The following is a 272,896-nucleotide window of genomic DNA, read 5'->3' on the forward strand; positions in this document are numbered from 1 at the left end:
TAATTTAAGCTTTTTTTTGCAACATGGTGTACATTAAATAAGATTTTTGCCATACTTTGTAAAGACCTATAGATGCAGTTAATTATAACAATGTAGATTTGAATAGTTTCAGAATACATTCAGGAATATAAAAAAATTACATTTAATGCCATTGTATGAGATATAATTTCCATCATCATTTCTATGCTCACAACCCTAATATTCACTGTATAATTAATGTTCAATGTATATTTGTGAATATTAACCCTATAGAGCCTACTGTATCATATTTGATATATGAATTTTCTACAATATCGACATGATCAAGACTTTGCTGAAGAACCTGCAATATACTATAATATTGTAATATACCTACAGTATACTGCATATACCCACAATCTACTACATGCTGTCTGATTGATAGTTAATACTTTTTACTTTTTTAATATGTAAAGGCCACCTAAAATCCATCTAAAATGTAAGATTTTTATAAATTGTAAGTAGAACTCCTATATTGTTTTAATATTTCAACATTTAGGTTAAATTGATTATCCACACTTGTTTACAATTTTGTTTTTACTGTGTTAATTTTGTAAAGTTTATATTCACACTGGATCTTATGTGATAATATCCTTTTTGAAACAGAAATGGATTCTGTAAATATGATATTTATGGCATATTGAATGAAGTAAAACGATAATTGTGGTATCAGTGTAATCTTTGTTTATGGAATTACAGTTTATTGCATTTGATGTTATGTAAGAAAATCGAATAATGCACCTAACAAACTTTGATTTAGAGTAGTATTTATTCAGTCAGCTCATGTAAAAACATGCACACATTCAATGACTGAGACTTGTCTGTGTTCTTTGGTCCGGATCCTTCAACCTTCCTGTTCAACCTGAATCATGTCAATCATATTCCACCGATAAAAGGCTAAATCTTTGGAAAAAAAATTAATCTTTCGTTACATACCCAGTACAAGTAAAAAATTATGGCACTGGTGCTGTCCTTAAAAACATACCTGATATCTTTGCTCAAAATCAACTTATATATATCGAATTCATAATATGGCCTTGTTTGAACAGAAAAATAATCTAAAAGGCATTTTGGGACATATCTTGTAAACATTAAATAGAGTTTTTAGCGTCTACTGTAAAATAAAATAAGGCACTTAGGTACTGATTCCACTGATGGTGAACTTTTTGGGTTTTGCGTTTCTCAGGTACAGCATCCACTGCACTGCAACAGTCACATTAAAACAGTCACTTCTACCTCAACCCATCCCATTCTTCACATCTACCCGACATCAGTGTAATGTAGCATCAGTTCAGTTCCTGACTCTCTCCTCAAGCGCCCTCAGCTCTCCTTCCACTTGTGCAGGAAGATCAGCTCCAACCTGCTGGGTGAAGTAGGTCCGAAGCTCCTGTGTTTCCTTCTGCCAGAAGGGTTTGGGCAGGTCAAAGAGGGCACCCATATCGATGTTCCCACCCAGGCCTTCTGTGTTTATGGCACCGTTTTGTGGAATCCATCCCACAATGCTTTTGGTGGCAGCTTCCGCTTCACTGGTACGGCCACATCGTTTGAAGATCCACTCGAGGACGCGGGCGTTCTCTCCAAACCCTGGCCACAGGAAAGAGCCGGTCTTCTGATCTTTCCGGAACCAGTTGACATGGAAGATCTTTGGGAGTTGGGTGGGATCCTTGCGTGTCTCCATACTCAACCAGTGGGCCAGGTAGTCGCCGAAGTTGTAGCCGAAGAAAGGACGCATGGCAAAGGGGTCATGCATGATTACTTTACCTAAAGAAAATGAGCCATATATATTATAATTTTTTTAAATCAGTAAAAGCTTTTAGCTCAGTTTATCACTAAGTGCTTAAATGTAGCATACACTTTTGTGTATTGTTTCTCATCTGGAGAAATAAAAGTTTGTACCTTTATGTTCAGCAGCAGCTGTGGATTCTGATCTCATGGCTGCACCCACAAACACACCATGACGCCAACTAAATGACTCGTACACCAAAGGCACACCTTGGAAAACAGACAGGTACATTTTGAGATATAATGTATAAAATATGTACAGTATATATATAGTACTGTTGGAGTTTGAGATGTGTAAGGTTTTTTATGTTCAACAAGGCTACATTTGTTTGATTAAAAATGCAGTAATAGCCACAATATTTTGAAATATTATTACTATTAAAAAATAACTGGTTTCTGTTTTTAATTTATTAAAAACGGAAAATTAATTCCTGTAATGGCAAAGCACAGCATTGTATTTGTAAATATATAAATGTCTTAACTCTAACCTTTGATCAATTTAATGCATCCTTACTGTTTACTGTAAGAATGATAACTATATGATAACTAGTAATAAATAATTATGAATAACTTCCACACCAACATATAATAAAACTCTGCAGTTTGATTTGTGCTACTTTAAATGCTTGAGCTCTTTAAAGCAGGATGGATTCTGATTGTCTGTCAATGTTATCATTCATCAGCTTTAAATGCTATTCTTTTAAATTCAGAAAGGTTTTAAAACTATATATTTTTTTATTATTGTAATAATTATTGCCCTTGCTGTGAGCCAGTGTTATTTTAATATCAAGATACTATTCTAGTTTTTAGTAATATTTTGAATAAGTTTTTATTTTTATATTTTCCATTTTGTCTTGTTTTTGGTCATTTTTACTTAATGTGTATTTTATTTCAGGTAAATAAATAAATGATTTTAGTTCGTTGTGAACAGGCCTTAAAAGTATTGAGTTCTTAAATAATGTGTAAATTTTATATAGACAATTTTGATTAAGTGATACCACCCACCTTCTGGTCTTCTGCCACCAAATACAATGGCATCAATGGGGACGCCCTCATCACTTTCCCAAAGTGGGTCTATGATGGGGCACTGGCCAGCCGGGGCACAAAACCTGGAGTTCGGGTGAGCACACAGTGTAGAATCACCTGAGAAACACAACACCATGCCACAGATGGTGTACATATACAGTAGATCATTTTATTTAGTATATGAATAAATTATATTTATATTTGTTATGTATATATTTTTAAAAAGTTTTTTCTATTTATAAATGTTTCTAAGAATTTTGTTTATATTTTGTAAAAAATGAGTTTGCTAAACAGTGATCTTACCATACTTCCAGGATTTCCTATGCCAGTCTGTGAGTTGGATTCCAGGAGCAGGTGGTTCCAGACCCTCCCACCAAACACCCCCATCGCTGGTCTCTCCCACGTTAGTGAACACCGTGTTCCTGGAGATGGTTGCCATGGCGTGAGGGTTTGTCTTCATGGACGTCCCGGGGGCAACTCCAAAGAAACCATTCTCTGGATTAATAGCTCTGAGTTTACCTGGTGAAGAGAATCTAAATTAACCACTTCGTCTGGTAAAAACATCTATTTCTAACCATAAACAACAGTATTCCAATCAACACTATACGGCAAAACTGTTTCTCAGCAACTAGGTGTTTTGTTTACTGAAAGCCATGTGCTTATTTCAGTTTTAATTAGTTCTCTTCTGCTCCCAAATATAAATGCTAAAATAAAAGATATGGTGTCATCTCCTGGCTGCCCATAAACCCTCATACATGCTGTGTCGTCAGATGCATGTGTGGTCTAGAACAAGTCATATTTCTCACCCTGACTGTCAAATTTCATCCAGGCGATGTCATCGCCCACACACTCAACCTTCCAGCCTGGCAGTGATGGTTTCATCATGGCAAGGTTAGTTTTCCCACAAGCGCTTGGGAATGCTGCTGCAATGTAACGTTTTACACCCTGAGGATTTGTGATTCCGAGAATCTGGTGGAGAAAGAAACAGGGATGTCTATCAACATTGTGTTTGCAAATGATGACTCTAAAAGAGTAGTACAAAAGTATGATGCATAGTCACTTAATCAATGTGGCTAACATATAATATATATAAGGCTGTAAACATTCTGTCTAATGTCCCATACCAGCATGTGCTCAGCCAGCCAGCCTTCGTCTTTGGCAATGCGTGAGGCGATACGAAGAGCAAAGCACTTCTTTCCAAGGAGCGAGTTTCCACCGTAACCGCTGCCGAAGGACAGGATCTGTCTGGTGTCAGGAAGATGTGAGATCAACACCTTGTCCGGGTTACAAGGCCAGCTGTTTACTAAAGGAGCTGTGCGAGAAGAACGGAGAAAGATAAGATAGTGACGAAAAAATAAAAAAATATATAGTACAGTTAAAAGTTTTTTTTTTTTAATAAACTTTTATTCAGCAAGGATACAATACATTGATCAGAAGTGACATATTTCAATTAAATGCTGTTCTTTTAAACATTCAATTCATCAAAACATCAAATGTATCATGGTTTCCACAAAAAATATTAAGCAGCACTGTTTTCATCAATGATAATAACAAGAAATGGTTCTTGAGTAGCAAATCAGCATATATTGGACTGATTTCTGAAGGATCATGTGACACTGAAGACTGGAGTAATTATTCTGATTATTCAGCTTTGCCATCAGTTTCAACACATTAAATTAAAAAAAATATATTTTAAATTGTAGTAATATTTCACAATGGAGCTATGTTTATTGTATTTTTAAACAAATAAATACAGCCTCAGTGAGCATGAGACTTCTTTTGAAAACAAATAATCTTACTGACCCCAAAACTTTTGAAAGGTAGTGTATTAAGCCAAATAATACTTTACACAATAAACAATATATGGCAAATAAAGTGACACATTTAAGAGTTTCATTTGATCGATTGATCGCATTTACATTTAATCTGATATTATTATGAATTAAGGTACCTTTGAGTGGTATAGGTCGGCCCACAGAGTGCTGGCAGCGCACAAACTCCGCCCCCTCGGCTAGTTTCTCCAGCACAGGTGTCCCCATGCGTGTCATGATGCCCATGCTGGCCACCACATATGGAGAATCTGTCACCTGAACGCCAAACTTAGCGAGAGAAGAGTTCACAGGGCCCATACTGAAGGGGATCACATACATAGTGCGTCCTACAGAGGGACAGAAAGACACAAAAACACAAGAGATGTTTTGGGCATCCCAAACTATCCTACATGAGTGTGTGGACTGATGGACAATTTGATGGGTATTTGTATTTTAAAAGAAAATTTCTGATTAAATACAAAAGAAGTTCTACTAAAAGGATTCTGTGCATTTAAGAAAATGGAAGTTTTAATTTTCAGAGCAAACATGACATTTTAATATACTTCAGTTTATATAATATTAAAATTCAATGTTTTCTTTAATTCTAAATAATATATAAAATAATATTGAAATCTATTTATATAACATAAATAATTTTTATAATATTATGTTTTATCATTATTTTAATATTTAAAAAAGGCAATTTAGATTTTTATTTAAGACACATTTTCCATAGCTTTTATATTTTAACTAATTGACAGGTTTCAGCTATTGTTCAGTGGTTTGAAACACACCTGCCATGCAGCCAGGAAAGCGTTCCTCTCTGGCTTTCTGAAAGACCTCCTCACTCATCCAGCTGCCTAGCTGGGACTTGGCACTTCCGGTGGGAATGGGAATAGTGTCTCTTTGCTCCTTAGTGACAATCACAGTTTTACTCTCCACGCGAGCCACATCTTTAGGGTCAGTACGTGCTATCCAGCTGCACACAGAAAAAAGTAGATATCTAAATCAGGACTAAGGTGATTTAAATAATTTGTATTATCATCAAGATGGGTTAAAAAAACGAATTATAAGACTAGAAAAGAAGGTAAATACCAGTTTTCATATTTGGTGAGTTTCTTCACCATGCCATCTTTCTCTAGGTTGGCCAGGATGTCTGCTGCCTCCTCTGGAGTGCCAGTGACCACGTGCACTTTAGCAGGTTTACATTCGGTCACAGCACCCGACACAAACTCAGCCACTGATGGGGGCAGAGAGGAGATGGAGGCGAGTGACCGCACGCCAACTGAAGCTGTACTGATGGCACTTCGCCTGCGTGGACACACAAGCAAACATTGGTATAACAAGAACAAGGTCTGTTAACTGCATGCAACTCTTAGTTATGTATGTAAACATTTTATATGTGCACAGACCTCAAAAACTGAATTTCATATTATTAATCGTTAGTGTGTTGATATACAGTTCAACAACACTGACTTTTACTTTACAACTATGACTTTTCACTGTGTTATCAGTGACATTCTGTGTGGGAATTATTCAGTGATTTCTGCAAGTTACATCAATAAACCAGTAGGCTACGACAAGTCATTTTCTTTATAAGTCATTTGAATCATTAACAAGATCGGTTCAAAACACTGAACTAAACGAATGACTTTTTCACCCTTACTATTAGTTCAAAAACACCCATTCACACAGGAACAAAACACGAGACGAGCAATGGTTTATTCTGCCATAACTTTGTTTAAAAACGATCCATTAATAGAGTAAAAACAGGCTGAACATACTGTATCTGAAATATAAGTTACTGAATATTAACTGCTTGTTTATTGAACTAGACTTCTATTATAAACAATAATTGTCAAACATTTATAAAAAAAGTGTGTCCTCACAACGCCATAATCTGAATTGGTATCCACCTTTGTATTACAACAAGAAAGTAAGCTACTTCCGGTGAATGTGCCAGTCTTCTGATTTGTTAGCTTGATAACAACAATAACACAGTCCATTAAAACGGTGAACAGCAAAAGTATTTACGTTACAAACCAGTGTGCTTCTGATTACCGTACTAATATGATAACAAATAACAGTTTGCACTATCAAGCATAATACTGTATGGACTGTTTTTGTCAGCTGAAATAACTGGAAGCTGATGACACCGGAAGTCTGTTAGCGCTCTTATGGCTGAAAATAAAGTGGATAATATAAAGCCAACTCAGTTTAAGGTCTAACCTGAAGACTGTAGATAATGTGTTAAGTAGATGGATCTGTGTGATCCATGACATGTATGTCAGTATGAATATTGCATCATAACTAATAAATGTACTTGAACACTGATCTGTGACCGTAACTGAAAGATAAGTGATTGAGAAGCTGCAAGTCTGCAAGACTTTAAAATGAAATGCACAACATGTATACCAATACAGTAAAACAACAACAAAACCATTTTCAATCAGAAACGTAGTTAGCAACTATGGTTTTGGAAAATGCAACCCCAGAGCTTGAGAGTTGAAGAGGCGAGGAGAAGAATGGCAGATAATTGCCAAATGATAATGAGAAAAGTTTGCCGCATCAAACAAAAAACACTTGAGACTGTAAAGGTGTTTCAGCTAAATATTTAGTATTTTATATATCTATATATATATATATATATATATATATATTTTTTTTTTTTTTTTTTTTACATTTATTTATTTAGCAGACACTTTTATCCAAAACAAATGAGGACAGTGGAAGCAATCAAAAAAAAGAACAATAAAATATAAGTGCTATAACAAGTCTCAGTTAGGTTAACACAGTACATGTAGCATGGGCTTTTAAATAATATAAAGAATAAAAACAAAACAGATAGAATAAAAAAAGAATAAAGCAAGCTAGTGTTAGAGGTCTTTATACACACACACACACAATTGCATAATAAATGAAAAGAAAATAGAACAAAAAGATTAGAAAGGTAGTTAGATTTTTTTAAAGAATATAATTAGAATAGTGAGTGTTAAAGTTAGAGGGTCAAATAAAGATGGAATAGATGGGTTTTAAGCCGATTCTTGAAGATGGCTAAGGACTCAAGTGTCCGGATTGAGCTGGGGAGGTCATTCCACCAGGAGGGAACATTTAATTTAAAAGTCCGTAAAAGTGACTTTGTGCTTCTTTGGGATGGCACAATCAAGCGACGTTCACTTGCAGAACGCAAGCTTCTAGAGGGCACATAAGTCTGAAGTAACATATTTAGGTAAATGGGTGCAGAGCCAGTGGTAGTTTTGTAGGCAAACATCAATGCCTTGAATTTTATACAAGCAGCTATTGGAAGCCAGTGTAAATTGATAAACAGAGGTGTGATGTGTATTTTTTTGGCTCATTAAAAATTAATCTTGCTGCCGCGTTCTGGATTAATTGTTAAGGTTTGATAGAAATGGCTGGAAGACCTGCCAAGAGAGCATTGCAATAGTCAAGCCTGGACAGAACAAGAGCTTGAACAAGGAGTTGTGCAGCATGTTCTGAAAGAAAGGGCCTGATCGTCTTGATGTTGAATAAACAAATCTGCAGGATCGGACAGTTTTAGCAATGTGGTCTGAGAAAGTCAGCTGATCATCAATCATAACTTCAAGGCTTCTAGCTGTTTTTGAAGGAGTTATGGTTGATGTGCCTAACTTGATGGTGAAATTGTGATGAAACGATGGGTTTGCTGGAATCACAAGCAGTTCTGTCTTGTCAAGGTTGAGTTGAAGGTGATGATCCATCATCCAGCAAGAAATGTCTGTTAGACAAGCTGAGATGCAAATAGCTACAGTCGGATCATCAGGATGGAATGAGAGGTAGAGTTGAGTGTCATCAGCATAGCAGTGGTATGAAAAGCCATGTTTCTGAATGACAGAACCTAATGATGCCATGTAGACAAAGAGAAGTGGTCCAAGAACTGAGCCCTGAGGCACCCCAGTAGTTGGATGTTGTGAATATATATATATATATATATATATATATTATATATATATATATATATATATATATATATGAAGAGTTCGGTTGCAAAACGCGATAAACGCCATTTTTATACATTTGGATTTTATTATTGGAAATCACTGTTCAGATGTAACTTAATTTATGTGTGAATTGCTACCATTAATAAGATTTAAAAATGTACATTTTAAGCCTGCTACAAAATGTATTTTTTCACAAAACGCGATATCCGCCAGCCCAGTTTCTTTACAAAGTGCGATATAACGGTTAGGCTATAGAACGTTCAGGATGCTGCGTGAGCTCAGGATGTCACGCGAGGAGAGAGTCACCGCCGGTGAAGTGCTCCGAGTTTGCTCAGTGATTTAACGATAATATCAAAACAAAAAACATATATTTTTAAAAAGAAGATTCAATAGGCTAACTAAAAAACATTTACCATTTAATTGGCTATTATTATTATTACAGTGAAATAATTAATTAAATATGCAACAGAGTACAACAGAGACAAGAACTGTGACACCGCGGCTCCGCCCGCTCTGATCATACAGGTTTGGTTTTTAGCAGCGGTGTGGAAGGAGCCTCCACTTTTTCTGTAACAAGCTACAAGTCGTTTATCTAACTAACCTAATCTTACTTATCTAAATTGTAACTAATCACAAATAGTCCGAAGCTGTTTAAGGATGGTTGAAATGATAAACATTCGGTGCTTTTTTTTTTTAATGCCCACTGTTCCTATGTGAAGCACAAGCACAAAGACACAGACACAGACAAACACACACACACACACAAACAAAACATTGATTCACTAGCTTTTCTTAATGGTATTACAGTAGTAGAATATAGCCTAAGGTGGATATATAGCGTTTTGCAAAAAAAAAAATGTTATGTAATGTTGTGTATGTTCTGGCCAAAACTAACTCAGAATCTTATTATTATTAATCAATCTTTGTATATACTATTCCATATATTTATGATGTATTGTTTTTTTTAACCAATTTAAGATATTTGACAATGTTAAGATAAATATGTTGCATTTTGGCATGGTTTTTGACTTATTTATGAACTATTTATGGACATAAAATTAAATAAAAAATATCCTGGATTTGAAGAATATTCTGTCCCTGGCCTTCACTGAGCTCAAGTAATAGTTTAATGTACAAAAAATTGTGAATGAACTTGACTGTTGATGTCTTAAATAATAATGTCAAATAACCAACATTTCTCAAAATGGATATATCTAGTTTTGCAACGAAACTCTTCATATATATATCATTTACAACAAGTAGTTTGTTGAGCTTTTAATTTACTATATTAAGCCAAGGTCAATGCTTTGACCCCCGTGGAATGCACAAACTGATAGACTGCAAACCATCTCAATAAACTGGATAAAATTCATAATAGAGGAAAACATTAAAAAAATTAACGAATGATGAAGAGAAATAGAGAAATATAAAGCAAGGAAAAACCACAAGTTCATTGAACAAACAAAACAGCAAAAACTTTTTGTTCTTGTTATTCAATCATCTGCTTTCTAAACTAACATATTGGTCAAAAATCATCTGAGACCATCTTGTCATTCTTTAACAGTGCTGGTGAACTGAGCGCTGTCAGCATGTTCCCTGTGAAGTGAACCCAAAACCTTTTGCGCTGCTAACACAATGCTCTACCACTTAGCCACAGGAACACTTGCCCACACTCTCTCCCCCATAATTCCACTCTATAGTCTCTGAGTCTATCACCATTTTGACCCCATGTTCCCTGACATTCATCAATACCCACTGAGCTTTGAACCATCAATTATCGTAGGATGTTAGCCACACCCCCACATGAATGGACCAATCAGAAGTCCTCCTTGGCATTCACTCCCCTCCCCTCAGTGTCTTGTTAAACAGGGTATGGCCTCTTCAAGCACACTATGTATGAACACATAGCACACATAACAATTTGAGAAATGTGTGAAATAATAGAACACATAATATAAATGCATTAGAGCTATACCTCAAGGCCAAGGGTGTTTCAGGGCAAAAAACAAAAACAAAACCTGTTAAACAAGTGAGTAGACTTTTCACATAAAACACACACACATATACATCTGATTAACAATCAGTTCCTGGTATCGTGCATTTGTAGGGTAAAGTTTAGCTAGTAGAGACTTTCACACTGTGCATATTTACTTGAAGTCCTGTCCTGATGTAATCACCCATTCTGTTGAGAAATAGACAGAGCAGATATAGATGCAATAAAATGGGTTTTATGAATATCTTTGTTCAACATCATTACATGGCGACATTTGATATGGAATCATATTATTGATTCCACATTCTGGTTTCACATATGACTCAGAAATGCTTGTTGTGACTTTGCTTTGTGTGGTCAAAGGGGATGGTTATTTGTTCATAACCTGTTTTTTCATACTCTGTATACACAGTAAGTCTCTCAACATTTCTCTGTGTGAGTTACGTTGCTGCATTCCTGTACGTGTTAACTCAATAGCACTAGTTTTAGTCTAATAGTGACATGTAATATGTGGCATATGTCATTATTTGGCAAATACCAGACTCTGGAGTATTATAATTTACTCTGTATTACTGTATAACTCTATCAAACATTATTGCATTATTGCAGACTATTGTAGTTTAGTACCCCCACTAAAACAAGGGAGGTGAACCTGTAATTGTACAAAGTGTTGACAAATGTTTTTTTATAGAACAGGTCTGTTTAAATATCTAATCTAACAAGAAACTATACAAGGATGTTTACCTATAAGGTGGTAGTGATACTGTGTATTCAATTCTCTGTTTTGCTCTGTTTTAGCGACCAGAAAATACAATTTATGATCTGAATATTAGGGTAATATCTATCTATCTATCTATCTATCTATCTATCTATCTATCTATCTATCTATCTATCGTTTGTGTGTTTTGCAGATTTTTCACCAAATTATCTAATGAATATAAGGGGATAATATATCTATATATATATATATATATATTATAACTATAACTATATATAAATTAGAAATAAAATTTGTTTATTAGTTTAAATATGTATAAAAGACACTCACCTCCTTATAACTCCAAGCAACAGGCAGGACATCTTTGAAGTGGAGAAAACAACTGAAATTATGACTTTAGAGAAAAACTAAAACTAACACCAAAATAAAGCAATCCGAGAGGGTGGCTTGCTCCTCTTCAGTCCTGTGCACCTCTCATGTCACAATGGTGGGGGTGATAGTCCACCTCTTGAGGTAGACTAGAGTCAAGTCGGACCCTTGCACTGTAACACGTGTATCTTATCATCAGCTGATCCCACCCTCAGCTTAGATCCTGCACTAATAATGACGCTCTTCTCCCTAAGAACCAGTCTAAAATGTCTAAATAATAGATAAAACTTTGCACTGGCAAACTACCTAGACGATTAACTTATTTATAACTTATTATAAGTTTAATATGTCCCTATTATATGCGTGCGCTTCCAATAAAACACGACAAAGTGGGAACACTAACGTTAGCTGTTGCATGTCAATCATAAAGCTCTTGATTGACGCTGCTGTGAATCGCGAGGATTCAGATCAATTCGCTGTCTACTGGATGACGCAAGCGCACGCGCGCTGGTTCCTGAAGGCTATCCGATTCCTCAAAGGAGTCGCAGCGCTCCGACCCGCTTTCCTGCTCATTAATGGTTGCAAAACACAGCTGAGCAAAGTCGTGTAGAAGTGAATCTTATTTTTAAAGCTTTTTTTTGCGAGCAATGAGGTCACGTGAGCGTCTGCTTCGTGTCAAGTCAGCAAAGCAGATGTTGGTAAAGTTGAGTCTGGACACTGTAGGCGGAGTTACTGGCTCTCTGTGACGTCACTCCTTTCATCATCACAGCTGCTAAGAGTGTTGCAGCTTTCTCCTGAGATAATGTAGATATGGGGGAAATATGCCTTTGTTTTTGGTTCAGAAATTCAACAGTAGGCTACCTAAAGCAATATTCAATTTTGAAAAATAAGACGACTGTCAAAAATAAATAAACAAATAAAAAATAAGATGTTTTAATTTCATTTAATTATTATTATTATTTTTTTTTTTTTATCCCTATGACTGTACAATCTTACAAATCGAAAGAGACACATTTATTTGGTCGTGGGGATGAATAAAATGGTAATTACCTAACATAATAAAGATATAATAGTCAAATGTGTTTTAATTTTGCAATCTATTTTTATTCTATCTTTATTTTTATTAAAATGAAACGATATAAACTTTTTGTTATTTGAATGTCACATTAAAAGTTACAAAAAGTGAATCAAGCATAAATGATTTAAATTTCCAATATTTAATTTTGATATTGTATTAGCCTACACAACAAAGGTTTGCATAGGTTTAAGTTTTTTTTTGTTTGTTTTTTTAAGTCTTTAATGCTCATTAAGGCTGCATTTATTTGAAGAAAAAAGTTTTCACAAAATTCTGAAACATTATTCAAATTTAAAAATGTAACTTTACATTTTAAAATGTAATTTATTTCATGTGATTGCAAAGCTGACTTTCCATATCAAACACAATCCTTCAGAAATCATTCTAAGCTGATCTGGTGCTCCAGAAACATTTTTCCAAATACCAATTAGATGATTTCTGAAAATTCAGTGTTGCCATCACAGGAATAAATTACAAACTTATGGACAGACTTCTTTCAAAAAGAATAAAAACATATTAAGTGTAAAATGTTAATTTATTAATTCTTAAAAAGTAAAACAATTCTTTGACCTGATAAATGTGTATTTAGAATAAATAAATGATCATTAATTATTCGTCTTTGTGAGACAATTTCAAAGATAATTAAAATTTAAATTCCACCACAGTATCTAAACACTTTTTGGACCCACTGTAATGTTGATTTGTCAGTGCTCACACAAACCATGGTAAACAGCAAAGTCTCCAATGACTGTGACCACTGAGTGAGAACGTGAGAGAGGACAGGAACACATGAACAGGCTAAAGATCAGTGTTTGTGTGTGAGAGAGGTAGATTAGAAGAGAGTGGATAAAGATAAGATGAAAAGACATTGTGGTTAGACTTTAATCTGTGTGACAGATCCACAAAAGCCCAGTGCCCCACTATAGACTCATGCAATATTGTGATATGCAACCACTGATCTATAATGGCGCGTTTCCACCGAGTGGTACGGTACGGTACGGGTCGGGTCGGTACCCTTTTATTTGCGTTTCCACTGCCAAAAGTTGAGAATGGTACCAAAAAGCCGAACCGTACCGCACCACTTTTTGGGTACCCTTCCGTTGGGTTACCTAGCACAGTGGAACGGTACTAAAGGGTGGAGCTAGACTCACTGCAGAACGTTGATTGGTTGACAGAGAATCGTCATTTGCGCGTGCCGCAAGGGGAAAGACACAACACACGAGGCGCCATTTTTAAATTACAACAACGTCGCAACAATGTCGCCGCGCATGACGTCAAGCTACTTTCCGTCATACACCACGCCTATCAAGTGACGTTATCACTACTTTCTGGAATACACCACGCCTATCAAGTAAGGGTACTGTTGGCGGTGGAAACGCTAGCCAAATCATGGTTAACAGACCCGACCCGTACCGACCCGTACCGTACCGTACCGTACCACTCGGTGGAAACGCGCCATAATATAGAACATTTCTTGTAAAAGATAATCTTATATCCAGTCTTAAATAGTCTATGGGGGTTCAAATCTTATGTGCATTGAGGGTGGTGAATTATTGTCACGCAGACTACACTGTAAAATGTTTTTTTTAAAGTTTTAAGTAAAACAAACATTATTGGAGTTTTACCAGAAATAAATAATTATATTTAGTCAGTTTCAAAATTCCACATGTAGCCTAATTCAATGTGTTACTAGGATTCTTTGTTAATATTTATGAGAGAATTTCTGAGAGAAAATTGTATGGTAATGAATTAAATGGCAGTGCTTGTGAAAGCAAGGATTGTTCTTACGTTCATTCACTAACACACACACACACAGACACACACACACACACACACAAACACACACACACTTTGTTTGATGAGAAAAGAGAAGTTTGCCCTTTGGATTGTGAAAAACAAAAACAGGCATTGCATGGGTCATTTTAACCAATAGTTACTATGCCCTATGAACTTGAAAAGAGTTTTAACCCAAAGACAGCATGCACTAATTGAATATATGTTCTTTAAAGAAATGGTTTACCGCTAAAATGAAAAAGTTGATGAAAATGAACCCACCCATAGGCAATCCGAGATGTAAATGAGTTTGTTTCTTCATCAGAACTGATTTGGAGAAACGTAACTTTACATGACTTGCTTACCAAAAGATCCTCTGTAGTGAATGGGTGCCAAACATCTAATAAAAACTTCACATTAAGCCACAAGTTTGTATGAATGTTTCCGAAACAGTTCTAAACAAATGTGTTAGTGGGTTTTTATTATGAGTGGAGTAGAGGACATGATTTTTTATTCACTGGAAGACATGTTGGTATGGATTATGGACCATTATTCTGACCAGGAGCAATGGTTTAAAGTTAAAATGCCTTAATGATGAATTTATTTCATACAAACATGCAGCTTTTCACTTAGCAATGTTAACTGATGGACTGGAGTCCTCTAGATAACTGTGATGTTTTCATCAGCTGTTTGGACTGAGGATGAGTACATTTTCAGCAAATTTCAAATTTTGTGACGGTTCTTTTAATTACGTTTTACAAGATCAATGAGATGTGTTCAGTCCTTTGATATGCAAACAACCCATGTAAACAGTAGTATTCTGCTTCAGCAGTGGATATTCATGATGGAATGAGTGGAAAGTCAAGGACTAAACAGCGTTTCGATGATTAGATCTAGTGGTCTGCACATATTTGGAGGGTATGCTTTTAGGAATAATTTAGGTAGTCTCTTGCATAACAAAGTTTTTCTTTGTCAGTTATAAATGTAATGGTGTTCATTTCTTTTAGGCCTTTGAATGACTGATCAGAACTTGATACATGTGGAAAGCCTTTGCTTTGGCAGCATATGAAAGTGTTCATATGAGAACATTTTGAGAGCAAGCTCAGTATTTATGGGATGGATTAATAATTGGTTTCCAATATGGTAAAATAATTTTTGACACTGTAAATTAAAACAAATTTTCCAAATTATGTCTAAACTTTCATTTTCAAAGTATATTACAAAATTGAATTCAGGGACAAGAAAATAAGCAACATTAAGTAACACGCACTTGCATGTAGTTTGATGTTGGGTGTGTCGTCCAAATGAATAAAAGAAATGTGTAATATATTGACAACATACCATCAAAACTGTGAGAAAATATCACAATTATTATTGCTTAAATGTATCTTTAAAAATATTATTTCAATAATATTTATATATTTTAATTCTAAAATATAGAAAAAAAATGTTATCAAGTCAAATGAATAACTGAAATAATGTATATCCCAAATACATCAATTTGTTTCATTACATTTTATTTCACATTACATTTTTTTTTTCATTTATTTTTAATAACATTTGTATATTTTCATTAAAAATATTTACGTTTTCCCTCATTCATTTGAAATACATATAAGCGAATATTTTGGACATTTTCTATACTTTAAAATACAAAAATAATAATATATATAATACATATAGATAGAAGAAGGCATCTATAATTCATTCCTCATTTACTCTATTGCTCAATCCTGTTTTTGTTTTGTTTTTTACTAAAAATGACATTAAACAAAATGCCAAATGAATTAAAGAAAATATGTTCTAACAACTGGCACCATATTTTATCTAATTTGTTTGTTCCTAGTTAAATAATTAAGTAAATAAATGAATATCACCAGTAGGACTTTTATTCTAGTTGTCAAAACAGCCCGTTTCCGTGAGTTTTAATTGTTGTCGCCCTCTTGCGGTCACATCGAGAAAGATCTATTTGACGCTTGATTCACTTTCATTTTCATTCTTTGTGCTGACTAACTGCGACTCTTCCTCGTTTCGTTGATAACAACTGGATCCCGTCTTCTCTTTTCATCCAAAATCCCACGCTGTCTAGTGGGATGAGACATTAAACGCGTGTTTCTCTGCAAACAGCTTTAATAAAATTTAGCGAGACAAATCGAAACGATAATCCTGCAACGATGACTTCCTTAGACATGAGCCCTGAGTCTAAGAAACAGGTTGGACGCCTATTATAGGCCCGAAACATGATTTAAACTTAGTTATGACTGTTTCTTTTTCAGAAATCCTGCATTTTGAGTCTAACCTGCTTATAAATACAGGCGTATACATTGAACGTGCTTTTAAGTGGCAAGTTTGACAAATGCTTCCTATGTATTTTGCAGGTGGATGGATTCTCCAAAAAAATCACCAAGGAGGTAATTACACAGTCACGCTCTTACATGACTTTTAAAAATGCACCACAGTAATTACAGTTTATGCCAAAAATACCACAGTTAGGCTATTACAGCTACTACAATAAAACTGTGCATCATACACCATTATAATTCTAAAAATAAAACAACATGACAGAACCATTCATACTGCACTTTAAAGGAGAACCAATAATAAGTTATTATTTCACACTAGTAACAATAGCTGTAGTGAAAGATGTGTTAAACTGTCAAATGTGTGTTTTAAACAGGCCGAACAGCTGATCTCAAACTTCTTCCCTGAGAAGATAGCAGAGCTGGACAACATCTTACAGGTATAAAGTCCTTCATCATTTGAAAACAGCAGGTGCATTCATTAAAGGGATAGTTCACCAAAAAATGAAAATTCTGTCATTAAATACTCACCCTCATGTCGTTCCCAACCCATAAGATCTTCTTTCTCCTTCAGAACACAAATTATGATATTTTTGATGAAATCCCAGAGTTTTCTGACACCCCATAGACAGCAGGGGTCCTACCACGGTCAAGGCACAGAAACAAAGTAAGGACATTTGGTGTGCAAACAAAAAAAAAACCTTTACTGAACAAATCTTCTTCCCCAAGTTACCACAGAGATTGTCAGAGAGGATAGTGGTGATATACAGGACATAATCCCTACTGGAGTGTTTATATAAATGCTGTACTAGGGCCATTGGCTGTTGTTAAAGGGAAGAGAAAAATGGCAAGGTATGAAGCAACTTCAGCGGTTTATGTTTTAAAACGAGAGTGTACTCTGGACAATGCATTAAAAAAAATGTTAGTGCATTTAGTGTCCTGGGCGTATTTCCACTGTTTTGGCAGTGTTGCCTTCTAGTGGCTTTGGTTGGGTTGTGGCTAGAAGGGATACAGCTCCGACCATACACGAACAATGAAATAAATTTTCTACCTATTAGATGGTGTTTTATTAATGTCTACACCTACCCCAACTTTAAACCTACCTCTTACAAAAATGAAAAACTAGTAATTATTGGTGTACAGTGTTACAAAAATTACGCTATATTGATGTGTGCATGCCCTGTAGCCTCAGCTTTATCCCTTCTAGCCTTAACCCTTTGGTTAACATTTACCGCCATTATCAAGAGACACGACGCATGCATTATGCAGTTGAGGTAGAAAATGCATGCGCTGCACCTTGTTTACAAGGAAAACAAGGGAAAGAACGTGCATGCGTTGTTGCTTGCGATAATAAAGGTAGATGGTAACCCAGGAAAGTTATTATCATAACTTTATAAAATGATGATGTCTACACTCATGTCACATGCACTATTTTGTCCATGTTCTTGGTATGTTTCTGTGCCTTGACCGTGGTAGGACCATTCCTGTCTATGGAGGGTCAGAAAGCTCTCTGATTTCATCAGAAATATCTTAATTTGTGTTTTAAAGATGAGTTTGTAAAGACATGAGGGTGAGTCATTAATAACAGAATTTTCATTTTTGGGTGAACTGTCCCTCTAACATCCACGCTCATTGAGTACAGATTGTTCTGCGGCTAAGAAATGCTGTATATCTGTTTATTATGGTTTTATTTTATTTAGGATTCCTGCAGTCTGAAGGATCTGTCTGTTATCAGGGCTCCTCTGGACATCCCAATCCCTGACCCGGCCAAAGAGGAGCTCAAAAGGAAGAAGAAAGAGGAGGTAATCATATCACATCATTTTTCACTTTCATTTCTTTTTTAAGTTAATAGATCCACTTTATTGTGGTTTGGTTTAAGTATTCGATTAGACTTTAAAGCAAGTAATGACATTTTATTCACACAGAAAGAGGCCAAAGGGGGAAAGAAGGGTGGAGATAAAGAAGACGAGGACGAAGGTAAATGTTTAGAAGGAATTTGAAAATGAAACTGAAAATGTTACACTTTTGGTTATCTCTTCCCTAGACCTGAATTTCCCAAATGCAAAATGACTAGGTGTAACTCACAGTATGAACACAGGGGGCACTGAGTCACTGTTAAAGTATTGTGTATCTCCATCCAATTGGTGATGGGTTACAAAGTGGTGCTTTGAAGAGCACAGATTTAAAATAATGATGCTGATTGTGATCTGAAAGGTCCTCCCTGTGGTCCCATCGCCTGCAATGAGACAGTAGAGAAACTCATCAAACAGATCAAGCCTGAGATTCAGACTCAGAAGGAGTGTCTTAACACGGTGAGCAAGTGCTATCGTATGCTAATTATGCAGATCTGAGGTTAAATTACTTTTTTTTTTTTACTTAACTGGTTATAGTTATAATAGTTTAGTTTCTAGGTTTAATATTTTATACTGTATGTTGGCACCAATACAACAACATTTTATGTACATTGTGTAATATTTGTGTTGCACACATGTCCAGGTGTCAATGTGGATACAGCTACAGATTCCCAAAATTGAAGATGGGAACAACTTTGGAGTTGCTGTTCAGGTCAGTTAATGGATCTGGTGTCATGCGCACTTGTGACAGAATGAAATAACTGTTGTTAAATGAATAATTCTTAAGTTTACGTTTAGATTAGAATTTATGCATTACATATGTTGTTTAAAAAAAGTGAGTCCCAACTAGGTATACTGAAAAAAAATAAATAAATAAAGTTAATAGATTAACTTAAATGATTAATAGTTTATCCCAATTACTTTATATCAAAATGATGTGCAATGTGTGCAAGTTTTATAAATTTTTGTGAATGACAGTTGTAGCAAATATGCACATGCATCTTTTTTACTATTATTAATATTAATTATAATGTTAAATAACATTACCATTCAAAAGATTGAGGTCATTCACTTTGTTTCAAACAAGGACTAGGGTGGCCATATGCGCCTTTCATACGTGACACGTCCCGGCCAGGATTTTAATATTGCCTAAAACATCCAGAGCAGTTTGACCAATAACATGCAGGTATTGTACATAATCGCCCAATTGTGTGGCTGCGTGTGAGAAGGTGAGATCTAGAGGGAACGATCAAAGCGATGTAAATATGCGCACGTGTTTTTCGTTTGATTGACTTGAAGCGTCGCTGCGCACAAATCCAAAAAATAAAAAAAATGAAGTGCTCCACAATGCTTCAAGTCAAACGAATGAACAAACACATGAAAGCGATTTGAAAGCATAAGGAGCCGTCTGCTCTGCTCTTTATAGCTCTCATGAATGTTACACAACGATCGACCTGCACAGAGCAAATAGCCAAAATCTGGATATTTTCGGCATTATTAAAATCCTGGCTGGGACGTGTCCCGTATGAACGGCGCATATGGCCACCCTAACAAGGACACACTACACTGATCAAAAGTGGCAGTACAAACATATATCGTAACAAAACTTCAAAAGAATCTCACTGAGCCCTAATTTTTGAACGGTGCTGTATATTTAATAATAGTACGTTTATAGTAAATAAAAGCACAAATGTTCCAACAGGAGAAAGTTTTTGAACTGTTTACCAACACCCGCACCAAGATCGAAGGATTCCAGACACAGATTTCCAAGTAAGAGTCCCGACTGCATTACAAACACTTACCTCTTGATGTCTTCATTATAAACACATTCATATTAATTTATTTTATTTGATATTTTATTAATCGTTAGACATGAACATGCAGTTGTGACATGTTTCTGACTCCTCAGGTACTACAGCGAGAGAGGAGATGCTGTAGCCAAGGCTTCCAAACAGCCACATGTGGTCAGTTTATTGGCTGTTCAATTGATCATTTCACATGTTATCAACACCTTTGAGCTTCTGATCACTTGATTGTTTTGTTGCTTGTCAACAGGGAGATTTCAGGCAGCTTGTCCATGAACTCGATCAGAACCAGTACTGCGAGTTACGCATCATAGTCCTGGAGATTCGCAACACTTACGTAAGTTCAGTCTCAGCTTACTCTAAACAGGACATCTCAGTGCTGTAATTCTGATTTCAGTGGATGGTGGTGAGATGTGTCTGAAAAGATGGCTGATTTCATCTCTAGGCCGTGCTGTATGACGTCATCACCAAGAACTTTGACAAGATTAAGAAGCCCAGAGGAGACTTGTCTTCAAAGGCACTTATCTACTGAGTACAGCAGCTGATCTGCACTGAAAAGACCTACAAACACACATTTGCTGAAAAGTAAAAACATGTCGTATTTAGTTTCAGAAGTGCTGTCACAGTGCATTGACTCCAGCTTCAGTTACATCAACAGAGCCTAGTGTAGTACAGCTTTTACTCAATAAAACGTATATCCAAATGTGGTATCACTCATGTTTTTATTCCAAATGTCAAAACATTCGTTTTATTATCTTTAAAAATGATTACAGTCGGGGAAAACAGGAAAATAACTACTTAATTCTTTATGTATGCTGCTAGTTCAAATGATCAGTAAGATTTTTGATCAGAAATTAATACTGTTATTCAATAAGGGTGCAAAAAATGTATCAAAAGTTTGTTACAAAAGATTTCTGTTCTTTGTTCTTTTGAACTTTCTATTTATCAAATAATCCTGGAAAAAAATGTAGCATGGTTTCCACAAAATTATGAGGAAAAAAACATCAATTGATTAAATGTACAAAATAATATATAATTTATCTTCCTTTTTAACAAAAGTTTGTGGAGTTTTATAAATTGGTGGCAGAATATACAGCCTCTGTTTTACACCCATGTACATGCATTTTGCTTTAGTAATGTTAAATTAAATTACCATTCAAAAGTTGGGGTTCAGTAAGATTTTTTTCCTTTTTTTTTAAGAAATTAATACTTTTTTCATTGATCAACAGAGACAGGAAAGACATTTATAATGTTACAAAAAGTTGTAGTAATGGAGTAAAGACCATCACACGAGAAAATTACATTTATAAATATATTAAAATAGGAAATGGCTATTTTTAAATTCTAATAATATTTCACAATATTACTATTTTACAGTATTTTTGATCAAATAAATATGGCCTTCGTGAGCATAAGAGACTCAAAAACGAAGAATCCTGTCGAACCCAAACTTATACGGTGTACGTATGTATATATATATATATTATGTATATATATATATATATGCTCAATTGGTAGAGCATTGCATTATCAAGCGCAATGTTGGGCGTTTGATTCCCCGGGAACACATGATTGGTAAAAATTGATAGCCTGAATAAGTAAGTCGCTTTGGATAAAAGCGTCTGCTAAATGCATAAATTAATTTTAAAAAATTAAGTTGAAATAAGTTCAATTTGTTGGCACTGAACTATACTGTAACCATTTTCACAAGTATTAGTTTGTAATTTTCTTTATATATAGATAGCTTGACTTTATATATCACTAGCCTAGGTTTTGCCCATTTGTCAGTAAGAAATTTTTACTTATTTAAAACACAATCAAATTTAATATGCTCCCAAATTGTTTTATATATTTTAATATATACACGCCAGAATAAGCATGATGTTTGAATTTTTACTTATTGTTGTATATTGAATGACAATGTTAAATTAATACTTACTCTTTATTATTATTTTGTATTGTTTATCATTATTGTTAGGACCCCCTCGAAAATGAGATGGCACATCTCAAGGGGCTATCCTTGAAATAAAGAATAAAAAAAAGAATGTAACATTATTTAAACCAAATTTTGACATTTTAATCTCCAAAAACTTATTTGAAACCTTAAAAGTAGACACTTTACTTACATTTGATGTGCTTTCTATGGACATTAAATCACTTTTGTAAATGTCTTTTGATGCAGACATCTTAAAGGGACACTCCACCCCAAAATGAAAATTTTGTCATTAATCACTTACCCCCATGTCAGCACAAGGATGTACTGTTTCTAGGTGTATTTATGCTTTGATTTGAAAGAAAACAGCGCATCCTTGTGGCACGGCTGACACAGTTTGAAGACTGTTGACAATGGAACTGTTGAATAAAGTGGTTATTTTTGTTTTCTTCACTTATAAACAGTATTCTCGTAGCTTCATAACATTATGGTTGAACTACTGATGGCAGATGGACTATTCTGACTGTCTCTCTCTCTCTCTCTCTCTCTCTATATATATATATTAGAAGATCAGCTTCACACTCAGAAACTGTGATGAGGTAATTCTATTAATTCTAAAGTTAACTAGAATAAGATCTTGCCTGTACAGGTAGTGGTTCTTGTTGCCAAATATGCTGTACTTGGAAACTCAGAGCAGGTCCAAACATCACCAGCACAGAGAGATGGAAGTGGAAATGCTGTCTAAAGTGAGTAGTAGTCAGTAGTCCAGCTGTGAGATCAGTAAACTGCTCCAGAGCCCAGGGCAGACATTTGTTGACAGACTTATGGATCTTATAAAGTATCTCCTTTAGGCCCCAAAGATCCATCTTGGTTTGCTGGGGGCAGAACTTCCACTGCATGTCCATCAGATCGACTAACAGCCAAAACTGAGAAAAGGACAGAATTGAGATTGTTCTACCATCTGTCAGCAGGGTTATTAGCTTCCCTTTTGTTTTCACAGTTGAGTTCAACCTGCTGGTTTATATCACACATATTATGTATCCCCTCTCTCCCTCTCTCTCCCTCTCCCTCTCTCTCTCTCTCTCTCTCTCTCTCACACACACACACACACACACACACACACACACACACACACACACACACACACACACACACACACACACAGTCCTGACAACATTTAGCTCTCTAATAGCTCCAAACATTCCCATCTTATCAGTTTGCTCTGTGTGTGTGTAATATAAAGCAGTACAGCAACATTCCCTTTGTGGTTTTAACCATATTTAAAATCTTTATCTGTAATATGGATTAAAATAAACTTTGGCTTTGAAAAAAACGTAACACCAGACAAACATAAATAAATAACACAACACACACAAAACAACAAATATAAAACATACAATCTGATCTAGTGCATGTATTGTTTCTTCTGAACCTTTTTGTTATTGTAACATCGACTCATTTTACTCCATTTGCTATAAATAATATTAACAGATAATTGGTAACTATATGGACTATGATTATTGTAATAAATGTGCTCATTCAAAATGTTTCCCCACTATTTATTGTTATTTACAGTACTGTTCAAAAGTTTGGCATTAATATTTCTTTTATTGTTTTCTGAGAAATGCTTACAAAGTCTGCATTTCTTTGATTAAACAATACAGTAAAAAAGTAATATTATGATATAATATAAACTAAATCGGCTATTTTCTATTTCAATATATTTTACAAGTAATTTATTTCTGTGATAGTGAAGCTGAATACATGATTTCCTTAAAAAAAAGTTCTTACTGAGCCCAAAATTTTTAATAGTAATGTATATGTTGACCACATATTTTTGTTTTTTCACAGGTTAGATTGTTTCTCCTCTTTAGCTTTACCTATCTCTAAAATATAGCAAATATACAGTACACTCTTGTCCAGACTATATAAGACACGGTCACTGTCAATGTCTTAAACAGTTTGAAAAATAAGTTTGAATGCATGTAGCACATACAAATTGGCTTACAACGCAAAATAACTATTTCTTTGCAGCTGGCTGAAATATATAAGATTTAGAGTCCAAACAAAGTTGTGCACGTGAGTTTAATTATTCGTGTAAAACCATTTTGTGAGTGTTCCAATTAATCTGAAATGCACTTAAATCATACACAAATCAATCCTTTGTTTCAACAGAAACATATCTGCACACATGCTCACATACATACGCATAAAGAATCTCCCTACCGTGCCCCGTAAACCCACTACGGTCTCCACACACGCACATTTAACACGCATTCAGGTTTGACAGAAAATATCATTTTACATTGAACTACAAAATCAAATCCTGAACATTAATAGCAATAAAATATCTTACAATATTTAGAATTATTCCCAGAATTCTTTGCACTTTTAGAGACATGTCCATTATGTGTAAAATATTTCTTATATTTCATTATCCAGGTATTGCTTTTTTTTGGGTAATGCAGTTACCATACAGTCATTTTTCAAGCTAAGCAGTTGTGCTGTGCCCGTCTGAAATCATTGGTGAAACTCACTCACTTAAGCTTAAACCTGCGCTTAAATCTGCGCTGAAAGAAAGGCGTAAAAAAGAAATCACAGCACGCCCCGTGTCCATTAACTAAATGTCAATGACCCTTTTAGCTTAAACATATGCGTATCATCTTTTTGTGCCTATAATGTGAAATAAAAAACCTGAAGACCCTGCCTAACGCTACATCAATTAGATTTTACAAAATGTGTTCTTTTCTGATTTTTTCTGTTTGTCTTTATTCCTCCTTCGTCCTATTCCTACTACGATGTCACCATCTACCTCTGACATCGTCAATAGCATTTGGTTTTCGTCTCCAGCATATCCACGTTCATCCTCTCTCTGTCGCTGTCCATAAGGGGGTTCTGCGTGTGTTCCCACCGACGTATGGCACCATCCCACTGAGCGAACAGTGAAAAGAGAAGGAAGAAAGACAGACAATGACATAGGCGGAATTAACAACCAGTCTGTGTATTATAAATAACAATGTTTAATACTTTAAATACTTGTGTAGTAAAGTAGTAAAACAACACAAACGGGGCAAAAAAAATGTGTTTTAAGTTTAGAAACATTGTGAGTCTTCCCCTCCCTTGCCTCACAGTGCTTTGGTCCAAATGCCTGCTTTCAAATTTTTCATCACCTACACGCACGAGTCCAGTGAGAGAGAACAAAGCCAATAGTTGTGGAACTCCAAGTCTGTCAAGGCTATTTTATTCACTCAAACATTGGATGAAGTGATTATATTCTCTTTAATACAGATGATGCCAATGTATTTTTCGATGAGTCTATGGTACCTGGATGCACTGTTGGGTGGACAAAGGCCATTGGCAGTGGTGTTATGCTGTGGGCGATGTTTTCTTGGAACACTTTAAGCCCTATTATCTCAAAAGCACAATCCTTGACAGCTGTCAGGTATTTGAACCTCATTGAGGACCAACTGCACCCATTCATGGCAACTGTGTTCCTTGCCAGTGATGGGCATTATGAACAGAATAATTGCCATGCCACACTGCCAGAATCATCAAAGAGTGGTATAAAAAACAAAATGGTTGATTTCCTTTAAAGTCTTGGCCTCCAAATTCACTTTGGATGGCAACAACCAAAAAGCTCTTAATGGAGATGACTAAACTCAAATTTATAAGTTTGCCAGTGTTTTCAGATTATCAGTAAGCAGAGGAAAGAAAATGTGTCCTTCAAAGAGATAAACTCTTATTGGTAACTCATGACATCTGGCTACCACAAGCATGAAAACTGCTGGAGGCCTATATTTTTTCTCCTCTTTTTTGTTTAAGAAAATATAGAGAGATTTTATATATATATATATATATATATATATATATATATATATATATCAATAGCAATGCGCCTGTGGATACATTAACTGTTAACATTAACTGATGTTGCTTCTTCTTGTCAACAAATAAGTTTTGTCAGTTTTCATTAACAAAATAAACTCTAGTAGTAAACAATGGTTTTACTTACAGAACTGCTGACCATGTTGTTGTGATACGGGTGCCAGCTGACGTCCCTCACACATGCGTCATGATTGGACAATTTGGACACAATGCTTCCCGTCAACACATCGTAGACTACAAAAAAAGATGGGAGGAGGTGAAATAATGCAGATTTGGATACAAATTAAAAGCCACTTTCAAAGACAATTTCACACTTGCAATTATTATCTACTTACTGACGATTTTGCCTGTTGAACAGCCTGTGTAAATTAACTTCTGTCCAGTGCTGAATTCAGGGGAAAAGCGGCAGCGAATGAGCGTGTGCAGAACCCCGTGTCCTCTGTAGGTCATCACAGAGGTGTCACCAGTCAGCTTATGCTTCTTTAGTGCTGCAGGCCAACAAAATAATAAGTCAGAACAGGCACTTTGTGTTCAATTGTAAAATTAAGGTTGACCACAAACCAACAGGGCAAGCAGGTCTACTACAGTTGCTCAAGCATGCTAACGCACCTCTCTGGGGAACCTGCTGCCAGCGGTAGTCCCAGTTCTGTTGTGTGACAGCGTGCCGTGAGGCTGTTAGCCCCTCTTTAGATGAAAACTTCCTCACGTCCCACAACTTAATGGTCTGATCTTTGGAGTTGCTGATCAAGTACCGAGCGTCGCCCTATAGGACAACAAACATACATGCATTTTAACCTGAGAATTTTATGATAACAGTCCTGCTCTTTAACTGTTATGGACCTTTGTCTTGTTCACTGTGACATTGAATACATGGCCAAAAAGTATGTGGACATCCATGGTTTGCTTTTATGCACCTGGACGCAGCTGGAATAGTCAACCCCATTAATAAGAAGGAAGTATCCACATATTTCTGGCATGTAGTTTCAACGAATGCTTCATATAAGTAGTTACACAAAAGGTTACTCTGCTATCTTGAGTGCATATTTTTATGGAGGATTATCACAAATTATTGGTCTACTGACCGTTCTATTCATCAAAGAACCCTGAAAAATGTTTCACAGTTTCCAGCATTGTTAAGAAGAAATGTTTCTTTAGCACCAAATCAGAATGATTTTTGAAGGATCATGTGACGATGAAGACTGGAGTAATGACCGCTAATTTTGATCAAATAAGTGCAGCCTTGGTTAACATCAAGGATTTATACTTACTCCAAACTTTTGAACTGTAGTGTATATTGTACCATGCTCACAATCATCTGGCTTATAATAATTTTATTACCTAAAAGGTTTGTGCAGTGTATTGTAAAACTGTATTGTAAACACACTGTCTTGACAATGATACCATCAAATATGACAGTATGGATTTGTGCTATTATACCTTGCTGTGTATGAAGGTGATTCCGTCTCTGTGTCCGGCCAGTTGACCCACAGGCTGTGGTCTGTCTTCTCTGAGGGTACGTCTGTCCCATACCTTGCACAGAGCATCATCACTGCCTGAGAACAGCAGCTGTGATGAACTGTCTGCAAACGCTACAGCATTCACATCATCGTCATGAGCGTCGATCTGAAAGATGGGGAGATAAAAAAAGAAAAACACTTGAGTCATGCTACAGAGGGTAATGTCTGGATATTGTTCTTACTAAATGTAGCTTGCACATCAATGATCACTTTAAATTTATAACAATAGACATTTGATGCAATGAGACCAGGAAGCTGTAAAGATCACAGGATGGCTGAGAAAAATGACAGATTGACAGTAGAGTTAACTGATATTGATCCAATAAAAAGCTTTCGCCATTAACTAAAACATTTCTACCAACATTTTTTTTAAATAAATGTATTGTATTTAGAAGTGCAGCAGATCTAGAAGTGAAGCTAAATGTTTTTGGGTTACTGATGATGGGGTATTTGTGACTTTTTCTTATCCACTGGCCTCTGAATAATTTTTTTTTATTATCATATTAATAAAAGTATGCCCTTCTATAACTTTACTAATGTGTGGATCATACCTTTAGTGTTCTCTTGTTTTGTTCACGATCAAACACATACAGACAGCCATCGTTTGCACTATTTGATAGAGACAAAAAGCATCTATCTCATTAAGAATAAAGAAACACTTTAGATTTCTATGAATGGTAGGCAGTTATTCTGCTATTAAATAATTTAATTATTAATTATTAATAAAATAAAATTGAATAACACTCCAATAGTGGAAATCGTGGAAAAAACAAATTAAGTTTCAACATTTAAAAAAATTTTTTTAAATAAATTTAGTTAGCACAGGGTTGTTTTACGGGGTTAGCTTTCTTAGACCATGGTATATTACTAACCCGCCTAAAATTTCTTTTCCATCTGTGGATGCTGCTAGAGAGAAAACACAGAACCTCCTTTCATCAGGACTGAAAGAAAAAAAAAAACACCTGTCAGCATCAGCGACAATGACATTAACAACAAAAGTAATTTCTATGGATATTACATTAAATATACCTCAGAGGCTAAACTGAAACATATATCATCAAATATAAATCTTTAAACATATAAACTCATTTTCATTAACACAGTCCTTGCAACAGAGAAAGACCAAACCTCTAAAAGCATAATATTACAGTTTTTCATCACAGGATGGTCCCTAAATGTAATGCAATGCAGAGAAGATGTCATTATGGTCATATGAATGTTATGCGAAAGGCATAAAGACACACTGGCAAAGTCAGCTATTGGCATTATTAGCATATCTGGTGTTATGGAACTTTAATTACAATATATATATACTATACATTTTAATATAGGAGGGTTATTTTTCTTACATATTATGAACATGATCAAATATCTATTATTTATATATGATGTCTTTGCTACTACAGTAATGAGTAGAGCCCAACCAATATGTTTTTTTGGGGCCGATACCGATACCAATATTAGGGAGAAAAAAAAAAAGGCAGATACTGATATATCGGCCGATATTCTCTGTGTATGTTATGGTACAGTACCAGACAAATGTTTTGACACTTTCCCATTCGTGTGTCCAAACATTTGACTGGTACTATATACAGAATACAGCATATACATATAACCTGAAAGTGAAAAGTGAAAGTGAAAGTGAAGTGACATTCAGCCAAGTATGGTGACCCATACTCAGAATTTGTGCTCTGCATTTAACCCATCCAAAGTGCACACACACAGAGCAGTGAACACACACACACACTGTGAACACACACCCGGAGCAGTGGGCAGCCATTTATGCTGCGGCGCCCGGGGAGCAGTTGGGGGTTCGATGCCTTGCTCAAGGGCACCTAAGTTGTGGTATTGAATATATATACATAAACACATTTTTTGCAATGATCACTCAAATGTGGTGATCAAACACTTATTGATCATGCCATGAAATAATGACGTAACCGAGATATGTAATGGAGCCAGGGCATTTACAATTTAACAATAAATTATACAAAATGAGTCTGATATCAGTACACTTAACATTATTGTTAAAGTTTATTCACCTTTAATTCAATTCAATTCCATTTAACATTATTCCATAGAAGTTTATTTCACTTCGGAACATCCATTCAAGGATTTGCGCTACTGTCTTCATACACAGACAAAACTTAATAGAGAATTGTGACATAATCTGTAAAAATATAATATAAATTCACGTCTCGCGCACTTTAATGCCCTTTGAATGTAACGTGTACATTACCTTTGAAGTGGAATCATAGAATCATCCACTTCGCAGGGCACTTATGGTCGAATAAGACAACCCTTGAGATATGGCCATTAAAAGTTTCAATGGTTTTCAATATAGACTTAAGCTTAAAAGCGTTTCATCCAGGGTGCCAGTAGCAAACAATGGAGCACACTCTGCTGGAAAAACTAAGTAATTAGAACATTTCAACCATTTTATCTGCATTATATGTTCTGTAAAAAAATAATAATAATAATAATCATATCGGCGACATATTTGCCCATACCGATATATCAGCCACAGGCTCATATCGGCAAACGATATATCAGTCAGGCACTGGTAATGAGTGTCGAAAGAAAAAAAAAAAAGATTTGAACTCCCAAAATAAACAAAAACAACCATAATTGGTCATTACTTTGAAAATTTAACTTTGCAAGTGTGTTGAGTTTTGGTTAGCTCACAATCATGTGATGGCTGTAGTGATGAATGGTTATGCAAATCTAATCTAATGTCTGTCATCTACATGAAAAGGAAGCATACAGCGGATTACCTGAGATTTAATGCTAAAATGTACTATGAGGAAACACTAACTTGAGGTCCAGAGCGGTGTGTGTTTCATTGTCCCCATCTACACTGCACACATGGACTAAAGAGAGGGAGTACAGGCAGATATGCATTACTGGAATAAATGACAGTAGTGCCAATAAAGGAGTTAACATGACTTGGCCCTGTCTTACTGTAGTCAGACCAACTGGAGTACAGCACACAACGTGCATCAGGGGTGAAACACACATCCAGAATGCTCCAGCCCACATCTCTGGCCTTCACCGTCTTCTTAAGAGTAAAACGGCCCCTACTAGTGTCATATAACCTGATATTCTGATCTATAAAAAAAGACAGAAAATGGAGAGTGTAAGATACCTTTTGTGCTACGCAATTCAAATGTTTGGTTCAAAGATTTTTGTGTTTGTTTTAGTAATAAGTCTCTTATGCTCACTTATGTTTTTCACTTACGCTTATGTTTTTATTTGATAAAAATACAGTAAAAAAAAAAAAAAGTAATACTGTGAAATATCATTACTATTTAAAATGACCATTTTCTATTTGAATATTTTTTAAATGTAATTTGTTTTTGTGATGGCAAAGCTGATTGTATAGCAGCCATTACTCCAGTCTTCAGTGTCACATGTTCCTTAAAATCATTCTAATATGCTGATTTGGTGTTCAGCATTTCTTCTTATTATTAATAAAAAAACAGCTTTGTTGCTCAATAATTTTGTAAAAACCATGAACATTTTTTCAGGGTTATTTGTTGAGTATAATGTTTAAAAGAACAGAATCTATTTGAAATCAATTTTCGTAACATTATAAATGCTTTTAGTGTCACTTCATCAGACAATGCATTCTTGGATTTCTTACAAGAAAAAAAAAAAACTTGCTGACCCCAAACTTTTGAACGGTAGTTATATGTACTTAAATTAAAGCCAAAAAAAAGACTGAAACAATTACTTTGGTAGAACTTTGCTATGCATTTGAACATGTCTGAGAACATGACTGACATTTGGAAACTACTAAAAATAGAAAAATACTAATGACAAAGTCTTGAATTACAGTTTCACCTTGGCATGCAGACAGGAACATGTTTCCCTCATCACTGTAGACTCCACAAAAGACTTTTTGCTGGTAAGTGTCCTTGTATACCACATGATTAGGCAGGAAACTATGAGGATATGTAAATTAATTATTATATACACACATGCAAAGAATGATCAGTTTTAGAAAATATCTCTATTTCAAATGTACTGACACGTGTGAGTATCTAGTATTTAAATGTTTCAAATATACATTATTATTGTTGTAGCACTGCATTAGTTTTGCACTTACTGTGAACGGATTCGACTGCACTCTCCATGAGAGAAACTTGACCCAAGACACCGTCCCTGTTCCCGCTTCAGAAAGAAATACACAGTTAGATTATAGAAAGCTACACATTTCTGAACTCTGCTCTATTTGGCTGTATAAATATTTCCTGATTTCTTAATTACAAATCTGAAGAGCTGCAAAAATTTCGTTTTTTTTTTTTTTTTACCAATATTGCAATTGCAATTTAATATGCAATTATTTTTTAAAGCTCTTTATGTTCTGTATTATTCAACAAAGACAAGCTATAAATCACAGTACTGTATGACCAATACAATATTAGATAGATTAAACATAAATGTTCTTTTCCGTAGGCAAGGGCTACATGTTATGATGAAATTAGGTGATGCGTGAATTGATATGAATTAAATGTTTAACAACTACAATCACAGTAGTATTGTTCGATACACATTCGTACCGAAACGAAAGACCCGTAGCAAAAACATTTATAAGAATACGTGTACCGTTACACACCTAATATCCATAGATCCGCCTTACCTCTGCCAGCATTTGTGTGAAACTGTGTCTGCCGTTTAAGCCTGAGGAAGCAGTGGCAAGAAGGATCTGTGTGCGGATCTCACTGTGGTCAACTTCCTGTGTGTCTGGTTGGGCATCCACTGAGCGAGAATAAATAAGGGACAGTAAATGACCACAGAAGTGTTTAATTCAATGGTATTTATGGCACCATTGCTCAATTTTATAGAAGGAAAATTATGCCATACAGTCCATAATTCCTACCTGGAGGGTCATATCGATGTCCTAGCCGCCCATCCCAGGCCCCATCGCTGTCCTCATCTGAGTCTGAATATGACTGCACGAGCTGTAGGCCTGTCTCTCCACTTCCATGGACCAGGCGGACCTGGCCCCTATAGTAGAGAAAATACTCAGCTATATATCTCAACGAGACCAGATGAAACTTCTAAATTGTCTAAGCTAACAGAGTGTGTTAAAAATGTAAACGATTGGATGACCAATCATTTTCTCCAATTAAATTCGGATGAGACAGAGATATGAATTATTGGACCAAAAAACACCACACAGAATCTTGTAGATTACAATCTGCAACTAGACGGATGTACTGTTACTTCCTCTACAGTCAGAAATCTGGGTGTTATATTGGACAGCAATTTGTCTTTTGAAAATCATATTTCCCAAGTTACAAAAACTGCATTCTTCCATCTTAGAAACATTGCCAAGCTACGAAACATGTTATCTGTTTCTGATGCAGAAAAGCTAGTTCATGCATTCATGACCTCTAGACCTCTACTATTGTAAAGCACTTCTAGGTGGTTGTCCTGCATCTTCAATAAACAAGCTACAGGTAGTCCAAAATGCAGCAGCTAGAGTCCTTACCAGGTCAAGAAAATATGATCATATTACCCCAATTTTACAGTCTCTGCACTGGCTACCTATTAAGTTCCGTATCAGTTACAAATTATCATTACTTACGTATAAGGCCCTAAATGGTTTAGCTCCTGCGTACCTAACTAGCCTTCTACCACGCTATAATGCATCACGCTCCCTAAGATCACAAAACGCTGGACTTTTGGTAGTTCCTAGGAAAGCAAAGTCCACTAAAGGAGGTAGAGCTTTCTCACATTTGGCTCCCAAACTCTGGAATAGCCTTCCTGATAATGTTCGGGGTTCAGACACACTCTCTCTGTTTAAATCTAGATTAAAAACGCATCTCTTTCGCCAAGCATTCGAATAATGTATCTTAAATTGTGAGTGTAGTTGCATCTGATCAAATGTGCATTCTTATTCTTTAGCTTGGGTTAAACTAATTAATTTTACTTTGTTAGATCAGCAGCTATGATAATGATGTCTCTATTTGTTTCTATGTTTTGCCGTAACTAGGATTTACACAAGCTCCAGTCTGGATCCAGAACACCTGAGAAGAGATGATGCTGACCCTCAGAGGACCCCAGATGATGCTAACCCTGAATCAACAAACAGAACTAACCAATATTGCTACAAGTGTGACTGCATCATATAATAATTTTTAATTATTAATATTATTAATAATGTTCATCATCTGGCTGACTACGTCTTGTATTAATTTTTCTACAAATCCTGTCAGACGTGCACAAACTGACAGTCACCACTTATAAGCTATTACTAAATATTGTAGAAACATAATTTTCTGTAAAGTTGCTTTGTAACGATTTGTATTGTAAAAAGCGCTATACAAATAAACTTGAATTGAATTGAATTGAAAAAAAGGAAGAGCAATTTGCAGTACCCGTAATTCAAAAGAGGAAGTGGCAGAGTTCCAGAACTAGCTGCCCAGGCAAAGGTATGTGATGTAGGTTATGTATATAATTACCTCCGCAGTAGGTACGCCAGAACTTGTGCTAAGTCAACGTTCTCTTCTGATCCTGACTGCCTCTCGGCTTGTGTGTGACCCGTCTGATCGGAATTCTGGTTAGGTTCTGGTTCAGACTGGTCTGGATTGTTGCCAGATTCCCGACCGGACATCCCAGAACTGGACTGAGAGCCCATAGACTGATTGTCTGCCAAATAGTTCATTTAAAAATAAGCAATACAAGCAATCACATTTATATCATGATAAAAATACAAAAAATATTATAAATATGCTACAATTTATTTAAAGACATTGAACACCATCTTTAAGTAATTATGTCGTAACTATGACATACCCCCAAATAATATGTGAAATTCCTGCGTTGGCAAAGCTGAATATTCAGCAGCAATTACTCCAGTTTTCAGTGCCACATGATCTTTTAGAAATATGCTGATTTTGTTATCAATTATTAATATTATTATCAATATTGAAAAAAAATTGTGCTATGACCTTCTTAAAGACATTTGACACCAGTTTAAGTAATACTGTACATAATAGGACATACACACAATTAATAAGAAATATACTTGCCTTACTATAAATTTGAGATGAACATGGAACAATGCATAAATATGTATTTATATATGTACAAAATGAACACTGATGTAGTTTATTAATTGTGTGATATGTCGGTGCTTTTAACATCCCAATATTTGCTTGTCTTGAGAAATTTTGACATTAAACGTGTTTTAAATGAATGTTGACTTGTGCTAAAATAACAGGCTAGAACTGAAAAGAGCAAGTGGTTTCATATTTACAAACTAAGAGTTTAAAAAAGCTAAATACATAAGAGCCTACTTGTAACGTTAAATATACATCCAAAGCAGCCCTTTGTTTATAATTTAGCGCTCAAGCTAGCAAACAGTAAGCGACCTACAATAGACCTACCAGTTAAATGGTAACAGCGCTTTGACAGCTCTTCTGCTCCGTTGGTGTCTTCCTGCAGACCTCGGTAAATAACCACCAAAAAGTCAAATCAAAACCGAACCTTGTAAAGGTGTGAGTTCAGTAAGCTAAACGCTTTTGCTTCCCTGAGTAGGTTGGTTTTAAGACTCTCTAGGTTCGTGACGCGCCATGTTGTTTACGGTCTCGCGACTCGCCTTCCTCAGGTCACGTGACACGCTCTCCCACAGAACAAACACGAATAACAGAAACAGCACGTTCACAACGTAAAGTGTTTGACAGTTATGCCGTCTGTATTGAAAATATTTTCCAGCCACAAACCATTAACAGTACACTCCTAATAACAGAAACTGCAGATTTTTTCATTGTCATGAGCTCCCAATATATATATATATATATATATATATATATATATTGGTTAGAGAAATTAAATACACTCACTGATCTATATATTGTCTATTATAGATCAGTAGATATGTGTTACTGTGTGTTTAGTTTTCCTAAGTGTAAAATGATAAAAATAGTCCGATGTCATTTATAAAATATATGGGTTTATAAGCAAACATAAACAAATTCCAAAAGAAATAAAAAAATAAAAATTGTAAATAATTCATAGAAAACAACAGAACAGCAAGAGGTCTTAACTCACACAGTGTTAAAATGTGTCAATAATTACAAAATTACAGACGCTAAAAAAACAGCAAGACCCTGAAACGGCTGATGTCAGACTTTTACATCACTACTAAAACTAATTGAGAAATGAGACTCTGGATGACCTCTTATGAGGTCACAGCTGTGACATCATTGGAAGTTTGGCCTGTTCGGAGCCTGTAAAAGAAACAAAGCTATGTCAGTTCATCTAGCTGAGACTTAAAGAGTAACTAAACCCTAAACCAACTTTTTTTAGTTAATGATCTATAAGAATGGGGCTTTATTAGTGCTGTTCATTGATTCAAGTAACTTTTTTGACATTTGAGTATAAAGTGTTTTAATTCTACAATATATGGTGTAAAAACGCCTAAGTGCTGCCCTCTTCAGGTTGAACGGTGGCTACTGCAGTTGATTTTTCCTGGATGTTGCGGTGGCAAGTGACGTAAGCGGTGGCAGGTGACGTAAGCGGTTTCCAGCTCACCACGCCCCTTGGTACGAGCTACCACGCCCTTGGCAGTATAAAACCATCAAAATCACTGTAGTGAGTCAGGAGCTGGAATTGCGAGTATTGATAATGACCAGGATAGTCTATTATAGCATCTATTTAGCATAGCAATTATATAGTTATTTAGATCTTCAAGTTAGCATAGATTTATCTGTATTTAGTACAGTGGTCAGGATGGTACGGAAGTGTGTTGCTAGTTGCGACAGCACTGCTGGACTGCAGTTTACCAGCAGACTTTAAAATTAAGCGCCAGTGGTTGCATGCATTTGGCCTGGAAGACCGCAAGTTCCCGCCTAGAGCTCGAGTGTGCAAACTGCATTTTACACGGGATTGCTTCTCCAATGCAATGGAGGTGGAAATGGGCTTCTCCACACAGCTCGCGCTGAAAAGCGACGCGGTGCGGGAGTTAAGACCGCAGTTTGAGCCAGCGGCTCGATTTGATATGAACAGACACCTCGACATCCTCCACTTCAGGTGAAAGTGGGGGAGAAAAGTCCTCTACTTCAAATGATCGCTCTGTTGCAAAGCTACTTGCGTCACTACAGTCACTCTCCATTTTAGCGTCTCTGACAGCAGCTGTCTATCAATCCGTCACTGCGGCTCTCAGGTTCACGCCGCACTCGCTCAGCCCCGCCCTAGGTTCATCCCCTCTATCTCCGCTGTGATCTGCCCACTTTTCAGCATTTTTCAAATATTGTCAGTGGGTGGAGTCAGGCTCTGAGCAGGGGTTTAGTTACACTTTAAGTCCCTTCTCAGATACAGTTGTGACTTGGGAGTTCTACACAGCAGTTGTGTTTTTTGTACAATTCAAATGGCAATTGGTCTTCAGGGGACGATAACGAAGAGTCATTGCTTGTCAGTGATTTGCACCCAGATGCGACCAAACAATTGTTGCATAAAGAATTCCACCCATTCAAACCAATCTGTTCTGTGTGAGTGTGCAGAAACACAATAACCAATCGGTCTCATGGGTGTGGTTTTGTGATTTTTGAACACTGGCAGCATGCACAGGGGCGCTGGACTGGGGGTAAAACCAGTACTGATTACCAGGGCCCCAAAGGAAGAGAGGGCCGTTGAAAAGTCTGGAATATATATTTTCAAGGGGAGGGGGGCCCATTAGGACTGCCTATGCATAGGGCCCGGGATCTTGTGCAGCGCCCCTGAGCATGCAGAAAATACCCTAGAGGCAAACCAATGTGCATCACATGTGTCCAACACGTGAATATTAAGCTCCTAGCAAGGCCCAATAACTGGTCTGATATCTATCTATATATATATGTGTGTGTGTGTGTGTGTGATGCCGTTTCAAACTTTGGGGAGGTTCTGCAAAATAAACAGCAAACCAAAGGAGAGCAGCTCTGATGCACCATCGGAACCCTCCAAGCAGTCGTGGGGAAGAAGGCTTGCAAACACTGCAATAAGTTTTTTCACAACTGCTTTGAACAGGCGATTCACAACTCTTCACCTATTCTCACTTACATTTACATTACATTTACATTTATTCATTTAGCAGATGCTTTTATCCAAAGCGACTTACAGATGAGGACGGTGGATGCAATCAAAAACAACAAAAAGAGCAATGATATATAAGTGCTATGACAAGTCTCAGTTAGGTAAGGTTAACACAGTACACCTAGCATGGGTTTTTAAATAATATAATATAAAAAAAACAGATAGAATAAAAAAAGAATAGAGCAAGCTAGTGTTAGAGGTCTTTACACATACACACACACACACACACACACACACACACACATACAATTGCATAATTAATGAAAAGAAAATAGAATATAAAAAGATTAGAAAGGTAGTTAGATTTTTTTTAAAGAATATAATTAGAATAGTGAGTGTTAAAGTTAGAGGGTCAAATAAAGATGGAAGAGATGGGTTTTAAGCTGATTCTTGAAGATGGCTAAGGACTCAGCTGTCCGGATAGAGTTGGGGAGGTCATTCCACCAGGAGGGAACATTTAATTTAAAAGTCCGTAAAAGTGACTTTGTGCTTGTTTGGGATGGCACAATCAAGTGACGTTCACTTGCAGAACGCAAGCTTCTAGAGGGCACGTAAGTCTGAAGTAACAAATTTAGGTAAATGGGTGCAGAGCCAGTGGTAGTTTTGTTGGTATACATCAATGCATTGAATTTTATACGAGCAGCTATTGGAAGCCAGTGCAAATTGATAAACAGAGGTGTGACATGTATTCTTTTTGGCTCATTAAAAATTAATCTTGCTGCCGTGTTCTGAATTAATTGTAAAAGTTTGATAGAATTGGCTGGAAGACCTGCCAAGAGGGCATTGCAATAGTCAAGCCTGGACAGAACAAGAGCTTGAACAAGGAGTTGTGCAGCATGTTCCGAAAGAAAGAGCTTGATCTTCTTGATGTTGAATAAAGCAAATCTGCAGGATCGGACATTTTTTGCAATGTGGTCTGAGAAAGTCAGCTGATCATCAATCATAACTCCAAGGCTTCTAGCTGTTTTTGAAGGAGTTATGGTTGATGTGCCTAACTTGATGGTGAAATTGTGATGAAACGATGGGTTTGCTGGAATCACAAGCAGTTCTGTCTTGTCAAGGTTGAGTTGAAGGTGATGATCCATCATCCAGCAAGAAATGTCTGTTAGACAAGCTGAGATGCGAATAGCTACCGTCGGATCATCAGGATGGAATGAGAGGTAGAGTTGAGTGTCATCAGCATAGCAGTGGTATGAAAAGCCTTGTTTCTGAATGACAGAACCTAATGATGCCATGTAGACAGAGAAGAGAAGTGGTCCAAGAACTGAGCCCTGAGGCACCCCAGTAGTTAGATGTTGTGACTTGGACACCTATCTGATAGGTAAGACTCAAACCATTGAAGTGTGGTTCCTGAGATGCCTTTTGCCAGTAGGGGTTGATAGGAGGATCTGGTGGTTAACCGTGTCAAAAGCAGCGGACAGATCAAGCAGGATAAGTACTGAAGATCTACAGTCCTACAGTCCTACAGACTACAGTCTTAGAGCTTCAACAACTGAGAGCAAGGCAGTCTCAGTTGAATGTCCACTTCTGAAGCCAGATTGGTTGCTGTCAAGGAGGTTGTTGTGTGTGAGAAATGGTTGAACACAGCTCGTTCAAGTGTTTTTGCAATGAAAGGAAGAAGGGTAACTGGTCTGTAGTTCTCTAAAAGAGATGGATTGAGGTTGGGTTTTTTAAGTAGTGAAGTTATACGTGCCTGTCTAAATGATGAGGGAAAAACACCAGTGTGGAGGGATGTGTTGATGATGTGAGTGAGTGCAGGTACAACTGCAGGAGAAATGGCTTGAAGGATATGAGATGGAATAGGATCAAGCGGGCAAGTTGTATGGTGATTAGAAAGGATGAGTTTCGAGACTTCTGCCTCAGAGAGTGAAGAGAGGGATGTAAATGAGTGTAAGTTTGCTGGTGATATGAACTTGACTGATTGTGGTGTGGAAAATTGTGCACTAATGTGTTTAATTTTATTAATGAAAAACGTTGCAAAGTCGTCAGCTATTAGAGATGAAGCAGGAGGGGGAGGAGGATAAAGAAGTTAGGAAAATGTTTTAAAAAGCATGCGAGAGTTAGACGAATTGTTAATTTTGTTATGGTAGTATGTCATTTTAGCAGTGGAGACATTAGCAGAGATGGAAGATAGGAGTGACTGATACACATTAAGGTCAGTAGTATTTCTGGATTTGCGCCACACCCTTTCAGCAGCTCTAAGCTTAGAACGGTGTTCGCGTAGAACATCAGATAACCAAGGGGCAGAAGGGGTGTTACGGGCTGGCCTGGAAGATAAGGGGCAAACAGTGTCTAAACAAGATGTAAGAGTGGAGCAGAAAGTATCAGTAACACTTAATAGTATTTCATAACCAACAAAGTGTAAAGATGTTGGAAATGAGAGCTTCACTGTGCAGTGTTGTCAAATAAAGATGTAAGTTTGAAAGAGTGCTCAGAATTATGCAACCATAAGGTTTTTTTCATAATAATATTATTTATAGAATTCATATAGATGTTAGTTTCTCATTCTCGTACAGGTGCAATTTGCACCATCTGCTGGACAGTTTTGTTATACTAGATGCACATATAAGCTAATTAACAACGATCCATAATGTAAAAATATCTGTATTTATTTTAATAGTGCTGTGCTGCCTAAAAGTTTAGGAATATTTAATACTTTGTGTTTTTGAGTTAGTTTTCCTTTACCGAGCTCCTCACGGTAGATACATAAATACATACATAATTAAATCACTAAGAAGTATGTGTGTGGGCCTTTTGAGCGTATTCTTGGTGTGAAATGTAAAAAATGAAATCATTCATTTAGATGTTAGTGTTGGTTGAATTTTACGGCGAGGACTTTTAATTATAGGCCACATTTTGAACCGGAAGTACTCAGTTGTATCCAGCGTCTGTGTTTTCAAGAAACTTGGTTACTTTAATTTGTTCCTTTAATTCGTGGTAAGTGTGACCGTTGTACCGTTATTAGCCGCAATATAGCTGTGATTTATGAGATTTATAGATCTGCTTAGGGTAGAAAATGTAAAATAATGTGATTTATCGCTTCCAAACTTGTGTAGGAAATCTGCCATTTAAGTTACTGTTGTGATGGGAACAATCTGTTTTCATGAGACGGTTTAAGTAAAATAGGAGAACAAATATGTAAATACCAAGTACAGCAAAAGATAATAAACACAAAAATAGCTTTTCTGATAACCTTTTTGTTTGTTAACCGTTTACGTTACCTCTCGAGTCAGTCTGTCAGTATTATCTCACAGTTTTGTGTTTTATTTCTATGAGTTTTTTCCTATTTGTCTCTGCTTCTCATATAATTCATATTTTTCCTATGTAATACACTATCATAAACCTGTTTTGTTGTGTTGTTTACAGGAGAAATACCCCGCCTGTGAAACAATGGGTTTGTAACTTTACTTGACTTTTATTTATTTGCAAATATGAAATTGTAACATCTCGACCAGCTTTTGTGTTTTTTTGCATATGCCTTTAATGCACCTCATAAGTTCGTTATTCATTTTTATTCCTGATAAATTTACTCACAGGCATGTGTCTGTTTAGCTTCCATTGCATGCTTCTTCTTGCCTTAAGTGTCCAAATGACATTTTCTTGCAGATGTTGAAGAGCGGACTTATGGTGGTTGTGAAGGCCCAGATGCTATGCATGTGAAGCTGATCTCTTCAGATGGCCATGAGTTTATTGTGAAGAGAGAGCATGCTTTGACCTCTGGCACCATCAAGGCTATGCTGAGTGGACCTGGTGAGTGTGAAACATGCCCAAAGTCTAGCTGTTATGAAACGGCATTTGTTTATTGTGGAATTCTTCCATCAATCATTTGTTTTCCAAAGCATTTTAGCAATATATCTGAACTGAAGGAGGAAGCGCTAACTAACAGTTGCCTGTTTTTCTTCTAGGTCAGTTTGCTGAAAATGAAACCAACGAGGTGAACTTCCGGGAGATCCCGTCTCATGTTCTCTCCAAAGTCTGCATGTATTTTACTTATAAAGTGCGCTTCACCAACAGCTCGACAGAGATCCCAGAATTCCCCATTGCTCCTGAGATTGCCCTGGAATTGCTTATGGCTGCAAACTTTCTAGACTGTTAAATAGGAAGGGTGAATGTGTTATATTGTGACTGACTTACTTGCCATTTATTTGCCATCATATATTTCTCATGATTTATGAGTGTGTACTTATGAATGTTTTGTATTTTTGGTTCCACTGAGGTTTTTTTTTTTTTTGGTATGTTATTTCAAATGGCTAGATGATTTGTGTTATGTGTGCAGTGTTTTAAATGTCTTACAATCATTTTGTATTTGAAAGTCTTTTGCTGTTCTCCTAGTGTCATTCGCACTAGAAAATAAAATGGATAAACCAAATATATCATTGTCACATCTCTATGACTTTGTTTTTGACTGGTTTAATAATTAATACAGCATGAAGAATAAACAATGGCTTGCATTTCTTTCAAGACACAAGTGAACACAAAGTGAAGGGAAGCTCTATGTATTTTCAAAACAGTGATAAAAGAGATCTTAGGGTAGTGTGTGCTAAATTACAGTAAATTATGATATGATTGTACCATAAAAAGGACAGTGATAAAAAGATGTGATCAAAAAAAAAAAAAAGTATGTTGAAAGCTGTCCAAACCCACTTACTTTCTTCTGTTACAGAATTAATTTAAAAGATTAGACACAATTATTGTAACTATTTCTAATGATAATACGTAATTATTAATTAATAATTTAAAATTATCCCTGACCCAAAAATAAACAATAATATTTTTTTATAATACACTTATTTAAAAAGTATAGATATTTATTGATTATTATAACTATTATTAATAATAGTTATTAATTAATAATTAAGAAGGAAGATTGTTCACTCAAAAATAATTACAAATCTGTATCTTTAAAGTTGTTATAAACCCATGTGACCTTCATCTGTAATAGAGTAATAAAGTAATATATATTTATTAAACAAAATAGATACAATTATAACTATTATTATTAATAATTAATAATTTAAACACCAAAATAATAATAATAAAAAACATTCTGAACTTGTGCCTTTTTTTGAAAGAGTAATGAATTAATAGAAAACACTGCGAACATCGTGTGTATCTGAATGACAAAAATGCACATACTGAGCGCTCATTCCCAGAGACGCGTAGAACAATTTTAGTCTCTTTTAACTTTAATATTCATATACACAAGTCCATATCGATATTTGATTCATTTTACAGCCCTAATATAGATGTATTCATTCAAAAATAGCCAAATTCCGTGACGTTCTGCTTTATATAGCAAGTTCTATTTTTGACTGGATTCCGCGATTCAATCGTTTCGCAAACACAGACGGGGTGAATTTATGAATGAAAGTGTTAAAGTTCTGACACAAAACTTAAGTTGTTACGTGTCCACACGCTTTTTTAAGTGGGTAAACGGGTTTATGTTCGACACTAGGCTAACGTTACATAGTTTTGCTTAAGGTAGAGTGATAAGGCTAATTATATATACATGCCACTTTCTTAAACAACCTTACACAGTTTTGACAGCGTTAATAATGAACACAATGTTTACGTAGCCTGCCTGTGATGAATGCCGACTGCACACATACACATGCTTAGTCTTGGGATTTCCACAACTCCCCTTGATCATCCTCACAGTCGCTTGTAGCCATTTTGTCATCCTTTCCGATTCTGTATGTTTATTAGGAAGGATGTAGAACTTCATTTCATAATTTGTTAGTTTATTTGAGGTACAGAAAACGACACAACAACTCTTCGGCATGATTGTCCCGTGTATTTCAATTGCCGCCAAAGCAATGTTTTCCCCCACGGGCTAAATTCCTTTGAAAGTCGTTCCAACAAAATGATAAAATAATACTTACATTTATTAAAAATAACAGATATTAATTACTTAATATAACTTTGATAAATTGTTATATTTGTACTATTATTAATTAATTAGGGAAAAAGTGTTAAGGTAGGCTAGTGTGTGGGGTTTTGGGTCTATCAGTCTGTTATCAGAACACAGAAGCGCTCGTGTGTCACGTGCTAGTGACGTCAGTCACCCTGCGTGTGCGCCTCTGATGCAGGGGGATCCATCATGGCGTCGATGCAGGTAAGATCACAGCTGACATCTAGCTCTGTTTAATCTGTCAATCACTCATCGATCAAGTGTCGAGTGTGTCGTCTCTGATCGTGTAAATAGTGTTTGTTTGGATACGCCTAATTAAGGGATCTAATATTGTTGCGTTATTTCTGAAATCATAACTTGTCCTGCTCGCTGCTCCTGAGCTGTCAGGGTGAGAATTATCATCGGTGTTTGAAAGCAACAGCTGGCGAGCAAAACTCCCGATTCACCGCAAACACCGGGCAACGCGATGAGTACAATCGATGGCTTATTTCTGGAAATATCACAAGTTTGAGCCTGAGTGGCTTGAAATCCTACTAACATTGTGTTTACTTATTTTTCTCCAGCTTTGCAAGGTTATTTGGACATTTGATAGGACTTTTGGAGTTATAGTTTAAATTTAACTGAATTAATATACGAGTCACTGTTTTGTGCTGAATACGTATATTAGTAATGACAAAATACATGCAATGTTTGTTGCGCCACAACTCATATTGGTATAAATATTCAAATGAATGTATGATTCAGATGATGTATTTGGATTCAAATATGTAAGTCATAACATTATTTTGAATACTGTTCTGAATTTAAATGTACGGATGTATATCATACGACTTAATGTGAATAATGTAAAATGTGTAGACTTGTTTTATTCTGTTATATTCGTTATATTAAGAGGTTTTAAACTTTTTTTTAATGCTAAGTACCCCCATATCCTTTTATCATCTGCATATTACTATATTAAGATTAAACTATCTGTGTGTTTATTACTTTATCTGTCTGTGTGTGTGTGTGTGTGTGTGTATATATATATATATATATATATATATATATATATATATATATATATATATATGTATTTATGTATTTATATATCTTTTAAAAAGTTATTTTCTTTCTTTCTTTAATACCTTTTCTATCTCTCTACAGAAAAGGTTACAGAAGGAACTGCTAGCCTTGCAGAATGATCCGCCCCCTGGAATGAAGCTAAATGAGAAGAGTGTACTGAACACCATTACAGAGTAAGACCGTCACTTCCCGACTCTTCATTTAATCCCATACCCGTGTGTGTGTGATCACGATGTACTTATTAACATGCTAGCTTTCTCAGGTCCTCCTGTGTCAGGGACTGTCACGGAAATGATTTAAAAGTGCAATGACTCATTCTTTTTTTTTTTTTTTTTTTTATAACATATTGTTGTCTGTTATTTATACTTCATTATCATCATGTCAGGCATGGAGAACTCCCGCCCATTGTGGGCATTGTGTTTTGAAATGTTATCCGTTTTAAAGCAAACCTTTCCCAATTGGTGTCATTTGTAAGGCTGCTCTGCCCGACGATGTATAGTATGTCTGCTCAGACTAATCAAAAATTAAAGTTGTCAGGTGAGCTTGAGAGGGTAGTATAGCTGTAACGAACCTTACGGACCTCTTTTTGGCCCGTGCATGTGGTCATATCCGTGTCTGGAAATATCTAGCACTCTTTTATGGGGAAAAACTGTCACATCATATTGTTCCAGAAAGGATTGCTGAGCTGAATCGTGCGCTCCGTGGCGTGTGGAGTTGTCTTCACATACTGTATGTGTTTATATCTTTCTGTGCGGCAGTAATGAGAATAAATCACTGACATAATTACTCAGTTTTAAAGAGCTAAATTTTGACAGCCATGGGTAATAAACATAGCATTTCTTTTATAAAACTCTGGTCAGTAGGTTTCCATTTTTATATGGTAGCAGCTTTTTGCCTTTGTTTTGGTACATATTTTTGTTAAAGAACTGTCAGGCATGTGTTACGGGTTTAACATCTTGACAGACGTGTTTGTCCTGAACTAATCAGTCTTTGTGCTCCTTGCTGTCCATCAAGGTTTTTTTTTTTTTTTATACAGTAGGCTCTCTGATGCAGATTTGTCAAATATGCTATATGGTTGAGGTTTAACCGAAATATAAACTCTTACTCTAGAAAATCTCTTAGGTTCTTCTCTCATGTGAAGTAATACACTACAGGTCACAAGTTTGGAATATTTAAGACATTTATAGATATTTTTTAACTCTCTTATGTTCACCATGTTGAACACCTGGGGGGTATTCCAGAAAGCAGGGTTAACTTACTGTGAACTAAAACCTGAACTCTCGGTTGATTAACCCCAAACCTTGCTTACTCGAGGTATGTGGTTCCAAAAACTCGTCTGGGAGTAAGTTAATTCAACTCAGAGTATGTTCCTGGTTAAGACTCAAGACATTCTCAACAGAGCGACGAATCGACGAGTCACTATAGAAACGGGCGCTAAGAAAACACGCGCCATGCTGTTTCTTTCTTCTTCTTTTGTTAATTAGTTGTTTACATGCTTAGAGCATATCTCCACCTAATTGATGGCGGTGCAATCATTTTTATTTTTTTCCATTTAATCTTTAATACTTGAGAATGTGAATTATATTGTTTGTTTTATGCTAATTATACATTAAGTCATATCAGATATGTATTTTGATTTAGAATTTAGACATTATAGAAAAATGCCACTCCATGCAGTGAGATATAACATATAATAAATAAAATATATAAATATATATAAGTTAAACCTTACCTTGTCATAGTGTTTTATAATTTATACATACCTCTTAATACATAATTTACAGATAACTCTTATATATGCCAATAAAAGAAATAATCATATTAGAATAATATATTACCTTATTTATTACTTATATTAGCGCTTCCTCATTAACATATATATATATATATATAATAGGCTATATTTCATATTCTAATATTATATAATGTTGTGCGGTATCTGTCACGCCCACTGAAGGCTCGCTGAAGTGAACTAATCGTGGATCATAACCTGCTCTGGAGCAGGTTATGTTCAGAGAGTGAGTTGCTATGACAACTAACATAACCTGAAAGTTACCTCCGTTTTTGGAACCGAAAGTTGAGGTTATCCATTTACTTACTCTTAAACATACCCGGGTATGTCACATAACCTGCTTTCTGGAATACCCCCCTGCTTTCTTTCTTTTATTTATTTATTTATTTACTGAAGATGCAATAAATCAGTAATATTGTGAAAATATTATTTCTGTTTAAAAAAGAACTGCTTTAATGTAATATTTTCATTTATTTCTGTTTTGACAGCTGAATTTTCAGCAGCTATTATTCCAATCTTCAGTGTCAGAGAAATGTTTCTAATATGCTGTTTAGGTGGATATTATTATTATTATTATTATTATTATTCTTTTATTTATTTTTTCTTCAGGATTGTTTACGGAATGGAACATTTTTAAAGCAGGATTGATTTGAAATAGAAATCTAATAGAAAATGTAAAGATTTTATGAATTTTTTTTTTCAAAACTTACTTGCCCCGAACGGTAATATATCATAGTTTCCACAAAAATATTAAGCTGCACAACTGTTTTGCACAATTGAGTAATCCACTTGCACACTGAAATATTTTCTATGCACTTTACTGTCCATTGCAAAAGTGTAAATGATGTTCATATGTTCATAGTTCTACCTATAGTGTACATACACTTTTATATAATCCATCTGTGTACAGTCGTGGCCAAAAGTTTTGAGAATTACATAAATATTGGAAATTGGAAAAGTTGCTGCTTAAGTGTTTATAATAGCAATTTGCATATACTCCAGAATGTTATGAAGAGTGATCAGATGAATTGCATAGTCCTTCTTTGCCATGAAAATTAACTTAATCCCAAAAAAACCTTTCCACTGCATTTCATTGCTGTCATTAAAGGACCTGCTTAGATCATTTCAGTAATCGTCTTGTTAACTCAGGTGAGAATGTTGACGAGCACAAGGCTGGAGATCATTATGTCAGACTGATTGGGTTAGAATGGCAGACTTGACATGTTAAAAGGAGGGTGATGCTTGAAATCATTGTTCTTCCATTGTTAACCATGGTGACCTGCAAAGAAACACGTGCAGCCATCATTGCATTGCATAAAAATGGCTTCACACTCAAGGATATTGTGTCTACTAAGATTGCACCTAAATCAACAATTTATAGGATCATCAAGAACTTCAAGGAAAGAGGTTCAATTCTTGTAAAGAAGGCTTCAGGACGTCCAAGAAAGTCCAGCAAGCGCCAGGATCGTCTCCTAAAGAGGATTCAGCTGCGGGATCGGAGTGCCACCAGTGCAGAGCTTGCTCAGGAATGGCAGCAGGCAGGTGTGAACGCATCTGCACGCACAGTGAGGCCAAGACTTTTGGAAGATGGCCTGGTGTCAAGAAGGGCAGCAAAGAAGCCACTTCTCTCCAAAAAAAACATCAGGGACAGATTGATCTTCTGCAGAAAGTATAGTGAATGGACTGCTGAGGACTGGGGCAAGGTCATATTTTTCGATGAAGCCCCTTTTCGATTGTTTGGGGCATCTGGAAAAAGGCTTGTCCGGAGAAGAAAAGGTGAGCACTACCATCAGTCCTGTGTCATGCCAACAGTAAAGCATCCTGACACCATTCATGTGTGGGGTTGCTTCTCATCCAAGGGAGTGGGCTCACTCACAATTCTGCCCAAAAACACAGCCATGAATAAAGAATGGTACCAAAACACCCTCCAACAGCAACTTCTTCCAACAATCCAACAACAGTTTGGTGAAGAACAATGCATTTTCCAGCACGATGGAGCACCGTGCCATAAGGCAAAAGTGATAACTAAGTGGCTCGGGGACCAGAATGTTGAAATTTTGGGTCCATGGCCTGGAAACTCCCCAGATCTTAATCCCATTGAGAACTTGTGGTCAATCCTCAAGAGGCGGGTGGACAAACAAAAACCCACTAATTCTGACAAACTCCAAGAAGTGATTATGAAAGAATGGGTTGCTATCAGTGAGGATTTGGCCCAGACGTTGATTGAGAGCATGCCCAGTCGAATTGCAGAGGTCCTGAAAAAGAAGGGCCAACACTGCAAATACTGACTCTTTGCATAAATGTCATGTAATTGTCGATAAAAGCCTTTGAAACGTATGAAGTGCTTGTAATTATATTTCAGTACATCACAGAAACAACTGAAACAAAGATCTAAAAGCAGTTTCGCAGCAAACTTTTTGAAAACTAATATTTATGTAATTCTCAAAACTTTTGGCCACGACTGTAGTATGGTCATAGTACACCTATCTGTATATCATGCTGATGGTATTTAAAATCTGTAAATTATGTCCATAATACTTATCTGTAAAGTTTTTGTACATATTGACCTTGTATATTCTGTACTTACTGCTTATTGCACTTCTGGTTAGATGCTAACTGCATTTCATTGCCTTGTACCTTACATGTGCAGTGACAATAAAGTTGAATCGATTGTAATCTAAACTAAAACTGTTTTCAGCTTTTATAATAAGAAGAAATGAGCAGCAAATCAGAATGATTTCTGAAGGATCATATGATGCTGTTTTAGCCTTGTTAAAACAAGATTAAATTACCTTTCAAAATATATTTAAATAGAACACAGTTCTTTTGAATTATAATAATATTTCCAAAGTATAACAATATATATAATTTTTTTACTGTATTTTTGATCAAATAAATTCAGCCTTAGTGAGCAGAATACTAGACTTATAACTTAAAACAAATCTTAACAAAATTAACATTAACGTGTGATAGATTAATTAAATATGGTTATGCTCTTAATATTTTTAGTTTGTTTATCTAATCTGACTTTACTGTAGAGATGAGGAATTAATTGATGTACAGCATTTTAAATTGTTCATCTACAAGCAAATGCAGTTTTGTTTTCGGCCACCTTGTCGACATCATAATAAATTACCTTTTATATATAATAGGTTGGTATTTCTGTTCCCAAAAACTGAAGCTTATTAATCTAACCAAATTTGTATCACCCTCTATGTCTCTAGTTCTGGATATTTAATGGCTGTTGTCTGTCTTTTATTGCTTATCTTGCTACTTTCTGTCTCTCTCCTCATTTTTCAGCCTTTTATGGCTGAAGTGAAACTCTCTGCTGGCTGGCAGAAGAGTAGTACTGTTTTTCTCAGTGATTTACTTTGTTGCCAATATGTATGCAACTTTTGCATAGTTTAAAAGATCATTTAGTCAATCAAAATGCTTCATTATAATTTCTTTTTAATTTTACAGATGGATTGTGGATATGGAAGGAGCCTCTGGTACTCTTTATGAGGGGGAGAAATTTCAGCTTCTTTTTAAATTTAGTAGTCGTTATCCCTTTGACTCACCTCAGGTAGGTCAAAATATTATTTATTAACTATTTCATAACCAATAAAACTATGTATTTATATTGTTTTTAGAATGTTTATTTATTAGCAGTATTGATAAGAATGAGTGTTTTTTTTTAAATTTATTTATTTGTGTTTTATTTATTTTTTTGAGTGAGTGAGTGAGAGAGATTTTTTTTTTTTTTTAAAAGCCAAATTTCTTATTTTAGTATTAATTTTACATTATTATAGTGCTTAATATTTTGAATTAGCATTTATTTTTATATTTTGAGTTTCTGCTTAATTTGTTTAATTTTGAATGTGCTTTTGACACTTGCATTAGTTTTTGTCCTTGAAATATTATAATATTAAATATTATTTTTCTGTTAGTAATTAAGTAAACTTTGTTCAGTAAAGTTAGTAAACTTCAACTTTTAAAACTTTTAAACTCCAAGCATTTGAAAATTTTAGCTTGGTTTGTTTTTCATCAGTATTATATTTTATTCTATTGCAGCTTTATATATATTTTTGATTTTCGATAACAACACTGAGATGGTTTTCCATAGATCATTTTATTATATCTCCGTACGTAGGCAGATAAACAAGTGTGATTGCTCACAGTAACATTGCTGCTCATTTGCATAAAATTCAACTTGAATTGAAACGTGAATGGCTGGACAATTTTTAATGTTAATTTGTAGCGGCCAGATGAACTTTTAAGGGTCATCTAAAATAATAGGATCAATGCGCACAAGGGCATTTTGAGCTCGTAGACTGCAGATTTAAAGGCCACATTTGAGAGGATCAGTTCTGATCTTATTTTACATATCAGTCCCTCTATGTAAGTTTATGTATTTTAGTCTAAGGAGCTTTAAATGTGATAAAACCGGAAAGCACTTAATGGTGACTGATAAATAACCTTTTTAGTTGCTGAAGTGGCCCTAGCAGAGTTTGTGAGCATTAAGGGCATTCAGTCGGAGGTGAAACACTGGCTATTTTTTCCCCTCTGGCCATGTGCTTTTCCTCATGTAAGTCCGGATCTGGCGCCGGCTTCTCATTCAGCCAGCTGTCTCTGTGTCTACCTCATAATCTAGCAGCCTCATGCCAATTGTGAGGACTAAGCACTGGCTTATGAATAACAGGGATAGTTCACCCCAGAATTAAAGTTCTGTCATCATTTATTCACCCTCATGTTGTTCCAAATCCACATGACTTTCTTTGTTCTGTGAAAAACAAAAGGAGACGTTTTGAAGAATGCCCGCACTGCTCTTTTCCACATGAAAGTGGATGGGGACTGGAGATGTCAAGCTCTAAAAAAGACAAAGAGCACCATAAAAGCTCCTAAAAGAGAGTGTCTGTGTGTTTGTTCACTACTCACTGCTGTGTGTGTGCACTTGGATGGGTTAAATGCAGAGGGACGCCACACATCACGTCACTCATGCAATAAATAGAAAGTCCCTTGGATTTTTATGATAGCTTTATAAGGAACAGGCCAACATTTCTGTTATAATTCATAGCATGACTATTATTGACAATATTGTATGGAAGCTCATTTCTTCTTTGGGAAAAAAATAAAGTAATTGTGACTTTCATTACACATTTCTGATTATTAATTGAGAAAATCTTTGAAGAATTGAGAATTTTTTTAAAAATGTGCAATTCAGAGAATTTACCTCTTTTATTCCTTGGCAGAATCGAGCTTCTGCAGGTTTAAATCTTGCAATTCTGAGAAAAAAAAAACAGATGAGATGGCTGAAAACATGTTTATGTTGTGCTTTGACAGGTAATGTTCACAGGAGACAATATACCTGTCCATCCCCACATTTATAGTAATGGCCATATCTGCCTGTCCATCTTAACGGAGGACTGGTCACCAGCTCTTTCTGTGCAGTCCGTTTGTCTTAGCATTATTAGCATGCTGTCTAGCTGCAAAGAGAAGGTAAGTGTCTGTTTTGTAACTTGGGTAATTCATCTCTTTGGATTTTAAAGTTACACTCCAGATGAAAATGTAAAGATAGCACATTTAGGTTCTAATATGGGACATATTAGACATATGTTTGTTCATTAGTTACAATAGTAAAACATCAACCACATCATACAGCCATATTTGGTGCCTCTCTAAATCAATGGCTTACTAACTATTGTCTTGCTTAACACTGACATTTTGTAACTATATATATATATATATATATATATATATATATATATACACACACACAATCTTAAGTACCTTTATAGTTTACATTAGCTTCCAAAAATATTTCATATTACTAAAAGATTTCTAACCCTTGATAATGAACATTGAAGACTGGAGTAATGGCCGCTGAAAATTCATCTTTGCCATCACAGGAATAAATTGGATTTTAAAATATATTAAAATAGAAAACAGTTACTTTATAATTCTGAGAATATATCACAATAAGTTTGTGGTAAATGCTGCTTTGGTAGGCATAAGAGACTTGTGCCAACAAACAAATAAATAAACAAACAAACAAAAAAACTTCCATAATAGATGCTCACTGGCCACTTTATTAGGTGCACTTGTTCTTTGCACGTTAATGCAAATATGTTACAGCCAGGCACATGACAACAATAACAGTGCATTTAGGCATTTAAACATGGTCAAGACATCTCTAGGGTTTACAGAGAATGGTCTGAAAAAGAGAAAATATCAAGTGAGCAGCAGATCTATGGGTGAAAATGCCTTGTAGATGCCAGAGGTCAGAGGAGAATGAGCAGACTGGTTCAAACTGGTTTGCACAGCACATCAAACATTGAAGCCGATGATGCAGTACCAGAAGAAGATAGAAGAATGGGAAAAAAGTTGCCTTGTCTGATGAGGCTCGATTTCTGCTTCAACATTTAGATGGGGCGGTCAGAATTTGGCATAAACAACATGAAAGCATGGATCCATCAGGACTTATACCCACGGTTCAGGCTGGTGGAGATGTAATGGTGTTGTTGGTAATTTCTTGTCACACTTTGGACCTCTTAGTACCAAATGAGCATTGTTTAAATCCCACAGCCTACATGAGCATTGTTGCCGACCGTGTCTGTCCCTTTACAATAATGTGCCGTCACAAAGCTCAAATCATCTCATACTGGTTTTTGACCATGACAATGAGTTCACTTTACTCAAATGGCCTCCACAGTCACCAGATCTCAATCCAATAGAGCAACTTTGGGATATGGTGAAATGGGACATTTGCATTAGCCGACAAATCAGCAGCAACTATGTGATGCAGTCATGTCAATATGAACCAAAATCTGTAAGGAATGTTTCCAACACTTGAAGAGTTGGAAAAGATTTAAGGCACATCTCCGAACCAGTATTAGAAATATGTAACTAATAAATTGGCCAGTGGATGTAAAAATAGGTCTATTTTTATTAAAGTTTATGTATTTATTTCTTTATATATTTTACAGAGGCGGCCTCCTGATAACTCCTTTTATGTACGGACATGTAATAAAAATCCAAAGAAGACAAAATGGTGGTATCATGGTAAGAACTAATATTTGAATTTGCAATAATTAAAACATTTGTTGTGGAAATGCATTTAAAAATTTTTTTTTAAAATCTGCCTTTTTTCACAGATGATACCTGTTAATATGAACTTTTTAGAAGTCCTACTGACATTATAAAAGCACTTTTTGAAATCATATGGTCTCTTAACTTTAAACTTGGACTCAAACACAAGCATGGACTCAGACCACAAATGAGAGATGATGTCAACTGTGTTACCGGTGGCCAGTTGGATGCATGTTTGGGAAAAATAAAAACAGATGAAGAATTTAAATCAATTTGAAGAGGATGGAAACAGACCTGTCTAAGGGTTGCTGTGGAAAAATGTAGATGAATCCAGGAAGAATCCAGGATTTTAATTTAAAAAAAAATTTGTAATGAGATTATTTCTGTCTTGGACCACACATATTCCGGTTCATTTTTGTCATCGGTACGTTTTAAGGTCCAAGTGTCTTGTGCAATAACAAGGATAGGTGCAAAGCAGGGCAAATAATGAAAAATCCAAAACGAATCTGGAAATGATTGTAGTGTCCTTCGCTTCTTCTCTTTCCTTATATTCCTACTGAAGTGATATGCACTGTGAAATGATGCAAGAAAAGATCAGTTCATTCTGATGAAGATATGGCGCACTGCTTCAGCGAGTTTCTGATGTTCCACTGTAAAATAGTTTAATTTAAGAAAGGTACTATTTTCATCTCAAGTTCTGCTATCACTCGAAATGGTGGTTTCATTGTTATTTATGCTTGTAAGGACTATAATTTGTTTGAGCATCAAAACCAACCTTGACCATCCATGAACTCATATTGTCCTCTACAAATTAATACGGGATGGAACCAGTGTTGTATGTAGGTTTGCCATTAAAGCAGATCTGTAGGTAACCCAGTTTATTGAATGTTGGCAAGAACGTTCTGTCTTGTATTTTTATTTGTATAAAAATGTTCTGTTTTATGAGGCATAAGCGTGAATCTATTTTTAAAAAAAAATCAATTAAAAAAAATTTGCTTCCTTTTTTTAAAATTTTATTTTGGTTCAAGCAATGAAAAAAGTGAAGAATGGCAGTATGTTCGAGAGTGTATATCTTATTTGATTCTTGGGTACGTTTTATTCTCTGTAACCTATATATTGTCAAGATGCTGATTATCCTGGTCATACTTGCCTGGCTCAGGTGATTTTTTTTCAAGGAAGGGGAAAAAAATCACAAATATTCCTAAATATTTTCCATTTGATTATAAAGGACTGTAACATAGTTTAGGAAAAATGAAAGCAAAAAATTGATGCATATGACTTATAAAAGTGAAATTAACCTGGCCGCATGGTCTACATGTAGATTGACAAATGATGTTATAGCAGAGCACATATTTGATAATGTTTGGATCCAGCACTTTTTCCAAATTTAAATGATTTTATTTCTCCAAAAATGAGTGTTTCTATGGTCACAGATTATCCAGTAGTTTGGCTTTTGTGTTATCTTGGTAGGCTGGGGTAACATTTTCTGTCCCCAACAATTGTATATGTTTGACTTATGGTATCTGGTCAGTAATGTGAGATCTCACACTGTTTATTAACTTCATACACTCCAAAGATGTATTTTTAGCCATCCATTCAGAAATACTTGAATATTCCAAACCTGGTTGGCTTGTCTTCTGTTCCATTGTCTGTGGTACAGTGTGCTTAGACTTCCAAGTGAATGTGCTGGTGGAGGAAAAACAAAAAGAAATGGAGATGGCCATGACTCTTCCCTCTGCACACAATATCAGGATAGTTTATTTAATGTTACACATGTAATTGTCCTGACTACTGAGAAAATGTGTGGAAATGACAACGTGGCTAAATTTGAATGTGTGATTGGTGGATGAGAAATGTATTGACACGTGTCATCATTTGAAAGGAAGTCAATAAGTGTACACACTTCTGGTTAAGTAGACTTGGGTATCTAAAAAGTTGTATTCTTTTTCGTTAATGAAGGGTTCTATTTAAATTGGTTTGCGACTTGTAGGAGGTATTGTTTTGATAACTTTTTTTCTCTTTTTTTATGAAAAAATTATGTAAGTTGTGCCTGTTAATTTAAATAATAAAAATACAGGTTTTGAGTGAGTCCTCTCATTTACACATTGCATAACTACAGTTATCCATTTTATTAAATGCAATAAGGACAGGTTAAGAATAATCATATTTGTATTTATTTACAAAGTAATATTTTAGAATGCTTAATATGCTGTACTATTATTTTCATTGATGGTGATGATGATGATGATGATATATATAGACAGAATATTAAGCAATTTAAAATATCACTTAAAAAATAACTAGAATAATAATTATTACTTAATGTATTGTGTCTGTATGTTTGTATATTTGTATATATATGAATATTGGCTTCATCACTCTGTCTCCTCTCCACCAGTAAGCTGGTGTGTGGTGGGCGTTCTGGCGCACTATGGCTGCCGTCCCATCAACCAGTGTGGTGGTGGATGAGGAGATACCCCCAGACTATGTAAAGCGCTTTGAGTGCCTAGAAAAGCGCTATATAAATGTAATGAATTATTATTATTATTATGTATACAGTACAGACCAAAAGTTTGGCAACATTACTATTTTTAATGTTTTTGAAAGAAGTTTCTTCTGCTCATCAAGCCTGCATTTATTTGATCAAAAATACAGAAAACGATGTAATATTGTGATATATTACTACAATTTAAAATAATTGTTTTTACATTTATTATACTTTAAATTATAATTTATTCCTGTGATGCAAAGCTGAATTTTTAGGATCATTATCACATGATCCTTTAGAAATTATTCTAATATGATGATTCATTATCAAAGTTGGAAACAGTTCTGCTGCTTAATATTTTTCAGAACATGTGATACTTTTTTAGGATACTTTGATGAATAAAAAGTAAAAAAAAAAAAAAAAAAAAAAAAGAAGCTATATGTTTTTAAAATATAAATATTTTGTAATAACAATATACACTACTGGTCAGTAATTTGGGGTCAGTAATTTTTTCCTTCTTTTTTTAAAATAAAATCAATACTTTTATTCAGCAAGGATGTGTTCAATTGATAAAAAGTGATAGTAAAGAAAATATATTATAAGAATATATATTATTATAATTTTTTTTTTATTTTGAATAAATGCAGTTCTTTTTAACCTTTTATTCATCAAATATATTAGACAGCAGAACTGTTTCCAACACTCATAATAAATCAGAATATTAGAATGATTTCTAAATGATCATGTGATAGACTGGATGTTACATGTGACACTGAAGGCTGGAGTAATGATGCTGAAAATTCAGCTTTGCATCACAGGAATAAATTATTTTTTTTAAAGTATATTCAAATAGAAAACTATTATTTTAAGTTGTAATAATATTTCACAATATTACTGTTTTTTCTGTATTTTTGATCAAATAAATGCAGGCTTGATGAACAGAAGAAACTTCTTTCAAAAACATTAAAAAAAGTAATGTTTCCAAACTTTTGGTCTGTACTGTATATATATATATATATATATATATATATATATATATATATATATATATACACACACACACACACACACACACACACACACACACACACACACACACACACACAAATACACTACATTAATTATATTTATAGTTATTTATAAAGTAATATTTAGAATCCTTAAGATACTGTATTATTGTTAATAAAAAGACATTATAAATTGTATGCATTTAATATTCATTGTAGGTAATATACATTTATAAACTGTGCATGTGTGTATATATAGGCTATATATTAAAGGCTAGTAATATCCCGTACTATTAATAAGGAAAATGTATATATTGTCATGATCCTGGCTTTTTTCTTTCTTCCTCCCTTTTCACTCAGATTCATTCCCTCTTCCCCTCCTATTTCGCACTCACCTTTTCTCTGCTCTGTTAATCTCCCTCAGCTGCTCCTCATTGCGCTACTCTTTGCGCTTGGCTTCCCGCACCTGTTCCCCCTTCTCCTTTGATTAGCACTCCTACTTCTTTCCCTCTCCTCCCTACCTGCCTTGCCAGATTATTCCTCTATGCTCGCTAACGTTGCATGTCTAATCCCCTGTCGTGTCTTAGTCTTAGTCCTGTCTGGTTGGTGATTGCTGCATCGCTGGTTGTCTGTCCTGGATTTACCATTGTTTTGCCTGTGTCCAGTGCGCTTACCTCTCGAGGCTGTCTGTGCCCGTGTCCCTTCGGCGTGGTCAAGAGAGGAGTGAGAGCCTAGAAGTATTGCCGCTGCTCGTCAACAGATCTGTCAGTCTCTCTCTACAGTGCTGCTGCGGAGCTGTCCACTGTACTGATACCGCCTGGGCGGTCGGTGGTTTTTTGCTTATCCAGTTTTTTCCCTTTGGGAGTTTTTTTTTAGTTTCTACTAGAACTGTCAAGCTCCTGTGTTTTTTTATTAAAGACTGTATCTGCTCTGTGAATTGCTCTCTCTGGTCCTCTTTCCTCACAACAGAATAATCTGGCCAGCTATGGACCCAGCAAGAGAGAATCCGATACAGACAGCCGTAGAGATCCAGGGGGCTATGCAAGCACCAGGAGGAATTATCGGCCACGAGACAGGCCGTGGAGACCCTGGCCGCACAGGTGACGGATCTCGCCAAGCAGTTCCACCAGTGTTGTCTCAATCCACCAGCCTTGTCCGGATCTATTCACTCCACGGAGCCTCGAATCAGTAACCCGCCATGCTATTCCGGTGAGCCCACCCAGTACCATTCCTTTTTAACCCAATGCGAGGTTGTGTTTTCCCTCCAGCCGTCAACCTATTCAGGAGACTGGGCAAGGATCGCCTATATTATCTCTCTTCTCTCCGGACGAGCTCGCCAGTGGGGGACGGCAGTCTGGGAGGCCAAGGCCGTGTGCACCGAGTGCTTTTCCCTCTTCAAGGAGGAGATGATCCGTGTCTTTGATCAGTCTGTTTACGGGGAGGAGGCCTCCCGCCTCTTGTCTTTTCTTTTCTATCGAGTTCCGCACATTGGCAAATTGGCATTGGCTGGAATGAGCTGGCTCTGCTCACTCGCTTTCTGGAGGGGCTCAACGGCGAAGTAAGGGATGAGATATTGTCCAGGGAGGTCCCTACTCGTCTGGATTCACTGATTGACTTTGCATTACGCATCGAGAAGCGTTTTGACCTCGGCTGCTGCGCTCGAGGTCTGGAGTCTGCTCTACTGGCTTCACCACCCGCCGATCCCCTTCCACTCTCCTCCTCAGAACCCGAGGCCATGCAGCTGGGCGGCATCCGCATATCCACGACGGAGCGAGAGCGGAGACGCACCCTCTCCCATCTTTGCTCTAGACGGAAGCTCTCTCCCGGGGGTTAGCCGTGAGACTCCACCCTTAACTCTCACAACCTCCGGTAACCACAATGAGATCATTTCCTTTTTAATTTTTCATTCCCCATATTTCCCGATGGGTTTAGGGCATCCCTGGCTAATACAGCACAATCCTCAGATAAACTGGATTAAGGGTACCATTCTGTCTTGGAACGTTTCTTGTCATGTTGACTGTTTAACCTCTGCTATCCCTCCTGTATCCTCTGTCTCTGTTTTTCAGGAGGAGCCAGGTGATTTGTCTGGGGTGCCGGAGGAGTATCACGATCTGCGAATGGTGTTCAGCCGATCTCGGGCCGCTTCTCTCCCTCCTCACCGTCCCTATGACTGTAGCATCGACCTTCTCCTGGGCACTACGCCACCTCGTGGTAGACTGTATTCCCTGTCGAGTCTCAAACGCGAAGCGCTTGAGAGATATCTGTCTGAGTCCCTGGACGCAGGTACCATAGTTCCTTCAAACTCTCCCGCAGGTGCTGGGTTCTTCTTCGTGAAGAAGAAGGATGGCTCTTTGCATCCCTGCATAGACTATCGGGGCCTTAATGACATAACTATTAAGAACCGTTATCCTAATGGAAGACCGCATTTAACACTCCCCTTGGGCACTTTGTGTATCGCGTTCTTCCGTTTGGTCTTGTAAATGCCCCCGCCGTCTTTCAGGCGTTGGTCAATGATGTCCTTAGAGACATGCTCAATATTTTTATTTTCGTTTACCTCGATGATATTCCTATTTTCTCTCCCTCCCTCCAGGTGCACGTCCAGCATGTTCGCCATGTTCTTCAAAGGCTTCACGAGAATAGACTGTTCGTCAAGGCTGAGAAATGCTCCTTCCACGCGCGTTCGGTCACTTTTTTTGGGTTCTGTCATTTCAGGGGTGGGCATTAGCATGGACTCCGCTAAGGTTAAGGTGGTTATTAATTGGCCAGTCCCTGACTCTCGTGTCGCCTTGCAGCATTTCTTGGGGTTCGCTAAATTTTACCGATGCTTTATTTGTAACTTCAGTCAGGTCGCAACGCCTCTAACCGCCCTTACTTCTGTCTAGTCCAGTTTTGAGTGGACCGAGTCCGCCCAGAGGGCTTTCGATCGTCTTAAGACCCTTTTCACATCCGCTCCCATCCTTATGACCCCCGACCCCTCCAGACAGTTCATTGTCGAGGTTGACGCTTCCGAGGTAGGCGTTGGGGCTATACTCTCCCAGCGGTCTGCCTCCGATGGTCAGATCCATCCCTGCGCTTATTTCTCACATCTGTTATCTCCCTCTGAGCGTAATTACGACGTGGGCAATCGTGAACTACTCGCCATTCGCCTGGCGCTGGGTGAATGGCGTCAGTGGTTGGAAGGTCCCTGTGTTCCTTTCATAGTGTGGACGGATCACAGGAATCTCGAATATATTCGTTCTGCCAGGAGGATGAGTGCCCTTCAGGCTCGTTGGGCATTGTTTTTTTTTACCCGTTTCGACTTTTCAATTTCCTACCGACCCGGCTCAAAGAGCGTCAAGCCTGATGCTTTGTCCCGCCTCTTTGATTCCTCATAGGGCTCCCAGTCACACGTTACCGTTATCTCATTATTTCGCGTGATTGGTGCGGCTATCTGGGGAATCGGGAGGCTAGTCAAACGAGCTCTCTCTCATTCCGTCACTCCGTGTCGATGTCCCACTGATCTTCTTTTCGTCCCCGTATCCGTCCGTCCGGCAGTACTCCAGTGGGCTCACTCGTCTAAATTAGCTGCCCATCCCGGCATTAGGGGCACCCTGGCATCCATAGGCCAATGGTTCTGGTGGCCCTCCCGCAAACGGGATACTCGTCGTTTTGTAGCCGCCTGCACGGTGTGCACACAGACCAAGTCTGGGAACTCCCCTCCGGCCGGTCTCCTCAGACCCCTTCCCATTCCCTGATGCCCTTGGTCCCATATCGCTCTAGATTTCATTTCGGGTCTTGCCCCGTCGGCCGGTAACACCGTTATCCTCACTGTCATCGACCGTTTCTCTAAGGCGGCCCATTTTATTCCGGTATCCAAACTCCCCGCTGCCAAAGAGACCGCCCAGATTGTCGTTGAAAATGTTTTTAAGTTACATGGTCTTCCCCTTGATGTTGTCTCTGATAGAGGTCCCCAATTTGCGTCGCAGTTTTGGAAGGAATTCTGCAGTTTAATCGGAGCGTCCGCTAGTCTTTCGTCCTATTTCCACCCTCAGGCCGAATGGTCAGGCCGAACGAGCCAATCAAACCATCGATGGTCTGAACAACTTCCCTGGGCTGAATATGCGCATAATTCACTCCCGTCCTCTGCCACCAGGCTATCTCCTTTTCAAGCGAGTCTTGGATATCAACCACCTTTGTTCTCGTCCAAGGACCCAGAGTCCAACGTTCCGTCAGTTCAGGCGTTTGTACAGCACTGTAATCGTACCTGGAGGAGAGTCAGATCCGCTCTTTGCCGTTCTAGAGACCGGACCCTATGGGTCGTTAATCGCCGCCGAGTCAAGAGCGCTAGATATATTTGCGGTCAGAGGGTTTGGCTCTCTACTCTCAACCTGCCCCTCCAGTCGGTCTCGCGCAAGTTGGCTCCCCGTTTCATTGGTCCGTTTCGAATTTCTAAGATTATCAGTCCTGTCGCGGTCCGCCTCCAACTCCCTCCTAATCTCCGTCGCGTCCATCCTCTCTTTCATGTCTCTTCCATTAAGCCGGTTATCTGCGCCCCACCCCGTTCCCCCCCGTGCAGATCAAGGGATCCCCGGTCTATAGGGTACTTAGGTTATTAGACGTCCACCGCCGGGGTCGGGGTCAGCAGTACTTAGTGGATTGGGAGGGTTATGGCCCTGAGGAGAGAAGTTGGATCCCCTCCCGGGACGTTCTGGATCGTTCGATTATTGATGATTTCCTCCGCTCCCGCCAGGCTTTCTTTTCGGGAGCGCCAGGAGGCACTCGTTGAGGGGGGGGGGGGGGGGGGGGACTGTCATGATCCTGGCTTTTTTTTTTCTTCCTCCCTTTTCACTCAGATTCATTCCCTCTTCCCCTCCTATTTCGCACTCACCTTTCCTCTGCTCTGTTAATCTCCCTCAGCTGCTCCTCATTGCGCTACTCTTTGCGCTTGGCTTCCCGCACCTGTTTCCCCTTCTCCTTTGATTAGCACTCCTATTTCTTTCCCTCTCTTCCCTACCTGCCTTGCCAGATTATTCCTCTATGCTCGCTATCGTTGCATGTCTTATCCCCTGTCGTGTCTTAGTCTTAGTCCTGTCTGGTTGGGGATTGCTGCATCGCTGGTTGTCTGTCTTGGATTTACCATTGTGTCTGCCTGTGTCCAGTGCGCTTACCTCTCGAGGCTGTCTGTGCACGTGTCCCTTCGGCGTGGCCAAGAGAGGAGTGAGAGCCTAGAATTATTGCCGCTGCTTGTCAACAGATCTGTCAGTCTCTCTCTACAGTGCTGCTGCGGAGCTGTCCACTGTACTGATACCGCCTGGGCGGTCGGTGGTTTTTTGCTTTTCCATTTTTGAACGAGTGAAAGTTTTTTTTCGTTTCTACTAGAACTGTCAAGCTCCTGTGTTTTTTTATTAAAGACTGTATCTGCTCCGCGAATTGCTCTCTCTGGTCCTCTTTCCTCACAACATATTGTGACGAGTCAGCTGCCTCCTCCCTGATGGTCACCGGCACCTCGTCCTAAATCGCCGCCCTTCACCAGGCTCCCGACTGGAGTGGGTGTGTGAGACGAGGGGGGCTGGACGAGTCAGGGCTGGCGGCGTGTGATGGGGCACCCCTGAAGGAAATGTAGCCTCATCACTGCTGCTGTTTAAAAGCCCAACGCGCCTCTCCTCGAGAGACCGGTCTCTTCCCTGTGCATGGGCCAAGGAAGGGTGCATTGAGGGACTCCCGCGCCACTAGAGACGTGAGCTGCCGGAACCGCAACCGTTTACTCGGCCGTCGGGCCAGGATGCCGGGCCGTCCATCCCCTGCCTGCGTCGCGGCCAACGAGAGTGATGCGGCCGCTAGAGGAAGCCGCCGCCCCTCGCGCCCCGGCCGCCGGACTCCGCCCCTTACCTGGACCCTTCCTCCATGAACACTGCCCTACACGAACCCCGCAGCACGACGAGGACACCAGATTCCCTGTTTATTTTTGTTTTCTGTTAATAAAAGCCTGACGCCACGCCCACTGTGTCTGTCTTGTGCTCCTCCTGCCACAATATATTGTATGTATATATATATATATATATATATATATATATATATATATATATATATATATACACACACACACACAGTCATGGCCAAAAATATTGGCACCCTTACTAAATATAATCAAAGAAGGCTGTGAAAATTAATCTGCATTGTTAATCCTTTTGATCTTTTATTTAAAAAATTCCCAAAAATTGATCCTTTCATTGAATAATAAGAATTTAAAATGGGGGGAAATATCATTATGAAATAAATCTTTTTCTCTAATACACACTGGCCACAATTAACGGCACCCTTTTATTCAATACTTTTTAAAACCTCCATTTGCCAGTTTAACAGCTCTAAATGTTCTGCTATAATGCCTGATGAGGTTAGAGAATACCTGACAAGAGATCAGAGACCATTCCTTCATCCAGAATCACTCCAGACCCTTTAGATTCCCAGCTCCATGTTGGTGCTTCTCCTCTTCAGTTCACTCCTCTCATTTTCTATACGGTGCAGGTCAGAGGACTGGAATGGCTGTAGCAGAAGCTTGGTTTTGAGCTCATTGACCCATTTCTGTGTTGTTTTTGAGGTTTGTGTTTGGATTATTGTACAGCTGGAAGATCCAAAAATGGCCAATTATAGGATTTCTAACAGAGTCAGTCACTTTTTGATTTTTTATCTATTGGTATTTGATAGAATCAAAGATGTCATGTATCTAAACAAGACGTCCAGGACCTCCAGCAGAAATATAGGCCCACTACATAAAAAATACAGCTGTATATTTCATTGTATACATGGGGTACTTTTTATCCATGTGATGTGCACCAAACACATCTTGAGTGTTTGCTGCTAAAAAAGCTAATTTTTAAGTTTCATCTCACCATAGCCAATACCATTTGAAGTCCAAGTCATGTCTGATAAATGAATATGCTTTAGTTTGTTTTTGAATGAGCTAGGAGAATATTTCTTGAAACCCTCCCAAACAACGTGTGGTGATGTAGGTTCTGTTTGACAATTTTTTTAAGGTTTTCTGAACCCGAGACTCAACTATTTTCTGCAATTCTCCAGCTGTGATCCTTGGAGAGTCTTTAGCCACTCAAACTCTACTCCTCATCGTGCATTAGGACGATATAGACACGCATCCTCTTCCAAGCAGTTTCGTAACATTTTATGTTGATTGGAAATTCCTAATTATTGTCCTGATGGTGGAAATGGGAATTATCACTGCTCTAGCTCTTTTCTTAAAGCCACTTCACTAATTTGTGAAGCTTAATTATCTTTGCTGCACAACATAAATATATTCTTTGGTTTTTCTCATTGTGGTGGATGATTAAGGGAATTTGGGCTTTGTTTTCCCTACTCTTTATAATTCTGTGAAACAAGAAGCCATGGCTGGATAATTTCATGTTCATAATCACCCTGGAGTACTCAAAATTGTGAATATGAATGGGAATATACTTCAGAAATATTTTACTCAAAATAATTTTTGAATGAAAACATTCTGTATCTCCAATAAACTAACAAATTATGAAATGGAAGTTCTACATCCTTCCTAATAAACATACAGAACCGGAAAGGATGACAAAATGGCTACAAGCAATAAGTTGTGAGGATGATCAACGGAAGTTGTGGAAATGTCACAGGCAGGCTACGTTAACATTGTGTTCATTATTAACGCTGTCAAAACTGTGTAAGGTTGTTTCTGAAAGTGCCATGTATATATAATTAGCCTTATCACTCTACATTAAGCAAAACTATGTAACGTTAGCCTAGTGTCGAACATAAACCCGTTTACCCACTTAAAAAGCGTGTGGACACGTAACAACTTAGTTTTGTGTCAGAACTTTAACACTTTCATTCATAAATTCACCCCGTCTGTGTTTGCTAAACGATTGAATCGCGGAATCCAGTCAAAAATAGAACTTGCTGTATAAAACAGAACGTCACGGAATTTGGCTATTTTTGAATGAATACATCTATATTAGGGCTGTAAAATGAATCAAATATCGATATGGACTTGTGTATATGAATATTAAAGTTAAAAGAGACTAAAATTGTTCTACGCGTCTCTGGGAATGAGCGCTCAGTATGTGCATTTTTGTCATTCAGATACACACGATGTTCGCAGTGTTTTCCCCCACGCCGACTCCGCCCTCGCCACGCCCCCAGCTATGACTAGATGCCGACTGTATGTATGACTATATATATATATAATATATGCAATAATAATGCATTAGATATTTAATATCCATTGTGTAGTATAGGCTGTGTATACTGTGTTAATACCATACTGTATAAAAACATGTATGTATACATTAAGTAATAATCAGTTGTATAATCATATCGCATATTACATGTAATATACATATATTTATTACCAGAGTATGGACTCTGTACATGAATAATACATGTAAAAGTGTGTTAAATACGTTTTAAAAAGTAATATAGTGCATGAATTCATCCCTAGTCGGCATCAGGAAGCCGGACTGTACCATCTGCGCGACAGAGGAGGGGTGCAGTCTTTTTACCATCCTCAAATAACTAAGTACAAAATTGACTAAAACTATAGTAAATGTAAATATAAAAACATTAAATTCATAAAGCAGTGCTGTGCCGTCGTCCAAGTGGGCTGTTTTTGAAAAGGCACACGTTGTTCAAATGTTGGTTTGGTCCTGGTACCATCAGTTCTCTTTAGTGTTTGCCAATGTTGGAGGTGTAACTGGGGTCTGGCCCTGGACGAAGGTAAACAATTATTATTAAATGCGTTGTGGTTTGAAATAGCGATGAATTCAGGATTGCAGCTAAAACTGCGCTCTGTCGTTGGGTTGTTTGGTGGCAGCACAGGCAGTGTGCATCGGTGAGATGTGAGGGCTATTTAGTCGTTCAGCCATGATGTCTGCAGATTCCCAGCTGAGTTCAGACCGGTGGCCTGTGTGTGCGCTGCTGGAGAGGAAGGTTGTGTTTCAAAACCCCGAGTAGGGTTCGAGACACAGTCCTAGCCAGGTTGAGTTGAATGTTTAAGCGACTATAATATCTCCCAGCAACGAGTCTTGATAATCATCAGATCTCAGAAAATGACACCATCAGTGAGTGCATAGACATAGAGACAACTGGGAAGAGAGTGACCTCACTTTTGAGAGTCAGGTTTACAAAGACAGCTGTCTTCTCATCCACAGCACTAACAATCTCCACGATGCATCCTAGTGGTCCAGTGTCAGTCAGGGTTGAAGCTGACTTGCTTCCAGTCCATCATTTGTCACACTGGGTTTTAGGATTAATGTCATGCATTTGATGCTTTTATAGTGTGGAGATGTACAGGAATTATGCAAATATCAGATGATTTTAAAAGGGTAAATGCCAGGTCTGGAAAACCCAAGGAAGCAATTAAAATCTTAAAAAATTGATATTGTATATTTGTGTTTTTTTTAATTTTTTTTTTATGTAGGTAACTACTGGAAAACATAAAGAATGAAGTTTTCCTTTAGGCACCTCTAAAGTGTTATATTAGCTACCCCCCCCCCCCCCCCCTAGTAAAGGACGTCTAATAATCTTGAAGACTAGTAAAGTCATTAAATTTCATTGGTCAAAATTTGCAGTATTATATTCTCGTCGTATTGGATGCCGGTTGGCAAACAGTGACATGAACATATATATAAAGTCAAACAAGAACGCATTAAATAATTTTATTAATAAATGGTAACATTTACCTAATTGTCACTGGATTAAGAGCTAACGGTATATTCTTCACATTTCTCACAAATATAGCAGTGTTATTTTAGTACTATTTATGTAATATTGAAGCATTTATGAATTTAATTGGGTTGTATTTTTATTTTAGTAAAATGATAAATAGATTTTTTTATTTTTATATTTATTTTTTATATTTCTGTTTAACTTTCAGTTGTCACTTCAACTTTTTTTAAACTTAATATATATATTTTTTTCAGTTAAAGTAAAATTATTTTACATTTTAAAACCTATTTTATTTCAGTTTCTTCAGTTTTAGGTAGCACTTTACAATAAAGTTCCAGTAGTAAATGTTAGTAAATATATTAACTAACGTGAACAAACAATAAACAATACATTTATTACAGTATTTGTTCATTAGTTGAGGGAAATAGTTCAGTCACAGTGCATTAACTAATGTTAACAAGTACAACTTTTGATTTTAATAGCTAATGCATTTGTAAATGTTGAAACTAACATGAACTAAGATGAATAAATGTTGTAAAAATCTTGTTCATGCTTAGTTCGTGTTAATTAAAGTAGCTAACTAATGTTTACTAATAAACCTTATTGTAGTGTTAACCAGTTTTATTTAAATAACAATTTTAGTAGTTGTTTTAGATTTAGTTTTTTAGTTTAGTTTTTTGGATTGTATCCAATTGAAGTGCTTGTTGAGAATACACTTCAATGTTATGAAAGTAATGCTTTATCTTTTGCGTTGCACTTTCACAGCAGTCTTTGACATTTTTAAACATAATACTGGTGTTATTATTGCCTGTTAACTTTGGGTTTAAAATTGCTACAGATTTGTCTGCTTTAAAAATAGTGTGCTTGGCCTTTCAGTTTGGAATAGCTTCAGGGCCTTGACCGTGTCTGTCCTGTAACGAAGTGGAAAGGACTTTTTTCATGTAGCCTACTAAACTACAGTCTAAATATTGATGTTGAGAAAGATTGTTTCGTGCTAAATCATGTTGTTTGAACAGCGATAGAGCATGGCTCAAGTGAAAGTGCAGACATCAGCCCCCTTGTCTGGACCTGGCCTGACCGCCGTTGCGCCCGCTGTGGCCATGCCCAGCCCAGGAGCTCTGGGTCTGCAGCCCACCATCAATGGCACAGTGCCAGCCACAACGCCCGCCTGCCCCAGCCCTGCCTCTGGCTTTGTGGACTCCACTGTACCAGCCAGCCCGTCAGGTACCGGGACGCTGCATACAGGCAGAACAATTTATTACTAAGCAAATTATGTTTGGGGAAAACAGTGTATATTGTATTATGTCAGAGGGATTGTGGTTTCCACTTAATCTAAACAAACTAAATCGAATAACCTAGTGGAAACATCCGATCATAATATGCATCAGTCATAATGGTTAACATTTATTAGTCAGTTCAGTGGAATGACATTTGTTTAGATTTATTTTTAATACGATAAAATGTCAAAATGAACTCTTATTATTATACTGGGCCCAAAGCATTTGGACCAATATTTTATATATATATATATATATATATATTTTTACATTTGATTCGTTAGATAGCAAAATATGAAACCAGGTGCCATTATTTGAAGGATAGATAGCACACACACAGTTTTCAAGCAACACATTTCACGAAAAGACGTTTGTTTGGTTTTAAATGGTTACATTTATATAAACTAGCATCTTGGTTCTCTTATGGTTTCCAAGGTTGCATTTATTTGATCAAAAAAAAAATAAAAAATAAAATTATAATAAAAACCAGTGTTTAAAATATCGGTTTTCTGTTAATATATTTTAAAATGTAATTTATACCTGTGATGCAAAGCCGAATTTTCAGCATCATTACTCTAGTCTTCAGTGTCACATGATCCTTCAGAAATCATGCTAATATGCTGATTTGGTGATCAAGAAACATTTATTATTATATTTACTGAAAAGAATAGTTTCATATTTTTAGTGGAAACTGTCAAACATTTTTTTCGAATAGACACTTCAAAAGAACAGCGTTTATTTGAAATAGAAATCTTTTTTGACATTATAAATGTCTTTACTGTTACTTTTGATCAATTTAAAGGAAAAAATGAAGATTCCGTCATCATTTACTCACCCTACACTTTCTTTCTTCCGTTGAACACAAAAGCAGAGATTCTAAACAATGTTGGTAAACTAACAGTTGACGGTAGCCATTTTTTTTCATACTGTGGAAGTCAGTGCATATATTATCAACTGGTTAACAAAGTTCTTTAGAATCTCTTCTTTTGTTCTCAACAGAAGGAAAAACTCATACAGCTTGAGTTAAATGATGACAGAATTTTCATTCGCTTTAATGCATCTTTGCTGAATAAAAAATATGAATTTCTTGATAAATAGAACTCACTAACAACAATCTTTTTAATAGTAGTGTACCTGTATCATGTGCTGTATATACTGTATCTCTTTTGGAACAGTAATACTGTGAAAACCCTGACATGCTTTTGTTCATTCTTGCTTGTGTTGAAGCTGTATCTATTTCTGACAGGCCCTCCTCAAGAAAACATGGCAAACCCTAAAGAGAAAACTCCCATGTGTTTGGTGAATGAGTTAGCCCGTTTCAACAGGATTCAACCTCAATACAAGTTGCTGAATGAGAACGGGCCAGCACATGCTAAGGTACTGTTAATGAGGAACTGTGATAAAGGCTGGTGTATTGATTGATTACAAATGTATTGACAAAATCCATCCAATATGTAACTTCATGATACATGAATTAACTTTGCACATCCTGAAAGCAGTCATCTTAGCTCTCCTGCTGGATTGTGTGTGCAGATCTTCACGGTGCAGCTGTGCTTGGGGAACCAGGTATGGGAGTCAGAAGGCAGCAGCATCAAAAAGGCTCAGCACTCCGCAGCTACCAAGGCCCTGACAGAGAGCGTCCTCCCCCGGCCGCTGCCTCGCTCACCTAAAGCCGACTGCAACAGCAACCCAGGTACCAACTTATATATAGGATCTGGTTTTGGCAAGTTAGTTTCATTTATAATATTTTCTCTATAAACCAGTATAAAATTTCAGATTATTATGCCTAATAGCTGCTAGCCTATAAGTAGGGCCCTAGGAAATCCATTTTATTTTTTCCCAAATTCCTTTGTATTTTTTTCTGTTTTCATTTGTCTCGACTCTTTTTTTAATGGTTAAATGACATTTTATTAATCAAAAAGCATGTCTAATTAATTAAAATCAGGAAACTTATACATTTTCACATCAATTAATTAAAAGTTGAACAAAAATGACATGCTTAGGGCCCTGTGAAATGTTTTATTTTTTCTTCACCCTATGTTTTATTGTTACCTAATTCTGTGTTTTAGAATGTCTAATTATTTAAACTTATTTTATTCATTTTTTTTCTTACAGTAGCCTTTTTAACCCTTCAGAAATCCTGTGTTTTAAAATTGTTCTAGTTATCAAACGAAGGCATAAAACATTAATTTATCTTTTAATTACTGAAAATTCAACTAACATTATTTTTTGGTAAACAAAGGGGATTTACTTTTAAAAGTAAAACATGTTGTGTTATTTTTTCCTTAAAAATAATGTTTGTTTCTTTTTAGTTGTAGTAGGCTATGTACATTCTGCTGAACAATAGTATTACATTTCTGGCAAATACTTGTCTTTAAATTAAACTGGACTTTTATTTTGTCGGGTTGCCGTGAATACCTTTACAGTTTTGTGTATATAAGATGCTAGTTTTACTCAAATCAAACGGTCATATGCTCATGAAGTTACTCTCAGAACAGTTCTGGAGATGTTCCTCATGTGTTCACGTCCTCATTTAGAGAGACGGCAGATGCTGAAATCACCGCAAGCGTCACGCGCGCTTCCATGTGTAATAGACGAAACCGCGCTTCTGCTCCATTCATTAACAGAGACATGCAGAACATGCAGGATTCATATTCAAATCGACTTTTCCAGCTTACTATTTACAGATATTAGTCCATATCGTGATTTGAGTTAAATGTAATGACCTACTTTTTATAAATTAATAAAAAATTGGACAAATTCCGTGACATTCCGCGTTAAACTGTGAATTCCATTTTTATGACTGGATTCCGCGATTCCGTCTGTGTTTTCTGCATAGCGGAAATCATAGGGACCTATATAAGCAAGCTTAATGGTTATATTCCAGGTTGACATGAAACACAAGATGACTTCTAAGTCAAAATACACCGTCACTTTGTTTGTTTTTCCAAGTGGACTGTTCTATGAAGTCGGGGGGAGTCTCTGATACATTGATCTCCTTTTGGCAGGCAGCATCACCCCTACAGTGGAGTTGAATGGCTTGGCCATGAAGCGAGGGGAGCCAGCTATCTACAGACCCCTGGACCCCAAACCCATTCCCAACTACAGAGCCAATTACAACTTTAGAGGAATGTTCAACCAGAGGTACGTCCTTCAGCCTGTGGATATGTGATTTTCTTAGAACCTCGACGTCTTTGAAGCACTGAAAGTGCTGAACGTTGTTATAATGATTCTTTAAAATACTACATTCTACAGTAGTATGGTTCTGGTAGATGTATTATTTGCCTTTGCTGCCACCTAGTGGTGTCATACTGGAGTTATATCAAACATATTCAGATTGGCTGTCTGGTTTTAGAGATTGACCACTGTATTCAACATTTTAATGATGAAGATGTCTTATCTGTGATTTTGTACTTAGCTTTGATTGTTTATCAAGAGGGCAACCTATAGGAACTTAAAGAGCTTGTTACCTTTAGGTGGCAGTATTGCTCTATTTTTTCCTCAGTCCCTGTGACTTCAGACTTTGGCTTTGCTTACCCATGTTTCACATCAAGAGGCAACCCAGCACACTAACAGAAATGTAAAAGTAAACACAATGAAATGGATTAATATTCCCATGCGGTTGGATGATGCTGTGATGTGTTCAGATCCCTCTGCTTTCTTTTGAAAAAAACTGACTTGACTTCATAGTTTGAGTGTTTGGTTTCTAAATGTCTTTTTGTATTTTAATAGTTTATACTCTTGATGGCCAATAATTTACAGCACATATTGTGGTCGCCATGGACTGCAAGTGAACTCGTGTTTAATGTAGCCTGGGTTGTTTTTTGTAGTACCTTTCATAGTTTTGCTCATAGTTTTGAAGATGAAGGCATGCCACATAACCTGCCCATGATAGCATCTGTCCCATTTGATTTATGCTATAAATCACTATACTTTCATATATGTCTAGCATTTGAGCTCTGCATCTAAAACCTCTGATTTATATTTCTGCAAACTTTGAATCGGTATTTGTTAGTCAGGTTTATTCCAGCTAAACCGGTGAGTATGAAAAGAAACATGCCAACACTGACGTGTTCATCAGCTAAAAGGAACGAACAGCGAGAAGCAGAGTCGACGCTAATCAGAAAACTACATTACATTCCAGGAAGCACATTACACCTTAATCCAGCTGTCATTTGAAGCTTTTATTTAGACATTTGCTTTCGATTGAAGCTCAATGGACACTGTGAGAACAAAGATGAGGTGAGAAACCCGAGTCTTGTAATGCTAAGATCTCAACCTGATATCAAAAAGCGGCCTGCATGTACGTAATTTAGTGGAAAAAATGTATACATGTTTCTCCACTGCACATCTAGAATTTCTATGATGTAGTCTTTGAAATAGTAATACAACAAGGAGCCAAAGTAAATCGGATCCTCTGAGCGATTACATCATTTTGGTGTGAAGCCTGGCCGGAGACCACCATGGGGGACTGTTGTAGATATTAAGGGTGTTGCATATGAATTATACCTTTAAGTCTTTTGCCCTCTCCTCATCAACACAGATCCTCTTAGATGTGATACAGGCCTTGTAGAATTCATTAATTAAAGCTCTCTAATTTGTGGTTTTAGTAAAATATCGATGTTGTGTCTGTACTGTTCATTATGGAGAAGAATAATGGCATGGCTGCAGAGGGTTCAAGGATTATGAGACTTAAAGCATTGACAGATTTATGTGAATATGCATGCTTTAATCAGAAAAAGTATTGATTAGCAAAAAATTATTTTGATTTATGCAGTGGTACTTAAAGGGGTCGTTCACCCAAAAATGAAAATTCTGTCATCATCTGCTCACCCTCATGTCATTCCAAACCTGTATGAGTTGCTTTCTTATGATGAACATAAAAGAAAACGATGACAGAATTTTCATTTTTGGGTGAACTGTCCCTTTAAAGGTGTCATATCATGAGGAATCTTTTAAGATGAGTTCTGAAAATTTAGAGAAAGCTTGATTTATGCTTCCGTAGACAGATGCATGTTTTTGAAAACACCAGGAATTGACAGGCTGAGGTAATAAAGAGGAAGTGGCATAGATGCTATTATTCCTAAATACTTAAATATTATAAAATGTGAGCCACACATTGTTCTTTTCTTAGCTTGGTGTAGCACCTACAGCTCTGCATATTGCTCTGAAGGATCCCAATGTTAGAAACAAGTGACTAAAGTTTATTTTCAATGTTTTTCTGGTCATGAAAACTAAATGAAAGCTTTTTTGTTTTGTTTACTAAAACAAGTGTGTGGGGGGGTATTTTGTGTTGAAATCTATTAAAATACATAAAAATGTTGCTTTTCCTACTTAAGTCACTATAAATGTTTAATATTAGCAATAATTTGTCATTTTAAAATGCCATGTAAATGATCCATTCCGAATTAAATTGTGCTGGTCTGCTTTTTGCATATTCAGACTTTAAAAAAAAAAAGGCTGAGATAATGCTGTTGGAAAAGATCAAGCTTGGCTTTGTCTAGCAAAAATCTAATTTTTTTTTCAAAATAACAATTTTTTTATTTTAACACTTTTAAATCATTCTGATATGCTGATTTGGTACTCAATATATTTTTTTATGTCTGCTGAAAGCAGTTGTGCTTCTTAGTTGTTGTTTTCTTTTCTTTTTTTGAAAAAGATGATGATTTTTCCCCCCCAGGATTCTTTGAATAGAAAGGAATCTAAATATCAGTGTAACATTATAAATGTCTTTACTGTCACTTTTGATCAATTTAATCTATCCTTGCTGGGTAATTTCTTAAAGAAACTTATAGACCCCAAACTTTTGAATGGTATATACTTGGACTTGGAGATGAAGACTTCAGCTTGTTTATGAATGATGTAAACATTATTTACATACTCTCATTACACTCCTGGCTAACTGGCTTTTAGATATATCAACTCACAGTCCATATCTTCTTTCAGTCCATTGAGACTGCAGTGGTCCAGATTAACAAAAGCATCTTTTCCGACAACCAAATCATGTACCCAAGAGTACTTATTATCCCAGCTTATTTAGACTAAGAGCAAATCTGCACTCTCATCCTAACTCAGCTTATCCAATCATGTGGATCTGAGTGACAATTGAGCTGCAGTCTGGTAGCATCACACAATTACCTCATTCATCCAGGCCTTTGCTCTTTGTGACTAACATCAGGCTTTGTGTTCCTAACAACATTCTGTGTTCATCTTCTTTGGGGAGTGCCTGCATTCTTTCAGAGGCGAAATTTGGATAGGTCTTTTCCGGGACGACCTCACCTTCTCTCATTTGGGCATGGCAGTAAGGATGCGTCGGTGCTCAACTGTAACAATAATGAGGATAATTGCTGTTGAGCCTCTCCAGTGATATTTCCTGGTCTGATATTGAGCTGTGGCTGACAAGACTGGAAGCTCAGAGGAAGAGAGTTTGCTAGGCGAGCGGCATGGAGTGGAGGTGGAATACGTCACCGTCTGGGCCAAATCAGCACCTTGGTTTGTTTCGATTGCAATAAAGATAACGTGGCTCTGGGGTACGGTTGGCTCAATACCAGATTTTGCCTTGATTCTGGTATCGCAGTATCCATACTAAATACATAACTCCATACAAACAAATGGTAGGTAGGCCATTAAATATGCATGCTAGATTTGCATATCAAATAAACAGCTGGAATGTTTATTAAACTTGTAGGCTAATTGAAATATACATTCAGATAAATAATTACTCCTTAATATTGCATGATATTTAGTTAAATAAATATGTGTGTTTGAGCATATTTCCAAATATTCCACAATATAAAAATATTGAAACTGAGCAAGAAAATATCAACTATTAACTTTACACTTGAATATGAATGATGATAAAATATGCCTTTATTAATTTCAACTTTTTTCTTTTTTCCTTGCTCTTAGATGGCCTTTGTATGGGTATGAGTAATTAGAGATACTCTAAATAATTTTGGCAACTGTAAATACCTTTTTGAATTCAGTCCAAACATTTTGAGATTCATTAACTATGAATTAGAATAGAAACATCATTATATAAAAAATATGGTTTATGTGCAATTTAATGTATACAACAGTTTTTATTTGAGTGTTGATTATTACAACCCGAATTCAACCCGGAAAAGTTGGGACGTTATTTAAATTTTAATAAAATGAAAACTAAAGGAATTTCAAATCACATGAGCCAATATTTTATTCACAATAGAACATAGATAACGTAGCAAATGTTTAAACTGAGAAAGTTTACACTTTTATCCACTTAATTAGCTCATTTAAAATTTAATACCTGCTACAGGTCTCAAAAAAGTTGGCACGGGGGCAACAAATGGCTAAAAAAGCAAGCAGTCTTGAAAAGATTCAGCTGGGAGAACATCAAGTGATTAATTAAGTTAATTGATATCAGGTCTGTAACATGATTAGCTATAAAAGCTTTGTCTTAGAGAAGCGGAGTCTCTCAGAAGTAAAGATGGGCAGAGGCTCTCCAATCTGTGAAAGACTGCGTAAAAAAATTGTGGAAAACTTTAAAAACAATGTTCCTCAACGTCAAATTGCAAAGGCTTTGCAAATCTCATCATCTACAGTGCATAACATCTACAAAAGATTCAGAGAAACTGGAGAAATCTCTGTGCGTAAGGGACAAGGCCGGAGACCTTTATTGGATGCCCGTGGTCTTCGGGCTCTCAGACGACACTGCATCACTCATCGGCATGATTGTGTCAATGACATTACTAAATGGGCCCAGGAATACTTTCAGAATCCACTGTCGGTAAACACAATCCGCCGTGCCATCAGCAGCTAAAAACTAAAGCTCTATCATGCAAAAAGGAAGCCATATGTGAACATGGTCCAGAAGCGCCGTCGTGTCCTGTGGGCCAAGGCTCATTTAAAATGGACTATTTCAAAGTGGAATAGTGTTTTATGGTCAGACGAGTCCAAATTTGACATTCTTGTTGGAAATCATGGACGCCGTGTCCTCCGGGCTAAAGAGGAGGGAGACCTTCCAGCATGTTATCAGCGTTCAGTTCAAAAGCCAGCATCTCTGATGGTATGGGGGTGCATAAGTGCATACGGTATGGGCAGCTTGCATGTTTTGGAAGGCTCTGTGAATGCTGAAAGGTATATAAAGGTTTTAGAGCAACATATGCTTCCCTCCAAACAACGTCTATTTCAGGGAAGGCCTTGTTTATTTCAGCAGGACAATGCAAACCACATACTGCAGCTATAACAACAGCATGGCTTCGTCGTAGAAGAGTCCGGGTGCTAACCTGGCCTGCCTGCAGTCCAGATCTTTCACCTATAGAGAACATTTGGCGCATCATTAAACGAAAAATACGTCAAAGACGACCACGAACTCTTCAGCAGCTGGAAATCTATATAAGGCAAGAATGGGACCAAATTCCAACAGCAAAACTCCAGCAACTCATAGCCTCAATGCCCAGACGTCTTCAAACTGTTTTGAAAAGAAAAGGAGATGCTACACCATGGTAAACATCCCCCGTCCCAACTATTTTGAGACCTGTAGCAGAAATCAAAATTGAAATGAGCTCATTTTGTGCATAAAATTGTAAACTTTCTCAGTTTAAACATTTGCTATGTTATCTATGTTATATTGTGAATAAAAGATTGGCTCATGTGATTTGAAAGTCTTTTAGTTTTCATTTTATTAAAATTTAAAAAACGTCCCAACTTTTCCGGAATTCGGGTTGTAAATAAAGTTGATCAATAAATTGGTTATTAAATAATCTGTATTTTCATTTGCAGTTTACAGCTAAATAAAAACTATAATTTCAGTTCCAGTAGCTCTGTATAGAAGTGATTTTGGTGCATTGCTAATCGTAATAAAAAAATTGGAATCAACAATCACGCATTGCATCTTTACACACTTAAGCCTTCATGTTTCACTTCAGACGGACTGAACTGTGCAGTTACTGTATATTTTTGACGGGGTTTGAAATTTGCTAAACTTTAAAAATGTTATTTTTTTCTACTATGTACCAGACAACCCTAGACGAAGAGCAGAGATAGAGAGAAATGAATATCATTTTGAGACCTCTTTCTTGCTCTTGATGCTGTGTCTGTCAGTGTGATCCTGGTCTGGACAACTAACAGTTGTTTCATTTTTAATCGGGTGCTTTTCTTAGCTCGTTTCTGGCACCTGCTTATTCTTTTTTAGATTCTCTGAGGGCACTGGGAAATCAAATGATGATTTATGTTTGTGGGCATGGTTGTTGGCAAGATAAGATGGTAAAAGCATGGTGCTTTTCACTCAGCACCTAATCCTTCAACCATGAGCATTGAGCAACCACTCTTTTAGAATACATTGTCTAGTCAGTACACTATCTTTCCTGCTTTCAGTATTTCATTGTTTATCATCAAAATGAAATTTTGGTGAAGGGGAAATCTTTGCTTACTGGAATTTATTTATCTTTCCTGTAACATTTGAGTCATATTTTAGGAATGATGTCCGTCACTGTCAGGCATGCTGAAGATAAAGCAGGTGACCATGACTAGTGTTAAGACATAAATGGACTCTTATGTCCAAAATAGAGCTCTGCATTATGAAATCTGCAGACGAAATCTTCAGGCCTCCCAGGAATTCATAAAACACTGAGAAAACATTTAGGTATCATTTTAAACACCCTTCACCAAAGAGTGTTTTGAGAATTACTGTTTGCATTTATCCATTGAACACTTATTTAGTTTGACAGTTAAGCCATTCAAGCCAGACACATGCTGTTAACCCTCAATGCAAAGGTCTTGCCATATGGCAACGTTTCCCTTTTCACACTGTTCAGAAAAAAAGTGCTTCATGTTTTGCAAAACATAAAGTCATTCATAAATAACTATTAAAGTTGACAGCAATGCATATTTACAGTACCTTTTGAATTTCTGAATCTTTTTAATAAACAATAGATTTTACCGTTGTACTTATCTGTACATAGTAAATGCAGTTATTTTTCAGTGGTTGGGGGTGTGCCCAAAGCTTGAATCTGGATTCAGAAATGCACGGAAAACAAATAAAGTTTTCTAACAGTTGCCTGTTAGATTACAGTACATACAATTTCACTAACCATGTAAACAGAGTAAGTAGGAGAGATGACTGAGGACGATGGCAAGTGATTTGTAGATTCTGAGCACCACTGACAAAACATCTAATCTTGTAAAATGTGTGGTATGTACTGCTGCTCCATAGTATAATCAATGTATAGTCAATGTGAAACTAAAAAGGGATCATGCACACGTCAAGTCAAGTCCACTTTATTTATATAGCGCTTTAAACAAAACAGATTGTGTCAATACAACTGAACAACATTACTTAGGAAAGCAGTGTGTCAAAATGCAAAATGACAGTTAAAGGCAGTTCATCATTGAATTCAGTGATGTCATCTCCTTTCAGTTTAAATAGTGTCTGTGCAATAATTTGCAATCAAGTCAACGATATCGCTGTAGATGAAGTGACCGCAACTAAGCAAGCCAGAGGCAAGGAACCAAAACTCCATCGGTGAGAGAATGGAGAAAAAACCAGGCTCAGTCTCCTCTGACCAGATGAAACCAGCAGTTCAATTCCAGGCATCGTCCATCGGCAATGGCTGATAGACAATATCTCCTGTAAAGATATTATAAAAAGAAATATTATATTTATTAGTATATATTTAGTGAAATATTGAATGTCTTATCAAACATCTACTTGATGACACTTTCTTAAAGACTAGGCCAGCAACAGCACTGAACTTCCAATTAATTTCTGTATGATGTCACATAAATAATAATTTAGTCATTTCACACGTAAGTATTCATTAACCAGTGGCCAGGATTGTAATCTTATAAAGGCCTACAAAACATGACTTTGGGGAATCCATTAAGCATTCCAGCAATATGATGTCTGCATCCAGACGTACATCCACGAGGCTGCCAGAATTGAATAAAAGTGCTGTTATTAGGGTGCTGGACCTCCTCTCATAAGCAGCTGCCAGAATAATCGCTTATTTACCCAATATCAGTATCAAATGTAGAAATGACCCTGGCCCTGCTTCTGTTTGAGGCCTTGAGGCAGGAAATTGTGTCAACAGAACAAACTGGCAGTAACTCATAAAGCAAAGGTTTGTGTGCAGCTCTTAGTCTACTGCAGAACAGTTCACGATTCTTTTAACTTTCATTTTAATTTAATGTACTTTTAATACTTAACGGAACACAATTTTGTTTGCTTTTAATGAAGTGCAAAAGTCGCTGCTGAAATGTTTGGGTGTTGTGAGTCGTTGCCAAGATGTTGCTATGTGATTGCTAAGGTCACCTGAGTGTATTTTTTGCATTGCTGGTTTCTATGGTTTCTGGGTGGTTGCTAAGGTATTCTGAGTATTTATGAGTCAAATGAGTTTCTGTTATATTTTAGTCTCTAGATATACCGTTGAGTATAATTTTGAAATGTATTTATTAGGGCTGGTAATTTAACGCATTAATTAGATTAATTAATTATGGCGAAAAATAACACGTTAAAATGATTAATTCATTTAATGCACTTGCCCCGCCCCAACCTATGTGGATCATCTGCCATTTCATACAGTCTATTGATGAATAATATGAGGCAGGACAACAACCTATCCCTAATAATAATTAATATCCATAAAATTCAAGATATGGGGCTAAATGGCCGTTTGAAATTTTGTCTCGTATTTACATCACATAGTTAAGAAATATCACACGAGCTGTAGGCTAAGTGCAATATCACACGAGTGCAAATGTGATACTCATCTTATACAACAGTTCATTAAGAAGTTAATATTCTGTTATTTTAGACACAATGTTGACCGTTTTGCTCAATTTTGCCAAACACAATATAAAGACAAATCAGAACTTTTAATCCCCGAGCAACATTCATTTCTTAATCCACGTTTTGAACGAATTTGGTAAACCATTTGGCGCGTTGAACCATTGGCCATAGTTGCGTTGGATTTGAAGTAGCGCTGCACAGAGCGATCGGTGTATGACATCAAAGTACTGCGAGAGCGATTCGAAAGCACAAGGAGTCGTCTGCTCTCTTGCAGTACTTTAATGTCACACACTGGTCGGTCTGATGGTGATGAACCGCTTCAAGTCGAACAAGCATAATGATTCAGTGAACCATTCATAAAGAACCCTTTACTTCACTCCTAAATCAATAATCCATTTGAACGAATCAAAGAATGAATAAATGACTCGATGACTTAATCATTAAGACATTTACCACCATCTACTGGCAGTTTTAGTTTAATATTTAGACTATCACTTCATTAAAGAAATTATTTAATATTTTCATAGTAATAATAGTTCATCAAACCAAAAATGACAATTCTGTCATCATTTACTCACATGGTCCAAAAGAGTATATGTAATAAATTTGATCAAACAAAATATTTCTTGCTGAGCCTACTTTTTTGTAATATCTGTTTGATGCTTTGCACAACAATAACTTTAACTGATCTTTTCAGAGCTATTTCTCCAAATTTGATTGTGCGATTAATTAGATTAATTAATCACCACATCATGTAATTAATTAGATTAAAAAGTTTAATCGCATACCAGCCCTAGTATTTATTTATTTTGCTGTTTTTATTATCTGGCAGGTGAAATAAGTGTAAAAATAAAAAGCTGAATGGGGGCAATACAATATTTATAATGTACAATGTGAAAAATGAATGTTTATTTTGAGATTTAAGGTTTAAGAGTGTTATTAAATTCTTAGTATTTTTAAATAAGCATAATTGATATGTTACCAGTGTCATTTTCATATTCTTTATCTACCATTTTTATTAACATTTTGAGTTAGATTTTATTTTTCTGTTTTCTGTTTTCATTTTCCTTTGTTTAATTATAAGTAATTTTTTTAAAATAAATATTACTAGTCAGGTTTATTATTCATTATTTAATATATATAAATATTTTTTAAATTTAAGTTTTAGTTTTCATTTGTTTCCAGTTCACCAAGGCAACATATGTAATTTTTGAGATCTAATATTATTATTGAATTTAATTTCAGTTTTATTTCCATTTGATTGATTGCATCTCAGTTTCTTAGCATGTTTGCAGTCATCTACAACCCAGCTACAGAGCTGCTCTATGTAATGGATCTCCCGGGTCAAATGAGGTCTTTCTGTGTGAGCTGGAGCGGTGTCAGGCTAGCTCATTGTTCGGGAGGTCTCATGGTCAGCCCAGCTGTTGTGGTCCAGCCTCATACTTGTGGTTTGTTAGTATGAATCACTCCAAAACACACATTCATATCAGAAGGCTGGGCCAGCAACTCCTCCTTAGATTCAACAGTTCCTTTTCCGCTGTTATCTCGTTCCGTTCCGAGGGGCGTCAGAGCAAATGATTTCCTCTAAATGATGAGGTGTGGGGTGTTTGTTGGAAATGTGTGTTTTGGAGGACTCTGCTGCGGCCCTCCCTGATGTTGCTCAAGTCATGGCCCTCCCTTCACACAGAGGAGGAGCTGCTATGAAAATACTTTTTTTTTTTTTTTTGATGGTGGCATTGTTTTGTTTGGGGTGAGTCATTAATGCTTTGAGGACAGCTGCTTGTCTTTGAGTCATACAGCGTGTTTCTCTTCTGTTTGGCTCCAGGTGCTTACATAGCCACACAGGTGTGTCTCACATGGGATCTGTTTCGGGGACTGTCCTTCTGTATGTTTTGATCTCTCATGGTAAACATTCAACCTGTACAGTAAAGCAATTATTGTGGAACCACTAACCTCTATAAAATAAACATTATAGTATTATAAATTAAAAATCAATGAGCCGTTGGCTTTTAAAATACAACCCGAATTCCGGAAAAGTTGGGACGTTTTTTAAATTTTAATAAAATGAAAACTAAAAGATTTTCAAATCACATGAGCCAATATTTTATTCACAATAGAACATAGATAACATAGCAAATGTTTAAACTGAGAAAGTTTACAATTTTATGCACAACATGAGCTCATTTCAATTTTGATTTCTGCTACAGGTCTCAAAATAGTTGGGACGGGGGATGTTTACCATGGTGTAGCATCTCCTTTTCTTTTCAAAACAGTTTGAAGACGACTGGGCATTGAGGCTATGAGTTGCTGGAGTTTTGCTGTTGGAATTTGGTCCCATTCTTGCCTTATATAGATTTCCAGCTGCTGAAGAGTTCGTGGTCATCTTTGACGTATTTTCCGTTTAATGATGCGCCAAATGTTCTCTATAGGTGAAAGATCTGGACTGCAGGCAGGCCAGGTTAGCACCCGGACTCTTCTACGACGAAGCCATGCTGTTGTTATAGCTGCAGTATGTGGTTTTGCATTGTCCTGCTGAAATAAACAAGGCCTTCCCTGAAATAGACGTTGTTTGGAGGGAAGCATGTGTTGCTCTAAAACCTTTATATACCTTTCAGCATTCACAGAGCCTTCCAAAACATGCAAGCTGCCCATACCGTATGCACCCCCATACCATCAGAGATGCTGGCTTTTGAACTGAACGCTGATAACATGCTGGAAGGTCTCCCTCCTCTTTAGCCCGGAGGACACGGCGTCCATGATTTCCAACAAGAATGTCAAATTTGGACTCGTCTGACCATAAAACACTATTCCACTTTGAAATAGTCCATTTTAAATGAGCCTTGGCCCACAGGACACGACGGCGCTTCTGGACCATGTTCACATATGGCTTCCTTTTTGCATGATAGAGCTTTAGTTGGCATCTGCTGATGGCACGGCGGATTGTGTTTACCGACAGTGGTTTCTGAAAGTATTCCTGGGCCCATTTAGTAATGTCATTGACACAATCATGCCGATGAGTGATGCAGTGTCGTCTGAGAGCCCGAAGACCACGGGCATCCAATAAAGGTCTCCGGCCTTGTCCCTTACGCACAGAGATTTCACCAGTTTCTCTGAATCTTTTGATGATGTTATGCACTGTAGATGATGAGATTTGCAAAGCCTTTGCAATTTGACGTTGAGGAACATTGTTTTTAAAGTTCACAATTTTTTTACGCAGTCTTTCACAGATTGGAGAGCCTCTGCCCATCTTTACTTCTGAGAGACTCCGCTTCTCTAAGACAAAGCTTTTATAGCTAATCATGTTACAGACCTGATATCAATTAACTTAATTAATCACTAGATGTTCTCCCAGCTGAATCTTTTCAAAACTGCTTGCTTTTTTAGCCATTTGTTGCCCCCGTGCCAACTTTTTTGAGACCTGTAGCAGGCATTAAATTTTAAATGAGCTAATTAAGTGGATAAAAGTGTCAAATTTCTCAGTTTAAACATTTGCTACGTTATCTATGTTCTATTGTGAATAAAATATTGGCTCATGTGATTTGAAATTCCTTTAGTTTTCATTTTATTAAAATTTAAAAAACGTCCCAACTTTTCCGGAATTCGGGTTGTCAAACGTGGATTATATTTTGAATTAAAAAAAATAACACACACACACACACACACACACACACACACACACACACACACACACACACACACACACACACACACACACACACACACACACACACACACATACACACACAGGGCTGTTGCTGCCTATAGGCAGAGCAGGCAATTTCAAAGGGCCCCAAGCTTTGAGGCAGGGCCTCCATAACCATAACACATTTAAGCTGAATCGTCAATTAAACCAATTAATGTTGCTGTTTCAAAGCGGGTACGCAAAGAAGTACAGCTCTTAATGCAGGTGTGTGAGTTGACTGATTGCAATATATTCTTAATATAAACTTTTTCTGTCGATCAGCGTCATTTCTTGACAGATTTTAAAAGAGCGTGAGTTTTTATAAAGTACTTAAGATGTGTGCATCTTCTGAATTCTGACATTACTGCTCTAACACTGCTCTTAATTTCAGTTCAACTAAGTAGAATTTAACTTCTTTTAGTTATCATCTCTTTCACTTCCATTTGATTTTCAAATGCGAAACAAGGCAATATTAATACTATTACAATATCTGTGGTCAGTATTGATTAAATGGGAGGAAGAAATCCTGCCAATATGCAACTAGAAAAAAAAAAACCCGATAAAAGCATTGATGTCCATTAACTGGCACTTAAGTGGTATTCAGGAACTTTGAATAAATTACTGACAAAATATTATTACAAATTTATTAGAAAATAATAATAATAATAATAATAATAATAATAATAATAATAATAATAATAATAATTATAATATTGCTGATATAATAACATATTTAACAAACAAAAAAAGAGATTTCCAGTTTGTACACATTACTATTTTTACTGTGTTTGAAAGAAGTCTCTTATGCTTTTATTTGATCGAAAATACAGAAAAAAACAGTAATATTCAGCAAGGATGTGTAAAATTGATGAAAAGTGATGGCAAAGACTTATATTTGTTATAAAAGAATCACAGGTTATAAAATAAATATTAAGTAGCAAAACGTTGATAATAAAACAGCATATTAGAATGATTTCTGAAGGATCGTGTCACATTGAAGACTGAAGAAGCCTACTGACTGATCAAAATTCAGCTTTACATCACAGAAATAGATTATTTTAAAGTGTAGTAAAATAGAAAACCATTAAGTTGGCTTAAAATCATGCTAGCAACATGTTAGTCGCATACTAATCATGCTAAAAACATGCTAGTGACATACTAGTAACATGCTAAAAACATGCTAGTGACATACTAGCAACATGCTAATCATGCTAGAAACACGCTAGCAAACATGCTAATCATGCTAGCAACATGCTAGTCTCATGATAATCATGCTAGAAACATGTTACCGACATACTAGCAACATGCTAATCATGCTAGAAACATGCTAGCAACATGTTAGCGACATACTAGCAGCATGCTAATCATGCTAGAAACATGCTAGCAACATGCTAATCATACTAGCAACATGCTAGTGACATGTTAGCAAAAGGCTAATAATGCTAGAAACATGCTAGCAACATGCTAATAATGCTACCAACATGCTAGTCGCATGATAATCATGCTAGAAACATGTTAGTGACATACTAGCAACATGCTAATCATGCTAGAAACATGCTAGCAACATGCTAGGAACATGCTAACGACATGCTAACAACATACTAGAAACATGATAGCAACATTCTAATCATGCTACCAACATGCTAATCATGCTAGAGACACGATAGCAAACATGCTAATCATGCTAGCAACATGCTAGTCTCATGATAATCATGCTAGAAACATGTTACCGAAATACTAGCAACATGCTAATCATGCTAGAAACATGTTAGCGACATACTAGCAGCATGCTAATCATGCTAGAAACATGCTAGCAACATGCTAATCATACTAGCAACATGCTAGTGACATGTTAGCAAAAAAGGCTAATCATGCTAGAAACATGCTAGCAACATGCTAATAATGCTACCAACATGCTAGTCGCATGATAATCATGCTAGAAACATGTTAGTGACATACTAGCAACATGCAAATCATGCTAGAAACATGCTAGCAACATGCTAGGAACATGCTAACGACATGCTAACAACATACTAGAAACATGATAGCAACATTCTAATCATGCTACCAACATGCTAATCATGCTAGAGACATGCTAGCGGCATGCTAATCATGCTAGAAACATGCTAGCGACATGCTAATCATGTTAGAAACATGTTAGCAACATGCTAATCATGCTCCAAACATGATAGTAACATGATAGCGGCATGCTAGTAACTTGTTAATAATGCTAGCGACATGCTATTCACTTGCTTATCATGCTAGTGACTAGGGATGGGCGTTTTCCACAAATATCACATTCGAATATTTGAGCTCACAAAAAACGAATATTCGAATATTCGTTTATTTAAATTAAGTTTAATGAGTCAGACGTTATTTTTCAGCAACATTTGTTTTCGTCATTTTGAACAAGCTTACAATAAGCTTGAACATTACACATCGTGTTTTGTAGCTGAAAACCTTTAACAATGCATGCAAACAAACAAAAGTACAGATTAAAAGCAAAAAAAAAAAAAAAAAAAAAGTGAACAAAGAAAAAACGTAAAGCAGCCTGCAGCAATTAGGCTATTGTACAGAATGTAGCTTACACTTAACTTTTAAACTGTCAGCTAGGGATGGGCGTTTTCCACAAATATCACATTCGAATATTTGAGCTCACAAAAAACGAATATTCGAATATTTGTTTATTTAAATTAAGCTTAATGAGTCAGACGTTATTTTTCAGCAACATTTGTTTTCGTCATTTTGAACAAGCTTACAATAAGCTTGAACATTACACATCGTGTTTTGTAGCTGAAAACCTTTAACAATGCGTGCAAACAAACAAAAGTACAGATTAAAAGCAAAAAAAAAAAGTGAACAAAGAAAAAACGTAAAGCAGCCTGCAGCAATTAGGCTATTGTACAGAATGTAGCTTACACTTAACTTTTAAACTGTCAGCAAATCTTTTTTTCTTTTTTTCTATTGTTTCAAATGTTCTTGTTAAGAAATACGGGCATGTAAATATGATCGGAGGAAAGTCGGCTCCTTAGTCTGTTAACAATAAGGCCAGCCACGGAGAAAACACGCTCTGACGGCACAGACGTTGGCGGGACTCACAAATAACGGTGTGCTAAGCGAATACGTTTTGTGAAGCGCTTCGTGTTTTCGTTTCACCACTGAATACGATCCTCATCTGGTGGAATACATGGCTCCAGCAAGAACTGTTCCCACTCGTCTCGGCTGGACTCTCTGTAATCATCGCTGGAGAACTGGCTCAGCCTTTTCCGACGAGTGGGCATTGCATCTTCTTCATCGTTGGTGACGGCGGCTGCATCCGCACCACTCACATCAAGGGAAATGTTCAGATAATGTTCAAAAAAGTTTTTTTTTCTTACTTCTCTCATGTTTTCATCGAGAAACCTGAGATGTTTGTGCCGAGGGTCTAGGGCAGACGCGAGAAGAGGAGTTTTCACTGCATTCTCCAAGTTAGCGGTGTTTATTCGTTGCTTGAGAGATGCTGCAACAATGTTCTTGGATCACTTTCTGCGATTCTCCACGGCATATGTGAAGTACTGTAGAAGACCGCAGCTCTTAGGGGGGCGTTCACATATCGCGTCTTTTGCATGCTCAAGTTCGTTATTTCCAATGTAGGCGCGCGGTATGCGCGCTCATAATGGAAGCGACGCGGTCGCGATGCGCACGTGGTCCCGTTATTTCCAGGCGCGTCCGCCCAGCATCGAGTTAAAAACATCTCAACTTTTCAGAATGCCGCAAGCAAACCGCGGGTCATGTGACAAGAACTAAACATTCAGCTTCATCCTTTCCTGTAACAACGTTGGAAGCTCAGCCATGATGAAGGAACAGCTGATCATAGCTGTATATGGATTGCCATTTTGAAATAAATTTAGTAGCAGAGCTACTGAAAGCGATTTTTTTTGTGCTGCAAATCCATGTATCCTTTGCTGAAATTTCCGCGTCTTCATGGAGAGAACGCGTCACCTCAGGAGCGCTTCTGCCCGAGCGCTTTGGAAAGAAGGAGAAAGCGGCGCGCATAGCCTTTTCCACGCCTTTTTATTAGGCGCGATATGTGAATGGCCCCTTAATCATTCATTAATTATTTTTTGCTTGCATACACCTTCAAATATGCCGTGGAGAATCACAGAAAGTGACCAAATTAGGTTTTATTGTGAACTTTTTTTTTTTTTTTTTTTGCGAAATTCGAATATCATTTTTATGTATCGAATAATTAGAGCAGAACGAATATTCGAATGTTCGACTATCCGTGCACATCCCTACTGTCAGCAAATCTTTTTTTCTTTTTTTCTATTGTTTCAAATGTTCTTGTTAAGAAATACGGGCATGTAAACATGATCAGGGGAAAGTCGGCTCCTTAGTCTGTTAACAATAAGGCCGGCCACGGAGAAAACGCGCTCTGACGCACAGACGTTGGCAGGACTCACAAATAACGGTGTGCTAAGCGAATACGTTTTGTGAAGCGTTTCGTGTTTTCGTTTCACCACTGAATACGATCCTCATCTGGTGGAATACATGGCTCCAGCAAGAACTGTTCCCACTCGTCTCGGCTGGACTCTCTGTAATCATCGCTGGAGAACTGGCTCAGCCTTTTCCAACGAGTGGGCATTGCATCTTCTTCATCGTGGCGTCTGCATCCGCACCACTCGCATCAAGGAAAATGTTCTGATAATGTTCAAAAAAGTTTTTTTTTCTTACTTCTCTCATGTTTTCATCGAGAAGCCTGAGATGTTTGTGCCGAGGGTCTAGGGCAGACGCGAGAAGAGGAGTTTTCACTGCATTCTCCAAGCTAGCAGTGTTTATTCGTTGCTTGAGAGATGCCGCAACAATGTTCTTGGATCACTTTCTGTGATTCTCCACGGCATATTTGAAGTACTGTAGAAGACCGCAGTTCTTTTAGGGGGCGTTCACATATCGCGTCTTTTGCATGCTCAAGTTAGTTATTTCCAATGTAGGCGCGCGGTATGCGCGCTCATAATGGAAGCGACGCGGTCGCGATGCGCACGCGGTGCGACGCGGTCCCGTTTTTTCCAGGCGCGTCCGAACAGCATCGAGTTAAAAACATCTCAACTTTCAGAATGCTGCAAGCGTACCGCGGGTCATGTGACAAGAACTAAACATTCAGCTTCATCCTTTCCTGTAACAATGTTGAAAGCTCAGCCAAGATGAAGGAACAGCTGATCATAGCTGTATATGGATTGCCATTTTGAAATAAATTTAGTAGCAGAGCTACTGAAAGCGATTTTTTTTGTGCTGCAAATCCATTTATCCTTTGCTGAAATTTCCGCGTCTTCATGGAGAGAACGCGTCGCCTCAGGAGCGCTTCTGCCCGAGCGCTTTGGAAAGAAGGAGAAAGCGGCGCGCATAGCCTTTTCCACGCCTTATAAGGCGCGATGTGAATGGCCCCTTAATCATTCATTAATTATTTTTTGCTTACATACACCTTCAAATATGCCGTGTAGAATCACAGAAAGTGACCAAATTAGGTTTTATTGTGAATATTTTTTTTTTTTTTTGCGAAATTCGAATATCATTTTTATTTATCGAATAATTAGAGCAGAACGAATATTCGAATGTTCGAATATCCGTGCACATCCCTACTAATGACATGCTAGATACCTTGCTAATCATGTTAAGTACATGCTAGTCACTTGCTAATCATGCTAGCAACATTCTAGCAACTTTGCTAATCATGCTAATGACATGGTAGTCACTTGCTTTTAATGATAGCAATATGTTAATCACTTTCTTTTTTAAACTTCTTAACTTTTCAAACTTTCTAAATTTTTCAAACTTTCTGGCCAGGCTTTTTCAAGCCAACTTAAAGTTTGACTACTATCTAGTTTTAAATTGTAATATCTGACAATATTTCATTTTCCTGTATTTTTGATGAAGTAAATGTAGGCTTGATGACCCTAATAGACTTCTTTTAAACATGAAAAACATTAATGTATCCAAACTTTTGATCGGTACTGTATATGTAAAAATATACACAATTTAAAATAAAATGTTAAATAAATAAAAAGGTTTGGAGTTATATTTGTTTCAAGTGCTTTTTTTTTCATTGGGGGTTGGGCAGCCGCCAAAAATTTTATTTTTTCATTTTGGTGAAATTTTGTTTTGGAATACCCTTCATTACAACAAATCTTCATTTTAAATCAGACGTAACAACAGACATGACTTGCATTTGACTGAGGGAGTCACTAATGAATTCATGGAATTTACTAAGTGAGTGACTCAAACTGATTCAAACCACTAACTCACAAGAGAGTTTGAGGGTGTTCAATGAATCTTGTTCGCAGGACATCTTTTTGGCTTTTTGATTAAAACTAAACTTTTCGTATAATTCATTTCTTCATGAATTAGGATTTTGTGAATGTTTTTGACAATCTCATTAAAACAGAACCGTTCATAAGAGTAATTTATTTGCAAATCAGGATTTTGTCAATCTTTTTGACTGCAAATATACTGCAAATCATTTATTTACAGTATAATGATATGTTTGTTCATATTTTGTAAATTATACTATGTATTAGGGTAGTTACCAAATAGTTTCCCCCCTACACTTTTTTGGTGCTTGGATAATAAAATTGGAAACTATCCATAACACCCTAGCAACCATATAGCAAGTTTCTGAAACCACTCAAAACCCCTTAATATGTCCTATCAACCATCCACGACACCTGCATTGTCTTGCATAATTTTGTGCAAGTAGATCTTGGTATCACAATTGCAGATAAAAGTCTTCCAATAAATTTCATTTGAAAGTTGTAAAAGTTGCGATCACAGCAGTTGCTTATGTCTTAATTAAAACAATAATCTACTAGCAATTATACTAATGCCATTAATGAGGAAACAAGCAGCTGTGCCGGGCATCAGTCCAGCTTAAAACCGTAGTGCCAAAATTGCTACATTAGTGGTAAATGGACTGACACTAAGGGCTCCTAGTCTTATCTGAAGAGTTTTATATAGAGTTACATCAACCACTACCTCTTTGTGCAAATGAGAAGGACCTAAAGTCCAATTAAGTCTCAAGATGTGCAAATACAGTCTTAATAAGCCAATGTGTCATTTTAAATCAGGCGTGAAGAATCGGGTAGGATCAGAATTTGACTCGCCACTGCATTTTTGAAGTGATAAAACAGGGGAAACCCACTGATTAAACAGGAGAGATCTTTCTAATCTCATGTTAGCAACAGGAACCATAACACGCACTCCAGAGGAATTTGGTGTTAGCTGTCATCCCAAAGGCAGATCTGGCTTTTAAGGGGCTTTTTTTTTTAATCCTCTGGGGTCCGAGGGTGTTTTGGGGACTGGAGAAGTTTTGACATACTGTACCCTGACATTTGTGCTTTTTTCAGTTGCTTAGAAACATTTTAATGGCTAAAGTTTAATAACACTGTAATTAGCACAAACTGATTTGCAATGATATGTGAGCAGCATTGTGTGATTGAGAAAACAATGTTTGTGCGTGCTTAGTGAAAAAAAAAATGTTAAAGTCAATGAAATAAGGCCATAAAACAAAAGACTTTTGAGAACTGGAAATTTGAAGTCTCTAGTTTTTGCTTAAAAAGGATGTGAAAATCATCTTACTTATTCACAGAAAACAATATATTGATTACAATTTTCTAAGACACTTTTTGTGTAGAAAAATGGGAATATCCCATCATAATTATCCCTGCATAATGGGATTCACACCTGAGAAGACAAAGGCACTACATTTTAGCGGAGTCTTGATAAAGAGTGGCATGACCACCCTGAAATATGATTGCTGCCCCCACTGGATCCCCCAACAGCACTGGCAAGCGCACTTTCAATCTGACGATGCCTATATGCCATTGGATCAGAGCGCAAATCATGCTTTGGATTCGATTCCGGGATCGATCCCGGGTCGGTGACCTAATAACATTGCCAGGTTCAGTCCCAGAACGAGCCTTGTGTGAACAAAATCCAGAACTTATGCCATAAGGGTGTGTGGTAGTGATGAAGCACGTTATCGCACGACTCTTTTACCAGGTGTTTGAAGACAGATCAGCGTAAAAAAACAAAAAAAAAAACAAATGTGCAAACTGTAATGAAGCAGAGATCAGTTAGTTCCTCACTTTCAGTGCTGACGCAGAGATCGTTCGCCAGCTTAAAGGTCCTATGACATGAAAATTTCCCTTTCTGAGGTTTTTTTAACATTATAATGAGTTCCCCTAGCATGTATATGGTCCCCAAGTTTCTAGAAATTCTAATCGGTGTAAATCGAGATTTTGCTATCTTTCTCTGCCTTTGAGAAAATGGAAGCTCAAACGGGCTGATCTTGTATCTCCTCCTTGTGACGTTATAAGGAGAAATGTTACCTCCCCTTTCTCTGCTTTGCCCACCCAAATATTTACATATAATTCAGTCACAATGTCAGCACAGGCGTTACAAACAGACTTTTATGATATGGATTCGACAGCACCACCACAAACAGTGAGTAACAGTGTTCATTAATGCCTGATCTGTGATCAGTGATTTCTGATGTGTAGCTAATCATTCAAGTTCACACAGACTTTTCTTTCTAAATCGTTTAATACTGTTTATGCATCAGTGAATCAAGCCAGTGACTAAACGATAAACTTCACGTTGTTTCTCTTAGTAGCATGAAACAAATCTGTTATTTAAATTGTGATTTAACTACAGAGAGCGATCAAAGAACGCTCCCTTTTTTTTTCCGAAGCTGTCACACATCGTGAGTTTATCTGCACTCTTTCCTAAACTGCCGTTACAATGAAATATGCTGTTATGCTGCACAACAAAGCTCTTACTGTATTCATGTGGTGTATTCATGTGTTTGCTGTTAGTTGTTGTGAAAGCATTTTGTGAGAGAAACGTGTTGCAATAATGACGAGATCACTGCATTCACGCGAACAGACTCTGTCTACTCAATGCTCATCACTGCAGCCTTTCATGTGATGGGAAAAGATCGAAAAAATAATTATATAATCAACACTTCCACGATTCGTTAATCACGACAGCTGTAATAGTAAAAATATATATATATATATATTTGAGAGGGGTTCCACATGTAATACGCATTTCGAATGCAAATATGTCAGCCAATCACAACAGTTGTCGTTTACTCGGAGTCTCACAGCAGACACGCCCCTTCAAACAGAGCATTCAAGCCAGAGGGCTAATATCAGGATATAAAAATGCTTTTTATTTCTAAATTTTAAATGTAAAAATCATACTAACAATATAAGTACACCTAAGGAAACATTAAAAAGCATTTAAAGAAAAGGAAATAATCCATGTCATGGGACCTTTAAGTGAAAGTTAACATGCCTAGCGTTTTCAACTCGTACATTACATGTAACATCCTGATGTCACGTGTCTTTACGGGATCTTTACGGGTTGTGTGTAAACGCACGCAAATATTCCGGGTAATCACTGGCAGTGTGTAAGGGGCAAAATTTAGCGACCCGGGAACAATTGCCGGGACACATTACCCATGTATTTTCCGGAATCACAGTGTGAAAGGGGCTACTCATTAACACAATCAAATGTTTCATTCCTGAATGAATCATCCATTTGAATGATTTGTTTGACTGTCACCTGGCGGTTTTAATTTCACATTTCAATTTTTTTTTCAAGTTTTAAATAATTTCAAATGTCAGTATTCCATATTTTGTTGTTGAAACAAAGCATTATTTATGCATTTGTAACTGAAGGTTAAATATATCCATGTCCTCTCTGAGCTACATTAAACTGTGTAAATTAATCTAAGCCACTTCAGAAGCAGATTCCAGAAATGTTTCTTATGTTGGAATAAAAGAGACTAATGGTGTTTTCACACTTGTGGTTTGGTTCACACAGGGCTTCCACATCAACACCTCGTTTACTTTGAATTGAGTGACATCAAGCATTGCCGAAATGAATTGTCCATTGCTCAAGGCAGTAGTTGAAAACATTTCAACTTTTCAAGCCAACGCAGGCATCAGCCAATCAGATCGCCTTATGCAAATACCCTGGTGCAGACGCAAGCCAATCACGTTCATACAACACCAGAAAACTAACGTGATTGATGATGTGGCTGTTGTCACTATGGTGGTCGCGTCAGCACCAATCTTCAGAAATGGCCTCCATCAAGTGTCGACGTGTGAATGTACCATTAGTTTGTTTGGTCCAGACCAAAAAAAAACGAGAACAAAATCATCCTCGTCCGCTTAGCATTCACACTGGTATTTTTGACAGCGAACCTAAAGATACCAAACCTTAAGGCATAGTGATACATTCACAACCTGATTGGTCGGTTTGGCATAGTGCGACACACAGCTTGAAAGCGCGACACACAGCTTGAAAGCAGCGGAGCTTTTATTATGCCACAGACTTTAGTCTTTGCAACTTTAGGGATCTTATTTATTGACGAACAGCTTGTAACACTCCAAAGAGAAAGGAAAACTTGAAATCGCATCTTATGACCATCATATGAAGAGAGCTGTAGTAATTATTATTATGATTATTATAGTCTTTTTTTTTTTTTTTTTTTTTTACAGAACAACAGTAAAATTGAAATTCTAACATTTATGAATGTTAATGGAGTTGATATCAGAAATGCACAGGAATAACTCACTACTTCTTTTTGTTGACAACAGCAGATTTATAAATGGGTCTCATTATGAATAGGGATGTAACGATATCAAAATCTCACGGTACAATACAATTTCGATATTGACCTCACGGTACGATATTTATTGCGATATTGTGGAAAAGCTCACGGTATTATTAAATAGCTCACGATAGTGTTTGTGATGATAATAGCGAAAAAATACTGACATTTATTCTGCTTTTGCCAGTCAACAGGCAATTTATTGTTGTATTTATGGATCCATGACAACAAAAAACACTGATCACATAGTGCTTTTAAAGTGCAAGTTGTAGTCAGGAACATCAATATTCTGTATAGTAATATTTGGTTGCATAACTGATTCTTCTGTGCAATGTTCAAAGTTAAGAAGCAACTAGAACAATTGTAAACAATAGGGAATTCCCTTTAAGTGCAAACAAAGATCAAGTTAAGTCAGGTTTAAATGTGCAAGGCAAATAAAAGCAGCCTTTTAAAACTGGTATTTAGGAACATAACTTAAACTTAAATAAAATTGTGACATAGTCACATTAAATTAAGTGTTCTTTTGACACAGTAATGCTTTCATTATGGTGAAACTTATGGTGCTGTGGGGAAGACACAGATGGTATACGTCTGGCATGAAGTGATATGGACGCTGGAGATATTCGTCATGGCTGATGACCACTTGGTTTTCCCTATCATTCTTGGTTTGGATTTCCTCAGAAAAACCTCTACCATCATTAATATGGGAGACCAGACATATGGGGTGAAGGGACCAAGGGGTTATAATTTCTATCCCTTTCTGTCTCACCCGCTGGAGGGAACGTTGATGCAGGAACCTGAAACTAGCTCCAATGCCAGCCTATATGTTGCTGTTCCTTACCCGGGGGCTTTGAGTCCATTACCAGCATTGGGAGTGGTGTCTTCTGCTTTTCCAGACCAATCTTCAGAGGTCAGGGAACTGTTCCAGGCCTGGCCGAGGGTGTGTTCTGGGACACTGGGCAAGACCAGAGTGGAAGAACATCGTATCTTTACCACTGACGAGGTGCCTGTTCGCTGCAGGGCATACAGGGTTTCGCCTTTTAAGCGGCAGATTATTGCTGACCATGTGGAGCAGATGCTCAAGGATGGCATTATTGAGCCGTCACAGTCCGCCTGGGGTGCTCCGGTGGTATTAGTCAAGAAGCCAGATGACTCCCTTCGATTTTGTGTGGATTTTAGGCGTCTCAACGCTAAGACCCATCCAGATGCCTACCCTATGCCTATTATCCACGAGATACTGGAGTCTATGTATGGTGCAGTTTTTTTCAGCACTCTTTACTTGAAGTCTGGATATTGGCAGGTCGCCATGTCCGAAGACAGACAAGGCCAAGACGGCTGTGATAACACCTATGGGCCTCTACCAATTTAAGTGTATGCCTTTTGGACTTCGGAATGCTGGAGCCACTTTTCAGCGTCTGATGGAAAAGGTTTTGGGGGAGCTTAGTGTGAGTATTTGCTGTGTGTATATTGATGATGTCATAGTCTTTTCACCTACACGTGAACAACATCTCCAGGATCTGCATGCTGTCCTAGGGAAGTTCCACAAAGCTGGACTGACCCTTAACATCAAGAAGTGTACCTTTTTCCGGCAGGAGCTGATGTTCTTGGGCCATGTAGTCTCGCACAAAGGCGTGCAGGTCGATCCAGAGAAGACTCAGGCAGTGACAACATATCCTAAGCCCACTAACCTCAAGACCCTCCAGCGTTTCTTAGGCCTTGTGGGGTGGTACCACAAATTTATTGATCATTTTGCTGACTTGGCTGCCCCATTTGGAGTGGGACTGGTCAGAGGAATGTCAGCAGAGCTTTGATCAGCTGAAGAGAGCTCTGGTGAACGCACCTATCCTCATGCAGCCTGACACCACCCTACCCTTTGAAATCCACACAGACGCTAGTGATGTGGGTTTGGGGGCTGTATTGGTGCAGAAAACAGCCGAAGGTGAGAAAGTGATCGCGTATGCCTCCAGAGGGGTGTGTGGGGCCGAGTGCAATTACTCTACTTCTGAAAAGGAGTGTCTTGCCGTCGTTTGGGCGGTTGAAAAGTGGAAGCACTATCTTGAGGGGGCTGAGTTCATCATATGCACTGACCATGCTGCCCTGACCTGGGCCTTCAATTGTCCGAAGACCTCCTCTCGCCTGACTCGCTGGATCCTGCGGCTTCAACAGTTTCAGTTTAGAGTCCAGTATAGGAAAGGACTCCATAACATCGTGCCTGATACCCTGTCTCGAGCAGTCACTCCTCCATCTTCAGCTGCCATTTATGCTGCAGCAAATGCCGATGTTTCTTCTGATCTGCCTTCCTCTCTGTCTGAAATAAGGGAAGCTCAGGAAGAAGATTCAGAGGTTAGCGATCTGGCCCAAGGGGTGGACGCTCTGAGTATGCCTGACTGAATAGGATTCATAAAGCTGCAAGGCCTTCTGTATCGACGGTCACCTGTGAAAGAAGGAGGGGACAAATATCAGCTGGATGTTCCAAAGTCTCTTGTGCCGGTCTTTCTGACCTACTTTCACAATCATCCCCTGAGCGGGCATCTGGGTAGGCTGAAAACACTCTTGAGGATCCTTGAGGTCGCCTGGTGGCCATCGATTCGAAAGGACGTTTGGAACCACGTCAAGGTTTGTGCCATCTGCCAGGTATACAAGGCTGGAAATCAAAAGCCAGCTGGCCTCATGCAGGCTACTCCTGTGAAAGAGCCCTGGGAAAAGCTAGGGATCGACCTCATGGGGCCATTTCCCCGGAGTAAAAAAGGCAACACCGTCCTTCTTGTCCTTGTGGATTACTTCACAAAGTGGGTGGAGATGTTTCCGTTAAAAGATGGCAAGGCACACCGCATTGTGTCAATTCTGAAGGATGAAATCTTCACCCGCTTTGGTGTTCCACGGGAGTTGGTGTCTGACCGGGGGCCGCAGTTCACTGGCCATGAAATGACTAACCTCTGTAAGACCTGGGGAGTAACGCAGAAATTTACTACCAGTTATCACCCCCAAGCCAACCTCACTGAGCGGTCCAATCGCTCCATCAAGACAATGATTGCATCATACGTGGGGAACCATCATAAGAACTGGGACCAGTGGATCAGGGAATTCCTTTTCGCCATCAATGCTGCCTATCATGAGACCACGGGCCAAACGCCTGCAGAACTAGCACTCGGAAGGTCCCTGAAAGGCCCACTGGAAAGGCTTATTAGTTCCCCTCCTACTCCACAACAGTCACCATACACCCTACTGGAAAGACAGAAACAAATGAATGATCAAGTCAAGAAGAGAGTGGAGATGTGTCAGTCCAGACAAGCCAGGTATTACAATACCCACAGGAGAGGTGCACAACTCCGGCCGGGAGACCTGGTCTGGGTCCACACTCACCCACTCTCTAAAGCCTCGGAAAACTTCTCATCGAAGCTTGCGCCCAAGTGGTCAGGTCCAGCCACTGTGATGAGAAAACTAGGCCCCATCAATTACCATGTACAGTGGAATGACCAAAACAAAAAGATGGACACGATTAATGTGGTCAATCTGAAGCCCTACTTCGGGGTTCAGCCTCCGGTACCTCCAGCTGGGGGAGGGGAGGGGGGGGGGGGGGTTCTGTGACATAGTCACATTAAATTAAGTGTTCTTTTGACACAGTAATGCTTATAATTGCTCAGGAGGTAATATATTGGTTCATATAATGTTGATGTATTATGAAAGATACTCCTGTGTATTTCTGTGTGATGTACTTTAGTATCCACTGTGTATTTTGGTAAGAGGGGAATGTCTCTTTAAGGCTTGGCCGCCCGCAACTTACTATGAGGGCGTGCCTAAGCTTATGAAAAAAAAAAAAGAAAAGGTGAATCAGGAGGAGAGAGGTGTGTTTGAAGTAATGGCGCCAGCAATGTTTGCTGCAGCTATAAGAGACTTAAAGATGGTTCCTTATGGGTTTTTCGATAGCATTTTTCAAACGATACTTTGAGAGACTGCTATAAGGGTGGAGAGAAAATTATTCAACCACCTGGATTGTTTACTCGTGTACACATCTCTTGCAAAAGGATTATTCTCACGGACTAACTTTTTCTCTTTTTTGTGTGTGGATTACATTTTTTGCCTCGTTCCGATCGAGGATCGTTCCCATGGACTAATGGACTAAATGTTTCCCGGTTGGAAAGATTGTAGCGAGCTCATGGGGCAGCCTGGACATTTTGTTTTACTTATCTTTCCTGTACGGGGTGTTTGAAGGTGGTGAGTGCACGGGATAATTGTCTCCTTATAATATACTGCGCTCAGCGCGTCATTCAATTGAGCTGTTTTTGTGTGTTTTATGTTTATGGGGTTCCGCGTCGTCTGAATATTATTGTTATTTTTTATATACCGTGACTTATTCACTATCATACATCTGCTCATGCTAAGTGGAATATTAGAGAAAGCATTGATGTATGTGATAATATTGAAGCTTTAGTGATATTCGCCATTATTGCATTCAATCCAAAGAATTTCATTGTGCGTTTATAGTAACACTGCTGTTTTAAATATAATATTTGAGGGCGGATTGTTACAAAATAGTCAGTCAAAAAGCTTTTTAAAAAACACTGACCTATCATTTAGCTCACGTTTTTCATCAGAAAGATCAAAATATCTACATTGCAAGGGAGAAGAAAAAAAAACAGTAAAAAAATGCTTAAATAGTCTGGCAAAAAGCTTTCTGAAAAACACTGAACTAGCCTTTAGCTAATGTTCAAGTTTTTCTTTAGAAAGATCAAAAGATCTACTGCAGAAAAGGGACGTAAATCACACGCTATGTATTCCACGATGTACCTCGTGATTTCTTGAGACCTTGCGCTGTTGTGTGGCATAGTTGTTGAAAATGCCTCCTTCAGGGTTTTTTGACCGGACAGGACTTTCTTTGTGAGAGAATCTGCGTTTTTTGACACGGCGAAACCAAAATGTTTCCAGACATCTGATTTAAAAGCTGCAGGGGCAGGCACAATCTCAACTTTGGTTTTGTTTTTTTCATCCTTACAAGTATTGCTGTCGGCCATGCTGGCTTGCTGTGAGTTTGTGTGGACACCGTGCAGCGTGCAATCCTATTGGCTTAACAACGGTTGTTGTGACGACGCAGTGCAAAGGATCATGGTGTATGTAGTTAACCACTTCAGCTGTTATTTTGATTTTTTTGAGAATTAGACATATGCAATATTGGAGCCACCGGTGGGTCCCCAGAGTTGATGTGGTTAACAATAATTTGTTCCACGGGACTGTGTTTATTCCTCTTGCTTTTTGACGGACACCTGTCCTTTTAATATTGTAACCCAACCACGACGATATCGAGACACGTTTACCACCGCGATAGCGCGATATCGTCAATATCGTTACATCCCTAATTATGAATATATTGCATGTATCGCATTGTCACATGCCTTGTAAAAATTCATAAACATGTGACTGAGCAACTGACTTGCACTTTGGACTTTGAAACCTGGTAAACTAGCAGATCTGGCGTAAATTTGTCCTCACATCTTGTCCTCTGTTTCTCACTCTGCACCACCTCAATGCTTCCTCCATTTTCACATGGAAATGTTTTTGGAGCTAATCGCAACATTTTTAGACCTAGTGATGCCCATTGTGGGCTCCCTCTGCAAGCACACTGCAAATCAAATTGACTACATAATCTAATTCATAAATATTAAAGCATTTTAACATGATTAAAAGTTCATACTGATTGACTGATACTTGTTTGTTCACATTAAGTTCACAGTTTTAATGTTCATGTTTCCATGTTCAAATTATCCATTGTCGCTTTCAGTATGACTATAAAGGTCACGCAAAATGATCTCAATCTCACTTTAGACACTTTTAACAGTAAATAAAGCGCATAATCAGTGTGAGATTATCATTGCCATTGTTTGTATGCTGTTGTTTAAGTTGTTAGAAAGGACACCATTTATTGTCCATTAGTTTTATTCAGGCACCTGACTGGAGAGACCCCAGACTGTTTTATCATGCAGCTGGAAAAGTTGTAACACCTGTTAGCATTTTATACACTCTTTCTTTAATCCTCATGGGGTGTTTGGTCCTCAATGCTGAAAATTCACAAGTGATGTGTATCTATGTCAATGTAAAGGGTAACAAAACTGCAGTCGAGGCCTCCTGTTAGCAGTTAAAATGGCAAGAGATAGATTGAAGTCATCAGAGGCCCAGCATGTGCTGCTAGCTCTTACTTTAGGTTAGCAACACACTGATGATCAATCAATGATGAGAAAGAGAGATAGTCTGGAACATTGCCTGGCTGTTAAAAAGCCTGTCCAGGTGACTGATCAGTAGTCAAGACCCAGTCTATCCATTTCTTCTGTGTTTACACAAAGTCCCTGTACAGCTAGCCAGTTCACTTGGTGGCCATCTTGAAAACACCCTCAGGCAGTTCTTTCCACTTAAGCCCGAAGTATACTTCAGTTTTGATGCTGATGCTTAGCGTGCAGTTTAACAAAGTAATCAAATTATACTCCATTTGATAGTATATGCAAACGCAGCCATTCAACGCATGCATTCTAGAAAGTTTCATCTTTTGTTCTACAGTGTTTCTTTCTGGAAGTTACAGGCGGTAAAAATGTCTTTGTACTTCAAACTAGAGTTGCGAGCAATGTTCCCTCTAAGCTGCGCACGCCTGGCAACTCTTTATGTCAAAAATTATTTATAATATACCACGAACAGGACAGACGCAAAAATGACTTGGGGAAAGATTGAATTCTAGTAAATGTAAAATAATTGCAATGCTCGAGCAAACCGCTATAGAGTTGGTGTTGCTATAGAGTTAGAACCGAAACAAAATAACTCAACATGAGAGCTAACACAAACACAATGACATGTGAAATAAAATGTCATCATGTAAGAGAAGAGTGGTTTGATTAAGTGGTGGAAATACAGAACTAGCAAAACTAGAGACTTTTACAGTTGCACACAAGTGTAGTAGTGTGCAAACTCTACTACATGGGGATGTTTTAGACATAAAATAATTCACATATTCATATTTTTTTGCAAATATTTATTGAAAATATTAGTTTTTTATATTATATTCTGTTTAATTTTTTTCCAAATGTTCTATATTATATGACTTTATATCATATTATATTATTATAAAAAATTGAACTGTTCTGTGTGAGATTTTTTTTAATGTATAAAATTTCTTGGTAAGTAACAGCACTTAAAAAAAAATATTCTCAGGTAACCTAATATGTGCATTCATTCAGTTACATCAAGGGTCAAATCAAATATAAATAGCACATTAAAGTTAAAAGTTAAACACTTTTTTTGTGTGCACGCAGAACAAGTCTGGTATACTTTGGTATTCTATGTATATAAATAATGATTTTGCTCTGGTGGTCGAAAATGTCTGCCCAACAGAGAACATTTTTGCTCCGCAAGAAAAAAAAATTGAGGGAACTTTGAGTGTCTCTTAATCCCTCACACAAGTTCTTGTCAACACAGGCATCTATTCCCAGATAGCACACGCACGTCTGCAAGATGTCTGTTAAAGATCTCTTCATCGGGAAAGCATCTGCTGTGTACAAACATCTGATTTTTACATACATTCTAAATCATAAACATCTTAAAGACATTTTATAAAAGTCTATTTGACACCTGATAGGAAACATCCAATAGATGTATTGCAGATCAGCAAACACTCTAAAAAAAATGTCTTGCAGACATCCAATAGACATCTCCGTGATGTACGTGTGCTATCAGGGTTATTGTTGCTGTTGCCAGTAGTTTTTTTTATTGTTGTTGGTCCAGTCTCATCCATTTCTTTTTACAACAATATTTAAAAAATGGAAATATAGTACTTCCAACTTTAAGAAATACTCTCACGTAAAGCAATAAATATAAAATATTGTAAATCTCAACTCCTTTAATTGAATTTTGAATCTATATCTATCTGTCTGTCTGTCTGTCTGTCTGTCTGTCTGTCTATCTATCTACCGTGGTTAAATGTGACTATAAGACAAATATATAAGAAATTGTAAGCATTAACATCATGATTTTCTGTAAAGCTGTTTTGTAATTAAGTGTATCATGAAAAGTGCTAAATAAAATTGACTTTACTTTGAAACAATGGGCTGGGCAAGTGTTTACAACATGTGCAATGTACGCAAACCCTACTAAACACATACAGTAAAAGCCAAAGAATACTTTGGCCTTCGTTCTCCCTATTTGGAAAGTGATTTTAACTAAAATTCAGGAGTTTTGACCATTTCTTCCCTGGTTGTCAGGTTTACTGCTTATCTCTTCTCTATAGCGAACAAATGGTCTGAAGTTTGGCAACATGTCGCTGCCATTGTTTTAGTTGCTATCATGCTATGCCTGCATAGTTTCTGGATATAATACATCGATGATGATATGCAGCACCAAATGCTTCATTCATCAAAACCATACCCGATGACATTTTTCACAGCTTCGAAAACTGTAGAGAAGATCGCCAATACATGCTGGCCAATGGTGAAACATGATCCAACATCTGTTTTAAGGAACGCCGCTCGAGATTTGGGTGTGAGCCTCCTCCTGAGGGAGTTGAGGTGGATTTGTGCTTGAATAACTACAGGAAGGTAGTCTAGTCTTGTTTATGAAAGGATACATGAGCTTTTGTTACAAAATGGTGTGTTTGGGATGATCCATTACTCGTAGTTATGTGAATTAAACTTGATGGAGTAGTATTGCACATCGATTAGCATCGCTAGTCACGAATCAAATGCTCATTTTTTTAACTGGTTGAATTTTTACATAACATCTGTCACTTTGTGATGTGTAATTGCTTTCTTCCTAAATAACAGATGTGACGTTGATTGGTTTTGATGACCTTACATTAATGTGTGTCTATTTCCTTTGAATTGACAAAGTACAGAGCAGTTCTTTGGAATGGAAATCTAAATGATGGCTGTTTTCCAATTGATGTTTTCTTTGAAACCAAGGATCAATTAAGATGGCCTGCTGGGAAGTGTAATCTGGTTTCACAAATAGGTCTATTAAAAACTTGGAAATGTCATCTAAATGCTGAGTTAGTATTAGGTTGCTGATTCCTGATATATATGTCAAGTTCTTTGGAGAGTAGTACTATGACTCATTAAGTCTTAAAGGTCTTAAAAAAATCTTAAAAAATAAATAAAATAAAAAATCATAATTTACTTAAAACCCTCATGTCAGTCCAAGCTTTTTTGGAACACAAAAGAAGCTACTTTGAGATACTTTGAGCTATTTTGACTGTCCAAAGTTGCACTTACAGTATGTTTATGCTATTAACTTTTGAACTGTAAAGTTGTAGGCGTACAAGAGTAGGCAGAATTTTTTTTTGTTTCATGCCGACACCAAAATGTAAAATTCTACAGGTCAAGATTTTTTGCAGTTTTTTTTTATATTTCGAAAAATGTACTTTATCGAATTCATCCTGGATGGTTTGATTTGATATAAGGCTGCATCTGAGGCTGTATCTCTGTAAGGCTTTGACATATTGACAGCAAACTTTGTGTGGGCTATTGCCACCTCACACTGACCACACCACACTTATTTAATAACAGCGCCGCCTATTTGCTCTTTAATTGCTGCTTGCTGCTATGTTATTTCATTTCATTGTTTCATTGTCCAAACAAGTTAATGCTGTTTTATACCCCAATGACATTAATTGTATGGACAAAGACATTTGAAACACACTTCAAATTTGGGACACAAATCTCATTCTGGTTGTTTTTCTAATAAAACTGCAATTTAACATGCTTTTATTTTAAATCCAGATTTGTTGTGCTTGTAGGACAAATTTGTGCGTGATTATACATCAGTATAGTACAATATGACATCAGTTTGGATTATTAATAATAATAATAAATTAAAATATTCATATTCATATTATTTCACTGTAAAATAGTGCTCAAGAAAAAAAAAATATATATAAAATTGACTTCACAGTTCAACTGAAAAATTACATACAAATGATCATGGCTGTCTTAATTTTTTTTTTTTTTTGTTCCACCAAAACAAATTTTTCACATTTTTGGGTGAACTATTCCTTATAAATGTCACAACCGTGTCTTCCTGAGTGTGGCTCAATAGGTTTAAGTCAGTGCCCGCTGATTCATTTAGTAAATTAGCTGTTCTGGTGAAACCACATCTTCAAAGTCTTTTTGATACTCATTCACTGTGAGTTTTCATTTTATTGAGTCATTCCCTGTCTCTTTTCATCATCCCTTCTTCCTCTGTTCTCTCATACTGTCTTCAGGCGGCCACATTCACACGCATAAATAAAAGACAACACTAATGTTTGCCTTCCAGTGGGTTTCTCTCTGTCCTCTCACTAGGTGTTCCCGCTTTGGCTTGTGTTCCTTTCTAATGCAGACCAGACAGTCCTGGCTGGTGTGTGTGCTGATAGATTATTGGGTCTAATATGGCTCAGAGTGTGTCAGCAACGACTTTCCCACGTTGCACAAAGGGACCTCCTTCGAGTCGGGCCACAGAAACCCTGCCTGCACCTGTAACCAGAAAATCGACCGCCCCAACATCCTGGCTGGGTCCCATGTTGCACTTGGCATTTCCTCCAAGCATCTGGGACCACACTTGACATGCAAGGGCAGGCTCCGCCTCCCTCAGAGGGGCTGTGGTCAGCCGAGCGCAGAACCCCTTGGAATTCTGGGAGAGAAATGCAGAATCACTGTTGGAGCAGAAAGGAGACATGCAGTATGCTGGCACAGAGATGTGGCTCTGATCACACATGTGCTGGAATAATTTTACAACCATTAAAAAACTATAGACAAAACCTCCCACTCAGTTTGTGCAATCAAGAAAGAAATTACCATAAAAAGCCGATAGACACATTTATGATGCTGAACTGAAACAACAACACAAGCGTGTTCTAAATTATCATAAAATAATGTTTTATTATTTTATTTGTATTTTTATTTATAAATATATACGTATTAGATAAAAAAGGAAAATGTATCTAATTTAACGAATTGCTTTTGGTATATTTATCCATATACAGAGTCTGAGACCACATTGAAAGTAGGGGTGTGCCGATCACGATCCTTTGATCCTCACGAGTCCTTTTTTAAACCTGAAAATAAACAAATTTGTAGCATTTTAAGTTATTTAAAACAAAGAACAGTTTCCGGATGAAGAAATATTTCTAATAAATATTGTTTAAGAATAAAATGTAAAAGCACTTTCTACTGCATATTTGTAATTTGAATCAGAATGAATCAGAATGAGCTTTATTGCCAGGTATGTTTACACATACGAGGAATTTGTTTTCATGACAGAAGCTCCGCAGTACAACAGAATGACAGCGACAGAACATAAAACACTTAATAAAAGAATATAAAAATACAAAAAATACAAATAAGTAGATAAGGAATGACAATATACAAATTTACAATTGTAGGCAGGTATATTACAAAAATGCAGTTATGTATGTACATGTATATTATGTGCAAAATGTAAGTGTATACTAAGTATGTGTGTTAGATAAATTAAGTGTATGTGTATATAAATATAAAGTGTAGTGTGTTCAGTGTGTTCAGTGTTTATCAGCTTTTCATAAGATGGATTGCCTGAGGGAAGAAACTGTTCCTGTGTCTGGTCGTTCTGGTGCTCAGTGCTCTGTAGCGTCGACCAGATGGCAACAGTTCAAAGAGGGAGTGTGCTGGATGTGAGGGGTCCAGAGTGATTTTAACAGCCCTTTTGCTCACTCTGGATAAGTACAGTTCTTGAATAGATGGGAGAGTTGAGCCGATGATTCGCTCAGCAGTCCGGACTACCCTCTGTAGTCTTCTGAGGTCAGATTTGGTAGCTGAGCTGAACCAGACACTTACTGAAGTGCAGAGGATGGATTCGATGATGGTGGAGTAGAACTGTTTCAGCAGATCCTGTGGCAGGTTAAACTTCCTCAGCTGGCGAAGGAAGTACAACCTCTGCTGGGCCTTTTTCACAATGGAGTCAATGTGAATGTCCCACTTCAGGTCCTGAGAGATAGTGGTGCCCAGGAACCTGAATGACTCCACTGCAGTCACAGTGCTGTTCATGATGGTGAGTGGGGGGAGTGCAGGGGGGTTTCTCCTGAAGTCCACAATCATCTCCACTGTTTTGAGCGTGTTAAGCTCCAGGTTGTTGAGAGTGCACCAGACCGCCAGCTCTTTAACCTCCTGTCTGTAAGCAGACTCGTCACTATCCTGAATGAGGCCGATGAGTGTGGTGTCATCTGCAAACTTCAGGAGCTTGACAGAGGGGTCCTTAGATGTGCAGTCATTAGTGTACAGGGAGAAGAGCAGTGGGGAGAGAACGCAGCCCTGGGGAGCTCCGGTGCTGATTGTACGGGTGCTGGATGTGCACCTTCCCAGCCTCACTAGCTGCTGCCTGTCTGTCAGGAAGCTGTTGATCCACTGACGGACGGAGGTGGGCACGGAGAGCCGAGTTAGTTTGGGCAGGAGGAGGTTTGGCATGATCGTGTTAAAAGCCGAGTTGAAGTCCACAAACAGGATCCTCACATAGGTCCCCGGTCTGTATAGGTGTTGCAGAACATAATGCAGTCCAATGTTTACTGCATCGTCCACAGACCTGTATGCTTTGTAGGCAAACTGAAGAGGATCCAGCAAGGGTCCAGTGATGTCCTTCAGATGGGCCAGCACCAGTTTTTCAAATGACTTCATGACTACGGATGTTAAAGCCACAGGCCTGTAGTCATTTAGTCCTGTAATTTTGGGTTTCTTGGGGATGGGGATGATGGTGGAGCGTTTGAAGCATGAAGGGACTTCGCACAGCTCCAGCGATCTGTTAAAGATCTTTGTGAAGATGGGGGCCAGCTGGTCAGCACAGGATTTCAGACAGGCTGGTGTAACACAATCTGGGCCTGGTGCTTTTTTCCTTTTCTGCTTCCGGAAGACCTGGCACACCGCATCCTCGCTGATCTGTATTGCAGGTGTGGGGGAGAGGGGGGATGCAGGAGGTGTGAATGGTGAGAGTGCTTGATTGGAGAGGTGTTCAGGATGGGTTGCAGGAGCTGTTAATGGTGTAAACGACTGTTTGGAGAGGTGTTCAGGGTGGGTTGCAAGAGTTGTTATTGGTGTGAACGGTTGTGTGGAGAGGCATTCAGGGTTGGTTGCAGGAGTTGTTATTGGTGTGAACGGTTGTGTGGAGAGGTGTTCAGGGCAGGTGATGGGTGTTCTTTCAAACCTGCAGTAAAACTCGTTCAGATCGTCTGCCAGTCGTTGATTCTCCACAGTGCAGGGGGGTGGTGTCTTGTAGTTGGTGATCTTCTTTAGACTTTTCCACACTGTTGCTGAGTCGTTCGAAGTGAACTGAGTCCTTATTTTTTCAGAATAATTCCTCTTTGCCACTCTGATCTCCTTTTCCAGTGTGTATTTAGCCTGTTTATACAAGACATTGTCCCCCTTCCTGTAAGCATCTTCTTTGGCCTGACGGAGCTGTCTGAGTTTTGCAGTGAACCACGGTTTGTCATTGTTGTAATTTAGTTGAGTCTCGGTAGGAATACACATATCCTCACAGAAACTGATATATGATGTTACGGTCTCTGTGAGTTCATCCAGATCGGTGGCAGCGGCTTCAAAAACACTCCAATCAGTGAGGTCAAAACAAGATTGTAAATCCTGCTCTGCTTCATTAGTCCATCTTTTTACAGTCCTTAATACAGGTTTAGCTGATTTTAGTTCCTGCCTGTAGGTCGGTATAAGATGAACCAGAAGGTGATCAGAACGTCCCAAAGCTGCTCGTGGAACAGAGTGATATGCATCCTTTATTGTGGTGTAACAGTGATCCAATATATTACTGTCTCTGGTGGGACAGGTAACATGCTGTCTGTATTTTTGCAGTTCACGGGAGAGATTGGCTTTATTAAAGTCCCCGAGAATGATTAAAACAGAGTCCGGGTGTAATTGTTCTGTCTCTGTGATCTGCTCAGCGAGTTTCTGTAAAGCCAGGCTTACGTGCGCTTGCGGAGGAATGTAAACACTAACCAGAATGAGCGAGTGAAACTCCCGCGGCGAATAGAACGGCTTGCAGTTGACAAACTGCATTTCTAGATCAGGACAGCACATCTTCTTTAACACAGTTACATCTGTACACCACCGTTCATTGATGTAAAAGCATGTCCCGCCGCCGCGCGATTTCCCCGTTGATTCTGCGTCGCGATCCGCTCTGAACAGCTGAAAGCCCGGCAGATGGAACGCGCTGTCCGGTATGGCGTCATTCAGCCAGGTTTCCGTGAAACACAGAGCAGCAGAGTGTGTGAAATCCTTATTTGTCCGAGAAAGCAGAAGGAGTTCGTCCGTTTTGTTGGGTAGAGAGCGTAGATTTGCCAGATGGATGCTAGGCAACGGCGTTCGAAATCCGCGCTTCCTGAGTCTGACGAGCGCGCCAGCTCGCTTTCCCCGCCTGCGCGTCCTGAAGCGTTTAATCAGCGCCGCTGCTCCTCCGATAACAATATTCAGTAAAACATCTGAATAATTAAAATCCGGAAAAACATCTTGTGGTGCGTTCTGCCGAATGTTCAGCAGTTCATCCCTGGTGAAACTGATTGCAGGAATATAACTAAAGACAGGACAAACTAACAAAAAGACAAAAACATATGCAGAGCACGTCACGGAGGCAGCCATCCTGTACCGGCGCCAAGCAGCTACTGCTATTTGCGTTTTTTTATTGTATTTCTTCAAATGTAAATATTAGATGAAAAACAAAAATTTTAAATGTTGCCTTGCTAAATGAAATAAAATGTTTAAATTGAAGTATTAAAGTTTATAGTTTATAGAATATAGTTCTGCATTTCATTATAAGGCATGTAACACTATCTTTTCTTCTTTCCTGGTGGCTTTGGCATGGGCTTTGACTTCAACATCTCCCAGATGGCTTCAATTGGTATCAAACTTAATATCACGAGCCCTACAATGAAATGGAAGTTCTCTATTAGCTGAAACTAAATAACTGGAACATTTATGGAAAAGTATATGTAGATCAAATGACCCTTAGTTCAGTATAATTCAGTACACTGCACATGTCTGTTTCAGTTTTAGACTTTTCTCTGTTCAAGTTTAAACAATCATGAAAGCGTTTAGCATAGTCATTGGCCAATGATGCTGTTTTCTGCCTGCAAGGTTTCACCTAAAAATTAACTAGAATATTCTGCTTAAAAAAATTAATAATAAAAAAAATACCTTTGGTCTCTTTCAACTGGTGCATTTTATGTTAAGTCAGCTGTTCATCAACCCATTTTACATTTGTAATGGGATGTACTCAGCTGTTCAAAAGTTTGCTTTTTTTGTATATATTTAGTATTTTTATTCAGCATGGATGCATTAAATTGATCATAAGTGAGAGCAGTGGCTTTTATAATGTCAAAAAAATATTTATATTTTAAATAAACACCGTTCTTCTGAACTTTCATCAAAGAATCCTGAAAAACTTCAGTTTCCACAAAAATATCAATAACCATTTTTTTCAGCATTGATAATAAGAAATACTAGCAAATAAGAAATGTTTCTTAATCACAAAATCAGTGTATCAGTAAGGATCACGTGACACTGAAAACAGTTTTGCATCACAGGAATAAATTACATTTTAAAACACACATGCAACCTTGGTGAGCATAACTGATTTCTTTCAGGAAAAAAAAATTGTGTATTTCCAAGTGATATCTGATGGATAAAATCAAGTCATGCCCTACATTTTTCTATTGAATAACCTGTTTCACTCGGAAGCACATCAAGTTATGAAGGTAAAAAGGGTACCATTTAGTTAACCAGCTTCTGATTCTAAGCATTTCTAAACGTCCAACACATTTTGACCTTGTTCATGAATGTTGCAGATGTATTTTTAATTCCCCAGTTGCTTGATAAGAGCTAAAACTGTGAGAGCGTGATGATTTTGGAAAGCAGCAGCTACTTTTTAGCACGGTTTGGTCCCCAGATGCTGCAGAGGAGTGTGAATGGGTTCTCTCCGACGAGGGAAGGGGGCGAGCTGACGCTGGGTCAGTCAGTAGCGTTCCTCAAAAAGGCCTTAAAGTGCAAACAGACCCTTAAATCTGCCCACTGAACAGCGGCCTGACAGCCCTGCATGGGTGAGCCAAAGTTAAGATAAAGAAAGCTGGATATATGTGAAGCCGCTTTTGTTCCGGGCTCCTTCGCTTGGAGCCAATGGGAGTCATTATTTCACCAACTCATTGTTATGTCATTGACCCCATGGAAGAAGGGCCCTTTAATTTCACCATTTATTACTCTACCAATATTGTTCGGGTACCGCCTCAGAAATAAATCTGCCTTTTCTCTAGTTGTTTTAAAGCTTTGTACACCACTCCCATCAGCCTTTGTGTCTTTAGATACTTACTTCATTGGAGCTCAGTGACAGCGAAGTGAAGGGGGTACATAATAATGTCCGATACAGCTGCATGCATAGAAAGAATGGCTCTCGATGCTCAACTAGCTGTCCGAAAACAGACTAGTCAGTTTTCGAAATAGTTTAGATTTGTTTGTAGCCGTGCTTTACTTGGAATGCAAACAGTTTCGATGAATTTCCTTTAAAGCACTGTCGCTATAGTCATGAACGTTCAGACGGATGCATCACATCTCATGCTGTTTTTATTTATTTCTTTTTGAGTATTGAGTGTGTATTGGTCAGTATTATGAATGCTCACTTAATCCTACTTTTACATTTAGATTGCCCCTGCTGTCATCAATTGCTCACTTAAAGTTAAACTTTAAAACACTGATTTAATAACACTGATAAGTAGCAAATCTCAAAATAAATGTCAATTTTTCATACTGAATAATCATTTTTACATACTCTTCAAACTTCTAAAGATCAGTTTTCTCATTTAGCTTAGTTGATTTATATGTATCCATATACAGTCTAGATCACATGTAAAGTTCTTTTTTAAACCTGGAAATTTTGAGTTATTTAAAACAAAAGTCAGCTGAAGAATTATGTCTTATTAATATTGTTTAAGAATAGAATTTGTACAATTTTTTAATGTATTTTAAAAAATAGTTAGTAAATACTAAAAGTAGAAGCATTATAAGTAGTGGTATAATATTGTGGTGCTTAAATTCACTTTCATTCACTCCATGTTTTGAAACATTTTTGAAAAATGTATTTTACTTTTTTACATTTTTTTTTATATTATTTATTTAGACAAAATTGTAAGGAATTTAATATTCATAGAATTGTATTTTTTTGTGCCATTTATTGGTTCTTGGCAATGACATACATTTTTATTATTATGAGCATTACTGGCTTATTGTATCTGCTGCAATTGTAATATTGCTGTATGCCCCATATATTTAAAGGGGTCATATGAGGATTTTTTTTAAAGATCATTATTTTGTGTATTTGGTGTAACAAAATATGTTGACATGCTTCAATGTTCAAAAAACAGATATATTTTTTAAATACTGTACATTATTGTAGGTCCTCTATGCCCCGCCTCTCTCAAACACATTGTTTTCTACAAAGTGGCTCCTTCTGACATTCGAAGTCTGCTCTGATTGGCCAGCTGACCCAGTCCATTGTGATTGGCTGAACATCGCAAGCATCGCGAGGAAATGTAACTCCCCTTTCCATAATCGCGACCTTCTTCTTTCAAAATAAATGTAAAGACTGTTAATAATGTCCTTAGTTTTACCATCAGTTCAAGCCCGAAAGAGGAACAGAGTCACGTGACAGACACAGTGATAAAGCTCGTATGTGTTTGCAGTACACAAACCTCAGACGGTTAAGACAGCTGACTCCACTGTTTGACCGTCTCTCTCTCTCTCTCTCTCTCTCTCTCTCTCTCTCTCTCACATGCATGCATGCACACACACGACATGTAAAACTCCGCATTTGAACAGTTAATATCAAATACTTAAACTAATAACAAAACATACTTATAGTAGCTGATTCAGAAGCGCCAGATTGTCGTAGCAAAGTCAGAATGACCTCCTCTCCTAGGTTCACGAAATGGTCGTCCATAAAGTACGTTGCTGTTCTGTTGTAAGTAATCTTAAAGATTCCTAAATGCATCTACTTTCAGAAGGCCAAATAAAGTGCCTTTGCTTTCGCCTAGAAACACACATCATCTCCCTGACTGCTTCAACATTAACTGCGGTTACTGAAACCACGCCATCTTTCTTTGCGTGAACTTTTGGGCGACATTATACAAATATTCCCACATCGTGACCAAACAGCAACCTCCTGCTCTCTCTTGTGAAGTCAGCAAGGAAGTGACTTAAACTGTAATTCGTCAACTGTCCGCTAGAGGCTGGCTGCAGAAGGGACTCAATCCTATAGACTCCCCATGTTAAAAAAAGCAGAAAAAAAACATGTTGACAGCCTGGTTAAAAAAATTATTTTGGTCTGTATAGCTAATTTTCCCCTTCATGACAACTGCGAGGGGAGTACATTTTTTTTTATAACTCATCCATTTAAAAAAATGTAAGCAATTTTAAGTTATGCATTATTAAGTGTGTGGCCACTTGAGTGACAGGTGGATTGCTGCTGCTGTCACCACTGTCAAGATAGGTGGGCGTGGTTTCAGCAACCAGCTCTTTGCCCATTTTCGATTATCCGGGAGTGACTCATGGTGACATGCTGCCAAGACGGCAACGGCCGCCTCTGCCCACTTTGAGCTTCAAAAACACTTTTTGGAATCCTACGGGTGACGTCACAGACACTACGTCCATGTTTTTATACAGTCTATGATCCTTGACGTATACATGTGGGGTCGTGGCAGAGTCTTAACTTTGATAAAGAATATTTCTTTGGATTTGAGACTTTATTCTCTGTACCTTCAGGGATCTTATCTATGCAAAACCAGCTTTTAACACTCCAAAGAGAAAGGAAAACTCGAAATCGCATCATATGACCCCTTAAACTTGATAGCATGGATGGAAAAACAATTCCTTATTTTTATTTTAATGCTCCTCTATCATCACAAGTCATGTTTTTTCCGTCATTCCTTCCAATTAGCAACCGCCATGTTCAATTCATCTCCTGGTTGCTTTTCTAGTGTCTGTTGTTTCCATTCTAGAGTTTGCACAGGGATAAAACTGCCAAGTTTCGATAAGATAATCCTCTTATAAATCAAAGGGCTTTTTTCCTTTTACCTGCTCTTTTCTCTTTGACTCAACCTTTCCTTCTCTGTCTCTTGGCCCTCTCCCAAACCTAGGTACCATTACCCAGTGCCTAAGGTATTTTATGTGCAGCTGACAGTGGGGAACAACGAGTTTATCGGAGAGGGGCGGACTCGCCAGGCTGCCCGACACAGTGCAGCCATGAAAGCCCTTCAAGCCCTGAAGAACGAACCCATTCCAGAGAGACCACCTCAGGTAACCTTCACAACTGTCCCTCCTAACTGAACACACACTGCAAAGCCATGCAGTCAAACCTTTTTTTATTTCATTATTTCACAATACTCATATTCAGCAAGGATGCATTAAAATGATCAAAAGTGATCTCATCCTGTATCCTGAAAAAATGTATTTTCACAAAAATATTCAGCAGCACAACTGTTTTCAAGATTCATTATAATACATAAAATATATTTCTTAGCTATCAAATCAGCATATTAGTATGATCTCTGAAGGATAATGTGACTAAAGTCTGGCGTAATGGCTGCTTAATATTCAACTTGCCATTTCAGTTAAGAAACATATTAAAATAATAATAAAAAAAATGATTTTAATTTGTAATACTATATAATAATATAATTGTTTCACTGTATTTTTTTTTATTTAAATTCAGCCTTTGTGAGTTTAAGAGACACGAAAACATAAAAAAACTAAATACATTTTGAACATTAGTGTACATACTTCTGTAGTGTACATAAGATCTATTATCTATTATGATCTATTATCTTGTTTAAGTGTTTTTGTTATTTTTCCAGATATAAAATCTGAGACCATTTTACCACTTGGAAATTTAATGTTTACAAATTTTGACTTATTCAGAAATAAATTAAATAAAAAATGAGCGGAATAAGAAATATAAAAATTCTGTTTAAGAATTTATCATTAAAAATGTCTAATTTGTAATGGATATTATTATAAAATCCATTAAACAAATGTATATATATATATATATATATATATATATATATATATATATATATATATATATATATATATATACAGTACAGACCAAATGTTTGGAAACATTACTATTTTTAATGTTTTTGAAAGAAGTTTCTTCTGCTCATAAAGCCTGCATTTATTTGATCAAAAATACAGAAAAAAACAGTAATATTGTGAAATATTATTACAACTTAAAATAATAGTTTTCTATTTGAATATACTTTAAAAAAATAATTTATTCCAGTGATGCAAAGCTGAATTTTCAGCATCATTACTCCAGCCAGTGTCACATGTAACATCCAGTCTATCACATGATCATTTAGAAATCATTCTAATATTCTGATTTATTATGAGTGTTGGAAACAGTTCTGCTGTCTAATATATTTGATGAATAAAAGGTTAAAAAGAACTGCATTTATTTAAAAAAAAAAAATTCTAATAATATATATTCTAATAATATATTTTCTTTACTATCACTTTTTAGCAATTTAACACATCCTTGCTGAATAAAAGTATTGATTTTATAAAAAAAAAAAAAAATAAAGAAAAAAAAAATCACTGACCCCAAATTACTGACCAGTAGTGTATATTGTTATTACAAAATATTTATATTTTAAAAACATAGCTTCTTTTTTATTTTTTTTTATTTTTTACTTTTTATTCATCAAAGTATCCTAAAAAAGTATCACATGTTCTGAAAAAATATTAAGCAGCAGAACTGTTTCCAACTTTGATAATGAATCATCATATTAGAATGATTTCTAAAAGATCATGTGATAATGATCCTAAAAATTCAGCTTTGCATCACAGAAATAAATGATAATTTAAAGTTAATAAATTTAAAAACAATTATTTTAAATTGTAATAATACATCACAATATTAAATTTTTTTCTGTATTTTTGATCAAATAAATGCAGGCTTGATGAGCAGAAGAAACTTCTTTCAAAAACATTAAAAATAGTAATATTTCCAAACTTTTGGTCTGTACTGTATATATATATATATATATATATATATATATATATATATATATATATATATATATATATATATATATATATACATATATACATATATGATTTTTTTTTTAATTGAAGTATTTTCACTAATAGTCTGGGACATTTTATGTGTCAGTTTTCTGTTCATGCTCTGCATATTCATAACGTAATGTCAGGTAAAAGTGATATTAAGGCTGACGATATTTAAGAAGACACAACTGTCCTTGTTTCCTCATTATCTGTCAATGATCGCAATATCTAGCTATGTTTGAACGTAGCTTCAAGTCATCCTTCAAAATATTAATTTCTCCCACCGGAAATCATATTACCTTGTGCCCCAAATTCCTGACATTGACCAATGTTATTTAAACTGCAGTGGCGCCTCTCCTATATAGTCGTGTCCCTCTTCTGTCTCCATAATGAGGGCTTTGTCAGACGCTTCTTCTGTGTATTGCTTTACAAATTGATACACCATACCTGTGCACACCTCAGGGCAAAACCATGTTCGTCTGCATGTCTCCGCACTCTTGTACCATATCTCAAACCTCGAGGACACACACATACACAATGGGTTTCATTCACACATATTTGTGCGCACATCTTTACTAGCTTTGCTTTATTAAATCACTAATTATGTGTACTTGATCCCTCATTTAGAAGTATACAGATTTAATGACCAGAAAGAGAATTAAGAGCAAATTTATTGAATGTGACAATAATGAATGTTACTTATATTACAAAAGATTTCCGTTTCAAATAAATGATGTTCTTTTGAACTTTCCATTCATTAAAGAACCCTGAATGGATATTACACAGCACAACTGGTTTTAACATTGATAATAATTATATTATTTTTCTTGAGCACCAAATTACTGAAGAATAGAGTAATGACTGCTAAAAATGCAGCTTTGAATCACAGTAATAAATTGCATGAAAATTTTAAAATAGAAGAGTTATTTTAAATTGTTATAATATTTCACAATATTATATATATATATATTACTGTGATCGAGTCTGAGACCATATTGAATTTCGTAATCTTTACTATCTTTGCTTAGAATAATCCAGATTTATCTACATTTAAACAATAATAAGAGCAACGTTTTGTTGCAGACTTTTCTGTGAATATAAATAAGGCCGTTTGCACCATTATTAGGGAATGAGAGTTGGTGTTTGTGGCTCAGCTGATTTTTATTGTCAAGTACACAATGTTTTGCTTCCCTTCAACACGCTCATAAACTCACAAAGCCAATTGTTTACCACGTGCTAACAGGCAAATGAGCACATGCCAGAGTGGAGGGAATAAACAAGGTCACAGTATGTACAGTAAGCACAGCTCTGAATGGTTAGTAAACAGACCTCAGGAAGCTCCTCAGTACCGCTCAAAACCGAGTAACGGGGTCCGTCCACTGGATGTCATGGGAACGGTGCTCAGTGACCGCACACTGTAAGCAGGAAATCTCTCAGATGAAGAAGTGCTGACAGAAAGGCGGATTTGAGGGGTTTTCAAAGAGAAGTGGATGATTAAACCATCAGAAATGTTGATTTTCAATTTGCCCTATTTAGCAGATGTTTGTAAGGCATTTGTTTTATATCAGTCACTAATGGCTTCTTATTTTAGATTCTAAAAAAACCTGAGGCTCAGCCTGAGAGATTCAGATGTGGTTGATACATAAAACACATGTGTATTCAAAATAAACAAAATGCTGTGTTAAAATCAAGGATATTAAAATAATTGAAGTTTTTTTAGGGGGCGTTTCTCTCTCTCTCTCTCTCTCTCTCTCTTCTCTCTCGTAAGTTTAGCAAAGACAACTCAATAGCATAGTTTTCTCGACTGAATTTTATAAGGACCAGATAGCTGTGGGAGGCTCTCAGTAACTACAAACCTGATTCCAAAAAAGTTGGGACACTGTACAAATTGTGAGTAAAAAAAAAGGAATGGAATAATTTACAAATATCATAAACTTATATTTTATTCACAATAGAATATAGATAACATATCAAATGTTGAAAGTGAGACATTTTGGAATGTCATGGCAAATATTGGCTCATTTTGGATTTCATGAGAGCTACACATTCCCAAAAAATTGGGACAGATAGCAATAAGGGGCCTGAAAAGTTGAATGTACATATAAGGAACAACTGGAGGGCCAATTTGCAACTTATTAGGTCAATTGGCAACATGATTGGATATAAAAAGAGCCTCTCAGAGTGGCAGTGTCTCTCAGAAGTCAAGATGGGCAGAGGATCACCAATTACCCCAATGCTGCGGCGAAAAAATAGTGGAGCAATATCAGAAAGTAGTTTCTCAGAGAAAAATTGCAAAGAGTTGAAGTTATCATCATCTACAGTGCATAATATCATCCAAAGATTCAGAGAATCTGGAACAATCTCTGTGCGTAAGGGTCGAGGCCGGAAAACCATACTGGATTGCCCGTGATCTTCGGGCCCTTAGACGACTCTGCATCACATACAGGAATGCTACTGTAATGGAAATCACAACATGGGCTCAGAAATACTTCCAGAAAACATTGTCGTTGAACACAATCCACCGTGCCATTTACCATTGCCGGCTAAAACTCTATAGGTCAAAAAGGAAGCTATCTAAACATGATCCAGAAGTGCAGGCGTTTTCTCTGGGCCAAGGCTCATTTAAAATGGACTGTGGCAAAGTGGAAAACTGTTCTGTGGTCAGATGAATCAAAATTTGAAGTTATTTTTGGAAAACTGGGACGCCATGTCATCCGCACTAAAGAGGACAAGGACAACCCAAGCTGTTATCAGCGCTCAGTTCAGAAGCCTGCATCTCTGATGGTATGGGGTTGCATGAGTGCGTGTGGCATGGGAAGTTTACACATCTGGAAAGGCACCATCAATGCTGAAAGGTATATCCAAGTTCTAGAACAACATATACTCCCATCTAGATGTCGTCTCTTTCAGGGAACACCTTGCATTTTCCAACATGACAATGCCAGACCACATACTGCATCAATTACAATGACATGGCTGCGTAGAAGAAGGATCAGGGTACTGAAATGGCCAGCCTGCAGTCCAGATCTTTCACCCATTGAAAACATTTGGCACATCATAAAGAGGAAGATGCAACAAAGAAGACCTAAGACAGTTGAGCAACTAGAAGCCTGTATTAGACAAGAATGGGACAACATTCCTAAACTTGAGCAACTTGTCTCCACAGTCCCCAGACGTTTGCAGACTTTTATAAAAGAAGAGGGGATGCCACACAGTGGTAAACATGGCTTTGTCCCAACTTTTTTGAGATTTGTTGATGCCATGAAATTTAAAATCAACTTATTTTCCCCTTTAAGTTACACATTTTCTCAGTTTGGACATTTGATATGTCATTTATGTTGTATTCTGAATCAAATTTTGAAATGTGAAACTTCCACATCATTGCATTCTGTTTTTATTCACAATTTGTACAGTGTCCCAACTTTTTTGGAATCGGGTTTGTAATATTTCTACAACTGTGGTCCAGAGTTATTACGTTATTTATTATGCATTATAAGCTGATGACACCAACAATAATATAAAAGTGCTATTAGTTGTTATTAATATGTTTATTTTTCTTTTCACGTTAGCCTTACACTCTACAAGCCTTTAATAACTATACAGGTTAAAATGTTGAAAGGCATGGAAGAATCATAGCAAAAAATATAATAAAAGTCATGGAAATTTCTGTAGCCAATATAAATTCAGCTTAAAAAAGTAAATCAGAAAAGTAGTACTTCAGTAGAAGCTGCTCTTTTGTGAGTGCGATCTTGATGTTTTTTTTTTTTTAAATCCCTTTCCTGTCCTCTCAATTGAAATCATTATTTAGAAAGTGTGGGATTGCTGTATTTGAAGTACGTCTGGGAGCATTTGCAGTCTGAGGAAGAGCAGCCTGTTCGAAATGCTCCTCAAAATCTGGTAAACTCTTTAGTTGTGTGAATGTTTTACTTCCTTTGTGCATTTTAAACTCCAAAACCGAGTGTGTTAACTGATATTTTAGCCAAATCTCTGCGTTTTGATCATTACAACACTTAGCTTGTGACCTGTCAGATCAGTTTAAAAAGGGCACACAAACAAACCTTTACAGACTGTCACTGTTGTGTAAGAGTTCTATTGCAGCTCCTGTTATAGTTGATAAGATATGAATCAGAACTAAGGGAACCACTCTTGGATCAGTTTGAGAGCTTTTTCTTCTCACAAAACCAAGCCATTTTCTCCAGAATCAAAAACCAGAAGCATTTTTTTTCTTTAGTGGAGTTATGTGAGAAACTGCATTCAAGCAGAATCACCATCAGGTTGGAGATCACAAAGCCTGTTCTTAACATCTTCCTGGCAGGTTTTCATTCTGCTAGTGGCTTTAATGTAGGTTCGGGGCTGATTTGAGGTCAGCAACGGAAATCTTTGTAGCGTAATAAAGGGATTGTTGAGAAGAGATAATCAAATTCGGACACCGTTATGCATTGAGATTTGTGAGTTCTTGCAAAAAAATTATAATAGTAATTGCGATGCTGCATTAAGCCATTCTTATTCACTAATGCAAAATTTTTTTTTACTTATAAAAAGTTATTTTTATGTTTGTTTATTTTTTATTTATATATTTAATCAATAAACCTTTAAAAAAAAAAACTCCAAACAACTTATGATTGGACCGCAATAAAGAAAACCATTAAACAGAAACAGTAATTTATACATAATTTCTTTGTGCTATAAAAATTGCACAATTGTTGAATAAGAAAACACTTTTTGGACACTTCTGTTAGGGGGAATATTGTTGGTCTAGCATTTTTTTTTTTTTTGTAAAATCAAAGTAATATACACAGTATCAAATAGGCCAATATACTGGATAAAATGTAACAGTTATTTTTTTTTAATACGTCTTTTGTGTTTAACTCTTACAGTGTTCAGAGGAGAAGATAGAAATGGAGGAGAACAGCGATGTCAGCAAATCCGAGATCAGCCTGGTCTACGAGATCGCCCTTAAGAGGAACCTGCCTGTTAACTTTGAGGTAAACTGAGCTACTTGAATTGAAAATATAAAGGTATGTAACATTAATAAGGATAGATCTACAATCATTTTCATTGCACAGTTATTTCCAGTTCTAGTGACCCTATCCAGCTTATAAAACATTTTGTTTGTACTCCAATGCAGTTGTATCCTTTTTCTCAGCTAGACAGCACAAAAAAAGTGTCATACAGTAGGTGGCCAACCAGAGTGTGTTTTCTCTCGGTGCGAGCGCCGCTGCGTCTGCAAAGTTCATTTGCAGCTTTTGACTTCTGAGTGGCACTTTTAGGGAGCACTAAACCTGCAGAAATTAAAAATAAATAAATGAATATATAGATAAATAAATACATGTGATAAAAGGAAAATAAATAAATAAATGATGCAATAAAAACAAAAATAGTTCATTTGTAATAAAATGTAATCCTGAATTTATATTTTAAATTACTTTTTTCTTTTATGTATTTTTTTAAAAAACTTTTCTAGATTGCTCCAGGACTGATTTAATGTATTTTTATATCAAATAAAAAAATATTTATGTGTGGGGAAAAAAAAATTCAAGGCACTTCAGTGTCTATAACTTTTAATATTTTCGAGCATGATCAAATCTGGTTGATAAAAAGTAAAGCTCAAAGTGTCTTCTTTCCAAAGACACCAAAAATTATGTTTGTAACACACTGAAGTAGGAAACTGTTACAATTTTAAGTTAGGTATAGCACTTTCAGCTGTGAGTCCCATAATGTGGGGTGCTGGCTAACAGGTTAACATGCGAGTAACCTGCTGTTAACGGCGTGGCCCTGCAGCGGCGGTTCACTTGGTGGTATTAGGCGTTTTGTTTGGCCACCTAATGTATGCTATTGTTAGTTTAAAACAAATTAGGTTGAATGTAACTGTTCCAAATCAACTGCCTACAAGAAGGCATCCTTATTGCATGCAGAACCTTCAAATGTATAGCGTTCCCGAAGTACCCAGGAGTTTAGGCTTGCAATGAATTCTAATAGATTTTGATGTTAGCATTTTGCTAAGCTAACTGCTATACTCTAAACATGCACTGCACACACGAATAAAAGTTGAATAGAACGTTTTATCTATTCAGTTTGATAACGAATAAAATATTTATATTGGCTCATCCTCTGTCTTGGATTAATTTTTTCCATCTGAACTTGTCACAATGCATTCTGGGATTGCCTTTTAGTGTATTATGTATGTGTTGCTGCCTTAGACATCCAAAAAAAGATGAATGTTTTGGTGCGTGTTGTTTTGTTGTGAGCATGCTTATGATGCTTTAAAATACTGACTAGATAGATGTTTCAATGGGTTTTGGAACTTAGCAAATGTATCTCTTTAACTGTAATGTTTTCCCCCCTAACTTTCAAATGTTCATTGTAATTTAGAATATCCATCCAACAGAATATATTTAGACATCCGTTCATTCGATAAATTGAAAATTACTACGTAGCTTCAGATAAAGAGGATAAAGTGGGTAACTGATAATAGTTAATGCTTGTTCTCGGTGAAGCTCTGTAAGCATCTGTTAAATCTAGTAAATGTAATTGCTTTAAAATTAAAAGCATTTATTGTGGGAAGGAGGGTGATTTGAACACCATTCAAAATCAGCACTTCATTAAAGAACTGTATCAGAGATGCTTCAAATCAACACAAACCTCAACGCTCTGTATAAACACCAGAGGAAGCTTGAGGGTCTCTGTAGCCTGACTACTACTGCATCCATGTTTATCTTACATGATTTTCCACGGCTGTCTCCAACTTCACAATCTGCAATCATCTACTTGGCTTTGGTCAACCAGAATCTTCCTAACATGCGTTCTCCACTTGCATGCAATCTTTTACGTCTGGGGACCCCGATCTAACTGCATTTGGACACACTGTTCTTTCTTTTTTTCTTTCTTTAGAGTTTTGACTGTAAGTCATCTGTGAGAGCCTGGACTTTTTTCAACCTTGTTAGATCTTTTCAGGAATTTTCTCCCCAGCTATTTGTAGGAATGGAAATGTTTTTTTGTTTCTGATTCAGTTGGCACACAAACATGGATATTACAGAGTAACTCTGAGAGAAAGAAACCATGAAACCATTTCTTGGTCAAAGAAGTGGGACACATCTAAATGTAATATTTAAATAAATTTAAACCTGTGTGACTTACTTTCTGTGGAACACAATAGGAGATTATATATATAAAGGAACAGTCAAATATATTCTTCCAGTGAAGAAACAAAGTCAGGTTTGGAATGACATTAGGGTGAGTAAATGGTGACAGAAACGTTATTTTTGGGTGAACTATCCCTTTAGGTCAACCAGAACAGTGTCTCACCTGTTCTCTTATGAAATCAAGGACCACTCTCACCTTCTTGTCAGTGTCAAACAATATCAAACAGATGCCAACTTCAAAGAACAAATACATTAATCACAGTTTCTTGTCGTGGATGACGCCTTACAGAGATTCCAAGAGTGGAAACTCGCGCCAAGAACCACCCATCTTGTACATAAGTACCTTCCCTCAGGGAAATCACATCAACAATCCAAACAAAAGAGCTTTTCTTCATTATATCAGTTCTTGCCATTGTCCCACCCTGGCCTGATATCTTGCCTTTTCACCAGGCTGAGGACACAGCGGTCTCACTAATACCATATCTCCCCTCGCATCCATGGGATGAAGAATGATCAACCTCATGTTACAGCGATTCCTTCCTTCAATTTGATCTCCATTGCCAGCCATGTGAGACAGAGAGCAGACAGAGGAACTGGCCACCGTCAGACACATGAATCAAACACTTGCTGAAACCTCGTTCACTGCCTGAGGATGCCATATCATCTGTTGCAGACATCACAACCTCGTCTGCCCCAATGGAGGGAGTCAGGCACCGGTGACAAGACCTCCTCACAGTCCTCGTTTAACCGATGAGACTTATTCACCGGCTGGAACTGCAACCTACCTACCTCAGTGTTTTAGCTGCCATGGAAACTGTGTCAGGAGGCCAACTCGAGAGTTACCAGGCCCGTTTTGACTTGTTGGTGGTGTAGTTGGTAAAGTAACCACAGCTTGTCCTCACCGGCAACCTCTGTTAGACTAGCAGAGGTTAATTCTTATCAAATAAGAATGATATAAAGGTATAAAGGGATAGTTCACTTTTTTCATTTTGTGATCTTTTACTCACCCTTATGTCATTCCAAATCTGTTTGACTTTCTTCTGCAGGCAGAAGATATTTTGAAGAATGTTCACCTATTTTTGTCCATATAATGAAAGTCAGTGGGGTCTAAAATGTTGTTATTTTTCAAAATATCTTGATATGATGGTGAGTAAATGGAGGACAGAATTTTTATTTTTTTGTGAAGTTTTCTAGGAGATTGTGCCCACTGTTTAAAGGGGTCATATGATGGGATTAGATATGATCATATGATATCATATCGAGTTTATGATTAAATTTATGTTAATGATGATAAGCTCTGGACATTTTTACTCAATATGGACTAATCTAACATCCTATCACACAACAGAAATAAATGTTACAGCAGCCAGACAGTGCATGTCACTCATAAGTCTGCATGTTCTGTGTAAATGCATGGAATAGTTTCGTCTGATACACAAACTAACACACACGACTTACTGTGTTTTGTCTCAATATACGAGGACATGAACACATGAACTTCGTCTCCAAAGATGCTCAGAAAGTCACTTCACCAGCTTTATGCAGTTTCACTTGAGAAAAAGTACCGTCAAATACACGCTGAAACTAAAACTAAAACTGAAAGAACTTCAATTCGTCAAAATATGACCGAATATATTACTAATGTAAACTAAAATGCAATTCTCAAAGTAATAATAATAATATTGTAATTTTAAAGCAATATCATACAACCAAGTTATTTATTTTTATTAATTTATACAGTTCTGTTGTGCAGCATCTTATCTGATAAAATGAAAATGCAATTTTTTTGTTTTAAATTGATTACAGTTTTGATGTAACCAAGCTAAATCTCCTCTCTTGGCTCATGGAATAGACAGTGTGGGAGTTCCCCTTAATGACGGACTTGCAGCTTTAAGTCCTTTTCCTTCCTCACCACACCTCATCCTTGCAAGAGAGCTGAAAATGACATGCTGATATTTCCAAGAGGGAAATGTTGCAGAATTTCGTCACTTTATTATAGAGTGAGTCTCACCCAGAGGAATTCTCTCAATTCTTATGTAACATCTAAGTGTGATGATCAAATGCATTCCACATCAAGGCCTAGTAAATATTGGGTTATGCCACTCTGTCAAGTGTGCGGGAAATGCACAGAGCTCTCTTGTGTTTCTCAGTTCCAAGTCCAGATTGTTGAGGATCTGGAGCTTACCGATGAAGATTTAAAGGGGTCATATGATGCGATTTTAATTTTTCCTTTCTCTTTGGAGCGTTACAAGCTCTTGGTGCATAAAGAAGATATGTAAAGACTAGGGTTGTGCCGATAGACGATAGTATTGTGTATCGACGATCGTCAGAGATATCGACATAAGCAGAATTCTCTGTCGATAATCAAGACGATATTAGGCTCATTTTCCTCATTTTCCTCATTAGGCTCATTTTCCTATCTAAATGTATTAGATTATAATAATAATAACTATTATTTTTATTTTTATTAGGCTGCTTATTTTAATTCGGCTTTTAAACTGCCCAGCTATTTCACTTAATTTCACTGCCTGCATTTCACACACACACCTCGCACGCGCAGGAGGATCTGGTTCACACTGGACGCCGAAGTGTCGGACTGGACGGTCCGGCGCCTGCCCAGACGCGTATTCTCCGCGGCGGTCGACAAGCGCTTGCTCAGTTGTTGTTTATTCAGAGCTCATCATGGGTAATAAGTAAATAACCTCATAAAATTAATACACCATGTTTCTGTAACCAAGAAGTTACGAAGTTAACCATGTGCGTGCGTGTGTGTTGTGTTTTTTTCCCCATCTTTCTAGTCTGTTTAGATACACAAATATGATCGCATTTGTCACTCGCGGTATTTTAATTTGAAAATTGCTTATATTTTGACAATTGACCAGATTGTCTCGTGTTTCTTTGTGTGACTTCCTGCCGGAATTGACGCGGATCGCTTGCGGCTCGTGCAAAAAATAGACCAGACGCTGAAACTGGCGCTCCACGGCGCGGGTGTGAACGACACCATAGGTTAACATGGGCGCCGAAAGGAAGCAGCCTCCGTTCCGCGCCGCTTCCGCGTCGCTTCGGCGTCCGGTGTGAACCAGGCTTAATTAGAGCATGTAGTCGGTGAAGTTGTAACGCTTTGACTCGGATAATTCGTTAAATCCATGAAATGAAAGAGATAGAAAACGACGAGTTGGTGTCCCACACATTTAATGGCTGGTACACGGCAACGCGCTCTTCTCATACATGAGAGATTAACTCTTTCTTGGTGTCACAAATAAAGTAAAGACAAAATAATTAACAAGGCGGCAGAGCGAATTTATCATCCATAGTGCATGGTTCTCACGTAGTCCTTTTCTTAAAGACTGATCACTTAACCTATAAAACACACTATGTGGTGATGACGTAGAAGGACTACGTGAGAACCACTATGGATAATAAGTTCAATCTGCTGCCTTGTTATTATTTTTATGCACACCGCACTATAATGTGATGCATGCAAAATACATAGTTTTGGCCGTTACAAAGTCTCCATCCACAAACAGACGTACATCGTCTGCAAATATAAGGTATTTCATTGCACTTTAACAAGTAATCTAAACGGCCTATATACTGTATGTGCAATATATTAAACGAGCCCTCACTAACTGAGTTTAATGCCACAGTTATGTTAGAATGCGTCTCATTCTTGTTTCTGTGACGGTGTGTCAGACTCGTCATGAGGCGCGCGGTCCGGAGCGCTGTATGATGATGCATCAGTTCAATTCAACTTTACTACAAATATATCAACTCACCTGCGCGGTTTAAAACACCAAATAGTTATGCTATGACAAGAACAAAGAGTCTCTCTCTTGCTCCACCCATGCTCGATAATATTGTGTATCGTCGATCTCACGGGCTGACGATATGACGATTTGAAAAATGACCATATCGCCCAACACTAGTAAAGACTACAGTCTCAAATCCAAAGAGATATTCTTTATAAAAGTTAAGAGTCAACCACGTCTTCCTAAAACGGCTTGTTCTATTTTTCACAAATTCATCAAACAACCACAGTAAGAATATTTCATCAAGCACGGTTGAGTAATGGCTTCTCTTTCTATTGTTATTTGCCCCCCTTGCCACATGTACAGTTTATCTATCTCTGTCGCAGATGAGGGATTCACATGTGATAAATGCAGGGAAATAGTTAGGCTGACAGAGAAGATTTCAGAATTAGAGACACGCATCCAAACTTTAATTGAGGACAGTAAGAATGTTAGGGCTCTAGATACGGCTTTGGATGCGTCTAGCTCAGGGATTCCTGTACATTGTTCGGTTTCCGGCAACAGAGCCCCTGCAGCAGGGCAACTGGGTGACAGTGAGGCAGCGTAGTCGTGGGTCAAAATACCGCTCTTCTGTTCCGATCAAAACATTAAACCGGTTCTCCCCACTCAGTGATGCACCTACTGAGAAACCTGATGAAAGTGCTCTAGTTATTGGTGATTCTATTGTACGGAACGTGAATATAGAGACACCAGCCACCATAGTCAAATGTTTACCGGGAGCCAGAGCGCCTGACATCTTGGCAAATTTAAAAGTGCTGGCTAATGCTAAACGTAAATACAGTAAGATTGTTATTCATGCCGGCGCTAATGATGTTTGACTTCGCCAGTCGGAGATCACTAAAAATAACTTTAAAGAGGTGTGTGAACTTGCAAGCACGATGTCAGACACTGTAATATGCTCTGGTCCCCTCCCTGCTTACCGAGGTGACGAGATGCATAACAGATTGTCATCACTCAATGGCTGGATTTCTAAGGGGCCATTCACATATCGCTTCTTTTGCGCGCTCAAATTCGTTATTTCCAATGTAAACGCGCGGTATGCGCGCTCATAATGGTAGCGACGTGGTCGCGACGCACACGGGGTGCGACGCGCTCTTTTTTTCCAGGCGCGTCCGCACCGCATTTCAAAAAATGCACAAACATCTCAACTTTTCAGAATGCCGCAAGCGCACCGCGGGTCATGTGACAAGAACTAACTAATCAGCTTCATCCTTTCCCGTAACAACGTTAAAAACTCAGCCAAGATGAAGGAACAGCTGACCATAGCTGTATATGGATTGCCATTTTGAAATAAATTTAGTAGCAGAGCTACTGCAAGCGATTTTTAGTGCTGCAAATCCATTTATCCTTTGCTGAAATTTCCACGTCTTCATGGAGAGAGCGTGTCATGGTTGCTTAGCAACGGCAGACGCCTCAGGGGCGCAACTGTCTGAGTGCTTTGGATAGAAGGAGAAAGTGGCGCGCCTAGCATTTTCCACGTGTTTTTAGGCGCGATATGTGAACGGCCCCTAAGTGGTGCCCACAGAATAACATAGGTTTCATAGACAATTGGACGAGCTTTTGGGGCAGACCTGACCTGTTGAAAAGAGATGGTCTTCATCCCTCCTGGGGTGGCGCTGCTCTTCTCTCTAGAAATATGGTGTTTATACTTGACTAACTGGGGCCCAGGTCAGGAAGCAGACAGACTGGCTAAACCAACCGTCTGCTAGCTGCCTCACGTCACAGAGGTCAGCTAATTCTCAGTACATAGAGACTCTTTCACCTAGATATCACACTATAGAGACTGTGTCTGTTCCCTGAACTAGAAAATACAAAAAACGTCCAAACCAAGTTAAGATTAACAATTTAATTGACGTTCAACAAATAAAAAACAGATGCAATATGGATAAACAAATGATAAAGCTTGGCTTATTGAATATCAGATCCCTTTCTACGAAAACACTTTTTGTAAATAATATAATCACTGATCATAATATAGATGTGCTCTGTTTGACAGAAACCTGTCTAAAACCTGATGATTACATTATTTTAAATGAGTCTACCCCCCAAGATTACTGTTATAAACATGAGCCGAATTTAAAAGGCAAAGGGGGAGGTGTCGCTTCAATTTAAAATAACGTTTTCAGGATTTCTCAGAGGGCAGGCTTCAAGTATAACTCGTTTGAAGTAATGGTGCTTCATATTATACTATCCAGAGAAACAAATGTTAATGATAAATCCCCTGTTATGTTCGTACTGGCTACTGTATACAGGCCACCAGGGCACCATACAGACTTTATTAAAGAGTTTGGTGATTTTACATCCGAGTTAGTTTTGGCTGCAGATAAAGTTTTAAGAGTTGGTGATTTTAATATCCATGTTGATAATGAAAAAGATGCATTGGGATCAGCATTTATAGACATTCTGAACTCTATTGGGGTTAGACAACACGTTTCAGGACCTACTCATTGTCGAAATCATACTCTAGATTTAATACTGTCACATGGAGTTGATGTTGATAGTGTTGAAATTATGCAGCCAAGTGATGATATCTCAGATCATTATTTAGTTATAAGAAAACAAACATAACCCCAGGTATTTATTCAATACAGTGGCTAAATTAACGAAAAATAAAGCCTCAACAAGTGTTGACATTTCCCAACACCACAGCAGTAATTACTTTATGAACTACTTTACTTCTAAAATCGATACTATTAGAGATAAAATTGCAACCATTCAGCCGTCAGCTACAGTATCGCATCAGACAGTGCACTAAAGACCCCCTAGGGAACAGTTCCACTCATTCTCTAATATAGGAGAGGAAGAATTGTATAAACTTGTTAAATCATCTAAACCAACAACATGTATGTTAGACCCTATACCATCTAAGCTCCTAAAAGAGGTGCTTCCAGAAGTCATAGATCCTCTTCTGACTATTATTAATTCCTCATTGTCATTAGGATATGTCCCCAAAAATTTTCAAACTGGCTGTTATTAAGCCTCTCATAAAAAAACCACAACTTGACCCCAAAGAACTAGTTAATTATAGACCAATCTCGAATCTCCCTTTTCTGTCCAAGATACTAGAAAAGGTGGTATCCTCACAATTATATTCCTTCTTAGAGAAAAATGGTATATGTGAGGATTTCCAGTCAGGATTTAGACCGTATCATAGTACTGAGACTGCTCTTCTTAGAGTTACAAATGATCTGCTCTTATCATCTGATCGTGGGTGTATCTCTCTATTAGTTTTATTGGATCTTAGTGCTGCGTTTGACACTATTGACCACAACATTCTTTTGCATAGACTTGAACACTTTGTTGGCATTAATGGAAGTGCATTAGCATGGTTTAAATCGTACTTATATGATCGCCATCAGTTCGTAGCAGTGAATGAAGATGTATCATATCAATCACAAGTGCAGTATGGAGTACCTCAAGGCTCAGTACTAGGGCCGCTACTCTTCATGTTTTATATGTTACCCTTGGGAGATATCAGCAGGAAACATGGTGTTAGCTTTCACTGTTATGCTGATGATACTCAGCTCTATATTTCTTCCCGGCCCGGTGAAACACACCAATTTGAAAAACTAATGGAATGCATAGTCGATATAAAAAACTTGATGACGGGTAATTTCATACTGCTAAATTCTGAAAAAACAGAGGTGTTAATTATAGGACCTAAAAACTCTGCTTGTAATAACCTAGAGCACTGTCTTAGACTTGATGGTTGCTCTGTCAATTCTTCGTCATCAGTTAGGAACCTAGGTGTGCAATTTGATCGCAATCTTTCCTTAGAAAGCCACGTTTCTAGCATTTGTAAAACTGCATTTTTCCATCTCAAAAATATATCTAAATTACGGCCTATGCTCTCAATGTCAAATGCAGAAATGTTAATCCATGCATTTATGACCTCAAGGTTAGATTATTGAAATGCTTTATTGGGTGGTTGTTCTGCACGCTTAGTAAACAAACTACAGCTAGTCCAAAATGCAGCAGCAAGAGTTCTTACTAGAACCAGGAAGTATGACCATATTAGCCTGGTCCTGTCAGCACTGCACTGGCTCCCTATCAAACATCGTATAGATTTTAAAATATTGCTTATTACTTATAAAGCCCTGAATGGTTTAGCACCTCAGTATTTGAATTAGCTCCTTTTACATTATAATCCTCTACGTCCGCTACGTTCTCAAAACTCAGGCAATTTGATAACACCTAGAATATCAAAATCAACTGCGGGTGGCAGATCCTTTTCCTATTTGGCGCCTAAACTCTGGAATAACCTACCTAACATTGTTCGGGAGGCAGACACACTCTTGCAGTTTAAATCTAGATTAAAGACCCATCTCTTTAACCTGGCTTACACATAACATACTAATATGCTTTTAATATCCAAAGCCGTTAAAGGATTTTTAGGCTGCGTTAATTAGGTAAACCGGAACCGGGAACACTTCCCATAACACCCTATGTACTTGCTACATCATTAGAAGAATGGCATCTACGCTAATATTTGTCTGTTTCCCTCTTATTCTGAGGTCACCGTAGCCACCAGATCCAGTCTGTATCCAGATCGGAGGGTCACTGCAGTTACCCGGATCCAATACGTATCCAGACCAGATGGTGGATCAGCACCTAGAAAGGACCTCTACTGCCCTGAAAGACAGCAGAGACCAGGACAACTAGAGCCCCAGATACAGATCCCCTGTAAAGACCTGGTCTCAGAGGACCACCAGGACAAGCCCACAAGAAACAGATGATTCTTCTGCACAATCTGATTTGCTGCAGCCTGGAATTGAACTACTGGTTTCGTCTGGTCAGAGGAGAACTGGCCCCCCAACTGAGCCTGGTTTCTCCCAAGGTTTTTTTCTCCATTCTGTCACCGATGGAGTTTCAGTTCCTTGCCGCTGTCGCCTCTGGCTTGCTTAGTTGGGGTCACTTCATCTACAGCGATATCGTTGACTTGATTGCAAATAAATGCACAGACACTATTTAACTGAACAGAGATGACATCACTGAATTCAATGATGAACTGCCTTTAACTATCATTTTGCATTATTGACACACTGTTTTCCTAATGAATGTTGTTCAGTTGCTTTGACGCAATGTATTTTGTTTAAAGCGATATATAAATAAAGGTGACTTGACTTGACTTGACTAACATGCCCCAACATGTCTACTTCATAATGTGGGAAGATTTGCATAACTCCGGCCAAATGTTCAAAGAAAGAAGCCGTAACTTTTATTCTCGCTGTTGCAGCCACCGCCATGTTGTGTAGTTGCTGTGTGTTTCGTTGTGAAAGTGAAACTACTTTGTTTGGCCTTCCAAAAGAGGACACAACTAGAAATCAGTGGTTAAGTTGTATCCACCACACTGTTCCACAACAGTCCAACCCAAATATTCAGATGTGTTCAACACATTTTATGGAGGATGAGGATTGTTTCCTGAATGAGAAGCCTACAATGCCTGTGTCTGTTTCTATAAAGTGGGGCAATTCCAACATTGCAAGGACAGTCTGGCACTTCTTACTCACAGCCTGTAAGTAAATTTACATATTTAAAGAATTTGCCACTGACGATTCAAACAGGAGTTTTGAGCAGTGTAGAGTAGCGCTTGTTGTTTGTCATTTCTCCAATCACAGACGCAGACATGGTTTTATGTTTACGCGATACGCAACATGTAGGAAGACAGTATAAGTCATTATACTCAGTAGTTATGTCCCCACTGGGTGCAACAAATGGCTTTTTTGTAATGGGTTTTATTGGTTTTGTCTCATCAAGCCGGGACACACAGGATCACAGTATGATAAGGTGTGTAACATTTCTGTCACATGCTTGAGGAATTCGGCCAATCACAATGCACTAGATAGCTGACCAATCAGAGCACACCTTGCTTTTCAGAACGATGAGCTTTGTAAAAAGTTGCATGTTTCAGAAAGGCAGGGCATAGAAGAGCAATAATAATGTATAGTACCTGGAAAATAATGTGTTTTTTAAATACGGGATAAACACATTGCATTACACCAAATACACAAAATAATGTTTTTTTTTGTTTTTTTTTATCAATGTCACATGACACTTTTAAAGGGAGACTTCTCTCAGAAAATACATTTCTATCATTTACTCACCCTCATGTCGTTTGAAACCCAGATTATTTTCTCTCCTCTGTGGAACACTAAAGGTGAATGGGAACAAGATCAAAAAGCACCAGAAAAGTTCCATAATCACAGTCCATATTTATAGTTTTCGAAAAAGATTTTCAAACTTAATTTCTGTGTCACTATTTTGTGCTGACTGTTCATCTTCTATTCTGCTTCTTTTTTATGTCTGTTCAGCTATCATGTGGCTTGAGAAGATTTGGAATATAGTTCATGAGTCATATGGACCACTTCGGTGGCACTTCTGTTTTATTTATTTTACCATTTTTTGTTTTATTTTTCACCGATTCTCAAACTCACAAATCATTTTGTTGAGATGCTGCAGGAACATTCATAAATATTCCACTTTTGAGTTGCAAAAAAGGCATACAAGTTTGGAACAACATCCAATGGTTAATATTTGGATGATCTGCTTTTTTAAAGTGTTTGCATGTTTTAATTGACATGGGCCTCTAGACTTTATTTAAGTAAGCCTTTAAGTTTGCCGCTGTATTTGAATCAGGCTTGATAATCTTCATTAGTTTTATATGGGCATATGGCTTCTCTCAGCTGTGCCTGCTTTACTGGACTGTCACGTGTTTGAATGAATGCCAGAATTGTCATGTGTGTGAAGAGAGGATGTGAGGAGGGAGTCTCTGGAGATGGATAACTTTCAGTTCTGACTGAGTACACAGAGGCCCACCCTCAGCTGTGTGTGTGCGTCTGTGTGAAACTCGACCCCAGTGTTGCTCTTAAAGAGCTCAGAGCAGCTCACCTGTTCTGTTGTCTTGGTGATGTCACAAGAAGTAAATACGATTACATGTGCATTACATGAAATTTTGGTTTCTCACGATAGTGAGAAATGGATAGAAGTAGCAGAAAAGAGAGTGACCAGTCAGTGCAAAATACAGATACACAACTATGCAGTTTAAAGAAAAGCAGCTATTCTTATGAACAATCTTAAAATGCAGAATTAATATGCGTGAACTGTGCTAGGATTTATATGCATATTCATGTATATTTATATAATCGTACTCAGAGTATGTGTTTAATAACCAGGTACAGTCTCCCAGGTTCCAGTGGTCTCACTCCCCATATGAGTTATTGTTACAGTTAAAATGGACAGTTCGAGTGTAGAGAGTCTAATTAGCAGCATTCCCATTTCCACTGCCGAGAAAGAAGATGGTAAAGGGCAGAAGGAAGAGAGCATGCAGCAGTCACGGCCTAAGGGGCAGAGAGAAAGGGAGTGTGACTGGAATGACTGCTGTTCACACTTCTGCATGCATGTGTGTTCTCTTGTGTAACGTGTTCATTATATGCCCCTCAGGTGCTGAAGGAGAGCGGACCCCCGCACATGAAAAGCTTCCTCACACGTGTGACGGTGGGAGAGTTTTCAGCCGAGGGTGAGGGGAATAGCAAGAAACTTTCCAAAAAGAGAGCGGCCCTTTCCATCCTACTAGAACTGAAGAAACTGCCAGTCCTTCCTGTTGTGGAGAAACCCAAAGTGCATTACAAGAAGCGGCCCAAGACCATATTAAAGGTGGGTTGATTTAGAAGTTTCCTATTTGAATGTATTTTATTCCTGAAATAACTAAGCTAAATTTTCAGCAGCCATTACTCCAGTCTGGTGTCACATGATCCTTCAGAAATCATTCTAATATGCTGATTTGGTGCTTAAGAAACATTTCTTATTTATCAATATTGGAAACAGTTGTGCTGCTTTGCTTAATTGAGAGCTATCAATTTTAATATCTATTAGATTTAAAAAAATAATTTCTAATTTAAGTGAACTTAAAACAATCTTCACATAAACCCATTATAATAAATGTCATCTTTAGTTACCTGTGCCCTTCAGCAAGTAGGAATATACAGAAATTAAATTGAATTATCAATTAGATTATTATAAATTAGAATTATCGTTCTATTGAAGTTCCCTCGTCAGCTGTACCTTTTTAGTGATAAGTGATCAGAATTAGAATTAGAGTAGTAACAACTGTAGCACGAAAGATGATTACAATTAACATTTTGGAAGGTTACAGCTGTCAAATAAATTAAACTTTCTCTCATCACTAAAGTGAACTTTGGACCAGTTATTTGGGGGACTTTGGAATGACCAGCCTTTTTGGGGGACTTGAATTAGTGTCATTGTAAAGCTACAATATTTGAGAAATCACAGATTTGGAATGACCAGCTTCTCTTGCAATAGCTGAAAGGGTCGTCCCTTTAGCCTTCATATGGACAACCTCCTGTCACAGGCTTTCATTCACCTTAGAGCAGGCCACCATTTTGCAATCTAAGTGAAAATTGTTAAATTGGGTTTGTCATATAATTAAGAAAATTAGCCCTAGGTGCCAGATTATCACCAATAACTTGGAAGCATCTGTAAGTGTTGTCTAATTTTGATTTTGATCTAAGTTTTTTTTTTTCAAATATTTAATTTAAGTTTTTATACTGTGCTTCAGAATACATTTAATTACCATAGTTTTTTGTTTTTGTTTTGTTGTGATAAACAGATTGAGATTAATATCTTATTCTTTGAAAATATTTGTAATTTTGAAGTTTGGCAGACCCAATCCAAATTTATTCGCTCACTCAGTCATTCACTCATTCACACACGCTCATTCACTCTTTTGTCATTCTCATGACAGGGTTACTGACGTGAACATTAACCAGCCGTCCATCTGTCCCTCTGCTGCTTTATCTGTGTCTCTCATCCTTGTTCTCATTTGCTTTTTCGTTCTCAATTTCTCTTTCAGACAGGGCCAGAGTATGGACAGGGCATGAACCCTATTAGCAGACTGGCTCAGATTCAACAGGCCAAAAAGGAGAAGGAGCCCGAATATATGCTGCTTTCAGAGAGAGGAATGCCTCGCCGGAGAGAATTTATCATGCAGGTAAATTTAATAAGAGAGGGACTCAGGAGGTGTAAAGTAAAAGGAAAATGTTAAGGCCGAGAGGGGGAGTGAAGGACAGATGAGTCCTGCACAAACACTGATAACCTCCCACTGTGCAATCTGTCTTAATCAGAAAGACTGTCACCTCCTCTGGCTCTGATTACCACTGACCTTCAGCTTTGTCAAAGTCAGGCAGAGATACTTTTGAGACACGCGCACACACTCTTGCTTGTCAGCTCTTGGAAATTTCCTCTCATTGCATAAGTTAATGGATAATTAGTGTTAATTTAGATCATTAAGGTGACAAGAGTAATTTTCCTATGTAGGCCCAAGCACTTTTCAAAGCTTTAACACATAATGCTGAGTACACATCAAAAGATAATTGGGCTGATTTTGGGCCGATTTCCCCCCTTCCGACAATCCTAGCTATGTTCCGATTATCTTGATGGTTCTACAGATTCTCTTATCAGATTTTCCTATGGTGTGAGGTGTGTTAAGAGTGTCCGAACCTGATCGAAAGAACATCAGAGCCACCCCAATTGCGAATCCTAAATATTCAACATGTTTAATATTTACGATCAGAAATCCTGATGTGTGGGGGGAACCCCGAGGACAAACGTTGCACGCTCTGGAGATTATCACTTGAAACAAAACAATATCCAATCAGAAAGCGAATGATCGCCTTCTTAAAGAGTGATGCAAGATCTGATAACAATTATTTAAAGTTTATTTAATAAGGCAAAATTTCAAAGAGAATACGATCTCTTCAAGAGAGAACTGAGAACAACAATTATAAAAAATACATATATGTGTGATTTTTTTGTGACCATTGATCACCTCTAACTCACTCTGTAATTTTATGTGGAAATCATTCCAAACACTATAATTGCAATTTCTTCCGGCATTTCGTCTGCAATGCTTATTCTGAAGTCTCGCGAGATTTTGCGAGACTCTGGTTGAAAATCTGTTCGTGTGTGGTGTGCTGTCTTTGTCACATCATGGCACACCACACGCTATAGGAGCAAAACGGTTAAATCTAGGATTTTTTTATCCTCATGTTTGTGGTCTATCATATTTTGAAAATCTTATAAAATGTAAAAAATCTTTTGGTGTGTACCCAGCATAGCTTGTAAAATCCTCTGCCTAGCTCAGCATGCATTTGAATTTATCCAAGGTTTGCATGAAAGTTGATTATTGGCTTGGATATAAATGTAAAAAAAAAAATTCACTGCATCACAGATTTGCTCTTAGCACACATCACATCACTGGCTGGTGTCCACTGGTTTATTACAGGTCATTAAAACAACAACTATACTGCTGGCTGCCCAGTGAAAAAACTTTACCTCATACAGTAAAAATGAACCCCCTGTGGCCATAAGAGCAGCGCTTAGTCCCTATGAACAAAGATGCAAAAATATCAGCAGAATTGGCTCTAAATCACCTTGGATTTCCACATATGTTTTGAAATGCCTCCAACTTGGATCTGCTTTTGGTTTCTAGTTTTGGATCAAAGATCAGAACTCAACTTAGTTGAATTTCTCTTGTTAGTTGAACAACAGCCGCATTCCCATGCCCAAAAGCGGGTGTGCTAGTGCCCCGTCGGTGCTTCCTTGGGGCCAACTTCCCGTGTTTTTTGGTCCGAAGAAAAACCTTGGGCCAAAGCGGGCCAGCTGGGGTTAGAGGAGAGGTTATGATCAAAGGCGGAGTTTCTCCGCATCTGGAGAGCATCAGCGCTGCAGATCATTTCATAACGCTAACAACTATAACGCCAGCATTCCAGTGACTTATTTATTATTAGTTTTCTGATAACTTCTCTTTGTTGGTTAAATGATGGGGTTTGCGTGACGTTGTTCCTGAGAGGCGTGTAAAGGGCGGGTTTTAGTGAAGCGCAGCAGATCTTCTAGCCCAACGGTGGAAACGCAGCACTATTTTAGCCTCGGTGCTACAGCTCTGAGGCTATTAGCACCGCCCGGCCTGTTTAAAGCACTGGCTCGCACTGGCCCGACAGTGGAAACGTAATTGTATGGAATAGATTTAGGGTTGCAACTAACGATTATTTTGATAATCGATTAATCTGTCGATTATTTTTTCGATTAATCTTTATGTACTTATATTTTAGTTTTGCCCATTTTTTCCAATTAAATTATTAACAAAGGGTCTTTATCATTCAAGATAGACTTAAAGATTTTAACCATTTTGCATTGTCATATCCTCATCAAAAATATACCTGAAGTTTTGTTTTATTGTGTTAGTAATCCTGTCAAACTCTTCTGCAATCAAAACACTGACCCATACGTACTCTAGCAAATTTCACAAGGAGATTTCAAATAATGTTTTCACCATGGCAGTCCTTAGGGCTCCTAAAGTAGTTTAACATCCCGAACAAAGCTTATTAAGGAATCTTTCAGAAAATATTTTCACGAAGAATAAGAATTTGCATTTTATTATGTTTTTCCTGTAAACACACAATTTATACCTGGGAAACAGCTTTATAGCTTATGCTGTGAAATTGTAAACAATCCTTCGAATAAAGCCCCAGTGGCATGAAACCTGAATGGAACTCACATTTTAAAGTAAAATCCATCAGAAGGTTGTCCAGAAAAATACTTCAAGCACTTCAAATACATTTAAACCTTTACCGCGCTCATTCAGTCATAATTAGGCTGCAAGACTGAATTATGAACTGGTAAACGACAAACTGATCACAGAAAATGTTTGTAAATCTTTAAATGTTAACTGTAAAAAAGCAATGTTATTAGTTTTTGCGACTAAACATTTGCGAACAACATTGTACAGGAGAACCTGCACAAATAAAAGTCTTAAACAGTTAAACAGTTCAGTAGTGTAGAGTTTACAGGTTACTCTTCTTTTTTGAAGGCTCAAAGTAAAGTTCTCCCACACTTTGGATGACTTCATTGGATTAGTTTTATCTTCCGCTTTTTTCTTTTTCTTTCTTTTTCTTTCTCAAGCTTACTCCACTGGATTAGATAAGATAGGGTAGTATATTGCAGATATAGTAGCATTGACTATTATGGATTAGAGATAAAAGGGTAAAGTAAATGGTAGAATAGATTTGTGTAGGCTAGTGGCGAGTTCATGAAGTAGAGTAATCATGGTAGAGATTAGAAAGGAAAAAGTTAGGTAGAGTTGTATAAAGTAGAGTAGATGGAAGTAGAGTTAAATAGAATAAAATGGTGCAGAATAGTACATAGATGAATGGAGTTGTGTAGGCTATAGGGTTGGGCCAATAGACAATGCTATCATCCTTCTATCATCCATCCATGGCTAACAGACTTCACGATGTTGAGCCTGCATCGTGATTCCCAGTGACCCCAATACATGCTTTCAATTTCCACTGAGTTACTTAAAATAAATTTTTTTCTGATTGCTTAATAACATAAAGTTGTTCCTGGTCACAATACAAATTATATTCAAAATAGTTTAATGGACACAGTTAAAACAGTAGATTTTATTAGAATTCATCAAATGAATGAATCAAAAATAAAAACGGCAAATGAATTATAAGCTAGTTGTTTTACACAAACTAAAAACAGCAACAAAATTAAAAAAATATTTAAGTTAAAATAGATTAAATAGGCTAGAATATGTGGGTCAGATCATGGGTGTTGGATAATAAATATGTTTCAATAAAATAAAAATAGCCATATATTAATTCAATTTTAATTTTGTAAAATTTATTCTCCCCCAAAGTCATTGTCCATTGCGATGTTTCGCTGTAGATATCTTCCGATGCCAATTTTGTAGACAACGCCCAACCCTAGTAGACTAGATAGGATGGATTGAGTAGCGTAAATAGGATAGAGTGGAGTTGTATGGAGTAGACTTGTGTAGAGCTGTACAGAGGTACAGTAGAGCTATATAAACTAAAAATAAAAAGCTTAATTAATGTACTCTACTTACTCTACTCAATCCATCCATTAATAAATCCATTTAGTAAAATCCATTTAGTAAATTTGTTGTTGTATAGAGTTGTACAGAGTCAATGTCAATGTCACCTTTATTTATATAGCGCTTTAAACAAACACATTGCGTCAAAGCAACTGAACGACATTCATAAGGAAAACAGTGTCAATAATGCAAAAAATGAGAGTTAAAGGCAGTTCATCATTGGATTCAGTTATGTCATCTCTGTTCAGTTAAATAGGGTCTGTGCATTTATTTGCAATCAAGTCAACGATATCGCTGTAGATGAAGTGTCCCCAACTAAGCAAGCCAGAGGCGACAGCGGCAAGGAACCGAAACTCCATCGGTGACAGAATGGAGAAAAAAACCTTGGGAGAAACCAGGCTCAGTTGGGGGGCCAGTTCTCCTCTGACCAGACGAAACCAGTAGTTCAATTCCAGACTGCAGCAAAGTCAGATTGTGCAGAAGAATCATCTGTTTCCTGTGGTCTTGTCCTGGTGCTCCTCTGAGATAAGGTCTTTACAGGGGATCTGTATCTGGGGCTCTAGTTGTCCTGGTCTCCGCTGTCTTTCAGGGATGTAGAGGTCCTTTCTAGGTGCTGATCCACCATCTGGTCTGGATACGTACTGGATCCGGGTGACTGCAGTGACCCTCTGATCTGGACACAGACTGGATCTGGTGGCCACGGTGACCTCGGAACAAGAGAGAAACAGACAAATATTAGCGTAGATGCCATTCTTCTAATGATGTAGCAAGTACATAGGTTGTTATGGGAAGTTTTTCCGGTTCCGGTTTACCTAATTAATGCAGCCTAAAAATCCTTTAACGGATTTGGATAATAAAAGCATATTAGTATGTTATGTGTATGCCAGGTTAAAGAGATGGGTCTTTAATCTAGATTTAAACTGCAAGAGTGTGTCTGCCTCCCGAACAATGTTAGGTAGGTTATTCCAGAGTTTGGGCGCCAAATAGGAAAAGGATCTGCCGCCTGCAGTTGATTTTGATATTCTAGGTATTATCAAATTGCCTGAGTTTTGAGAACGTAGCGGACGTAGAGGATTATAATGTAAAAGGAGCTCATTCAAATACTGAGATGCTAAACCATTCAGGGCTTTATAAGTAATAAGCAAAATTTAAAATCTATGCGATGCTTGATAGGGAGCCAGTGCAGTGTTGACAGGACCGGGCTAATATGGTCATACTTCCTGGTTCTAGTAAGAACTCTTGCTGCTGCATTTTGGACTAGCTGTAGTTTGTTTACTAAGCGTGCAGAACAACCACCCAATAAAGCATTATAATAATCTAACCTTGAGGTCATAAATGCATGGATTAACATTTCTGCATTTGACATTGAGAGCATAGGCCGTAATTTAGATATATTTTTGAGATGGAAACTAGTTCTTTGGGGTCAAGTTGTGGTTTTTTGATGAAAGGCTTAATAACAGCCAGTTTGAAGGTTTTGGGGACATGTCCTAATGACAATGAGGAATTAATAATAGTCAGAAGAGGATCTATGACTTCTGGAAGCACCTCTTTCAGGAGCTTAGATGGTATAGGGTCTAACATACATGTTGTTGGTTTAGATGATTTAACAAGTTTATACAATTCTTCCTCTCCTATGGTAGAGAATGAGTGGAACTGTTCCTCAGGGGGTCTATAGTGCACTGTCTGATGTGATACTGTAGCTGACGGCTGAATGGTTGCAATTTTATCTCTAATAGTATCGATTTTAGAAGTAAAGTAGTTCATAAAGTCATTACTGCTGTGGTGTTGGGAAATGTCAACACTTGTTGAGGCTTTATTTTTCGTTAATTTAGCCACTGTATTGAATAAATACCTGGGGTTATGTTTGTTTTCTTCCAAAAGAGAAGAAAAGTAATCGGATCTAGCAGTTTTTAATGCTTTTCTGTAGGATATGTTACTTTCCCGCCAAGCAATACGAAATACCTCTAGTTTTGTTTTCCTCCAGCTGCGCTCCATTTTTCGGGCTGCTCTCTTTAGGGTGCGAGTATGCTCATTATACCATGGTGTCAAGTTTTCCTTAACCTTCCTTAAGCGTAAAGGAGCAACTTTATTTAAAGTGCTAGAAAAGAGAGAGTCCATAGTTTCTGTTACATCATCAAGTTGTTCTGAGGTTTTGGATATGCTAAGGAATTTGGATACATCAGGAAGATAACTTAAAAAGCAGTCTTTTGTGTTAGAAGTGATGGTTCTTCCATACTTGTAACAAGAAGTAGAATTTACAATTTTGGCTATATGAATTTTGCAAAGAACTAAATAATGATCTGAGATATCATCACTTGGCTGAATAATTTCAACACCATCAACATCAATTCCATGTGACAGTATTAAATCTAGAGTATGATTTCGACAATGAGTAGGTCCTGAAACGTGTTGTCTAACACCAATAGAGTTCAGAATGTCTATAAATGCTGATCCCAATGCATCGTTTTCATTATCAACATGGATATTAAAATCACCAACTATTAAAATTTTATCTGCAGCCAGAACTAACTCGGATGTAAAATCACCAAACTCTTTAATAAAGTCTGTATGGTGCCCTGGTGGCCTGTATACAGTAGCCAGTACAAACATAACAGGGGATTTATCATTAACATTTGTTTCTTTGGATAATGTTATATGAAGTACCATTACTTCAAACGAGTTATACTTGTAGCCTGCCCTCTGAGAAATCCTGAAAACGTTGTTATAAATTGAAGCAACACCTCCACCTTTGCCTTTTAGACGTGGCTCATGTTTATAACAGTAATCTTGGGGGGTGGACTCATTTAAAATAATGTAATCATCAGGTTTTAGCCAGGTTTCTGTCAAACAGAGTACATCTATATTATGATCAGTGATCATATTATTTACAAAAAGTGTTTTCGTAGAAAGGGATCTGATATTCAATAAGCCAAGCTTTATCATTTGTTTATCCATATTGCTTCTGTTTTTTATTTGTTGAACCTCAATTAAATTGTTAATCTTAACTTGGTTTGGACGTTTTTTGTATTTTCTAGTTCGGGGAACAGACACAGTCTCTATAGTGTGATATCTAGGTGAAAAAGTCTCTATGTGGTGAGAATTAACTGACCTCTGTGACGGGAGGCAGCTAGCAGACGGTCGGTTTAGCCAGTCTGTCTGCTTCCTGACCTGGGCCCCAGTTAGTCAAGTATAAACACTAAGGCTATTTGCCATATTTCTAGAGAGAAGAGTGGCGCCACCCCAGGAGGGATGAAGACCATCTCTTTTAAACAGGTCAGGTCTGCCCCAAAAGCTCGTCCAATTGTCTATGAAACCTATGTTATTCTGTGGGCACCACTTAGACATCCAGCCATTGAGTGATGACAATCTGCTATGCATCTCATCACCACGGTAAGCAGGGAGGGGACCAGAGCATATTACAGTGTCTGACATCGTGCTTGCAAGTTCACACACCTCTTTAATGTTATTTTTAGTGATCACTCTTTTAGAGTGGTGCAGAGATGTATAGATTAGGGTGAAGGTATATAGAGTGAGGTTGAAGTAATAGAGTAGGGTAAAATACATAGGATGGATTGAGTAGAGTACATTTATTTAGTAAATTTGTACAAATTTTTGTACATTTGTATAGTTTAGAGTTGTATAGAGTGGTGTAGAGATGTATAGAGTAGAGGTGAATAGAGTAAAGTTGAATTTAGAGTACAGTAGAATACAGTAGGGTAGATGTGAGCAGATCAGAATAGTATGGTGAAGAGTAGTACACAGTTGAATAGAGTTTTGTAGACTAAATAAGATTAGTAGAGTGTAGAGTTGTATGAAGTAGAGTGATTTGGATCTCTATAGAACAGATAGATTGGAGGGATAAGAGCAGATCTGATTTTAGAAAAATAGTATTATAAATGAAAGTGAAAGTCGTGACATTTGCCAAGTATGGTAGCCTATACTCTGAATTGGTGCTCTGCATTTAACCCATCCAAGTGCACACACACAGCAATGAGAAGTGAACACACCGTGCACACACACCCGGAGCAGGTGGGCAGCTATAGATCCAGCTCCCGGGGAGCAACTGGGAGTTCAGTGCATTTCTCAAGGGCACTTCAGCCATGGGTATTGAGGGTGTAAAAGAGCGCTGTTCATTCACTCCCTCTCACCTACAACTCCTGGCAGCAACGAGACTCGAACCAGCGACCTTCTGGTAACTAGTCCGGCTCTCTAACCATTAGGCCACAGCTGCCCCCATGAAAAACACAGAGCGAGCCAGCCAGAAGTCGAACCTAGAATCTTCTGATCCTTAGTCAGACGCATTGGCCCACCGATAAAAAGTAGGACTTATATAAAGTAGTACTTAGTTGAATGGGGTTGTGATAGACTTGGTATAATGGGTTGAGTGTGGTAGACTGGATAGAGTAGATTGGTGCAGAATAGTGAGTTGTTTTGAGTAGAGTAATCAGGGTGTATTAGAATAGACTCAGAGTTAAATAAAATAGTCTGGTGTAAAGTAGTACAGAGTTAATGGAGTTGTGTAAACAGGACAGGATGAATTGGAGTAGAGTCGAAGGAATATTGTAGAGCTGAACAAAGGGAGGGAAACTTTTTAGCAGAAGAAATAGTACACTGAACACTGTAGTAAATAAAAAATAATCATGTCTCATTCTGAATGATCCGTCAGAGGCTTATCCCACTCTACCACACACACAAACAAGAATCAAGCAGCATCCAAGTTGGAGAAGTTTCTCTTCTCTGTCTCCCGTCCGTTAATCGCTCGCTTTAAAGCACTCCAAGCATCTCCGAGCGTGCGGTAACACATCCTCTAACTGATTCTCCATGCTCCTTTCACTGTCACATTAGACTCAGCTTGTGTGTGTTTCTTTTGTGTTGCCCAGTCGCTTCCACATTGTTCGCTCTCTGGTCTGTGGGCATCAATACGTGTCTGTTTTCAGGTCCACACCATCTCTCCCCACCTGCTGCTTTGCTTCTAATAAATATGAAAAGATGGTTGTCTAGGTTTAGAGATGGTTTGACAACAAAATGTATTTATCTTTTAAAACTATTTCACAATTTAGTACTACCGATTGGGTGTTGATTGTTTTCCAGATTCAGACTTTTCTTTGATTTAAGTAGCCAATATAGACCATTTTCACCTTCAGATGTATTATTGTTGCTTATTATATTAACACTCCTGTTTTTTTATTTTTTTTATTCTTTAGGAAAGGCAAAGACATTCCATTTAATTTAACTCCGCTGCCATTTAGACTATTTGTCACTCAGTTACAATTTTACATTAATGGTGGTCATCGAGACAGCTTCACACATCTATAACTATTTGTGTGTTTGTTGACAGGTGAAAGTCGGTACCGAGGTGACCACAGGAACTGGTCCCAATAAGAAAGTGTCCAAGCGCAATGCAGCTGAGGCCATGCTGCTTCAACTGGGCTACAAGGCATCTACACCATTACAGAACACTCTGGAAAAGGTCAGTTTCAATCAAGCTGCTATTAAGCTTAGGTTGCATATTAAGTGTCTCAGTCAGTGTTTATAAATTTAGAACACATTTTACACAATTCGGATAATAAAACAAAAATGTAAATAAACCGTATAATATAATTATACAAGTAAATAAATTCTATAGTAAATATTTAGTTAAGTAACATAATTTAATTACACCTTTATACTTTACATATTTTACTACTAAAAAGTGATTTAGAATTATTGTGATGACAATTATGACAGCAATAATATTTATTTTTTCCTTTTTTTAACTGCATATTTGAAACGGATCATTAAAAAGGAAACAAATAACTTTTTGCTAAAATGTTTCATACTTTCTTATTTATTGTCATAAAAATATATTTTTTCTTTTTACAAATTAGGGTAACATTTCTATTAGATAACTCTCTCATTTATCAAACTAATTGTCATAGTAAAGTAAATAAATTAAATATGAAAAAAACATATAGATTTTTTATTATTTATTTTAAAAAAGTTAATTTTATTAGGATGACATTAGGATGATAATCAATGACAAGAATTACAATGCCAATGGCAGTTTGTTGTTTTTGACCTGGTTATTTTAGATTTAGGGAATTTTAGGGGAAAAATACTAAAATCCAAAACAAAATATAATAAAATTCTTTTTAGGGAAAAAATACTAAAATATTTGAGACTTACCGGTTCATACTGTCAAAAATGAAAACATTTTATGAGATCATTTTGTAGCACACCAACACCATTCAGTGTTTTTACATGTAGGTATCACTTCTCTTAGACGTCTTTCATTTAGTGAGTTAATTATCCCATCTTGTCACCACATTCAGTATGAACAGCGTGGGGGGGGGGGGGGGTATTAATGAGCAAGTATGTGGATGTATATGTTTGTATCAATATGCTGCTTCCTGTTTCAGTGTGCACAACCTTAATCTTTAAATCTCCCATCTACTTAGTCTTTGCATGTTAGTGACGCTTATGTTGTGATGTCTCAATTTGGTAGCAGTTTTCCCTTTCTACTTGAAGCAAGGGAAAGCGACTTGTCTGACATGCATTAAAAAGGGGTTTACTAAACCAGCAATCTTTTTCTCTCTCTCCATTTCTTCACTGCTCCTCTATTATCTTAACATTGGCGACAGATGGACAACAAAGGCTGGAATGGACAAAGGGCTGCTTTTCCTGAAACAACGACCAACAGTAAGTGTTTTTCTCTCCGTCTGTGTTCCCCAGTGTACGTGATGCCGGGCCGTTTAATCTATCTGACTGATTAATAAGGAACCGAGTCGGCTCAATCACAAACTCGCTTCTATGGAGAGCCTGTGAATTCCTTCTATTCACGCAGATTTATGTGCTTTCCCAGGGGGTCTATGAGACCGCAGTATTACACACTCGCTCACACATTAACCACCCAAACACTTGTCCAGGGTACAACCGTGGTCTTTCAGACAGGTTTGCAGCCACACAAACATATCCATTTTCATGCCATGCTCGGCTAAGGGTTCTGTGGAGCTCTTAGGACTGAAGTTCTGAGAAATAAGGTCTCAATAAGGACCTCAAATGATCCCACTCTGTCCAAGATCTTTTAATGTGTACTCTCTTTGGTGCCTGTTTACAATTACTACAAAATCATGATGCAAATCATTGAATTATGTTATAATGACCATTAATGTCTGTTTTAGTTATGTGCTAATATAGCATACAGATACCTGATTAGCCTAGTAGCTTATGCACTATGCATGCACATTTTTAATGGGTATATATTTACATAATGTAATTATGTAAATGTTAATTAAAATTATTTTATAGCTTGATGTATTTGAGGTAAGTGCATCCAAAAATGAAAGTTTGCCAAAAAATGTACTCACCATCAGGCCACCCAAGATGTTAATAAGTTTGTTCATCTGAACCGATCTAGAGAAATTGAGCATTACATCACTTGCTCACCAGTGGGTCCTCTGCAGTGAATGGGTGCCGTCAGAATGAGAGTAATCAAAATAATTCACAAATAAAAAGTGTGTTTTTGTAGGAAACAAATCCACTAATACATTATATCACTTCCTCCGGTGAAAAAGTCCATCCTCTGTTGTCATCTCATATCACTTGTCGCCTAATTTGTTTAGAACTAATTTAGACTGTTTTTGTTTGCTTGTTCTGTGAATATTTCTCACTTAAGATTACTTGTTTTTACTGGATAGAGGACTTATGCAGCCAGAAATGGTTCGAAGTTAAACCTGTCTTGATGGATTGTGTGGAGTTGCATGTAATTTTTGAATCAGCTGTTTAAACTCTCATTCTGATGGCACCCATTCATTGCAGAGCAACCATTGGTGAGTAAATCAGGCAGTTTCAGATGAAGTAATCATCTACATACTGGATGGCCTAAGAAATTTCATTTATCATTATTTCTTTTATTATGCACTATATAGTAAGCAATCTTATACAGATTTTCAAGTGATGTTGTTAGTGTAAGCTTGGTATAGCTATTAACTGAAAATTGATGGAGACCTGATTTCGAGGAAGGACCCAATTTTTCACAACGTCGGCCCATGATTCCCAGCTCTGACTTTGAGAGATGAGAAATGATTCAAACAAACATAGCACATCGCCATCTTTGGATGTTAAAATATATTTGCAAAGCTCATAAACAGAGTAATTTATTTCTGTCTTATTCAATGATAAGCTACTTTGGTGTGTTTAGAAGTTGTGTAATGAATAAGAATCATAGCAGTCAATTCACACATATGAGATTTGTAAATAAAATCATTTTAGACAGCTGGAGAAAACAAACAGAATTAAGACATACAGAGCGTCTGTCATTTGAGCATCTCTGCAAACAGCTTTGTGATTATAATGGCAGTGATCTAGTTTTGTTTTGCGTCAGTCTTGCCAGACTGAGTTGTTGTTGTTGTTGTGAACTTTCAGACATTATTACACCCCTGGCCTCTGGCGTTATTGGGTCCTGATTCAATTTTTCCGGACCAGTCTTTTTTTCTCCTATGGAAATGTGCAGCTCTGGTACTAGATGGCACTTGAGTTGAGGATTATATGAAATTGCATGATAACAAACAATTTAAATCATTGTTAAATGCTAAATCAGACATGCTGGTTGCAGGAACGGTAATGCAGAGTGAAATGACCAGTGTCTTTGTGCATACAACTTCCTTCAGTGAGTTTTCAATGACTGCATTGTGTAATTAAGCAGTTTTGTTGCTTACTTTATTTGAATCACTGTTTTGGATGAATCTATGAAAACAACAGCTTTTCTAAATCATCTCTAAATCAGGTCACTCATGGTCTAATGTTGGAGCATATTTGACCCAACTATGTAGTGACATTCCTGGAACTTGCACACATGCTGCCGAAAGCTCTTGGCTGATGGAAAAACCTTTATTATATAGCTTGGGGCAAGCAGTTTATTTTCTTCCCCAACATTCTACAGTTAATTCAGCCTGAACCGCTTGACAAACTGTGCGTTCAGACTTTTTGTAAATAATTTATGCCTTATATGAGCTCTCTGTTGTCTTTATAAGCCTCAAGATTTTTTTGTTTGTCTTTATAAGCCTCAAGATTTTGTAAAATTGTGCTTTTGTAAAATTACAAGCTTCACATTTTTGCTTTTGAGTCCTTCCAAGTTTGGCCCCTTTGACTTCCATAGTAAGCGCTTCAATGTAACCTTGATTTTTACTTTTTTAAAGAAAATGAGAAATTTGAATTTTTTATTATTATTTGTTATTTTGTTATTTTTATTAATTTTGTTATTTTTGCTTTTTTTTGTGCTTATCAGCATTATTCCACAAATGTTGATTTTGCTTAAAAAAAAAAAAAAGTTCACCCAACAATGAAAATTTGCTAAAAAGTACTTACCCACAAGTTGTTCCTGACCAGTATGAGTTTCTTTCTTCTGTTGAACATTAAAGACATTTTGAAGAATGTGAGTACCAAGCAGTTTCTGGTCTGCAATGGCTGCGTTTTCCACTGTCGGGCCAAAAGCGGGCATGCTTGTGCGTGCCAGGTCTAGTCACATTTCCACTGTCCCTTCCGGGGTTTGATCATGCATCGTCGGTGCTTCCTCGGGGCCTGACCAAAACCTTGGGCCAAAGCGGGCCAGCTGCGGCTAGAGGAGTAATTATGAACAAAGAGTCTGGAGAGTGTCAGCGTCGTGGATCATTTCATGAAGCTAACAGCTATAACACCAGCATTAAAAACTTTTTCAAATAAGTTGAGCTCAAAACTCACTTTCAGTCAGCAATGAGTGTTTGAAATAACGTCCGATAATCAGCATACAAGGCAAAAAATATTTATTAGTGATGCAAAAGACAATGCAGGCTAGCCATTAACATTACCATAGTAAACGTGGTAAATGTGACCGCCTGAAGAAATCTGACGTCAGCTTCTTATTCTCTATCACAATCTCTGCATAGCCTATGTCATATAAATATAACAATGGTTTTTGTTCGGGAGCTTTTATAAATATAGAAATTATCATACTTTCTAAATGTGATGTATATACTGTGACTACAAATAAACAGAAACAGACTCGACTGAATAAGCAGGCTATGTTCATAACGCTTTACTTCTGTGTGACTAATCTTCAATCCTGATAAATTAATTCATTATGATCAATGTATCACTTATTATACTAAAACATAGATGATTTTTGGATTTGAATATTTAACAAAGCATGTAAACAAACGCTGCTTTTATCATGTTCGTTTTGTGATTGCGCTAGTTCCTGTCACTTATTTCTTATTCGGTTTCTGATAACTTCTCTTTTTTTTTGGTAAAATGATGGGGTTGCGTGACGTTGTTCCTTGAGAGGCGTGTAAAGGGCAGGTTTTAGTGAAGCACAGCGGAGCTTCTGGCCCAATGGTGGAAATGCAGCAATATTTTGGCCTCGGTGCTACAGGTCCGAGGCTATTAGCCTCGTTTAAAGCACTGACTTGAACTGGTGCGACAGTGGAAAAGCGGCTATTGATTTCCATAGTATGAAAAAAGTCCATGGTGAACAAAAGCCTCTTCAAAATATCTTCTTTAATGTTCAACAGAAGAAATAATAAATTCATACAGGTTCGAAACAACTTTAGGGTGAGAAAGGTGAGAAAGTGATGTTTTGAGTGAGCTATTTCTTTAACTTGAATCCAGAATATTCGTTTAAGCTTCTGTTTTCATTGACATCTGCTGAATTGATTTTTACACGACAGAAATGCTGCATCTGTAGCAGAATTTATGCAGATTGTACTGATACAACTATATGCATACATTTGCTGTTAAAACACAATTATCCATCTATCTCTTCATCTGTTTTTTCTTTCGGCCTTTGGTCTGGTTTGGAGAGTATCCATTCTCCAACTCGGCTGTATCACGCTGGTGTTGTTAGACTCCGTCTATCTCCTAATTGACTTCACAGACTTTCTCAACCATAGAGTCTTTAATGTCAGAATAATGCTGGTTAATTTACGGTTCCTGAGATCTGCCAGGGAGAGAATCAACGGCTCTAAGGGGTGTAAACTCAATTCGGAGCAGATGTACATGTCAGTGACCTGCAAGCTAAGTTTTTCTTTTCCACCCTTGTGAACACAGAACCAGGCTCTCTAAAGCAGATTTATGATGACTTGCCCAACACTGCAGTGTGCAGATTTATCTCAACTGCATTTGGATTATGCAAGAGGAATGATTTTTATCCTTAGCTCTGCATTCTTGGGTGTTTCTTCAGCTACGGTATGCACATTTTTTGGCAATGTGGACTCCCTGAAAACACAGTTTGTTAATAATCTCACTTTAAGTTGTCCAGCAGTGTAAATGCATGCATCACAGAAGAATTAAAATTTTTTATTTTCATTTACAACAGTGACATTTCCACCACCAATTCAAATTATGTCTTTAATTGCATTTTATATTGGAAGTGATGGAAATTACATTTTGAACATGTTTTAATAAGAATAGCCGGCTAATTTCTTAGCTAGCATTTTGTGTGTCTTAAATAAAACTGTACAATATTTGTACACGTTTGGCATCATTTGACAAAGTTACACATTGGAAATGAGTGATACATTAAAAATACTCTAATTACTAATGACATTAACTAGGGGTGCACCGAAATTTCGGCCGCCGAAAATTTCGGCCGAAATGGCATTATCGGCTTCGGGCCGAAATAAAAAAAACAGCCGAAAACGTAAACCGAAAATGAATGTCACCCGCCCCTCCCATCCGTGAGCAAGCGCTTAGGTTTCACTCACGGTCGAGCTGTTATCACGCGTCTGCCTATCAAAGATAAAGCATGTCAAAGGGCTGTCACAATCACGATTCAATGAACACTTTGCCTATGTCTCAAAAATCGAACAGGAATTTTTTTTCACAAAAGTGACAGCCCTATACGAGAGGACACCAAAGTTGCAATATGTAACATTTGTTCTGCAAAAATCTCCAAAATTGTGGATTTTTTTGCACAATAAAAAAAAAACAATTTTATTTGATGGAACATAAAACTTGAAGAATAATTATTATTTATATTTATTGTAAAAAAATATTTTATGTTTTGTTATGTAACTGTTAATAAAAGTTTGATTATTATATTGTGATTTTTCAATTCAGATCCATTAAATCCAAGCAATATATATATATGTTTTTAAAAGAAGCCATTTTCGGCTTCAGTTTCGGTTTTCGGCCAAGTGCATCCTAAATTTTCGGTTTCGGCGCAGAATTTTCATTTCGGTGCATCACTAATATTAACCTTAAACCTTAAACTTTTGATCACTGAGACAGTTTTCACTTTTTTAATCAAGTACACAAACCTTTCAACTTAAGTAGGGTCAGGGTTGTTTAGGTTGTTTTGTTGGAAATTATACAGCATAAATGGTACTGTGGTATTGTTTTTTCTTAGCATGTTTTGTGGTTTTTGTCAATTCCCAATTCAGTCTCACAGATTTTGGCATTTTAGCCTGGGATGCTGATTTACATAATGCAAAATGAAACTTGTTGTGTGACATTTAAAATAAAAATCAATGTCAGTAGCATTTTTGCCAGTCAGACTTGTTGAAATGGTTGGCGAGACGTTTGCATCGCTAGTTTTTATTTACTTATCTTAACTTTGTAAAATTTTATATAAATACATTTCACACAATACATATTGGCATGGTTTATCAGCACTTTTATGTATTATTCATGATGGATTTTCATATTTTTAATAGGTTCTGGCACATGGGTAAATGAAAAATCAAAAAAGTTGTCATTTTTACTTTGCAAACAAGTGGAAATGTGTTAATTTGAATAAAAATCAACCTCAAAGTACCCTCATTCCTTATTGCTTAAATGTATTCTAAGTGACACATAGAGCTAAATGCTCAGGGTTGGATCCCTCTCAAGATGTTTAATGGTACAAGATGAGCAAGACTTTTGATATAAAAAGGAAATTTAGTCAAAACTGCACATTGAGTCACAGCTGGCACAACCATATGGTCTCAGGGTTCATGTAACATGCTTTATTTAAGGCAACAAGACAAGTGTGTCAGACATTATTAATCAGTTCCCTGCACTGGTATTCTACAAGTTTGAGCTTTAATCCCACGATACATTCTTCTGAATGTACAATCCCTCAGAGATCCATGGCATATGTGTTATAATTTGTGAGTGGAGTAATGAACAGATGAAAAAACAAAGTGGGAGGGATGGATTAAATGACGTAATGGAGGTCTCACAGTTGCATTGTATCCCAGAAAAGCAACACATCTTCTTAACTGAGTGTTTTTTATTCCCATACGATCATCCACAGCTAATGGGAAGCCCAAAAAAACACAAGATCTCCATTATGGATAAGCATTTCAGCAGCTTTTCATCTGCAAAGTGGCCATAATTTATTTCTTGGTGATTTTTTTTGAGTGTGCAGGTGAAAAAGAGGCTGTTTGTTTGTTAAAAAGGGAAGAAACAGAGCAGGATTCCATGAAAAATAAACGTATGAGTAAGACAGCGCTTTGCTCGTGTGTGTACGAATATGTCAGTGTGTTAGTGTTTTGTGTGTTTAGTGTCTTGGAGCATTGCTTCATCGTGTTGATTTACAGTTGGGCCTTGTGTGTTATCTGCTTTAAATCACAGCTTGGGCCATGAGCTGGCCAATCTCCAGCCCACCATTCTCAAATTCAGCCCATCATACTGGGTGGAACCTGTTGGGATGGGGAAAGTGAGAGAGAAGGGGAAAAAGAAAGAGAAATGAGGGTGCCGATGGGGTGGTGGTATTGTTTTTTCTTTTTGTCCTAATTCCCAATTGATGTCATTTTGGCTCACACCTCTTATTTTATACCATTTTAAGTATGCATTTTTCTCATGCAGACTCTGGATGCTGAGTTGTGTAATGTGAAATGCAAGTTGTCGTGTGAGATTTCAGAAATTCATTTGCCGATCAACCTTGTTGAAATGGTCGAAGGGAACTCCAATCGGCTGGTTTTCATTTACATTCTCTCACCGTGAATAAAAGGGTTGCGTCAACGACACACTGCTGTGCTCCATGGAACTGCCTATTTACATTTCTCACAATTATCTGGGATAATATTTACCAGTTTTATGGCCCGAACACTAAGTTAAATCAGTTGTTGCTTGTTCTGGGTTGTCAGAAATTGTGGAGAACAGCCGGCTGCTTTTGGAATCTTCATTCAGGACAGCAAAAGCAAACAGGAAGATGAGGATATACATAGTGCACAGATAGGTGAAACTCTTAAGTCAGGCTAGAAAAGTAATAGCTTCTTTGTTCCATTTTTTTTTTTTTTTTATAAATATAGTTTTAGCCATTCAAAAGCTTGGGGTCTGTACATTTTTTTTGTGTGTCTCTTATGCTCACCAAGGTTGCATTTATCTGATTAAAAATACAGTAAAAACAGCAATATTATGAAATATTATTACAATTTTAAGCAGCCATTACTCCAGCCTTCCGTTTTACATGATCCAACGTAAGTCATTCTAATATGCTGATTTGGTGCTAAAGAAACATTTATTATAACTTTTGAAAATGTTTGTGCCCCTTAATATTTTCATGGAATATATGGAGTTTTTTCAGAATTTTTTTTTATTAGAAATTTAACAGCCTTTACTGTCAGTTTAATGTGTCTTTCCTGGGGAAAATACAAAAAACATCCGATCCTTGTATATCCTTGTACATTTAAGTACATTAAAGTTATTAAAATCGGTCCAATAGAGTAAAAACTCAGAGAGATGTGCAGAGTGTAAAAAAAAGCACACACACACATATATATATATATATGTATAGAGTTTTTACTCTATTGGACCGATTTTAATAACTTTAACGTACTTAAATGTAAAGAGTTGCACCAAAGTTCATTTAGAATTTTAAGCAAAATGTGATATTCGCAGAGTTATTAGGTCATGTTTTCTCCCTTTTTTTTTTTCAAACGCCAGTCTCCCATTTTTGCAGAATGTGATTTATCCGCTCAACCAATCACAGTGCATCATTCCACACACTGTAAACAGTAACAACCAATCACAGCACACCATTCCACACACTCTAGACAGTAATGGCGGGGCTTCGAATACACCCGGCATCCTAGTTTTTCTTGTCTACTTTGTACTTTGTAATCAACAAACAAGGGCTGCACAATAAATTGCCTGTGATTATCATGCGCATCTCGTCAATAAAGCCGATTTATAGTGCCGGTAAATCTCAATCACGTGCTTTCAGATGGATATTATTCAGATGCATTTAATACACAGAGCCGTAGATAACTGACAAGCTATGCTATATCGCATATATTAGATGAATCGCATCCGATTATGATTGCGATATTGTGTAGCTTGTCAATGTTAGTTAGTGTTTTTGTTATGCACTATGAATGTAACAAGGCAAAGATGAATGCACTTTTGGAAGTTGAATGTAAGGGAAATGTCATTTTGGAATTTCTGTGGGCTAATGTGATGTTGTTCATGTTTGTATTCATCATCATTTTCTTTAAATTTAAATATATATTTAAATTTATGCATTTAGCAAATGCTTTTATCCAAAGCGACTTACAGTGCATTCAGGCTATCAATGTTTACCTATCATTCTTTATTGCTGTAATTAATTTATAGCATTAACAAGATGACCTGTTGAATTCATGTTGGAAGCCATGACTGATGAATGTATATTTAGTCCAGTGCCTTTTGTATATGATAAGTATTGACCAATAGTTCATAGGCTGTCATACAGTATGTTTATCAACTTACTATGTTGTGTATAATAACATTCATATTGATTCAGTGGATTTATTGCATTTTGAGAAAAAAAAAGTAAAAATAATTTTACATTTTATTATAACCTAAAGATTGAAAACTGTTTTCATCTTGTCACATTCTTGGTAAAGATTTTTTTTATTTTTATTTATTAATCAAATTAATAAATAAATATTTAACATAAATCTATTTATATATTTATTTAATTATTTATTTCAGTGTTATTTCAACTTTTTCAGTGTTCAGAATACAAATGTGCACACAACTAAACAGTGACCGGGTGTCTTTTTCCATCCCTATATAGCCCAAAAAGGAATTCTTCACCTCTCCCCAGATGTTTATCAAGAAATGGAAGCAAGCCGGAATAAGGGAGTCCCCGGTGCCCCTGGAAACTACCTGACACCCAAAGACATTGGTCAAGGGTCCACAGGGTCATTCTACACCCCATCGGTGGGCAGCACCGCAGCCATTGCACGAGAGCTACTGCTAAGCGGGACGTCGCCCACCGCTGAGGCCCTGATCCTGAAGGGAAAAGCACCTGCTTTGGCCTGTGGCTCTATTCAGCCTTCCCAGCAGCTGGAGTACTTAGCCCACATTCAAGGCTTCCAGGTATGGAATAAATGAAGTGATTTTACAGATCTGTTTATCTCTCGCGCTCACTCTCCACTGCTAGCTCTACCCAGAGAACCGGACCTCAAATTTCATAACATCTCTTGCGGAGCCTAAACTTGATCTGCTTGGCTTGCACTGTTCGTCCATCTGGATGAGACTGCGGAAATGTGGAAGTGCCTGCTTCTGTCATTGATGTTTCTGCAGGTCAGGGACGACATTTCTCAAAGTTTCATTTCCATTTTTCCTGTCTGTATTCCATTGCAGGCAAGGGATAACAACTTGTCTTTAGCTTATTCATCTTCCACAGCTCTGTTTGTCCTAGGGCTGCATAATTATGACAAATTATAAAAGTTTAATTTTATCTGTGGAGCAGCTGCACTTTATATTCTATGTCTAGGTTACCAAGCAATAAGAATAGCCTGCTGTCCCATTGTGGAAATGACTGGATCAGAGCTATATATTTTACTTTTATATATATATATATATATATATATATATATATATATATATATATATATATATATATATAGTACAGACCAAAAGTTTGGACACACCTTCTCATTCAAAGAGTTTTCTTTATTTTCATGACTATGAAAATTGTAGATTCACACTGAAGGCATCAAAACTATGAATTAACACATGTGGAATTATATATGGAATTATATACATAACAAAAAAGTGTGAAACAACTGAAAATATGTCATATTCTAGGTTCTTCAAAGTAGCCACCTTTTGCTTTGATTACTGCTTTGCACACTCTTGGCATTCTCTTGATGAGCTTCAAGAGGTAGTCACCTGAAATGGTCTTCCAACAGTCTTGAAGGAGTTTCCTGAGAGATGCTTAGCACTTGTTGGCCCTTGTGCCTTCACTCTTCGGTCCAGCTCACCCCTAAACCATCTCGATTGGGTTCAGGTCTGGTGACTGTGGAGGCCAGGTCATCTGGCGCAGCACCCCATCACTCTCCTTCTTGGTCAAATAGCCCTTACACAGCCTGGAGGTCATTGTCCTGTTGAAAAATAAATGATGGTCCAACTAAACGCAAACCGGATGGAATAGCATGCCGCTGCAAGATGCTGTGGTAGCCATGCTGGTTCAGTATGCCTTCAATTTTGAATAAATCCCCAACAGTGTCACCAGCAAAGCACCCCCACACCATCACACCTCCTCCTCCATGCTTCACGGTGGGAACCAGGCATGTAGAGTCCATCCGTTCACCTTTTCTGCGTCGCACAAAGACACGGTGGTTGGAACCAAAGATCTCAAATTTGGACTCATCAGACCAAAGCACAGATTTCCACTGGTCTAATGTCCATTCCTTGTGTTCTTTAGCCCAAACAATTCTCTTCTGCTTGTTGCCTTTCTTTAGCAGTGGTTTCCTAGCAGATATTCTACCATGAAGGCCTGATTCACACAGTCTCCTCTTAACAGTTGTTCTAGAGATGTGTCTGCTGCTAGAACTCCGTGTGCCATTGACCTGGTCTCTAATCTGAGCTGCTGTTAACCTGCGATTTCTGAGGCTGGTGACTCAGATGAACTTATCCTCCGCAGCAGAGGTGACTCTTGGTCTTCCTTTCCTGGGGCGGTCCGCATGTGAGCCAGTTTCTTTGTAGCACTTGATGGTTTTTTGGTGACTGCACTTGGGGACACTTTCAAAGTTTTCCCAATTTTTCAGACTGACTGACCTTCATTTCTTAAAGTAAAGATGGCCACTCGTTTTCCTGTACTTAGCTGCTTTTTTCTTGCCATAATACAAATTCTAACAGTCTATTCAGTAGGACTATCAGCTGTGTATCCACCTGACTTCTGCACAACACAACTGATGGTCCCAACCCCATAAGGCAAGAAATCACACTTATTAAACCTGACAGGGTACACCTGTGAAGTGAAAACCATTTCAGGTGACTACCTCTTGAAGCTCATCAAGAGAATGCCAAGAGTGTGCAAAGCAGTAATCAAAGCAAAAGGCGGCTACTTTGAAGAACCTACAATATGACATATTTTCAGATGTTTCACACTTTTTTGTTATGTATATAATTCCACATGTGTTAATTCATAGTTTTGATGCCTTCAGTGTGACTCTACAATTTCCATAGTCATGAAAATAAAGAAAACTCTTTGAATGAGAAGGTGTGTCCAAACTTTTAGTCTGTACTGTATATATATAGAGATAGCATTTATTCTGGTATTTAGTATAGAATAACAGTAGAATAATCCTAAATGGAATGGAATAATGGAATAATCCTAAATTTATACAATTTAATGTGACCTTTTAATAAATTGCTGTTAAAACATATTGTAAATAGAAGCAGGAGTAAAACAAAATGTTATGCTGTAATTGGCACTTTTTAATATTCATAATCTCAATTATTGTTAATAATTTTGGATTAATTGTACATTTCTTGGTCCCCTCTCTTCTACACTTTAAAGAAAGCCAAGCCAGCGATGGGAAAGCACCCTCCAGTACCTCACCCTGAGCCGGCCCACTTAATTTAGCAGCAGGTGCTTTTCATATTGCACAGTAAAAACATTTTATCTTAACCTGCTGAGGTTGCCTTTGAAAAAGCCTTTGTTTTTGCTCAGAGCTTTCCTGTAGTCTGAAACCCGATGAAGAAGAGTGAGGCAGCCAAACGTAAACACAGGGGGAAAAACAGCAGGTTCCACTTAAAGGGCCAGCTGTGAGGGATGAGCCGACCTGCCTGTGTGAATCACTCCACATTCAAACCCCTTTCCCCATCGAAAACCCTGATAAGAATCCCGACTGGCTTTATCCCCCCCATTCCTGGGTGTCTTCTATCAGGAGGATTTGAGTGTGTAATAAAGGAAAGCAGGAAATATGCGTTTCATTGAGACAATGGCCGAGCGATGTGGGTTGGTATTAAAAACCTGAATGTACCAGAAGCAAAACAAAACCGCTGAGCTGCGTCTTCAGCGCCGAAAGGCAGATTCCAGACTTTTATATGTTTGTTGGCAGATGCTCTTGTGCAAAATACTGTGTTCTTATTGGCAAACTGCTTACTGTTTCTAATCAGAGCAGCAGACATGCTTTCCACAGTGCCAAAGGACATGTTTAAATCAGACCAGGTCTGTCCGCTCAGTGATTCAATTTGGTTTTGACGGAGTTGTTATGAAAGCCCTTATGAGGCCTTTTTCGTTGGCAATGGAGCAACAGAAACACCTGAAACGGTTTGGGAAAGCCACAACGAGAACCAATGCTCAATCAGTTTCCAAGCAGTTGTTCTACACTGCAGATGTGGTACTTATTGACGTGTGGTTATTCGTGCGTATGTTTCCTCTAAAGCTTGATTTCTGATCTTGAAACTCTTAACAGAGAAACTAATAGACAAATACGGCTGTGCCTTGTAAAAATAAGGACCTAGCACATGGCTGTGTTTGGCGTTGACGTTAAGTTGAGATTGGTTCATTCAGATCTTTCGCTCTTGTTGGGCCCCAACTAAACACACGGGACCTCTTGAGAGTAAAGCGATTTGATTGATAGAATTTGGCCAGAGGTTGAAAATTAGATAGGGCATCAGTACATTGGCTTTTTGGATGTAGTACTGGTGCAGAGAAGGTTGGAGAAAATAGTTTGTTTGCTGTTAATTTCCCTGTTGTCTCAGGCCACATGTGATGGAAGTAGGGCAGTCGTTTGAGTAATGCATAACATATGTGGTCTCTTTCTGACTCTCTTTACCTTTGTGGTACAAGTGAAATGTGGTACAAGTTGAGCTACACATTTTGTCTGAGTGCCCACACTAACCTTTAAGTGGGCTCTTAGGTTGTCTATTGTCTTGAGGCTTGCGGAGGTGTTCAGAGAAGTTCAGTCTGCACACATTCATTAGAAAAATAGTCTTTAATATCATCAGAGTATGTTTCTTTGGCCATTTTGTGCTACATCTAACCTTTTTACTTTTAACATAATGTGCCCCCTTGCTTATTCTGTACTGATTATTTATCAGGATAAATTCTGATCCAGCTTATTCCAGCCAAAAATCACTCATTTAGACAGGAAAAGCCCATTTAACCAACATTTTAAAGCACTCATTATCTTTAACCCAGTGAAAAACTGTGTACCCGGACTCCCAGATGTTGCATAAAACCTGCCAAGCATGGCTTGTTTGAGGAACAGACCTAAATTTAACTCATTATTCGCTCATAATCTTCCTTTTTAGTGAGCTGTCAGTGGTTGTGGCCATATTGAGCAACTGACTGATGAATACAATGTGAGAACAAATCATTCCACTTTGTAGAACTAAATCAGTTGATTCACTGAAGAGATCTCAAAAGATCAATTCATTTATTTAACAAGTCATTCATTTATGGGATATATAAGTTTTTTATTAACTACAAACCAGCATTTGGTCCCAAACTGGCATAGATTATTCATTCATTCATTCATTTATTAATTAATTGATTAATTAATAAATTAGTTAATTAATTAATTCGTTCATTCTTTTATTCTTGTCTATTACATTTTTTAGGGAAAAAAAAAACTTTTGGAAAATGTAGTTATTATTTAAAAGTATTTTTTTTCTCTTAAGAATTTATTCATTTATTTTTGTTTTGTTTTTGGGAAAGAAATCAAAAATCAGAATTTCAACATTTATTTTCACGTCATTTAAATGCATTAAACCATTTTCCTTTTGGGGGGTAAAGTCATGAACAGCTTAAGTATAAACTGATCAACACAGCTAGATTTTTTCCCATTACACCAATTTTCCCTGGCAACACATTAACCGGCATGCCATTTGTTAATTAAAGTGCGTATGTCCAATATATGACAGCAAAGCATCCTTATGGCAGATTGTTGAGGATTTAAGTGCATCCAGCCATTTGATTAATTCAAAAGAGCTGATGCTTTTTAATGCTTGTAAGTCACCGTTTATAATTGCATGGAAAAGAGCAACCAGCACGGTCTTCAAAATTTCTTCTTCTATGTTCCACATAAGAAATAAAGCCATATTGGTTTAATGATAACAGATGACAGAATTTTTGGATGAACTAATGCTTCACTGATTTCTAAAGTGCACAGCCAAAGCCGCATTAAAACACAAAACAAAGGGTTTCCTGTTGAGTGATCTGACATCTGACAGAATATTTAGTAACCTTCAGTGATCTGAGTAAACTCTTGAGCCTCTCTTGGTCAGCTGGGTGACTTATTTGGTGCAAGTAAGATCAGCTTTAGATGAACCCAGAGATGGATCTTTCCCAAATCCCCCTTTGGTCGAGCAACCGGAGCCCTGCCAGCTAACGTTCACTCCCCAGGCTGGAGACACAGAGATTCGGAGAGAACCAAAGCGAGAGAAGAGGTGGAGCAGTGAAGCCAATCTCTGTGGGAACGCTGCTCTTCGCCGCATGTCAGGTGCACATCATAAAGGGCCTTTTGTGCTGAGGCTGTGAGCTGCAAAGCAGTCTGGGAGAGCGGAGAGCAGGTAGAGCTCATGTTAGAGATGAGTCCCGAGCATTTTATGAACCCCATTCATCCCATCACTTTATATGATGCTGAGTAAGACATACTGTACCATAGTCCTCCACCCTACTTGCATACTTCAGAGGTTATGACCTTCTCAATGTATAAAATATTTTAAAAAAATCAACTTTTACAAATATTGTTGTGTTGACTTCATTACCAAAGTTGTTGTAGGAACAACATTTCAAAATACATATATTTTAGGAATCTTGGAATTGCTCCATTTATTATTACTTTAAACTAGGTTTTTCAGTGACTACAAACCAACATTTTCGACTGCCTGTCAGCTTTTTTTTGTCTATCATTATTATTTTTTAGAATTTAAAAAAATACAAAGTAACATTTTAAAATTAGGAAATAACTATTTTTTTTTTTTTTTTTTTTTTTTTTTTTTTTTTTTTTAGAAAATCACACAAATGAGGATTTCAGTGTTTTCTTTGACGTTCCACTTTTTAAGTATAATTTTTTGTGACCTTTATTTATATAGCGCTTTAAACAATACAGATCACAGCTTTACTGCAGCTTTACAGTGTTAAACAGGAAAAACGTGTGCTGATAAAGCAAGTTGATAATAGAAGACGGTCAGTTTATCAGTTAAAGTGAGTTCATTGTTGATTCTGTGATGTCATCGTCCAGCTCAGTTCAGTACTCTTCCAATAGTGTCTGTGCATTCAGGTCAACAGTGTTGCTAGAAATTGTGTCCTCAACTAAGAAAGCCAAAGGCGACACTGGCAAGGAACCAAAACTCCATCGGTGACAGAAATGGAGAATGCTGTGTTCTCCTCTTGCCAGATGAAACCAGCATGCTGATGTTTAATTCCAGGCTACAACACAAGTCAGATTGAGCAGAGGACTTGTCTGGTTCCCGTGGTCTTGTGCCGATGGCTGACAAGGGCCTCACAGGGAATCTATCTCTAGGGTTTGTCTAGATGACATTAGTCTCAGCTGACATTCAGGGCTGTAGAGGTTGTCTCTAGGTGTTGATCCACCATCTGGAGTGTGTATATACATATATATTGGGAATTTAAGTGAATTTGAACATGGAATGGTTGTTGGTGCCAGATGGGCTGGCCTGAATATTTCAAAAACTGCTGATCTACTGTGATTTTCATGCACAGCCATCTCTAGGGTTTACAGACAATGGTCCGAGAAAAGATACAATGAGCGGCAGTTGTGTAGAAGAAAATGCCTTGTTGATGTCAGAGGAGAATGGGCAGACTGGTTAGAGATGATAAAAAGGCAACTGTAACTCAAATAACCACTCGTTACAGCCAAGGTATGCAGAATACCATCTCTGAATGCACAACACGTCAAACCCTGAAGCAGATGGGCTACAGCAGCAGTAGACCACACTGGGTTCCGCTCCTGTCAACTAAGAACAGGAAACAGAAGCTACAATTCGCAGAGGCTCACCAAAATTGGACAATAGAAGGTTGGAAAAAATGTTGCCTGGTCTGATGAGTCTCGATTTCTGCTGTGACATTCAGATGGTAGGGTTAGAATTTGGCGTAAAGAACATAAAAGCATGGATCCATGCTGCCTTGACTCAACAGTTCAGGCTGGTGGTGGTGGTGTAATGGTGTGGGGGATATTTTCTTGGCACACTTTGGGCCCCTTAGCACCAATTGAGCATTGTTTAAATGCCACGGCCTACCTGAGTATTGTTGCTGACCATGTCCATCCCTTTATGACTACAATGTACCCGTCTTCTGATGGCTACTTCTAGCTGGATAATGCACCATGTCACAAAGCTCAAATCATCTCAAACTGATTTCTTGAACATGACAATGAGTTCACTTTACTCAAATGGCCTCCACAGTCACCAGATCTCAATCCAATAGAGCAACTTTGGGATGTGGTGGAAAGGGAGATTCACATCATGGATGTGCAGCCAACAAATCTGCAGCAACTGTGTGATGCTATCATGTCCATATGGACCAAAATCTCTGGGGAAATTTTTCATGCCATGAAGAATTAAGGCAATTCTAAAGGCAAAAGGGGATCCAACCCGCTACTAGCAAGGTGTACCTAATAAAGTGGCCAGTGATATATATTTGTTTAAATATAGTAACATTTTAGTAAATAAATTCAAATCACATATCTCATTCTGGCATGGACATTTTATTTTATTTTTGTAATTAAACTAAGTAATTAAACACTTTTTGTTTTTATATGGCATTTCCCACTTTTAGCAAAAAGGATACTTTGTGTTATTTTATTCATTTAAAATGATGTATGTAAAACTGAATAGAAAATATCACTTAATGTACTGTATACCATTTAGTAGGCAATCAAAATTTCCTGAATGTTTTGTTTACCATATACTCTGAGAGCTTCACCTTATCCTTTTTTTGTGCCCGTTTCTGTTTTCCCTTTCCTTTTATTTAGTCTTACTCTTTCGGTTTCGTCCTACCCTCTGAGCCCCTCTGCTCACTGCCTGTCTGTTTATCTTTCTGTTTGTCTGTCTCTCACATGGTTTCTAACCTTGGCTAGAAATACCAGCATACCTAGATTCAGATCACAGGCTCTCAGTTTATTTCTTCAAATAACGGCCATTGATGTTTTCTGACCTTCGAGTGAATCGCGGCTACATTTTGAGGTGAATGGAGACGAGCTGATAAAAGAACTCGTGCTTGGATTTCTCATCCTGTCAGCGCTTGGCACAAATGCATCTCTCTGTGAGGTTCTGCTTTGATCACGGCCAGCAGCGTTCAGCATCTATATGCCAACTGCTCTGTAGTCATACCATTAATCACTTCATAAATGGCTTCATATGCAGGTGATGGAAGAGTCCGTAATGCATCTGTTTCATCCTTTATATCAGTGGGACGTACTTCACTGATAACCTTGCTTCCAACTAAAAGTTTGCATGGTTATTATGTTGAAGCTATAGTGACTTGACCAGAAGTCAGATTAATGGTCAAAAGTGCTACCACCACCAATATACAAAATTGGTGTGGGCACATAGTGGGAAAGTAGGTTTATTGGTCAACATATTAATAATTATTATTATTAATAATTTTATTTATTGGTTTTACATATATTTATTTTATATATAGCAGTTCATTTATGTATATCCATAGATTAGATATACACAGTGCCTTGCAAAAGTATTCAAACCCCTTCATTTTTTCACCTTTTATGTTGCTGCCTTATGTTAAACTGCTTTAGATTATTTCTTTTCACATCAGTCTACACTCCATACACCATAATGACAAAGCAAAAAACAGGTTTGTGACAACTTTGCTAATTTATTAAAAAAGAAAAACTGAAATAGGTGCTTTGCATTAATACTCTTTAACTTAGTTGAAGCACTTTTACAGCCTCAAGTCTTTGTGGGTTTGATGCGACAAGCTTTGCACAAACAAAAAACAAGCACATTTCATCTCTGCTAGGTATTTCACAGTCAACTGTATGGAAAGTGGAAACATTTATGAATGGCAGCAACTAAGCTACAAAGCAGAAGACCACAACGGTCTGCTTATTCATAACTAAAGAGTTACAAACTTCCATTGCCATTGATCAGCTTAAAAATTGTGTGGTAGGAGCTCCATGGAATGGGTTTCCATGGCCGAGCAGCTGCATGCAAGGTACATTTCACTAAGTACAAGGCCAAATTTGTTGTAAAATTGTGTAGTGTAAAGCGCGCCACTGGACTATGGAGCAGTGGAAACATGTTTTGTGGAGTGACGAGCTCGGTTTGGCAGTATGAGGGCCGAGTCTAGGTTTGGTGGATGCCAGAAGAACATTACCTGCCTGACTGCATTGTGCCAACTGTACAGTTTGGTGGAGGAGGGATAATGGTATAGGGGCTATTTTTGAAGTGAAGGGAAATCTTAATGCTTCATCATGCCCAAAAATTTAGAACAATGCTGTGCTTCCAACTTTGTTGGAACAGTTCTATGGAAGGCCATTTTCTATTCCAATATGACTGTCCCAGTGCTCAAAGTAAGGTCCATAAAGTCATGGTTGGATGAGTTTGATGTGAAAGAACTTGACTGGCCCATGTAGAGTCCTGACCTCAACCAGCCAGGCTTTCTAGTCCAACATCAGTGCCTGGCCTCACAAATGCTCTACTGGATGACTGGGCAGAAACTCCATACTAATGCCTTTGAATTTAGAAGATCCCGTTGGTTTAATGGTCCCAGTACTTTTGTCCATCTATAAATATATTTATCTGCCAAAACATGGTAATGTTAATGGCCATAATGTTTGTATCAGTGCATCCTGAATATTCCTAATGCTTTCTCATTCATTATAAAGCTAAGCCCAAACCTGAAGTTATACATGAAAAGCTGCCATTCAAGTCAGTATTATGACTGACCATTCATACGTTTTAATCACACTTGAATTTCTGCTCTGTCCACCTGCAGCATCTTTATAACCGGTAACCCTCCATATTATCCTTAATGGCAATGCACTGACAGATGATATGAAAGTGATTTAATTTGATGCGAGAACATCTGGAGTTGTATAACTCAGCAGTAGTGTCAGGTTCATAATTTCAATTACAGAAGTGGATTGATGTGGGCTTTTGAAGGTTACTCGCTTCATTTATGGCAAATTATATGATTCAGAAGACATTTTTGGCACTGGTATGCTTTAGACTTGCAGTCTGACCCAAAAATCGGTGTGTAATTGTTTTTTGGATGACTTATGAGGTGATTAAAGATATATTTATGTTATAACTGTAAAATCCAGCATTTATCAAATTTGTTGATGTGCAGTGTCTGCTTTAGTGGTAAAAGGAGCCATATTTGGGTAGGAAAAGTAAAGCTTTATCTAACTTGCTTTAGACGCTATAGATATATTTGCTAAATTATTTGCCTAAACTTTTAAATATAAAGGTTCTTTATTTGCAACTGTGGACCCTTTTAACATCCCTGGAACTGTTCAAATGCACAAAAGGTTGTTTAAAGTGGAAAAATGTTCTTTAGATTGGTTCTTTCAAGAATTGTTCGCTGCCAGGTTCTTCATGGCATTGCTGCGAAAACTCCTTTTTAGAACCTTTATTTTTTTACTAGTGCAGTTTTTTTTTTATTTTTAGACTTTTTCCCTCCATTTCTGTGTAGAAATGTTTGGCCCAGTTGTCCAGGAGAGCATTAAATACACATGCTGAAGCTAGACGTATCATAAACAGAGACGTGTTATGACTCAAACTGCTGGTTTATGGCATATGTAACTGCAATATGATGTTATCAGATGAACTCATGTGTTAAATCCGCCAGCGATATGGTCCTGATAAGGATCACTGGTCCATGTGCTTAAGTCTAAGGCAAGATGTTACTCCATTTTATTTTAATTTTCTTTCTTGCCATGTAGCAAATCCCACTTTAATGAAAATAATAACTATCAGATGATGTATGTTTTGGACATCTGTGCCAAAAGATCTGCCTGATAATGCAGTTAATTTTTTTTTTCTTACCCCCGTACTCTGCTGTGGTGTCTGTGTAAAAAGCACTTCAAATAGCACTGGCAGCGTCCTATGCTTGATTAAGCTCTTTTTCCTCTGCACACCTCCATCTTACACACAGACGACATCAAACGCATCTCCTTTCCAAGCATCAAAGAGCAAGATGGTTTGTTTCTGTCCCTCTTGCCCTTTCCCTGTTCCTGGAGCTGGTGTTTATGCTGGGATTTTCATTAGCAAACACATGCTAGACGTGCTAATCCCTTATGGTCTGATTTTTGCCTCGTTCTGATGGGGCCCAGCTGTGTCGCTGTGGTATATTTGTGCGAGGAGCAATCTTTGAAAACAAAGTTTGTCAGGGTGATGAATCTTGAGGCTGACAGGAAACTGGCACTGATCTGGACGTCTTCAGCTTGATGGTGGCCAGTTATTAGCTCTATAATGTATGTGTATATTATTTTAGATTTTGTTCTCCAAAATTATAAAGATATTTTGGTAACACTACAATAAGGTTCATTAGTTAACATTAGTTAACTACTTTAGTTAACATGAACGAAGAATGAACCATACTTTTATTCATCTTAGCTGTTCATTTCAACATTTACTTATGCATTAAATGCAGTGTGAATTAACATGAACTAACAATGAATGAGTGTATATTCATTAACTAACATTTAACAAAGATTATTAAATACTGTTTTAAATGATTTGTTCATTGTTTGTTCATGTTAAAACATTAACTAATGGATCCTTATTGTAAAGTGTTACTGATATTTTTTAAGTAAGTTTTTATATTATACTTTTATTTATATATATATATATATATATATATATATATATATATATATATATATATATATATATTTTTTTTTTTTTTTTAAATGGGTTGTTATGTTGTATTGTATGAAGATTTTGGTTGTTATATTAATAAGATTAATAATTGGTTAAAAATGGTAATCAAATCAGTTACACAGTAAATGTTGATTAGTTAATTAACTTAAATTCATTAATATTTGCTGAGAAAAATTAATTGCCAAATGAACTAAATTGTTATAAATTTTTATTATATTATTTTTACTCGATAAATTAATGTTTTAAAATGGCAGCCCTAAAAGCATGAAGAACATGATCTATTCGTGCAGAATACAATAGAAATATTAACCAACTCAGTGGAGCCATTTATTTCTTCTCTTCACCAGACACAAGATGTTTGTATATGTCAGAGTTCCTGTTTCCTGGAGCTGTGAATGCCAATCACACATTGTGTTTCTTACTAATCGTGTTGTTAACATTGTCTTTAAAACACACTTCACAGCGGAATGCCCCCTGGATCCAACCCATCAGACCACTTGAAGACTGAACATAAACACGTCCTAGCAGTGAGAGATTCCTTCAGTCTGCTCTTGCACTCATTCATCTGTTTCTCTTCTCTTCAGGATTCCCAGTTTTATGCATTAACAGTTATTTATTTTAAATATATGAGCATTTAGTCCAAGACATATCTTGTGCCAAGGAGTTCTCTGGAAGCAGACTTTCACACATTGAAACCAGCTGTCCAGACATTTTTCCCATGGAACAACTAACACTTTTCCCAAATCTATATGATCAGTCGTATAGATCTGTTTCCACTGAATTTATCAGTGTTTTTTTAAGAAATAGCTCATCTTAAAATGAATTTTCTGTCATTATTTATGCTACCAAAAACGCTATTATAAATTCTAAAAGTTATAAAATGAAAAGTAGTTTTATTTTTAATTCTGTATGTTCTTCTGCAAGTTCAAAAGTCTTTAAAATGGCCTGGATATCTAAATAGGTCAGGCATGACATGATCAAAGTGTCCAGAAACCAGAAAACGCACAGACACACACAGACACAATCCTTTGGGTGTTGCTGAGTGGAGTTTGATGTGCAGAGGTGTTCACAGAAACCCCAAACGGGGCCAGAGCTCGCCTCTAAATTACTCTATCAGAGCGCTTGAGAAAGCACAGATTGTGAACCATTCATGAGGATGAAGATCAGAATCTAAAACCACTGCTGTTATCGAGTAAAAGTGAGCACAACCTACCAGCCAAGTCTGAGGATCCAGTTCGTACTTTTCCCACAAAATGTTTTCAAAGGTCAGAACCGCAGTGCAGTACATGCTGCAAATTGCATCACATAATATTTAATACTCGCTTCCCTCCGTCTCTCATTTCATGCAGGTGCAATACTCTGATCGGCAAACTGACAAAGAGTTCATGACCTACCTGACCCTCTCACCTGTGCAGATGACTTTCCACGGCATTGGGAGCTCCATTCCAGCTAGCCATGACCAGGTAATAGAACCTATCTATCTATCTATCTATCTATCTATCTATCTATCTATCTATCTATCTATCTATCTATCTATCTATCTATCTATCTATCTATCTATCTATCTATCTGTCTATCTGTCTGTCTGTCTGTCTGTCTGTCTGTCTGTCTGTCTGTCTATCTATCTATCTATCTATCTATCTATCTATCTATCTATCTTTCTGTCTGTCTATCCATCTATCTGTTTATTGATCTATCTATTTTTCTGTCTATAGTTCTATATATAGTTGTATCTGTCTGTCTGTCTATCTATCTATTGTTCTGTGTGTCTGTCTATCTGTCAAAAAAAAAAAAACACTCGGACAAAAGGTTTAAAATTTTGAAACTAAGTATTCACTTAAAAAATCACTGTAACACCAACAACAATCTAAAACAGTGGCATTTCAGACAGAGGTTTTGGGTTTCTTTGTATTTGTTGTATGGTAAATGAGTTCCAGATATAGATGATTTTAAAGCAATGTTTTGTTTAACAGGCTGGTATTTCATCACCTTTTCCCCACAGTTTTTCAAGCCAGTAAATGTATTCCATGCCGATTCTTTGTTGATTGCTTTGGAATACAAAACTAATATTGGGAAAATGGATACTGATTGACACATTTGTGCTGACAGATCTGAAAGCATCTTGGAGTGTGCTGTCATTACGAGGTTTGCATTAGGAAGGTTCATTGGGGAGAACAGATATTTTATTGCATTGTTTGTTTGCCGAGTTTCCTTGGATATGTCCGAATATGTCGCAGCCAGTTACTTACTGGCACAGTTTCACTCTTCAATATTTTATTAGCGCCAACTTTCAGGCAGTCGGAACACGTACAGCCATTATCCCCATTGTTAATGATAAGCGTGGTTTAGTGACAGACCAGACCACATTTGATAAGGTTTTCTTTTATCATTTTTTTTTTTGCAGTAATTATGAAACAAAAAGAGTCCTAGGATCCGGGCTGGCTAGTATTCATAAGGTGGCTTATTGTGTAGTGTCATCCATGCAGAAAAGCAGTTGCTTACATTATCTAATCTAAACATAGGACACTCTTTTGTTCTGCCCTTCAAAGCTCCACTCTCTAATAAAGCCCGTTCTATAACCAGTAATAGGGATTTCTGTTGTGGGGACACAGCCGCCAGAGCAAAATGAAGGCAATATAGGCCATGGACTTGTTGTTGCCAAAAGCACTGGTGCATGACCGACTGTTGGGGAGCCTTTCTTTTCCAGATCCCTTAGTACAGTGGCGTCCAGCCACAAAAGGAGTCAGAACAATGAACCCAGGGTGGTTCTGGATTGTGACACTTTTTGGCCCAAAGTTGCTCCACTGCCCCACAGTTTGCAGTCACTGCTTCTAACTATAATCCAGTACAGCAAGAATGAGAGCAGGCCTCTATCACTGTGTAGTTTGTGGTAGCCAGGCACTGGTTGTCATATTTTTTACTTACTTGAATATTTCTCAGGGTGGATTTATTTTTGAAACATTTCCGTATAAGAAGCCTCCAGTGTTGAAATCCCAGTGTTAAGGACTTTCATAGTAAGGAGTTAAAGTTGTGGTGTTGAATTTTAAACGATTAACACTAGCTGGTGTAAACAGCCTCCTCTTGTGGTGTAAAAACGGAGCGTAACCCTTATTAACACTGTTGAGTGTTATTAGACACATACGGGACATTTTCTCGTGTGCGAGCCTGACCTGTCTGAAATATTTTTCAAAGACGCCATTTTCTTTGCTCGCAATGCGAAGTGCATAAGGAAGTAAAACAGCGAAATAAAGTGTTTAGTCTTACTTACAAATATGTTTTGTAATATCATATCGTTTTATAACGATATTTATGTGCTGTATGCGCCTAAAAATTTCTCAGAGACAGTTCCTTTCACTCGCGAAGCGGAACAGACGAGGACTTTTTTTCAAAACGGGAAAGTGTTTTTATCTCCTTTAAAATATGTATTTTATAGCATCACATTGATTTAAGGTGATATTTATGTGGTGTACACTCCTAAACTTTTTCTCAGAGCGATATTTCCTTTCACCAGCTATGCGAAGTAGACAGGGAGTTGGTTTTAACAAGGAAAACACAGACAGTTAAGTAGTAACAGTTAAGTGTTTTACCCCATTTACGATATGTATTTTATAAGATAATATTTCTATATGATGATATTTATTTGCTGCGCACACCTGAACAAGCCTAGCTTAACCGTTTCACACAGATTTGAATTGCTCTGCAGTGCACAGATGCGGAGGTCACTGGGAAACACAAGAAGTAAGTTAACCGTTTTAAATGTTACTTAATTTAAAATGTGTTTTATAACATCATGTTATTTATAGTGATATCTAACGTATCTGCTGTAACGTTATACTCCTAAACTATTTCTCAGAAATATTTTCCTTCACTCGCGATGCTCTGGAGCAGGTGGGGAAATTGATCTTAACAAGGAAAACACCAAAAGTAAGTGTTTTATTTATTTTACGATATGTGTTTTATAAAATAATATTACTTTATGACGATAGTTATATGTTGTGCGTGCCAAAACGATCCGAAACATTTTCACAGATGAAATCTGAAACTGAAGGGAAACGCCAGAATTATTTTTAACATTACCTCATTTATAATACAGTATGTAACACGTCATAATGTCAAATCAAACCACTGCAAAACTGCTCAAATATAAATGGTAATACAAGTAAATTGTTCTTGTGTGTCTCATGACCAATTTTTGTGATTTCATTAAGCATGAATTGAATTTTCATGCTGTGGTTTTCATGTTGGATTTGAGTGCATTAATTTGAAAATAACACTTTTCAGTAAACTCAAACTCTCTTCATCATTCAAAGTGATTCTGTGCCGCCACAAGTCTTGGACAATGGCACATGAGACAATTGGTATGGTACATGAGTTGCAGTTAACTACTTTAGACACTTTATTATGATATTATCATTAAGCATTACATTATGTTTTGTATTTAGCAAAAGGGAGTTGTATGGGTTTGATATAAAATTTTAAGGAAACTTTTTTTTTTTTAAATATTGTTACAGATGGTTCATGCTGGCTTAACAGAAAATCAAAAGGAGATGATGTGCTTGAAGAGTATGAAGCCACCAATACATGAGTAAGTCACAATTGCATATTTTAAGATTATCATGTTTGTCATGTTTATTTTTTCTACAATAATAATAATAAAGAGTCTGATCTCTTTATTAAAATGAATTAGACTGTAATCTTTATATATATATATATATATATATATATATATATATATATATATATATATATGTGTACACATATACACGTTTGGACCGTAATTTATTTATGTGCTGTCCCATTTATGTGCATTCATTTTAATAGGAGTCATCCAACCTCAACGCAGGGAGATCAGTATGTAGTATTGTGACTTTGTCTCTGTCGTTAGAAGACCCATTTTCTAGAAAGACTGACTTTCTTTTTACAAAATACATTTACAGTGAATTAGAATTATTTTCCTTAAAGGGATAGTTCACCCAAAAATACAAGTTAAAGGGTTCGTTCATCCAACAATTAAAATTAGCCTGTGATTTATTCACCCTTAAGGCAGCCTCTGTGTATATGACTTTCTTCTTTAAGATGAATCCAATCTGAGTTTTATTAAAAATGATCCTGGCACTTCCGAGATTTATAATGGTAGTGGGTGGGAGTTTCTGTTCAACAGTCCAAAAGAAGTACAATAAAATGTATCCATCCCTAATGACGTGACATGACATTCAGCCAAGTACTCAGAATTCGTGCTCTGCATTTAACCCATCCAAAGTGCACACACACACACACACACACTGTGAACACACACCCGGAGCAGTGGGCAGCCATTTATGCTGTGGCGCCCGGGGAGCAGTTGGGGGTTCAGTGTCTTGCTCAAGGGCACCTCAGTCGTGGTATTGAGGTAGTAATAAACAGTGCCTCACACGGCTGCGGGGGGTAAATAAAGGCCTCCTGTAGCGAATCAATGCGTTTTTGTTTTACTCCCACCTCCGCTCTTCAGTGTTCGTCACTTCTCACCATGCATGTGCTTCATCGACATCCTTACGTCATCCGCCCAGAAGGGCTTCCGCGTACAACACTTATTGCAAGCTAGAGAAACATTTTATTATGGAAGGATGCACTTTATTTCACTTCTTTTGGACTGTTCAACAGAAACACCCACCCACTGCAATTATAAAGCTTGGAAGAGCCAGGACATTTTTAATAAAACTCTGTCTGGATTGGGAGTGATCCCATGTATTTCTTCTGTAGATTTTTCAAAAAATAACGTTTTGTGTTCCTCAGAAGACAGAAGGTCATACAGGTTTAGAACAACATGAGGATACACACATGACAGAATCTTCAGTTTCGGGTGAACTATTGTTGGATTGCAATTCATACTTGTATTTGACATTTCACCGGATAATAGTTGTGATAAATGGATTTAAATTTTTTTTTTTTGTGTGTTTTTATTTATTATTATTATTGTTAATAATAATAATAATTATTAGTTGTTTTTCAATTTGACAGGGGAAGGTGTGTGATGCTGCAAATAGGAGTGGATCTTGCTTGGCTGAAAACTGCTGAGAAACGCATCTTGTCATGCTGAAAAAAAGAAGTTTAGAGAAGACAAAAATACTATTCTCTCCAAGAAGGTCCAAACACCATCACAGACTTTGATTAGTGAGCATTAACATGTATTTATGGTAATGAATGGAATGCTGTTGTTTAACCTGATAAATGTCAGCAATATAAATCTTATGACATTAAGAGTACATATGGACCAAATAAGAATGTTTTTTGTTTCTTTGTTTTGACATTAGGATGTTTAATTGTTTTAAGACCATGTTCTTTACATTGAATTTTTTTTTTGAATGGTTTTGAATTGAAACATTCAAAATTAAGACATTTTGGTGCAGGAAAAAAATTACAATGTTTTAATAAAATAAATATATGTAAACATTTTATTGTTTTGTGGGTTTATTTTTTTATATATTTTCACCTGAACACTGGGGCAGTGTTGACCAGTTAATCCATGAGTGTTAACTTTGAACACCAACTTTGGTGTTCTCATCATCCATTCTGGTGTTAATATTTTACACCTTAAGAGTTTGTTGGTTAACACTGTCAGAGTGTTAATAATGTTCACAAGGTGAATTTGAACAAGAAGGGCTTTACTAAGTATTGGAATGTCTTTCAGTCAAAGGAGGTAGGCAGATGATCTTGGTCACTGGCCTTAGGTAGGTTCTGTCTTTCACTTTGATCTCAGCTGATCTGACTCTATTATCCTTCCCAGGGAAAACTTGAACAATCCTTCCTACAGGCCAAAGTGCATGAGGTAGCTGTGGATCCACAATCATAACAGTTTCACCTATCTGTAGGTTGTCTGTTTCTGACATCCATTTCTGTCTGGTTTTAAGGCTGGGTAGGTAGTTACGGATGAATTGCCTCCAAAAGTGATCAGCTAACAGCTGACTATGCCTCCATCTCCGTCGACTCAGAAGCTCAGAATCCTGGTATGTCACTTGGGGAAGTGAGGCGTCATCAGCAGGATGTTGGGTGTAACTGGGTCAGGGTCAGCAATGTCTGAAGATGTGTAACCAACAGGTTTGGCATTGAGGATCCCCTCAATTTCAATGAGAACAGTCCGCAATACTTCTTCAGTGACCGTCTGTGCTCCGAGTGTCACTTGCAGGGCTGTTTTCAAGGATCGAATTTCCCGCTCCCAACATCCACCAAAATGTGGGGCATTAGGTGGATTGAATGTAAACCTAATTTGCTGGCTTGCCAGTTGAGCTTGGAGCTCAGGTTGAAGAATAGTGTAGGCATCCCGAAGTTCCCTTTCACCACCTTTGAAATTCGTTCCCTGATCTGACAGGATTTCAAAGGGTTTCCCTCGTCAAGCAATGAAGCGATGAAGGGCCATCAGGAATGAGTCACTGTCCATACTTGTGAGGAGATCAATATACACTGCACGGGTGGTCATACACTTGAAGATGATCCCCCAACGCTTCTCATTTCGGCGTCCAAATTTTATGAGATAGGGACCAAAGCAATCCATACCTGTTGAATAGAAAACTGGCTAGTGAATTCTTAACCGGGCAGGTGGGAGGTCTGCCATCCTGGGGGGATGCGGTTTAGCCCGCAATTTTTGGCATTCAGCTCATTGGCGTTGGTGATGTTTGACTGCTGCTCATCCTCTTAATACCCAGTATTTTCTCCTGAGCTTCGCAAACACCCTTTCTGGTCCAGGGTGATGCAAACAGTCATCGTAGTCTTTGATAATTAGTTTGGTGAGAGGGTGATGTGGATCGAGGACAATGGGGTGAATGGTATCCTCGTCTAGTTGACTGATTTGTCGTAGGCGACTGCCAACCCGAATGAGATTGGTTCTGATATCTAGTTCTGGGGTCGACTATTGCTTGGTAGAGGTTTACCAGATTTCAAGTGCAATATCTCGTCTGGGAATGATTCTGCCTGGATCTGTCGGAGGGCTGTGAGCTCAGCTTCTATATAGTCTTCTGCAGTTGCAATGGAGGGAGAGCTTTCTGCTGATGGTTGTATAAGAGCTTTTAAGTATTCTGTGAATGTGCAACATTGATGAGGATCTGGAAGTGACAGAGCAGAGGTATAACAGTCCACAGAAAGTTGACCTTTTCAGCTCACCGTCCTGACTTATGTGAGCTAATGGTGGCATTTCTGGCCAGCTGTCTGGTCTTTGTCTGAGGAATGCTGGGCATTGGTTCCATCTGCTGTCTTTGTTGAGATCAGAGGTAGACTTTCCTCTTGTAATTGCATCTGCTGGGTTGTCGGATGACTGTACGTAACGCCAGGTGTCAGATTCAGTCAAGTCCTGTACTTCTGCCACTCTGGTCCCCACAAACACCTTAAAGCGACAGGAATCTGATAAAAGTCAAATTAGCACTGTGGTGGAATCAGACCACAGTGTGACACTACTGAGTGGTGACGTTAGCTCTGCCTTCAGGACTTGAGCAAGCTGTGCACCTGTGAGTGCTGCACACAGCTCAAGACGAGGGATGCTCTGCTGTTTCTTGGGAGCAACACAAGACCTAGCTGTTACAAAGGCCACCTCCACTTTACCTTTTTCTGTTCTGTTCTCTGTTCTTAAGTAAGCCACAGATCCATACGCCTTCTCTGAGGCATCACAAAAGATGTGAAGTTGCCTAATACCACTAGAGCAGTCTAGTTCCTTGCTGCAGTAACATCTGGGCAAACTGATATTCTGCAGATCTTCCAATTCACTCTCCCAGTGTTTCCAAGAGTCTAATAGGTCGTCTGGCAGCCTTGGGTCATCCCACTCCCTTTGTTTGTCCCACAACCTCTGCACTATTACCTTGGCTCGAGTGGTGAAGGGTACAATATAGCCAAGGGGATCATACTGGCTGGCAAGGATCTGGTAGATGCTTCGCATTGTGGGCACTTCACTTTCTGGTTTGCGTCGTTTGTAAGAGAGGGTATCTGATTGGCAATTCCAGTGCAGGCCAAGTGTTGATTCCTGAGCTTCTTGGTGGCCTTCGCTGAGCCAGAGGATGCTACTCCGTGACTGAATGTCAGCTGGCAGATGGCTGATAACTGAAGGGTCATTGCTAGCCCACTGTCGTAACTCAAAGCCACCAGATGCTAGAAGGCTTCAGAGTTTGTCTACAAGATTCTTGGCCATGTCACGGGAAGCAAAGCTCTGGAGGCAATTGTCCACATAGAAATTTCTCAATTTCTCCACTGAAACTTGTGTGTCCTCTCCAGGCTGGCTGTGATCTAGAACGTGCTTCTGTAAAGCAAACGAGGCACAACACGGACTGCAAGTGGTCCCGAAAGGCAGTACCTGCCATTCATAGACATCTGGGATTCTGTCTCTTTGCATGTCTCTCCAGATGTATCTCAGCAGAGGTTTATCTTGTGGCAAAGGGCGTACCTAATGGAACATGCCGCGGATGTCACTACTGATGGCAACAGAGTGCTCCCGGAAACGCAGAAGGACTGCCAGGAGAGATGGACCAAGTGTTGGACCAGGTAACAGTAGCTCGTTCAGGTTGTGCCCTTGATATGAGAATGAACAGTTAAAGACCACCCTGTTCTTCCCATTATGCTGCACCTTGTGGTGCTGGATGTACCAGGCTTCCTTTGTTCTGTCCACTTGCTCCTGACTAAGTTTCACAACATAACCAGCTTGCACTACCTTGGCCAGCTCCCCTTGGCATGCTGCAGTTAGAACAGGGTCCCTTTCCAGCCGTTTCTCGATTCCTCTCAACTGTGGCAGGACAGCTTCCTTTGGTGCACAGAGGCGAGGCATGTTCTGACACGGAGCAGAGGAGTAGCGTATCGCTGGATACCATTAACATCCACTCTCACCGTGTTTTCTTGCAGAAGCTGAATGGACTCTTTGTCTTGCCGTGACCTGGTAATCACCTTTTCACTCTGGTAGGGTAGAACATCCATTTGCCACAGTCTCTCCACATTTGCATAAAGGTCATTGACAGGCGGCAGCGAGGTGAAGAAGCATTGATCAGGGGAAAGATGACTGCTCAATTCTTCAGTTGGACCCTGCAGTGTCCATCCCAGACGTGTTCTTACTGCTGCTGGCCCACCAAGGGGCCCCAGTCGGACTGGTTTTATGGGTGTGAGGAGGTGGGGGCAATCAGAGTCAATGAGAAGAACAGGATGTACCTTGTCCAGCTGTTGTAGAGGTAACCCTGCAAGATGCTTAAATTTCTGTTGCAGGACACTTACTGGGTGTGTATGTTCTGCCAGACCGAGTGCTTTGGCTGTGAAGGCATTACGGATCTTGTAAGCTTTGTTGGGGTTAACAGTTTGGGACACAGTAAAAGTCACTGCCTCGCCGTGAATGACCTGGGTATCCTGTCTCACTGTACGAAGTACAAGGTCCTCTGGCTCTCCCACAAGTCTTGATTTCTGCACTGCATCATGCAGAATGATGGTCCACTCTGATCCATCATCTAATATGGTGTAAGCCTCCATTGCCACGTTGCCATTCTTAATCAGAACCTTAGTCACTTTGAGCAGTACTTTACTTCCGGAGGTTGGTCAGTCAACATATAAAACTGCACTGGAAGGAGCTGCACTTGGCTGAGATGGCTTGACCTGGCCATTGACATCATGTAGTACCATAAGGTGCTTCTTGTTGCAGGTTGGGCAGAAAGTCTTTAGTGTGCAGTTAGCTGCTTGATGTCCACGACCACAATGCCAGCATCGGTTCTTTGTCTTTATCCACTCTATATTCAGGTCTTTGCTAAGAAGCTTGAAGTTGTGACAGCCATTCAGATAGTGTTTATTATTGTCCCAGTATGGACAATAAGCTCTCACCTTCTCTTCTCTGACTGAAGCTGGTTTACACGTGGCTGACGACATTGATGTGGAATGTGACTTGTCGGTACCAAGTAGAGTGGTGGCTGGTCAGCTCCTTAGACTCTCTTCTCACCTCTCTGCCACTCACTGAAGATTCCTGCCTTGTATAACAAGCGTACTGGCTATTGTCTTCCTGTACTTGAAGCTCATATTCCAACCAATCAGCGAAGTCCAGCAAAGTAAGAATAGAGACTTGCAAAGGGTGGGTGTACCAATTGAAACTTGATCTGAGGTCATGTGGCAGTTTACTCAGGAGTCGAGACACATGTGATCCACATTCCAGCTCTACAGTACCTTTGTGGCCAAGCTGCTGCAACATACTGACAAGCGAATGCACCTGCAGTCCGAACATCCTGAATGCCTTTACATCTCCACTGCGTATATTAGCTCCATCCATCAGCTCAGCGATTCATTGCAGGGCTAATGGGTGGGGTTGACCATATATCTTATCCAGAGCTTTCATGGTGTTGGTGAAGGGAAATCTGGAATTGCTGTAAGAGTCTGCCACAAGGAGGGCCTCCTCCAGTTTCAGATGGTCTGTGAGGATTTGAAATTTGAAACGTTCTGTGGGATCGTCAGGCAGGATGTTCTCTAAAGCAATTCTCAGTCTTGAAAACTCCCTAGGGTCAGAAGACGTTAGGCAGGGGATGGTAGGGGTTGGACCTCTGTATATTTTCTCATGGGTACATGAGGGTAAGAAATGATCTGAGCTGTATTCTGCATGGGCTGGCCTCCTCCTTTCCTGTGATGGGACCACGGACTCAGGCAGCTGAGGTGGCTGGGAATATGGGGAAGTGTTAGGATACCTGAACTGAGCTGAGTCACTATAATGTGCTGTAAAGGAGGGTCTTTCATGAGGGGAGGAAGAAATGTTCATGTTTCTCAGATCTTCAGTCAGCTCTGAGCTTTCCTCTGGCACAGCTGGGTGTGGCAGTCTCTTAGTGGCAGATGGTGGCAACCTGGAGCGTGGAGCTGGTATTGGGCGGTATGGCTGTGGAGTCTGAAAGTTAACTGCTGGAGAGTGAGAGCGTGGTGATGGCATTTGTGGAGTGAATGACTCGGGTGGAGAGCTCTGCTTCGATTTCAAGCTTTGAAGCTCATGCCATAATGCAGCATTCTTGACGCATCTCTTGGAATGCTTAAATGATCTCAGGGAGCTGGCTGGATTGTCGTTGCAAGGCTGCGTTCTCCCTCTTCATCTCCTCTAACATGGCTGTAAGCTCTGGCAGCTGTTTCACTTGCCTTTGCAATGCTGCATCCTCCTCTCTCAGCTTTTCAGAAGTGCAGTCCCATTGGTCAGTCAGTATCCACTCAGAATGTTCTGATGCTTGGCTCACTGGTGAAGTGGATATGGAATGACCTGTAGCACTTGCTGGTTCATTCTCCAGTACTCCCTGGCAGGTAAGTGACCGTGATTGCTGTTGATGAGACCCAGGTCCACTGAGCTCAAAGTCTTCTAAGTAGGCTGGAGGGTTAACTCGTCTCCTCGGCCACACAGCAGGGGCTTCTCTTTCTGGTTGAGACATGTCTGTAGCAATCCACACATCCGGCTCAAAGGACCATGAAAAAACTGCTCACTACTCTTGTCTAACTCAGGTTCGGATTCATAGAACGGCTACAGGGTGTCCGGTCAGAACATTAGGTCTCACACGCATCTTTGCACAATAAATCACCCTGAAGTACATTCCTGGTGTGAGACCTAATGTTCTGACCGGACACCCTGTAGCCGTTCTATGAATCCGAACCTGAGTTAGACAAGAGTAGTCAGCAGTTTTTTCAGATGTAGAAGATTAAAAAAAAGATAAAAAACTAAACTAAACTAAAAAAAACCTTTTGCATTAGACATACTGTCTGTTTAAATATCAGAATCAGACTCAGAATTACTTAATTGTACCACACTGGGATATTCTTTGTTACAAGTTGCAATGGATAGTAGGTCAGTCTCGAAACCTCAAGAAAAATGCATGCCATGGTTCAGACAAAGGTGCTTTTATCTTCATTAAAATTTGAGGGGAACGTTCCTCTGATCATAAAGAACACATTTCAGTTTGTGTCATTTTTGTGCTCTGGTTCTAATAATGACTACTGGTTAGGTTGCAACCCTCTACGGACACTTTGGCAATTGAATCGCCATTGGCTAGTAAATATTTTAGTTTACTCACCAGACTGATTGGGATATATATATAAGGGGTGTAACGGTACGTGTATTCGTACCGGACCGTTTCGGTACATGGCTTTTCGGTACGGTGCACGTTTGTACCGAATGCAATATTTTGTGCGCGGAACATAGGTACATTTTCGTGTTTCCAAACGAACACACTGGCTGCGCGGTGTGTACGTGGCGTTTCTGCTGCGTGTCAGTTGCGTGACGGCTGCCTCGCGTTTTCTGTGTCTTTACACACCAGAATCGTGCCTGATGCGGCGCTGGCGCGCTGCTGCTACTGTAGGTGACATAGAGGGAGACCGCAGACAGACCAGACTCTTGTCTTCACGACAACGATATCTATACTTAATGTTGAGCATAAATATAAAGCCTACTGATGAAGGACACCGTCAACAGTATTGTAAAAAAAAAAAAAAGATTGTAATTCAAACGCAGCTCCCGTCGGCATTTAAACAGACCTTTGCTCTTCTTAATTCCGATCGGAGCAGGTCTAAAAACTGAAACTGTTGATGCTGCAACTTTACACTTTGGAAAAGTTATATATATTTTTTTAAATATGTGCAGGCCTGCAAGCTGGGATTGGTAATGCTACACTGTAATCATAGTTATTTATTTATATTTTTCATTATATTTTATTATATGATATTGGTTTGAGACTGAGAGTATTTTATTTAGTGGAGAACTTTGCAGCAGTATTTTATTTCTCATTCTTTTTAGATTTTATATATATTTTATTAAAAAGTATTTAAAAAAAGTGTAAACAAATAGTTAAAAAAAGTTTATAGTAATGAACAACCTGCAGTTTAATGTTTCCATTTCTTTCCCTTACTGTACCGAAAATGAACCGAATCGTGACTTTAAAACCGAGGTGCGTACCGAACCGTGATTTTTGCGTACCGTTACACCCCTAATATATATATATATATAATATATAATTTGTAAAATGGCGCCGTTTTTTTAAAATACACTTTTAATATCAGTACACTTTATAATAGTGTCAAGCTTTATAATAATCAAGTATTGTTTAATATAACTTAAGTAATTAGAAGTAAATTTGATAACCATGTTTGAATGCTTATTAGTCATTTTTACTGAACATTTTAACTTGAGAGGTGGTTGATTTTTCTGTCATTCAATGTTTCTGACAAAAAAGGTAAAAAACTAACAAAAATACTGATAGGATAACAAAGATACGAATTCTAATAATAAAAACTATAAAACACACTAACGCCTGTTTACTAACGCCTGCAGTGCGTATGCAGTTCGTGTGCGTTACGTATGTGGAGCAGAAGCAGCACGAACTCATTATGCTTTCACACAGAACGCGTTTGCAGTCTGCTACTGATCCTCGGCTGTTTAGTCCATAAACACAACATTTGTTCATTATTTAGATTTGAAATCATGTAAAAAAAAATATATATTCCTTTTCAGCATTGTGACTTTTATCACAGAACAGTAACAATCTTTCATAATCATAGACATTAGTTTAAACGCAATAAATATAAACAACATATAATTCATGCATTTGACTTCTAGGTTTGTATAATAAGCTGCTCAGGCAAGTGGCAAAATATTTAAACACAACAATTAGCCTACTTTTCTTGTTAAGATATCGCAAATATTGAAAATTAAAACACCACTGACAGAAACAGTTTACTCTCGTGCCTCTTGCAATTAAATCTTTATTACAATCAATCCCACGGGTCTTAATGAACTTTGTTTCTCTGCTTCCATAAAAGTGCATATATTAAGTTGCCTTGTTTATCTAAAGGTGCTCTTTTTCTTGTTTTAAACCTAGCCATAAACCAATGTATGGTGTGTGAAACACAGTAGGCTTTCATTAGTATACATATATTGTGAAATTACTTAATTTCCGTGTCAATCCATGTTCATTTTTACTGCGAACAATGCGCTGTCACTTTGATTGAGCGTGTGCAGCACAGCAAAAATAGACTCGGTACGTAAACGATCGCTGCACTGCTGCAGACGCACCGCTTCTGGAACACACTGACAGACCGCAACCGTGTGCAGCGTGAACGCTGGAATCCGTTAACCTGTTAGCCAGCACCCCCCATAATGGGACTCACAGCTGAAAGTGCTCTACCAAACTTATAATTGTAACAGTTTCCTACTTCAGTGTCTTACAAACATAATTTTAGACACTTTGGGCTTTACTTTTTATCAACCAGATTTGATAATGCTCAAAAATATTAAAAGTTATAGACACTGAATTGCATTGAATTTTTTTTTTTACCACACTTAAATATTTTTTTATTTGATATAAAAATACATGAAATGAGTCCTGGAGCAATCTAGAAAAGTAATGGATTGAAAGCCACATGTCTAATGAGTTTCTATTTCAAATCTTGAATAAGATATGATGAAAAATGTCTAAATGTCTAGATCCCCCACCCCCCAAATTTAAGAAAATATATTTCCCAATAGTATTGAAGGCTTCTACAAACTATTTAGTCAGTAAACATACCACTGCATAGTTTTTTTTTCAATTATAAAACACTAGACAGAAACTTAGAAATCATATAAGTGATTTATTTGAGCACGGGCAAACGTAAAGAGAATGTTGTGGCGTGTGTCCATTGCAAGATAGAGCTGACATACCACAACTAAGGCTCTATGATTTCTGCGATGCAGAATATTTAAGTTAATTTTCAATAATTAAAAGATAAATTAAATGAATGCTTTATGTGTTTAATGTTTAATGTGCATCTCAGAAAATGCTTTATTTAAAAACCCAACTGAATGGCACTTAATTCATCTGTCAACTATATTGTCATTGTTCACAGTACAAGTACAGATAGAGAAACAATGGATAATAATTAAATGTCTATTTTTGATGTATGCATTGCATTCTATGCATTTAAAAAATAAAAAATAAAAATTCTAAAAAAGGAAACTTAATTGTTCATTTTAAGAGACCCAGGAGTCTTATTTTCTCTTGCATAATTAATATTGCACTTTAAGCAAAAACACATTTTATCCAATTACTCGATTAATCGTTGGAATTTTTGGTAGAATACTCGATTACTAAAATATTAGATAGCTACAGCCTTACGTGCAAGCGCAAGGCAACACTGTGTGCATGTAATACTCGTGGGAGTTTTAGTGTCGTAGTGTCACACTTCAATATGGCTTATTTCAGATGCCTAAAAACACTACAATTATTCAACCCGCCAAAGTGGCTAGTTGGAGTCACTGTGTTAACCGCCATGAGCAAAATCCACCCGCATTTGGCGGGTGTTAATGTCAAGCCCTGTATATATATATGTTTAATATAAATAAAAATAATTGCATAATTAATTATAGTCATTAAATTATTATTATTATTATATGTATGTATATTATTATATAATATGTATATTTTTATTAATTGTTCATGGATTTTTGTTTGGAGGACAAATCACAAAGGGCTTTTAAACTCAAGCAAAGTGCAGCGCTGTCAATTAAGATCAAGGTTGAGGAATCATCCTCACATTAGGGCTGTGCAAAAAATCTAGTCAGTAAAGGCGCTCCTAGTATACCTCCAGCATATGCATTCAGATCAGGTTTTTCAAAACAAAACCTGTCCAGTTGCTTCTCAAAACTAGCCCAATCGCGTTTCGTTCCGGGCGATAAAATAATTTTTTTTTTGGCGGAGTTCCCTTGGTAAAATTCACATTTCAGGGGCTAAACATCACGTTATTGGGATTGCGGTTGCTTCGACCCGCGGACATGAAAAACAACCGCAGACTTGGCAACACTGGTTGGACTTTACTACACAGAGCCGTAGTTCACTGACAATCTACACAAAACCAATTTAAAAATCGCAGGCATTACCGATTTTGAAAGCGATTTTGTGTAGCTTGTCCGTGAACTACGGCTCTGTGTAGTAAATGCTGCTCCGCCTGAACCAGTGTTGCCAAGTCCGCCATTGTTTTTCATATCCATTGATATTTAGCCCCTAAAATGCTAATTTTACTAAGACAACCCTGCCAAAAAATGTGCATTTTAACCCCGGGACGCAATTTTTATTGGGGAACCCCCTGGGCTAGTTTTGGACTAGTTTTGAGAAGCAACTGGGCAGGCTTTGTTGTGAAAACCTGGCAACCCTGATCTTACAACTATACATATATACAACTCAACCCTGATATACAACTAATTACAGGAGTGCCTTTACTGATGAGATGCGCATGAATATCAAATTCGTTTTTTTGCACAGCCCTACCACACATGTATACGCATGGGGCTTGCGCTGCATGTGGGCTGAGGCACATGTGCCTGGGATGGTTAGATGCACTGTCTTATCTCACTAACTATGTAGCCAGTGGGAATGTGATGGGGTCTATTGATAACTCTTTCCTGGAGATTACCAGTATACTGTCATTCAAGATCAACAAAGACTATCAGCCTATAGGAGAAGAGGCTATCAGTGTGTAACATATTTTTAATAAATCAAAATAAATCCTTTTACTTGATTTACCTTTTTAAAGTAGCTGCAGTGCATTTTGTATCCTATATCTCACAGGCGGCATTAGGATTTTGAACGTTGATTAGACATAAGCCATGTGATGTTTCCCCATAGCAGTCCCAGGTCACTTTTTGACACTTAACTCATTTGTAGAACTGACAGAGTCCTGCAGAGAGTTGCGTAGAGTGTTGCTCCTGCGCTGTCCTGGCTCCTGCAGAGCCTGTCAGTTCACAGGGCCCAGGGCCCTGCTCTTTCTCACTTGCGATGAAGGCCTCAACCCCGAAGCCCCTCCTGCCCTGATCCTTGGCCCTACATGTGCATTCCTGGAGGGCCTGGGCGTTTTAGATATACAGCTGAGTGCCCCCGCCGACCCTGTGCCAGCTACGCAATGCCATCTGCCCAACATATGTTTGCAGTCACTTGTCTGGCTTGAGCAACAAACTCACTGGAGGCCAAAATACAGACTTAGCTGCATGTCTTTTCTTGGTTAATGTCCTTTTTTGAATGCTGTGTATGTAGGTTTTGATTCTGTTCATCGTTTTTTGTTTCATTGTTAGTGTGGTTGTGAAAATAGTACTTCAAAAGTTGTTGAACTGATCCAGCGTGTTGATCCCAGAGTGTTTGATTCCAGGAACGCCTTGTCCATTTTTGGCTTGTTAGGGCCTTTAAATTGTCCATGTTCTACAGAGCTGAAGTAACATAAGTGTCAGCCCACAACGGCAGCAAACATGTCAAAGCGGGGAGCTCACAGAGCCCTGCACAAGGTGTTGCTCATACAACATGGAGGCCCCGAAATCGAATGTGACAGGGCGAATTTGGCTGCTGTTGCCTGTGCACGCTGTGCTCAGCTGGCTGCTCTTTTCCCAAGAGCCTTTGCGTCCAGCCTTCAAGCTGAGGCCTGGGAATAGTGCAACCTCATACATCAGGGGAGATCTGAAGTTGGCAGTTTCTGAAGTTCTCAAATGAAGACTAAGAGCTGACTGGCAGAGGCCAGAGGTTCTCGAAACTCAACTATGGGTTGGCTGCTTTCTGTTTTTAGTCCTATTGAAAAGAAATATAATAGCCATTTGGCAGACTGTTTAGAGCAACAGAGTTGGCCTAGTCAGAGGGGATATATTTTACCCAGAATTAAATTTCTGCCCTTAATTTGCTCAGTCCAAATCAGAAGATATTTTTAAGGAATGTTTCAGCTGTTTTTGTCCATACCATGAGATTCAGTGAGGTCTAAAACAATGTTGGACCCCACTGACTTTTTATTGTATGGACAAATAACAAAATAAAAAATATATACTTTTACATTTATTCATTTAGTTAATGCTTTTTTTGATGAAGAATGAAGAATGCTACATCAGTTTTTCTTAAGGAGGCAATAACACATGAAGTTCTACCAATACAAACTTTCAAACACCGTTCAGAATAGAACAAGCTACAACAGAAAATAATTTTTTGGGGGTAAACTATTTCTTTAAAGCATAAAAAGCATGAAAAGTTCTGAAAGGCTAGTTTGTCATATTTGCACATAACTGTAAAGACTTTGAGACTATTTCTCCTGGTATCCCACGACATCTCCGCTTTGACTTCCTAACAGTACTGAGACATTGTTCTTGAGCAATTAATTGTAGCCCTTGGATCGTGTATGTTTCATTATGTGCTTGTTTGTTTGCAACAGGAAGCGTGTTCATGGTAAGAATGCGTTCCACTTGTTGGGAAATGGCTCTTTCATTATGACAAGCGAGGAGAAAGTGATTGTGTGACAATTCGGACACCTGTTGAGAGGATAGGCAGCTATTGACAGGCCTGATTCATGGCTGAGAGGCTGCTGTGTCCGTCTTCAGAAGATCTCCCGCCGGGTGCTGGGCCGTTTGAAGTCTCCTCAGGCCCAGGGCTGGAGACGTTAGTACAGCAGGCCACCTCTGTCAGGGGTCTCGGCATGTTACTCAACTCGGCAGCTGTTCTCGTCTTCTCTCTTTGACAGGGACTAAGCCTTACATAACGTCTCTGTCGCCTACAACAACACCTGTAGGAAATCTGTTTACGTAAAAACACAACCAAAAGGGTTTTACCTAATCTACATTGTTAGGAGGAGGATTCTTTTTTCCAATGCTGACTGTGTTTTTAAAGTCCACTAATCAAAGACCTGTTAAGTGAATTGCATGATGAGAGAAAAGTTCATATTAGGTTAGATACTACTTCAAAAAAATTTGCATATTATGATATTTATAGCTGATCTTTGGTGCATTAAAATAGACTCAAACAATATTACAAAGGCTTATGGCAAATTAAGCTTAATTCAATCCTAAATTGTAGCAGATATGGATTGGGTTGTCCAACACATTCTAATATGAAAGTGATTTTGACTCAGCAAGTGTGTTACCCTACAGCAAAATAATAATATATAAATAATATATTTAAAAAATGAATTTAAAATGGCTCCAGCACAAAAAAAACTAAAGCTAGGGCTTCTAAAAATATACACTACTCTTCAAAAGTTTGGGTTGGTAAAGTGTCTATATGTTTCTTATTTTTTACAGAGACTACATTTATTTGATCAGAATACAGTAAAACAATATTGTGAAATAGTATTACAATTTAAAATAACTTTAAATTGTAAAATGTATTCCTGTGATGGCAAAGCTGATTATTTTTAGCAGTCATTACTCCAGCCTTCAGTGTTCCTTTAGAAACCATTCTAGTACGCTAGTACGATTTGGTGGTCAAGAAAAAAATGTCTTATTATCAATGTTGAAAACAGTTGTGCTGCTTCTTATTTTTTGTGGAAATCATGATGCATTCTTTCATAAATAGATAGTTTGTAACATTATAAATATCAGCCACTTTTGAACAATTGAATTCATCATTGCTGAATTAAAATATCTTAATTAAAAAAAAATTACACTTTTTAAAATATGTTACTGATCCTAAAAATTTTAATTGCCAAAAATGCCTAAAAAAAGCGCCAAAGCCAAAAAAGAAAAAAGAAGAAAAAAAAAAGGGCTAAGTATGCCATGAATGGTAATGGTAAAAAAATAACAAGAAATTATAAATTGAGTATGGGTCACTATACTTGGCTGTATGTCACGTCACTAAATGTATAATAATAAAAGCTGTTTTGCTTTTTATATCATTGTTGTTCTAGGCAGATGTCTATAGATTAAAGTTGGCAACTACATATGTACACACAAAATCTGTGAGGCTTAAAAAAACAGTTGGAGTTGGAATTGTGTTGTATCGTTGTTCATGTGGTTTCTCCCAGAACGTTTCCTGCACTTCCTTGTCTAATGGAAGCAGCTGGATTTTCACTGACTTACACTAGTTCCACTGAAAGACTTGTAGATAGAATCACATGAGGTTTTTATATTGGGATGGGTGTGCTTTTGAGAGAATTTACATTTACATTTATCAGACGCTTATCCATTACAGTGCAATCAGGCTATATATATATTTTTTTACCAGTATCTGTGTTCCCTGGGAATCGAACCCACAACCTTTTGCGCAGCTAACGCAATGTTCTACCACTGAGCCACAGGATACTTTTATTCTGGTCGGTCCTTCCTTTTAGTAAAGATTCAGTCTCGCTTTGGCTTGTTTAAGATGTTTAGTGTCATTTAACATTGCTCATTCATCTCTTCTGATTCTGGACATTAATCATCAGCCGCTCGGACCGGATGTCAGCTCTTATCACTGCTCGCGACTTGTCATGTAGAAAATGAATAATGATAACGCAAGGTTGCCGTTTAGTGATACCAGTCCCATACCTCCTTCCATCCCCCAAAGTTTACCATTTTGGAAACGGCTTTTCCCCATGTTTCTACCCTCTGCTTTCAGCAGGAGGTAGTGTGTTGATCAGCACCCATTTGTCAAGCGGTGCCACACTGTGCCGAGATCCCATTAGCCCGTCTTTGAACGTTGCTGTCTCAAACCGTCCCATCGAGACCCCCCTGACGGCCTGTTGCACCAGCAGCCGCAGGCTTTGGTGAGAAAACAAAGCCCTTCCATTGCACCATCACTCACCCTCGCATGTCTGTCATCTGTTTTTCTTAGGAAACGACTTTCAAAGTTGGCCACATTAGAATGCGGGGGACCTCAAACAAAGCGTCTTGAGATGATAGGGTGAAGGGGAGGGAAACATCTTTTCTTCTTCCCTCATTGACCCCCCTCCAATGCCCATCGCTCAACAAGCTTTGAATCGGCCTGCCAGAAAATACGATTGTCGGGCCACTAATCTAAACATGAACTTGCACATTAAGGGCAACTTGTTGATACCTAAAGAGGCCTCTCCAAACACAAAAGGTTTGATAATAGGACATTAGCACCTTGACGGACTCTTAAGTGCCAGACTCACTTGAGTTAACTACCCACGGTGCCACATTCGTGCTTCCCACTCGATTTTTCACTGCCACAAGATTTTAATCTCAGTTTCACTTTGAGTTTAGTTTCACACACGAGTTTGTTGTGGTGTTGAGTTGTGCAATGAGCATAATTCAGTTGGTTTGGCTGTGATTCATCAAGATGAAAACAGCTTTGTGTCATGTTTTACAGGCATTACCATTTAAATTGGGCTCATTTTAAAAACATTTATGCAAACGTGAATCCAAGCGATCTCACGCACTAAATGCCAACATGCTCCTTTTTCATTTTCCCCCATGATTTTTATTGAATTAACCCATATTTACGGGTTATTTATTTTTTTTCTCCTTGAGTTTCAAAATATGTTTTTCATGCCCATAGACCAAAATTGAGAGGAATATTGGTTGGATTTTGTCAGCTTATGTCAAAACTGGTTTTCATTTTCGGTTTGTTAATCTTTGTTAAAAAGCTTTTGTTTATTCTTCGAGGAGCGAAACAAAACAATGGCTTAGAAGCAGAGTGAGAACATATGTTTGCCTTATCTGCAAGTTCATTGCATATCTGGGTGTTAGTGGTAAAATGATTATTTCAGACCACAACACCTCCACTGAGCTCTTCTGACACGAAGCGGCTGTTTTTTCACACCATTGCCCTCATGTGCTAAGTGCTACGTTCATTAGCACCCTGGTGTCAAGAGAGCACAATGGCCATTGATTAGTGTTATCTGGGGAGGTGTGTGAATGTGTACTGTTTGCCAAAACTAAAGAGTGGGCAGTGATTATCAGTTAATAATTTCAAGTCTAAATCAAGTTCTGTTTGGTTTCTTTGAAATGGATAGATGAGCGAATCTCACAAAAAAAGAATCTCACATAATAAGTTAGTCTTTTGTAAGGATTTTTCATATATGAATCCTTTTCTCATGGCTCCTTATATAACTGCAGAAGTCAGGGCTCTTCTGTATTTTAAAGGTGAAAGGAAGGAGAGCTATATTAAACTACATTTACAAGCCCTTGGGAATGACTGGGTTTCACATACAGCCCAGTCTACAGGCCTGAAATGGTCTCTTGATTCCAGTTTTCTCGATCGCTGTCACAGCAGCACCGAAAGACTCATTCAGGAGCAAACTAATTCTGACATTTTGAGATTCCTTCCCTGAAACAAACCCTATCCATTTTCTGCTTTTTTAGTTACACTTTACTGCAAAAACCAGGGATTGAGATCCCCTCTTAACTTGATATGTGACACGTGTCTTGTGGTTAAGAGCGGCTCTACATTAATCATCGCAGACCGCTTCTCCTGAGAACAAACTTTCAGCGGGTAAATGTAAGCATATACAAGACAATGAAACTTACTGTTGTGTAATTAACCACAAGTAGTAGGAAACACTATCCCAAGATCCCACTATCCCAAGATGTGTTGATTTATTCATTAAAAAATATTTTTTGACAACCTGTAATTAAGGGATGTCATTCCCCAAATTATAGTCTATTAGTTAGGCTCTGTGTCTTCGGTGACAGCTTCAGAGTCACGACTGCATCCATGAGAGGATAATGTTTGGTTTTTGCATAAGCAGCCACATGCATGTGTTCTTTTTATGTTTTAATATACTTTAAAATTAGGGCTGTCCATAACGTCAAAACTTTAATCAGATTAATCAATTTAAGCATACACCGTTAATCTTGTTTAATATGTTCATTTTGTCGTCATTTGCTATATCCAGCTAAGTAAAAACCAAAAGATTGAAGGGTGACTTGCACAAAACTGTATTTTCTGCAAGCTTTTTTCAAGAAAAATTTTGATGGACTGTACTTCCAAGAAAAGGACACTTGGACACCGAAAGACACCAAAGAACCATATGATATAAGAAGATGATACATTACCAAAGTGCACATGTAAAATAAATTCATAGTGTATAGTATGTGAACAGTGCAACAACAAAGAGCTTGTTTACATTTTAGACAAGTCAAGTTATGAAACCGAACAGGACCACATAGACACACCAAAAAAAAAAAACTCAACCAAAAGCCTCGACCTGACTGCATATACCTACTATAGTACACGGATGCATTCAGAATGACTAAACTAAGCAGCATATACATGGCATATCAAAACATTATCCTGAATGTGTGTGGAAACATCATGAATGTGCTGAAATGTGTCCGTGCATAAATACAACGTATGTTCAGTGCGTCAAGAACACTGTTTGCACATTAATATGTCAGACTGTACATCACTGTAATCGTCTGTACCTTGATTGCAGTCCTCATCCAACAAAACTTTCCTAGTGATTTGCTGTTTTGCTTTTGTAGCTTCTGTTTTAAAGTGAAACACACTGGAATGAATAATTCTCTGAACACACAACTCATGTCACTATTCTCTCTGCCATCTCTGATGTAATCAGCCTGGTTTCCTTCACATTAGCAATGTTTTGCAGTTGGACTGATTGTATGCATTCGCTTACTGGATCAATGAACTGAGAACTTTTCAAAATTTTAGTGGCAGAGTTGAGAATAGAAACTGTGCTAATTTTGCGTTAATTGTGTTAAATAATTATAACACGTTAAGGATTTTTGAATGAATCGCAACTTTTTATCATCAAAGAATCTTGAAAAAAGTATGACAGGTTCTGAAAAAATATTAAGCAGTTCAACTTTCCAATATTGAAGATGAGTCAGCATATTAGAAGGATTTCTGAAGGATCATGTGACACTGAAGATAACAGTAATGGCTGCTGAAAAGTATAAATGACATTTTAAAGTATATAACCATTATTTTAAATTGTAATAACATTTCACAATATTATGATTTTTATTGTATTTTTGATCAAATGCAGCCTTGGTGAACAGAAGACATGAAACATGAAATATCTTACTGATCCCCAAAGATCCCCAAATATATTTATATCTATATTAATATATTAATATTATATATTAAGCACCTTAATCAGACTTATCTTATGGAAATGAGAGGAGCAATCTGAGAATGTTTTTCTGTCTGTCTGGGACCCCGTCTCATCTTTCAGACATCATGAAACGCCTGTGAACAACGAGTGCACCAGGGGTTAACGCGGATTACGACCGAGGTGTCACACACTCCTGCTGCTAAAAAAAACAACAGGCTTTGTGTGTGTGTGTGTGTCTGGTATGTCTTAGGACAAGGATCTTGATGAGTTGCCCTAATGTTTTCAGTTTCAGGATCCGTGTGCGTTAGTGAATAAAGAGAATGTGTTCCTTTTATCTCAGTATTTATTTTTTAGAGAGATTATTATTAGAGATGTGGGCAGCCTTTTGTATCGCTGGTATTTCGGAGATATACGTGCTGCAGGAAGTGTTCAGAGATGCATGACAGGTTTTATATGTCAGATTAATATACCCTTTGCATTTTCTGATTGGAAAAGGAAGCTCTCCCTGCGTGGTCCTATCACATCTTCCTCTACTCTCATGTGCATAGATTAGACAGGAGGACGACACAGCCAAATCATACAGCAAAATTGATGAAGGTATTGTCAGTGTCATCATGACATTTGTTTTTCAGTCTTAGAAACTGGAAACGAAGGTTGATATATGCTGATGTGTGATCAATTTAATCTGCCAGAACATAAATATTTGTAATATTCTGCTATTCTAAAGTTTGAGGTCAGTAAGTATTTTTTTTTTTTGACATGCTTTTGACATTTATTTTTTTCAAAGATTGATGAATCAGCAATGATAAGAATACTTTTTTCAAGCACCGAATTACCAATGAAAGCAGATCAGAATGATTTATAAAGGATCATGTGACACCGAAGACTGGAGCAATGCCATCGCAGGAATAAATTACATTTTAAAATATAAAACTGAAATTGTAAGAATATTTCACAACGTAAATTATTTACTGTATTTTTGATCAAATAAATGCAGCCTTTTTGAGTATAATAGACTTCTTTCCCAAACTTAAAAAAAAAAAAACTGTACCGACCCCGAACCTATATGGCCTCCAAAGAGTAGAAAATTTTCATTTTTTATCTGTAAAATGCAAGTTAATCAAATAATACGTTTTATTTAAATTTACCAAATTTCTTCAGAGGACATGGAATATTATGCATGAGCTATATGGACCACTTTTATGAAACTTTTATATACGTTTTTTGTATCTTTTTGACAGCCGACAGCCCTAGTCCTCATTCCTTGAGAAAAGAGCAGCAAGGAACATTCTTCAAAACTTCTTCTTTTGTTTTCCACAGAAGAAAGTTGCCAGTTTGAAATGACATGACACATGATGCAAATAAATGATGACAGCATTTTCATTTTGGGTTGAAGAGGAAAAAACATGGTGTGATCTGATCATTTAGAAATGCATACAGATTTATTCATGTACATAAATCGTGTGATTTTAGTTTTGTAGCTGCATCTAATAATACTGTAGCATTATACAGGCGATCTCCATACTGACAAGTACTTGATTTCTGGAACAGGATGTAAACCTTGAATAAAATAGCTCAGCTTAGCATCAAGGCTTGCTATTCAATGTAGGCACAGCGTAAATATATTGTTCTCGGAGATCTTGAGATTCCCTCTTTTATTCATGCAGTCCCTGTAACTCTGGACTCCAGACGTGTAACCTCGCGAGTAAAACGGGATCAGACTTTGAAATGAGATTTGCAGGATTGAAAAGACAGTGCACTGATTTATAAGAAGCCAGTGGGCAAGAAAATGTTTTTAGAGGCTCCAGAAGGCCACAAGGTCCTCCATTAATCCCGACCTCTGATAGGAGCAAAGAAGAAAGTAAGACAGGCGAAAACATGTATGGAGAGAAGACCGTGTCTGCTCTGTTGGTCTGATGGGCTCAGCTGCAGGAATGGCTGGGTCTTTTTACCTTTTACGACTCCCCTCTTAGTTTTATTATCTACAGTCTAATTAGCTCTGTCCTAATCATGTGTTAAATTGCATTACCTGGTGTTTACTGTCTGTTTGCCATGTAGTAAAAACGTGTGAGGGGGCCTGTAAACTCAGATTGCAATGAATTTGATGACTTTCCCTCCTTTTAAAGAGCTTCTGGTACGGGAGTCGCAGGACTTCAGGAAGAAATGTGACCTGCAGAGTTGGCATTTAAAGAACTCTGTCCTGCACAGAGCATTCCAGGAATCTATTTTACCGTTGTGAATGTTTTTCAAATTAGTGCCAGGTACAGTCAGTACATCTTATTGCTTTTATTGGACTGTACTTAGAAAGTTAAAATCACGCGATAATGCCATATTTATTTATTTATTTATATAATTTTTATTTTTATTTTATTAATATTTATTTATTATATTTATTTCACAAAAAAAAAAAAAAAAAGATTTTTCTCATGTTTGAAAAATTAACATTCCTCAGTTTGACACCAAAGAAGTAGCATTATTTTAATTATTTTAATGATCTTATTCTATTCATTAGAATTTTTACACAAGTTAATATCACCCATAATACTTTATAGAGAATATTTTTTTTAATGTTTATTCACGTCTTCAAACCAGTATTTACTCCCAAACTAATTAGCCTAGTTTTTTTCCCTAGACATTTTGTATAGTTATTTTTATGTTTATTTATCTACAACATCTAAGTTTACTGTTAAAACTGTATTTAGACATCATTGGCTATGAAACCTAGTTACAAAAGTTTGGTAACCGGATTGACAAAGTTGCAAACTTTCCTCAAAAGTGAATGGAATATAAATAAAGTCGAATGTTAAAAGGTTTGTGGTCGGTAAGAGGTTTTAATTGTTTTTGATGAATTGTTTCGTACTTATCAAAGCTGTATTTGTTTGATCAAAAATACAGTAAAAATTGTGATGTTGTGAAATATTATTTACAACATTATTTTTTTATTTAAAAGTTATTTTAAAATAACTTTTTTTCCATTTGAATATATTTTAAAATGTTATTTAATTCTGTGATGGCAAAGCTGAATTTTCGGTATCATTACTCTGATCTTCAGTGTTACAGTATCCTTCAGAAATCAGAAAATAGTCCAGTTATCTTCTGGTGTTGACTGGCTGTTGAATGGTTTAAATGATTTCCTGCTGTATATGCGCATTTCACTGGAATGCTGAGCATTGCAATGTAATTGACCGCCTGGGATTGATTCAAGGTTGATTTTAAAAAAAAACTTCAAAATGAGTTTTAGGTCCCGTTTTGTACATTAGGACTTCACAGTCTCTCACAGACATACTCTCTCTTTGTTTCTCAAGGAAATACACTGACATTTCTGTAATTCTCTCAGCATGCCGCAGTTAATATTATTGGATTTTCTGTGAAATGCCATTATTTGCAAACCTCCTCTTATGTAATCAGTGCCTCTGACATCAACGTTGAGGATCATATTACAAAAATACTTATCTGTTTCCTCGAACACCATGCGAATGTTCTGAAATGCATATGCGTCGCTTAAACTTATAGTCCAATCAGACACATGTTATACATTCATCAAATCCGAGGCACACGGGTCCAAATGTGCCAGGATTCGAAGTACGTCAGATCCCTCGAGTGGCCAGCCCCTTTGATACAAGCAATCCAGAATGTATTGTTCTTTATAAACACATCTCAATGATGAAATGTCTACTGATTGTGCCGCACGTTCACCTGGCAACAAGGTCAAGTTTTTCCCCAACATTTTGGGGGTGGAGGGCGACACAGTCGTTTTTGTAATCAGCTTCGAGTGGCGTGTTTGCTGGGAAATGCAGATGGAGAGGGGGTGTCCAGAGACCCTGTGTGCTTGAGTAATGGAGAATCTTGCACGCCATCAGGGATGGGCCCTTCTCATTACACCATGCATTAGAGCGTTTTATTGGTGCGTCCCGTTTGGATATGGAGTGCTTAAAGCTTCCTCTGAGGCCTCTATGGGGGGTGTGGAATTGCGTATCTGGACTGAGGGATGTAAAACGCTGACTGCAGACACTCTCTGGTTACAGGATTCGGTTACATGCATACACACACAATTGCACACCTTTCATCCAGTCCAGACAGTCTGTCACTGTGAGAAAAAGATGATGTTATTGAGAGAGTTATGGAAGACAGTTATTAATTTACAGCTTCTACAAGAGCACAGATTTCGCCCTATCTATCATGTTATAGATTTTATTGTGAACAATTCATACATGCATGTTTTATTCATAATGTTTAATCAAAAGGTTCTAACCGGATCTTCGGATGAAAATGCCAGACTTCTCTCTGGTGATGCATGCAGGACATCTCCAATCATTTAGTTTGTTTAAGCCACACCCCTTCATGCCCATGTTTATCTGCCTCGACTTTTGAGTGCTACGTCTACATCTCAACATCCAATCAACAACCGATGTTTAGAAGCAAGTCCCTGCCCTATGTGTTTTCTTTTTCGATATGCGCTTCACTTAAATGTATATCAGAATGCAGAAGAGAAAAATTTGTGCTACTTCCATCACGTCGTGACTTCATGCAATTTGATGTCTAATACACTTTTTTATTTGATCCATGATCACACTTTAAAGGGACTCCCGGAAAATAGTTTAATTGGTAAAAAATAAAAATAAATAAATAATAATAAATACCTTTGCTTTGTATTTTAATGCTTACAGAGTACAACAGCTGGGTTCCCTTTAACTAAAAATTAATTTTAGCCTGAATGCATTGTAAGTCGCTTTATATAAAAGCGTCTGCTAAATGCATAATTTTTTTTTATTTATGGGAAACTGATTTTGAATGATAACTAATAAACTTTTAACAATGTTTGATTCAAATCAAAGTTAGTAATAATATGATTCCCAGGCTTGGTTCATGGCTTATAACTCTTTATAACAGTTTTATATATATATATATATATATATATATATATACAATTATTTGCATCTCGCAAATTTTCATCTTACCTCACGCTCTTTCAGTGTTAAACTTACGCTTTGCGCTGGCTTTTTCTCCGCCTGCTTTGATTTGATTGGCCATCTCATTTATTTTGACATTGACATAGACAAAGTTCACCTATGTCTAGCTCCTAAAGGATTGTGTGACGATGACGAATGATTACTTTAAGATTTATGTTGGTATACAGTTTGCCCTGTTGTAGAAACCAGACCGTAAGCTGTGCTTTTAAGCGACTCTTTATGATCAGATCATGACAAATACTTCATGTTTTTGAAATCTTTACACTTTTCCAGTCATTTTTCTTTAACAAAATAAATATCTTAATAGAAACAATTATTTCTTAGTTTGTGCATGTTTTAATGAGTGATATTATTTCTAATCATTAAACAGGTTTGTGTTGCCTGACTGATGTTTGCAGTGGAGCCTGCAGTAGTAATAATATTACTTTTGTTGTCACTTAGAAATGCACTTTTGTCAGTAGCTTGAGCTGACAGTAGTAGAAACTTAGGTTATGATGCAGAAGTAAATTTATGTTCTTAATCGCAAACAGTAACATCTTTAAAAATAGCAACAACCTCATTTTTATATGGTGAAATTTAATAATTCTGACTCTTTGAGTTTCATCTAAATTAACCATTGGTCATCCATAGTAGAACTACTGCTGTCAAACGATTAATCACGATCAATCGCATTCAAAAAATGTTTACTTAATATATGTGTGTGTACTGTATATTTATTATGTATATATAAATACACATTTATATTTTTAAGAAAAATATGCTATGTTTATATATTAAATATATTTATAAAGATTTGGAATAAGTGCAAAAACACTATAGCTTATTTGCAAAAAATACTGTAATTATATTCCATTAATACATGTCTACATTAATAATATGATAAAATTCGATATGAATATTCCACATTTGTGCCATAATACCATTGGCAGTTAGTGTTACTACAGTAAATCGATTTGTAAATTGAGAATTGAAAAGTCTTCTGACCATACCATTGCGCACAGTGTTTCTCCTGTTTGTCAGCGCTGTTTCATCTGGATTTAAACTAGTTTCTAACTAGTTTAGAGTCATTCGTGTTCTTCCCTGAATTCAAGCGCTTCACACAGGATCTCACTGCACTGTTTAGTGTCGCGTGACCGAGACTCATAAGCGAGTAAACGCATCTGTTCTAGTGAGCCAGAGATGGTCTTACTATAGGGAGATGAGAGGGTCTGTATTAAATTACTGTTGGAGAAAACATAACAGTCAACTTGGATCCTGTTCAACTTAAAAACCAATCACATTATAGCTTCGACGTCCTTGAATTTCAGTCAGTTGTGCAACACTCAATCGCCATTAAAGGGTCATGAAACCCTAAACCAATTTTTCTGAGATTTTAACAGAGGTAGGTGTGTTTAACACCATAGAAGACAATGTTATAATCTGTAAAATTTAATAATAGGATATAAATGGTTAAATTTGAGTTTGTATCGGCTATTTTCGTCTTCCGGGTTTGAAATCTTCATCAAGTCCACGTCACAGGATGTGACGTTTTTCTGTACGGATCATACAGTGATGACTCATCGTTCTCTCATAATTATTAATGAGGCTGAGCCTTCATATCCAATGAGAAGACATTTCACTGAATTAATCATGATACCACGTGGATCTTTTCAATGATAGACCTGTCAAACAAACTGTGATATTGCGTAGTCGATGAGAGAGGCGATCATGGGACGCAAGTGTTTGTATGCGTGGTGCAAAAGTTCAAGCTTTCCCCGCGATGCTGCCAGGGCTAGAGTCTGGCTCCGTGCGGCTGGTTGGCCATCCACAACGGACACATCTAATTTATATATATGCAGCAAACATTTTTCTCGAGAGAGCTTCGCCTCTCGAGAAGTCCTCCACCTCCACAGAACCCTGCGCGCTGCCGTCACTGTATATTTCTATGTCGCTGTCCATCTTTACTATTGTTGTTCAGGTGGCGCGTCGATCTAGGCACGGAATTTTTTTTTAACCGGAAATCTATTATTTGCAAATATATTAATTTATAGTGTGTATATAAAGTATATAGTTGTTTATAATGACATTATAATTAATATGTACATTTAATATGTTTTATTCAATAGAATTTGATGACAGGGCGTTCAGTTACTTTTGAAATGACAGAAATAGTGTCAGTGTATTGCCAGCTTTTAAAAAAAAAAAACTTTTTTTGCTTACGTTTTACGACACATTTGTAATGATATGCAATAACAGTTATCCCTGCCGTGCAATACCACATCCACACTCCCCTCCCCTTCTCACAGCCATCCACGCCCATTTCAGTTGCATTTTTCAAAAACAGTGTGAGCTAGACTTGCGCTGAAATAGGGGGGTTTCATGACCCTTTAACAGATACCATAGCAATTAATGAGAAGTGCCATAAGCTGTATCCCACCTGTCGCAAAAAGTCAGTGACTTCTCTTAAAAAAATAGATTTTTTTCCAGTGTAAACTCTAAAAATTGTTCAATACAAAATTATTGCTTAATGTAAAACTTGTTATAGATTAGCTGATAGGTTGTCGATTCATTAAATTATAAGCTGTTGCAGCGTAGTGAAGCCTCTCATTTAGGGCTGCACGATTAATCACATGCAATTGTCATGCGTGTCAGATGAATCGCATGCGGTTATGAACGCAATATTTCGTAGCTTGTCAGCGAGCTACAGCTCTGTATATAGGGCTTGGGCGTCGTGACGTCATTACTTGGCATGGCCGCCACGTTGATGGCCTCCTTTACTGCTACTCGGACTACTGCGTAGTGTTTAGACGTACTCCCTCTCATCTGTGTGTCTTAATTTGATTAATTAAAAATCTATTTCAACCATGGTAAACCGTTGCTGTATTATGGGGTGTAATAGCGCGACACATAATCGCCATGGGGAAAATAAAATGAAAATGGATTAACTTTACACCGCTTTCCTGCTTGGAGGCGCAACCACGGAGACCATAACATCTGTTGCTATCCCTCTGCTGACAGCAAAAATTCGTACTACAAAACTGCTGCATTAACTAACGTTAAGCGATTTGTTAAGCTAGGTCTAACGTGACTTTAGTTAAAGATTGGCGTGAAATCGTGCTCTCACAACAACCACGCTATCTTAAAAAGCCCAACATCACGCTAAGGTTGCTTTCAAGTAAGCAAAACGATGCTTTGAAAACATCTGTTTCGCTGGAAGGGCAATGAGTAGCAACATGACAACAACACAGAGACTTGACAGGTCCGATTGAAGGGCTAACGGGATATTTTACAGGAAAAAACTAAAACTGGAAGACAGCGGGAAAAGAGAGAACCCCGGAAAAAACGGGAGGGTTGACAGCTACTAACTACACTTTTGAAACACATTGTTAAAAGTCCATGTGTGAATGGTTGTTAGCAATAACGGTTACTAAACTAGCAGCTAGGTAGAACGCAGTTTACCGGATTACTGTATACTTTTTGCCGCTGTTCCGGTTCTATGATTTGCAGCTCCTGATTCCATCCATTTGTGAACTGTACATGAGACTTCAATGACTTGTAGCTTCGGAACTATTCTGAAGTGTAGGCGCTCACAAAACAAACAAGGTAGCCGAAGATATCTGTAATGCAAAAGTGCGTCAGCAAGTCTTCGCCGGTACTCCACTCTTTGTTGGAAATTTCATATGGATCCAAACCGTTAATAGGGCAGATTTTGTCCACATACCTGTCCCTGGCATCCCTATTTAGCGTATCCCTATAAATCCCACAACCTTTTCGTGATTTTAACATCTTTTTTTTCTTTCTCCCAACTCTGCTCTTCTCATTCAACTTGCTGTATGTTTACATTCACGAGGCTAGCAACATGGCCGCCACGTCCCAGAATGCAACTCTGCGCCCAAGCCCTATTAAGTGCAGCTCCATTTGAAAGCAGCTGATGGACATTTACCGCTAATCACAGAACCAGCTTTACTGACGAGATATGCATGACAATCGCATGCGATTAATCGTGCAGCCCTACTCTCCTCCATTGACATCCATTCAAAAAAAAAAAAATGGCATCTGGTCTCCTTTTCTGCATACTGGTAAACCGGACCTGTTACCATTAGCCCTTACATTTGTTTGATAAAAGGTTGCAGGCTTGCCTTCTAGTGGCCTTGAGTGAGCTCGAACTGTGCTGCCATTTGAACTTTGAGTCGAGCAGATAAATGCTCCATTTGGCCAGATCAAATTAGTACTGCTGATTCGTTCCGCTTTTGCCACATAAATGATGTTTTATTAACAAGATTCTGGAGGAGCGCATCAGATACTTAGCCTAATCAACACAGGTGGACCATAATCAAGTAATCAATCCCATAGTATAAATATCGCTGACTTACCTCTATCCATTTATGGTTTATCAGCATCCCTCCTCCACCCCATCTCCTCACTTTGAGTTAACTTTATAAATAGACGGGGAAGGGGGGGGTACTCTAGGTTCGGGCCATTCCTGAGCTCTGAGCCCTTCCCCGGGCAGCACGCCAAATATGCATACCATACCGCAGCTAATTATATGTAAGCGTGAACTCGTGAAACATTATATCGAACATTTATCAAACTCTTCTTATTGTTTTATATCGATTTATATCGCGATAATGATCAGCCAGCCCTATTTTGGAGCTAATAGATCACACTTTTAAGACTTCAAGAAAACAGTGAATAGCCTACAGTGAACATGGGGGCTGCAATCTCAGTGGTCAGTTTATTATTTATGCAAATGTCAGGAAGTGATTACACGCCCCTACCAAACCACGGTTTCCTCACTGTAAAGCTTATGATATAAAGGTCCTTTCCGCTAGGTATGCAGTGACATGACAGCTGCCAGCTGATAAGCAAACATCCATTTGCATTTCCTATCCGGTCTCGATATTTGTTATGATGAAATCTATAGATGGTAAGGAAAAGAAAGGACTGTGGAGGGAAACCCACCATATACAGTTGTCTGATAGGCTGGGTCCTCGTGTCCACCCACTGTTTTCCATTTTGCTTTAGGCAACTCATGCGGACCAGATTATAATATGTGTGATTATAATATGAGGGAGAGAGCTGATAAAAGATGCTCCAGGCAGAGAAGAAGGGAATCCTTTTTCCATGGTGGCATCCCTCTATCATAGAAAGTTGAACTGTATGATGTCAGTGGAAGACTAGTTTCCTGAACCCACATTAAAACTGCAGAATCGTTATTGGATGATCAGAGTGTACTGCTTAAGTGTTCTCAAGACTATACTTAATCCTGACAAATGACTGGGAAGTGATTAAATGAGATGTGGTCACAACTTTATTGTAATGAAATTCAGATTTTATATGCGTTTACTACAGTTCAGAATTTTGGGGTCAGTAAGATTTCTTAAAATATTTTTGAAAGAAGTCTCATTTGCTCACCTAGGCTGCATTTAAAATAATGATAATAATAAACACAGAAAAATAATAATATTTGAAATACTATTATAATAAAAAATTAAAATGTAATTTATTCCTGTGATGCAATACAGATTTTTCAGCATCATTACTCCAGTCTTCAGTGTCACGTGATCCTTTAGAAATTATTCTAAAATTCTGATTTGGTGCTTTTAATGTGTCCTTTCTGGATACAAAGTATTGATTTCTTATTAAAAAATTGTACTGACCTCAGTATTGTATATATTGTAATCTCTAGAATATTTATCATATACATATACTAATGCACTTGCGCTATATTGTTTATTTTATTTCTCATTTAATTATTTTATTTATTTATTTTTATTTCATTTTCAGTTTTATTTTTATTTCTGTTCAGTTTAAATTTGAAGTTGCTTTGGTACCTCGCTTATCTTATTGTTTGATTTCTTGTTTATTTAACATTTTTAAGCATGGGACATTTAAAGGAATTCTTCAGAAGAGTAAGTTTTTCCAGATTTGAATCAAAAGTTTTAGTTTTTTTACTGAGCCACTATGCCTGACTTACTGATATGATGTCATATCAATGACATTCACATTAGGTAAATGTGTTTTTTTAATTCTGAATTATGGTGGAGCGGGTTAGTGCAAGTTTTCTCTCTGATTTATAGTACGAATGTATGTATTTTATACAGGGAGTGACTGTTTTAAGCTATCTCAGTTAGATGTTAAGGTATGCAGTACCCTGCACCTCTCCCATGTGGTTTGTGTTCTGACATGGGAGGTGCCATCCACGGTGTCCGAATGACGAACAGATGAAGGAGCCCTCTCCAGCCCTAATGACGCATGACATGCTGCTGCGTCTTGGGTCCTAATTTATGGCTTCCTATGTCAGCAGAGTCCTTCTCTCCAGGGAGGTTCAGGCAATTATTGACCTTGCATTCTGGACACGTTCCATGAGAAGGCAGAATCTGGAATTTTGATGACCGTACTCCGGGCCTGTGTGAATGCAGATGTCTCGACCTTGTTTTAAACACAGTTTGCCATGTCCAATGACAGGCAGGTGTGTTTTTTCTTTAAAGGAAACTTTTCAATTTAGCATTTTGCAATTTGTAGCATAGCCCTGTATGTTGTGAAACATTGTTCAGCTAGATTTTATAAAAAAAAATAAATAAAAAAAAACAGCATTTAGAAATGTTTACACATGCTACAAAAGAATCTTTGCACTTTCAACTTTTATTGAGTAGCTTGGATTGCTTCCATGTTGGACATTTTTAGAGTTCTAAATAAATCTCACTTTAGGTACTGTATCATTATATATCAGATCTTTTCCAAATGACTAGCCCAGATTATTATTTTATTTTATTTTACTTCCCTTTTTTCTCTGATCAGCACATAATATCCACTTTTGCATTGTTTAAAATCCACTTGCACATACAAATGAATGTGGTATTGTAGACTGGTAGTTGAACTTTCAAACTTTTTTTTTTGGTATTTTCAACGTTGTTAAGTTGAGTTTCACATTTTTAGTTTATTTATTTGTAGTTTTATTTTACACACTAAACTCATTTTTTGACAGCCTTATAATTCTCAGCGCAGTCTAGTGTTACTAAGACTTAATATTTTAGTTTTCCGTTAGTTTTGAAGTTTTAGAACCCATTTAATTCAGTTTTCCAGATGTTTTTAGTATTTTATCTTCATTTTGTTTAAAAATATATACATTTAATTTGTGTTAACAATAACAATAGTTCCTAATGGTTCTTCACACCTAACCCTCTTGTTCTTTTCTCACTAGTCTGATTGGAGAATCCTAAATCAACATCTGGTGTTGAGAGCACAATCACGTTAAAAACAATGTGAAATGCTACACTCTAAAAAAGCTGGGTTTATTGCCGCTCATCAACACGTCCTAACCATATGCTGGGCTCTTAGCTAATTGTAAAAATGTCCCTTGCCTCCGTACACTATAAAAAATGCTGGGTTAAATACAACCCAGTGCTGGGTAAAATATGGACAAACCCAGCAATTGGATTGTTTTGACACAGCAGTTTTGACCTAATTCTTGGTAGTAACCCAACCGCTGGGTCAAAACAATCCAATTGCTGGGTTTGTCCATATTTTACCCAGCACTGGGCTGTATTTAACCCAGCATTTTTTATAATGTACGGATGAAAGGGACATTTTTACAATTAGCTAAGAGCCCAGCGTATGGTTTAGAACGTGTTGATGAGTGGCAATAAATTACGTGCGAATGTACGGAGCGTTTATCACTTGCCATTTTCACCATTATTGCTTCAGAGAGAGGGTCTCTTTGTTCTTGTGTAGAGAGGGGATGTGTACTCATCTCTCTGATGCACCACAGAAGTGTCGGAAATAGTCTGGAAGCTGGATTTGATAAGCGGCTGAAATTCCACATCTCCCTCCTATTGGTTTCTTCTTTATGTGTGATTTCACAGCCCATTGAGCCGAGGGCTCTGGTATGTCTTGCTTCCAGAGTGGCTCATTTGGAATGGCGCTCATCTGCTCCCCGTCTGATATCCGGCCTGTTCCAAACTTTATGGATGTGAAATATAGGTGGTGTAGGACAGGGAGCCTCTCCTCTCCAGGTGTTTTGGGCGCAGGACGGCAAGTTTCCAAACGAGAGGCAGGAATGTTACTGTGAGTTGTCTCCAGAGCTTTGATGTCTGAAAAACGGTGGGCTTTCTATGGGATTCTCTTTCCATTGGCCTCTCATGTTACCGTTGCGCTTCAGAGGGCTGCTGGCAGAGTGGATTTATATGCCCCTTTTAAAAATGGGAACAACTTTTTCTCAATGTACATTTCACTGTACAGATCTCTCATAAAGTGACTGTGCACATTTTAAAGGGATAGTTCACATACAAATGCTAATTCTGTCATCATATACTCACCCTCATGTCATTCCAAACTAGGACAAAAAATGCCTTTGTAAAGCCATAAAAAAAAGGAACATAAAAGCGCCATAAAAGTGGTCCATAAGAGGATCCAAATGCCTAAAACTATACTTAGCAAGTAACAAATCTTTCAGACTTGTTTAGTGAACTGGATCAAACAACTCACTTTAGAATCCAATCGAATATAAAGAGCTTGAGCATTTAAAGCAGCAGACGACATAACTTCAGTGTGTGCTTATAATAAACAGAACGTTATTATACATTGATGTGGACGCTTTTATAGTTACCATTATAGTAATCATTCTTGGTGTAAACATGCCTTAAATGACAGAATTGTCATATTTTGGTGAACTATCCCTTTAAATGGCAATAAAGAGTTTTCCCTCCGTCTCTCCTCCTTAGCGGCTGTAATAATTGTTTAGTCTAGAATGAGAAGTGTCACAACTTCACCGCCGTGAGTCATCCATAAATTTGAATTCTTCCATTTAGCTCTGATCCTTTGGCATTAGGATTCTGACGAGAAAGCAGCTCTGACTCTTTTGATGTCAACAGCCTGTAAAGTTTTGTAATAAATAAAACAAGGAGCAGGATTTGTGTTTCCATTCTCTCACCCGAGCTTTGAATGGCTCAGAAACCCATCTGTTGGATAGTCGGGAAAAAGCCCAATGGTATTGGAGGCTGAACCCGAGCGGAAGAGATTGTGTCTGTGTGTACACCTGCAGAGTGTTTGATTGCGTTTCAGATTGTGGGCCTGTTTATAGTGCTGCCAAAGACACAGTGAGCGGTTCCTCGTCATCAGTAGTTAATGGAGGACTAAATGGGCTGTGTCTTCTGCGGCATGTCTCATAGAGATGAGGTGGCAGAGAAAACAAATGATGAAATGCCGATCAAAGGCCAGCAGGGGGCCAGGACTGATGCTCTTGGAGTGGACCGTGGATGAGCTTTGGTGGGAAGCTGTGCCGGACCATGGGAAAAACCCACTGAACGACCAGATGCGAGCTTAAGCCTGGGCTTCATCTCTGCCCATGAAAAACATGAGATGATCAGGTCTAATAGCATACATTGCTACGCCCATCTCACAAACTCTTGAACTGAATGTTCTCAGAATTATGACACTTATGTTTCTTTGAACCTTGGGTTAGTGGTTGGCACAAATAGATTGAGCCATGGTGCTCATGTGGGAAATGCAAGTTCGAATCCTGTTCCATCAATAAAGTAAGCAAATTTTTGCTCAGTTTGGGTCTCTAAATAAAACTTATTTCTCGAGTTTGGGCTCCATTTTCTCCTACATGTTATACAGTGTTAACTATGTTACATGTGATACAATTTTTTAAAAAAAATTTTAATACATATATTTAGTCTAGAATTCAAATAAACATTTCAGTTTATATGTTTCTTATGGCTCTGCAGGGTTATAATGACATTTTATTAAAAAATGTACATTATATTTAGTCATTAGCAGATGCACAAATGAGGAACATAAGCATTTTAGCATACAACAGCCAACAATATTGAATTCTTTAGTAAATCAGAATCAGATAGTAAATAAGCAACTGCAGAAGTAGACTCAGTTCAATCTTAGTGAATCCCCCCCTCAGTGGCTTTACTACAGGGACTGACTGAATGTAGTTAATGCTTGCTTTCTACGCTCCATATCCATGAGTGATAGGCTGTCAGATTCTCTCTACTTCAGCTTGAAGCCTTCCATGTTATCCTTGTTGGATGCCCCCCCTGTGAGAGCCAGGTCGATAGAGGTGCTTGGCCCTGTCGATCCATCACCCCCCTCTCTGTCCACAAATTAGCCTCAGCGGCATGGAGCTCATCTCTTGGGGAAAGAGCCACTGTTTAGCCAAGGCAGTGAAGGAAATGAAAATGCAATCAGGGAAACCATTAAAGCATCTAGAAAAATGAGTCCTCACTGTCCTTTGACAAAGTCCTCCGTTCGTCTTCCTCTGCCGCCTTTTTAGTCCGCACCGAGATATTTAGCTATGACACATTCCACATTCCACCTTTTTTCCATTCGTTTGATTCCAACAGTGAGCTGATGAATGCGTCCTGCAAAGCAGCGCATGTCTTGGTTTATCGATTGAGCTTACTAATGCCTTCGCTGAGTGGTGGCATGTTATATAAAACAAGGGGGAGTGATGTGGGGGTGTCACCTGGGGTCCCGGGACAGCACTACTTCTGATCTGATGTTCTCAATGACAGAGATTGACCACTTCCGGGTTGGGAGCTAGAATAAATATATTTCAGCCCATCAGTGATTCGGCCGTCTCACTCTATCTCATTAGAAAAAGAATGTTGTAAGTGACTGTTTTTACAATGGATAGTTGGATATTTATCTTTGAGCGCTCTGTATCGTGATGGGCTGCTGGGCCTTTATCACAAGTCTGTCTCCCCCGGTGTGATTCATGGTCTTGGTCTGGCAGTGCAAAAGCAGATGCTGCTTATTTACTCAGAGACTGTAATGGCACACACACACAACACCGGTAATTACCCTTTTGATTGCAATTTATTGGCCACAGGAGAGGATGAGTTATACGCTTTGTACCGTAGAGGCATCTGCATCCGAATCCATCAAAAGTCCAAGCTTACGTTTACATCTCAAGCCTCATTTTTACCCGGAATGCGTAGATGGCTTACGATGCGAGGCTACTTAAATCTACTGTAAATGCCATGGTGGATTTAGTCGTGAAGAAGGTTTTTGATGGAATTTAGAGACATGTTTTGTTTTTGATTTATTAGGGCACTTTGAATTGATGTTTTGGGATGGTGTCGTTTCCATAACATGCATATGTTCCCTGATGTAAATTAAACGCATATTGAAGTCAAATAGCAGAGTATTAAGTTGGCCTACGGATGATTTATTTGGCATTCAGGAAGCCATTTTGGTGCTCGCTCTTTCATTGCAGTCCTGAGAACTGTGAGTTTACCGGGGAAACTCAGAATGCCTTTAAATTATCGTCTGGAATATTGAACAATTTCCTGGCTGAATAATGTCCTCCTTATTGAGCCTTATACAAGCTTGTAATCAATCACCAAAACAAATTTAATTTAACCCTGATTTATTACCGCTCCAAACACCTCTGGGAATTTACATGCATGCGCTGGTTAACGGACTACAGCCGTACAGTATGTTCCATTATAGATAAGAGTTTGTTTTCCAAAGATTTCCCAACTAGATAAGACATTCCACACATAAAAAGCTCAAAAGGGCTTCTTAGATGGATGAATACAGCACTGGCCGTGATCAAAATGACTTCACTTTTCACCGTTCGCTGTGATTTGACTGTCATCTTTGCAGATGTGATGGCATAAACTCACTAACGTGGCTCGTTTCCTAACTAACTGCACTCATTTCCTGTGCTTTGGCCAGCTCAACTCCATTTTCACATTAGCACATGATGAACTATTCTTTTAAGATGTTAAGTCAGAATCTGGGTTTTTGTCAAGATTCTGTAAGATGATTGGGTTTGTTTCAGGCCTGTCCTATTTATTGACTGTGAGGCTTTCCGACTGTTAGCAGTGAGCCCGAAAAGCAACCATTTAAGACACACATAAAAAACATTCAAAATAAAATGTATAGACATCACTGTGGGGAAAAAAAGACTTTTCTTTTTACAGAATAAATAGATAAATACATATTTGTATACATTTATATATAAACACTACTGCTCAAAAGTTTGGGGTAAGTTTTTGTTTTAAAGAAATTCATAATTTTATTCAGCAACAATGCATTAAATTGATTAAAAGTGACAGTAAAGACAGTAACTTTATATTAAGAGTCCTGAAAAACTTTTTTAGTGGTTTCCACAAAGATATTAAGCAAGACAAGAAAATTTGAATGATTTCCAAAGGATCATGTGACACTGAAGTGTGGGACAGTGTCTGCTAAAAATTCAGCTTTGCATCAAATTTCAATTTAAAATATATTAAAATAGAAACCAGTTATTTCAAACTGTAATATTATTTCACAATATTATAGTTTTTACTTATCTCAAAAAATAAAGCCTCAAACTATTGAACAGTAGTGTCTAATTTGTATTTATTTATGTGTTTTAAATAAAGAAAAATATCTGGACACCTCTTGGTTATCAAACATTACTAAACCATTTGCAGATGCTCCTTTAATATTTTACATTTAATTCAGAATCTTGCTTTAAGTCTAAGTAATATTAATATTTTAAGTTATTAAAAGTAATATAATAAACAACATTATGTACAACCTTCATATAGTTTATGTTATGACTGATCTGAGATCAAATGATATTTTATGCATAACACTTATCAAAGTCTGTTTTATCTGAGATGAAGATGCTCATGTAGATACAACAGGGTGCCTGAGACAATTAGCTGGTGTTATTTGATCCAGCCAGATACTGATTAATCGGGGTGAGGAATGCACACACAGCTGTGCATGTGTGGTGTCCATGCCTCTTGTGAGTGGGCTGGGGTGATGGGGGTTTGGGTTCAGAGGGAATAGGCTGTCAGCTGTGAGAAATGTCATGGTTGTTGCGTCCCATGCAGCACATCTGGTGCTCATTGGCAGGATGCTGGATAGAGCATCAGCCCCGACAACCAGGTGGATCTGCCAATTCTCAACCCGCTTCTGTCACTGTGAGGGTCTCCCTGCACTCCTCCTCACAACACTCTCACTAATCTTGTTTTCTTTCGCTCTGAGTCCCTCTAGAGCCATGACCCTCGGTCGTAGTCATTTTATTTAGTCCTGCTGAAAGGGCTTCAGGGATTATGGCAGACATGTTTTATAAGACTTCCTAACATCCGGTTGAAGAGAGCAGCATCTGCCTGTAACATCTGACTGCCAACTCACAGACAGTCTTGCAGGATACATTTCCTTTATATAAATGATGCATTTAAGGCCATTATGGCCTGTGTGCACTTAACATGGTTGGGTAAAATTCTGTTTACTGCATGCAAAAAATAATTGAAGGCTTCTTTTTTCATTCATTCATTTACCATTAAGGAATTTGGATTCACTTGGACACCCCATACATAGTCTCAGCCTCAGACATCACATCCACAGACTGTTGGCTAGGGTGTCTGATGCATATGGGACACAAAAGTGGAAACACTTGAGTGTCAAAGTTGTCATCGGATTGGTTGAATTCTACAGGATTTCTGTGACGTGTTTCACGTTCTTTAACGTTTCGCCTGGAAACAAAGATGCCGTGGCGCTAAACCCCCTTACGAAAGAAGAAATCCATAGTGTTTACAACTGTGAAGACAATCGCTTATCAGAATCAACTAAACTCTAGATTTTCAAAAGTATGTGAAATATGTAGAGTTTGCGGCATAGAATCTTTAAAATATTGTGGAAACATTTCCACGCCGTCAGTCTGAAGGTTTTGCTATGTGAGACCACCCCACACATTATGTTCAATGGAAGTGACAGGAAGACAAAAAGTACTGAATTGTTATTCAAATGCTTTCTCACAACAGAAGAGTTTCTTTAGGGGCCGTTCACATATTACGTATTTTGCGCTCTGAAGGTCGTTATTTCAAATGAAGATGCGCAGCAGGTGCGCTCATAATGGAAGCGACGCCCACGCGGTACGACGCGCTCATTTCTTCTGTCTTCATGGATAGCGCAGGTCATGGCTGCTTAACAATGGCAGACGTTTCCGGAGCGCAAGTGCCCGATGGCTTTGGGGGGAAAAAGCAGAAAGCGGCGCACCTAGCGTTTTCCACATGTTTTTAGGCGCAACGTAAACGGCCTCTTAGCCTAACAGAACAAACCACTGGGACAAACGATTACATTAATAATATTGACAAATTGTTCTGATTTATATATTTACTGATGTGCTTTTCACTGTACTCTTTTAGGTTATTAGACATTTCCAGCATTATTATTAATATTAATTATTATTAACCCAAACTAAGACGATAAAAAAGTTAGAGTGATCTGTTATCAGAAGTGAATGTGTCCAAGTAATGTTCATTTCACAAATCAATTTTTTTTTCTTGAATTTTAAGATCATAGAATCATAGAATGAGCTAACATGAATTAATTCTAGGCAGATGCTCATTAAAGCGATTAGGATATTACAAGTGAGATCATAATGATTATACTAAGACGATTAAAAAAGTTAGAGTGATCTGTTATCAGAAGTGAATGTGTCCAAGTAATGTTCATTTCACAAATCAATTTTTTTCTTGAATTTTAAGATCATAGAATCATAGAATTAGCTAACATGAATTAATTCTAGGCAGATGCTCATTAAAGTGATTAGGATATTACAAGTGAGATCATAATGATTACATTATATAGAAATTTTGGCAGTTGTGCATGTTGATTCAAGTTGGCATCATCTGGGGTCCTTGCAGGGGTCAGTATAATCTCTTCAAAGGTGTTGGGACATCTGAAGTTTGGATCCACACTGTAGCTGGTGTAATCTCTAGTTACAGTACCTTGAGATTAGGGGTATATAGGAGGTAGGAGCAGAAAAGCAAATGGAAAATAATTAACGTAGATGTGGTTCATAATGTTTCAAGCAAAAAATATGTTTGTGACTTTTATCAAATATAACTGGGAACAAGGGTATGAAATGTGTTATGTGAATGTGAGGCTAAAAAGATGTGTCTTTAATCTAGATTTAAACTGAGAGAGTGTGTTTGAGCCCGGACACTATTCCAGAGTGTAGGAGCAAGATGAGAAAATGCTCGCCCTCCTTTAGTGTATTTAGTGTATTTAATACCTGTATCCTAGGTATTACTAAAATTCCAGAGCTTTGTGATCTTAAAGAGAGTGATGAATTGTAAGGCATAATAAGAAAAGCTAAATATACAGGAGCTAAACCATTTAGTTCCTTATAGGTCAGAAGCAATAATTTGAAATCAGTATGGAACTTAATGGGTAAACCAGTGTAGGGAGGATAAAATTATAATATGATCATGTTTTTTTTTTTTGTTTTTTTTTACTTGTTGGGAACTCTATCAGCATTTTGGGCTAACTTTAGCTTGTTTATTGAAGATGCAGGGCAACCAACTAGTAGTGTAATACAGTAATCCAATCTAGAGGTCGTGAATGCATCAACTTTTCTGCGTCAGAAAAAGATAACATACTCTCCCTTACGAAAATTAACCATGGTTTTATTATAGTAAAACTGTAGTAACCCGTGGTTTTTTGGCGTGTTGACTACCATTTGTATAACCACAGATTTACTACAAATACCATGGTTAAACTATGGTTAATTTAGCAAAACCATGGTTAATTTGTGGTTACCATGGTTTAACTATAGTAACCATGGTTTTTTGGTTTTATTTGTAGTAAAACCATGGTTAATTTTCATAAGGGCTGTAGCTTAGTGATGTTTCTGAGGTGGATGAAGACTGTTTTGTAACATAAAATATGATCTTCGAAAGATCAGTTGCTGTCTAATATAACACCCAGGTCTTTAACTGCAGATGATGACATAACAGTACATCCCTTTAGTTGCAAATTGTATTTTAATAGATTCTGTGTGCAGGTTTTTGGTCCAAAAGTAATACCTCCGTCTTGTCTGAATTTAATAGAAGAAAATTACTGGTCATCCAATGTTTAATATCTTTTAACACATTCTGTCAACTTGGATAGTTTAGAAATTTCATCTGGTCGTGATGAAATATATAATTGAGTATCATCAGCAGAGCAGTGCCAAGTGGCAGCATGTACATTGAAAATAACAGAGTGCCTAACACAGATCCTTGTGGAACCCCATAATTTACTGATGTTAACTTGGATTTTTCACCATTTAAGTAGACAAAATGGCAGTGGTCTACTAAGTACAATCTAAACCACTATAATGCCTGTCCCTCAATACCAGTGTAATTTTGTAGTCGGCCTTAGAGTATGTCATGGTCTATAGTGTTGAACACAGCACTAAGATAAATTAAAACTAGTATTGAGACACATCCTTGGTCAGAATCTAGAAGTCATTTGTAATTTACAGTTTTTGTGCTATTATGAGGCCTGAATCCTGGCTGAATTTTTTATTTGATACATACAGAGGTGGGTAGTAACGAGTTACATTTACTTCGTTACATTTACATGAGTAATTATTTGGGGTAACTAATAATTTTCGGAGTATATTTAAAGATGGGTACTTTATACTCTTGCTTGAGTAAATTTTTGGGGAAAAATCTGTACTTTTACTTCGTTACTATGGGCGACGCTCCTCTCGTTACTTTATCTTAATGCAATAAATGTTATAAATGCTTCAGTTTATTCCAAACGCGCCGTCTACTTTTCTCTGGGCAATGAGCGATGCCCATTCGCGAATGATTCATTCTTTTGAGTCAATTCTGTTCAAAGGCTTGATCAAACAATTGGCAAACGAGTGAATTGGTTCATGAATCAGTTTGAATGAGTCGTTCAGTTCCCTGCAGCACGCGCTGAGCATCTGAAGCGGTTCAATCAGAGTTGTAACGTTTAAGAACAGAAAGAGCGTTGAAAACATGGATATGGAACTGCACTGAATTGAAAGCAAATCTGCAAAGGCTATTATTTGCTAGCGATGGAGATCCTTATTAGATGAACACCGCGTGTGCTGTCTACTGTTCAACAGGTAATAACTTGGGCTACATTCGATTACAGTACACGATACCTCTGACATTAGTTTGTTGTACATGTGAGGCTTATTACTGAGGGGAGTCAAGTCGAATGCAGCTTCCAAAAGACAAAAAATAGCCGATTAAGATTTTATTCATTTTAATACAATAACACCGGTGCGAGTACGTTCAGCAAGTCATCATCAGCTGCTAAATTCAGATCTGTGATTGCTTGCTGGCGCTGAGCCAGAGATAGATGCGTTTATACAGCACTGCGCATTATAACCAATCACACAAGATTCTTTTGAGCTTATTAAAGTATTGGCCAATCAGAGGCGTTCCGATGAGTCATCGCTAAAATGCCGGTGCTTCCTTCACTCGCTCACTGACTGAATACCCCTTTCTAGCGAATTCTCTCGTCAGAAACAACAAAGTGCAGATGTGTGTACGAATCTTTAATTAAGATATTGATTTCACAGTGTTAACAGTTTCAGTGATTTTAATGGGAGTTTCTGAGAGTGATTGAAATCTAGACTGTCAGTGAAAATGATCTTTGATAATGCAAATGTTATTTGCTCTCTTTCTGAACAATGAAAGATTAGTAGCAATATTTATATCACATTAACTTTCAATGTTAAATTCTCATTTAATATAAAGTCAGTCGTATTAAAAATATGTTATGGCATGACACCTATATCTGTTACTTAAGCAAACAGACAGGGTTTTATAATAAATTACATAAATTGGAGTAAAGGCTGATGAAATATATACATTTATACACGCACACATACATTACATACATTTTATCTATATATCTAAATAAAAAAAGGCTCAGTATATATGACCCAAAGTAACTAGTAACTAACTACTTGAGTAGATTTTTTATCCGATACTCTTTTACTCTTACTCAAGTAACTATTCAAGACTAGTACTTTTACTTGAGTAAATATTTCTAGAAGTACTTTTACTTTTACTTGAGTACAGTTTTTGGGTACTCTACCCACCTCTGGATACATATATAGTATAGTATAGTACAGTACAACTGAAGTGACACTAATTTTACTAATATTTTAGACACAATTGGAATATTTTAAATGGGTCTGTAATTTACCAATTCATATGGTTCTAGTTATGGTTTCTTAATGAAAGGCGTAATAAATGGCAGCTTAAATATTTTTGGTATATGACTTAGCAATAGACACAAATAAATAGTAGTGAGAATAGGCTCTTCTGCTATAGGTAAAAACTCTTTCAATAATTTAGTGGGAATAGGATCTAGTAAACATTGCTTGTTTAGATGTAATTATTAGTTTATTTAGTTCTTCTTGTCCTATAGTTGTAAAGCACTGTAATTGTTCTTTAGGAGCAATAACAGAGGCTGCATCATAAAACACAGTCAAAGATTGAACATTTATAAATTTATTTATAATTGTTTTGATTTTCTCTGTGAATAAATTCATAAAATAATTACTTCTAAACTGTGAATAAATTCATAAAATAATTACTTCTAAACTGTGATGGAATATTCAGTTCAGGTGATGTCTGTTTATTTTTTAGTCTGGTGACTGTATTAAGTAAATACCTTGGACATCCCTCTTTTGTTTGTTTTATATATATATATATATATATATGTTGAACTAAAATTAAAATGGAAAATAAAAATATAAGCCAATTAAAAAATATGCTAGATACTGTAATAGAGAATAAATAGAATACTGGCATACTTATACTGGACTTATGGACAAACTTTGTGGTTTTGTCCACAAAGTCTCTTCTCTGCTGTTCTTCCTGTGTACTTAGCAAAACAGAATATCAGTTACACCTGAGTTATGAGACATTATTTCAGCACACTGTGTCCGCACACTTGATTTATTGCTAATTCTTTGCATATCAGCCCATAACGTGGCCAACTGGCAACGAAAATCCCACTCACTGGCTGGAGGAAATGCTAGCCTGAAAAAGTTGACCTAATAACATTAGATAAACGTTAGATAAACAAAGAGCTGGAAGGAGCCAAACAAAACAGAGGGAGCAGAAAGCGTCCTGTCAGTCTCGGGTTTCTGATAGTAAGTTTTATTTAAAAAGCAACTGATGTGCGTTATGTGGTCTCATTCAAAGCCATCTGTTTCCATACCTCACACAGGCTGCTCTTAGTGCCTTGAAACAGCTGTCAGAACAAGGACTGGACCCTGTGGATGGACCAATCAAGGTAGAAAATGGATCTTGTGACATGTATGTACATACAGAGCCGTAAGTATGCCACACCACCCTCGTATAACATCTCCATTTAAAAAAGAAAAAATCACATATGTAAATGACTCCCAACCAGAAGAAATCCGTTATGTTTTGATGACATTATATAAATGACAAAAGTGCTCAGAGGCAATCTGGGTAGCCATTACCTTTTATATAAACTGTTAGGAGATTCTCAAGATGATTTAACGAAATGGACATGATTTATTCTTTTTTCCATTTAAATATTTACAGATCATCATGTTAGCGGCCTTGAAATGCTTCCCATGTGTTGTTCCACGCGGAGTTAGCTTAATTTAAGCCAATATATGGGCCCGATTCTTGCATAAACCCGAATGAATTCAATGTTTTGAATGCTGTCCTGAAATATCTGATGTAATATCAGCCCATTACAGAAATAAAAAAAGAGTTTATTTAAAAACAACTGCCACAGTGTGAGTATACAGTGCTGGTTTAATGATTGATTGACTGATTGAGATCATTGTTAAAAGTTATGGGGCGGGGGACACAAAAATGTATCTGCTTTGCTCATGAATATTAATTTTGTGATTTGACTGTCCTAAATGATTTGCATAAGGAAAGACCTTATGCGTCTGTTCACATGACCACTTATAAAAAGTAGTCATTTTATGTAACCAACTACAGTTTTTTTTTCTCTGCACTACAGCCGAACAAAACAAAACTTTTAAAGTACCCCTATTTCGAATATTGCCTTTCATGCAGTGTGTAACATATATGTAATATATGTATGTAAATGTAAAAAGCCAAAAGTGCATGATAAATAAAGTTCTTGTCTCCCAAAAAGAAAGAAACAATTCTGAACAGCCTGAACAAGTCATCAGTACACGTCACTGGGGTAACACATTTGCATAATACCCGCCTATGTTCTACATTGGCCAGCCGCGAACAACTTAACCCGCGCTGTACACTGTAGCTTGTTTGTGTCAAGAAGATGTTGTGTCCTACACTGTAAAAGTAAATGTGTTTCATTTCCACTTCCAAAAGATGAGGCTGCAAAGAATCAGTGGTTAAAATTCATTTTTTCCCACTGTACCACAGCAGTATAACCCCAGCCTTTGAAACTGATGGCATTTGAACTGACATGCACACCAAACATCTTCATAAGCTTTTAATGAGAATGGAATCTGTTGTAAGTGAAAAAAGAAGTATTTACCACAACAATAAAAGCTCTATGGTTTCACGTTTGAAAGCGTATTGGACTGTTAAATAAGTACCACGTCACAGTTAACTACAGCCTGTTGGAAGGTATGAGCCATTCAAGATGTCTTCCAACTTCCTGTTTCAGTTGAAAACATGTCAACACAGAAAGGAGAACTACTCATCACAAAAATAACTACTCATTCTATGCTTTAAAGGATTAGTTCACTTCCAATTTTGTCCTTTAAATGTCACTGTCTGAAACCTGTTAGCTCATTTTACTTAATGACTAAGAGACACACACACACACACACACACACACACACTGGCTGAGCTTATCTTTTTCACAGAAACACACAATATGAAACCCACACAATATGAATTGTTTCCCCAATCTCTCCGCCCGCAGTGGAAACCCTCACGCCACTCCACTCCACGTCTTTGCATGATCTTTATCCTCCTGTAATCAGAGGGGTTGCTGTGGGAATGATGAATCTCTGTCATATCCGTGATGAACACAGCACTGGAGAATGAAAAATGAGAATGGAAATGATGGAAATGATAGACACGCCAGAACGGAATTCTCACCAACCCGTTCAAGAATATTTTCATAGTAGGTGTGCCGTAGGAAAAGGTTAAAGAAATGTTTATTTACAGTGGCTTCGGCTTCTCAGGCATGAGCTAGAACAGAACAAAGAGGAGAAACTACCCAGTTTAACAGCCCAATATGGGTCACAATGAACGGGGCTGATGGGAAAAAAATACTTCAGTAGAAAATTATTTACTGCATTACTTTATATTATGTACATATACATTACTGTTCAAAAGGTTATTTGATCAAAAACAGTAATATGGTGAAATATTATTAACTGTTTTGTACTTTATAATATTAAAATGTAATTTATTCCTTTGATACAAAGCTGAATTTTAAGCATCATTATTCCAGTCTTCAGTGTCACATGATCCGTCAGAAATTATTTTTATATGCTGATTTGGTGCTCAAGAAACATTTTATTATTATTATCAGTGTTGAAAACAGTTGTGCTGATATTTTTGTGGAAACTGTGATACGTTTGATTTCAGGATTCTTTGAGGAATAAAAAAGCTTTTAATTTCTTAAAACAAAATTAATAAATACTTACCTAAGTTTTGAACTGTAGTGTTCATGATTATATATTAATTTATAATATAATTTTATTGATAATGATAGAGCCAAAAACTTATTCTTAATGCATTCTTTTCATCTATTAATCATAATTAATAAGAAATAAATTATTATTCTTTTTTTATTAGAGGTGTTATGTACAGTTCTGTATTTTTATATTTTATTTTTGTGTTATTTATTATTTTATGTTTGTATTATTATTACTTTATTATTAAATCGAATGCAGTGGTGGTCGATCATTTTCATCCTCCTTTGTACTTTGTCTGTCTTGCAGACAAGTGAAACGTCTAGCCGAGAGGACGGACAGCAAACCGACTAACTCAGGCACCACTGCTCAGGACTGCAAGGATTCAAAGGCCGTCGTCTAGGAGCTGAACCCACCCCCCGGAAGCCCCCACGACCGCCGCTGCATCCTTCTACATGTGTCAACATGCAATATGGTGGATGTGTCCCATGATACGAAATGACAAAAATAAAAATAAAAAAATGCATTATTTGAGTCTATGTGAAGACAACACTATCTTAACACATTTATTTACTCTAGAGTTAACTAAAAATAACAAGTAAGTGAAATTAAAAAATAAAATAAAATAGATAAAAATGTAATGCATGGTAATGTTTAAAAATCAAGGGAAATTTCCCCATTTGATAGATGTTTGAGTATTATTTTCACCTTGCCTCCAAGTGATATGGATTTAAAGAGGCTTATGTCATGCCATTAGTATATACAAAAAATAAAAAATAAACATTATTGGGGAAAACAAAGTTGTGTATCTTATTTGGGGGGGTTATTAATTATTATTTCCTTTTCTCTTTAATCTATGAATAATAATGCTTGAGTATTTAAAGATTAACCGATGCCAGTGCTGTGAAGTCGTAGTTGTTGTCTTCATATATAGTCACCCAGCTTACCGTGTATGCTGACATAAAGCATTCATCTATCTATATGGATGTATATGACTTGTAGAATATCATATGCAGAGGAAAAGAAAAAACATATACTACGAGTGTAAACCAATGGATAAAACTGATGCTAGAGGTCAACAGCACAGGATCACCTATGTTACGGCTGATCCATAGTGTCCAGTTGAACAAACAACCCTATGGCCTTCTATAAAGCTCCATTAAAATGAGCATTTTGTTAAAGATTCTTGACAGAAACACAAGAGGCCCTGAATAGTGATCTACAGGTACACCTCTTTTGCGAAGTCCTGTTTGATGATTGTTTTCTTCTCCCTTCAGTTTTGTCCAGCACATCTACACCTATGTTGTGTGTTGTATTGACTCGATACATCAACTGAGTGCTTTTAAGGACTGCATTCTGGAGAAAAGAGAGGCTGTGATCAATACCGTAGAAGACAGGCTGTCTTTTCAAAACGGTCAAGTCGTAAAACAGTTATCTGAAGCTGGTAACCTGCTGGAAGAGCGTTTTTCTCTTGCTTGAAGATATACGGTGTAATAACAGAAATGTCAGTTTCTTAAAATGCAGTAAAATCACATCAGTTCATGTTGAAACTGTTGGTGTCTGTGCTCTTCTTTCCCATTTGTTTTTCCATGTTTTAAATTGAGCAAAAACCTAAACATTTCGAAATATTTCCAGATTTAAACGGGAAAAGAAAATCTTAAATCTAAATGCATAATGTGCATCCGTGATATCGAACGCAAGTTCTTAAAGGGACAGTTCACCTAAAAAATTAAAATAGTTATTTACTCACCTTCCACTTGTTACAAACCTGTATGAGTTTGTTTCTTCTGTTGAACACAAAATAACATATTTTGAAGATTGTTTGTTACCAATCAGTTGACGGTAGCCATTGACTTCCATACTATTTTTTTTAAAGCCATACCTAATAACTAAAGAAACAAACTCATACAGGTTTGGAACAACTTAAGAATGAGTAAATGATGTCAGAATTAAAATTTTTGAGTGAATTATCCCTTTAAGATCATGTTCTTTGTAACTACACAGCCATGTTTTCATATTTTCTTGCCAACACATGGGTGTGAATTCAGAACCACGGGCGATTTGCTCAAGCATATGGCGAAGTGCTGTGTCATACCTAAAGGGACTTTAAGGCTCAGTAACACATGAACTTTCATCTATGAGTCTTTCAGCCATTGCAACACAGCAGTCTAAAAATAGATACATACCATGAGTCCAGTCAGTATCACCAAGGAAACGGTCATTCATTCATACTTCGATGAATGAATGATCACTGCCATATAAAACCAAGCTCAACAATTGTAAAAACAAGTCTGTTACTGAATGTGTTTTCACATTAAGCAGAATTTCATTGAAATCTGCAATGGTAAATCTTTCGCCCATTTAATTTAGCAAATGTATTGCAATATGCTAAAAACAATCGTAGCACCTTTACAATTGTAGAGCAACGTGCCATTTAGAATCCTAGCAAATGTATTTGTAATTCCCTAAAAACACTCTGAACACCTTAGCAACAGAACAGCAACATGCTAAAAAACACTCCCTGATAGCACACGTACATCACATAGGCGTCTGTTTGATGTCTGCAAGACATATTTTTCACGAGTGTTCACTAATCTGCAATACGTCTATAGGATGTTACCTATCAGATGTCAAATAGACATTTAGAAGATTTCTTTAAGATGTCTATGATTTAGAATGTATGTAAAAGTATCAGATGTTTGTACACATCAAATGGTTTCCAGACGAAGACATCTTTAACAGACATCTTACTGATGTACGCGTGTTATCTGGGCTATAACAACAGTAATGCATTGAAAACACTCAGTACATCTTGGCAGAACAACAATAATGTGCTAAAAACTCTAAGAACACCTTGGACAATATATAGCAAGGTGCTAAAAATGTTCAGAACACCCTAACAAGTGTTGTTCAGGAGAATCAGGTATATAGTGTACTTATCAAATATACAGCAACATTTTAAAACACTCTGATGACCTTAGCAAATGTTTAGCACCCCCCGAACACCTTAGCAAATGCCTAGCAATATGCTAAACTTGCAATGCCTTAGCAAAATAACTGCAATGTGCTAAAAACACTCAGAACATCTTAACAAGAGAATAGCAATTTGCTAAAAAAAAGACTTAGAATGCCTTAGCAAATGAATAGCAAGATGCTCACCTTAGCAAGTATACAGCCACTCGCTAAACAGTGCTTGTTATCAAATGTATAGCAACATGCTAAAACACTGGGCACTTTAGCAAACGTTTAGCAACTCTCTAAAACCACACAAAGCACCTCAGTAAATGCATTTCAGTATGCTAAATTTGCAACACCTTAGAAAATGCATATCAAAGTGCTAAAAACAAATACTAGAGCAACAGCAAAGCGTAAAAATGACTTGGAACATCTTAGCAAAATAGTATGTGCTAAAAACACTTAGAACACCTATGTAAATCTATATTAAGGTGCTAAAATCACTCAGACTACCTTAGCAAAACAATAAGAATGTGCTAAAAACCAGTCAGAACGCTGTAGCAAATGTGGAGCAACACCTTTGTAACCACTCACGAACACCCTAGCATTTTGGTGTTGAGTTTTGTGCAAACAAGCCGTCCAAATTTATTAAGAAAAAGTGAAACATTAGTTCAGTTTCTTTGTTGACTGACTGTCCTGTGGGTCATGAAAAAACAGATCATACATCAATGAGATGGCTTTTGTAATTATTACTACCAATTACAGGTAGCTGTTTTTAATTTAATAAAAAAAACATCGGATTGGGGAAGGAGGAACTCATTATGAAGGCTGATGGATTGACTGTTGTTGCCTGCCCTTGTAAATGACCTCTTTCTCCTACTTGTTAAATATATTCACGGACCAATAATCATTTAGCACATTATTAATAGTTTTATGTGCAGATATCCCTGAAATGTGAAATTGTGAATAAGGTTAAATATCATCCTTCAAATGTTATGGCGTGGAAAGCTACTAAAAATCATCGCCAATGAGAATTGCTTTGGCCCGTAGGGCAACAAAGTTAATTGATTTTTCCACCAGAATGAAATTTTATCGACCTTTTAAAGCTAAATTAGTGGTTATGTTACTCTGCTGAGCGAAAGGGAAGAGAAATCCAGTTGGATGTGCAAAGGAAACATTTCATCTTGTGTTTTCAAAGCTGTGAATTTCTGGCACTGTGAAGCTTAATTATTTTCTTAGTGGGGAGTTGCTTCAGTAGACTGAACCTATCTTGATGATTACTGTAGTTGCAGGTTTTGAATTGTAAATATTTCAATGTCTCTGTATTAACTCTAATCTCTTGGTATGGACCATCAGGCCAATTAATCAGACTCAAACATCTCTACTCCTGGCTACTGAAGTCAGTTGCTTTAAGATAAACAATTGGCTGCCCAAAGAGCTGTATGTCTGCAGTGCCTCTTGCTATGGGTTTGTGAATGACTGACCTATGATGAGGCTTCTGAAATGAAAACATTTCCTGGTTTAGTAGTCTAAGTGATTGAAATTTTAGTTGTTAATAGTTTTGCAGGTCAAAATGACCCAAACTGGTTTTAATACAATTCCTCAAAATTATAAATTCTTATAATCTCTTCTGTTCACTACGGCTCAATCAAAAATTCTGTAATATTGTGTGACTGCAAAAGCTGCAATTTTTTAGCATCATTACTCCAGTCTTCAGTGTCACATCTTTCAGAAATCATTCTAATATGCATATTTGGCTCTAAATGTGGGGTTGGTAAGATTTATAAAAAAAAAAAAAATGAATTAATTAAATAAATTTTAAAAATCCACACACTACACTAAAAATTACACTAAAATCCATCCAGCATTCAATTCTTGGCTCGGATGTTGTTGAAACTGAGGGGTACGCACTGCATACGTTCATTCTCTGAATCACACGTACGCACATTTGAGAAATGTTTGTAATATCACCTGTAGGATCGTTTCTATGGAACATTTTATAAATGAGGCCCAATGGTGTTTAGAATGGCACACCCTTTTTCACTCAGTCTACACCCACTCAACATGTAATAGATCTGTAATATTTGGAAAAAATAACTCCCATGCAATTCACTGTTTTTGGGACTTTCCTCACCTTTTAATTTTGAAAGTTATTACTATGAGCAGATTCATCTCTTGTGAAACACTCTCAAGCTGTTGTTGAGCTGTTCAGTAAGTAAGGGCCATGGTCATTCATATGTTTAGCAATTGAGGACAGGCCTTTCTTTCTTTCTTTGATGCAGTTCCCCTTTAAGTAAACTCACTTCACAATCCCTTTCACAACTACAGATAATAGGCATTTTGACTTGAATGGAACATCCGAGTCAATTCTAGTGCTTACTCCTCCAAAATCCCTCCCATTTGCTGTGTGATGGACAATAACACTGCCGTCTGTGAGTACTCTAAGTGTATTTCCCCTTCCAGCTTTCACTTCCAGCAAGTCATGTCACTCGCTCCTGTGGAAGTCATATAGGGATGCATTTAGAAATATATTTACTTGAAAAGTTGGCAAATTCTAAAACCATGACTCTCTGCCAAGTTTCTTGCTGAGAGTCAGGCTTATGAAAAGACATTGAGATTATGACTTGTACACAAAAACCGACAAATAATCTAAATCATTTTATTAATTTAAGTTAGGTAGAGACACTAAACATTGGAACCATTTTGTGTGCTCCTCTATAGAGCACTCTTTAGGAAAGTTACAAAAAGAGTATTTATGTCATACTGTTAACGAATGAAAAAAAAAATGAAGAGGTAGAGATTTTAGGCTCATCAGTCGGTGAAGGGCGCCTATTGGAATGTAGTTTAAACTCATGTGTGCTGTCCTTTTTTGCCTAAATATACGTCTGCGAAAACATTTCAGTGGTCCAGGTTTGAATACACAAAAAGGAAAAACAATTAATGAATGAATGTCTGTGTGTACATAAAAATTGTAATGAAAACGTGTGTTACTGACTGAAACTGGTAATTACATGAATTTGAAATGTGAATGACTCATTGTAAAAACTGCACGAGGAATCCATTATGAAAAAGAACAAAACAAATGAAATATTTTTTTCAGTTAATTCACAAGTTCAAAATGTGCCAAGTAAAACTAAATTTAACGTTCAGTGACAGAAGAAAACCAGGCCATCTCTTCTGATTGACCAACTCATACATTTACATATATCATAATCCTCTGTAGATTATACAGTAAAAAAAGAAAAAATGACTCCCTTCCCACCAGCACCTGGAAACAGACCAGCATTTTACCCACTTGTACTTCTCATGACATCAACAAAGAGAAATGTGGGGGAAACGATGCTAAAAATTTCATCTAAAACATCACATGGTTCACAGCTGGACCCTTTCGGACACATGATCTAATGCCGCTGCCTTTAAATGGATCAGATTGGGAAATGGAGTGGCATGGTGCTGCACTGAACTGTGTAGATAATGTCGGCAGTGTAGAGGAAAGTAAGTACAGTGCATGTCTACACACAAACAAAAAAAAAATGTGACAAGAATTTACTGTTCATACAGTAACATACTGTATAGTTTCACAAAGACGCTAGATAATGCTGGTGACTACATTACGTAAATAGTTAATTACATGTATGACTTCAAAACTATTGACACAGTATATAGATGGATGGTTTCATTAAACAACCCTTAAAAAAAGACAAAACATATCAACAAATAAATCCTTAGTGTAGTACACAGCTTTCTTTGTTCCAGAGGAACAATATGGTAAACCTTTGCATTTGCCAAATGCAAGTGCACCAGTCTAAACACAGTTTTTTCACTTCCTTCTGCCCTCTCAGTGGTCTTCTCCTCATGCGGGTTAGAAATGTACCCTTGTGGGTTAGAAACAGTGCCCTCTAGATCCCGTTCTTGGCCTCGTTGTTGTTCATCGCCTCTTTCCTCTGAGCCAGGAAGGGGTACATGCACTTATCTGCACCCAGGAACCGGTACATGCACACAATTGCTTCGAAGGGCAAAATGCTGCAAAAGCCAAAACCAATAGGAGAACATTACTTCTGATTGCTCTGGCATTCTGGAGGCATTTCAAAGTCCAATTTTAGGACTACTCAAACTCACCTTTTCATAAAGTTGACCATGTATACAATGCGAGGCGTGCAGATCATGGGCTGGTCTGTCAGGATGGCCCTCATGGACTGTTTCACACAGAACTCCGGTCTCAATGGAGGAAGAAATGGCTCGATCTCTTTCCTGACCCACCCAGGTGAAAGAAAGGAAGGGAGAGAAGGAGAAAACATAATGATTAGGAGTAGTCTGTGTTTAATAAAGTCAGCCCAAAGTGCTTCGCAAGTCATTACTGAGTGGAAACAGATCCAGTATGCACCTTCTATTTAAGTGGAAGCCCCTATTGTGTGCATGAAAACCCAAGCTGTCAGTGACATGAGAGGCTACAATCAAAGCTACCCTGAATGTTGTTAAGCAATGTCTACTCGAACTAGATACGCATTGTGTTGTTCACTCTTTTAGTGGCCATCTGAAACCGAATCGTGACATTTGGACGACTCCTTTCTTTTACCTTATTCTGCATCCTCGGAACATGCCCGTGTCCACCAAGTAAGGACACACCAGCGTCATCTTGATACCATCCTTCTCCGAAGCCTTGATTTCATGACTCAGGGACTCGTGGAAGCCGATGGCACCGAACTTGCTAGCGCAGTAATCCTGAAACCGAGAGGAAATGGAGTTTAGTGAAGCTTCCCGAGGCGGTTTTCCTGTAATAGCGCGGGAGCGCTGGGATCTACAATTTCATTAGCATTCTTCTGTGGTGTATGGAGTATAGGTAGAGCGGAGCGGGAGGGTTTTGATGTGGTTTGCGGTGGATGGGATCTTCAAAATGGAGTGGGCAAACACAGATGCGTGTAGATAAACACTCTGGAATAAAGGGGCTCATGGCGGCTTAAGTCACTCCAATAATGCAAACCACAAAGTCACATTCAAGGGAACATAATAGGTCAGACAGTGTGACAGGGCTTCTGAGACCCTTTGATGTGAATGTAAAGAGGAAGGCTTGTAAAATAGACGTGCATGTACAGCTAACAAAACAAAAAAGGTATCGTTTCCCCAAAAGGCTGCTGGGAAAAATGACACCAGTTTGGGCAGCAGTGAAAGAAGAGGATTGTACATGTACTAGACTCCAAACTTCAAGAGTTCCCTCAAATACACAAGCTGGTTTAACAGATTAAAACTAACGTTTTAGGTGCTGGAATTGCCTAAAAATAAAAGAAAAAAGAGAAAAAAAAGATACTTTTAATCTGTTAAACCAGTCTGTTTTTCTCTTTAATGGCCGATCTATCAATCAACTGGTAGTTCAAAAACTTGTCTGATTTCAAAAAGTACAGCTACATGGGTATGTACTGTACATATTGGAGTTTATATAAGTGTATGTTATTCACAGAATGTGTGAAACCCCAGTGCATCATGGGAAATTTGTCTCTGCGGCAGGTAGGCCCAGTGAAACCACTGAGCATCTTTTGGTGTTAGCGTGCTCCTTAATTGGCGTGGAATACTAGGCGTGCTGTGCGCCGCGCCGAATTTCCATGCCATTGTGAGCCAACATGCTGAGACTCCAAACACGCTCTCTTTTTCAGTCTGCCAATAGATTTATGTGATGGATGCAATGTACTAACCTCCACACCAGCTGTGCTGAAAAGGCCCAGTGAACTGGCAACTGTCACAATGTGGCCATGGTTCATCTCTAGCATCTTGGGAAGAAATGCCTTGGTGGTCTGGAAGAGAAAAGGGGTGGGTGGGGGGGCAAAGAGTTATTTTGCTGTTGCTGCTCGTCTCTGCCAAAGCACTTTGATCAGTCTTTTTCTTTTCCTCCTCCCCAACTAATAATTCACTGAGACTAAACACTCATCTCCCTTATCCTGCTGGGGGAGTTTAGAAACAATTCCATTGCAGTCTTAAAGGCCATTTACAGGGAGCTTGCTTTCCACATGCACTTAGGAGATTCATTTATGTACAGCTCAGTTTGTTTTGGTAGTACTGGTTTTCGAAAAGTTTTCCTTTCTGACATGGAGGTTTAACTTGGATGAAAAGCAAACTACCCTAATGGATGAAATGTCGCTCTAGACCTTGGGGGTTGTTTTGTATTTGTCTGAAATGGCTTATTAAAATGGTGAAAAGACCACTTGCAAGTTCACAACAAGTGGTTTGTCTGTGGTTTCCTCTTTTCCCACAACAGGTTGGTCCCAAGAGTAGCATCTCAGTATCAAGCGCACAAAGCCTGAGCGGCATACTCACTCACCACTGTCACCACAATATGGCTAAAGACCACAACAACTGCTGTAGGTCAACAAAGACGGGAAACAAACTCCACCTTTTTAGCCTGGATAAAGCATTAGCATTGGAACAATTCAAAGAATAGTTCACCTGAAAAATTATTTTTAAGACTTCTGAAATTGTAACAAAGAAACTAAAATGCAAGTGTAACCAACGTGGTAATCACGGAGTCAAGGAGTTGAACTTGTAAACCAACTTGTAAATCTTTTAGCTTTGTAAGCCATACTGAAAACAACAAATTAAATTAAGCTTGAAATGACTTGAATTAAAAGGAAATTACAGTTTTATTTTTATTTTTTTAGGTTTAAAATGTAAAAAAATAGCACAACTTGTAGTTTGTACTATCTGAACACCACTGGACTAGATTTGTTAACTTTTTTCAGCTGCCTGCCTGTTATTGAGGGTTTCTTTCATGCAATGAGTCAGTGTCGTCGTCCACTTATGCCTGATCCTGGCTGGACAAAAAATAAAAAATTCCATTCTATTCAGACCCAGGGGAAGTGAGGGGGTGGACACAATAATGATGAAAACATGAGCGTCATCCATTTACTGCTTTCTTAGACAAGACTTGTTGTACAAGCCCCTCAGAGCTGCCTGTGGCTTTATAGTCAATTCTACAAGGAGCACGAAACATGCTATGATAAAAAACAAACAAAAAACTTGTAAGCCAAAAACAGCACAGCCCGTTCCAGAGGTCTTCAATGATATCACCACTTACAAACATACCTTGGCCACGCTTGAGAATGCTACTATCTTGCACGGTTTTGTGTGCATTTCAAACCTCTGTCAGCCATCTTTACATGTAGTTTTGACAGAATCAGACCAGTTTGAAGCTGCACTCGTGCCTTACATTTAGGCAATCACAGTAGGTATATTCTTGTATAAAGTGGAGAAATACTTGCTCTTGCTGCATAACTTGAAGCCATTTAACTAGCTCGGTGTAATTTTAACTAGCTCGGTGTAACTTTATTACTTGGCAATAAAGCTCTTTCTGATTCTGTAATCAAAGACATCAATGAAACTGTGATGTAGAGAACCAGAGACATGTATTAACATGGGAAGGCATTACAATGAGTCGTTGGACAAGGACACCATATAAGTCATACCATATATTCAATCTACATTTACTTTGTATTAGCAAATACTTCCTGGTAACGTTGGGTTTGATTTTGGCCAAGTAACTGGTCTGGTAATCAACTGTGTTACCAATTAAACCCAATATTTTTAGTCTATCTTCTTAACTAATGTTGAGTTTGACTGGCGAACTTGCTCAGCAGGTAATGTTAATTTTGGTCATGTAACTGGGCTGGTTATCAATCCGACATTACCTGCCCAGCTACACTACTTGACCAAAATCAAACCCAGCATTTGGTCAAGAAGCTAAGCTGGTAATGTTGGGTTTGATTTTGGTCAAGTAACTGAGCTTGACCAAATCAAATGCAACATTACCAGCTCAGGCCCTTGACCATTGGTCTATCAAACCATAACCTCTAAACTTTCACAAATGATCAGAAATGGCTGAGATTATTTGTAAAAAATAAAATAAAATAAAAAGAAACCAATCTGCTCTGGAATGAGGGGGCTGCAACTGATGTGGGCATGGCTTTGCTGACCTCTCAGACACAAAATGTGTGAAACTGAACAGAAGTTCATGTCTTAATTCATAGCTTCCGTAATTGCTTCTCAGCGCCTGAGTTTACGCTAAATTAACTTCCAACAGCAGAGAGCTTCCTTGGCCCTTGCAGTGGTTCTATGCCTGTTGTGCTCTCTAATTGATACAAGCTCAAGTGCATCGTCCTCACAAAGCTCTTCACAGCTGCTGTGTCAGCCTGGATTAGTGCTAATGTTTGACCAGTAGGAATATGCACAAATACTGTCACAAAAAAAAGCACAGATGGCCGTTAATTAAAAGAAAGTGGACCGACCTAAGAAATGTAGCAAAACATTGGCCAGACTGATGTTCAACACTCAAACTCTGAATGCACAGAGAAAATGAAGTGGGGGCTAATTGATATGCTGTTACTGTATTGCCAATGTCTCATTAAAATTGGGGACGGGATCTATGGAATCAAAATGAACTCTGAAGCAGTTTAACCTAACAAAAAAAATAAGCCAAATCAAACCATCGGTCAGTCTTGTTGGCCGGTAGCTCTGCAAATATAATCAGCCCCAAGTCAAATAGCAAGTACAGGTGTATTGGCCTTGAGCAAGACCATCTAAAATTACTCAAGTAAGACCCTTCTGCCTGGCTGCTCCCTTTCTCCTGGTCTAGTAGGAATGCAGGCTGGAGAACTTGGCTCCTGTCATTTGGCATCTTGTCAAGCTGATCCCTAGACAAGAAAGCAATTGTCACATAAGTGGGTCAGGCAGCAGCTCCCCATTACCAGCAAGCTCGTGTACAAGACTCTCTTTCCCTTGATGCTTTTCTCTAGGGACAGCCCTTTTTCTTCAGAGTCTTTTGCTTCAGCCATGCTCACTTAGCAACTAAGAGGCTTTCACGGACACCACTGTGCCCAGGTGTGGAATATGCTGCTCACATATCGCCTATTATGGGGTCAGCATCACAGAGAAAGAGAGAAGCTTTTTCCATTCAGCTCTCAATCTAACTAGGCACTAAATTTGATAATTTGCATACCTTAAACTTTTTCCTTCAAGTACCAATCAGTTCGCCACAGTGCCACTCTGACTTAGCAGAGAACTCACTGGTCCTGGGACTCAAATGCAGCTGTAAGTATGGAAAGAGCAGAGGGCCTCAGCCTCCGCTCTGAGATAACGGCCTCACTTCCTGTTGGCTCCCCCAGTTTTGTTGCATTCCCACCATGCTATCCAACAAAAAGATGATGTCCATCTGGAGTTTACCCTTTCTGCCTTAAGAGTTTCGAAACACAGTGGACTGTTGAAATTAGGGCGCTGAACTGGCTGCCAGGTCATGTTTGAGACTCTTTAAGGAGACGACATGGACCTGTTTTGAAGACAGGCTTAAGAGACTTCACTGTGGCCAGAGAAAAGAAAAACTTAAAGAAATTAAAACTATTTGGAATGTAGTAGCTTTAATCTGGAAAAATACCATACGATTAATGGAATAAACAAATATCTGAAATGCATCAAAGCAAAAATACAACAGCTTTTGCAATTTATACTCCATCCAGTATTGAAAAGAAATGGATGCACCTGTATGCTGTTTTAGCATGTCATGGAGAGATTAAAGACCCCATGAAATGGCTTAATCACAATGTCCTTGCCTATATTGTGACATGTGGCCAGGATATATTACGCATGTTGTAGTATTTTTATAATATCAAATACAGATGGAATAAAAAAAAGCCACAAATCTTTGGTTAAAAAAAATATATATACATAAAACATTTTACTTTAAGTTTGGCCAACCAAGCTCAAAAAACACTGACCACCAGGGCCATCATCTAAGAGGGATGATAAAAATAAAAAGTCCCTAGCATAAGTGACAGAGCTAAACACCACATTAAGCATGCATATTTAAAATCATTTCTGTACAAACATGCAAACACAATCAATCATAAATGGGAAGACAAAAGAGAAAAAAAGGAAATATTGCAGTTTTACAAACCACATGTAAGCAGCAACCAATTAAGAGAACAAGTTTGTGTAAAGACAGAGGGAAAGCAGTGTTGGTGCATTTCTATTCAGCTGGCTTGTGGCTTTAATGACCACATCCTCCACTTGGTATTCCTTTCCTGTCCTTAATGATTAAGCTCTGCTTTCATCTTTCATCTTAAACCCCAACCCTGCATAAAGCTTGGGCAAACACAACCAAAACCTTAATGAGAATCCTAACTCTTAACAAGTGCATCTGCTACAGCACCACTTCGGCTTACACTGAACACATTCCAAATAAAACAAGGAAAATATAGATAGCAAAGAACATGGTGTACACTTAAGCTCAGTTTGTGGCCAAGCATTTTCTTGCTTCATTAAAAGGTCGTAATGCAATATCTTACCCTAAGGACTACAAAAAGCATTTATAAGGAGTAAAAAGCCCAACAAGATTTATTAATATATTTATTTTCTAGGCAGTCTGGGATTATGTCAACCCTCCCATCTCCAATAAAACATTAACCATCCTGTCTTGATAATCATTAAAAAATATAAAAATCCCCAACAGACACGTGTGCAAGAAAAAAAAAACATCCACACTCCACCTCAATGTGACTTTAGCGGCATGATTTTAAATGCACTGTCCCATTACAGATCGCTCCACAAGGTGTTTTCACTAAGACAATGCAAACTACAGAGAGGCCTATTGCGCATTTACTGGCAAGAGGTTAATTAGTAAGGCCAAGTGAGAATGGACTCATCCAAATGTTACTTCCTCAGGCAGGATGTGCTCTTCAATGGGCTTTAAATTAACAAACCAAAGCAGAGCAGATTGTTCCTGGTGATCTTACCAAAATCCCCTGCTGGAGTTCTCTTGCTCAGAGCTTGTTTATATCCGCAGATCAACGAGCTCTGGAGAGGACTATGTTGAAACGACAGGGGGCATGTTAATAAAACCTCTCAGAGTGGAGGTATGGCTTGAAGATCAGTTCTGAGGTTATAACTCACAGCGACTGAATTGATAAAGTCAGGGAGGGTAATCTGATCCCAGATCAGCTCTGATATTCTTACTGAACCCACGCCAGATCCTCATAATCTCACAGCCTGTGGAGGTCTACTTCAGCAGAACATCCAGACTGAGCCGTAAATATTAATACTGGCTGCCACAAACAAAGGAATGAATGAAAACAAATGGATAACAGAAAGGAAAGAAAGGGCCAGACAGATGAGACTGGAGTGATTACATGAGGAATATGCAACACTTATAGGAGTGTTTTAAGGGGTGGCCCATCTCCGACAACAGACACATTTGTATGCACTCAACGACACCAGGCGGATTAAACGACTGAGCTTCAAAGTGACTGATGTAATTGATTTTTGAAAGAATAAACATGGCTCTTTTAGAGTATAAAGTCAAAATTTCAAACTTCACTCTAGCTTATTATGAACATGCATGGAGCAAAAGAGGTTTGCTTTCCAATTTGGCCCAAGTGCAAATACCAGTGCAGAGAAATGAGTATGTGCTGAACAGATGGGCGCACAGACAGTGTCATCATGTGATATAGCACTAAAAGAGGGCATTCCACTGTGTTTCCCACTTAAAAATAGCTGTACACTTCCTTTATGATACACATTGACTGGTTACACCATTAGATCAAATATTGCTGTATACAGTTAAGTAGTTACACAGTTAAATGAGACTCACCCAGAAGTGTGCATGACAGTTCACCACCATGGTTCTCTCGATCAACTCATCGGGGCACTCCAGCATGTGGTGGCCGGACACAACACCAGCATTGTTGATCAACAAGTCCACTTCACCGACCTCCCTGCGCACTTTCTCTGCTGTGGAGTACACGCTTTCCCTCTTGCCCACATCAACCACATACGTATACACCTGCGGCTGGAACGGAGGGACCTCTTCCACACCACCAACAGCTCCTTTGGGAAAAACACAGATCATCTGAGAGGTAGAAAATCACAAAACGTTCCTGTGCACATTAAGCTTAATTTGATAAGACTTTCATTGAGTTGAAATAAATGAAATGAATAGAAAACCACTGCAACTCCTGAAAAATCATATAAGCAGTTGTGTAGAAAAAAATAGTACATAATCTAAAATAATAAAAGAGATGAATCCCACATACAGGTATAGATTCCAAATTTGAAAACGTTTTGGGCATGTGACATTCATCAGGTAAATGGTGCCTGATGAAAGATGCATGTCAAACTTTTTTCTGTCTTTCTTTCTTTACTATAATTAATTGTTTCAGAGTTTGAATCTGTTTTACATCAGACATTTGGCAAAAATATTTTTTATAGATGAATAGATAGGCCTAACTAAGATAATTGTGACAACAGGGAAGGAGACTATGGCCTAATTTAGATAGATAGACCGATAATCGGTTGTTCAATATCTACTTAGTGTTGGGTCTCTGATGAATATCACTACTGTGTGTTCAACATAAAACAATGGTGTTCATAAGCAAACTTATGATAATAACATCTTTCGAATAATTACACAACTTCTACAGCCAGTCATTCTCAAGCAATAAACATGTAGAATTCTACGATAATAAAATATAAAAATAACTTTGACTGGAGTGCAGCAACTTAATGGCAATAACAACAACAATAATAAATACTTAATAATTAAAAAAAAATGTTACATATCATTTCATATTATAATACTATTCAAAACATTTTCTTGCGTTTGTTTGTCTTGGGTAAAAGTAGTCTCTCTCTCTTTATATATATATATATATATATATATATATATATATATATATATATATATATATATATAGATCGATTCTGGATATCGGTTATTGGACATTTAAACAAAAATAAAGTTTATGAGTGATGACCCATGTTTATATTGACACATATTTACCTTTTATCTTATTTATACATCAATCATTCAAGGACTACATACACCAAACTAGATTGAATAACAAAGACATAAAGCTACTCTAGTCTAAATAGAAAAATTAGTTCACAGACAGACATGTTAGTTCAGTTAAACAAATAAGAAATCATGACATTTACCCTCTTTAGTCATCGGGTTGTCTTGCTCTCTGTAGATCTGTCGCACCATCTCGGCAGTTTCCTCATTGCTGTGGCTGTTGATGTCCCACAGCACCAGTGTAGCCCGGCGCCGGGCGAACTCCTTGGCGAAGAGCCGCCCGAGTTCGCCGCCCGCCCCGGTGATCAAGCACACCTGCCCCGCTACGCTCTTCTCCTTCGGCCGTATGAGCCACTTGAGTCCGGCCATCACGATGGCCCAGAGAATTTTGAGAATGACCACGAAAAACTCCACGAGAATGTTCATCATCATGTCTAATGCCACTTTGTGACGTTGTTTAAAATAAAGAAGAACTTTTCACAATGTCCAGTTACACCTAAATGACTAAACAACCTGAGTTTTGCAGTTGTGCGGTTAACATTAGCATATAATTTATTCTTTAACTATCCGCCTATTCAAGGTTATGGGGTGAACATCCAATTAACCCCAACTGTCATACAACTACTAATATACACATATATAAAAACGTCAAGATAACGCTTTAAGAATATGAGCATCACAAATAAAAGAAATAATATAACAAGACAACTGGCGAGAAATACAGCCGAGTCTCCCCGTCAGTAATGCCCGTATGAAACCTATCGTATCCCGGCACAGATGCGCTCGATAGCTGCCGGTGCGCCGCTGCTCTGGAAGCGAGAAAGAGCCAGACTCCTGCGACCTCATCAGAGCTGCTGCTGCTGCTCGGGCTCTATTTAAACCAGCCCCTCTCCACAGGACCCCATAGAGTGATTGGCCGAGATGCCTGATTGAAATTTACATCTACTAACTCAGGCTGTGGACGTTTGGGAAGACAGAGTAGATGTGTAATAACACTGACTAATAAATAGTCGTGGTTGTATTTTTTTAATGCAACGAATACTTATATTAGCCTACATCAATGCATAAAGATTGTTTTTTTAATAGCATTTGTGCTTTGCTTGAAGCAAGTAAAATATCCAACAGCAAAAGCAGTTTTTGTGATAACAATGGGTTATACAAGCCCCAAAATATTATTGTAGTGGAAAAATAGCAATCAATAAAAGACAGGAGCATCTGAAAATGAAACATTTTAAACCTCTTCATTATTTTATACAGAAAAACACACTAAAAAGCCTTTGTGCATTCCATTTTGGGTAACACTTTAGAATAGGTAACACTTGTTAACTATTAACTACGACATTTTTCTCAATAAATTCTTAATTTGCTGCTTATTAATAGTTAGTAAGGTAGTTGTTAGGTTTAGGTATTGGGTAAGATTAGGGATGTAGAATAAGGTCAAGTGGAATAAGGCATTAGTGCATTAAGGCATTAGCACTAATACATGGCTAATATTCTAGTCATATGCATGCTAATAAGCAACTAATAGGTGTTACCTATTCTAAAGTGTTATTACATTGGGTAATATATAAATTTATATGGAAACCAGCTGAAGTATAAACAAACTGAATCCTAAAACCGTACAACTTTGAAGGCTTTGCATGTTTGTTCCCATGCAATATAAATAAAATTTGAGAAAGAAAACAGTTATTTGCCAGAACACTGTTACCAGATGGCAAAAGAGAAAACAGTAGGTCACGGGGATGGTTGAGTCCTTTAAAAATGGATCTGAGCTTTTTAAGACATATTTCTCAAGAGATGCTGGATAGCTCATGGCTAGTAATGAACTGCACTGTCTTCCCTGCCCTCTGCAGTTCTTTGTGTTCAGATACAGATCAGTTTCTGAAGCGTCTGCGGCCAGCGGGAATACCCTCAATAGCACATCTGTAGAGGTTTGTCTAAATCAGCAGTTCTTTAGTCTGACATGTTTTCTAGACCACATGGCATAGTGGTGATGGTGGCTAACCCTCTCAATAGCAGATCGATTGATGTGCGATCGCTATATAGGTTCCTTTAGTTCACAAACCTCTCCCTGGTCTTGTTATGTTCGAGGAGAAGTCATTGTCCTGGCACCAAACTGCTTCAGCCTCCCTAGAAAAACGTATAAACCGCTTTCCACATGTACCAAAAACTGTCCGAAAGTGACCAAATGCAAAAAAGTTGCTGGGACTGGGAGAGGATTCATCAGACAGTCTAGAGGGGAAGTAGTTTGTAAGGGGTTTTAGTGACTTTTTTACATAAACTAATAAATTATGCATCCAAACAATCCACTTGCTCACATTATAAACAGGTTTTAACCAATGAACATGGTATTCCATAGAAAGTCAATAAAGCATTTATGCTTCAATGTCTCAAAATATGTCATATCAGTGACTGAATGTGTCAATGGATGCTTCAGTACTTTAATGGTTGTGTTTACTTAAGTTTACTGAAAATATGATGAGCTAATTGAACCTTTTATGCACGTCTAAATAGTTAATGGGATTCAGTCATCCTTAAGTCTGATATATTAAAGGTTTAGTTTGCTGTAAGGTTATGTATTTAATATCTGTTCAGCTGCACGGTATATGAATAACTTCATGAATGAAACAAGGCATATCTGCTTTCCTATCATATTTTGCAAGGTACAGTTTCATGTATTCAAATAAATAATAAATAAATAATAATTAAAAACATGCCTTTACAACGTCGCCACCTCTTGGACTGACATTGTCATTACACATTCTTATTTGGTAAATCGATTCTGGTGCGTTTAATACGTTTTTTAAAAATTCATATCATTAGTTTTATGCAGTACAGTAAACACATAAGAAAATACAACAAAAGATACATCAAATTCACAAATTAATCTAGACGTTCTATTGTTAAGAGTAATTAAACTAATTCAAACCAACGTGTGATCATGTTATAAATATACACGTATACGTTTACGTTTGTATGAGTAAAATCAAATAAAATGTTGCTTTTGTCCTGTCCACTTATCTATATAATGACGACTCTATTACTTATTATTTAAACTCTTCTCAATCAGATTTTTTTATGCTTTAAACGAAATATACAAAACAGACAATATAAAGCCAGTAACAAAGGGTAAAAATAATAACATAAATAACAAAATAATATAATAGAATAATAACTAATAAAAGACAAAAAGAAAATCCAATCATAGACAAGCATGACCTTTACATTACTCAAATAATTGTAAATATATAACACAAACGGACAGTTTTAATTGCCTTTCTGTCAGTACTATGTTGGATAGTAACGTTACACGGGTAATTTTCCAATTTTCCATAATTAAAATATCCAAATGCTACATTTTCGAAATGCAAATTAAAATTAAAGAGTACTCATCTCTATGAGATATCCTCCTGTCACTAAACTGTTGTGTCACGTGGTTTTGGCAGTAACTATGGAAACGTCCACACAATGGACTATCAGCGTCCGTTTTTCACTTTTATTCACCGGAATGAAAGAATGGCCATAGATTCTATCGTTAAGCTTCTTAAACGGACTAAAATGAAATTATAGTTTGTCTGGCACCTGAAGTGGAGATGAAGCCTCATACTAGCGTCGTCAGACCTAAACTGATGTCACTGCCAACTGAAGCTCATCTGATGATAATACAGGACATTACAGACACACGACACACTCTTCCTTCAAACTCCATCTCCAGCCCTCCAGAGTCTGCCGAGGCCAGACTGAAGGTTTTCTCAGAGACACAGAAATGCCCATGCAGTCCGAGCGGTGAGTAGCCTATTCACATTTCACTGTCTCTCCAGCAAGATACAAAATTTCACTGGATGCATTTATCTGTATGTTCAGTGCTAAAGCGTGTCCAGATAATGAACTGTATCAGATGTTTTATTAACATGCAACTTACATTTAATGTTTAATATGAAATTGTAGATTCCAGGGATCTAAAGCCTCACAGTGTCAGCTTAAGTACTAAAGGGTGAGTGCATTAACAAAATAAAACAATGCTGACATTCTGTATATAACGTTATATCTATAGAGAGACTTCCACAGCAATCTATGCAAAGATTGAAAAAGTCACTAAAGTTGAGAGGTGTATTTCATTACACAAACACTGTGTAATGGCAACATGAATTAAACCACTAAAAATGACCCATTATTCCACATTGTTTGCATCTTTCCAACTTCACAGGCCACTGCTTCCATTTCTAGCCAAAAACCGCTCAAACGTAACCTCACAAAACAATGTGTATGACTGTGATGTTTCTGGCCGGCATTTCTTATTTGATAAACGATGGAGAAATGGAACTTACATCACTAATGGCATTGAAGGTACAGTATTTATCCCTCTTTCCATTTATTTGATTGTAATTATGCCTGAGACATTCATTGTATTGTTATTATTACACAAATGGTAAAAAAGGGGCAAAGAAAGCATCTTGATACCATGTGTATTCAGATTGTGATACTGTTACATCTTTAATTGATGAGATGGAACAAATGTGTAATTGGTAGTTTCAGTGGGGCAGCCGATAGATGGCGCTCACAACATGCATGAATATTTTCAGCATCAGCATCTTCTCTTTAGATACTGTATAAGTAAAATTAATCACATAATGCTTTTGCAATAATTAACGTGGTTAGATGGTTCTGTTATTTCTGAATTTCGGTTATGTGTTTATTTTCCCAAACAGATGATGTTCTGATAAACCACAACCCAATGAATCCACTCTCTCAGGAGTTCCATGTTTACCGCTCTCACAATCTAACCAGATTTGCCCACCGCAAAGAACTCTGCCCACGCGACCCAAGACCACTTATTTGCGGGTGAGTTCTTCAACAAGACTGCTGAAATATTGCATTATGATTTTCTTTCATCCAATTGCTAAATTTCGCTACATCAATTCCAGGTCTGATTATCTGGCTTCATTTCCATCAGTTCTGTTACCAGTCACCACTCCATCTGTCAATGGACCACTCTGTTTATCACAAAACTATAAAAACAGGTAACAATGATTTTTTATATTTTTAAATTTGGCTATACATATTCTGTTTATTGCACATTTAATATACTCTCTGCATTTCAGATTAAGGATGAAAAATAGAGCACGCAATCTCTTCTCTGATGGTGCTAACAAGAAAAGTGAGCATTTCATCTTTAAGCTTAAAGCTAATGTTTAAATGCTTATTACTTAGCATCAATTAACTGATTTATTGTCATGATAACTCATTTAAATAGACTATTTTTGAAAGCTTAGTTATTTTTGTCAGTTGGCGCTGGTAAATTAAGCTACTAGCATGTGTTATTTAGATGTTTGCTCAATGTTTAACAGGTGAGATCTTTCACTTCACTCTTGTTACAGATTCAGACCACAGACACTGATGAATTTCACATGCGCATGTGTTTTTCATGAGCTCATAAACGTTGAATACACTCTTAACTCACTTAACACTTAAACACACACACCTCCCACCAGACTGTAGGCCATTATTAAAATTCCCAGTCTTTTGTATGAGGTGAGAAGAGAGTTACCTGTGTAAACCTGAATAAGCAAACTGTGCTCTTGTCTAACCAGCCTGTGGGCCGGTAATTGTTTTTCAGCCCAGTCGTACCCTGATCCACACCTGGGTGCCTCGGCCTCTTTTGTTCAGAGGCTCACAGAGATTTCCTCTCTGGAAGCAGAAACAGTGCGGCAGGAGAGAATGAAGAGACTCAAAAAGATCAATAGGCAGGACTCCTAATCGAAGTTCATTAGCCAAAGAGGAAGCACTTGACTCACAGCTGTGCCAAGATGGAGCAAATAAAACCAAGGAGAAAAACTTGAGTGGTACAGAGTGTTGTTGCACAGCCACTGTACTGTAACCGAAATGAAATGAAAACGACGACGGTAGCAACCATTTACATTTCTGATTTAAAACTATCAGGGATTGTTGAATTTAAAATCAAATTTACATGAAAGTGTAACATGTATTCGCCAAGAATAACTGCCTTAACATTGCCTTAAACTTACAGTGATAATGGAATTAAAGCACTTAAAAAATGTTTTCTAAATCATGTTTGCATAGATGAAAAAACGTAATGCTTTGTGTACTGCCTTGAGTACTTAATATGATCATATCCAAATAAACATATTTTTGTGAAAGATACTAATTCTTTCAACTGTATCTAAAAGTTAAGAACTGCATTATAAAATAATATGAAACTGTAAGTGTATTATATTTTTGATTGATAGTTTTGTTAGTCTCATATATCAGCCAATAGCAATCACAAGCAAATGGCTGCTGTATGTCGTAGCTGATAATACACTGTACATTAGAGATACAGCAGTAGCTGAACTCAGGTAGGAGGCTGCATCTTTGTGCAGGTTTTCCTGGAGAGTGTGGGAGAGCTCCATTCTACACCAAAGTGTCTTTTGTCTAAAGGAAAAGGGCCAGGTTGATTCAAAACTAGGTTGGCACATTCTGGGCAGAGAGAAGAGAGACAATGTCTTTTTGGCTTCAAGACTTCATTACAGGAACCACCTGCAATGAGAAGGATATTATTATTTTAAGTTATTAATTATATATATATATATATATAATTTTATAAAGGCAAGGTTTGGATTTGTTATTATTATCATCATCTATTTTATGATGAATTAATAAATTATTTATTTGTTTGAGATGGTAATGAGTTCTTGAAGGCGGTGTTTATTGTTATTATTATTAAAGGTGCAGTGTTTAGATTTTAGCGGCATCTAGCGGTGAGGTTGCGAATTTCAACCAACGACACAGTCCCCCGCTCACCCCTCCCTTCGAGAAGCTACGGTGGCCGACACAGGTAAAGATGTGGTTGGTACAGACAGCAGAGAGCAATGACATTTCTTTACAAAAGTAAATTAATTGATTATATTTACTTTATTCAATAAATCAATTTTATTGCTATGTTCACAAGAACAACAAAGTTACGAAACGCGCTCATAGAGGAGTTTGTCCGTTTAGGGCTACTGTAGACACATGATGCCGACTTCTTTGTAAGGGGACCCGTGGTGTATGTAGATAGAAATTGCTCAGTCTAAGGTTATAAGAACATGACGGCTCATTAAATAAGTTATTTATACACCTCTGAAAACATAGTTATGTATATTATATTGCATTTCTGTAAATAATTTGTTGTAAATATTACACATTACACCTTTAATACTAATAATACTAATTAATAATAATTCAGAACATTTGAGCCAAAGTGAGGAAGCTGGTCAATAACTCTTCATGGTGTTTTATTTATTTATTTATTTATTTTTTTTGAGTACAGCTCAACTTTAGTCAGTCAAAAGTATTTTGAGTATCATACAATGTTTGGCCTTTGTGGTCCATAAAATGACCACCATGAGGTTTCTGTGCACTGGAAAGGAAAGTGACCTCGTCAGGTTAATGGTAATGATATACTTCAGTAAGTTCACTCCAGAGAGTAGACAGTGTCCTCCTCTATCTTTATTAATCTGAGAATAGAGACGGTACCCAAGCCAAACCTAAACACAGCCAAATCCACAAATCGAAAGGCCCAGATTTGGCAAGAGTTTCGGGGGTTAGCTCAATAGAACAATTAGAATGAACAACACAAGTCCAGTTCAAAGAATGACTTTGAGATCAGGTGACATTAATATGTCCAGTATAAAACATAAGAGACTTTTTAGAGTTGCTTTAGTCTCTGTTTCTCAGATAGATCGGTGAAACATAAAATGTCAAACTTAAACAGTTTCTTTCTTTTTTTAAAGTCAACAAATTAAAACTGACCTTTACCTTTTGCTTTCTTAAGACTTAATGTGAAGGATTCATTGGTGCATGTTTTTCCAAAGAAAAAAGTGTGTCTTCTTTCATCAAAATGTAATAACTTGCTCTGCTTCTGAAATGACTTTCAAATTTGGTTTTACATCACCGGTGCCTCTTGTTTTTTAGCTGTTCCTCTTATTTTTATTGATTGATTGATGAAATAACAGTTGCAGCTTGGACATACTGACATTGGCCCACTACTTTTAGTCAGGGTCAGAGAACATCATGTACAGCTTTACAACCTTGTGCTAATGATGAGTAACACCTCACTGGAACTAGATTCAGAAAAACAGTCACTGTGAGAGTCAATCAGGGGTCACTGGTCCACTGATATGTCTTTAAAAATTGCTGAACCAATGTTGTTCTGAAATCTTTATGGCAAACATCATTCTGTCAGAGTACAGTCCCCCCCTCTCTCTCTCTATGCACTCTGGTTCAGATGTGCATGACATACAGACTCTCTGTTCTGTCCAGTGTCAACAATGAGAGCACACCTGCACCTTAGACAAACAGAAACGGCTGTCTGCATGGATGCTCTCTACATAACCAAGAGCTGAGTCACTCTATCAACAAGCCATCAGACTGTAACAGATGGAAACTGAGTGAAGAGGAAGTTCTGGAAACCTGAACAAATTCTCATTCATTATAAACACTATAACATCACACTAAAAGAAGAGATATACAGTAGACGATATACAGTTTGAGAACATAAGCAGTCTGTGGAGATCATGATAAAATGCTGTGGAAACTTGAGAGAGAAGCATTTTGAAAAGACTGATATTTATTACAAAACACTTAAGAAATAAATCTGAATTAAAATGAATTACAATACTTTTGCGTTGTACTGTACATCTAACATGACTATAACATGGAGAAAAGATGCACTTCGAATGAATAAAAAGCAAATATTTAACAATAAGTGAAACCTGAAAATGTAGCTTTTCCAACACAGGAATAAAATACATATATTAATACATATACATATATTAAAATAAAAATTTTCAATTGTAACAATATTTCACAAAATAAATGTAACTTTAGTGAGTCTTCTTTTAAAAAACTCAAACTTTTAATCAGCAGTGTAGATGAAAATGTATAAACAGCTTTATGCAGCACGGGGGAAATCTTTGTAAATGGACCATCATCAGTACTATGAGGCTGGTTTAATTGAGCGTTTATTTGCATTGGTTTGGTGTCCACATTGGCAGTTTGTATCCAGGATGGTTTTCTCAGAGGGCTGTGGTATGCATAACACTGACATGAGCCCACATAACTCTCCTGCACTTATACACCATAAACACTAACCACCCTCACACACACACAATGCATTACAATGCAGTTAATAATGATTCATGTGGAAGGTCCATTCAGACCTGTTTTTCAGACTCTATAGAGTATGTTTCTAGGGACAGCAGGGAAATCTGCCACATAAATAGTGGTTCTGATGCAAAAATACCTTTGCTGCACTTTCATCGTATCTGAAAGGAAACCTGCACTGAAAGGAAATTCATTCTTAATGTTTTCTCAACTGCATGTTATAATAAAATAGATGACTGATGCTAGATGAACACACAAATGTGCTTTTATGTGTTTATGAACAGTTCCCATTTGCAGCAATTCCTACTGAGAAGTGATGTCATTTCCTTTTGTTTGATGATGATGCTACCGAGTGTTACTCTTGCTTGAATCTGCTCCTTTGTTGCAGTGAACAATCACAGCTGCCGACAGTCACAACAGATCTCCTAGAGGTTAATTCTCACTAATATCCCGTCTTTGCCTTGATCCTGCTCTCTGTGCAGGAGCAGCCCTTCATTCTTCTCATGATTAGGCTGAGTTCCCTGTGGAGGGAAGCATAGACACGAAACATGCTCTCAACATCCACATTTTTGTGCTTTGTGTGATGTTTGCCACTTTATAGCACATTAAATTATTTCATAAAACCCTAGCAACCATTAGAACACTCAAGCAATGTGCTGACAACCACTCAGAACACCTCTTCAAATATTACACACACACACACACACACACACACACACACACACACACACACACACACACACACACACACACACACACACACACACACACAAACACAGACACAGAACCCCACCCTCCCAGACCATTCCATGCACCTTGTTTGCATTTTTGAAAGTCTGAACTTTTTAATTCAACTTTTCTTGCAGTTTCACTTTGTAAACTGGTTTATATGTGGACTTTGAACTTTGCAGTGTGTTGTAAATAAACCTGCACACAGATCCTGACTTTGATTCTGTTATGGTTGTATACTGATTAGATAAGAACTAATTCTATAACTTAATTCTCTCACCTAATAACATTTCCGGAAACCTTGCAGACATACCCCAATTAATTACCAAACATAACATGGAGGCTCTCTGTGGGAGTTTGCATAGCAGAGGTGGATGCGCTCATGTACTGTCTGCTTTTGTGGAGTCGATATGAAGAAGCAGGGTGATGTGACAGCAACAGGGCCGTGTGCTGCCCCAGGCTCTGGAGACTGGAGCAAGGCCAAATGTTCACATTCCTCCCTGTTTCCCTGCTAAAAGAGCAGAGAGAGAGAGAGAGAGAGAGAGGGAGAGAGAGAGAGAGAGAGAGAGAGAGAGAGAGAGATTTTTTTTTTTTACACTCCTTTATTAACAGTTTTCTTACAATTTCATATCACTTTCTGTATTCTGTTCCCTCTATAAATATTAAATATTTTCATAATAAAATAAATTACACAAGAAATATTAAATTTTCCTCCTCATCAACAACACACAAAAAATTCTCAATTCCCCACATTCCATTAAAACCAATTAAATTATTCGTCATTTTATAAAAAGCAAATTCTGCTCTGATTCTTTCCGTTATTAGAGCTTTAAAAGTCAATTCAGGATCCACTGAACATTCACCTTTAATTTTCCGCTTTCTTGTCAACCATATTGCTAGCTTTGCTTCACCCACTATAAAGTTTGTCAAAGACATTGTTTTCTTCTTTGCAGCAACATATTTAAGACCAAATATAAAATTTGCTGGACTAAACACTTCTCCTAATTTTCTAAACCAGTCTTCCAAGGTCTGAAAAATGTTTCTTAATCTAACACAATACAAAAACACATGATCCACTGTCTCCTCAGCATTGCAAAATACACATTCCTTTACCACACTGGGATCAAAATGTGCCACATGTTTATTTGTGGCTATTGCCCAGTGTACAACTCTCCACTGGAGATCTGCAGTCCGTTTCTCTGTAGGAGGTTTATATAACGACCTCCAACATCCCATAGGTGAAGATTCCGGCCCAAAAACGTCTGTCCATTTTGACTCCTTTACTTTCTTTAGAGAGGAGTAATGAGACACTTTCACACATGTTGGATTGCTTTCTTGGATATTTCTTCAAAAGTTGTCAGTTGTGGAGTTTTAAAATTAAGAATAGAGTCCTTTTCTGGTTCTTCTTCAATGGCTGCAGAAATTTTTAACTCTGGAAAATTATCATTTTCATCATTGTCCTGTAAAGTCAGCTCATTTTCTTCTTGAAGTTGTCTTAATGTAGAAGGTAAGGACGAAAAAATTCTGTTTAATATTGTCTTCATGAACCTAACAGACCTGATGCCTGTCAGACAACACATCTCTTCAGGGCTTTTCCATTCGTTGCCATTTCTCAAATCAGATACTTTGGTGCAACCAACTTTTGCCATTACAGACCTTAGACTCCTCAGACTTAGTTCTTTGACTTCAATCAGAGGGTTATTAAAGAGAGGTTCATGTCGTATCCAGCTTCCAGGATCTGAAGAACCTCTCTCCACTTTGAAAATGGATGTCCATGCTCTTAAAACTGACTGATAATAAGATGAGGTACCACTCAAATCAATGTCCATCAACCTTATTAAGAACAACTGTTTATCATATTTAAAAATATCCACATTTTGCAACAAGGCACAAGCTGTGTCAGTCCACATAGATTGTCCAGAATACAATAGTTTTTGCACTGCTTGGATTCTGAAGGTCATGATTCGACTTTGTATATCCATTAATCCATGTCCACCTTCACTAACTGGTAAAAAGAGCACAGCAGCCTTTGTCCAGTGGTATCCAGACCAAAAAAAATTAATTACATTTCTTTGAATTTCACCAATAACATTATTTGGTGGGTTTAGTACAATCATTTTATGCCAGATCATAGAGGCTACAAGATTATTAACAACCAGGACCCTTCCCCTGTATGATAGTTTGGGTAATACCCACTTCCCTTTGGACAGTTTTGCACACACTTTATCTTTCATACCCTCCCAGTTCTTTTCCTGATATCCTTCTTTCCCTAGATATACCCCTAAAACCTTTAAGCCTTTTTTACCCCATTTAACTCCACCTGGGAGTACTGGAGGGGGTTCCTCTTGCCAATTTCCCATAATAAAACCTTCACTTTTATTCCAATTGACCTTTGCAGATGAGGCCTTTTCATAAATATTTAAACTGTCTTTTAATGCTTCAACATCATTTTTATTTCTTATAAAAACAGTGATATCATCTGCATAAGCAGATACTTTTATAAGCATATTTTCAGAACCTTTCACTGCAAAACCTTTTATATTTTTTCTCAACTGACAAAGTAGGGGTTCAATTGCTAAAGAAAAAAGTTGTCCTGACAAAGGACATCCCTGCCTTATTCCTCTTTTCATTAAAACTGGCTGACTAAGTCCACCTCCCACCTTTAACATAACAGATGCTCCAGTATATAAAAGTTTTATGCCTGATAAAAACCGATCTCCAATTCCAAAAGCTTTGAGAGCATTGAACAAATAACAATGGTCCACTCTATCAAAAGCCTTTTCTTGGTCAATTGAAAATATACCTAAATTTACATTATCCATGTAAGCTAAATCAATTACATCTCTTAAAAGAAAAAGGTTATCCATTATAGTTCGATTTGGTATATAATAAGTCTGATTCCTTTCTATCAAAGACCCAAGGTGTTTTTTTAATCTATTTGAAAGACACTTTCTCCATTCCTATCTAGAGTAAAATCTAATGTGCAGTTCCAATCACCACCTAAAACCAAAATTGTACCCTTATCAAAATCTTTTAAACTTTCATTCACCTTCCTAAAGAACCTTATTCTCTCTGCACCATTATTTGGGGCATATATATTAATAAAAACAAAACTTAAACCCATTATCTCTACCTGAAGAGCTAAAGCCCTACCTTTTTCTATCTCACACGTAGAAACAACAGTAATGTTTATATTTTTCCCAAAAAGGATTGCAATACCTCCACTTAAATTAGAGCCATGACTAAAGAAAATATTTCCATCCCACCACATTCTCCAATCGATCTCATCTATCTGATCACTATGAGTTTCTTGGATAAAAGCAATATTAATGTTTTTTGTTTGTATATATTTAGATAGAACTGCCCTTTTATTTTTTTCCCTCCCTCCATTTATATTAATGGTTCCTATTTTTAAGCTCTCCATATAAAGAGGGGAAAAAAGGAAGAAAGAAAACAAAAAACCACAAAGGAGAGACAATTTCAGATGGAAGAGAAAATTCACCCTTTGTGACATTAAACAGTCTAAATTAATCTTGTAGCCGGACATTTTCCTCTCCTTAAATTTGTCACGATTTTCTTCAGTCTAAACCTTTTCCTTCTACTAAGTTCCTCAAAACCAACTGATTTCTGCAACTTTATTACTGAAATTAAAAACTTGTTTACATCTGGAAAGAACTCTCTTACTTCAAACTTTCTGCCAAAAGTTTCATCCAGAAAATCATTTATTTCTTTTACAGTATACAACTGTTCATCACCACACTGAGAAGGAATGTCAGACATTTCAGACATGTTATCATCCTCATCACCTTCCTCTATTCCATGATCAGTTTCCTCTTCCTCTATCTGTGGGACAACAGAGTGATCTTCACCTCTTTGTCTTTCCATTTCAAAAGAACAGTTTGCATTAGACCTTTCTTCTTCAACACTTCTTTCACTGTTTTCCTCAACTACTTCACTTACTATAGGCCTGCTTTCACTTTCCTGCACAGCACCACAGTTTGAATCCTGTTTTTTTTCCGTATTAAACTGATTTTTCCCTGACTCTATTCTCTGCACTTCTTCCGTTGGTAAAACAACTTCAGTTTCATTTGCATTTTCATTTACTTCAACTTGCTTCTTATGTGGACAAACATTTTTCTTATGCCCGATATCCCCGCACTCATAACATTTAAGACTACCAGTGTTCACATAAATCATGTAGGACTTTCCTTCATGCTGTACGCGGAAAGAAATATCCAGAGACGATGATTCCAAAAACATAAAAACTTGGCGTCTAAATGACAGCACGTGTTTTAATGCTTGATTCTTACAACCTAGCGGAATCATTTTTATTCCGCTAGCAAGTTTCCCAAACCGGAGTAGTTCTCGCTCAATTTCACAGTTAGGTATGAACGGTGGCACATTCGAGATTGTGACTTTTGTTGAAAGCGAAACCAGCGGTGAAATGACACAGAAAACGCCACTTACCCACACTCCGCTCTCAATCAGCCGACCAACCAAACACTGCTCCTTCACGAAGATCACAACGGCCTTATTCATGCGCGAGGCAGAAACAATTTTTTCAAATCCAATTTGTTCACCAACCGCAACGAGTACATCTTCCACTGATGCATCGGCTACAGGCACACACCTTACTCCGTGACGGAGTGAAAGAGAGGAATCCCACCCACTGGGGTGAGCCTCCATTCTCACACCCCGCCTCGAGGCCAAACAATCAAAAAATGAATAAAAATAAAGATTAACAATAAACAAAGAAAACTAGCAAAGATAATACAAACAAAAAACAACAAAAGAAAAAACTAAACAAATTCCCAAGAAAAGAGGAATTCAGTTGCTCTTCTCACCCGTGAAAACCTCACGCACCCCACATTCCCGACAGGCAAAGCGAGAGAGAGAGCGAGAGAGAGAGAGAGAGAGAGAGAGAGAGAGAGGAGCTCTCACAGACCCTTCACTCAAACAACATTTCCCCACCTCTCTTTTTCTCTACCTCTTCCACTTTTGTGTGCTGGAACAAGGGTAGAAACACTCAAGACAGATTTTACAGACAGATCAGGGGTGGACATTCAATTCCTCTGCTCTGATTGCCACAGAATAGCTCTTTTCTTTCTGCCTTAGTTCTCTGTAAGTGTGTTTATTCTCTGGGCAAACAGAAGAGCTGTGTGGCCACAGGAATTCCAGGTCACAAGGATTCCTCCGGCAAGCATGACTTCACCTGTGACAGGTTCATTTCCTCTCCAGCAATGAGACCAGTGGCATTGACTTCAAGAGGAACCGAAGACATTAACAGAGACTTTTGCCATTTTAGACTATTTGGGGGAGCATAGAGTTTATTTGAACATGATGGGGTTGTTTTCAGTGGAACAGAGTGCCGTTCTGGTGGTGGCCACTCTTTTTGGGACGTACCAGTTTGCTAAAGGGGGGTGTTCAGGAAGGTGCTGTCAAGGCACAGATTCCACCTGTGTTACTACAGACTGGAGGATGGGCCGTGTCTATGGGACATGTTATTGTGATGAGAGGTGTTTAAAGACTAAAGATTGTTGCTTTGACTACCCAACAGAGTGTCCAGGTATGTGGTACAGTAATATTTGGGCAGATGACAATCTAATTACTAGGCATAAACAATTTTTTTCTATAACATCAGTACATATTTTACCAGTACATATTTTAGATAGTATAGATTTAAAATGATAGACGAGTTGATTTATCTGTGTTTTAAGATGCCTGTGGTCATAGAGCTTTGATGGATGCCGAGGCTTTTTAGGTCGGGTAGAATCTGTGATTTCTGTTCCAGTTCATTTGGTCGCTTCCATGGCTACAGTACGCTGGGTTTTCTGCAACTGGAAACCAAGGCTGTCAAAATATTATTGATTAAACTGTAGAGGGTGGAATCATACAGATGGCAAACCAAAACTGATGTTCCGACACAAAATACACATTTTCAAAGTAGAATAGCTGGTTGTATTATTTTTTAGAGAAACAAATATGTAAACTTAGCATGTTTCCTGAATATCTGCAAATGTATTACAGTGTTTTTATGCTTTAGTACAGCAAAGTATTTCATACAGCACCTTTAAAATCGAAATGCCTTGATGATGGATTTGTTTCTTATGAACATTCAGCTATTCACTTCACAAGACATTAATTGATTATTGGCATGTGGAGGAATTTATATTTTAGGACAATATTTCTTACTTTTATACAAGATCAGTCAGTGTCAAATCATTCATAGTGTAGTAATGCATTAGCTGTCAAATGCAAAACTATTAACAAAAAAAAAAAACCTCTCTGTCATTTGTCGTGTATCCTATACAGTGTCTGTTTTACACTGAGCTGTCAGATCTACATTGACTCACTGTTAATGGATTGCCATTCAATTCAAATGTTTTTATAGCACTAATAATGCAAATAAGTTTGCTATGTCACAACATGACATAAACATTACATTAATATTTATATACTAGTAAATCTCTACCTTTTTGACTCCAGGGCCTCCACTGCCTACAACAATATTTGCACACCACATAAATTGTTTGTGATAAAAATGTTTTATTTTATTTTTTTAATTTATTTATTATTTTTCAATTTATTAATTATTATTTTTATATTATATTATATTTTACTCAGAATGCCCAATAAAATAGTTTAGAGCTTGACATAACTAGGAAAATGTACAGTTATAAATGGGTTGTGTTATATATCTATAATGTATAAAGTAAGATAGTATTAATTTAACCCTTTCATGCATGAATTATGATAACCTCAGTCAGGATTTTTTTCCTATGTGTTTTTATTGCTCTTAGGGCATGAAAAACAAGAATTGATTTTTATTTTATTTTTTTTTACAAATTTTTCAAAGAGATCTTCAGATGTCCACTTGAGTGGACAGCATGCGGTTGGTTTAAACTGAAGATATACTGTATTAAATATAAGACAATAATCAAACAGATAAAGTATGTGAATTTAACAAACTAATCAATGCAATTATATCAAATAATGTGAAAACTATAAAATATATGCAAAAAATATAAATGCAAAATATTGCAATGGCTTCATACAACTTCATACAAGTTGCACTTCGCGTATCTATGATATCAGAATATGAGGACATGATTCCATCAGAATTTTCTACAGCCTGTCAAGGTACAACTGTGGAAACCACTCAGAAGCTCCCTCCAGTGCACCAGAGTATGGAGATTTACCCTTATTAGCTGATAATTATGATTATGTTCAAGATGGACATGCACATTTATATCATAGCCCTCCTCTGAGAAAACCTAGCGATACGTTTTTTCAATCTCATCTGAATTGATCAGTGTTGGGGGTAACGCCTAACAAGTAACATGCATAACCCATTCAGATTACTTTTTTGATGTTACAAGTAAAGTAATGTGTTAAAAGTAATGTGCATTACCTAATCAGATTACTTTTTGATGTAACGAGTAAAGAAACGCATTACAAGTAACATGCATTACGTAATCAGATTACTTTTTGATGTTATGAGTAAAAAAACGCATTACAATAACGCACATTACATAATCAGATTACTTTTTGATGTTATGGGAAAGGAAACGCATTACAAGTAACATGCATTATGTAATCAGATTACTTTTTGATGTTATGAGTAAAGAAACGCATTAAAAGTAACATGCATTACGTAATCAGATTACTTTTTGATGTTATTAGTAAAAAAACGCATTACAATAACATGCATTATAAAATCAGATTACTTTTTGATCTAACAAGTAAAGTAATGCATTACAAGTGTCATACATTATGTAAGCACATTACTTTTTTCGCTGTCAATGAAAATTACATTCTAATAATACAAATACATTTATTTACAGTAGAAAAAGTCAATGCATATTAAGTTTTTAAGTTTTAAATTTCAAAACAATATTCACATTATAATTATGAATTGTAGCTGAAATATAGCCATTGCATGCATGACGTCCACTACAGTGGACATGTGATTAATCAGAGTTTTCTCTCAATCTAAAATCAAAACTTGGAACATTTTACTGTGATATGACTCATTAGATATTGCTTTATGCTGCAATATTTTTTTACCTACAAGAGTCTCCTATAGAAGGAATGGGTGGATATTCTGGAGCAACTTGGCATGTCTGACTGACCCTTGGCCATCTTGGTTTGGAGGGGGAAAAAATCGAAACACAAAGGCCATTTGGTTGCAATTTATAGGATGATGCACCAGGGTCCAATGAAGAGATTGATGTGCAACTTTGCCATAAAAACCCGTGCAAATTCAAGAAAATGCTTTTTTAATAGCTGTCCACTGTAGTGACCACTATGCGTGAAAGGGTTAAATGACTTTTCCAGGTCTAGAAAAATGTTTTTAAGAGAGAATGAATTAAAATAAGACACATCTTGGATCAAGGATCCCTTGGAGATTTGCTTTTGCCCACTGGTTTGAACAGCTGAATACTGTAGGTCTGTCAAAACCCTGGTGATCTTGGTTCCACTTCTCACCTGTGGGTTGTGTTTGTAGCTCAGCCGTGTGTGGTGAGTGAGTGGAGTCACTGGAGCGGGTGCGCTCAGCACTGCCAGCCCTCATTCCGGGTCCGGAGACGCAGTGTTGAGAGACTGCCCCAAAATAGTGGGCAGGCCTGTCCAAGGCTGGAGGAACAGGCAGGATGCATGGAGTATCAGGACCGCCAGGGACAGTTTTGCACTTCTGTGCAAGGTATGAATCTGAGTCAACATATGCTATATTTTAGGCCCAAATGCACAACAATAGTGTAATCATTATAAAGTTTTCCATAGACAGCACACACACACACACACACACACACACACACACACACACACACACACACACGCACACACACACACACACACACACACACACACACACACACACACACACACACACAGACACACAGACACACAGACACACACACACACATATATTAAAGCGCCCTCGCGAACCTAGCAATACTTATAATAGATTCTAAAAGAATATACTTAAGTGCAAGCTGAATGTTATGTGACATTTAGTTGCATGTTATTTACAATTAAATGAAAATGTATTATAGTTTGCATTTACAATACATGTAGTTTGTTGAAGTTTTTTGACCCACTTAAATAGGATTTACATACATCTTTCAATGTAATTTCATAATTACTTCTATTGTCTTCATAAAATATGCTTCCGAATGTACTGAAAAACATTTATAGTAAACTAAAATATACTTTAAAATAATGTCTATTCAAATTGTATGTATACACTTGTAATAACACATCTATAATTATGAAGTTGCAATTTATACTGCACATGTAAAAAAAAAAAAATCTGTACAGTTAATATATCAAGTACTTTAGTAGGTAGGTCAGTAAACACATCAAAATAAGTGTACTTCTTTAAAGCATGAAAAGAGATTATTAAAACAATTATTTATAATATAGTTTAATGTAAAAAGAATATTTGACATTATTACTTTAAATTGTGTTAAAAACATGAAAGTGTACTCTCCTTTTGTAAGCTCCTTTCTGTAAGCAGATTTAAAAATATATATATTTTGTAAGATTTGAAGTACACTACATATTCAATACAATTAAGTGTACTTCTTTTTCAGTATTGCTTTATATGTACTGCCTTCTTGCTTACACTGGCAGAGATTAAAACACACTTCTAGCTAAAAAACACAGTGCTTCAATCAAAAAACAAGTGAATTTTTTTAACTTGATGGTCTAAAATTGATCACTTAGATGTTTATAGGTGGCACTCAAACAGGGACTGTTTTGGATTAATTTCAGGAGCAGCATTCATAATAGCAATGGATTACAGCAAAGGCAGAACTCACAATTTGTATAGGGCTCCAACAGATGCTGGGTATGTATCACCGTAGATTAAACAAGCACAAATTTCAACAAATAGCTCATTGCTTTAAGCCACAAAGACATTTTTTTATATTTAACTTTATTTCTTGTAATTATAATTTTATGTCTTGTAAATGTGATGACTTATAAATGTGACTTTATATTTTGTAATTGTGAATTGGAACAGTCCTAACATCACAATGTGACTATTTCTTATAACTATTTCATCACAATTAACACAAGGCAATTTTTAAGTCACTTGATGATGGCATGTGCTCCACAGTTTCTGTATGGAGTTCAAGATGGAGTTTCTGACACCGCAGTGCATGGTGGAGAACAGACCCTACACGCGCTGGATGCAGTACTTGAGGGAAGGCTACAGTGTCTGTGTGGCCTGTCAACCTCCGGCGATGAACAACCACAGTTGGAGTTGCCAAGGAGACGGCAACCTAGCTGAGAGGTAGAGTAGCCAAAGTGCCACAGTGTTGTTAGAGGACCTGTTTCTGATGCAGCAACAATAGCACACCATCTTGTGAGTTCATTGTGAGGTCAGAGTATGTTTTCATGCTGAAACATCACCAGATTTCAAGAGACATTTTGCAAAAGGCTCTTACGGACTTTCTGTGCCACATTAAATATGTGGCTTTCAGCACCATTGTAAATGGATGACTTCTGACCTTTAGGATTTCTAATGCTAGCAATCTTAATGTAGTACTTGTTTCTTCGACTACAGGCTTGAATTTTATAAAAACCAACAGATTTCAAATTAAAACTGGGTTGAAAACATTGCTTTGCATACATTTTATGTGTAGATTTGATTATTTTACAAGCCCCAGACTTTGATATTTAGGCCTATAATATAAGAATTGGCTATCTAAACAAAATGTTCATGAATGTTTTTTTTTTAATAGAGTACTTATTTACCAATGAAAGCTTGAGTTGAAAGTAAGCTTTTTAATTTTTTTTTATAAAGTAATACATTCAGCAAGGACACATTACATTAATACTTTGCCAGTTAATTATTTTATAATGTTAACTTTAATTTAATAAATGCTGTTCTTTTACACATATTCATATTCACCAAACAAATCCTGGAGAAGAAAGTAAAAAAAAATAAAATAAATGCATCAAGGTTTCAACTAAAATTTTTATCAGCACAGCTGTTTTTATCAGTAATAAGAATAACACGAATAAATGTTTCTAGAGAACAAAGTCAGCATATCAGACTGATATATGAAAGATCATGTGACACTGAAGACTGGAGTTATGACTGCTTTGCAATCACATGAATAACATTTAAAATATATTAAAATATATATATATTTTTTGTAAAGTTATTTTAAATTTCACAACATACATTTTTTATTTATTCACAGCCTTGGTGAGTGTAAGAGACTTTCAAAAACATAAAAAAAATTCTTACAGCCCCCAAACTTTTAAATGGTATAAACTACAAAATAGCAAGACAAGAGTCAAGCATTTTATTCCAGAAATGTTTGAATATAATTTCTATCATGGAATGATATGAAACACAATGCAAATGAACTGTAAACCACACAGCTGAATAATTATTCATAGCGTAAAATAAGGTTTTTGGACCTGCCATCTGATTGAAGACGCTTCTTGTCTTGGCAGGGATGAGCTTCTACACTGGCAGGCGGTGGGAAGCCCTCGCTGCAGAGGAACATGGAGGAAAGTGCAGAGACTACAGCACTGCTCCTGTCCACAAGTGCACAGCTTCATTTTCATTTAAACATAAGATGCTTCTTCAACCCCCTTGATAAAATACATCAGTGAACAATATATCCTCTTACATATGTACAACATACTTTCAAATACTATTATTGCTGCTGCAAATATAACATACATGAAATAGCTGGCATATAGCATACATGAATCACCTTGTAGCAGATCTATACAGGTGGAACTGGGGAAGGTGGAGGGTTTCTGAAGCAAGCTCCAACTGCTATGGCAACTGCTAGTCATATATTTGAATGTTGAGCAGCAAACTCATTGGCTACTGAGACAGGAGGGAACCAATCAGCTGTGCCATGTGATAATGATGTCATTAGGTCAGATTGAGTTAGACCTATCGGACTGCGCCATCTAGAGTTTTGTGCCAGAACTCTGTATTTATAGGTATGATAGGTGCTCCAGGTGTGGCTATATATGTTTCTATTGGTCTTGTATCTGAGTTGATTGTACCTTCAGTTGACCCTTTATATTGTGAATGTATTTTTTTAAGATAATTCTTCATTCAAATAAGTGTATAACTGTTGGAAGGAGCCTGTCCTCCAACAAAAAAACAACCATATAGGTCATTTGTGCAAGCACCTTATTACGACCTATATTTACATTTTAAAGTTAAGCGCCCTCTAGCGAATGTAAAAATAATGACAGTATCGTGTTGCGTCTGTCGAAATGAAATAACGTATAACATCATCAATTAAAATGCACATTTATTTAAATGGAATGTGTGGACTTTTTACACCGATCTCACAGTAATTTGTACATATTTTACTAGGTGGCTTATTCGCTCAAATGAACACACCTATAACCCCACCCCTAAACCTACCCCTCACAGATATCATGCAAAATTATGATTTATAGAGCATATACATTTTATGAGCATGTGCGTTCTTTGGGATCAAACCCATGATCGTATGATTACATACAGTCGTATAATGTAATACTCTACCAACTGAGCTACACGAAACCCAAATTATAGCGCAAATAAAAGAGTACAAAACATTAATATGAAAACATCCTGTTGCCGATTGGCACAATTGTAGTATATGCTCTGATGGGTCGTATTTCAGGGATTTGGACAAAATACAGATACGAGCGTAGTGGTTGGAGGACAGGTTGGTTGGAAGCTATAAATCCACCATCTTGACCAATGGAGTCATTTAATTGCTTGATATCCACCATTAATTCTATTTTTTGGTAAAAAATTTGATAATTTGACTCAGTGATTTTAACAATTAGATGAATAAGTCATCTGATAAAGAAAAAAAAATGATATGAAGTAATGCTGATAAGGAAGTAGTCTTTTGAGAAATAAGATAAAAGTAAGAAATACAAACTCCAATTACTATAAAAAAGTCTTTCCTATAATTGTAAGAATTCTTAAGCATTTCTGGAATAAAATTAAAAACATATTAAGTGCTTCAGATAAACATTTAATTAATCATACAATATTAGTTAATAATACAATATTACTTGACTTTATTACAACCCGAATTCCGGAAAAGTTGGGACGTTTTTTAAATTTTAATAAAATGAAAACTAAAAGACTTTCAAATCACATGAGCCAATATTTTATTCACAATAGAACATAGATAACATAGCAAATGTTTAAACTGAGAAAGTTTACAATTTTATGCACAAAATGAGCTCATTTCAATTTTGATTTCTGCTACAGGTCTCAAAATAGTTGGGACGGGGCATGTTTACCATGGTGTAGCATCTCCTTTTCTTTTCAAAACAGTTTGAAGACGTCTGGGCATTGAGGCTATGAGTTGCTGGAGTTTTGCTGTTGGAATTTGGTCCCATTCTTGCCTTATATAGATTTCCAGCTGCTGAAGAGTTGGTGGTCGTCTTTGACGTATTTTTCGTTTAATGATGCGCCAAATGTTCTCTATAGGTGAAAGATCTGGACTGCAGGCAGGCCAGGTTAGCACCCGGACTCTTCTACGACGAAGCCATGCTGTTGTTATAGCTGCAGTATGTGATTTTGCATTGTCCTGCTGAAATAAACAAGGCCTTCCCTGAAATAGACGTTGTTTGGAGGGAAGCATATGTTGCTCTTAAACCTTTATATACCTTTCAGCATTCACAGAGCCTTCCAAAACATGCAAGCTGCCCATACCGTATGCACTTATGCACCCCCATACCATCAGAGATGCTGGCTTTTGAACTGAACGCTGATAACATGCTGGAAGGTCTCCCTCCTCTTTAGCCCGGAGGACACGGCGTCCGTGATTTCCAACAAGAATGTCAAATTTGGACTCGTCTGACCATAAAACACTATTCCACTTTGAAATAGTCCATTTTAAATGAGCCTTGGCCCACAGGACACGACGGCGCTTCTGGACCATGTTCACATATGGCTTCCTTTTTGCATGATAGAGCTTTAGTTGGCATCTGCTGATGGCACGGCGGATTGTGTTTACCGACAGTGGTTTCTGAAAGTATTCCTGGACCCATTTAGTAATGTCATTGACACAATCATGCCGATGAGTGATGCAGTGTCATCTGAGAGCCCGAAGACCACGGGCATCCAATAAAGGTCTCCGGCCTTGTCCCTTACGCACAGAGATTTCTCCAGTTTCTCTGAATCTTTTGATGATGTTATGCACTGTAGATGATGAGATTTGCAAAGCCTTTGCAATTTGACGTTGAGGAACATTGTTTTTAAAGTTTTCCACAATTTTTTTACGCAGTCTTTCACAGATTGGAGAGCCTCTGCCCATCTTTACTTCTAAAAGACTCTGCTTCTCTAAGACAAAGCTTTTATAGCTAATCATGTTACAGACCTGATATCAATTAACTTAATTAATCACTAGATGTTCTCCCAGCTGAATCTTTTCAAAACTGCTTGCTTTTTTAGCCATTTGTTGCCCCCGTGCCAACTTTTTTGAGACCTGTAGCAGGCATTAAATTTAAAATGAGCTAATTAAGTGGATAAAAGTGTAAAATTTCTCAGTTTAAACATTTGCTACATTATCTATGTTCTATTGTGAATAAAATATTGGCTCATGTGATTTGAAATTCCTTTAATTTTCATTTTATTAAAATTTAAAAAACGTCCCACCTTTTCCGGAATTCGGGTTGTACTTTATTTTATAACAATATTACTTTACTACTTTATTTTTCATTCATTTAATCAGCATTTTTTGTATTTCCATTCTGTTCTACTTTAGTATCTGATTCTTATTTGAATACTGCTAATATCTGATACTTTGTCTTGAAATAGTTATTTTCAGTTTTGGAAGATTTTGAAGTTCAGAATGCTTTTAATCAATAAAGTGGGACTGGATGGTATTGAAAATAAGTTTCTTAAATTATCTTCTCACATTCTTTTGTATGCACTCGCTGATTTATTGAACTTGTCTTTGTCTACGTTCGAGTTAACTGCTATCTGAAAATAAGCATGTATTACTTCACTTTACAATGTAGGCGATGTACTTGATCTCAATAATTACAGACCGTTATCTATTATATGCTCTATATCTACATTTTTAAAAAATCAATACATAAACAACTTTCTAATTACTTATGTATTAATAATGTTTTATCACCATATCAATCCAACTTTAGATCCAATAATTCTACAAACACAGTATTATTAAGTTCACTAATGATGTGTTTTCAGCTGCTCCTTCTGATGATTTGGTTGATTAATACTTACTTTTAGATAAACTTCATGCTATTGGTCTTCTCAAAATGAAATTATGTGGTTTAATTCATACTTGCATAACAGAAAACACAATGGCAATAAATCATATTTTTTGTTCAACAAAGAGGTGGTTCAATATTGGGACCCCTTCTTTTTTCTATTTATGTTAATTTTCATACATTTTCAAAAACTGTAATGTTCAACTTTATGCCGATGACACTGTCATATATGTATCTAATTCTGATATTTTACAAATTCAGTTGTCTGTTCAGTATGATTTTAATATTTGCAAGATTGGATACCAAATTAGTAAATCTTATATCATGATGAGTCTTATATTATGATTTTTGGTTCCTAGAGAGAAACTTAAATCCAAAATTCATTCTTGCGTTATATCATGTAAGACAGTACTCCTTTGCATACTCGATAATAATAAATATCTTGGTGTATGGCTTGATTTTGAACTTTCCTTTTAATGACATATTAATCATATTCCACATGAAATCAATTTTGGAATTAGTACGGACATCAATCTCGAAATTGTTTTTCGTCAAGTGTTTGTAAGAAACGTGTCTCTCAACTTCCAGTTGTTGAATATTGTGATGTTGTTTATCATCATTGTACAATGTATGATGCACTCCAGTGGCCATCTTTGCACATAAGATGACATATTCATTGGCTTCTGTTTCATAATCAGATGTATTTACTGTTAAGTTCTGTTCAGACTTGCTCCTTGTGTCAAAATAAATGAATAAAAAATAAAAACAATGGTAAGAAAGTTTTTAAGGTGGTAAGTAAGCTTTTGAGCTTAAAGCCTCAATAGACTGGAATAGTTTACCTGCAGATATTCAAACTAGTGCTTCATTTAAGTTTTTTAAGCAAACTTAATGATATTTTGTTTTGGTCTGTAAATGTTATCACTGAAGATTTTTATTTTTTGTTATTTTCTTATTTGTTTTTTCAATTTTGTGGTGTTATTTTCTAATTAATGTTAGTGTTTTGTTGTTTGGTGGTGTTTACGGATTTATTATTAATCTGTTTTGTTGTTATAATGTTGTGATTACGTTACGGGAGCCACTCGAAAACGAAATCTCAAGGGGTTAATCTTAATAAAATTACTTGCATATATTTATTAAAATCTCTTTAGATTTTACAGTAATATTGTTTAAAACTTTTTTTTTTTCTGTGAAAGATCTCCAAGAACAAAATTAAAGGCAAAACAAGGCTCACATTTGGCTCACCTGCAACCCCTAGTGGAAACAGTTGGTCAGTTCTAACAAACAGCAACAGAAAGCTTTTTAATTATTATTATTTTTTTTCATCGGCAATACTTATGCTCAGTAATTATCTTTTAATTTACAAAACGGCGTTCCTGAATTCCAAACTTATTTTGTTAAATTACATGCATGAAAATAAAACTTTCAGTTCAATTCCTATGTAAATAAAAATAAATAAATAAATAAAAATAAAAAAGAGACCTCTGACACACTATCAGGAATATATATTCAAAAAGTGTCAGACATCAGAACAGCTTAAATACTGAAACATTAAATTGTAAAGATCTTTAAGCAGAAGCCGCCAGCAGCTCAGTAGTCTCCTATTTTCTTCAGGATTCTTTTCCAAACTCAAAGTCATTCAGGATCATTCTCAATTTGCCCTCCCCATACTTCCTTCACACATCTTCTTCTGCAGTCCATTTCTGAAAGGAAAATCATTGGTGCTGTTATTATGCAATTAAATGCTTGTAAACACACACACACACACACACACACACACACACACACACACACACACACACACACACACACACACACACACACACACACACACACACACACTGATGATGTCCACCTTCAGAGTCACTCGCCCTCCTGAGTTGACTTGTCACACTAACATTACAAAGCACTTAATGTTCACAGAGTTCTTAAAAAGAAATTCAAAACTTGTATGATGTTATTTCTGTGGAACACACACATACAAAAAAAAAAAAAGATTTTTTAAGAAATGCATATCTTTGATGTCATAAATAGATTAGAAGATTATCGGTTGCACTTTATTTTACAGTACGTGTACTAACATGTACTTATAGTGTACTTGCAGTGTATTTATCTAAGAAAGTTCTGGTAATACAAGGTAACTACATGGGGTAGGGTTAGGTTTAGGGGTAGGTTCAGGGTTAGTACCTAGTTATTACATAGTTATTGTAATTACAATAATAAGTATGTCCATGAGGAACAGGACTGTAAAATAAAGTGCTACCAGATTATCAGTGAAAAATGGTCAATTAGAACTGCTGCATTGAAAAGATTTACTGTATTTAAAGTTATATCGGAAAAAAACTAACAAACATAGATTTGGAAAAATGTGAGTGAGCAAATCTTTGGTTAACTACTTCCTTAACAACATACAAAATGACAAGATAATTGATATTTTGATTCAATAAACAATATACATTAAACAAACAAACCAAATCCCCCAGCCGAGAACGTACTGCAAATGTAGGTTCTACATGTTGTTTGCTCTTTCTTGACAGTTTTAAGGTCATGAATTTGTTTTGAAAGAAGTTACCTTTTGGGTCTGTGAGAGAGACAGAATTATTTCAATTTCATGAATTTGTTTTCATTTATTAAAGCAATTTGAATAACAACAACTAAATCAAGTTATATGAGACTGTATTTGTATTTGAGGCCAGCTTCACTTGAGAATTATTAATTATTGATGATTAGTGTTAGTCATTACGGGGACTGTTTATATTCTTATATTGGAAGTGTTTGCCACCATTGAAATCTTGCAAGGCTCTCACCTGATATTTAACACAGTGCACCTCATTTGTGGAAACATCAACACCAAATAAGCATTTTATTTATATTTAAACTATTTAATCAGCTACAATGCATGTTAAAAATTTCACAAAAAAGGGTCTAAAGAGTTTACTTAAGAAAAAGCAGTTTATTAAATTTATAAATGACCAGAACCAAATAAATACAATTTGAATTAATTTTAATAACAGACAACTGCAGTTTCACATTTTGAAGTTGAGAGAGATGGTTTTACTCATTTGGTTTGTTTGACTCTAGGCTGGATGGAGTCCTTTCACTTCCATCCTGTGCAGATGAGGTTTTCTCTGATCCTTCATGACGGGCTTGAACCACTTTTAATGCTTCCTAAAACAAACAAAAAACAACAAAAAAAGCAAGTACTTCATAGCCTTTCTGGTAATAAGAAGCAAAACACACAGTCGATAAATCACAAAGGTGGATTAATCTTTTGGTAAGCATAACAAAAAAGGCCCCATATTTCCAGTAAGAAAACAGTGGGAAGTTCCTGGCTGAATGTGTTGAGGAACATGTCAAAGTTCTCCAACAGCTGGTTGAAAGTAAAGTTCATCAGGAGCTGATCTTATGCATCATTCTTACTCAGAATGGTTGTCAGCTTCCCTTGTAGTTTCTGTTAAGACAGATGTTAATTTGCCACACTGCATGAAAAGGCATGTTAAACTGTAACAGGTAAATTCACACCACTGGTATCTCAGTCTCTTTTTCCAGCCACCGCAGGGTTTCCTTTGCCAACAGTGAATTTCCTTTTTCAATGACTGAATCTCATTCAAACTCTACAATGTGAAACATCCATCAATTTCAATCTTAAATACCTAAAGATCTCTCTGTTTGTGTGTACGTTCGTAACAGAAGGACTCCATAATGCCCAGATCCAGCAATGTGGGATTTCGTATCCGTTCCCCAGCCAGCATGGAGGAGCGGAGGAGGAGGTTCCGGAACCTAATCACCCTCCGTCAAAAGGGGAGTGAGGTGGGTGGGTTTGCGTAGATCTTTTGGACAATGGCAGTAGGGCTGGGGTATGAGGAAGCACTGAAGAACCTGTTTAACAACTGTCTGGATGACCCTTTGCCTGAGTGGGAGATGAAGGTGCTGGAGGTCCTGGACTTTTGGGGGTTCACCAGTTACCTTCACTATCGTAGTCAAAGGGATGCACCGACCTCACCCGTCTCTCCAGACACGTTGGCCGCCAGCCCGGCGCCACTGCACAAGATGGCCGCCGGCTCAGCGCCACTGCACAAAATGGCCGCCGGCTCAGCGCCACTGCACAAGATGGCCACCAGCCCAGAGCCACTGCACAAGGTGGCCGCCAGCCCAGCGCCACTGCACAAGATGGCCACCAGCCCAGAGCCACTGCACAAGATGGCCGCCTGCACAGTGCCACTGCACAAGATGTCCCCTCCAGAGTCGGCCAGTTCCCCGTGGTCCCCTCCGGAGTCGGCTCAGGTCCCCGTGGTCCCCTCCAGAGTCGGCTCAGGTTCCCGTGGTCCCCTCCAGAGTTGGCTCAGGTCCCTGTGGTCCCCTCCAGAGTCGGCTCAGGTCCCAGTGGTCCCCTCCAGAGTCAGGTCAAGTCACCATTAACACTCATGAGTCAAGCAAAACCACAGTTAGATCTCATGAGTCAAGTCAAGTCACCGTTGATCTTCCTAAACCTCTTCACGTCTCTGCGGAACTTCTTGAGCCTCGTCACCTCTCTGCGGAACTTCCTGAGTGCTCGTCCTATCCTGTCATGGCCATGGAGGCCATCCAGGAACTCACCGCCTGCCCTGTCATGGCCATGGAGACCATCTACCATCTCATCAGGGCCACGGAGGCCACCCTTAACCTGTTCATGTTCTCTATTTCAGGCTTACATAACCAGACTTGCTCTCTTGTGCCATCGATCCCACTGTGGTGGTCTTCTGTGCCGCCCTGGTGGGCTTCCATCTCGACGGCACGGCTGTGGTGGTCCTCTGCACCACCCTGGTGGGCTTCCATCTCGACCGCACGGCTCTGGTGGTCTTCTGCGCCGCCCTGGTGGGCTTCCGTCTCGTCCACTCGGCTGTGGTGGTTCTCTGCGCCGCCCTGGTGGGCTTCTGTCTCAACCACACAGAGGTGGTGGTCCTCTGTGCCGCCCTGGTGGGCATCTGTCTCATCTGTTTGGCTGTGGTGGCTCTCTGCGCGGCCCTGGTGGGTCTCTGTCTTGACTGCAAGGCGGTGGTGGTTCTCTGCACCGCCCTGGCGGGCGTCAGTCCCGTCTGCTCGGCTGTGGTGGGCTCCAGTTCCATCTGCGCCGTCCCGGTGGGCTCCAGTTCCACCTGCTCCACCCTGGATTCCTGCCCTGTCGGCTCTGCCCTGGGGCCCTGAACTTTCCGTTCCCTCCTGGCCTCTTTGTTTTTTTTTCACTTCTGGTCTCTGTTTCCATCTATGGACCTGGCCCTCCATCACTCCCCCTGGTCCTCCGCCGGTCCACCTCCCTCCTGGTCTCCTTGTGGTTGGTGTTTTTTTTTTTTTTTACTTCCTGTCTTTGTTTCCCTCTATGGACCTGGCCCTCCGTCCCGCCCCCTGGTCCTCGGCCGTTCCACCTCCCTCCTGGTCTCGTTGTTGTTGTTTTGTTTTTTTTCACTTCCTGTCTCTGTTTCCCTCTATGGACCTGGCCCTCCGTCCCTCTCCCTTATCCTCCACCAGTCCACCTCCCTCCTGGTCTCTGTGTTTCTTGGTTTGTTCTTGTGTTTGGTGGAGCATCTGGTAGCTGCTCCTTAGAGGGGGGGGGGGGGGGGGAATCGCAGTGTGAAAGGGGCTTTATAAGTGCATTACCACCATTGACACGCTATCTACAATCTCAATTAGGAGTGTCAATGGTCCATTTAAGAGATAGGTGGCGGCAATGCACTTATAAGTCTGCGATCCATTTTTCTTTACAAATCCTTGTTTTGTGCTTTTAATTCGTGACCAGCATTTTGTTTTGATCTCTCTCCGTGCTTGTCACTAACCACGCAGCACTAAGAAACTACAACATCCGCCTGCACGTCTTCCGGTTCTCCACAGTCAGCAGAAGTGAGAAAAAAAGTGTTTATTACATTTGGAATCTGGATATTTATCTTACAAAACACATGGATTCGCTACAGGGGGCCTTTATTCACCCCCTGGAGCCTTATGAGAGACATTTCATTACAGACGTGCACACTTTATTTCACATCTTCTGAACAGTTTACAACAAACACCTTCTTACCCCCATTGAAAGGCTTGGAAGAGCAAGGACAATTTTTTATATAACTTCGATTGGATTATTCTGAAAGAGGATAGTCACATACACCTAGGATGCTTCGACGGTGAGTAGAAGATGGACAAATTTTCATTCTTGGGTGAACTAACTCTTTAAAATGAAGATTTACTTTAAATGCTTTAGGATGAGACCATAACTAAATACATTTAGAATAATAACAAGTCTGCAGTTAAAATGATCTACAAGAACAAAGATTATCTCTTTAATATTTTTTTACTATTTAATATACCTCTTTACTATCAGAGGGATTCTCTTTTAAAGTATTTTTAAATGAGGCTTTTGAGGCTATTCCTATTCACTCTCTCAAAGACTGAGAGAAAATCTGTGTGGTAACTTAACCAACACTAGGTGTCACACTAGTTCAGTGAACACGTTTGCTTTAGTGAACCCTAGCATTAGATGAAGGGTGGAATTGGCTCAGATAAGGATGAAAACCAAATTTGTGCGACTGTGTGTGGAATTCACTTCTGTAATTCTGCCACATTTTGTTAGATTTTGCTAAAAGATGTTAAATGCATTTTGAAAAAATATACAGAGCACTTATACTTCAAAACTTCTTTAAGGCCATACGGTTTAATGATGTTTAGAACATATTGTATTGTATTGTATTATATAATATAATATTATATTAAGATTTAATTTTGTATCTATAAAGCAGTTGAACAATGAAACCATTTTTGAATTTTTTTTGCCAAATCATTTTGTCTCAGGCTGTGAAACCTCACAATATATTAAGTTTGATTACAGGCTAATCTTGTAAATATTGTTATTATCTCTTGTTTTCTCTACACTCAAGAGCAAATACACCCAAGTGTGGGGACAGAAGAGATATTTGAAGAGTTGCAGGTACACTACCATAAACTTTGGGGTCTGTAAGATTTTATAAAGAAGATTTTTTTTTTCTTTTTTTTTTTTCTTTTTTTTTACCATGTCTGCATTTATTTGATCAGAAATACAGTAAAACAGTAATATTGTGAAATATTAATATAACCCCCCCCCCTCCCCATTTTAATACATTTAAAATTTTTATTGATTTCTGTGATGGCACAGAATTTAGTTTAGTAAATAGCTGAATTTTCAACAGCCTTACATCCATTCTTCAGTGTTACATGATATTTCAGAAATCTTTTTAATATTCTGATATGATGCTTAAGAAACATTTCTTATTATGTTCAGTGTTGAAAAAAAGTTGTGGTGCTTAATATTTTTGTGAAAACTGCGATTTACTTCTCTTCTTCAGTTCTTACTTCTTGTTTTGAATATGTTTAAGTAATTTTTGCAATTTTATTTGAAATCCTAGCAGTTGTGAACTATGAAGATTAAAAGGCTTTAATAAAGACAGGAAATGGAAGTTGCAGAGCACAAGTGAGTTATTTACACATTTATTTATTATCCTGCATATGCTAGTAGACTTAACATAGACAATGTGGTTTATTTTACAGAAATGTTGACATACATGTACTATGTCAAAGTGCTCTGTGATCACATAATTGTACAGATTACTACATGCATTCAAAGATGCTGATATGTGCAGAAACAGTCTGCAGCTTAAATGTGTCTAAGGACATTGAGATACAAGATAACATCATTTTTAACAAACAAAAACAGAAAAGAGGCAGAAGACATGAGAGAAAGAAATACAATGTAGCAAGTGTGCATGGGAAAACAGGCTATGACACATGGATGACACATTCATATTTAACCTCGCTTTCAAACAACAACAAAAAAAAGAAAACCACACGCTTGCCATGACGATATATATCACAAATGATCGTGATTTTTCCAATTAAAAATGAGCAAAGTCACACAGACACAAATCCCTTTGTATCTACTGCTCCCATAAAGACTGATGGGAGATGCTTCTGTACAGATAAAAAAAGCAGTTGTGAGTGCAAGTCTGGTGTGAGTGACGAAGAAAACAAGAGTTTAACAGTACTGACTTTGAGCCCCACTCATAAGCCTTTATTCAACAGGTGCTAAATGGTGAGAATCTTTTAATTTGTGCAATATTTGAAACTGTCATTTTGAAATGCCACAATGCACATGAGAGTCTGCCAATGACAAGATTAAAAAAAAAAAATATATATATATATTTGAGCTACCAGTTATAAATAACTTTTATCTTATGAGCTGTTCAAATGGTCAGGGCTCTACAATTGTATTTTTGAGCATATGCAAGCACTTAAAAGACATGAGACATTTCATATGAGCATTTCGTTTTGCTTGTGTTTTATGGCATGACTTAAAGGCATAGTTCACTTAAAAATGAAAAGTCTGTCATCAGTTCCTCACCATCATATTTTATTTTTATGTTTATATAATTTGAATAATGTTAGTGCGGCCCAAAACAACACTGAACTCCATTGACTTTCATGGTATAGACAAAATATCAACTATGTTCCACAGAAGAAAGTAAGTCATACAGGTATAGAGGTGAATAAATGATAACAGAATTTTCATTTTTTGGTGAATTATTCCTTTTAAACAGTTGTTGCTGTATATGCAGTATTGAGGAAATTGTAGCAGCTTTAACATGCTGAATAAATATTTCACTCTAAAAACAAATTCCATTCAATTACCATAATAGAGGTGCCTACAGAGAGTGCAAGCCATGCACAAAATTGGTTACAAAACTTCATTCATTGATGACTTAAACCCTCAATATTTATATACAGTATCGGCATGTAATATTTGGACACTTAAATTTGATACAAAATATCACAATAAGTAGCATTTGCAAGATGCCTTTTTTTAAACTAACTGTACTTTCTTTATTTTTGAGTCATTTTTTTATACTTTTTCCTACCAGTTTATACTGTACATTGATATTTGACAACCAGAAAGTGTCCAAAACCATCTGTCAATAATAATCAAAGCTTTTGAGCTTAAAGCCTCAATAGACTGGAATAGTTTACCTGCAGATATTCAAACTAGTGCTTCATTTAAGTTTTTTAAGCAAACTTAATGATATTTTGTTTTGGTCTGTAAATGTTATCACTGAAGATTTTTATTTTTTGTTATTTTCTTATTTGTTTTTTCAATTTTGTGGTGTTATTTTCTAATTAATGTTAGTGTTTTGTTGTTTGGTGGTGTTTACGGATTTATTATTAATCTGTTTTGTTGTTATAATGTTGTGATTACGTTACGGGAGCCACTCGAAAACGAAATCTCAAGGGGTTAATCTTAATAAAATTACTTGCATATATTTATTAAAATCTCTTTAGATTTTACAGTAATATTGTTTAAAACTTTTTTTTTTTCTGTGAAAGATCTCCAAGAACAAAATTAAAGGCAAAACAAGGCTCACATTTGGCTCACCTGCAACCCCTAGTGGAAACAGTTGGTCAGTTCTAACAAACAGCAACAGAAAGCTTTTTAATTATTATTATTTTTTTTCATCGGCAATACTTATGCTCAGTAATTATCTTTTAATTTACAAAACGGCGTTCCTGAATTCCAAACTTATTTTGTTAAATTACATGCATGAAAATAAAACTTTCAGTTCAATTCCTATGTAAATAAAAATAAATAAATAAATAAAAATAAAAAAGAGACCTCTGACACACTATCAGGAATATATATTCAAAAAGTGTCAGACATCAGAACAGCTTAAATACTGAAACATTAAATTGTAAAGATCTTTAAGCAGAAGCCGCCAGCAGCTCAGTAGTCTCCTATTTTCTTCAGGATTCTTTTCCAAACTCAAAGTCATTCAGGATCATTCTCAATTTGCCCTCCCCATACTTCCTTCACACATCTTCTTCTGCAGTCCATTTCTGAAAGGAAAATCATTGGTGCTGTTATTATGCAATTAAATGCTTGTAAACACACACACACACACACACACACACACACACACACACACACACACACACACACACACACACACTGATGATGTCCACCTTCAGAGTCACTCGCCCTCCTGAGTTGACTTGTCACACTAACATTACAAAGCACTTAATGTTCACAGAGTTCTTAAAAAGAAATTCAAAACTTGTATGATGTTATTTCTGTGGAACACACACATACAAAAAAAAAAAAAGATTTTTGAAGAAATGCATATCTTTGATGTCATAAATAGATTAGAAGATTATCGGTTGCACTTTATTTTACAGTACGTGTACTAACATGTACTTATAGTGTACTTGCAGTGTATTTATCTAAGAAAGTTCTGGTAATACAAGGTAACTACATGGGGTAGGGTTAGGTTTAGGGGTAGGTTCAGGGTTAGTACCTAGTTATTACATAGTTATTGTAATTACAATAATAAGTATGTCCATGAGGAACAGGACTGTAAAATAAAGTGCTACCAGATTATCAGTGAAAAATGGTCAATTAGAACTGCTGCATTGAAAAGATTTACTGTATTTAAAGTTATATCGGAAAAAAACTAACAAACATAGATTTGGAAAAATGTGAGTGAGCAAATCTTTGGTTAACTACTTCCTTAACAACATACAAAATGACAAGATAATTGATATTTTGATTCAATAAACAATATACATTAAACAAACAAACCAAATCCCCCAGCCGAGAACGTACTGCAAATGTAGGTTCTACATGTTGTTTGCTCTTTCTTGACAGTTTTAAGGTCATGAATTTGTTTTGAAAGAAGTTACCTTTTGGGTCTGTGAGAGAGACAGAATTATTTCAATTTCATGAATTTGTTTTCATTTATTAAAGCAATTTGAATAACAACAACTAAATCAAGTTATATGAGACTGTATTTGTATTTGAGGCCAGCTTCACTTGAGAATTATTAATTATTGATGATTAGTGTTAGTCATTACGGGGACTGTTTATATTCTTATATTGGAAGTGTTTGCCACCATTGAAATCTTGCAAGGCTCTCACCTGATATTTAACACAGTGCACCTCATTTGTGGAAACATCAACACCAAATAAGCATTTTATTTATATTTAAACTATTTAATCAGCTACAATGCATGTTAAAAATTTCACAAAAAAGGGTCTAAAGAGTTTACTTAAGAAAAAGCAGTTTATTAAATTTATAAATGACCAGAACCAAATAAATACAATTTGAATTAATTTTAATAACAGACAACTGCAGTTTCACATTTTGAAGTTGAGAGAGATGGTTTTACTCATTTGGTTTGTTTGACTCTAGGCTGGATGGAGTCCTTTCACTTCCATCCTGTGCAGATGAGGTTTTCTCTGATCCTTCATGACGGGCTTGAACCACTTTTAATGCTTCCTAAAACAAACAAAAAACAACAAAAAAAGCAAGTACTTCATAGCCTTTCTGGTAATAAGAAGCAAAACACACAGTCGATAAATCACAAAGGTGGATTAATCTTTTGGTAAGCATAACAAAAAAGGCCCCATATTTCCAGTAAGAAAACAGTGGGAAGTTCCTGGCTGAATGTGTTGAGGAACATGTCAAAGTTCTCCAACAGCTGGTTGAAAGTAAAGTTCATCAGGAGCTGATCTTATGCATCATTCTTACTCAGAATGGTTGTCAGCTTCCCTTGTAGTTTCTGTTAAGACAGATGTTAATTTGCCACACTGCATGAAAAGGCATGTTAAACTGTAACAGGTAAATTCACACCACTGGTATCTCAGTCTCTTTTTCCAGCCACCGCAGGGTTTCCTTTGCCAACAGTGAATTTCCTTTTTCAATGACTGAATCTCATTCAAACTCTACAATGTGAAACATCCATCAATTTCAATCTTAAATACCTAAAGATCTCTCTGTTTGTGTGTACGTTCGTAACAGAAGGACTCCATAATGCCCAGATCCAGCAATGTGGGATTTCGTATCCGTTCCCCAGCCAGCATGGAGGAGCGGAGGAGGAGGTTCCGGAACCTAATCACCCTCCGTCAAAAGGGGAGTGAGGTGGGTGGGTTTGCGTAGATCTTTTGGACAATGGCAGTAGGGCTGGGGTATGAGGAAGCACTGAAGAACCTGTTTAACAACTGTCTGGATGACCCTTTGCCTGAGTGGGAGATGAAGGTGCTGGAGGTCCTGGACTTTTGGGGGTTCACCAGTTACCTTCACTATCGTAGTCAAAGGGATGCACCGACCTCACCCGTCTCTCCAGACACGTTGGCCGCCAGCCCGGCGCCACTGCACAAGATGGCCGCCGGCTCAGCGCCACTGCACAAAATGGCCGCCGGCTCAGCGCCACTGCACAAGATGGCCACCAGCCCAGAGCCACTGCACAAGGTGGCCGCCAGCCCAGCGCCACTGCACAAGATGGCCACCAGCCCAGAGCCACTGCACAAGATGGCCGCCTGCACAGTGCCACTGCACAAGATGTCCCCTCCAGAGTCGGCCAGTTCCCCGTGGTCCCCTCCGGAGTCGGCTCAGGTCCCCGTGGTCCCCTCCAGAGTCGGCTCAGGTTCCCGTGGTCCCCTCCAGAGTTGGCTCAGGTCCCTGTGGTCCCCTCCAGAGTCGGCTCAGGTCCCAGTGGTCCCCTCCAGAGTCAGGTCAAGTCACCATTAACACTCATGAGTCAAGCAAAACCACAGTTAGATCTCATGAGTCAAGTCAAGTCACCGTTGATCTTCCTAAACCTCTTCACGTCTCTGCGGAACTTCTTGAGCCTCGTCACCTCTCTGCGGAACTTCCTGAGTGCTCGTCCTATCCTGTCATGGCCATGGAGGCCATCCAGGAACTCACCGCCTGCCCTGTCATGGCCATGGAGACCATCTACCATCTCATCAGGGCCACGGAGGCCACCCTTAACCTGTTCATGTTCTCTATTTCAGGCTTACATAACCAGACTTGCTCTCTTGTGCCATCGATCCCACTGTGGTGGTCTTCTGTGCCGCCCTGGTGGGCTTCCATCTCGACGGCACGGCTGTGGTGGTCCTCTGCACCACCCTGGTGGGCTTCCATCTCGACCGCACGGCTCTGGTGGTCTTCTGCGCCGCCCTGGTGGGCTTCCGTCTCGTCCACTCGGCTGTGGTGGTTCTCTGCGCCGCCCTGGTGGGCTTCTGTCTCAACCACACAGAGGTGGTGGTCCTCTGTGCCGCCCTGGTGGGCATCTGTCTCATCTGTTTGGCTGTGGTGGCTCTCTGCGCGGCCCTGGTGGGTCTCTGTCTTGACTGCAAGGCGGTGGTGGTTCTCTGCACCGCCCAGGCGGGCGTCAGTCCCGTCTGCTCGGCTGTGGTGGGCTCCAGTTCCATCTGCGCCATCCCGGTGGGCTCCAGTTCCTGGACGCCTGCACGTCTTCCGGTTCTCCACAGTCAGCAGAAGTGAGAAAAAAAGTGTTTATTACATTTGGAATCTGGATATTTATCTTACAAAACACATGGATTCGCTACAGGGGGCCTTTATTCACCCCCTGGAGCCTTATGAGAGACATTTCATTACAGACGTGCACACTTTATTTCACGTCTTCTGAACAGTTTACAACAAACACCTTCTTACCCCCATTGAAAGGCTTGGAAGAGCAAGGACAATTTTTTATATAACTTCGATTGGATTATTCTGAAAGAGGATAGTCACATACACCTAGGATGCTTCGACGGTGAGTAGAAGATGGACAAATTTT

General features: G+C 37.6%; 9 protein-coding genes across 13 annotated transcripts; 6 read left to right on the top strand and 3 right to left on the bottom strand.

Moving 5' to 3' along the window:
• Window positions 1–768: 768 nt before the first annotated feature.
• Window positions 769–12,291, bottom strand: LOC132124506 (phosphoenolpyruvate carboxykinase, cytosolic [GTP]-like). Of its 2 annotated transcripts, XR_009426772.1 has the most exons (11): window positions 11,656–12,291; window positions 5,733–5,948; window positions 5,432–5,616; window positions 4,778–4,984; window positions 3,951–4,138; window positions 3,633–3,795; window positions 3,130–3,345; window positions 2,806–2,943; window positions 1,915–2,010; window positions 1,171–1,779; window positions 769–1,129 (listed from the first exon to the last, which is right to left on the bottom strand). XR_009426772.1 is itself a non-coding variant. In XM_059535565.1 (10 exons), exons 1-10 carry the CDS (start codon window positions 11,685–11,687, stop codon window positions 1,310–1,312), a joined length of 1,911 nt encoding a protein of 636 aa, XP_059391548.1. In that variant the 5' UTR covers window positions 11,688–12,291; the 3' UTR covers window positions 769–1,309. The 2 variants fall into 2 exon arrangements, 1 of the variants encoding a protein (XP_059391548.1); XM_059535565.1 differs by having other exon boundaries at window positions 769–1,779.
• Window positions 12,292–16,497: 4,206 nt separating this feature from the next.
• On the top strand, window positions 16,498–21,203 carry LOC132124507 (proteasome activator complex subunit 1-like). The gene is made up of 11 exons (XM_059535566.1): window positions 16,498–16,755; window positions 16,921–16,953; window positions 17,220–17,282; window positions 18,543–18,644; window positions 18,768–18,819; window positions 19,057–19,154; window positions 19,339–19,407; window positions 20,398–20,465; window positions 20,605–20,659; window positions 20,751–20,837; window positions 20,946–21,203. The coding sequence occupies exons 1-11, from the start codon at window positions 16,717–16,719 to the stop codon at window positions 21,030–21,032; spliced, it is 753 nt and encodes a 250-aa protein (XP_059391549.1). The 5' UTR covers window positions 16,498–16,716; the 3' UTR covers window positions 21,033–21,203.
• A 3,944-nt stretch (window positions 21,204–25,147) lies between these two features.
• On the bottom strand, window positions 25,148–35,458 carry LOC132123794 (DDB1- and CUL4-associated factor 11-like). Its single transcript, XM_059534440.1, has 15 exons — window positions 35,233–35,458; window positions 34,306–34,492; window positions 32,718–32,845; window positions 32,478–32,596; window positions 31,944–32,008; window positions 31,679–31,779; window positions 30,797–30,943; window positions 30,651–30,705; window positions 28,708–28,776; window positions 28,387–28,444; window positions 27,756–27,941; window positions 26,928–27,081; window positions 26,654–26,806; window positions 26,446–26,552; window positions 25,148–25,364 (listed from the first exon to the last, which is right to left on the bottom strand). Exons 2-15 carry the CDS (start codon window positions 34,479–34,481, stop codon window positions 25,257–25,259), a joined length of 1,626 nt encoding a protein of 541 aa, XP_059390423.1. The 5' UTR covers window positions 34,482–34,492; window positions 35,233–35,458; the 3' UTR covers window positions 25,148–25,256.
• Window positions 35,459–41,490: 6,032 nt separating this feature from the next.
• LOC132124141 (elongin-C-like) lies at window positions 41,491–42,286 on the top strand. The gene is made up of 2 exons (XM_059534994.1): window positions 41,491–41,665; window positions 41,821–42,286. Exons 1-2 carry the CDS (start codon window positions 41,566–41,568, stop codon window positions 42,009–42,011), a joined length of 291 nt encoding a protein of 96 aa, XP_059390977.1. The 5' UTR covers window positions 41,491–41,565; the 3' UTR covers window positions 42,012–42,286.
• Window positions 42,287–43,926: 1,640 nt separating this feature from the next.
• On the top strand, window positions 43,927–54,697 carry LOC132124070 (probable ubiquitin-conjugating enzyme E2 W-B). The gene is made up of 6 exons (XM_059534847.1): window positions 43,927–44,030; window positions 44,973–45,064; window positions 50,146–50,248; window positions 52,006–52,161; window positions 53,649–53,724; window positions 53,817–54,697. Exons 1-6 carry the CDS (start codon window positions 44,016–44,018, stop codon window positions 53,828–53,830), a joined length of 456 nt encoding a protein of 151 aa, XP_059390830.1. The 5' UTR covers window positions 43,927–44,015; the 3' UTR covers window positions 53,831–54,697.
• An 11,154-nt stretch (window positions 54,698–65,851) lies between these two features.
• Window positions 65,852–219,938, top strand: LOC132123774 (double-stranded RNA-binding protein Staufen homolog 2). Of its 3 annotated transcripts, none has more exons than XM_059534402.1 (15): window positions 65,852–65,976; window positions 67,944–68,151; window positions 69,451–69,581; window positions 69,738–69,897; window positions 71,213–71,348; window positions 113,467–113,626; window positions 120,277–120,384; window positions 133,791–134,003; window positions 135,220–135,357; window positions 144,605–144,736; window positions 145,887–145,944; window positions 155,264–155,568; window positions 168,651–168,764; window positions 215,991–216,097; window positions 218,698–219,938. In XM_059534402.1, exons 2-15 carry the CDS (start codon window positions 67,953–67,955, stop codon window positions 218,789–218,791), a joined length of 2,055 nt encoding a protein of 684 aa, XP_059390385.1. In that variant the 5' UTR covers window positions 65,852–65,976; window positions 67,944–67,952; the 3' UTR covers window positions 218,792–219,938. The 3 variants fall into 3 exon arrangements, with proteins under 3 accessions (XP_059390385.1, XP_059390386.1, XP_059390387.1); XM_059534403.1 differs by having other exon boundaries at window positions 215,991–216,079; XM_059534404.1 differs by having other exon boundaries at window positions 215,991–216,056.
• A 4,050-nt stretch (window positions 219,939–223,988) lies between these two features.
• Window positions 223,989–235,038, bottom strand: LOC132123787 (retinol dehydrogenase 10-A). The gene is made up of 6 exons (XM_059534426.1): window positions 234,310–235,038; window positions 232,967–233,202; window positions 227,031–227,129; window positions 225,920–226,065; window positions 225,463–225,594; window positions 223,989–225,366 (listed from the first exon to the last, which is right to left on the bottom strand). Exons 1-6 carry the CDS (start codon window positions 234,596–234,598, stop codon window positions 225,243–225,245), a joined length of 1,026 nt encoding a protein of 341 aa, XP_059390409.1. The 5' UTR covers window positions 234,599–235,038; the 3' UTR covers window positions 223,989–225,242.
• A 2,579-nt stretch (window positions 235,039–237,617) lies between these two features.
• LOC132124013 (uncharacterized) lies at window positions 237,618–240,298 on the top strand. Of its 2 annotated transcripts, none has more exons than XM_059534737.1 (7): window positions 237,618–237,952; window positions 238,115–238,160; window positions 238,374–238,513; window positions 238,876–239,008; window positions 239,092–239,175; window positions 239,266–239,324; window positions 239,758–240,298. In XM_059534737.1, exons 1-7 carry the CDS (start codon window positions 237,760–237,762, stop codon window positions 239,886–239,888), a joined length of 786 nt encoding a protein of 261 aa, XP_059390720.1. In that variant the 5' UTR covers window positions 237,618–237,759; the 3' UTR covers window positions 239,889–240,298. The 2 variants fall into 2 exon arrangements, with proteins under 2 accessions (XP_059390720.1, XP_059390719.1); XM_059534736.1 differs by having other exon boundaries at window positions 239,784–240,298.
• Window positions 240,299–249,053: 8,755 nt separating this feature from the next.
• On the top strand, window positions 249,054–256,036 carry LOC132124036 (somatomedin-B and thrombospondin type-1 domain-containing protein-like). Its single transcript, XM_059534773.1, has 5 exons — window positions 249,054–249,605; window positions 252,546–252,740; window positions 253,814–253,889; window positions 254,160–254,336; window positions 255,512–256,036. The coding sequence occupies exons 1-5, from the start codon at window positions 249,377–249,379 to the stop codon at window positions 255,627–255,629; spliced, it is 795 nt and encodes a 264-aa protein (XP_059390756.1). The 5' UTR covers window positions 249,054–249,376; the 3' UTR covers window positions 255,630–256,036.
• The last annotated feature ends 16,860 nt before the right edge of the window (window positions 256,037–272,896 follow it).

This window comes from Carassius carassius, chromosome 42, assembly GCF_963082965.1.
Source record: "Carassius carassius chromosome 42, fCarCar2.1, whole genome shotgun sequence".
In the NCBI taxonomy this organism is placed as follows: Eukaryota; Metazoa; Chordata; class Actinopteri; order Cypriniformes; family Cyprinidae; genus Carassius; species Carassius carassius.

Coding starts and splice junctions, on each gene's coding strand:
- LOC132124506 (XM_059535565.1), bottom strand. CDS start 11,687: ATGTCCTGCCTGTTGCTTGGAGTTATAAGGAG. Junction 4,139..4,777: donor CCGACCTATACCACTCAAAG/GTACCTTAATTC, acceptor CTTCTCGCACAG/CTCCTTTAGTAAACAGCTGG. Junction 3,346..3,632: donor GATGAAATTTGACAGTCAGG/GTGAGAAATATG, acceptor TCTCTTCACCAG/GTAAACTCAGAGCTATTAAT.
- LOC132124507 (XM_059535566.1), top strand. CDS start 16,717: ATGACTTCCTTAGACATGAGCCCTGAGTCTAAGAAACAG. Junction 16,756..16,920: donor GCCCTGAGTCTAAGAAACAG/GTTGGACGCCTA, acceptor TGTATTTTGCAG/GTGGATGGATTCTCCAAAAA. Junction 20,660..20,750: donor CTTCCAAACAGCCACATGTG/GTCAGTTTATTG, acceptor GCTTGTCAACAG/GGAGATTTCAGGCAGCTTGT.
- LOC132123794 (XM_059534440.1), bottom strand. CDS start 34,481: ATGGGCTCTCAGTCCAGTTCTGGGATGTCCGGTCGGGAATCTGGCAAC. Junction 31,780..31,943: donor TGCAGTCGAATCCGTTCACA/GTAAGTGCAAAA, acceptor ATATCCTCATAG/TTTCCTGCCTAATCATGTGG. Junction 26,807..26,927: donor GCAGCAGGTTCCCCAGAGAG/GTGCGTTAGCAT, acceptor GTTGGCCTGCAG/CACTAAAGAAGCATAAGCTG.
- LOC132124141 (XM_059534994.1), top strand. CDS start 41,566: ATGCATGTGAAGCTGATCTCTTCAGATGGCCATGAGTTTATTGTGAAG. Junction 41,666..41,820: donor GGCTATGCTGAGTGGACCTG/GTGAGTGTGAAA, acceptor TTTTTCTTCTAG/GTCAGTTTGCTGAAAATGAA.
- LOC132124070 (XM_059534847.1), top strand. Junction 45,065..50,145: donor GTACTGAACACCATTACAGA/GTAAGACCGTCA, acceptor TTAATTTTACAG/ATGGATTGTGGATATGGAAG. Junction 50,249..52,005: donor ATCCCTTTGACTCACCTCAG/GTAGGTCAAAAT, acceptor GTGCTTTGACAG/GTAATGTTCACAGGAGACAA.
- LOC132123774 (XM_059534402.1), top strand. CDS start 67,953: ATGGCTCAAGTGAAAGTGCAGACATCAGCCCCCTTGTCTGGACCTGGC. Junction 68,152..69,450: donor TGTACCAGCCAGCCCGTCAG/GTACCGGGACGC, acceptor TATTTCTGACAG/GCCCTCCTCAAGAAAACATG. Junction 113,627..120,276: donor TTCCAGAGAGACCACCTCAG/GTAACCTTCACA, acceptor TAACTCTTACAG/TGTTCAGAGGAGAAGATAGA.
- LOC132123787 (XM_059534426.1), bottom strand. CDS start 234,598: ATGATGATGAACATTCTCGTGGAGTTTTTCGTGGTCATTCTCAAAATT. Junction 227,130..232,966: donor ACTGTCATGCACACTTCTGG/GTGAGTCTCATT, acceptor TTTCTCTTCCAG/ACCACCAAGGCATTTCTTCC. Junction 226,066..227,030: donor TCAGCACAGCTGGTGTGGAG/GTTAGTACATTG, acceptor TCTCGGTTTCAG/GATTACTGCGCTAGCAAGTT.
- LOC132124013 (XM_059534736.1), top strand. CDS start 237,760: ATGAAGCCTCATACTAGCGTCGTCAGACCTAAACTGATGTCACTGCCA. Junction 237,953..238,114: donor ATGCCCATGCAGTCCGAGCG/GTGAGTAGCCTA, acceptor ATGAAATTGTAG/ATTCCAGGGATCTAAAGCCT. Junction 239,176..239,265: donor CCACTCTGTTTATCACAAAA/CTATAAAAACAG, acceptor CTCTCTGCATTT/CAGATTAAGGATGAAAAATA.
- LOC132124036 (XM_059534773.1), top strand. CDS start 249,377: ATGATGGGGTTGTTTTCAGTGGAACAGAGTGCCGTTCTGGTGGTGGCC. Junction 253,890..254,159: donor AGGGCTCCAACAGATGCTGG/GTATGTATCACC, acceptor TGTGCTCCACAG/TTTCTGTATGGAGTTCAAGA. Junction 254,337..255,511: donor GACGGCAACCTAGCTGAGAG/GTAGAGTAGCCA, acceptor TTGTCTTGGCAG/GGATGAGCTTCTACACTGGC.